At 43.3% G+C, this 288358-nt stretch overlaps 1 protein-coding gene across 1 annotated transcript; it reads right to left on the bottom strand.

The window, feature by feature from the left end:
* Window positions 1–98334: 98334 nt before the first annotated feature.
* Window positions 98335–272921, bottom strand: CDH2 (cadherin 2). Its single transcript, XM_084849634.1, has 16 exons — window positions 271901–272921; window positions 251620–251737; window positions 144380–144597; window positions 140807–140953; window positions 137505–137660; window positions 135879–136023; window positions 131310–131482; window positions 127377–127514; window positions 126778–126963; window positions 121153–121409; window positions 119102–119244; window positions 117621–117854; window positions 116947–117180; window positions 112189–112328; window positions 103227–103391; window positions 98335–99762 (listed from the first exon to the last, which is right to left on the bottom strand). Exons 1-16 carry the CDS (start codon window positions 271973–271975, stop codon window positions 99556–99558), a joined length of 2736 nt encoding a protein of 911 aa, XP_084705760.1. The 5' UTR covers window positions 271976–272921; the 3' UTR covers window positions 98335–99555.
* Between the last annotated feature and the right edge of the window lie 15437 nt (window positions 272922–288358).

Genomic DNA, 288358 nt, shown 5'->3' with positions numbered 1-288358 from the left:
CAGGATTACCCTAATTATTCACACCATGTCACGGGTTGCTGTGCTGTCAAAACCCAGCTTCATGGTGTGGCCGTGATAACTTTTCATCCACCTTACAACCCATGGCTCGCAGTAGGCATTGTAGCATCAGTGAAAAGTCACTACAACTGTGCTGTGCACTGGGTTAGGACAACACGGCAACCCACGATGTGGCACAGGTAATTAGGGTAATCCCAATCACGCAATTGGCACACATGGGGGTGGAGAAAACAACCAACGCTGTGTTGTTTCCCCCACTGATTGTCTGAACACCCCCAATATCTGCAGTCTGAGTGTTCAAAAATTGATCTCCCTTTAATGAGTCATTTCTTGGAGGAAAGGCATCTGGATCCTCTGTAACTGTAGAAATAACTGTGCAATTGTACCATTATGAACTGATAATCTGGGAAGGCCTAATAATCTATATCATATATTCTAATGTTTAAGGCTGTAATTCTACAGCTACTTACCTTGGAGTAAGCCCCATTGAGCTCAATGGGAGTGTGATAAACACTTATTTGTTATATAGCTCCATGGTGTCTCCTAGAGCATCTGGTCAGTTGGCACCCTGCCAGGCAACCTGAATAGACTTTATCTCACTTTTTTGTCCTCAAAAATGCAACCAAAACTTTAATCTGTTGTTGTTGTTGTTGTTGTTGTTGTTTGTTTGTTACTGAATAGGTTGACTGGCTCAAAGCAGCTTGGGCTTTTCAGATGTAATTTTAGAGCCATTTATTTATTTATTACATTTCCATACAGCCCAATAGCTGAAACTTTTAAGAAGGTGGGTCCAGCCACCAGGTGAGTCCAGCCATTAGGTAATTTGCTAGTTAGACCATTGACATCAGAGATGGAGGCTATTATAGTATTGGGCAAAACAACCATCAGTCTCTGCTAAGCAGATGGCTTTTACTGAACTGAGATCCCCATAAAAGGAAGGTTAATTCAATCCTTCTAAAGCCATCCATTTATCATCTATTCAGAGGCCAAGATGCTTTCTCTCTGACCATCCTCTCTGCATTAAACTCTGCATATGCTCTGGAACCCAAGACTCTACTCAAGTAGGTAACATGTTACTAGATAAGTTAGATTGACTTTATTGATTTTATTTGGAAGTGTGTGTGTGCATGCGTGTGTGTGATTGTTGCCTTCCCTTAGTTTCTTTTCTTTTCCTTTCCTTTCCTCCCCCTCCCCCCCAACCCAGCCTTTTTGTATTTGAACATTTGGCTGTGTTGTTTTAAAAGGGGTTTCTCACTAAACTACTGCCACTTGTGTTTTGGGGATTTTAAAGAGTGTGGTTATGTTCTGTGATTTTGGGCTTTGGGAAAGTCCAAAGCACCTTTCTTACTGTCTTTTTCCTAGGGCTGGGCTGAAACTCAGAAACTCCCCAAGCAGCTGTATGGACTAGGATGTGTCAGGAGGTTCATCTTATTCATAACTCTTTTCCTGGAGAGCCCTTGTAAAGACAGGTCCCCCAGGAAAAAACATGGCCCCCCCCACCCCACCCCACCCCGCTGCTGGTCCTGTACCAGGGAGACATGTACAGGATTGCACAGAGAGGTGACTAATTTGACCTTCAATTTCTGGAAATAGACATGGATATGGTTTCTGCCCAGGCTCCCATGCCTTTGTGAGCAGGCTAAGTATATAATAAATTTATCAGTTAAAGATAAAAATGCAAAAGCACAAATCACACTCTCAAGGCAGAGAGAAGGGATGATGCAACCATTGTGACAGCCCAGAGATTGAAACAAAGTGACACTTTCTGCTCCAGTGTTCCAAATAAAAGGAATGGTGAAAAACAGAGAGTTCTTTCTATGATCCAGGATTGCATAACACTTCACATCAAAAACTGACAAAAAATAAATTGTGTCTTATCAGGGAAGAAAAGTGAGTGATGGCAGAAGTAGCATCAGGCTTCCTCTGAATGCTTTCCCAGATCACAAATGGTCTGTGGGGATAACTTGCTTTCCTCCATTTGTTGTAGGAAAATCAACACCGTTGTTTTTTAAGTAAGTATAGAAGGGATTCATAGCATGCTAATGAACAAAGAATTTGAAACTATGTATTTCCCAACAATCCAGAAAGTTGAGCTTGTTTTGTTTTAGATTTAAGAGCCATTCTTTTGCACATCTTTGCTGCCACATAAGTCACCTTTGGCAGTCACTATAAACTTATTAACATAGGCAGCTGCTTGAAAGACACCACATGAAGAGCCGAATCAGACCAAGGGTCCATCTCAGCCAGCATTCTGCTCACACAGTGGCCAGCCAAATGCCTGTGGGAAGCCCACAAGTAGGGCTTGAGTGCAATGGCATCATCCCACTCATGTTCCCCAGCAACTGGTATACAGAGGCATACTACCTCCGATGCTGGAGGTAAAATATAGCCACCATGACTAGTGGCCACTGATAGCCATATCCTCCATGAAGGATGCACTCATTGGCAAGCTGTTCACACATTTCTCATTATTTTCACCACAGATTGCAAGCTACAAAAAAGGAGGGTGGAGGGAGTTCACTGGCACTCTGAAAATACAAAACTAACCCCCATGAAGCAAGCCCAACATTGCTCCAATCAACATTTACACATTTTGGTGTCACTGTATCATGGCTATGGGCTTCTCCACATAGGGCTTTTATCCTGCATTTGAGACTGGTTACTCATGGAAGTTTGTGGGTCCTTTACATGACGTCGTCAACGTCCAGCACCTCTCCCATGGTTTCTGACCATTTCTGCAGCTTAATTTGAAATGGAAATAATGAGCTAATAAAAAGAAGCCATTTGGATCAGTTTGAATTTGTCCATGTAGACTAGAGAGGAAGTGATGCTATAACAAGAGTGCCATCTAGTGGCTGTATAATGAAACTTACAGAGCTCACAGATAAAGGGGAAAAGGGGTGGGGGAGGGAAACGCATGTAAAGGGCTGATCTTAATCCCACAAAGAATCCAGAAGCAGAAGACCCGGTAAAATCACAGGATTAAAAAGTCTCATGTGGAGAAGCCCACTATCTCTACCTATTGGATAGAGCCAATGATAAATATCCCACTCCATCTCTCCATTTATAAAGTGTTGGATCCAGCTTCAGTTGTACTCCAAGCAGACCCATTAAAATCAATAGGATTTAATTAGTAATGACTGAGTTCAGTCTTGTTGATTGCAATGGATCTACTGTAAGTATGAGTAAATCTGGATCCAACTCAAAGTGGGTATTTTTTAAGTAAGTAAGTAAGTCCCCTTCATGGATCACTGCCTTGTTGTGGCGAAGAGGCTTGCGTAACTCAGTGAAGCCATAAGCTATACCGTGCAGGGCCACCCAAGACAGACAGGTCATGGCAGAGAGTTCTGACAAAATGTGGTCCACTGGAGAAGGAAATGGCAACCCACTCCAGTATTCTTGCCAAGAAAACCCCATGGAACGTATCACAAGGCTAAAAGAGATGACGCCGGAATATGATCCCCTCAGGTCGGAAGGTGTCTAATATACTACTGGGGAAGAGCAGAGGGAATTTCCAAGTGGCACCAGAAAGAGTGAAGCGGCTGGGCCAAAGCCGAAAGGACAGTCAGCTGTGGATGTGTCTGGTGGTGAAAAGAAAATCCGATGATGTAAAGAACAATATTGTTTAGGAACCTGGAATGTCAGATCAATGAATCAAGGTAAGCTGGAGGTGGTCAAACATGAGATGGCAAGATTGAACATCGACATCTTGGGAATCAGCGAACTAAAATGGACAAGGATGGGCGAATTTAATTCAGGTGACCATTATATCTACTACTGTGGGCAAGAATCCCTTAGAAGAAATGGAGTAGCTCTCATAGTCAACAAAAGGGTGGGAAAAGCAGTACTGGGGTACAATCTCAAAAACGATAGAATGATCTCAGTAGGAATCCAAGGCAAACCATTCAACATCACAGTAATTCAAGTCTATGCCCCAACCACTGATGCCAAAGAAGCTGAGGTTGATCGGTTCTATGAAGACCTACAACACCTTCTAGAACTAACACCAAAAAAAGATGTCCTCTTCATCATAGGGGATTGGAATGCTAAAGTAGGAAGTCAAGAAATCACCGGGATAACAGGCAAGCATGTCCTTGGTGTACAAAATGAAACAGGACAAAGGCTAATAGAGTTTTGCCAAGAGAACATGCTGATCATAGCAAACACTCTTTTCCAACAGCACAAGAGGTGACTCTACACATGGACATCACCAGATGGTCAATATCGAAATCAGATTGATTATGTCCTTTGCAGCCAAAGATGGAGAAGCTCTATAAAGTCAGTAAAAACAAGACGTCGTGCTGACTGTGGCTCAGATCATGAGCTACTTGTTGCAAAATTTTGGCTTAAATTGAAGAACGTAGGGAAAACCACTAAACCATTCAGGTATGACCTCAATCATATCCCTTATGAATATACAGTGGAGGTGAGGAATAGATTTCAGGGATTAGACCTGATAGACAGAGTGCCTGAGGAACTATGGACTAGGGATGGGGGAGAATTTCTCCCCGAAACTTCGGGGGGCCGAGCGCCAACGCATTCGGTCCTCCGAAGGTTGTTTGGGGAGAACTTCTCCACCCCCCCTGCCCCCCGCCCTCCCCCGGGATGGGACTTACCTTTCACGAATGTCCCTCCCGGCGGCGGGTCCCGGCGGCGGTACGGCAGGTCTTCGTCAGGGGCCATTACAAGCAAAGTAAAAAAAAAAAAAAAACGCCCCTGTGATAGGCTATGTAACGATTAACGTAGCCTATCACGGCTGACTTTGCAGATCTAGCCGTGATAGGCTACGTTAATCGTCACGTAGCCTATCACGGGGGCGTTAGTTTTTTTTAAAAAAAACTTTGGAGTTCGCGGCCGGGCGAGGCGGGAAGCCTCCTCCCCGGCCTGAATTTCGGCCGGGCGAGGCGGGAAGCCTCCCCCCTGGCCTGAATTTCGGCCGGGGCGAGGCGGGAAGCCCCCCCCGGCCTGAACTTCGCGGGGGGAGCAGCGAAGCGCCTCCCCACCACCACAAACAAGCTTCGACAACAGGAAAGTGACTTTCATCCACCCCTACTCAAGCCATCCCAAAGAAAAAGAAATGCAAGAAAGTAAAGTGGCTGTGTGAGGAGGCTTTACAAGTAGCTGAGGAAAGAAGGGAAGTAAAAATAAAGGGAGAAAGGGGAAGATATATCCAACTGAATGCAGATTTCCAGAGAATAGCAAGGAGAGACAAGAAGGCCTTCCTAAATGAACAATGCAAAGAAATCGAGGAAAACAAGAGAATGGGAAAGACTAGAGATCTCTTCAAGAAAATCGGAGATATCAAGGGAACGTTTTGTGCAAAGACGGGCATGATAAAGGACAAAGAAGGCAGGGACCTAACAGAAGCAGATGAGATTAAGAAGAGGTGGAAAGAATACACAGAAGAACTATACAGGAAAGATCTGAATGTCCCTGATAGCCATGATAGTGCAGTCACTGAACTTGAGCCAGACATCCTAGAGAGTGAAGTGAAGTGGGCCTTAGGAAGCATCAGTAACAACAAAGCTAGTGGAGATGACAGTATTTCAGCTGAGCTATTTAAAATCCTAAAAGATGATGCTGTTGAAGTGCTGCACTCAATATGCCAACAAATTTGGAACACTCAACAGTGACCACAAGACTGGAAAAGGTCAGTTTACATTCCAATTCCAAAGAAGGGCAATGCCAAAGAGTGTTTAAAGTACCGTACAATTGTGCTCATTTCACATACCAGCAAGGTTATGCTCAAAATCCTACAAGCTAGGCTTCAGCAGTATGCGAACCGAGAACTACCGGAAGTACAAGCTGGGTTTCGAAGAGGCAGAGGAACTAGAGATCAAATCGCCAACTTTCGCTGCATCATGGAGAAAGCAAGAGAATTCCAGAAAAACGTCTATTTCTGCTTCATTGACTACGCTAAAGCCTTTGATTGTGTGGATCACAACAAACTGTGGCAAATTCTGAAAGAGATGGGGGTACCAGACCACCTTACTTGTCTCCTGAGAAACCTGTACGAGGGTCAAGAATCAACAGTAAGAACAAGACATGGAACAACCAAGTGGTTCAAAATTGGGAAAGGAGTACGACAAGGCTGCATATTGTCACCCTGCTTATTTAACTTATATGCAGAGTACATCATGAGAAATGCCGGGTTGGATGAATCAGAGGTCGGAATTAAGATTGCTGGGAGAATTATCAACAACCTCCGATATGCAGACGATACCACCCTAATGGCAGAAAGCGAAGAGGATCTCAAGAGCCTCTTGCTGAGGGTGAAAGAGGAGAGTGCAAAAGCTGGTTTGAAACTCAACATTAAAAAAACGAAGATCATGGCATCTGGCCCCATCACTTCCTGGCATATGGAAAGGGAAGAAATGGAAGCAGTGACATATTTTATTTTCTTGGGCTCCAAGATCACCGCAGACGGTGACTGTAGCCATGAAATCAAAAGACGCTTGCTCCTTAGGAGGAAAGCTATGGCAAACCTAGACAGCATAGTAAGAAGCAGAGACATCACCTTGCCGACAAAGGTCCATCTAATCAAAGCTATGGTTCCCAGTAGTAACATATGGCTGTGAGAGCTGGACTATAAGGTAGGCTGAGCGCCGAAGAATCGATGTTTTCGAACTGTGGTGCTGGAGAAGACTCTTATGAGTCCCCTGGACTGCAAAGAGGTCAAATCAGTCCATCCTAAAGGAAATCAACCCTGAGTGCTCATTGGAAGGACAGATACTGAAGCTGAAGCTCCAATATTTTGGCTACCTAATGCGAAGAGAAAACTCTCTGGAAAAGACCCTGATGCTGGGAAAGACTGAAGGCAAAAGGAGAAGGGGACAGCAGAGGATGAGATGGCTAGATAGCATAATTGATGCAATGAATATGGACTTCAGCATGCTCTGGGAGAGAGCGCAGGACAGGAAGGCCTGGCGTGATATGGTCCATGGGTTCACGAAGAGTCAGACACGACTGAACAACTGAACAACAACAAAAGTAAGTAAGTAAGTAAGTAAGTAGGTAAGTAGGTAAGTAGGTAAGTAGGTAAGTAGGTAAGTAAATAAATAGACATTCATGAAAGGATAGTTCTATGTAAACATATGCACCCTTTTAAAGAAGGGGAGTGTGAAACAGAGGGAGAGAACGAAGTTTCCCTTAAGAGTTCATGCTATCACATGGAATGTGCAATCTGATCTGGTCAATTTCTCCACTTCTTTGGCTTGTGTGGGACATGAGGAAGCTCCAGCAATTGGGAAACTGAACAAATAGATGTCCTTTCCTGCAAAGGAGATTCCCTGTCCTGTTATGCTTATATAATTACTGATGCTGGAATTGGGTAGAAGGAGCCATCACTCCCCATGCTTCACATAAATAACCATCTGTACACAGCCTGTCTCTCTTTTATCTCTGCCCCTCGCAATGGGAAGATTGATCTGAAGAAAAAAAAAGTTCCATAAATTATTGTTGCAAGAAAGAAACACACCATCAAGGTTCTCTACAGATTATGCATCAGATTAAAAACAAGGTTTTGTTGTCCATGGAAATAAGAAATATTAAAGGCAGTGAATGTTTACAAAGCTAAAACTAGATGGTATGTTTTCTTCACTGTGGTGTAATTGTTAGTAGTTCGTAACGCATCCTGAGTTGCAGGAGTGTAATTAAGATTCCATTTTCATCAGCATTTCTGTTTTAAACCCAGTCATAAAAATTTGCTTGGAGCTGCAGCTTGGCATACAAGGTCTCATCACACTAGTCGTTTTTATGTGTCCTTTTTATATTTCAGAAAGTTCATTCGGCCATTTTATAGCAGGAAAAAATAAAATCAAAGTTAGACTCTTCCAGATGTTTCATTCTTTCTGTTTAAATACGCTTGTCCCATGGTTCTCAGAAATGGGGGAGGGGGGAATTGTAGCATGACTTTTGCAATAGACAATTACCTTAGAAGTACAACTCAGCTGTGAAACAAGAGACAATGTACAATCTACAGATTTCCTCACTGAGCTCTGCCCTTACAGCCAAATCTGCTCCTTTTTTTTGGAAGATGAACTCCCATTCCTGACAAACTGTATGATAGCTATGTGTATATTCTCCTGGATATTGCTGAGGTCATTTCTACTTAGCTGGCCATCTAGATGTTTTAAACTTTGATATCCAAGGTTGAAACACTAATGCAATCTACAGTAATTCACAAGGTCAAAACAATGGCTTGGATGCTAAGATATGTTCATGGAAATAATGTTTCCTGTCCCCTCCTCCCTCCAATAGCCACCTGCAATTCCCCCACCCCTGTGCAGACACACTCCTCAAGCCTTTCTAGAGGGTTGGTATTTGGGCCCTCCTGAATGACGGGATGGAGAGCACAGAGCTAGTAGGGGAAGGAGGGAATGGGAAACGTTCCTTCCATGAACTTCCTTAACTTATCCTAGGATCAAAGACAATGTATTTTCTCAGGTATTTCTAAGGCAGCCTACCCCAACCTGGTCCCCTCCAGATGTGTTGGACAGCAATTTCCATCATTCCCAACCAATGGCCATACTGGATGGGAATTACTGGAGTTGCAGTCCAATGCAACTTTTGTTTACTGGTAGATTTCCAGGTGACTTGCAGTAGATCAGCAAGGATTTCTGACTCCCAATGCTTAGAAAGAGCAACAACAAAAGCCCCTTTGCCTTCCTAAATTAGTTTGCTAAATCAAGAAAGCTTGATGGGGAAAACAGGACTAGATTTCTGTGCGAAAGCATTTGCATGCAAGCTCCAGTTCTGGTACTAAAAACTAATTCCTGAGCTGAGGATGTGCTTGGAGGTACTTTGCTTCTCAGTTCATCATCTGCTTTCCTGAGCCACTCACACACACCCCAGCCGCCGCCAAATGACTACCCAGAACACAGCAGGTGGTGCAGGCCTCAGAGCAACAGAAGCAAACTCCATTTTATTCCTGTAGTCATGTGGGGCCACAATTTAAGTGAATTTACAATGTACAACTGCACATGCTCAGAGTATTTTTTTTTTTTTTAATCAGGCTTGGCAAACATTCCAGCATATCAGGAATGCAGAAGCAGCTATAAATCATGGACTAGCAGTGCACAGAGGGAGAGAAATCTTAGGTGTGCTTCCCAAGTGAAGTAATACACATAGCTATCTAAAGCACACACACACCCTTCCACCATAAGACTGTTAAGCCCATGGTCTAAAATTATCTAGTTGCACCACTGGAACCACTCTTTTGCACCTGAGCATGCTCTGGGAGAGAGCGCAGGACAGGAAGGCCTGGCGTGCTATGGTCCATGGGGTCATGAAGAGTCGGACACGACTGAACGACTGAACTACAACCAGCCCATTTGGTGGACCTCGAGGTTCGAGTGAGAAACAGAGTAGATTTGCATGCCTAGCATGTGCCTACCACTGTTTTAGAAGAATGATGCTCAGCACATTGGATAGCTCCTTTAGAGTTCTGACTGGTTCTGGCTGAAACCCGGAGCAGATTCACTGCTCCACTGACATCAGAGCCACCAGCCTCCACTGGCATTCTCAACATTGTAACAAACCTCTGCAAACCTGGCCCACTTCCCGAAAAGCCTTTGTGCGCCCATGTACTGTCCATTCTTGTGTCTGATGTGCAACCATGATCATCCTTGTTGTAGTGCATTTATTTTACATAGAGGTGGACAGATTCAGAGGGTTATACCATGGGCATGCTTTTGTGGGGCTGTGCACAGTACTCTATCTCTGCAGTGTGCCAAAATGTACAGATGAAATTCAGGAATGGCCCACTGTGGTCTCCAAAATAAACGCAGAAAGAGCCGCTGCTGGGCCTTGCTGAATATGCCCAGAGGCCCCCTCCTGTGTCACATGGCAACACTGGTCAGCGACATCTTTGCCTCATACGTCTTTGCCTCATGCATCACATTGGCAGCTTCTTAAGGTGCGCAGCCCGGCCTAGTGAAGCGAAGGCCAGGCGACTCCAAGCTTCACAGTACATTGTAGTGGCCTCTGGCAGGGGCTTCTTTCAGATGCAAGTAGAGAACTGAGAAAGTATCCCTCAGAGATACTGGGCTATTTATCACTCTTGATAAATTAAAGCACCAGCATCTTCTTCTTCATCATCTTCATCATCATCCTTTTTCTCTCACTTTCCCCTGCACCATGGTCCTAATGACCTGAGCATACAGTCCTATGCATATTGTCTATTTAAATAAAGACTGGTGTTTATTCAGCTCTTCTTTCAAAATAGCAAATTGCAAATGCATTTCTACCCTCTGCTAAATTTCATCCCATAGAAACCTTCATATTAGCTGCCTCTATGTCTTAACAGAGTTAATTTCCATTTTGACTGTCTTATTAAGAGTATACCAACTTTTGAACACAGCGAAAGAAGTGTTTTGAGAATATCCTTAATTATGCCGCCTTAGGAATTGTGAAGGTGTTCTACAGGTGGGCTTGTAAAATGTCTCACTACTGTTGCGCTGCTTTACTATTTGGAAAAAACAAAAACACCTCTCTTTTTAAGGAAGCCTGCCTGGCTCACTATTTTCAGTTTAGAAACTTTGGTAATGGTGTTGCCTTGTCTCTTTGGACAGGTTCAGTGCATTAAGTATTGATGATGATTTGGAGCTGATTGGCGCTACAGTTATTCCCATAATGTGTGGTATTAAAAGTAGGGATTTCAGAGAATTCTGCCATGGTGAGGCCAAATGCCAGTGCATTTGCCCCCCCAAAATCTATGGTGGAACAGCCTGCCACCCCCCCGGCCCCCCGCGGATCCCCCCCGGGACGAGACTTACCTGGGGCGGATGTTCCAGGTGGCGGCAGCTCCAGCGGCGGCTTTGGTGGCGGCGGCAGCTGGTCTTCCGACCAGCTGCTACCACCGCCATTTGCAGTCTGGAGGGTTTTTTTTTTTTTTTTTACAGAGATGTGATAGGCTACATAAAGATTTACATAGCCTATCATGGCTGGGTTAAAAAAAAAAAAAAACGTACCCAAATGGCGGCGGCTACTGCCGCTGCCATTTGTGTTCCTTATTTTTTTGGGGGGGGGGTTGGCCGTCAAATAGCGTAGTGGGCGCTATTTGCGTCCCTTTTTGATTCACCATTCTAGCCTATGTAAATATTTACGTAGGCTAAAACGGTGAATCAAAAAGGGATGCAAATAGCGCCTGCTACGCTATTTGCGTTCCCCTTTATTTTCTCTGTCATAGTCTACGTAAATATTTACGTAGACTAAGACGGCCAAAAATAAGGAATGCAAATGGCCGCGGCCGTAGCCGCTGCCATTTGCGTACGCGTTTTTGGGGTTTTTTTTTTACCCAGAGTCCTCTGCGGCCAGAAATCCGGCTGCGGATGGCTCTGGCCTGGGCCTGGCCGGCTGTTCCGCAGAGCCGCCACAGAGCACAGCCGGCCATCGAGGATTCTGGGGGGGGATGAACAGATCGCCTCCCCCCCGTTGAGGATTCCTGGGGGAGGGATGGAAAGCCTCCCGCCCCACCATGAACATAATCTGCGGAAAGGTAAGTGACTGTCGTACATCCCTAATAAAAGGAAATAACCAAATTTCACTTGGAATATCCTTTCCATTCTGTTGCCTGGTGTGGGAAACCCCAGCTACTTAGCAAACATCCAGGATACTCCTCAGCCTCTTCATTAAGTAAAACAATGCTTATTGTATTTGTTTCTTTAAAATAGTTGGGTTGGAGCCATAATTAGTCATACTTGGAGTAGATCCATTGAAATAAATTGGACTAGCTTAAGTCCCACTGATTTCAATGGGTCTACTCTAAGGGTGTCTCTACATTAAAGAAAAAACCTGCAGTCCTACTGTTGTGGAGCCGTTTCCACGTTTACAACAGGCTCCCAGACGGGACCATGTGATTGCTGAAAGTGGAAGTTTTTAATTTTCAAGGTTCCATAGACCTCAATGAAACAGTGCCATCTACTGGCTGTTTTAATAGCACAACAATCTGAGATATTTTAAATTCCTCATTATCTCTAGATCTTTTAAACATTGAATAATCAGGAAATACCTCTGGATGTGCCCTGGAGGGTGACGGCATCATGAAAAGGACCTGCAAACTTTCATGAGTGACCCACCACTAGTGCACAATAAAAGCTTCATGTGATGGTGCCCTTGTTGTTGTTCAGTCGTTCAGTCGTGTCCGACTCTTCGTGACCCCATGGACCATAGCACGCCAGGCCTTCCTGTCCTGCGCTCTCTCCCGGAGCGTGCTCAAGTTCATATTCATTGCATCCGTGATGCTATCTAGCCATCTCATCCTCTGCCGTCCCCTTCTCCTTTTGCCTTCAGTCTTTCCCAGCATCAGGGTCTTTTCCAGGGAGTTTTCTCTTCGCATTAGGTGGCCAAAATATTGGAGCTTCAGCTTCATTATCTGTCCTTCCAATGAGCACTCAGGGTTGATTTCCTTTAGGATGGACTGATTTGACCTCCTTGCAGTCCAGGGCACTCGTAAGAGTCTTCTCCAGCACCACAGTTCGAAAGCATCAATTCTTCGGCGCTCAGCCTTCCTTATAGTCCAGCTCTCATAGCCATACATTACTACTGGGAAAACCATAGCTTTGATTAGACGGACCTTTGTCGGCAAGGTGATGTCTGTGCTTCTTACTATGCTGTCTAGGTTTGCCATAGCTTTCCTCACAAGGAGCAAGCGTCTTTTAATTTCATGGCTACAGTCACCGTCTGCGGTGATCTTGGAGCCCAAGAAAGTAAAATCTGTCACTGCTTCCATTTCTTCCCCTTCTATATGCCAGGAAGTGATGGGGCCAGATGCCATGATCTTCGTTTTTTTAATGTTGAGTTTCAAACCAGCTTTTGCACTCTCCTCTTTCACCCTCAACAAGAGGCTCTTGAGATCCTCTTCGCTTTCTGCCATTAGGGTGGTATCGTCTGCATATCGGAGGTTGTTGATAATTCTCCCAGCAATCTTAATTCCGACCTCTGATTCATCCAACCTGGCATTTCTCATGATGTACTCTGCATATAAGTTAAATAAGCAGGGTGACAATATGCAGCCTTGTCGTACTCCTTTCCCAATTTTGAACCAATCGGTTGTTCCATGTCTGGTTCTTACTGTTGCTTCTTGACCCTCGTACAGGTTTCTCAGGAGACGGGTAAGGTGGTCTGGTACTCCCATCACTTTAAGAATTTGCCACAGTTTGTTGTGATCCACACAATCAAAGGCTTTAGTGTAGTCAATGAAGCAGAAATAGACATTTTTCTGGAATTCTCTTGCTTTCTCCATGATGCAGCGAATGTTGGCGATTTGATCTCTAGTTCCTCTGCCTCTTCGAAACCCAGCTTGTACTTCCGGTAGTTCTCGGTTCGCATACTGCTGAAGCCTAGCTTGTAGGATTTTGAGCATAACCTTGCTGGCATGTGAAATGAGCTCAATGGTGCGGTAGTTTGAACACTCTTTGGCATTGCCCTTCTTTGGAATTGGAATGTAAACTGACCTTTTCCAGTCTTGTGGCCACTGTTGAGTGTTCCAGATTTGTTGGCATATTGAATGCAGCACTTTAACAGCATCATCTTTTAGGATTTTAAATAGCTCGGCTGGAATACTGTCATCTCCGCTAGCTTTGTTGTTACTAATGCTTCCTAAGGCCCACTTGACTTCACTCTCTAGGATGTCCGGCTCAAGTTCAGTGACCGCACTATCATGGCTATCAGGGACATTCAGATCTTTCCTGTATAGTTCTTCTGTGTATTCTTGCCACCTCTTCTTAATCTCATCTGCTTCTGTTAGGTCCCTGCCTTCTTTGTCCTTTATCATGCCCGTCTTTGCACAAAATGTTCCCTTGAGTTCTCCAATTTTCTTGAAGAGATCTCTAGTCTTTCCCATTCTGTTGTTTTCCTCGATTTCTTTGCATTGTTCATTTAAGAAGGCCTTCTTGTCTCTCCTTGCTATTCTCTGGAACTCTGCATTCAGTTGGGTATATCTTCCCCTTTCTCCCTTGCTTTTCGCTTCCCTTCTTTCGTGAGCTACTTGTAAAGCCTCATCAGACAGCCACTTTGCTTTCTTGCATTTCTTTTTCTTTGGGATGGATTTCGTTGCTGCCTCCTGAACAATGTTACGGACCTCCGTCCATAGTTCCTCAGGCACTCTGTCTATCAGGTCTAATCCCTGAAATCTATTCCTCACCTCCACTGTATATTCATAAGGGATATGATTTAGGTCATACCTGAACGGTTTAGTGGTTTTCCCTACGTTCTTCAATTTAAGCCGAAATTTTGCAAGAAGCAGCTCATGATCTGAGCCACAGTCAGCTCCAGGTCTTGTTTTTACTGACTGTATGGAGCTTCTCCATCTTTGGCTGCAAAGGACATAATCAATCTGATTTCGATATTGACCATCTGGTGACGTCCATGTGTAGAGTCGCCTCTTGTGCTGTTTGAAAAGAGTGTTTGCTATGATCAGCATGTTCTCTTGGCAAAACTCTATTAGCTTTTGTCCTGCTTCATTTTGTACACCAAGGCCATGCCTGCCTGTTATCCCGGTGATTTCTTGACTTCCTACTTTAGCATTCCAATCCCCTATGATGAAGAGGACATCTTTTTTTGGTGTTAGTTCTAGAAGGTGTTGTAGGTCTTCATAGAACCGATCAACCTCAGCTTCTTCGGCCTCAGTGGTTGGGGCATAGACTTGAATTACTGTGATGTTGAATGGTTTGCCTTGGATTCGTACTGAGATCATTCTATCATTTTTAAGATTGTACCCCAGTACTGCTTTTCCCACCCTTTTGTTGACTATGAGTGCTACTCCATTTCTTCTAAGGGATTCTTGCCCACAATAGTAGATATGATGGTCACCTGAATTAAATTTGCCCATGCCTGTCCATTTTAGTTCGCTGATTCCCAAGATGTCGATGTTCAATCTTGCCATCTCATGTTTGACCACCTCCAGCTTACCTTGATTCATTGATCTGACATTCCAGGTTCCTAAACAATATTGTTCTTTACAGCATCGGATTTTCTTTTCACCACCAGACACATCCACAGCTGAGTGTCCTTTCGGCTTTGGCCCAGCTGCTTCACTCTTTCTGGCGCTACTTGGAAATTCCCTCCGCTCTTCCCCAGTAGTATATTGGACACCTTCCGACCTGAGGGGCTCATCTTCCGGCGTCATCTCTTTTAGCCTTGTGATATGTTCCATGGGGTTTTCTTGGCAAGAATACTGGAGTGGGTTGCCATTTCCTTCTCCAGTGGACCACATTTTGTCAGAACTCTCTGCCATGACCTGTCCGTCTTGGGTGGCCCTGCACGGCATAGCTTATGGCTTCACTGAGTTACGCAAGCCCCTTCGCCACAACAAGGCAGTGATCCATGAAGGGGTGATGGTGTGCTAAGTATGGCTAAATCTGGATTCAGCCCATCCTATCCTACCTTTCTACCAAGTCCACATAAGGTGACTAATAAAACAACTTGAAACAATAAAATGCGAATCAGCCCACTATTTGGCAGTCTGTGAGATGGGCAGCAGTATCCCACTTCTATGCTGGAAAAAAACAACAACTTTTATTATGGTTCATGTAAAATTAGTCAGGTGAGGCTGAAGCTAGTTCTTAATTCCCAGTTCATTTCACAGCTATGGATACAGACTGAAAAGGTGACTGGGTTGTTGAACACCTCTCCCTGCCCCCATAAGCTTTGGATCACCACAAATTATACATCCATGCTACCAAGTTTGCCTTAAGATCAGTGATGTTTCCCCACATCCCTAGTTAAGAGCAGTGGTGTAGTGGTAAATTTTGAAGTGCAGGCCCTCATCATGACAGTGTCCATAGCCATGCCCCCAAAGGAAGTCCCAAAATGCAGGCTGCTGTGTCAGTCGATTCATCTTTACCAGGAGCTGGTCATTTGTAAAGTTAATGGGAGTTAGTTGCCCCTTTAAGACCGAGCCACTCCAAAAAACTTTGCATTGTAACAGCGATAGCTCATAGCAATATAATGTTGCTGGAGAAATTCATTTTCCCCTCAGCTACTGTGAGGGCTGCAGCTAAGCTCAGTGGGAACAGGGAAGTCTGAGATGGGTGGCAGATGACATCAGTGCCCCTGCTGATCAAAACATCCTGGAGCTTCAACCCAGTTAGCCCTGGATCCACTACTCTGGTTAATAAGAAAATTTTGTCAGGGGCCCTTTATTACACCCAATTCACAGCAAGCACTGCTCTTACTGCAGTGCTGTGGAAAGAAAATGCAGACATGCCTCGTGACAAAAGCAGATGACGTTTGTCTCTGCCGCTATTTTTGCTTCTTTCTCCATACCATTTTTTTCTCCATTCTCCTTTGAAGAAGGTTCCCTCTTCATCTCTCATCAGGCAGGTTTATTCTCTCATACTTTGCATTTGAAGCTTCCTCTCCAAGTGAATGGAGAGGAAGCTTTGGGGAGAATGTCAGCTGCAATCCTATGCATACTTTCTTGTAAGTAAGCCCTACAAACCTCAGTGAGACTTGCTTCAGAGTAAACATGTTTAAGATTGCACTGTTAGCATCTGTCCTTTTCCTCCAAGGATAACCTCCCTCCAATCTAGCTATTACTTTAATTTTAACTTTCTGTGTGTTTTCCTCCTTATCAAAGCATTAATTCAAAGCAAAGTTTCCTTTCAGAGCCTGTAGCAGAAAACAAGCAAGACTGCCCATTGTGCTTCTCTTTAATTCTATTTATGAATTCTCATACCATGCTGACAGTTTCTTATATGTATAATTGAGTGCCCATTCTAGATCCAAATACAGAATCCCCCCTCCCAGGAGATAACATCAAATTTAGGGCCACTAGCAGCCCACAGGTTAATATGTACCTTCCTAATCCTAACCAGGATGAGTTCATAAATTAAACTGAACACACCTATGGGATCATGCGAAGAAAAAAATAATCTGGTTTACATCAACCCTTTAATTAAACATTTTTAATGGAGCCACTGCAGGCATTGTGTTAGCCTTATGGATGGACCAATGCAAGCCACAATCAAATTTAATTTTCACATATTAAGAATTATCTTGGAGCCAATCTACATGACCAATTTAATGTGGTGGGAGAGCACATCAGGGTCTTTTGTAACAGATGATGTTGTCGTCAATCCACAGCTACCCTGCAGCTTCCATCTGGAAAAGTCGCATATTCGGAAAGTCGTTTTAGTTAGGGATGGGCGGACTAACCCAGGCCCTGTTTCCTCAGGTGCACACTGAACGCAATTAATGTTGCTAGTTTATGGGCAAGATTTGTCTAATTTCTATATATTTTAACTTCTACATTTTATATTTTAAATGTTATGTGTTACAGTATGTTTTTTAACTGTGATGCTTCTGACACGAATAAATAAACAAATAAATTAGAGACTTACACAGTTATTCTGGCATGAGTTTCTGTGGACACTGTCCACTTCATCAGATGATGCTGGATCAGATGCTGGAGAAGAAAGGCAGGATTAAAATCCCATCAACAAGCAAACAACAAACAATGCATCTACTGTCCCCTTACTGCTTTACTGTGCAATCCTATGAACGTCTGATGAGAATTAAGTCCCACTGAATTAAGTGGGGCTTACTCACTAGTAAGTGTGGCGGAGTTGCAGCCTTAGAGTTGCAAAAAGTCCTATACTATGGGACTATGCCAAAAGGGAAACTCACATGACCTCAGGTGGTGAAAATAAGTAGTTCAACATCTTAATGAAACTAGATGAACTTATCTTAGCTGAAACTCTAAATGATGTACAGCATCTTGATCAGTGGACAGATGGATAATTTAATGTTCTATTACCAGAATAAATTACCTTTCGGATAATACTAGCAGATGGAGCTAGGACTAAAGGGATATTTTGGGAGGGTCAGACCCTACAAAATTTACTTGTAGCGGAAAAGGGAGTAAACACTTGGCACAACATCAAGAAAACTCCTGCTTACTTGCACAATAACATACCTGTACTAGGTTTAATTACAACACCTGTTTCCTGCTGTGTGCCAACACTTGGCTGTAGGTAGCCAAGGGAGAGCCATTTGAGTACCTGTCGAAGCCAGTGTTGCCAGGGAACTCTAGAGATAATTGGCATGTGATGGTATAGGACATGGCTATCCAAAGTGGAGTTTTTCAGTGGTTGCAGTTGTAGTGGCAGGGGGCTGACAGAGGGCACAGCAGACAAATAGGGGGCACAGGCATGCTGTAGGGGGACCATGTGTCCTAGTTTACAGAGGTCAGTCAGCTATTTGAAGGGCTGTTCAATGGCAGTCCTCTCTGTTTGAAGGGCTTTCAACCCAAGTCTTGTTTAATGGAAAAGAACCACAAGATGGGTGAATGTGCCCACCTGGGCAGCAGACTGGGAAGACACACAGTCACCTGGCCACAATCTTCCCCACTATGGAGAGATGTGTGATATTGCTATTGACATTATAGTCATTGGCCCAGTTCGCACAATCTCTGCAGCTTAAACAGTTTGTTTAAACCATGGCATGTGCTGGGCACCATTAGCCTAATTACCTGCCTGAGCGTGTCTTGTTGTGTCATCCAAACTCTGGTGGCATGGCTTGGTTTGCAGGGGAAACAACCCTCAAGTAACCCCAAGAGCCATCCCACCCAGGTTTGGACGACATGACAAGCCACGTCTGGGCAGGTAATTGGGCAAATGGTGGCCAGCATGTGCCAGCATGCACCACAGCTTAAACAGGCCACTGTGGTTTGTTAAGTCATGGTGATTGTGCAAACCAGGTCTTTATGCCTAAGTTTGCATCTACATTATACATTTGTTTGTGCAAATATTATGCAAGTCTGTGTCCTCTTTCTTGGCGATGTGGCCATCCTAGCTGGCAGAGCCAGATAGACAAAGTCTAGACTGAACTGCTGCACAGGCAATGACCCAGAAAGCATTTCAAACTATAACTCAGAGAGTTTTGTCTATTGGGCAGTAGAGAAATGTAAGAAATAAATAAACTAGGCCAGGTCAAGGACAACCAAGAGAGTGTCTGGCTGGAATCTCCTCCACTCTGTAGCCTTGAGTAGCTCACCGCAAGAAGCACCAGCAAGCAGATCAGGGCATAACTGGTTCAACTACTGGCTTATCCTGGCATTCAGGGTCTCTCATGAATAAAAGATCACCAACCAGATTGTAGAATGTCCATGGACTCTCAGTCAGAATAGCTGCTGGAATCAGTCACACTGCCAAGCATCATAGAGTAGGACTGCTTACAGCTGCTGCCTGGTATTGCCAAAAGCAGGGGTGCACAACCTTTTCACCCAAGGGGCCACATCCAGTGTTGGCTGCGGAGTGCACATGCACATGCACACACACATACACATGTGCACACACATCTCCCCTCCCTGTTTGCTAAGATCTAGGGAACACTGGAGGCCATGAAGGCAAAACCCTCTCCCATCCCCCAACAATTGCCACCTACTTACAGCAGGAAACAGTGACCTTGAAAAACCCATGGGACACTGGGTTTCCCCCCCCCCCATGGATCACATGGGCTGTGGGTAAAAGTAAGTGGGGTCCTGCTGGCTTCAGGAGTGGCACAAGGAGTGACCAAGGGCGGCATGAAGCTCCAAGGATGCCATTTGTGCACCCCTGGCTCAGAGTAGCATTCAAGACGAAGTTGGAAGGTCCCGCTTGGCGGAGCACGTACAGCTCTCAAGAAAAGTTAAAACAATTCTGAAAAGATTTGTGAAATTTCCGTTTCTTCAGTACTGAGCCATTTTGTCGACATGATAGGATGCGGGACCCACTGGTGCTTAGCAGCATGCATGAACCTGTGGCACAGAAGCCGCAATAATTATTGGGCAACACCAGGCTGAAGCCAGCGGGCATTTGCACACATTGTGCTGCTAGCTGGGCCTCTCTTTCGCTCTTGGCAATGGGATGGGTGGGATCAGATGGCACGAAACCAGATTCTCACCCCATATGACAGCCGTCCACAGTCTTGGTTTTAATTATCGAGGAATAAAAATTCCTCTTTCTAAGCATATGGATGACAGGCCCTCTGGGACAGGCCTTCTGTCAATGTGGCTGTGGCTGGAATCCAAGAGGACCACTAGCAGAAAGACAGGATAAAATTAGGAAGCTGCCTTATACCAACTCAGACCAGAAGTCACTCTAGCTCAGTATTGTCTCCGCTGACTGGCAGCAGCTCTTCAGTTTTAGACAGGAGCCTTTCCTAGTCCTACCTGGAGATTTCAGATATCGAGCCTGGGACCTTTTGCATGGAAAGCATGTGCTGCACCACTGACTTATGGTCCCTCCCCACCTGCATGCAGCCAGATCACACTTGTTGGCCCCCATAATACCTTGTGTGTAAGAGAGAGTGGGGAGTGTGGGTGCTGCTGGTAAAGCCTGACAGTGCTGCATTTACTAAAGAGACTGCATTTGTGAAAATCAGGGCCTCCGTGCGGAGCCTGCATATGCTGTGATTTGCACCATCAGGCAAGTCAAAAGTGGTCACATCTGGGCCACTAGCAAGTGTGAGGGCTTCTCCACACCAGGATTTTTATCCTGCAACTTACCAGGGATTCTGCTCCTGAATTTTCCATGGGATTAAGCTTGGCTCCTTCATGGGCTGATATGGGCCTTTTTTTCTGGAGCTTCCTTTGTCTGCAAATTCTACATGTTTCATTATACAACCACTAGATGGTGCTGTGTTATAGCAGAGCTGCACAATTTCACACGGCCATTACAGTGGATTAACATTTATTACTGCATTATCCCCAATCTTTTTAAAAACAGGGATAAAGGTCAGAAAGCACGAGAGGCGCCCCGGAGGTTGATGATGTCATGTAAAGGACCCGCAAACTTCTGTGAGAGACCAGTCAAAAGAATGCAATAAAAGCCTCATGTAGAAATGCTCTGAATGGGCCCATGGTCTTTTCAAAACTGAACTCTGGGAGTCCTGATGGTCTGAAAAGGGTGGGATGAATGGCATGTTAAAATGTTTAACCAGCTATTTCTTTTTCTCCCATTTTTTTTTTTTTTGTCCTTTATTTTGTGTCAAAGTTATTGACAATGTGTCTATGGCTACAGCTTTGGAAATCAGGCAACACACAAGGTGTTTGAGTTTAAATTCAAAGCAACTGAAAAATGATAAATACCAACCACCCCCTGCCCTTTTCAGCTTATACTACATATTTTAAAAGACTGACAGTGCTATCATTATGGTGTGGCACCTGTGGCCAATTTCCAGCTAGGCTGAAATGTGTAGAGATGCCTTTTCTGTTTGAAGCCTTTGGTGTAGGAATATAAGGGAGTGAGGTAGAGGGGAGAGATGTAGCAACTTGTGGAATACCAGCGGTGGCTTTATGAATGATGCATGAAATGAAATCTCTCCCTGCCTTGTGCACAGAGGGAATATCAGACAGTGCTGGGAGATCACTGCTGTGCAGGCATGTTTGATGTAATATTCTCTGCAGAAAATCTCAGGGAAGCCCACCAAGCCCCGAAGTCTCAAAGTAAATGCATCAAAAAGAACTGGGGAATTTTAAAATAAATGTAAACAGTTTTAATATAGTTCCCTGGAGTTGTTCCCACTCCCCTTCTTTCCTCCAGATGCCATCCACACACATTCATTACAAGTTGGGAATGATTTCTCAAACTTGTGTTCCTGTTGTGGCTTCCCAAGGCAGTGGAATCATTTTATAGAGCAGTTTTCCCCAACTTGGTCCCCCCCCCCAATGTGTTGGACTGCAACTCCCAGCATGCCCCAGCCAGCATGGCCAATGGCTTTTTTATTTGTGGCAATATAGCTTCCATTTAAAGAGTAAGAACTTGTTTTTAGGATAGACTGTTTCTATGTCCCCCAGCAAACACACGCACACAACACACACACAGTGGCAACTGGATTCCCTCCCCTCCCCTCCCCTCTCCATCTGTCTGACCTGCCTGAGATTCCTCCTGGTGAACCTTTTCAGATTCCTAGAACACTTATATGTAACTAATCCAGTGGGGGGGAAATCCCCCTTTCACCAGTATGAGTGTTTGTGACAGGCCAGGCAGGGTACTTTAAATGGACAAGGGGTTACTTAGGGAAGTTATTATTTAAGAAAAATCATCATTATGCATGGATTGAAGCTTCTCAAATTAAAAATAAATGTTCTTATTCAAGTTATTGTTCCGACACTAAAAGCACATACCAACTATTTATTTATTTATTTATTTATTTTATTTAGATGAAGGCACACATTGCCAGGGAGTCTACAATGTTTTGTAGGGAGTCTACAATGAGTCTACAGAACAGTAGATGTTCTGGCGCTGGTAGTTGCTAGTCTTTGTTGCACTGATGCACCATAAGAGGGCGAGCTAGCTTTGCATCAGTTGGCCAGCAGCGTTCTTAGGGAAGTCGGCTCATCCGGGCTTTTCTCCACTGCTCCTCTGCCGATCGCATCCAGGCAGATCCAGCACCAGTTCCTTCTCCCCACATAGAGTGCTTCCAGCGTTTCCCCCCTCCGAAATGGGGGTACCTATTTATCTACTCGCTGCTTTTGAACTGCTAGGTGGGCAGGAGCTATGCGATGAAATGACAGGAGCTCACTTCTGTCACGTGGAGCTGGGCTTGAACCGTTGGAGTGTCGACCATTAAGCTGCTGCGCCACCCGCTTCCCCAAACTACATTATGTTTAGTTTATGTAATTTAGTAACATACTTAGTATATTACAATTTAGTAGTACAATTTAGTACTTAGTAGTGTAGCAGCCATATCGGGGGTCAGACTAAGTGGTCTCATGTTCTTGCTGAGCTACCATAGTTTAGCAAGAAAATAGCAATGTGGAAACTTCCTGACTTATCTGCCAGGCTGAGGTTAAGTCAAATTGTATATCATGTCCCTGTTCTTTGCTTATTGCATACTATGCTCCTGTTCTTTACTTATCGTACCCTATGACCCATTTCCTGTACCATAAACAACTGAGCCAACTGCAAAACCGCAAGAGAAGGGGTGGGGGGGAGAGTCGTCTGTGTGTTGCCATATCTATAAAAGCAATGTGCTGATGTGCCTCGGGGCTTCTGGCTCTTTGGAAGTGATTCCAGCCTTAAGCCCACGTGTTAAATAAAGAAGTACTCCTTTTCCTTCACTCCGTGGTCTCTCTGACTCTGTTTTCTGCAACAGTAGTACAATTTAGTAATGTAATTTAGTTACATACAAACTAAATTATATTTACAATGCAATCCTAGGCATGTCTGCTTAGACATAAGCCCCATTGTGTTCAGTGGGGCTCACTCCAGGTAAGTCTATACACTTACATGGGAGGAAGTCTTGTTGACCTCAGTGGTGCTTACTTCAATTAGACCCTTAGGTTTGGTGAGAGAGTTATGGATGTTTTCATTTGTTATGAGGAAATAGTTCACAGGGGCAGCGATCCTATGGCCACTAGTCAGTGGCTAGATGGCCATAGGATATCTGGTTTTCTGGGAACTGATGCTCCAAGGTCAGTTCCCAGAGAACCGACCTTCCCCCCTTCCGTGCTGCCTCGCGGGCAGTGCAGAGCAGCCCCAGGCTCCACACTCCAAAGAGGAGCATGGAGCGGCCAAAATGGGGTGTTCTGAGGGGCATTCTGGGGCCAGGACGACACATCCTATGGGGAGCCTCCTCCCCCATTCTGCCTTCCCGTGGCTACACACGGGACAATGTCTAGCCACAATGCAAGGCAGGAGAAGTGCAGAGGGAATGATCCTCTCCATACTTCTCCTGCCCTGCATTAGATAGGTGGCTGACTTTGAGTTCAGAGGCCAACACCTATCCCCATAGGACTGTGCCATAAATTGTAGAAAAAAGCATCCATTGGTGGTCCTGAGCAGGGATAGGCAGAAGGTAGATTGCTGTCAGGATTCCTTTTGCCCCTGCTGAACCTCAAAAGCCAAATCAAAACACAGAGAAGAGGCTTCAATCCACGGCTTTTAATCCATTACTTAAATGGGTCATACAGATGCAAATTGTCAGTGACTCACAGTCTACAAAGGAAATGCCTTCAGGGAGTTCAAAGAAAAGCTATGAAAGTTGCCCACTGTTTGAAGAAAAGGCGGGCTCACTATCTTAACTTAAGGGGGGGGATCTCCCTCTCTCTCATGAGGCCTCTAAGTGCAACTGTTCATGCTGGGCCAATCGGGCAGACCGCCTAAGCTCTGCACCTGCCATCTCTCTCTTGGCTCTGCATCTGCACCTGGCATCTAAGAATTCAGGCTCTCTAAGCCTCACTGCTCCCTGTTCGCTATCTCTCACAGGTGTGTGTGTGTGAAGAGGGGCTCTCTCCATCCAGCTGGGCCTTTGAAACCTGAGGAGTCTGCCTATCCATGTCTGGACAAGCCTGGGAAACTTCCTCCCCCACATCTTGCAGTTCTTCTTCAGAATCTGAACTACTCTGCCACTCCCTGCGCTTAGAGGCAACCCTAACAATCTCTGGAAGTTTGGCAGTTCAGCTCCCAGAAGTCCCTGCCAGCATGGCCTATGGTCAGGAATAATGTGACTTGAAGTCCAAAATATCTAGAGATCTACTTTCTGCCTACCTCTGGTCTAGAGTACATGAAGTAAAAAGCACAAGTTAAAATCAACTGGAAGTTTTAACAGGATAGTTGGCATCTGAAGTAAGGGTGCATGATCCAATCCTGAGTTTGTTTGTTTGTTTGTTACATTTACAGTATTTCCTGCCTTTTTTCCTCCTTAAGGAACCTAAGGTGGCATATATAATCCTCCTCCTCCATTTTATCCTTACAACAACAACCCCATGAGGTGGGTTGGGCTGAGAGTCTGTGACTGGCCAAAAGTCACCCAGTGAGTTTCCATGGCTGAGTGGGGACTAGAACCTGGATCTTCCAACTCCCAGTCCAACACTCTCACCACTACGCCACACTGTGTTGTTATCAGTTATCACATATAGTATGATAACAGATAGCAAAGTGGGGCTGGATTTCCAGCAGGAGAAACAGCATGTGCAAATAGCAGTTCACTGGAAGGGTCTCATTCATGAACTGATCTATCTAGCTGTTGGGATCTAGGGGTGCATAGGTAATCAACTTCCAGCAGGGGGGCACTGGTTGTCAGAGGCGAAGAGTAAGAAAAGGTGAGGTTGACTGTCAGTTGCGGACAGAGATGAAAGAAAGCAGGAGCAATTAACCTCTGACCAATAATAGGATAAGCTATAGTGATCATCATTAACTGCAGCAGCCATAGCAGGACTACATTTATGTATGTATATAAATTTTGTATGGTTCATTTTGCATGCTTTGCACTCTGTTTTTACAATCTGCACTTCTCTTATTTAATTCTAGGCAAGCCAATTTTTTTTTGTAAAAGGTTAGACATGTAAAGATCATAACAGAAAGCACAAATATCTTAGCCAATTCAAGTTAGCAAACAGATAGCAAATGAGATTGTATAAAAGTCATCATAATAACTACATATATTGACAGAGACCAACTATTAACCAACTAACTTTAACAAGCCAACATTTGTGTTATGTGTTTGACACAATGGGATAGGTCCAACACTGGGACTGGAACCAAGATTCGGCTTCTATTCCTGGCATTGTTATCAGCCTTCTGTACTACTATAGCCATGTTCAAGTTATACATGTTCTAGAGCTTTTCTACATGAGGAATGTATTGTGTGCTCATCATTCCCTACTCATGGTTGTTTACAGGTTCTTTAGACAACATCATGACCGTCCAGTTTAGCTTCTGTTTCTAAACAGCACTTTCGGCTAATGTTTTTAGAGCAGGGAAAATGTGGCGTTATTTCTGAAAGCGAAGGAAAATGCTGTTTCCAATTGTGCATTTGCGCTATTCTGCTATACCACAGTGCCACCTAGAAGTTATGTAGCAGAAAAGTAGAAAAGGAAATGCTCCTCATATAGTACTCGGATCTCAATTCTGCAAAGAAACTGAAAGTAGATGCAGTGGAATAACAGCCTCATGTAGAAAAGCCATCTATGAAATGGAGACCATGATACTTAACCACCTTCAACAATACTTCTACAGGTGTGGTTGAAATATGGTATAGCTTAGTGAACTATTCAGGCAGCAGTTACTAATGTGTAGAAAGAGTCGAAATCTCCATAGGAAAGATCCAATGGTGCACTCCTGCTACCGCTATTGGTGTTGCACTAGTATATACCACCCCTTCATGGATCACTGCCTTGTTGTGGCGAAGGGGCTTGCGTAACTCAGTGAAGCCATAAGCTATGCTGTGCAGGGCCACCCAAGACAGACAGGTCATGGCAGAGAGTTCTGACAAAATGTCCACTGGAGAAGGAAATGGCAAGCCACTCCAGTATTCTTGCCAAGAAAACCCCATGGAACGTATCACAAGGCTAAAAGAGATGACGCCGGAAGACGAGCCCCTCAGGTCGGAAGGTGTCCAATATACTACTGGGGAAGAGCAGAGGGTATTTCCAAGTAGCGCCAGAAAGAGTGAAGCGGCTGGGCCAAAGCCGAAAGGACACTCAGCTGTGGATGTGTCTGGTGGTGAAAAGAAAATCCGATGCTGTAAAGAACAATATTGTTTAGGAATCTGGAATGTCAGATCAATGAATCAAGGTAAGCTGGAGGTGGTCAAACATGAGATGGCAAGATTGAACATCGACATCTTGGGAATCAGCGAACTAAAATAGACAAGGATGGGCGAATTTAATTCAGGTGACCATCATATCTACTACTGTGGGCAAGAATCCCTTAGAAGAAATGGAGTAGCACTCATAGTCAACAAAAGGGTGGGAAAAGCAGTACTGGGGTACAATCTTAAAAATGATAGAATGATCTCAGTAGGAATCCAAGGCAAACCATTCAACATCACAGTAAGTCAAGTCTATGCCCCAACCACTGAGGCCAAAGAAGCTGAGGTCGATTGGTTCTATGAAGACCTACAACACCTTCTAGAACTAACACCAAAAAAAGATGTCCTCTTCATCATAGGGGATTGGACAGGCAGGCATGGCCTTGGTGTACAAAATGAAGCAGGACAAAAGCTAATAGAGTTTTGCCAAGAGAACACACTGATCATAGCAAACACTCTTTTCCAACAGCACAAGAGGCGACTCTACACATGGACATCACCAGATGGTCAATATCGAAATCAGATTGATTATGTCCTTTGCAGCCAAAGATGGAGAAGCTCTATACAGTCAGTCAAAACAAGACCTGGAGCTGACTGTGGCTCAGATCATGAGCTTCTTGTTGCAAAATTTTGGCTTAAATTGAAGAACGTAGGGAAAACCACTAAACCATTCAGGTATGACCTCAATCATATCCCTTATGAATATACAGTGGAGGTGTGGAATAGATTTAAGGAATTAGACCTGATAGACAGAGTGCTTGAGGAACTATGGACGGAGGTCCATAACATTGTTCAGGAGGCAGCAACTCAACCCATCCCAAAGCAAAAGAAATGCAAGAAAGCCAAATGGCTGTCTGATGAGGCTTTACAAGTAGCTGAGGAAAGAAGGGAAGCGAAAAGCAAGGGAGAAAGGGGAAGATATATCCAACTGAATGCAGATTTCCAGAGAATAGCAAGGAGAGACAAGAAGGCCTTCTTAAATGAACAATGCAAAGAAATTGAGGAAAACAAGAGAATGGGAAAGACTAGAGATCTCTTCAAGAAAATCGGTTTTGTGCAAAGACGGGCATGATAAAGGACAAAGAAGGCAGGGACCTAACAGAAGCAGATGAGATTAAGAAGAGATGGAAAGAATACACAGAAGAACTATACAGGAAAGATCTGAATGTCCCTGATAGCCATGATAGTGCGGCCACTGAACTTGAGCCGGACATCCTAGAGAGTGAAGTGAAGTGGGCCTTAGGAAGCATTACTAACAACAAAGCTAGGGGAGATGACAGTCTTCCAGCTGAGCTATTTAAAATCCTAAAAGATGATGCTGTTAAAGTGCTGCATTCAATATGCCAACTAGTGATGGCGGAGAATTTCTCCCTGAATCTTCAGGAGGCCGAGCGCCGAGGCATTCAGCCCCCCGAAAGTGTTGGGGAAATTCTCCGCTGGCCCCCTGCCCCCCCCAGGATGGGACTTACCTTCAGCGAATGTCCCTCTCAGTGGTGGGTCCTGGCGGCGGTTCGGCGGCAGTTTGTCAGGGGCGGGGGCGGCGGCCGGTCTCCCGACTGGCTGCCACCATCACCATTACAAAATGAAACAGTAAGCAAAAAAACCACAACACACACCCGTGATAGGCTACGTGACGATTTACATAGCCTATCACGGCTAGATTTCCAAAGTCAGCCATGATAGGCTACTTAAATCATCACGTAGCCTATCACGGGTGACTTTGGAAAAAAAAAAAGCGAGTACGCAAATGGCGGTGGCCCATGGGCGCCGCCATTTGCGTTCCTTATTTTGGCACGTCTAGCCTATGTAAAGATTTACATAGACTACAGCGAAACTAAGGGCACACTATTTGCGTTGCCCTTATTTTCGCCGTAGTCTACGTAAATCTTTACGTAGACTAGACGTGCCAAAATAAGGAACGCAAATGGCGGCGCCCATGGGCCACCGCCATTTGCATACGCGCTTTTTTCCCCCCAAAGTCACCCGTGATAGGCTACGTGACGATTAACATAGCCTATCACGGCTGACTTTGGAAATCTAGTCGTGATAGGCTACGTTAATCGTTATGTAGCCTATCATGGGTTTCTTTGGGGTTTTTTCCCCTCTTTTTGTTTCATGGCTGGGCGAGGCGGGGAGCCTCCCCCCCCTCACCTGAACTTTGGGGGGAGAAGCGAAGCGCCTCCCCCCCACTGCGAAGCCAAGCTGCAAAAAGGTAAGTGACTTTCGTACATCTCTAATGCCAACACATTTGGAACACTCAACAATGGCCGCAAGACTGGAAAAGGTCAGTTTACATTCCAATTGCAAAGAAGGGCAACGCCAAAGAGTGTTCAAACTACCGTACAATTGCGCTCATTTCACATGCCAGCAAGGTGATGCTCAAAATCCTACAAGCTAGGCTTCAGCAGTATGTGAACCAAGAACTACCGGAAGTATAAGCTGGGTTTCGAAGAGGCGGAGGAACTAGAGATCAAATCGCCAACATTCGCTGCATCATGGAGAAAGCCAGAGAATTCCAGAAAAATGTCTATTTCTGCTTCATTGACTACGCTAAAGCCTTTGATTGTGTGGATCACAACAAACTGTGGCAAATTCTTAAAGTGATGGGAGTACCAGACCACCTTACCTGTCTCCTGAGAAACCTGTACGAGGGTGAAGAAGCAACAGTAAGAACCAGACATGGAAAAACCGAGTGGTTCAAAATTGGGAAAGGAGTACGACAAGGCTGCATATTGTTGCCCTGCTTATTTAACTTATATGCAGCGTACATCATGAGAAACGCCGGGTTGGATGAATCACAGGTCGGAATTAAGATTGCTGGGAGAATTATCAACAACCTCCGATACGCAGACGATACCACCCTAATGGCAGAAAGCGAAGAGGATCTCAAGAGCCTCTTGTTGAGGGTGAAAGAGGAGAGTGCAAAAGCTGGTTTGAAACTCAACATTAAAAAAACGAAGATCATGGCATCTGGCCCCATCACTTCCTGGCATATGGAAAGGGAAGAAATGGAAGCAGTGACATATTTTATTTTCTTGGGCTCCAAGATCACCACAGACGGTGACTGTAGCCATGAAATTAAAAGACGCTTGCTCCTTAGGAGGAAAGCTATGGCAAACCTAGACAGCATAGTAAGAAGCAGAGACATCACCTTGCCGACAAAGGTCCGTCTAATCAAAGCTATGGTTTTCCCAGTAGTAACATATGGCTGTGAGAGCTGGACTATAAGGAAGGCTGAGCGCCGAAGAATTGATGCTTTCGAACTGTGGTGCTGGAGAAGACTCTTATGAGTCCCCTGGACTGCAAAGAGGTCAAATCAGTCCATCCTAAAGGAAATCAACCCTGAGTGCTCATTGGAAGGACAGATACTGAAGCTGAAGCTCCAATATTTTGGCTACCTAATGCGAAGAGAAAACTCTCTGGAAAAGACCCTGATGCTGGGAAAGACTGAAGGCAAAAGGAGAAGGGGACGGCAGAGGATGAGATGGCTAGATAGCATCACCGATGCAACGAATATGGACTTGAGCACGCTCCGGGAGAGAGCGCAGGACAGGAAGGCCTGGTGTGCTGTGGTCAATGGGGTCACGAAGAGTCGGACATGACTGAACGACTGAACAACAACAGTATACACCAACTCTTTCACAATGTGAAAATGTGGTGATTTACCACTGAAAATGGGTGGTGGCACCACATTTCAGTGGCATATCATCACCTAGTGCTAGTCATGTTGCACAAGCAATGGTTTATGCTAGTGCAACATCCATAGTGCTAGTGCTGGGACACCATTAGATACTACCCCATAAGTTTTCAGCTGTTGTTTACAAAGAAAGCAACTCTTTAGTCCTCATGGTTTCAGAGAGATATGTTATATCAACCATTTGTCAGACAAAGCTGGGTTTTCCTAGAGCACTTTTTCAGTCTGCTAATGTGCTAAATTTTGATGATTGTTCTGAAGAGGAAACTAACTAGCCCCATCAAGAAGGAGGCAGTAGTTAACACTTTTCAGTCATTTTGAAGAAACCAAGATATAATCATATTGCTCCAGGCCCCATCTATGTTGTTTATCTTCAGATCCACAACATCAGAGCTTTGTGATTGGCTTTGAATGGCCCAGTTTGATAAGAACTCCAGCTTATTTCTAATTTAACAGACACAATTGGGCTCCGATTATTAAATTCTCAGCAATTTTCATTTCTGAGATCTTTTTCTTCTTTATTGAATCTGTCTTTGAGATCTTACATCATATGCCAGACTTTATATTCTGCACAAATGATAAAGCAGGGCAGATATGTAAACCACCCCAAAGATTTACAGGGTGCAACAGGGACACTTTCTTTTCATGCAGGTAAATTGTGCTGGCAAAGGTTCTTGAAGCTGGTTTGAGAACTTTCATTGTCTAGCTTCTTTTAAGAAAATCTATTTTTTGACAGTTTGAATTTTCCAGAGAAACTTTACAGGTAATCCTGTTGGCTAATGCTTTTTAAAGTAAAATGATACTTCATTCCCACTTTTTTCTGCAATGCATAATGAAAGCTGAGGATATATACCATAAATTCATAATCCTAAACTTGCTGCGAGGAATCAGATTTAACAACATAAATCCTTTCCACTTCTTGCACAAAAAATTATTGAAGCTGTGATCAGCAGAGCAGGTTACAGTCAAAAGAGACTTTATTTGAATAGAATGTTGAGAGTATTATGTCTAGACATTTGTGTGTGTGTGTTTTTCTTTCACTCCCAACAATTTCATTGATATTTGGCTATACTAGCAATTGTTAGAGCTTGATCACATGAGGCTAAATCCTGCACCCTTACCAGGGCTTCTACTTCCAGATTCTTTGTGGGATTAAGATTGGCTCCTTTACATGGACTGACATGGGCTGTTTTTTCAGAGCTTGCTTTCTCAGCAAGTTCTATATGGTTCATTTTACAGTCACTAGAGGCTGCTGTGGTTATAGCGCAAGTCCATCATTACATGTTTAAATCAAAGGTCTTCAAGCCACAATTTTTTTAATAGCTCATTATCCCCATTACAAATAAAGCCACAGAAATGGTCGCAAAGCATGGGAGAGGCCCTGGAGGGTGATAATGTCATGTAAAGGACCTGCAAATGTCCGTGAATAAACAATCTCAATTGCAGGATAAATGCCCCATGTGGAGAAGCCCTTAGTCTACTGTAAACTTTTTAAGTTCAGAAAAGTGTGCAGCGTAAACTAGAAAATACCATACGAATTCAAGGCATATCTACACTTTTTCAGACTTTATATGCCTGGTGAGTGAACATAAGAACACAAGAACATAAGAGCCATGCTGGATCAGACCAAGGGTCCATCTAGTCCAGCATTCTGTTCATACAGTGGCCAACCAGCTGTTGACCAGGAACCCACAAGCAGGGCATGAGTGCAACAGCACCCCCACACACACAGACACCCATGTACCCCAGCAACTGGTGTACATAGGCTCACAGCCTCTGGTAGTGGAGGTAGTACAGATCCAGTAGCCATTGATAGCCTTTTCCTCCAGGAATTTGTCCAACCCCCTTTTAAAGCCATCCAAATTGGTAGCCATCACTACTTCCTGTGGTAACGAATTCTATAGTTTAACTATGTGCTGTGTGAAGAAATACTTCTTTTCATCTGTCCCGAAACTCCCACCAATCAGCTTCATGGGATGGCCCCAGTTCTAGTATTTTGAGAGAGGGAGAAAAATGTCTCCCTATCCACATTCTCCACACCATGTATAATTTTCTACACCTCTATCATGTCTCCCCTTACCCTCCCTTTTTTCCAAGCTTAACAATCTCAGCTGTTGTAACCTTCTCTCATAGGGGAAATGCTCTAGCCTCTTGATCATTTTAGTCGCCCTTTCCTGCACTTCTTCCAGCTGTACAATATCTTTTTTTTAGGTGTGGTGAGTGGTGACCAGAACTGTACACAGTATTCCAAGTGTGGTGACACCATAGATTTGTATAGGGGCAGTATGATATTGGCAATTTTAGTCTCAATCCCTTTTCTAATTATGCCTAACATGGGGTTTGCCTTTTTTACAGCGGCTGCACACTGGGTTGACATCTTCATCGAGCTGTCCACCACAACCCAAAGATCTCTTTCCTGGTTGGTCACCACTTGATCAGATCCCATCAGGCTATACTTGAAGTTGGGATTTTTTTGCCCCAATGTGCATCACTTTACACTGTGAAAACTTATAGGAGTGAGGACTCGGATCACAATGACACGCCCTGCCCCACACTCCTGTTCCCACAAAGTGTGTGTGTGTGTTCATTTGAACACCCTTCACATAAACTTACATTGTGAAGTGTAAACAGGAGGTGTGCATCTCTAAACCCACACTGGATACACACAATGGCGCTCAATCTGGGATCCAAGAGTTGTGCCCCCAGCATCTTCTGTGACATTGTGTAGAGCTGGGCTGAGTTTTTTCAGGAAATAATCTGAGAAATTATTTGAGAATTTGGTCCACGCTCCCCTTGGAAACATGGCAAATACCACCACCCCAAACTTCATCCACAAACAGGGTGGAAAAGACTCCTTCCAGTCTTCCCCTTTTTGCCTATTGTTTTGTTCATCCAACAGTGGGAACTAACAATATATTTTCAGTCAGTATTACCTAAGCTGAAATATCTCTGGAGAAAAGTTTCTGAGAAATTCCTTTTTTTGAACTATTGGAGAATTCTGCCCCTGCCCCCGAAAACATTTGGAAAAATACCCCTCATAGGATAGAGAATTTTGGGAGTTCATTTTCACTGAGCCATAACATTTATAATGGAACCTGGGATGTGCCTACCTGGGCTTATGCTGCCTCATGACTAGCCTTAGAGCGCAATCCTGTGCCCCCTACACAGTGTCCGAGAGGCCACAGTATGCTGCAGATTTCCTCCGAGGCCAGAGACAGAGTTCCAACTGTAGAGAAAGAGATCCAGCCAAGTGTCTTCCCCCACCCCACCCGACCCCACCCCACTGGTTGCCATGGAAAGCTGTGCAGTGGCTTCCTCTTCAGAGGCTGCTGTCCCAACCTTGGGAGAGGATGGGGAGGGAGGAAATGCAGTGGCCCAGTGAGTTGGAAGGGGAGAGGCCATGGATCTGCTGGATCCACAAGGCTCCTGGCTCCACCTCCAATCGGTAGGTGAGTTAGACGGGATCAGGTGCCTGTCTAGCTCAAAATGTGCTATCGGAGGAACAGGAGGCAAAAACACCCCTGTCATTCCTCCCACCCTGCCTGTCTCTTGCCAGCAGGACTTTGAATGGATGGGGGCTCCGAGATTGGAGCCCTTTGTCTCATGAGCATCAGTCCTGTTGGAGTGCACTCTTAAAGACATTTCTGTCCAATTACCTGGGTGATAACGGATGGACCGCTGGTATGTCCTTTGTGTGCGGCCTAAAGCTACTAGTACTGGCTGCCATCAGATAAAGTGTCCCAGCCACCCTAACCCTCTTGGGCTGCAGTCCACGAACTCTGTTAGACCTGGAGGCAGCTGTGAATTGCAGTGTGGCTGCACCTTTTTCTACTGATAGCCATTATAATACAAACAATATTGGGTGAGGCTAAGTAGAAAATGAAACAGACTACAGCTGACTGAAGCCAGTAAATCAAGGACTTTATGAGTGTATTAATGCTAAGATATGAAGCAAACACATGGAAACCTACTGAGGAAGTTGGATGCAATATTTTAATACACATTTATGCAAAAGAGTTTAAAAAAAAGAAAAAGAAACGAAAAGCTCTCTCCAGCCTAGAAAAGCTGCAAAGCTGAACACTTACTGTGTAGAACAGGATTACCATAATTTACTCAAGAGGGAGGACTGCACCAAATTAATGCATTCATCAGAAATGCAAAGGACTGTTGCATGCATTCCTAAGGAGAAGGCAAACAGTGCATGTGGTCTTCAGTGTATGTGGAACTTTTGATCGCTATGGGGCAGATGATCAAAGGTCCTTCATAACTATGTCACAACATCCAGCAAAAGGAAGGAATGATTTGCAGTAGAATCCTGGATGAAATTTAAAAAGTGACAGGAGGAAAGGTCATAGACAAAAGTATACACAGGCATGGACAAGAGTATACACTAGGTTTGGAAGGTCTGGGGGGGCATTTTGCCCCCTGGACCCTTCCCCCTCTTTGGCTGCATACTGTGGGGTGCCATGCAGTCTGCAGGCCTCCAGGAAGAATTATAGATGTTTGTTCCCAAGATTCAGAAGCAAACTGCTCTGTAGTGCTAAAAGGGTTAAATTTAGTTTGTTCTCAAGTTAAATTTGACCCTTTTAGTGCTACAGAGCAGCTATGGAGTGCTAAAATTTTAGCTAATTTTCACCCTTTTAGTGTTCCATAGAGCTATAAGCACCATTTCTTTTTTGTAGAAAATAAAAATAAAAATGGGGTGGGGCAGGGCAGTGGGCCATGGTTGCTCACTCCTGCTATACCCCAAAACAGAGGATGAAAGAGCACTACAAAGTATGGTAGCTGTGCTGATCACCGACCCCCCCCCCCAATCTCAGACACATATGAAAAAACCTCGATACATTTAGAAGAGTCCTACTGGATCACACCGAAGGTCCAGCTAGTCTAGCATCCTTCTTCTTATAATGGCCAACTAGATGCCTCTAGGAAGTCCGCAAGCAGGGCATGAAAGCAATAGCTCTCCCTGCTCTTGGTCCCCAACAACTGCTTTTCAGTGGCATGCTGCCCCTGAACCTGAAAGTTCCATTTATTTACTGTGTCTGTTAATAGTCCTAGTCTCCATGAACTAAATGAATGGCTATCACCACATTTTATGGTGCATTATAAGAAGAAAGCACAAGACTGTATAATAGAAAGTGCTGTTGCACAGAAATCATATGCTGCCAAATTAAGAAAAGGGCCATCAGTATTTGGATTGAAGTCAGGGTGGCCAAGTGTCCTACTTTACAGAGGGCAGTCCTCCATTTTGGAGAGCAGACAGCAGACTGAGCAGGCCTACAGATCAGCTGATCAGTCTTCTCCACCTCTATGGTGAGATGTATTGTATTTCTATGTAAATTATAGTTATTATTTCTAAATTTGTACCTCTTTATATCTATATTTGCATATGCAAATATTATGCAAATTGGTGTCTTCTTTTCCCCTCTTTTTCTGGTGATGCCTTTCCTCTTTTGGGATGAGGTGTAAGTTGCCACCCTACTCAGAGTCCCTCCCCACCCCTAAACTGGGAACTGCATGTTTCCAAAAGCCTGCATAGATGCACATGGCTAGAGACAGACGGATGTCTCTGTTGCTCTTTCTCCCACATTCAAATTTCTCAAATCACTAGTTATTTCCATTCTGTTTATGAAGAAATTTAGAAAATCAACATTCTGGCTTACATGGAGAGTCTCCATGGATACAGGAGACTCTGCTCTTCAGACGGTCACCCTCCATGTGTGGAGGACGGCAAATGGGATGGCAGAGGGGGTGGGGCTGGAGCTGGAGCTCTCCCTCTCCTCATACCTTTTGCCCTGTTCAGGTTCAGAATGCCTGAATAGGGCTCTCAGTTCCCCCATATCTATTATTCTCTTTTTCTGCCACACTTAGAGCCGATTTCCATGCAGGCTTTTCTATGAAATACAGTCATAGCCAAAACTATTTAGGGGATATTTGCTCGACTTAATGAACCAAATCATGGAGTCAGAGAGGGAACTTGATTCCTATCTCCAAGAACAATTCCTTTTTGCTATAGATCTCCTGTAACCAGGTATGTCTTAAGCCATACACTGCCATTATTTCACCTAGGGCAAGCATTAACCTTAGATAGAACATTTTACATTTCCTCATTCTTTGGTTGCATAAGTTTAAAGAAATAAGCCTACACTCTTGGTTAATTTGGGGGCAATCTTCTTGGAGCATTTGATAATGCAGAGAACCTGAAGAACCCCTGAGTTAAACTGGGGTAAAGGATTACTGGCAATCATACAGGCTCCTTGGTTTGTGTTTGAATATTACTTCCTTAGTTAGGTTCTCCAATATTCTATGCACTGCTGTCCTGATACCCTCTGCAACCTTGAAGAGTCAGAATTACACACTGTCTTTATTGGTCACGATGTACTTACATTGGCTTCCCCTGTCAAGGAGGAACATCGAGCAGATACATATGATACATTTTGTTTGAGCATCTTTTATCTGTTTCCAAAGTTTTTGCAGGCCTCTGAACCAATATACAAAGCTGCTGCTCTAAGCATAGCCATGCAGAGCAAAAATGGAACACAACTGATGTATTCTTACATACTGAGTTCTGTGTGTGGTGGGGAGGCTGGTGTTCTGAGCACCCTTCAGACTCAAAGTTTTAAACACTGGAATCAGCTCAGCAAAAAGTATAAGCATGACTGAGGCCTGGTTCTCCCTGAAGAGCTAAAACTAGCTCTCATGGTTGTAGACTCCTCTATCCCCTGAATACAAAGATCTAACACTTCAGGGAAAAGGCTAGGCTAGGTTCCTTCTGCTCATCAGCTAGTTTTCCATGTGAAAGGGAAAATCTTTGTATGGATTAAATCATATGTGCCCCCAACCTAAGGTGGTACAGCCCCCTAATGAGTTTACTGCCTCTATGTTATCAATAGTATGCACTTGGCATAAGTATATTAAACTGAAACAGGAATGCAGCCTTTATCAAATTACTCTCTAATTAATGCTTTATTGTTTACAATATGTACCTCTTATGCTCTGTGACCATGTAAACATTCCCAATATCTAGCTCATGGGACCAGAAAGTTTGGCCACAGTGATGCACAGTTTAATCGACCTTGGAGCAGTTTTGCCAGTTCCTCTGACATTCACAGTACTCCCCTGTTTGTATTTGTATTGCTACACACATTTTTTTAAACCATTGTGTTCTAGGAAGTGGAAATGATAAGATCAAAATACGTCTGTCTGTCTGTCTGTCTGTCTGTCTGTCTGTGTCTCTCTCTTCTAGACCTTAATGTTTTATCCTTGTAGCTGTTACCTCGGCATATGTTTTTCTGCAGTTCTGGCTGTATTGGGATAGTAATAGTAATAACATCTTGCAAAAACAATGGTATAAACTAGGGCTGTGCACCGCCTTGGTACGAAGCCTGAATAATGAGGCTAAGCGGGCTGATTCAGAGGTGCCTTGTCATGATACGAAGCAGATCAGACCAGCACCGAGGTGCCCCAAAGCAAAGGGGCTCCTCCATGAAGCACCTCGTCTACCTCATATATTCGGAGCTCTTCTTATGCCTTCTGAGCAGCCTAGACAGGCTGTCTCCAAAATATCAACTTCTGAAAGATCACACAGAGGGGCAGGAGGAGGAGGGGGGAAGGCCAGAGGACATGGAGGTGCCAAATGTATCAATTTGAGAGAGAGATACGGACACTGGGAGAGGCAGGGGAAGGGGAGAGGAGAGGAGAGGAGAGGAGAGGGAGGAGGAGGAGGGAGGGAGCTTTCCTGTGAGTCAGCCTCCGTTTTCTCACTGTGAGAGAGGTAGTGTTACTGGAGAGGAGAGGACTGTCTGAATGTTATTTGGCTAGAGCAATGGTCTCCAAAGTGGGGTGCATGCACCCGGGGGGTTGCAGATGATCCATTGGGGTGCGCCTGATAATTGAGCAGCCTCCCACCCCCCTGACAAGCTGCCATTGTGTGCAGTGATGGTGGCTGTGGTAGTGGCAGCAGCAGCAGGATGGGATGGGAGCTGAGAGGAAAACTCCTACGGCTTCATAGGCCAAGGCAGGTCGCTGCCCCCAGAACCAGTTCAAGCCTAATTGGGCCTGCCTGGGAAGCTCCATAGTGGCTTCTGAGTAAGATTGGTGGGTCCATGCAAAGCCCTAATATAAACTAGACTTACTCTGTAGAGGTTTCTAAGATGAACTGTAGCAGTTGTTCAGTTACAAAACAACAACTGTTACTGTTGAGTTGTTTCCATAGTAGGGTCCTTTAGTGTTGTTAACACATTGCTCTTCCTCTATCAACTGGAATGGAATTAAGATGATGGTACTTAACATAGTACTATATTATCCAGTCATGCTCATTTTTATGGAAAAAGATTCTTCAGTAATGTTTACTTAGTCTCATTTGTGAAGGGGAGATGATACTGGGAGATTACCGCTCTGCCCAGTAGACTTTGGCATACAGGGTTTTACATAAGGTTCCATCTTGTCCCCGATGCTCTTCAACACCAACATGAAACTGCTGGTTGAAAGTCATCAGGAGATTTGGGCTGGAATGTAATCACTATGTAAATGACACACAGTTCTACCTCTCGTGATCCTGAAATAGGGAGCAGTGGAAAGTTTGAGTGTTCAGAAGACATTTTGGAATGGATGAGGGTGAACAAACTAAAATTTAATCCAGATAAGACACAAGTACTGTTGGCTGGTGGTTCTGATGATCCTGGAGGAGGTGTGCAGTCTTTGGGGATGGGTTGTACCCCCTGAAGCAATAGCTCACACAGCTCATAGTTCAACTATGGAATGCAATTCTACAAGATATAGTGATGGCCAGCAATTTGGATGGCTTTAAAAGGTAATTACACAAATTCATGGAGAATAAGGCTGTCGGTGGCTACTAGTAATCATGACTGTAATTATCTCCCGTATTAGAGTAGGAATGGAGAAATCCACCATGGACCCCAATGAGGCTGGATTCTAAAGAATCTGGCCTCCGGACTCCGTGGTGGAACAGCAGTACTCATGTCCTCCTGGCTCCTGAACCATCCAGAGCCAGATTGTCCTTGCAGTGGCTCTGTGGAGCCACCGGCTGGCTCCAGAGCACCAGTGATATGGCCGCCATTGCCGTGCTGTATCGCTGGCTGAGGCTGATCCAGACGCAAATGGCATAGCAGACACCATTTGCGGCCGTAAAGCCCTTAGATTAAGCTAAATGCAGAGGTAAATGGCTGCATTTAGCTTAAACTAAGGGCTTTATGGCTGCAAATGGTGTCTGCTACGCCATTTGCATCTGTGGTTTTTCCCGCGATAGGCTAGCCATTTACCACTGCATTTAGCTTAATCTAAGGGCTTTACAGCCGTAAATGGAGTAGTGGACGCCATTTGTGTCAGGATCAGCCTCAGCCAGCGATATGGTGCGGCAATGGCAGCCATATTGCTGGTGCTCTGGAGCCAGCTGGTGGCTCTGTGGAATCACTGTGGAGCGGAGCCGGCCAGCACGGATTCCGGGGGGAGGGCCGGATTGCCTCCCCGCAAGGTGGATTCCCCACTGGAGCAGCAGGTAGGGAATCTGCCACATCCCTATATCAGAGGCACTATGTCTATGTACACCGTTTGCTGGGGAACATGGGCAGGAGAGTGCTGTTGCACTCATGTCCTGCTTGTGGGTTTCCTGTGGGCAGCTGGTTGGCCACTGTGTGAACAGAATGCTGGACTAGATGGACCCTTGGTCTGATCCAGCATAGCTCTTCTTATGTTCTTATGTTCTTAACAGATTTGAAGTTTGGGGGCACTTTGAAGTTTTGGGGCGGTTTTGGATTTGTTTCTGGATGCGCAGGTAGTAGCCAGGAGTGCTTTTTGCTAACTTATCTGGTACACAAACTGTGCCTTTTCCTAGAGAAGTCATATCTGGCCTGGGGCACCTCCAGGTTGGATAACCATAATTCACTCTACATATTCTTGAAAATATAGTCCAGAAAATTCATTTGGTCCAGAATGCTGGGGCTAGGCAATTGTCTAGGGCCAGGAAGACTGATCTTCTTTTCTTTTCTTTTTTCCATTTTGGTACTGGTTTCGCTGGATACCAAATAGTTTCTGAGCTCAAGTCAAGGCACTGGGTTTTGTTTTTAGAGCCCTAAATAATTTGAGACTGGGGCATCCCAGGAATTGTATCCTCCCATATGAACCTTCTTGAGAACTTTGCTCTGCTTCTGGGCCCTTCTTACTTTTCACCCATTGACAGAGGTATGCCTGATAGGGACAAGAGAAAGGCCCTTTTCAAGCATGTCACCCAGACTATGCTATGACCTCCCCAGAACGATGTGTCTCGTTTCTTCATTGGCCATTTTGAAGCTTTCACTTAAGATGGTTCTGTATCACTGGGCTTTTCTTCCATGGTTTCTATTTTTACTGCTTGTTTTGCTATTTGTTGCTTTTATTTGCTTTTAATTTGTTATTTTTTTGTGCTAAAATATTCTGAGCCTCCATCAATGAGCACTTCCATAGAAAGGTGGGGTATATGTTTTAGAATAATAAATGCAGCTATTATACAATGGCACCTGATCATGGCAATCATAACTATCTATCATGTATTACTAGCTATAACTGCTATAAAAAAGCATTTGTGTACATGAGGTGTTGTGCTAGGGATCTTGCCCTGCATATATTTCCCCCCCTGCCTTTTAGATCTAATCCATTACTTTACAATTCTGCAAACTAGGATTAATATCTTCATCAACCTTGTCAAGGTGTTGTCAGGGTAAATTAATGTTTGAAACAGCTTTTTGAAGATGTCAAGTGCTAAATGAATACCTAGTGATCTTACTGTTGTCAGCTTTATCTTCCTTTTTCATATTGTTATTGCTTCGTTAGGATTGTCTAAATATGTAGATCTATTGTGTTTACATTTAAAAATGCATTCATTTAACCATTTCTTAAAATGCAGTTTTAATGAATTTAATTTTATAATTTATTAGATACCTTTTAAGTTCATATGCTAAACCATCAAAGCTGTGCTTTAAAAAAAGCCTGTAAAGCCTGTTTTCATTTTATCTAGGTTAACAGTGTGTGTGTGTGTGTGTGTGTGTGTGTGCGCGCACCCCACCCCCAGCAGTTTCTTATTTATTTATTTAGTACATTTTTATCCATCTTTCCACTTAATTGGCCAAGGCAGTTTACATTTATGTGTATGTGTGAGCATGCGCGTGTGCACACGTGCGTGCTCACACACACACATCCAATCAACAAGCAATCCAGAACAACATACAGGAAAACTGTAATAAAACCTGCAGCAGTAAAACCAAAGCAATAGAAACAATAAAACCAGCAGGAAACTCAGGGAGGGCATTTGAAGGCTGGGTTGTCATAACTTGAAAATATCAAACTTCAATGAATGCAGATAGATACATACACAGACAGACAGACAGACAGACAGACAGATAGATAGATGGCAAGATTGGGGGTTGGACTCGATGGTCTTATAGGTCCCTTCCAACCCTACTATTCTATAATTCTATGAAGATAAACAGAGTGTACTTTATTGGTTGCAGAAAGACTATACCAAATATAGGATTGGACTCTATAAACTGCCAGCTGTTAGAATCCTTATTAGAATAATCCTTATTAGAATGGGATTCCTGACTGCTAGAGTTCCCAGAGGACTAGAGGTCTTTCTGGAATGGCATTTGGTACTGCATTGGAAGGTTGCATGATGGGGGTGGGGAATTGGCAGGAACTGGGGACCTACTTGTGCAAGTGGAGGTGCCATTGGATCCAAGCCAGGAATTTCCCTAATTCAGCAAGAGGGCCCTTCACACCTAAGCAGCCATCTGAATACACTGCTGGTGTCAATGCATGGCTGGAGACACAGGCTGAATCCACACACAGCAGTTATACCGTTATCATACCGTTATAACTATGGGTACACATGACACCAATCATGGGCACCTATAGTTATGATAACGGTCTGATAACGGTATAACTGCTATGTGTAGATTCAGCCACAGACATGTTGACATGGCAATGCTCATGCCATTCCAGTGAACCTGGCTGGATGCATCTTTTAATGTAAATGGGGGTGTTTTATTTATTTATTTGATTTATACCCAACCTTTTTACAAAAAATGGCACTCAAGACAGCCTATAAAAACAATTTAAAATAGATTAAAATAATAAAACACATTAAAATACAATAAAACACATTACGGAATTACAGAATAAAAACAGCACCCAACTCACAGACCCACTTACAGGCCAAAGGCCTTGTTGAAGAAAGTGGTCTTTGTCTGCCAAAGAGGAAGGGAACCTAGCCTCACTTGGGAAGGAGTTCCACAGAGCAGCCACCAAAAAGGCCCTCTCGTGTGTCACCACCGAACACGCCTCTGATTGTAGTGGACTCAAAAGTACGGCCTCTCCAGAAGATCTTAAGGACCAGGCAGGCTTGTTTGGCAAACAGCGGTCTTTCACGTAGATCTAAGACCCCCGGCTGTTATTTGTAACACATTTCCCACAACTGCAGCTGGACTAGGTCAGATGCAAACCAACTTAACACTGCTAAAACAACAATACACTGTAGTGCACTTTTTCTAAAAAGCCCCCCCAAAAGTAGTAGTACTAAAAAGCTTGATTAATCTCATCTCAATCAATGTCAACTGCTTGGTGCTTTGAATACATTTACACTGATGCTTCTCAGACAATGCTTGCCTGGCAGCCTGTCATGCTATGGTAAAGAGCTGAACAGAATTCTGATTAATAATGAATATGAACATTTAGTGGCCCTGAACTATATGTTGCCTGCAGAAATGGAAGCAGAACAAACTGGGTCTTGTTTGTAAGCTTGCTGAGATCAATTCTTCACTGAGTTAAAAGGCAAATTCTGTCACTGTTCTAAATCTCCCTATCGGGGATGGGGAACCCATAGCCTTCCAGGTGTTGTTGGACTACAGCCCCCATCACCCTTGGCCACTGCCCATGCTATCAGGGGCTGATGGGAGTTGGAGTCCAACAATATCTGGAGGGCTGCATGTTCCCCATCCCTGCCTTAAATGTTCAAATTCAAAACAAAACACACTTCCACAAGGAATGTATGTGGCTAAGAAATCATCACCTTCATTGTGTTCTAACACAATCACCATGGTCCTTTCTTGAGGCTATCATTTATTTTCTAAGTAGGACAGTAATTATACATCAGTGACTGCCCCTCTATTATGTAACTCCCCACCCCATCAGAGATTCATGAAAAGTCCAAGGTTAGGAATATAGGAAGCTGCTCTATACCAAATTTGACCAGGTCCATCTAGCTCAGTATAGTTGACACTGGGCCAGTTCACAGGACATGGCAGCCCAGCATGGGTTAATTTACCCATAAGGAGCTGTGGCATGTGCTGGCCCTCATTATGAAATGCAACTCCCCACCCCATCAGAGATTCATGAAAAGTCCATGTTAGAAATATAGGAAGCTGCTCTATACCAAATTCGAACAGGTCCATCTAGCTATACCAAATTCGACCAGGGGTTACCATGCCTTGGCGTGTCATCTGAACTCGGGCAGCAGGGGTTATTTGAGGATTACACAACCCTTGCATAACCCTAAAAATAACCATATGTTATGCAAAGGTTGTTTAACTCTAAGATAACCCCCACCAGCTGAGTTTGCTGACACAACAAGCCACCGCTTCCCCCGGCCAGGGCTTGCATATTTATAATGGTGGACGGCATGTGCCCAAAACCTAATTAAGTCTTGGTGGGCTGTTGTGTTGTCCAAACCAGGTCACGGGCTGGCAGCAGCTCTCCAGACTTCCATGCAGGATTTTTTCCAGCCCTATCTGGAGATGCCGGTAATTGAACCCGGGGCCTTCTGCATGTAAAGCATGTGCTCTAGCTGCTTGTATTTCCACCACAAAGCAGAATACTGTTATGGGTGTGCCACTTCCCCAAGTGGTGAGAGAGATTCAGTCCTTCCCCTGGGCATGGTTTTTCCTTTGTCAGGTGAGATCAGTGCAGACTTAAGGTGTAATGTGAGAGTTTATTTACAAACATACAAGGTGAGCACAGGTGGAATCACAGACCTTCAGCACCCCAACAGCAAATCCAATGCCCCACATCAAATCCCCAAAGAGAAGCAGCCCCCAAAAGGCACTTTTTAGAGCTCAGAGCCAGCCCTCTGCTTCTTTCTCAGTATCACTCAAAAAAACACAGCAGAAGTATAGCTTGGAAGCTATACTTCTAATAATGCAGCCCCAAATAGCATTTGCCTTTTTTGCAGCCACATCACATTGTTGGCTCATATTCAGCTTGTGATCTACAACAATTCCAAGAGTCTTCTCACTTGTTGTATTGTTGAGCCAAGTATCGCCCATCTTGTAACTGTGCATTTGGTTTCTTTTTCCTAGCCTAGGTGCAGAACTTGGCATTTATCCCTATTAAATTTCATTCTGTTGTTTTCCACCCAGAGCTCCAGCCTATCAAGATGGGGAGAAAGGCATGCATGCCCCATTTAAGGACCTTCCAGTTGTTTCCTAGCTCAGCCTTCCCCAACATGCTGGCTGGGAATGATGGGAGTTGCAGTCCAACACATCTGGAGTTTGGGGAAGTCTGTCTTAGCCATTTAGAAAGCATCCAAAGGCCATTTAGCAAGCAATCTCCCTAACAAAAGGAAAGTATGGCCAGGCCTGGCTAACAGGTTTGGCTAGTAAGAAGCTTTTAGCAGTCCCATTAACCTTTTTCTGTTCACACCCCCAAACTCCTAACACTAAGGATGGAATCTTCTGCAAAGTTGCAGAAGTCCCACTTGCTTTCACAAGTTTTGAAACAGTACACATTCCTAATAGTATATAGAATTTCAGCTTCAATATACATAGCCTCTATGTTCACCTTGCTATTAATGTTTTTTGTTTTCCTAACACTTTAAACTCATTTTCTACTCTGTTAATGGTGGGGATGTACAGATTTTTAAAAATCTGTTCCATCTGTCTTTTGCAGATTGTCAGGCATCTTTCATTCTGTCATCTGCTCATTGATGGAATTAGATTTATTTTAGGGATGTATGAGAATTTTGTTCTACTTGCGCAAATGTGCATTTGTTCTAATATGAATTAGCACAAGTGTGCATTAGCGCAATTGAGAATTTGCACAACTCCCCCAGTTGTAAAAAAAATGGTCTGGAAGTCTGCACGACTCAAAAAAAGCCGATCCATTGCGGAATCCACAGGTCGGATTCAAAGAAATCCAAACTCATTTGAATCTGTTGGGGGTTTCTCTTGACATCTCTAGCTGATAACTCGAGTAAGGAACACTTTATATTCCAGCAAGTGCCCAGTCTTTATACAAAGCCTGTATGGTCACACTGTGTCAAATATGTTCTATTTTAAGTTAGAAACAGCTTTTGGAAAGAAAGTTGATCATGGTGTTCCCATATTCACTTGAAATGTCAATCAGCATCTAGAGGAGGACAATTATCAGTGACCTCTGTATTACCTTGAACCCATTTCTTCCAGCTGCTCTACAAAAAACAAATCCATCCTTTTATTCTCAGCTTCGTCAACATCTAGCTGTGAGGAAAACTCAATTTATAGACCTGCAGTTTTTAAGGCCAGGGAGTGAGCATTTTGGCTGGTTGTTCTCACATAATTCACAATAGAAACCTTAGAACAAAGGCCAATGACACAAAGCAAGTTTGCCTGTCTGTAGAAATCTTGTTAAAACTGTAAAATATTCAGTGACAGAGAAGAAAGGTGAGAGTATGGACTATGTATGGCATTACTCACAACTGCCTATCACTTTGGAAAAGGCAACTCAGGATAGCTTCACCATTTTGGCAACACATCAGAAAACTCCTGTCCTGTCCATCTGGTTTCAGAGGTCTGGTTTGTCAAGAGGGAAAGGTCTTCTCCACACCAGGTTTTTTATCCTGCAACTTTACCAGGGCTTCCATTTCCAAATTCTTTGTGGGATTAATCAGCTCCTTCACACACACTTCCTCTCTGCCCCCAACCCCCGGCAGCTGCCTTTATCTGCAAGTTCTATATATTTCATTATACAACCCCTAGATGGTGCTGCTGCTACAGCACAACTCCCTCTTTACATGGACACACATTTTTTTTTATTAGCTCATTATCTCTGTTTCAAATAAAGCCATGGAAATGGTTGGAAAGCACAGGAGAGATTCTGGAGGTTGATGACATCATGTAAAGAACCCCCGAACGTCAGTGAGTAACCAATCTCAATCGCAGGATAAAAGCCCCATGTGGAGAAGCCCAAAGTCTCAGGTAGCGTTATACTCCCTCACCATGGAATTAAGATAGCTCCCTTATTTGTGCAAGAAGCATGGATTGATGGTAAAGAATATTATGAGAAAGGTTTATGAATCCAGCTATTCCATCCTTCACAAAAACACAAGAGCTAAAGTGTTAAAACATGTGAAGCTGAGTTTACTATTTCACTGTAGATTAAACAGGAGAACATGGGAGGTAATTAAGTGCTAATGATTCTAAGGAGGTGCTTCTGTTGTACATTACTTACTTAATGGTGTTAGCATCTAAACAGTCAGCTTGGAAGCGAAGAAAAACTCTATTGAGGTGTGTGGGGGGGGGGATGAGTTCTCAGATCTTTTGGTCTCATTGTTTTAGTCCAGCCTTCCCCAACCTGGTGCCCTCCAGCTGAGTTGGACTACAGCTCTCATCATCCCCAGCTAGCTTCTGGCTGGAGATGTTGGTAATTATAGTCCAGCTCACCTGGAGGGCACCAGGTTGGGGAAGGCTGTTTTAGACCATCCGTCTGCAGACCCAACAAAATATCACTACTGAATTTTTGATGGTGAAGAAGCTAAGCAACTTCCTTTATAATGTTGTTGAGATCACACAGCATGTGAGAAAAGCCTAACGCTACTCATTTCCTCCAAGCCCCGGGACTTATATCCTGCCTGCTGACTGCTGAAATGGTTCCCAAACAAGAACGATGGGCAGTGATTAGCCAATCACAAAACTCCTTTCTAATCCTGAATTTGTTCTTGCACCATTATGTAGATTGTCTGTTTTATTTAATGACAAAAAATGCAATGATTATTCAGGTCACCAAGACTGGGTTAATACAAAACCTCATACTGTCGGTGGAAGTTGAAGGAGGTGCAAAGGCGATAATGACATACTATAATGAAAATTCCTCAAGGTGTTGCCACTCTGGAAAGGACAGAAGTAATTAAGAGATAATTGTCAATAGAATAGAACTGTCTGATGGGAAGGTGGTCTCCTGCTGCTACAAGAATGCCTAGAGAAGCCAGGGCATTTAATGGAAAATAAATGCCATGACAAGGCCAAGACTTTTGCTTTCAAAGAACTGAACGGTACACTGATCCTCTGCCAGTATTGTATTATTCTGAATCATCAATGGCAATTTGATCATTTCTATGAAGGATACTTGAGTGTCATTTGTGCTCACCGTAACATGATTGCGGCATGTTCAGGACCTTAAGAAAACAGCTTGCACAACTTTTTGTCTGCTTCTGAAATACCCAACATTTTTTAATGTAATCAGAGGCCCCAATCCAAAGAAATCAAGGGGGTACTCTAGTCATGACTAACTTAAGTCCCCTTGATTTCAATGGGACTTAAACAGTACTTAACTTCCTCTGGATTTGGGGCAAAAACATTTGTTGGGAGCTTCAGCGACAGGCTGTAATGTCATCATTTTTAAAAAAATCCATTAGTGGTAAGGCAGAATGTGAGCTCCTATAGTTTGTTCAGAACCAAGACATTTTCCCTTAAAATAGAAAAAGAAAACATTTGAGATTTTCAGACATTCCTCTGAAATCTAAGTAGAAATCCATCAATCAAAAAGTGGGGGCAGAAAATATTTTTGAATTTGTTACCAGGACTGCTCCCATGTTTTCACTTACAGATGTACCTGAACTTCCATCTACACATGTGAAAGACACCAAGCCGTAGTGGGCACCATTTGCGTCCCTGCTCTTTGCCGTGATAGGCTACGTAAAGATTTACGTAGCCTATCACGGCTAAATCAGGGACGCAAATGGCATAGCAGATGCCATTTGCGTCTCTGCTCTTTGCCGTGATAGGCTACATAAATTTTTACATAGCCTATCACAGCTAAAGCTGGTTGCCATTTGCGGCTGCAGACCGGCAGTGGACGGAAGTCCGGCTGTGGATGGGCCCAGCTCGCGGCTCTGCAGACTCGCTGCGGAGCAGAGCTGGCCGGGGAGGATTCCGGGGGGAGCTCGTGGCTGAGCTTCACAGTAACAGCATCCTATGTACATCTAGCAAGGAGGAAATAGCCAAGTGGAAAAGAATGCTTATCCAAACTATTCAGAACGGGAAATGCTGACCCCCAAAAGACAATTAATCTGATATTTTTGTTATTTAAGAAAACGATGTTGTTTGTGTTTTTGCTAATTTATTGTCAAAACCTGTTTGCCTTTAGCTGAAGACATTTCTGGGATTCGTGTTTTGATTTGGATGGGGGTTATAAGGGAAAGTGGTGGGCCATGAGATTGATAGTGTTGCTTTACAAATCTTGGGTTGACCTCCTGGGATGTGAGTTCACATCGCAATAACTACACTGAGTTTCGAAGAATTATTAACACCAGTACAGTAGTAATTTATTATTTAATCTTTTACTTACCTGGAACTGGAAGCTGTGATGTTTGGGACTTGCAGATCTTATCCATGGTGAGTCAGCTCTAGGGGTCATCTGAAGCTCACAGACGTTACTGAGAGGAAGATCAATTGCATGTAGTGTCTGAAATGACCCCTAGAGATTACAATTGGACACAGTAGGTGGTTCCTAAGTTGTTAGGTCCTGTTGGTTCCATTAATGCTTACGACTGTGAAGAGTTTTCGTTACTACCTGTGTACTATGTCCCGCCTTTAATTATGCAAGGTTTCCCAAGCAATATATTAGTTACCACAGCCATAGTAATGACTGCTTTTCCAGTCAGCTGGTAAACATTGAGGTAATAATGAGGTTTGCACAAGAAGCTATGACTACCAATACAAAATTGTCATAGAGTATTGCAATGTGATGCCACCACAGAAATATGAGCAAGAATATGATCAGGCTTATGATATGATTGACACCCTTTATATTTAAATTATGTACTCAAGAAGTGTCGGCCTTTCATCAACACTACCTTATATTCAAAACATGTTTCAACTCTCTGCTTCAAATAAATTATCCTCTTCCCCTTTGGGTCCATTCACATTTTGATTGTCAGTCAGTGGCTAAGAGACCATTACACATAATAACTGGCAAAACATACTCCTGTGTCACTCATGCAAAGAGCTTATGTTTTAACTTACTATTAAACAAGCAAGAAACTTCTCAGACAGCTAAACTGTTATACCAAGTGGCCATCATCAAATGCTCAAAATACAGAGTACTCAACAATGAAAAGTAATGGAACTGGGGTAAGTAGCCAATTAAAAGCCAGGATGGTGTAGTGACCCCTTCATGGATCACTGCCTTGTTGTGGCGAAGGGGCTTGCGTAACTCAGTGAAGCCATAAGCTATGCCATGCAGGGCCACCCAAGACGGACAGGTCATGGCAGAGAGTTCTGACAAAATGTGGTCCACTGGAGAAGGAAATGGCAACCCACTCCAGTATTCTTGCCAAGAAAACCCCATGGAACGTATCACAAGGCTAAAAGATATGACGCTGGAAGATGAGCCCCTCAGGTCGGAAGGTGTCCAATATGCTACTGGGGAAGAGCAGAGGGTATTTCCAAGTAGCGCCAGAAAGAGTGAAGCGGCTGGGCCAAACCCGAAAGGACACTCAGCTGTGGATGTGTCTGGCGGTGAAAAGAAAATCCGATGCTGTAAAGAACAATATTGTTTAGGAACCTGGAATGTCAGATCAATGAATCAAGGTAAGCTGGAGGTGGTCAAACATGAGATGGCAAGATTGAACATCGACATCTTGGGAATCAGCGAACTAAAATGGACAAGCATGGGCGAATTTAATTCAGGTGACCATCATATCTATTATTGTGGGCAAGAATCCCTTAGAAGAAATGGAGTAGCACTCATAGTCAACAAAAGGGTGGGAAAAGCAGTACTGGGGTACAATCTTAAAAATGATAGAATGATCTCAGTACGAATCCAAGGCAAACCATTCAACATCACAGTAATTCAAGTCTATGCCCCAACCACTGAGGCTGAAGAAGCTGAGGTTGATCGGTTCTATGAAGACCTACAACACCTTCTAGAACTAACACCAAAAAAAGATGTCCTCTTCATCATAGGGGATTGGAATGCTAAAGTAGGAAGTCAAGAAATCATCGGGATAACAGGCAGGCATGGCCTTGGTGTACAAAATGAAGCAGGACAAAAGCTAATAGAGTTTTGCCAAGAGAACATGCTGATCATAGCAAACACTCTTTTCCAACAGCACAAGAGGCGACTCTACACATGGACATCACCAGATGGTCAATATCGAAATCAGATTGATTATGTCCTTTGCAGCCAAAGATGGAGAAGCTCCATACAGTCAGTCAAAACAAGACCTGGAGCTGACTGTGGCTCAGATCATGAGCTGCTTCTTGCAAAATTTCGGCTTAAATTGAAGAACGTAGGGAAAACCACTAAACCATTCAGGTATGACCTAAATCATATCCCTGATGAATATACAGTGGAGGTGAGGAATAGATTTCAGGGATTAGACCTGATAGACAGAGTGCCTGAGGAACTATGGATGGAGGTCCGTAACATTGTTCAGGAGGCAGCAACGAAATCCGTCCCAAAGAAAAAGAAATGCAAGAAAGCCAAGTGGCTGTCTGATGAGGCTTTACAAGTAGCTCACGAAAGAAGGGAAGTGAAAAGCAAGGGAGAAAGGGGAAGATATACCCAACTGAATGCAGAGTTCCAGAGAATAGCAAGGAGAGACAAGAAGGCCTTCTTAAATGAACAATGCAAAGAAATCAAGGAAAACAAGAGAATGGGAAAGACTAGAGATCTCTTCAAGAAAATCAGAGATCTCAAGGGAACGTTTTGTGCAAAGACGGGCATGATAAAGGACAAAGAAGGCAGGGACCTAACAGAAGCAGATGAGATTAAGAAGAGGTGGCAAGAATACACAGAAGAACTATACAGGAAAGATCTGAATGTCCCTGATAGCCATGATAGTGCGGTCACTGAACTTGAGCCGGACATCCTAGAGAGTGAAGTCAAGTGGGCCTTAGGAAGCATTAGTAACAACAAGGCTAGTGGAGATGACAGTGTTCCAGCCAAGCTATTTAAAATCCTAAAAGATGATGCTGTTAAAGTGCTGCATTCAATATGCCAACAAATCTGGAACACTCAACAGTGGCCACAAGACTGGAAAAGGTCAGTTTACATTCCAATTCCAAAGAAGGGCAACGCCAAAGAGTGTTCAAACTACCGCACCATTGCGCTCATTTCACATGCCAGCAAGGTGATGCTCAAAATCCTACAAGCTAGGCTTCAGCAGTATGCGAACCGAGAACTACCGGAAGTACAAGCTGGGTTTCGAAGAGGCAGAGGAACTAGAGATCAAATTGCCAACATTCGCTGCATCATGGAGAAAGCAAGAGAATTCCAGAAAAACGTCTATTTCTGCTTCATTGACTACGCTAAAGCCTTTGATTGTGTGGATCACAACAAACTGTGGCAAATTCTTAAAGTGATGGGAGTACCAGACCACCTAACCTGTCTCCTGAGAAACCTGTACGAGGGTCAAGAAGCAACAGTAAGAACCAGAGATGGAACAACCGATTGGTTCAAAATTGGGAAAGGAGTACGACAAGGCTGCATATTGTCACCCTGCTTATTTAACTTATATGCAGAGTACATCATGAGAAATGCCGGGTTGGATGAATCACAGGTCGGAATTAAGATTGCTGGGAGAATTATCAACAACCTCCGATATGCAGACGATACCACCCTAATGGCAGAAAGCGAAGAGGATCTCAAGAGCCTCTTGTTGAGGGTGAAAGAGGAGAGTGCAAAAGCTGGTTTGAAACTCAACATTAAAAAAACTAAGATCATGTCATCTGGCCCTATCACTTCCTGGCATATAGAAGGGGAAGAAATGGAAGCAGTGACAGATTTTATTTTCTTGGGCTCCAAGATCACCGCAGACGGTGACTGTAGCCATGAAATTAAAAGACGCTTGCTCCTTGGGAGGAAAGCTATGGCAAACCTAGACAGCATAGTAAGAAGCAGAGACATCACCTTGCCGACAAAGGTCCGTCTAATCAAAGCTATGGTTTTCCCAGTAGTAATGTATGGCTGTGAGAGCTGGACTATAAGGAAGGCTGAGCGCCGAAGAATTGATGCTTTCGAACTGTGGTGCTGGAGAAGACTCTTACAAGTGCCCTGGACTGCAAGGAGGTCAAATCAGTCCATCCTAAAGGAAATCAACCCTGAGTGCTCATTGGAAGGACAGATACTGAAGCTGAAGCTCAAATATTTTGGCCACCTAATGCGAAGAGAAAACTCCCTGGAAAAGACCCTGATGCTGGGAAAGACTGAAGGCAAAAGGAGAAGGGGACGGCAGAGGATGAGATGGCTAGATAGCATCACAGATGCAATGAATATGAACTTGAGCACGCTCCAGGAGAGAGCGCAGGACAGGAAGGCCTGGCGTGCTGTGGTCCATGGGGTCACGAAGAGTCAGACACGACTGAACGACTGAACAACAACAACAACAACAATGGTGTAGTGGATAGAGTGTTAGCCTAGGACTGCAGAAATCCAAGTTCAAATCCCTGCTCAGCCATCAAACCTACTGGGTGACACTGGGCCAGTCACAACTGATCACCCTAATCTACATCACAGAGTTAGTTTAAGGATAAAATTGGGGGAAAGGAGAGAACCAAGTACTCCACATTGAGCTCCTTGACAGAAATGTGGGATATGAATGTAATAAATGAATTGGACCTGAGAGAAAATTCCTTCCTATCCCTCTCCAAAGATGGGAATCAGCCAGATCCAAACCTAGAGAATGATGAAACCCCATTAATTAGAAATGTTTGGGGGTTGAAGAATGAAGTCACCCCAACTTCCCACCTCTAGTTGAGAAATTTTGAACATTTTATTCACTAAAATATTTCCTGTGCTCAACTATATGTTAGTCAGTTTCAAATTTTCCCCATGTGCATGGCACTCTTGTTAAGGTGGAAGACCCTGTTCTCAATACCGGAGACAGAAGGTTCTTTTTTTTATATGCACCAGAGTCTATATTCAGATTTTGAATTATAGCTTTCCATGATCTGTGGCCAATTCAAGTATAGCAAGTATCTTTACAAGCATCAGGAATCCCTGTCCATCAACACTAGCTTGTCTGACAGTTTCTCATCCCATTATTTATGTTTACTGCAATTGTTTGGCCATCTGAGGTTGTCATGCTCCATCACAAATGACAGTGCCCCATAACTCCTCTTGGGAAATTTTAGCATTCTTGAAGAGTTGATGTATCTGAAATTTTGAAGCTGTAGTTCATCATTTTGTAGCCAAGGGACAGTCAGTCCTAAGGCCCTTATGCAGCTTCTTCTCCATTATCAAGCTGCTTGATATTTCAGCCTTGAAGTAGCACTAGTTGCCAATTTTCAACCTGGCATTTAACTACTGAGACAAACGGATGACTGAAACAATTCAAGCTGAATCCAGACAAGACTGAAATAATGATGACAAGCAGGTCTTGAGATCTGAGGTCTGTGTGGGGAAAATTGGGACACCTGTCCCTGAAGGGGCTCTGCCTCTAGTCATTCGAGCTCACAGCTATGGAGGACAGTGTCTTGGATTCATCCCTGTGTGCCACAAGAGCTGATATTTGCTAGCTCCGTTAGGAGGAAGGGCCATAGCTCTATTGTAAAGCATGCAGAAGGTCTCAGGTTCGATCCCTGGCATCTCCATTTTCCAGTCGCGCTGGAAAAACCTGAAACCCTGGAGAGCCACTGTCCATCAGTATCAACGACACTGGTCTAGATGAACCAATAGTCTGAATCACTGAAAGGCAGCTTCCTATGTTCCTACTATACAAGCATTAACTACTGGAGGTAGTCTGAGCTGGGAATGGCAGCACCAGCTTACGCTACTGAGGGTTCATTGAAACAACAGATTTGCCACATGAAATGAACGTGGGAAGCTTACTTTGCAGTGGTTTGCCATGGCAACAATTAACCTGTAAATGCACCCAAGCATACCAAAGCTTCAGAATGTAAAGATCGTGCCTTAAGAAGGCATTCAAATGTGCAGGTGCTCACCAGTTATAATCTTCCTGAAGATATATCCTGTGTGGTTATGAGCAATCTCACATTGCTTGCTTAGGGATGGACGAGCCCATCTCCGTCTGGGATCGGGGAGCTTGACAGACTGCCCCCTCGCAGTTCGTGCAGCCTGGGCCTGCTTGGCAAGCTTCCATGCTCGCCCTGCCTGCCTGCAAGCTGCCCCTCTTTCTCACACCGGCTGTTAAGGGCTGGCATGGGGAAGGACAGCCTCGGTGCAGCCACCCCCAGCCTCTCGCCCTGGCCTTCTCTAGAGAAGGCCAGGGTAAGAGCACTGTAGTTCCCCCGTCACCCCTCTTCTGCATGCCAGCTGTCAAGGGCCAGCGCAGGACAAAGAGCATCAGCGGCCAGCCCCCAGCCTCTCGCCCTGACCTCCAGCGGGGGGGGGGGGAGAAGAGGATAGGTGCCTCCTTCTTCCCTCTGTCCCCACCTGCTACAGCAGCAGTGGCTAGGGGCAAGCTGGTCATTTCCCGTAAGGCCAGGAAAACTTACGGAAAACAACCAGCCTGTCCCGTGCCACTGCAGCTGTAGCAAGGATGGGGGGAGAAGGAGAGGCCCTGCCTTCTTCCCCTCTCCTTGCTGAGGGAGCAGGCATGCAAGCTCTTGCCCGACTCAGCATGCCATGAGTTAGGCAAGAGCTCAGGTCTGTGAGCTGGTGTCCAGGGGGGCCGAACTGGCAACTTCTCGCTGGGCTTCGAGCCCCAGCCGGACGCTCGCAACATCCCTATGCTTGCTTGAATGTACCTCCAAACATGGATTTTACAGCTGAGGGAGCAGGCTTCCAACTTTGTCTTCTCCCTGACACATGAAGTTTCCATGGAATGGGAGATTTTGACATGGGGCACATTCGTTCATACTAGGGATGTACGAAAGTCACTTACCTTTCTGCGGATTATGTTCATGGGTGGGGGAGGCGTTCTGTCCCTCCCCCCAGAATCCTTGACGGGGGGGGAGGCGATCCGGTCCTCCCCCCCGGAATTCTCAACAGCCGGCTGTGCTCTGCGGCGGCTCTGAAGAGCAGCTGGCCAGGCCCAGGCCAGGGCTGTCCGCAGCCGGATTTCCGGCCACGGAGGGCTCTGGGTAAAAAACAAAACAAAAAAAGCATACGCAAGTGGCAGCAGCTATGGCCACCGCCATTTGCGTTCCTTATTTTTCGCCTTCTTAGTCTACGTAAATATTTACGTAGACTATTACTGCGAAAAGAAAGGGGAACGCAAATAGCGTAGTGGGCGCTATTTGCGTCCCTTTTTGATTCGCCATTTTAGCCTACGTAAATATTTACCCTTAAATATTTACGTAGGCTAAAACGGCGAATCAAAAAGGGATGCAAATAACGCCTGCTATGCTATTTGCGTTCCCCTTTATTTTTGCCGTAATAGTCTACATAAATATTTACGTAAACTAAGACGGTGAAAAATAAGGAACATAAATGGCGGCGGCCATAGCCGCCGCCATTTGCGTATGGGTTTTTTTTTTTAACCGGGTTGTGATAGGCTACATAAGTCTTTACGTAGCCTACCATGTCTCTGTAAAAAAAACAAAAAAAGAACGACAAGACTGCAAATGGGGGTGGCGGCAGCTGGTCAGAAGACCAGCCACCGCAGCTGCCGCAGCCGCCGCAGCCGCCCGGAACATCTGCCCCAGGTAAGTCTTGTCCCAGGGGGGATCCGCGGGGGGGCAGGCCATTCCACCACAGATTTCGGGGGGCCGAATGCACTGGCATTTGGCCTCACCGAGATCCGTGGCAGAATTCTCTGACATCCCTAGTTCATACACATCACAATTATTGCTTCAAAATGCCAAGCTGCTCCCTGACTTAGCTGATCATTTATATCTAGGGATGTCAGAGAATTCCGCCACAGACTCCAGTGAGGCCAGATTCTTTGGAATCCGCCCCCCCCCCGGAGTCCGTGGCGGAACGGCCTCCCCCCCTGCCACCCTGTTGAATCCCCCCGGGATGGACCTATCTGGTGGCAGATGCGGCGGCAGCGGCTGAAGCGGTGGCAGCAGCTCTAGCCACTGCTGGGCTGTTGTGGCCGCAAATGGCGGCCGTCGTAGCGGCTGCCATTTGCGTCCTTACACTAGCCTGTGATAGGCTACATATATATTTATGTAGCCCATCACGGCTAAAGCAGGGACGTCCCCTACGCCATTTGCATCCCCGCTTTAGCCGTGATAGGCTATGTAAATATTTATGTAGCCTATCATGGGCTAGTGTAGGGATGCAAATGGCGTCCCCTATGCAGAACGTCATTTATGTCCGCAGCAGCCCGGCAGCAGCTGGAGGCCCAGCTGTGCATCGGCCCGGCTGATAGCTCTGTGGACTGGCCATGGAATGGAGCCGGCCGGGCAGGATTCCAGGGAGGAGGACTGGATCGCCTTCCCCCCATCGAGGATTCCGGGGGGAGGAACGGATCGCCTCCCCCCACCTGCTGACCCCAACGGAGCCAGGTAAGTGGGGTTTCGTACACCCCCATTTATATCTGAAGGCCTCTCTACCTGAGGCTTTTATCCTGAGATTGAGATTGGTTACTCATGGAAGTTTGTGGGTCCTTTACATGATGGCATCAAGTTCCACAGCCTCTTCTGTGCTTTCTGACCTTTATCCCGATTTTTTTTTTTTAAGATTGGGGATAATGAGCTATTTCAATATTGCGAGTTGAATTTCTTCGTGAAGAGAGAAAGTTGCACTAGAACAGCAGATTTACCACAGTGCCATCTGGTGGCTGTATAATGAAACATACAGAACTTGCAGATAAAGGAACTCCTTGGGGGAAAAAAGGTAGAAGTTCATGGAAAGGGCCAATCTTAATCCTGCAAAGAATCTGGAAGCAGAAGCCCCAGTAAAGTTGTGGGATAAAAAGCCTCTATGTAGAGAAGCCCTGAATCTCCCTGTTGTTAAAACCATTTTTATAAACAGGCACAATTACTTCCCTTCCTGGGCTAATAGCAGCTATGGGGGGTAGATTTTGATCAGGACAGGGGCAGGGGGGGAACAGAAGGGGTTGAACCCAGCCACCCCATATGCCACAGTCACGGTGAAAATTGCTGCCCATATGCCTGCTGTTAACAATTTTAAAGAAACAAACGTAACACCCAGTGATGCCGTGCTTAGTATGGCCCTTAGCAGAGGGCTTGCTCAAGCTTTCCTGTCAGAGATGTCACCTGGAGACTTCTTCTCTACGAGTTTGTTCAGCTCTCTGTTTATATTTGTCAAAAACTGATTCCCTTTCACCATCCCTTTGCTATTTCCATTTGCAAATTGGGGCTTCTTCAAATCCCATTTCACTTTAGCATTTCACTTTAGCTTCCTTAACTAATACTAGCCTATTATTATCATTGTAAATGGATGTAGTTTCTAAAACGTCCCTTTACTTTTCACAGGCATCACTAAGCACAGATTGCCTACGATTCACAGGAGCATCTTCAAAAATGCTGCAGAGGAAGTTTACAAGACAGATGCGGTGGACTTGCAAGAATGCTCAAGCCACTTCTTGGATATCAGAGAGATGCCTGCAAAACGGGAGTGAACCAGGGAATTTCCTGGCTGTTCCCTGTGTCAGCTTACTGGGAAATGACCTGGTGTTTATAGAAGCATGTCAATGCCATTGGGATTGCACAAAATCAGCAATAATAACATCAACTAAAACTTCACCCACAGACCTCTCATGTCCATCTCACTTTAATATTCTGCAGTTTCAACTTGATTGATAGGAGCTTAACTTTCAGAACAAATATTTTTAATATGAGCATTCCACACTAAAGTTAAATGCTGGCACAGAGGAAGGAGAAGAAAAAAGCCACTCTTCTACACAGATTTTATTGAAGAGAAGAAGACGAAAAATCTCATCAGTGCTAATGCATATGTTCAATTCAAGGGAATGGAGTGGGCAAATATTTCTTTACTTTCCTCTAAAACAAAAGCAATATTATAAAATCTGTCATATATTCTTTCCTGCATGTAGAAAAATACAACCAGGGAAAGAACATCCACTCACTTTTTTTGGTAGATGTATATTCAAAAGCTAAGATGATCAAAAAATCTATTTCATCTATGCATCATGCCATTCAGTGATATCAGGGAGCTTTATACAGATGGATGAAGAATATTATTTTTACTTTATTGATTGGTAATCTGAATAAAATAAAGGCTGAGGTTGCATTCAACACATAGGGCTTTTCTACATGAGGCATCTTTACTGAAGCTTCTGCTTTGTGGAATTAAGATTAGATCCTTTATACATGTTTTTATCAGGAGATTTTCTTTCCCTGCCTTTCTATATGTTCCATTACACAACCACTAGGTGGCAGTGTGGTATAACAGAATTGTACAAATGCACAAGACATCTATAATGCCACTGAGAAAGATACCACACTTTCCTTGTTAGGGAAAAAAAGTGGTAATGGTTGCAAAGCACGGGAGAGGCCCTGGAGGTTGACGACGTCATGTAAAGGATCCGCAAACTACCATCAGTGAGGAATCACAAGCACACAATAGAAGCCTCATGTAGAAAGGCTCATATTAGCTGTATTCAAGAATGATAGGTCCAGAATGATTCCTCAGCCTGAAGCACCATCTTGGGAATGTATCATAAGCCAGATGGCTGTCACTAATTTAGCCAGTTTAATGTATTGCTAATTAATGCAGTGTAAACACAAGTTGCACAGTTGTGGATGTAAGCCCATACCTAGTAGACATGTTGTAAAACTTCTGTGATTCAGCCAGTGGCTCATAATGCATCACATTTTCAAGGAAGAAGAATTCTCAGACAACTCCACATCGCCCTCAGAATTTTCAAGTGTGTTCTGATAAATAAGAGCCTGGGCCATGTTTCCCTGACAATGGAAGGAGAAACTAATGGAAGAATACTGGATTGTTTTAAAAATAATTGGCTTTGCTGTGAGCAGGGCTCCATGAGCAGTTTCTCTGGACCAGTAAGAATTGTTTCACAGAACATACTTCCTGGTGGGGGTGGGGGTTGGAGTGAATGTCATCTGACTGGCATGGGCTGCTCAACCAATAAGAGAGGCTTCCCCTCCTCTCCCCCCTTTCTCCTTTCCCCTGAAAGTCTGGATGCACCTGCATTTCAGGAGCAAGCCTCATTGAGCACAATGGGAGTTACTTCTGAGTAGACACACATATGCTTGTGCTGGGAAAGAGTGGGGGAGAACACAAACAGAAACCAGCCCCCATTTTCACCTACAAGACCTCATTGACCACAATGGGAGTTACTTCTGAGGAGACACTAATGGGTTTGTTATGGGAAAGAGATGGAAACCAGCCCCCATTTTAACACACAGTATCTCTATAAGGAAGCTGAGAAGTAGTTACTTCCTAAGGCAATGAATCGGAGCCTCGAGATCATGCTTAAGGAATTGGGCTTTAAAATGTGCAGTATCAGCTGAGGGGGTTCTCTGTTATTTCTGTGGTCATTGAGAGGGCAAGCTTCATTCAGCACAATGGGAGGAAACACCCCTTGACTGGAGTCATGGTGAAAGGCACACCCCTGGGCAGGGCTAGCATACCCGAGCTAAATGTGGGGGTTGGGGCACACAACTATACCGGGGAGAACCCGATTTAAAGAAAAGAATCAGACTTTAAGCAGTCTCAGGAAACCCAGTTTTTCCCTGTTAAGCTCTAGGGTGGCTGCTGGATAGCCACAATGTCATCTGTCCATAAGTACCTCAACATACAGATGGCTTGGAGTAAAATCACTGGTGGAAATACCTCCCTGGTCCTGGTGTCTCCAAATATCCTAAAATCATGAGATTGTTCCTCAGTCACGAGAGGAGCTGAACAATAACACAAATATATTCAAGCACATTTTACTCCCATTGGTTTCAATGGGATAATTAAGCATATTTAACTCTTTCCCACTGAAATCAATGCTTCTTTAAAAATGCTTGATGTAGCTGGATTGTGCCCACAATAAAACTGTGAGTGGTTTTCTGTTGTATTACAAAAACAAAAACCATGTCCATAACTGGGCATAGTTAGATACTCTAAAAACTGCCAGCAGAGCTTTGGATATGGTGGTTATTCCACCATGGATTCTCTCCCACCCCTAGTGCAATAAGGTTGCTATGCCCAAGCATCTAAATTTAGATTGCAAGGTTTTTAGGAGAACAGTCCTGTCCTTAGCTTATAGTAGGCTGTAATATAATTGACAGTACTATATTAATGATTAATGCAGAATATAGCAACAACCATCACACCCCCAGTCTGAGAACCACTTCTCTGTAATGCAATCCAATGCCACTCTGTCTGGCGGTGGAGGGCAATCATCTGTTCCTCTTCTACCCAGTTGTGATTCTCCCTCCTAGAGGGGCAGCAGTTGGGTAAGAAAGCTTTGACTTTGCCTAGGTGGTTCCAGAATTCACACACACATCATAGTGGCAGGGGACTCTACCACAGGGAAGCAGTTCTGGGATTGCAGTGGCTGAAGGGGTCAGTGTTTTTCTCCCTAAGGGCAGAGCGATGGACAAAGGCATGGGAGAGGGCAAGCAACTGGAAGAAATGGAGCAGAAGGTTGCAGTAAACAAAGCTGCTGAAAGTCGGCTATACATCAGCCTTCCCAACCACACAGAATTAAACGTTCAAGTAGCATGTCATGGGTTAATACATCTCCAAAGTCACTGAGAAAAACAACAGAAGAGAAAGCTCAAAATGTGGGAAATGCTGTAGAATTTCAGAAGAGTTTTTTTAAAGAGAATATTTAAAGAGAACGGGAAGAAAAGAGAAGCACTGAGACAAACAGAAACTACGTGAGTGCCAGATCACACAGGTGACCTGCCACAATCAGGTGCCCTGTTGGTGCTCTTGAAAGGTCAAATAAAATTGTACTGAAAGCCACATGGGGATCATTTAAAGTAGTGATTTAAGGTAGTGGGGGGGGGCTCCTGGAGGTAGTGCCCTAACAATGTTTCACTGTGGTTTTTAATCAGACATAATTTGTTTAATGCTAGTATTTGGAATGACCATGCTTGGAAGCCTTAATAGTAAAATGTTCTGCTATTCATAGTTTACTTTTTTGTTCTTGTAAGTACTGATTTCTTTTCAGTGATGATAATAAAATGAGAAAACTTTACAAATCCAGGTTCTTCCTGGATCTGTAAATGTCTTTTTATACAATTAGAGCATGCTTGCTATGGACTGGGGTGGGTGGGGATGGAAGAAAGACTGAAGATAGAGAAGTTATTGTTATTGTTATTGTTATTATATCCTGCCTTTTTCCCAGTACTGGGACTCAAGGTGGCTTTACAACGTTAAAACTTATACAATTAAAACCTATAAATAGAAATATAAATACAACTACACAAACATTAAAAATATAATTAAATCATCGATATTAAAATTGTAAAAATATTAAAACATTAAAAGACAACCACCACAACAAAAATAGTATCCATACGTCACATTTTCACAGGTCCAGACTAGTTATCCCCAAAAGCCTGCTGGAACAAAAAAGTTTTTACATGCCTACAAAAGCATATCAAGGAGGGTGCCACTCTCGCCTCCCTGGGAAGGAAGTTCCAGAGCCTTGGGGCAGCCACCTAGAAGGCCCTCTCCCGCATTCCCACCAGGCGTGCCTGTGATGATGGTGGGATGGCGAGAAGGGCTTCCCCTGAAGATCTCAGGGCACATAGGGGAGAATACGGTCTTTCAGATAACCTGGACCCAAGCTGTATAGAGCTTTATAGGACATGACCAGCACTTTGAATTGTGCCTGGAAACAGACTGGGAGCCAGTGAAGCTGTTTCAATAGGGGAGTTGTATGCTTCCTATAACCAGCCCCAGTCAGCAGTTTGGCAGCAGCTCTTTGAACCAGCTGAAGTTTCCAAACACTCTTCTGAGGCAGCCCCACATAGAGCACGTTGCAGTAATCCAAATGGGATGTAACCAAGGCATATGTCACTGCGGCCAAGTCAGACATCTCAAGGAACTAGCTCACTAACTTTAGCTGTGCAAATGCACTCCTGGCCACCGCTGAAACCTGGGCATCCAGGCTCAGGGCTGAATCCAGAAGTACACCCAAGCTGCGAACCTGTATCCTCAGGGGGAGTGTAACCCCATCCAGCACAAGCTGAATCCCTGTTCCCTGGTCTACTTTTCGACTGACCAGGAGCACCTCTGTCTTGTCTGGATTAAGCTTCAATTTGTTTGCCCTCATCCAGTCCATTACTGCTGACAGACACCGGTTCAGCACCCCAACAGCTTCCTTGGAATTAGATGGAAAGAAAAAGTAGAGTTGGGTGTCATCAGCGTACTGGTGACACTGAACCCCAAAACTCCGGACAACCTCTCCCAGTGGTTTCATGTATATGTTAAATAGCCTGGGGGACAAAACAGAACTCTGAGGTACTCCACAAGCCTATGGCCAGGGAGTCGAACAGGAGTCCCCCACCACCTCCTTCTGGGTCCGCCCCTCCAAGAAGGAATGGAGCCACTGTAAAACAGTGCCTCCAAGTCCCATCCCAGCGAGGTGGCCCAGAAGGATACCATGGTCGATGGTATCGAAAGCCGCTGAGAGGTCCAGCAGAACCAACAGGGACACACTCCCCCTGTCTAGTTCCTGGTGTAGGTCATCCACCAAGGTGACCAAAGCTGTTTCTGTCCCATAACCGGGTCTGACGCCAGATTGAAATGGATCTAGATAATCTGTCTCATCCAGGAATCCCTGGAGTTGGGAGGCCACCACGTGCTCCAATATCTTGCCCAGAAATGGAATATTGGAGACTGGCCAATAATTATCCAATATGGTGGGGTTCAGGGAGGGCTTTTTTTTTTTAACAAAGGTCTCACCACTGCCTCCTTCAAGCAGGCTGGAACTCTGCCTTGCCCTTGACCAAGAGAGGCATTACCCACTCCACTTACCCACTCGGCCAGTCCACCTCTGGCTGCTTTTATGAGCCAGGAAGGGCAAGGATCTAGAACACACGTGGTGGCTCTCACCTCTCCAAGGATACTGTCCACATCCTCAGGCTGTACAAATTGAAAAGTATCCAACAACACTGGACAAGCAGCGGCCAAAGTTACATCCACTGGGTCTGTATCAACTATAGCGTTCAAGTCAGAGCGGATCCGAGCGATTTTGTCTGCAAAGTGCTGAGCAAATTGTTCACAGCGGGCTGTTGTGAGGTTTAAATTCTCCTCTTGCGGGCTAGTGTGTAAAAGACCCCTAACCACTCGAAACAGCTCCACTGGATGGCTCTTTGCAGACGCAATAGTGGCAGAAAAAAATATTTTCTTTGCTGCCCGTATTGCCACAGAGTAGGCCTTCAAATAGGCTCTAGCCCGTGTTCGATTGGATTCACTCCGAGTTTTCTGCCAACGTCGCTCCAGTCATCTTCTCACTTGTTTCATCACTGCCAGCTCCCTAGAAAACCAGGGTGCTGGTGCGGCTCCACTTCATGAGAGAGGACGCTCAGGAGCGATTGTGTCCACGGCCCTGGTCATTTCTCCATTCCAAAGATCGGCCAGAGCTTCGACAGAATCGCCTGCCGAGGCAACAGGAAAATCCCCAAGAGCCGTCAGGAAACCATTCGGATCCATCAGCCTCCTGGGGTGGACCATCTTAATCGGCCCTCCACCCCTGCAGAGGTTCTGAGTGCCAGCAAGTCTAAACCCCACCAGGTAGTGATCTGTCCATGACAACGGAACTATAGAGAGTTCCTCCACTCTCAGATCACTATCATCCCATCCAGCACAGAAAACGAGGTCCAGTGTGTGCCCAGAAGCATGGGTGGGGCCAGATACTTTCTGGGACAGACCCATGGTTGTCATGGTGGACATGAAGTCCTGAGCTGCTCCCAAAAGGGCAGCCTCAGCATGGATGTTGAAATCCCCCAGAACAAGCTGAGGGGTCTCCAACACCAAACCTGAGACTACCCCCGGCTAGCTGAGGAAGAGAGACTGTTGAGCAGCGGGGTGGACGGTACACCAACAGAATCCCTATTCTGTCTCGGGCACCCACCTTCAAATACACACACTCAAACCCAGCAGACTGCAGGATAGGGCTCCTGGTGAGGGGGATCAAATCCTGATAGACCACTGCCACTCCACCTCCCCACCCCCCAGGTCTTGCCTGCTGCTGAACAGAGAACCCAGGAGGGCAGAGCTGAGAGAGATGAACCCCCCCATCTTCGTCCAGCCAGGTCTCTGTAATACAAGCCAGGTCAGTGCGCTCATCCAGGATCAAGTCCTGGATAGCAGTTGTTTTACCATTCACTGACTGACCTCAGCAGCAGCAGTTTCAACCCAGGGGGTCTGTTGCCAGGGCCATCCAGGTTATTTGAACTGGGGAACAGTTTATGGGCAGTCAGTACCCTATTGTTACACACTCTGCCTTTAGAGTGTGACTGTCTCCCCCCTCTGTATCTCCCTCTGCCCTGTAGAACTGTAATGGCCATTCCCTGGCTCCCAACACTTCCCCCCTTCATTAAAAAACACATATCTAATGCAGGCAGTCCAGCAGGCCACACTGAGGCAAACAGTCCCCTTCCCTCCTTTCAGGCAGGGGGACAGGCCCTCACGCTCCCCCAAAGGGGTGACCCCCTTTGGTGGCGACACCCACCAGCAGTGGTCCTGCCCCCACCAGGGCCTGGGTTTTATGCCCCAGCCCCCAAAGGTGTTGCAGCTGGGAGTGGGCTGGCGCTTGGCTGGACCTGGTTCTGCAAGGAGGCAGAGAAGAAGTCTCCCAGGTGGAGGCAGAGCTCCAGCAAGGCAGCAGCAGCAGGACTACTGGATCCCACCTGTCTTGCAACACTGATGGGCTTCCTCTCCTTGCAGCAATGATGTTCCCTGCATATTTTCAGAACCAAATCCAAGCACAGTCCATAGCTATCTATCTGGCAAGGTGTGTTTAAATCAAATGGTAACACATGTTTGGGCCATTAGCTTGGAGCTTGACCTGTAGGTCTCACCTACTAAAGCAGCATTCCCTAACCTGGTGCCCTCCAAATGTTTTGAATGACAACTCTCAGCAGGCCCAGCCACTATAGCCAATGGTCAATGATTATTGGAACTGTGGTCCAAAATATCTGGAGGGCACCAGGTCTAGGGCTTCCCATGTTACTCTGACCCTGTGGCAAGGTGCATCACTGCAGTGGTTTTCATGCCACCAGTGCAAAGTGAGTATTAGGCCTAAATATTGATCTTTCAGATCTATTATATGGCAATCATCCAAATATGAATAGGTGACTCTTTTTCACCCACTGTTGTTGATGCTCATTTTGGAAGGCCTTCAATTACATGGAGGCACTCAGGATCCTTTGATGAGGTACCAGCAGATAAAAATAGCACAGTAATGTTAAAGGCTGAGTTTAGAAGCTTGACTACCCTCAAAAGTACAATGGAATTTTTTCAAAAAACAAGATCCTTCAGAGGGGCATTCTAATCTGTTCTGCCTAGTATTCAAAATGTTCCTTGGTTTTCACAAAGTGATATTTCAGAGGCACCATTATTAGCTGGGAAATTTAATTTATTCTGTGAAACAAATTTCTTTTCTTTTCTTTTTGCCCAAGAATTGTTTGTACTCTTTGAATGAGAACACCAGTGCCCTAGAATTCAGCATCAGGTGATATGTTCTGCTTAGTGACATACTTCTTAGGCCAATGTGAGATTTTGCATGTTAAAAGTCAGAACGGTATAACTAAGCAAGAGCCTCGAACTAAGAGCTAACAATGCTTCCCTTAGTAGTTTTGCATCGTATGCCACACCACGAGTCCAGTTTGCTTGGTCTCGTGGTGGGCCGTTGCAGGTGGCTGGGGAGAGGTGACACCCGTGGGTGTGATTGGTGGCCTGAGGTGGTGCCACCACCTCCATGCCTCTGCAAAACGTGGCCGCAAAGCGGGTACCTCGCGTTTTGCAGCCAAAGGGACTCGACGGCAGTGGTGGCAGTGGCTGGAGAGGTGACCACACTTCCTTCATGCGCAGCAGTGGCTGCTTTTGGCGGGCCACAGTGGTGGCGGTGGCCTCTTCTGCCCCGATTTGCCCTGCAGTTCCCCAGCCGGGGGGGGGGTCTTGCATGGTGTGGGTCAAGGCAGCAGAGGGCGGCGGAGTGAGGCCTCCTCGGGTGTTGGATGGCCCGGATCAAGCCCACTCGGTCGATCCTGGGCCTCGCAGCACAGACAGCCCTAGCATCCGGCCCAGGCTTTCTCGGAGGCTGTGGGGTGCCAGGATCTGTTGCACAGGGGTGATTCTGGGCTTCCGGGCCTGAGCAACAAGGGCCAGCTGGCCCAAGGTTTGGAGGTACCCTTGAGGTGAGGGGGTTAGAATCAGGGGATTTTCACCTCAGGGGGGCGGTCCCTGGGGGCTGAAGGGTTAGTGGGTCATTGGCTTTATGCACGGTTTTAGAATCCCTGTTCAGCGCGAGCGTAAAGCACAATTTTCTAAGAATCAGAACTCTGTTCTCAGTATGATCCAGCGGGTAAATGCCAAAATTGACAAGGAAGTGGCCTCAGGGTGGGTTCTCGGCCCTTTTGCAGCCCCACCTGCCCCTAACCTATGGATTTCTCCCCTGGGCATCGTTCCCAAAAAGGCGAGGGGGGAATACAGGTTTATTCATAAGCTCTCCTTCCCAAAGGGTGATTTTGTAAATGACGAGATCCCAGAGCATTTATGTTCTGTGCATTATACTCCTTATGATTCTGCAATATCCATGGCATGGAATCTCGGGCACGGGGCATTGTTGGGCAAGTGCGACATGAAGTCTACGTTTCGCATCTTGCCAGTCAATCCTCTCGGCTTTGACCTTTTAGGGTTTTGTTTCCAGGGAATGTTTTACCTGGACAGGGCCCTCCCCATGGGATGCTCCATCTCCTGCACCATGTTTGAGAAGTTTAGCACCTTCTTGGAATGGGCAGTGAGAGATAAAATGGGGACCCCGAGTGTGGTCCATTATTTGGATGATTTATTTATTAAATTTCTTAATCACCCATCTGGTCGGCCACCTGCATTGCTGTACATCTGGGTGATGTACAGCAATACAAATAGTTTTAAAATGATACAATTCTACATTAAAACATCATATTTCTAAAAATACTGTAATCCGCACCAAATACCTGCCTGAACAACCACATTTTTAATGCATGGCAGAAGCTCATTAAATTATTTTTTGTTTGCTGGCCCTCACAATTCTACACATTATGCTGACTTAATGTGTGTTTTACCCAGAGCCCTCCGTGGCCAGAAATCCAGCTGCGGACGGCTCTGGCCTGGCCGGGCCTGGCCTGGCCGGCTGCTCCACGGAGCTGCCATGGAGCACAGCCGGCCGTTCGAGGATTCCGGGGGGAGGAACGGAGCGCCTCCCCCCCAGCCAGGATTCTGGGGGGAGGGACAGAACACCTCCCCCCCACCATCAACATAATCCGCGAAAGGTAAATCACTTTCGTACATCCCTACACCTGTGAAGTTGCCCCGGAATGGATCCTACCTGCCACTGGCCGGGTCCATCCGTCTGCTGCTGTCCTGCGGAAGAAAATGGCATCCAGCATAGCAGATGCCACTTACATCCCTTCTCTTTGCCGTGATAGGCTACGTAAATCTTTCTGTAGCCTATCACGGCAAAGAGCAGCAGGGATGCAAATGGCGTAGCCGATGCCATTTGTGTCCCTGCTCTTTTCAGTGATAGGCTACATAAAGATTTACATAGCCTATCTTGGCAAAGAGCAGGGACACAAATGGCGCCTGCTATGTTGGACACCATTTGCGTCTCGGTGGCTGGAAGTCCGCCAGCAGCCGGAGTTGGCTGGCAGCTCTGCGCACTCGCCGTGGAGTGGAGCTGGCTGGTGAGGATTCCAGGGGGGAGGGACAGATTGCCTCCCCCCACTGTGGATCCCCCATGGACTCCAGGTAAGGGGGTTTTGTACATCCCTAAGCACCACCAAACCAGGGTCAACTCGGCCATGTGACTTGACCTCGAGGTTTGGCTTCAATTTTTGCAGGAGTTCAATGGCATCTCTTTTTGGAGGCGCAAGTTGCTCCTGGAGGCTGACTTGCAGGTTCATTCTGATGCTGACGGGTCCCTGGGTTTTGGGGTGATTTGGGGTGATCATTGGTGTGCAGAACTATGGACTGAGGGTTGGTTAGCTGGCCAAGTTGCCAAGGAGTTTTTGGAGTTTTTCCGAATCCACGTAGCTGTGCACATATGGGCTGACCAACTTGCCAATTCGGTGGCTCGCTTTTGGTGTGACAGTCAGGCCACTGTCCACATCATCAACACCCTGTCTTCCAGCAATGCCAGAGTTATGTTGTTGGTAAGGGCATTCATGCTGCATTGCCTGCGACATAATATCTGGTTCCATGCCCGACATATGGTTCCATGCGCGACAAAGCATCGGCAATCGGATTGTCTAGGCCTAGACAATCCGATTGCCGATGCTTTGTCGCGTAACCAGGTCGTACGGTTCCGGGAGTTCGCCCCTTGGGCACATCCATTACCAAACCCCATGCCACCAGCACTATGGGAGATTGGCAGACTGAGGCGGAGGTTGCCATGATGAACTCCATAGCTCCTGGCACCAGAGCTGCTTACGACAAGGCAGGTAGGGAATTGCATGATTTCCGATGCAATCGGCAGTTACAACAATTATGGCCCATCCCGGTAGACCATCTTTTGTAGTTCTGTGTGGCTTGCCGGAGTAAGGGGCCTTCAGCAAGGACCATCAGTGGCAAGCTGGCAGCTCTGGCCTTTTGGTCCAAATTTAAGGGCGTGGCTGATAACAGTCTTGATTTCAGGGTCTGATGAGCCATCTAGGGCTGGTCCAGGATGTCACCCCCAGCCCCGGTTCCAGGTGTCCCTTTTCTCCAGACATCCTCTTAGGTCTCCGGGGATTGTGGCCATCATATGCGTTTCACATTTTGAAGCAGCATTGTTTCACACAGCTGCCTTAACAGCTTTCTTTGGGGCTCTACGGATTTCTGAACTGGTTGTGACATCAAAAGGTGATGTATCTGGCAGAGCTCTGTAATATTCTGACATCCAGATCCACCCGGATGTTGTTCAGATTCTGCTTTGGAGGTCCAAGACCGATCAGACAGGTAGGGGTGCCACAGCTACCCTTCTGCGAGCACAGTTTGAGGAACTGTGCCCTATCAGAGCAATAGCTGCTTTTCTGGATTTGAGGACACCACGGAAGGTCTGCTGTTTCACCACTCTGTTGGTTCACCACTGACAAAATATCAATTTTGGGCTGTTATTAAGTCTACTCTAGGTACCCTTGGTCTAGGTAAATTTTGCTATGGGACACATTCTTTTCGAATAGGGGCTGCTTCTACTGCCGAATCCCTGGGTTTCTCAACCATCCAGGTGAAGGCGGTGGTTAGATGGCGCTCCAAGGCTTTCAGGGCATTTGTTAGGCCTCCAGCATGATAGGGTGATGACCCCCCTTCTTCCCAGTTATTCTGGTTCTTATTGTTTTCCCTAGTCAATGGAATGGATGTGAACCCGTGCATGTGCTCATATGTGGACACAGCATGGTGTTCTGGGCTGGTCGGAGGGCTTCCCGGTCTGGCTGAGGACCTCAGCTTGGACTGTCCCGACATGCCTGCATGCAGTGGCTTGGCAGACACGGCATGAGGTGGGAGCGCATCCTACCCACTCTATTCCATCAAGGATTGGTGCAGGTCCTCCTGCAGGTTTTGGTGCTGCATCTTGGGGGAACGACCTGGGCCATGTGAGAGGCAAGGGCCTCATCTTGCAAGCATTGGGGGATTTTCAGGTTTTTAGGTGCTGTTGGCTGGGGATAACCGTCATCTGGTCATGCTTGCTCCCCAGACTTTCCTGGCGGAATATGGAAAACCAGCGGGCTATAGAAAGGGCTCGGCAGAAGGTTAACAGGGAAATAGCTCTGAGACTATCCCAGCAGGGAGATGGGATCATCTCCCATCCAGAGATTTTACAGACCCAGGGGGAGCTCTACAGGTACAACAGGGTACACATGTCCGATTTGGGGAATTATATATTCCTGTGGGATCTGCAAAGAGACCTGCGGGAAATGCTTCAACACAGGTGGGAGGAGTTTGACTGAGCAATAGGCTTGTCACTCCCTGTGGCAGTTAGGATGGGCATTCTGGATAAGAATAGAGATGGTGTGCATTCAGAGGCATGGTTATTGCGACAGGTGATGCCTGAGGCCCCCCACTCTGGGTTTCGCAGCCCATTGGGGGGATAAGGGTTACTTGTGAGGCCAACTCACCTCACCTACCCGGTGTTGTGCAGCCCGGGTGGGGGTGACGGGGAAGGCCTACCTCTTCCAAAAGGGGTAGCCCTGTGGGGCGGTGAGATGACATGCCACCACACAGGCTTTGAATGCTTTCGCCCATTTCAGGTGCAGCTAGGGGCTGCCCCAGTTTAATTGCCCATCCTTTTTCCCCTTTGCAGATTTTATCAATAAATGTGGCCTGATTTGAACCCAAGAAACTGTGTCAGCCTCTTCATTTCCCCTTCTCCGCTTGCAAATAAGTTTGTCAGCAGCAAACATAAAGATTAAAAGCAGTTCCCAAACAGATACTTTTATTCAGTGCTGTTTATCCTGATCCAGTCTATTCAGTTTGCTTTATCGATATTTAAAAATTAATTGGTGCTACCATATTGGGTCATACACAGCTTTACTTGGATCTCTCTACATGGATACATATGTTACATTTAAACTGATGGTACCTCGTTTTGAAGGGTGTTCCTTCAGCACTGTGATCAGAGAAGCTACACTTGTTGAACTTCTTCGAGCTGTACAGAACAGCTCTGATCCTTCTGAAAGAAAAGCAGGATACCAGGGCACTAAATATATTAAATGATAATTAAAAAAACCAAAAAAACCCTGCTGGTTTAAAACCACAGTTGATGCCTTAAGAGACGTGCCCTGTGATCAGTGATGATTTTGTGCAATGTCACGGGTTGTGCTTGCTTACAACTTACCCTCCATGCACCCACACTTTTCCTTGGTCTTTCAGGCCCAAATCCAGATGAGGAGGATGGAATGCCTGGGACCAACAAATACATTATCCCATGTTGGCCTGGTCCTGTACTCCCTTGGGTCACTTTAGTGCATGATGAGCAGCCCACTTTTTCAAATCAGTTCACATGATCAGTGGCTGGGTTCACAGTCACATGTGGCTTATTTAAGCCAAGATGGGCTGCACTGATTGTGTGAACTGGCTCACTGCCTGTGCTCCCTTTGTTTCACAAACCTAGTTCTGTAGCTGCATTCTCAAACTTTATCCATATAAGTATAAAATGGATGGAGATATAAAGTTACATGGGTGCCCTGCAGAAAAGAAACTTGGGGCATTACTCCTGAGGAAACATGCATAGGAGATTGCACTGTTAGTCTGGCTAAAATAAGAAAAATAAAGATATACAAATTAAATACACTGCATACGCAGAGAACTTCAGGGAGTATGGGGAGTAAGGAGCATCCCAAATTACTATCTCCCTAACCCTTCTGAGCGAAGGGGATGATAAAGTGCTTTCTAAAATGTAATCCCCACTGCCTCCCTCTCCCTCACCCTCTCTCTCTGTTTCTCTTACACACATGCACACAGAGATCTGATTCACACAGTCATTTTCAGCCATGGCAGCACATGCTGGGTGCCCATTCTGTAACCCACCCCCTGCTCATAGGTTGTCGTGTCATCCGAACCCAATGCAGGTGGGTTGTTGGCATGGTTAACAACCCTAAAACAGCCCACTCATACACTATTCCTCTGTCCCTTTCTCTCTTATGCAATCAGAGGCACACAAGAGGCACATGGTATCTCTTGGACTTTTTCCAGAGCAAATTGAATGTCATTCCCCTCCCATATAAATATGCCTCTCTCTTTCGTCCTCCTTTCCCCTTTAAAAACATAATGGAGAGATATTTCATATCCAATCCAGCCACCTTAAAGAAAGGATAAACGGATTCCCCACTGTCCGTTCCGGTGGGGAATCTGCGTGGGGGGGAGGTGATCCGTTCCTCCCCCCCGGAATCCGTGTGGAGCGGTTCTGCTCCACGAGGATTCCGCAGAGCCAAGGGCGACCCCGTTCCGCCGTCCGCATGCCCCGGATTCCTCAGTTTTTTTTCCAGCTCCCTGAACTTACGTAAATAATTCCGTAAGTACTGCTGAAAAATCCTTTCCGCACACCTGCCATCGGTCTCCGTAAGCCTCGGGTCATAGGGAAAATGCATATTTATTTTCATAAAAAGGGTAAAGCCCTTCGCAGAGATTCCCCACATAACTTCCGGTCACCTGACTGCACCTGACCTCACTGGACCTGCCCTGACCTAACCTCACCTGACCTCACTGGACCTGTCCTGACCTCACCTCACCTGACCTCACCTCTCCTGACCTCACCGGACCTGACCTGACCTCACCAGACCTCACCTCTCCTGACCTCACCGGAACTGTCCTGACCTCACCACACCTCACCGGACCTGTCCTGACCTCACCTCACCTCCCCTCCACCGACAATAAACAGAAAAGATGGAGGATTTCCATGGAGTTCAAGACTCAGCCCCAGCGAAAGAAAGATCACAGGGAAAATGCCTTGTAAAAAGGGTAAAGCCAGTCACGTTCTTCTTCCTCCTTTTCCGATTTATGGATTTCTTTTCGTAATTATTTTCCTAAAATCCACCATTTGGCGGACAAAAAAAAAAGGGGGTCTGCGTGACCTCTGGTCCTGGTTGACTGGGCCGCTCCATTCTGAGGAGGATTCCATGGACTGGATTTATCAGAATTCGATCCCATTTAAAATTCGTGCAGAATTCTCTGACATCCCTACCTTAAAGGTAGATATTTCTCTCTTATCTTCTCTCCAACCCCTGATTAAATAAAGAATGTTGGCATTAACTATTCTCCCCATCACCCCAGTATATAATTTCTGAACCCACCCCCAAGTGTATTTTTCAATATTTCTCAATCCTATCTGCCCCCCGCCCCCCACCCCACCACACACATATGCACATTAAACAGATACATTTCTTTGCTGGGGATTAAATAGTGCAATCCTAGGCTTGTCTACTCAGAAGTAAGTTCCATTATTTTAAACAGAGCACATTCCCAAATAGATGTGTATACATGGATGGATTGCAACCTGAATCTATGGCTCCACTACAGGGGCATCTCTACATTAAGGGGCGGGGGACCCTGCACCCTTCCCAGGCTTTCTTCTTCTGGAGTCTTTCCACATTCTCTATGGGCTTCTTTAGACAGCGACCATGTGATTTGTAACTGAAAACTTCCCCTCTTGGCAATGCTCCATATAGTTCAATGAAACAGTATCAACTAGTGGCTATATTAAAGTGCCATGCTGACTTTACATACTGGGGATATCCTGCAATATCCAAGGCATGGTCTGAAGGCACATGAGGCAGGTATCTTGCTGAAGCTAAGCAGGTCCAGGTCTGGTCAGTGGCTGGAGGGGAGACCACCTGGGAACCACATGTAGCCACCTTGAGTTCCATGATGGAAGAAAGGCAGGATATAACTGAAATAAAAATAAATAAATAATTTTAAATAGTGCATTATCTCCGATCTTTTTGAAAACGAAATTACCAGAGGCACAGGAGATGTCCTAAAGGTTGATGATGTCATGTAAAGGACCTGCAAATATCCATCAGTGGCCAATCACAAGTGTGCAATAAATTGCTCCTGTGGAGAAGCCCCAGTTGCCAAGGAAATCTGCAATGGATTCAAATGAGTTTGGATTTGTTCCTATTAATCTGACCTGTGGACCTGCTTTTTCTAAGTACGTGAATTCTACAGACTTGCAGACCAGTTTTTCACTTGGGGGGGGGGATTTGAGCAAAATTGTTTTAGTGCTAATGCACAGTAATGCTAATGAGCTGATGATGGCATGAAAGATGTTTGACAATCCACGAAACACAGACAGAATGGATTTAACAAAATCCATACATCCCTAGGCTCTTCCCATCCCCACATCTTCGGAACTTTGTGCAAAGCTCTAATTTTCAGAAAGAAAAGATTTCTCTCCCTCTTTTTTTCCTGTGCATAGATGCACAAACTCCATCTCTCTGTTCCTTATTCTTGCAGTCAGAGGTACACTGGCTCTGAACACAGAGGGCCTTTGCAACTTTTCAAGAGAAAACTTAATGCTGTCCTCCCCTTCCCCTTCTATTTTTTCCCTAAACCAATATGTTCCTTGGTTGGGGATTAAGAGTTCAGTCCTGTACCCACTTAACAGGGAGTGAAACAGAAATTCTGAAAAGATGTGCATAGGAGTGCACCATTAATCTATCACTCCCCCTCCCCAAATTACAGCATGAGACCTTTAAACCTCTGTGGCTGATATTCAGTAACAAATCTTTGCAAAGCTAAAAGATAATTCATTTAAAGATCATTTGAGGAAAGGGAGAGAGTGAAACAAAACTCAAACCAGACCAGAAGTAAAATCAGTTACAATGCATAGAACTGTAGAGGCAGGAAGAAGCAGGGCACACACAATAAGAGATCTGTATCAGCATTTCTCTAAAGCATTTACTCCCTTTAAAATATCCCAGTCTACTTTTCTGTCCTTTGGTTTCTCAGTACATACCCACTTAACTGGTTTCCATATCTCATCAACACATTCAAATGCAACTGAAGATTTGCAAAATGGTGTCAATTCAACTAATAAAAGAATATTCCATAATTTCTCCAGCCATTCTTCTATTGAAGGAATCTCTTTACACTTCCAGTAACAAGTAACCACTAGTGCATTTAATATTACCTCATATTTCTTTCTGGGGACTATATTTGGTATAAAATTAAGAAGACAAACAAGAGGATCTATAGGTACAGTACATTAACATTAGTAAAGGACGATATTGCTCAGTTAATCATTTCCCAATAAACTTGAGTTCTGCAATATGTCCACTACATATGGAAAAAAAAATCTGCCTCTTTTTTTAGCACAGTACCAACAGTTACTATCTCCAGCTTCATAGATCTTGTCTAATTTCAAAGGCGTTAAATGCCATTACACTGCCAGATCCAAAATTTCTTATCACCCAGTTCCACAACTTTTGTTGAGTCCACAGAGACACAATATATTGGAGAGAGGCTGTATATATAATACTCCGATTTCAATGGGTTGGTTCCAGTATCTGCATTCCTTGAGAGGAAGGGACATTCCACAAGAGGAAGGGCTCCACTCACAGAAGACTCTCTCTGATTTGGGGAACATCTCCCCCACACCAAAGCTCACCCCATTCAGCAGGATCTCCAGAGTCTGTGTAGCATTTTCAGGGGGCTAGAAGGGCTGCCATGAGAAGGAGGGGTGGGTAAGTTCACTTCTGTCAGCGCAGCTGATCCAGCTTAACTCTGGATTCAACCAGTGTATTTTTACACTTATGTTATTTTCCTTCCAAATATATTCCCACATGGAGAATGTAATTGAAGACATGTCAGCTATTTAAACTTCATGTAGAAGTTTGGTACATTTGCTAAGGTCACGACAGTAATGTATGTACATGGACATCACATTGTCCCACTTCCTAGTATGAAACTTAGGTTCAGTGTCAATTGGGGTGAAAAAAATATTTTTGGGGGTAGTAATTCATGTAACTTCACTAGAGGTGGGAGTGGACAGCAGCCACCCAGTCAACATTGTTTTTAATCAATGTACTTAGCTGCGTAGATAGAATTGGAAGGAAAAGGTGCCCATGTAACATTTCTTCATAGTCCTCACTATAAAGTGGTAGGAAAGGAAAGGTTCGGTTCCTCCTGTGCAAGCACCGGGTCACTGCTGACCCCTAGAGGGAGGCCGCTTCCGCTGGCGTTTTCATGGCAGACTGTAGCAGGGTGGTTTGCCATTGCCTTCCCCAGTGTTTCTTATGAAGGAAGTGCTGCTCTGAAATTATACATATGTTTATATAAATGTTTATGTGGGTTAACATATAAGTACTCAATATATTTTTTACAGTAGGGGAGTGTGATTCATTTTCACCAAGTGAGTGTAGGTTTCTGAGCCCAACAGAAATAAATAGGAAAACATGAGACTCTGCACATCCAAGGTATTAGATCTCTAAATTATTTCCAAACATGGTGAAAGCTCACATTTAACAACAAAAAATGCTATATGTTCATGCTGCAGTTAAGCTAAGGAGGGATACTGAAGCTGAAGCTCAAATATTTTGGCCACCTAATGCAAAGAGAAAAGTCACTGGAAAAGACCCTGATGCTGGGAAAGATTGAAGGCAAAAGGAGAAGGGGACGGCAGAGGATGAGATGGCTAGATAGCATCACCGATGCAATGAATATGGACTTGAGCACACTCCGGGAGAGAGCGGAGGACAGGAAGGCCTGGCGTGCTACGGTCCATGGGGTCACGAAGAGTCGGACATGACTTAATGACTGAACAACAACAACAAAATTGATTTTTTGTTCATACCTCCAGCCCAGGTGATTTTTCACTGGAAAAAATTAGATACCATTAGTCCATGAGCCCCCTTATGAAAATCAACATTGGGCCCATAGACCCCAGCTACTTGTTCTGTATATGTTTATTCTTGCACTGTATACAATAAGCCACCATTTTTATATTTAATTGGATTTATAGTCAAACATATCTTAATGTTTATTAAAAACTGGTGACATGACTGGTGTGCATTTGACCCCGATACCAGATTAGTGAAATGCTTTCCCAAGGTGTAAGAGCGTTAATGTTGATTCGCAGGAAACATTTTGGTGGAAGAGAAGCATGAAGAAAAACAGAGAAAAGGTGTCTTTTGCTAAGGCCTACAGAGAAAGTTCTACCGTGAAAAAAAATCTTTGTTGATGTGAGCGATTCCTATTCACCCAATGGACCTTATCCCACCAACTGGCAAACCTTTGATTAATTTCCATAAGAAGCTGTAGCTCAGAAGTAAAATGCACTGATTACAGACTGTTCTGCAGACTGTGTTGGAATGGATCTGGGGATGGCTGGCATCAGAGTTCTACATGCCTTTTTCTCAATGAACCATAGCATGATCTTCCTAGTAGCAACTGTTAAAATGTCCTGGTGCCAGCAAGTCTTTTATTTTGGTACCAAACTAAACAGAATTTGGGATTGATTACATTAGACTTCCCCTTTGTGCATATTACCCACCTTTTCTGAGTGACCTTCGCTTTCTCCTTTTTGTTTACGGTGATTGATTTCTGCTGTAAACTGGTTTGTGATGCTCTGTATGAAGGACACAAACACACACATAATGTATTGTATTCTGTCCAAGCATAATTTGCCCTGAAATTACACTCCAGCTATTTAAAAATAACAACTCCCAGTGTTTAATGTGAATGGCAAGTCAAATGACCTATTTGCGATCCTAAGTGCTAACAAAAGGGGCAAGGAAATCATTGCCATACCAAATAAAATTCATGATGTTCTTTCAAAACACAATTTGCTTTCTTATCCTCCTGCTTGCTTGACATAGTGTTTCGATGGATGATGTTTTTGCATAATACACAGGCTGCGGGAATTGTTTCATTTCTAAATATGGACTCAATTTGTGTTGCTTCTGGTAGGCAACATCACTGGGGAAAACAGAGAAAGAGAGGGTGAGAGAGGGGGGTGGGCTAGAAAATTAGCCTTTACCTAAAATATTGGGGATGGTGACTGGCTGGTGTAAAGAGATTATTACTTTCCTCCTCGTAAAGCTCAGGATACTCAATTAAAGTAAATTTCAAATATGCAAACAGTTATCCTGCTAAATTTGCCAGAGATAAGGTGTCACATCATCAGCCAATGAAACTTTGTACCAGGCAGCATAAGACTGTGACAAAACCTCTAATTATCTGATTAGGCTGCAAGAAAGAGAGCTCCTTTGCCATATTGGATTTTGCATACAGCAGATGTAGTGCCTGGAATATTGGCTGGCTTGTATTCCTTCCTCACGCTCATAAATGGGAGAGGGAAAGCTGACTGGCAAGATCCTGGAGTTTCAATTATTAATATCCCCCCCACACACACACACACAATAATATTGATGCTTTCTGTATGGTACTCTATTTTATTTTATTTTTAAAAAAAACATGCCTCAGGCTATAGGGCAGGGTTGGCAATTTGTAGCCCTCCAGATGTTTTGGCCTACAACTCCCATTAGCCTTAGCCAGCATACCCAATGGTGAGGGATCATGGGATTTGTAGCCCAAAAACATGTTGCCACCCCTACAGGGGCTTGTAAGAATGGGGTGGATTTAGGTGGCAAACCAGGCTTCTTCTTTTGCCCTGGGCTTTTAACATATCTTGAAGGCTTAGCTCTCTCTCTCTTTTTTAAGATCAGTGAAAGGAATGTTAGGGAAATTCATCCATGAACAATAGCATGTGGAAAGTGCCTGAAGATGAATAAGCCTCCATCTGGGAATAGAAGATAACTTTTCCAAGGGAATGTCAATCTACCTAAGTTGGGGCATGATTGTGTATCTTGGATTCAGGGCAACTTTGAGTAAGCAGGATGGAATGATGGAATATTTTGCCCAGAATTACACTTTTAGATATAATGACGGGTCAGGGTAGGTTACAAAATTTTAAAGTATCAAAGCAAATTTTAGATGTACAACTGCCAAACCCAGATCACAATATCAGAATTCCAGTCTTTTCGTTTCAAACCAAGTTTGCCCCAACTATTAAAAGCCATGAGAAATGTCTGTGGTGATCCAACCGTATCTCCTGCTCCTCCCCAGTCTTACATCCTACTTTGTATCTTTCCACAGGGGGGGGGGAGTCTTGCCTCAATTGACCGATCTCAAGCAGTCTTTCTTACTGAGATCAACTAGAATTAGAGTATTAGCCCTTAGAGGTAGTTCAGAAGGTAATAAATGCCTGTCATCACCAAGCAGTGACTGAAGGGGATGTAGGGCATCTCTACACCAGCCTAAAATCCTGCATTTAAAATGGGGCTTTCTGCTTCTGTTTTAAATGCAGGATCACAATTACTCCCTTTTTCAAATGCTTCCTTTCCCCGCTCCCCTTTACCCCTTCTTCTCCCAGTATCTGAGCCTTCCATTATCTTTCATTGATCTCGCTCCTCTTCTTGCCGCTTTAACTCTTTTGATGGAGGAAATGGAAGTGGAACATAATGGGGTAATTTGATAGCTCATTATGAGATCTATTTAAAAATGGAACAAAGGGCATTTAGTAAATGATCACGGCATCATGTAAAGAGTCCGCAAACTTCCGTGAAGGAGCAATCTCAATCGCAGGATAAAAGTTCTGTGTGAAGAAAGCACAGATTCATAGAACCATAGAATAGTAAGGTTGGAAGGGGCCTACAAGGCCATCGAGTCCAACCCCCTGCTCAGTGCAGGAATCCAAGTCAGAGCATCCCTGACAGATGGCTGTCCAGCCTCGTCTTGAATGCCTCCAGTGTGGGAGAGCCCACCACATCCCTAGGTAATGGGTTCCATTGTCATATTGCTCTAACAGTCAGGATGTTTTTCTGGATGTTCAGCCATGATCTGGCTTCCTGTCACTTGAGCCCATTCTTCCGTGTCCTGCATTCTGGGATGATTGAGAAGAGATGCTGGCCTTCCTCTCTCTGACAACCTTTCAAGTACTTAAACTGACAGCTAGCACTAGGAGGCAGAGGCAGAGCAGAAAGCACTAGTCACGCATGTTGCTGGCAAATGGCCAACAGCACCCTGATGACATCCGTAGTGGATTACACTGGAAGATGGCAAAGACTACCGTGAGTTTCCACAGTTACATTCTACAAAGTCTGTTAAGTGCATAGAGTCCTGTGTTAACATGGTATAGAAGGTGGTGTCTAAGTAATTAAGGAGGCTTCCTGACACGGGAGTGCTGGTGCCAGACAAGGGCAGTTCTATGTGTCAACAAATGTGAAGCTATTTGATCCTTGGCTGGTCACTCTGGTCTCTCAAATAAAAGTGTAGTGTTATGTCTCCGTGAAGAGCTGGGAAGCTTCCAAACCCAGATTGGAAGGTTGGAGCCTATCGCCTTGACTGTGATGCTTTATGCATCCAGTAGGGCATGGGAGAGAAGGTATATAAGCATTATTTAAAGCATGCCAAGTTGGTCCTGCTCCAAGGGGCACCATGCACTGTTAGCTTGGAGAACTTGTGTGGTTGTGGAACATTTTCCCATCTGTCTCTTGGGGGGCCCAGCCAGACAGTTCAGCTGTGCATGGCTGAGGGGAGATGTAAGCTTTTTCTGCATATTTATTCTGCATCAATTTTCTGTCAATAAACTGTCATCTGTTGGCATGACTGGCTTCATTTCATCTTGGTATCAAAATAATCTAACTTTGACCTGACAGAATCAGGCCTCCAGACCAGTACAACATCATCAGCCATGCCTTGGCAATGGTGGCCATTCATCAGCAGCATACTTGTGTGGTGCTGACTATGGATGTGCTGGATTCTTCCTCCTCCTGTGCGCCCCCCCCCCCCGGTTGCTGCTCACTCCTAATAACACAGGGGAACATGCCTTGGAGATCATGCCTCTCCTATAAGCCTAGTGCTAGGAGTTGCTGTCTCAGGTGTAATTCCCTAGCAAGAGGAGATGATGTGGAGCCTCTCTCCAAGAAACAAGGTCTCTCTGGGAGCCTAAGAGTAGGGAGGGATGCTTCCAGGTGCTCAGTCCAGCAATTAGGCCTTTCTAGGAGCAGGTGGCCTAATTTGCATATTATGCAAATAATGATTTTATTTGCAAATAATAGTAATATTCAAAAATAATCTGCAAATAATTTTCATATCATGCAAATGCTAGTTATGTAAAATATTGTTCTGTCAAATTATGAATAAGCAAATTAGACGTGCTGACTTAGCACATGCCTCAAATGTGCGAGTATTGAAATCCCACACATAATATGCTGGAATTGGCATCAAGTCTTTGCCCAGGGTAATCTTGCAATCCAGATCCTGCACTTCTTTTTCTGCCTGAGTGGGGTACAACTGTGTGTGTGTGTGTGTGTGTGTGTGTGTATATATATATATATATATATATATATATATATATATATATATATATGTTCAGCAGGAGGGTAGGAGGCATTTATCAGAAATGAAACATACAAAAAATCCTGACAGCCTAATTTTCTTTCTTCACTTGCTGGAGTTAAAAAAAGGGACAGTCAATAATGCCGCCCGTCCATCTGGTACTGTTCATGCAAAAGGCAATAATGGAAAAGCACTCTGTTTCTTGCCACAAACTGTAATATAGCAAAAAATTAGAGACTTTGTCAATGGCAATTTCAATGAGAGCTTTCCCTGATCGGGCCACTATAGCACTGTGTATTTATCTCCACTGCAGCAACAGCACAGTAAAGGTTCAGTGCAAATTCCCTCACAGTGAGAGGTGCCCCATCATTAAGCATAAATCCGGCCCTGAAGGGACCATCTCTTCCAGAAGGGATAAGCAATTTAGTGTCAATAATATATCAGTCTCCAATTAGTGGAGCAACCATCAATTGTGTTGAATTATGTATCGTATTGATGCAAAATGTTGACCATCAGGGAACAGGATGACATTAACAATCTCATTTCACCAAGGGCCTCAGGCCCAGCTCCTTCGTAAACAGACAACGCCGAATCTTGTGGTTCCAAACCATCTGCTTCCAAAATTATCCATTACATACTTGCTATCATGGGTATATATTTTGGCAAATTGTATTACTAAATGCAAGCAACACTCCGTTCATACATAAAAGTTTGTCAGATAATTATCAGCTTAAAAAGAAAGCAGTTCGGAATTGGTATGCAACTTCTAAATCTTCACTAATGGGAGTTCCTTAGAGAAGGGTACACAGACAATGTATTTCCAGGCAATCATGTCAGTTTATAAAATAACTACCATATTTTTACAGGATTGTTACCATCATGAGGATAGCTATCTAATGCTATGGAAGGCAACAAACACAGCTTCCATTGATAAATACAGGATGCTAAATCCATGTCATTAATATTGAAGCAGTGGTTTATAGCAGCTGTCCCCAACCTGGTGTGCCCCAGATATTTTGGATTTCAATTCCCATCATCCCCAGCCAACATGGCTAATGGTCAGCAATCCTGGGAGTGGTACTCCAAAACATTTGGGAGGCAACAGGTTGGGGAAATCTGGTTTATAGTATGTCACCCTAACCTAGTGATCTCACTATAGCCTTCCTCCGATGTTTTGCCCTCTGGATGTTTTGGACTACCACTCCCAGGATTCCGGACCATTGGCCATGCTGGCTGGGACTGGTGGAAGTTGAAGTCCAAAATATCTGGATGGCACCAGGCTGGGGCACCTGCTCTACACTCAGGGTAACAAGCCTTGCCTATGTAGATCAGTTGTTCCCAGAAGGCAATCTGTTCCTTTCCATGCACATGGATGGACGTTGCCATGTGTGGCACCCCCCTTTCTTTGGAACTCCCTGACCCTGGAGGTCAGTCAGGGACCAACACTGTGTTGTTTCCGGCACCTCTTGAAAACAGCACCATTCCAGGAGGCATTCCTTAATTGACCAGTCACGGTTTACTATCGGCATTCTGTTTTCTAAAAAAGCATAACTTCAATACGGCATTTTAATCTTTTTATTCTTTTACTGGTTTATCTTTCATGTTCACCGCTCTGAAATCTGTTTTAGATATGGAGTGGTATACAAATACTGTAAATAAATAAATAAAATAAAAATGTGTGAAAACACCTACTGACCTTCGTAGATAAAGCCATAGATCCATTGGCCCATAGACAAATGAGCATTTGCACATCAGTGTGTTATGTGCCGTTTGAGCATGGTACCTCAACAACACTGATGGTGTGCCCCCTCCCCCCAATCTGGGTTTCAGTGTGAATGCACATTCAGAAGCCTTGTCTGTGTCCCAGGTGCTATTTCTGCCTATGGTACTAGTGTGCAGCGGCTGCGTGCAGGCATCTCTGCATCAACGCTTGTATGTATTTGGCAGAGCTGTAGTAAGATGCAGAAAACAAATGGATGCAAACCTACTTTTCTTGTAAAAGGTACCCAAGTTTTCAAATCCCAGGAATGTTAAAAGGATATTACTGGTTATAGCTGAGTCCCAACTGTGTTTCCAAAACCATATTCTGGAATCCTTCATGACAGAGCACATGCTTTGCATGCCAAAGATCCCAGCTCAATTCCTGGCATCTCCAGGTAGTGCTGATAAAGGCCTCCTGCCTGAAACCCTGGACAGCCGCTGCCAACCAGTGTGTAGACCAGCATTGCCCATCCTGGTCCTCTCCAAATGTTTTGGACTACAACTCTTAGGATTCCTGACCATTGGTCATGCTAGCTGGGGCTGATGGGAGTAGTAGTCCAAAACATCTGGAGGGCACTAAGTTGAAGAAGGCTAAAGTAGACAATATTGAGCTAGATGGACCAATGTTCTGACTCAGGATAAGGCAGCTTCCTATGTTCCTATAGGAATGGAACTACTGGAGCATTGTGCCCCTGACCACCAGCCCAGACAGTCCAGGGTACTGGAAAACCCATAAGAGTTCCAGGAGAATTAGCTTTGTCATAGCAGCCCCCACCCCCCTGCCACCGCCACCATTCGTCTCCCAGCAGTGGCTATCCATCAGGATGACCAAGGCAGTTTCAATGCCAAAATCAGGCTTGAAGAAAAACTGAAATGGATCTAGATAATCAGTCACATTCAAGAGTGTTTCAAGTTGTGCAGTAACCACCTGCTCAAATTGTTTTAGATGTAAAGCAATTTGGTTGGCTTCTGAAAACATGTTGTATCATGTTAGCTATTCAGCAGAAATACACTTATCCTTGTGTTGGATGTGCTTCATCTTGCTGCTTATACAAGTTCCTCTATGCGCTTTACTTTCCATACACCTTTCTGTTGTGTACAAATGGTATGTACTTCAATGTCGTTGTTCATGAAGGGTCTGTACTTTGCAAAATGCAGCATTGTGGTGATTCTGTGATAAAGCTATTGCAACGTTCTCATGGGCCAGAACTGTTGAAATGAATGGAAGCTGTGCAAGGGTATAGCTTATGCAGGAGAATGTCTTGCTCGACTTTGCCCTTCTTATTTTTTTTTTTAGTGAAATGCTTTTTAGCTAAGCACACTAACAATATTTGTTTCTCTTGCAGTCCTTTACTCTATCCTCCTCCATCCCAAATAATTAATGTCCTCAAACCAGAATGCATTTTTTGTTATCTGACCATTACTTTTGATTTATAGAGCAAGGAGGCAGCTGGATTTTTATAAGCTCACCCTGCAGTATTGAAGATAACAAATGTAATATAATAATCTAACTTCTCTAAGATAGCACTCTGAAGGGAAAGAGTCCTATAGATTTCTCTATCTATAGACGCACACTGCACATTGAGGAATTTTATCTTCTGATGCAGGCAGGACTACAAGAATAATTTTCAAAATTCTACTATTCATTAATCATACTCAGAGGTGGAAAAGATTTATTTATTTATTTTGCCTAAATACAACATGTGGGCTCTGTATCCGTGGACAGAATACTATTGTTCAGTGGCTTGAAGGTAGTTTCATTCAATCATACAAAACTATACTAACATGAGTTTGTTATGGCATAATTTCATAAAAAATACAGCCTTGGCAAGAATATTAGATTTCAAGAAATTAAATTAAAAGTAATTAAAAAATCCAAGTGAGGAAGTCACATGCCGGTATAGTAAAAAAAGAAGTGCCTAATTGAAACATGAAATAATGCTACATCTGAAAGAGTAAGCCCATAAATCAGTTGTATTAAAAAAACTGACACTTCTACATTTATAAAAGGGTGCTCCAAGATTTGAGCCCTATAAAGCAAATATTTATAAACATGTAGCAAAAAAAGTAGAGAAAACAAAAATATAGCTAGGCTTGGTGAAAAAAGATAAGAGTAGCACAAAAAAGCACAATATGGAAATGAATATGTTTACGGAGAAAGATGGCTTGTGCTTTTTCAAATGCAAAGATGAATTTATCTGAATTTTTCATGACTGAAACTGTGTGTCCACTCTCTCTCCCTCCACCACTCCCCATTACACACAAACACATCAGGCCTGGCCCAAGACATTTGCTTCCTGAGGTGAAACAGCAAATTGTGCCGCCACCCCACCCGCCGGGAACAATGTCAAGGTGCATAAAACTCAAAGCTGGCCAAGTTGTTCTGGCACCTGAGGCACAAAATACTTCTCCCTGGCAGTTAAAATAAACTAGGCTAAATTAAATAACTAACAATTTGCTGTTCCTTCATGACATCCTGTCATCGACCAGCAACACCCTGTTCTATGAGTGGAAAGGAAAATGGGCAAAATGGTGTACCCACACTCCTTTTTGCACTTCCCTTCCTGTGGCCTTTTCCACTGGCACCAGGTGGAAGTCTTTTTTTTTCCCCCTCTGGCTGCCTCCACCAAACTGCCTTAGAACTCTCTCTAGGTCTCAGGTATCTTCTTTAGGTAGTGTGGGAGTTGGCTGTTAGATGTGAGGTGAATAACCCCCCAGAACAGAGACCGCAGTGTTTCAAATAACATTTAAATTTTATTGAAGAAAATGATCGATAGAGAAAAGTTTTAAAATCTGAATAGATACACACACACCATAAGCGCAATAGTGCAGTAAGAACACAGGGATAAATGCATCTATCTAACCTAACTAGGGTTTGTCTCTCTTTTATCCAGGTCCCTTATCGAAGCAATACCTTACTGTCATTGGTCCAACTCTTTCAATCAGTTCCCCAGTTCCAGCAGCTCTGACTTTTGCTTTCCTCTAAGACTTTCCCTCGGGGCTTCTTTCCTTCCTTCCTTCCTTCCTTCCTTCCTTCCTTCCTTCCTTCCTTCCTTCTCTCTGCTTCTCTGCCTCTTTGCCTCTCTGCTTAGGCTTTTACCTCTTAAAATTATTTTCCCCTCCCCAATTTCAGCCAATCAGGAGGATAGTTCCTTGTTCATTTCTGGAAACTAAGTTTCAGTTTCCTGAATTTAAAACTTCCTCTGTTGAGGACGATTATGAGATTCTGTTGAATCTTATAATCTTCTTGCTTACTGAGTAAAATTTCCTGACTTTCTAACTAAACATTTGACTTCTGAACTTTTAACCTTTTGGTTGAAACTGATTAACACGTACATAAAAAGATATAACCCTGTAATATCCAAAACCCAAATAAATGCAAACATGAAGGACAGCTCCTTCACACATACTCTTAAAAGTAGCTGCCTGAGACAGCTGTTTCATTCTGCCTAAAGGTAGAGGCAGCCCCCTGACACAATAAAGATGCTTGGGCCTCAGTGTCTGACTTTTAAGAGTCAAACCATGGTCACCAGAGCTAGCTTAGAGGAAAGGAGCTAGGTTTGGGAAGAACTATGAGCAAGAAAACTCAGACTGAGCAGGCAGGCAGGATGGAACAGGATCCAAGACAAATAACAGGTTGCATACTCAGTATAAGGATAATGCTGTTCATATTATACAGAGTGGCCAATCTAAAATGCTCAAAATACAGATCACCCAACAATGTTAGACTGAAGAAAAGTAATGGAACCACGGTGATTAATTAGCTGAGAGCCAGTCTGGCATAATGGTCAGAGTGTTGAGTAAGGCCAGGGATAAACTAATAACTGTCAGAGGAAATATACAAACAGATACATAAAAATTGGTGACCAGTCTGCAAGCAGCTTCTTCTTGCTTTTTTTGTGTCAACTTCTGGAAGGCCAGAGCCCAAGAAAGCCATGAAGTTCCAAATGTCTTTAGGTGAACTTGTCTTCCAAGGTAGGATTTGGCAGAGAATCACTTCCTTACACACACAAACGTGAAATACTCATGGGAGAATTGAAATTGTTAGGAGACTTTCATATGACAAAGAAAGCTGAAATTTGGTACACATGTAGTCCAAAATATGTTGTTGTTAAGTCGTGTCCGGCTCTTCATGACCCCATGGACAATAGCAGGCCAGGCCTTCCTGTCGTCCGCTCTCTCCCGGAGCGTGCTCAAGTTCATATTCATTGCCTCGGTGATGCTACCTAGCCATCTCATCTCTCTGCCGTCCCTTTCTTTTGCCTTCAATCTTTCCCAGCATCAGGGTCTTTTCCAGTGACTTTTCTCTTCGCATTAGGTGGCCAAAATATTTGAGCTTCAGCTTCAGTATCTGTCCTTCCAATGAGCACTCAGGGTTGATTTCCTTTAGGATGGACTGATTTGACCTCCTTGCAGTCCAGGGGACTCGTAAGAGTCTTCTCCAGCACCACAGTTCGAAAGCATCAATTCTTCGGTGCTCAGCCTTCCTTATAGTCCAGCTCTCACAGCCATACATTACTACTGGGAAAACCATAGCTTTGATTATATGGACCTCTGTCGGCAAGGTGATGTCTGTGCTTCTTACTATGCTGTCTAGGTTTGCCATAGCTTTCCTCCCAAGGAGCAAGCGTCTTTTAATTTCATGGCTACAGTCACCATCTGCGGTGATCTTGGAGCCCAAGAAAATAAAATCTGTCACTGCTTCCATTTCTTCCCCTTCTGTATGCCAGGAAGTGATGGGGCCAGATGCCATGATCTTAGTTTTTTTAATGTTGAGTTTCAAACCAGCTTTTGCACTCTCCTCTTTCACCCTCAACAAGAGGCTCTTTAGATCCTCTTCGCTTTCTGCCATTAAGTCCAAAATATCCTGGTTACTAAAAACTGAAAACAGCTGAAAACAGATTATTCGTGCATCTATCCTTTAGAAGGGGCACATAAAGGCCGACTCATTGCTAGAAGTCTGAAAGGGACATATCTGTCCATCTCTTTCAAAATGAAAGACTAGCACCCCAAATGGTTAAGGTGCTTCAGCATCATCTAGAAAGCTGATGTGTAATACACATGTAGCCTAATGCAATGGTAAAATCCCCAAATGGTGGTTGCACTTCCAGACTTGCCAGAAAGCTGAGATTTGACCTCACCTCAGTTCACAGCAGTAAAGATATTGTCCTTTCCTAACTCAAAGTGGAATACCCTTAGCAGTAGTTCTCAGTTTCTGGTCACTCCACTTTCTGTGTCATTCCAGCTCAGAACTCTAATATCTCTGATGGTTTATATTTCCAAGACTTGTGTTCTCTCATTCCCACAGAGACTGCAGCCATTCCTAGAGTTCATTGTTCTGGGCACATTCTTATGTTTCTGAAACCAAGCTAGAATGTTTTATTTTAATTCCCTTGGAGTGGACATAATATGTCCTAAACATATTTTCCACCAACCTTTTCATGCTGGTGGAGGTGGATATTGTGGATCCAAAGAACTGCCTTTCCTCCCAGGAAGTACTATCCAAAACTGGCTTTGATTTAGAAAACAGATACACAGCTGCTGGGAGAATAAAAGCTTCATTTACTACCATTATGTACAGATAGTGCAATAGATAGTGATCAGGAAACCACCAGTCTATTTGCAGTAGGAAAGCTTCTGGTACTAGGGAGCCCCCTTGCACATAATGAGTCCCGCAAAATCTCCCAGTTGCATAGGTTTATTCTGTTTGTGGTACAGAGAAAGTAGTCGTTGACCTCAGGTAGCGGTTGGCCTAAAGTGGAAACTCCGATGATGCTCTTCATAAACAATGTTATTCGTTTATGGGGAGGTACAGTAGAATCCACTAGGAAAACCCTGTTTCATCTGTGGGAAGTAAGGGAGGAACTCAAGCAGTGAACTATACTTCCTGTATGAGCTTTTCTACAGCTTTTCTTTGCTGAATCTACTTCTGGTTTTGTCACAGAATTGAAACTGGCTCTCTTCCCAAAGAGCTTTTCCTTTCCTGCAGTCCTGTACTTTCTACTACATAACCTCTAGGAGGTGCTGTGGTATAGTGGAATGACACAACACCTAGTAGGGACTTGCACTTGGGAAGAAAAAAAAAATACTGGATTTTCCCTGTTCCAAAAAACACCATGAAATAGCTCTTATAAAGCACCTGTAAACAACTGTGAGTGAGGAATGAGGAGCACACAATAAACATCTCATGTAGAAAAGCCCTTCCTGTCCTTTCCCTCAGGCTAGTCTACTATCGTAGCATAATCATTCCTGCCCCCATTCATTACTGGAGCATTCATGGCTGACCTTAAATATTTTGAAACCACAGAGAGAACATAGCGTAGCGCACACTACTCATGGGCATCAGATGGGAAGATTCCACTCTGGAGCATATTTCATTACCAGTGTCTTTTTCCAGGAGGCTGGTATGAGGAGGAGGAGCACACTAGCCCTGCTGCCCCACCTCATGCATATCTGTCACCCTCTACTTGTGGAGGGTGACTCTGTGAAGAGAAGAGCCTCCTGTATTTGTGGAGCCTCTCCACACAATTTTGAACACTGATTTCCCAGTGTTCCAGATTACATGGGCAGTCTACACAGATATAGAACACCTGATTAGGGCTTTTGTGCCTTCCTCTAAGCTGATTTCTCAAAGATTCCTGGGGTGTACTGTTGTCCCAAATGGCATGTGTTTTGGCAGCTGCTTCCTTCTCTTTGGGCATCGCAAAGGTTTCTCTGTCACTATGAATTTGCTTCCTTCCTTCTTTAATTCATTTATTTTATTTTAGTATATTTATATTAAAATACGTCACTTATACATCACTTCTCTACTACATTAAATGGTACTCACATCAGCTCACAATGGATGGTAACTTATCAAAACACAACGTTTTAAAGGGGGGGAAGCCCTATTTGTTACAAAACATCAATTAAAAAAATCAAATACAAGACTATTCTGTATATAAATTCATTTTATACAAGTACTGAACCAGACTCAAAATTTACAGGCTCAGTCCCCCCAGTAAAGATAATCCATATTACAAATGCTGGTCTTACTACACTCCAAGGGGCCGCTGCAGCCTGGCCAAATGCAATTCAGAGGGAGAGGGGAGTTCTCCCCAGACTAGACATGTCACATGTCACGGCTGGCTTCTTCATCTCTCCTTTAGAGGGGGCTGGCTGCAGTAAAAGGGAATAGCTGGCCAGCCTGGCCTGGATTGGAAGCAGCAATGAAGACACGTCTTCATGCATAAATATCCCAACTGCAAGCGCTGGTCTTAGAGTGCTGCAAGGGCTAGAGTGTGCCTAAACAGAGCGCAAGCAGAATATATTATATACAGGCTTCTTCTTACCCGGTAAGATGACAGGTGTGATGAAATTAGGTATCTCACCAAGGTAGTAGGAAGAAAACTCATGGTGAAATACATTGGCAGGAGCAACTTCTGACCAGGCATGCATTCTGGGCATGCATTTACTAACTCAGATCAGACAAGAGGATATTAAGAATAAATGCATATAGGTACAGGCAAATCTGAATGGTGCCTTTCTCAGGTAGCAAATTAATGACCATTCATGGTTTTTGCACAGCAGGTCAACTACTCTGTATACAGGAGCTCCCTTTCTGTATGTCTTACACTGCTGGAGCGGCCATTAGAAATGCTTGGGCAGAATGCATGGTCAGTTCCCTATTATTTCTCCTCTGAAGTGGATGCAAATGGTGGCTTAAATTGACGCTGATCTTAATGGCATCCATAAATGTCCTCTGTGACACAATGCATAAACTAACGGTAGTTAGAATGGATGTGTGCATGTGCACGCACACACGCACACACACAGTTTGGAGAACTGAAGAAGGGTCTGAATAAAGGACCGCAGAGGGAAATGGAATAACTGGGCTCCCAGTCTTTGAGAACATTTACAGTTGGTTCTGGCAGTAACTGTCTTGACAATCTACCCACTTTCTTCAGCAGATCAATGGAACAACTCATCATTCAGGATTTAATTCCTCAAACTGAGGAACAAAAAGACATCTCTTTCACTGGAATTCAACATACTTCTTAGGTTTCTCGCTGAACTGAGAACTACCAAAATAAAACTAAAAATGAAGGGATCAAAAATGAAATCCACCTGATTGTGAAGCTCTCCTCACTTATTAAGCCGGAACACCTTCTTTAACAAAGATATATTTGAGATGGGTATGAAGAGGGCCTGATTCAAGGCAATAAGCTAAAACAGTCAACTCAATTTTAGGCCACACATGCGTATGTGGATGAAGAGGCAATGAAAACAGAGTGGGAGTACTGCTTTGGCTTTCACAATTCAAGGCTGCCCTATTTCTCCCAAGAATTTCATCTATGATTTAGCCCTAATGACATCTAGTAAATCTACTGAGCATGCAATGCTCACAAGCTACTATCTGTTATAAAAAGAAAACCCATGACATCTAGAAAGAACAACTGTCTTACATTCTAAGTAGAAGAGCTAGTAATGTAGAAATCCCTGATGAATAAATAAACTGTATCTCAGAACAAGGGAGCAATAAAAATAACCAGGATAAAATGCCTAAATAAATCGGTGAGCGGGTGGCAGAAGGGAGACTCAAACAAACCAAAATTATATCTTAACCCTGATTCTACTAACTTGTTGCAATTATGCAAACAGTGGATCAAGCCTCTGCCACTGCCATGGCATTGCCAACATTGTGACACCCACTCCCAGATTGTCCCATTGTGACAATGGATGCAGCATTTTGATGCCACCACCCAATGAAATGAAACACTAGGGGTTACACACAACCCTCCACACTTTGAAAGAAGGAGCCAGTATTCTCCAGTACTGGACGATACTAGATATAGGTAGTAGCAATTGGTAGCTATATTCTCCATCAGTTTGCCTAATCCCCTTTTAAAGTAATCCAACTTAGTGGCCATCAGTCATCTTCTAGTGAATTCCATAGTTTTAACTATGTGCTGGGTGAAGAAGTACTTCCTTTTATCTGAGCTGTATCTCCCACTGTCCAGCTTCACTGATAAGAGAACATTCGTCTCATGATTTAGCCCTAATGGCATCTGGTAAATACCATTATAAGGCAGCCAGTACAAGGTAGCTTCATGGTTTCCTCAGAATCATGGCATGTGTTTTAAAACAAGTACTTGCTGCAATGAATGAGACCAAATCCTTTATTTGTTCTCCTAATAAATATTAAAATAGCAACACAGTAAAGGAACTGGATTTGTAAACAGAAATCATACTGCATTTGATGAATAATAGTTTGGTACGAATAAATGCCTTAGGGCACAATTCTATGCAGGTTTACACAGAAAAAAAGTCTTACAAATCCCAGCATTCCCCAGCCACCTCGAGGTGCAAGGAATCTGAACCTATACAAAGTGATACAGAACTTCTGAAGCTTCTTTAGGACCAAAACAGACATTAGTTTAAATGTGAGTGTAGCACAAACTTCACCAATATGGTGCAGTCCAGATGTGTTGTTGTACTACAGATGGCTGGGGGATTCTGGGAGTTGTAGCCCAACACATCTGGAGGGCTCAAGGTTGGGGAAGTTACATCTTTTTCTTTTCTCCATTTTCACTCTAGAATAGGCACTGGTCTCTCAATCCAGATTGGACTCCTAGCATGGCAGGGGGCTTTTAAGATTTGCACTGGGCCCCCTGAGCCTACTTTAGAGTAAAAATGAAAAGAACACATAGCTGCTAGACACATATTTAAAGTAATGTCTGTTTGGCCCTCAGAATGTGTTTGCATAGTGGTCTGAAGAGGGACAACTGTGCAGTCAAATCACATGCACTGGCAACCTCAGCCCGCAACTGCGTCATGCTCATGCACGTTACAGAAAGGGGCAATTGGAGGATGAGCAAGAGAAATATTTCCAGCCAAGGACAAAGGCTACTTGCATTGTCTCGATTCTCTTGCTTTGTTTCATGTCCCATGTTTCCAGCTTGCTGCAAAAGTGGGAAGCAGCCTTAGGGATGTGTAGATACTAGTCTCAACTCAGTTCCTCTCCTCACCTGACAAGTTTGACAATCAATAAAGAAAACCAGCAACAAATTCTCGAATTAGGTGGTGTGTGTATGGTTTGGTGGTGGTGAGGAGGGTGGCTTTTCACTTTCTAAGAAGATAATGTCTTTGGATTGTTGGTCATAAACAGACAAGCCTCCTGCACAGGAGTAGATTTCATTTCAGATGTCTTTAATCAAAATGCAAACTGAGGCACTTTTGGTTTTGGAACCAAAACATGAAAATAGTAACCTGAAGCAGCTGTCTGAAGTGTTTTCATTCACAATTAGAGCAGCTTGTCCTCCTCCCCAACTGATGCAATCTCAACTTTAAACATATTTTCATTTAAAAATTTAAAGGCAACTATAAACCTTTTATAAAGCAGACTCAAGATACAGCAAGACAAAGAAACTGAGCATGTGTGCACATGTATAGAGTAGCTCAAGATGGAACATTTCGGTACATCTCTTTGAGAGAGGCAGTTAGCTTCAAAGCTAAGCCCACATTGGCAGCACAGACTCTGCGTCTCTTGACTGGTTCGCTCTCTCATTCTCTCTCTCTCATTCTCTCCCCCCGCCCCCCCAATATTCATTAACTGTACTCCTTTGCAATGAAGCTATGACTGGTCTGTTTTGAGACAGTTTACAATATACTAGTGTGGAATGGAATGGTGGGGGAGGTTTATTGTTATTTATTACATACAATGCCCAATAGCCAAAGCTCTTCCATGGTTCACAATAGGTTGCAGCTTCCCACCTTTCTTGCATGCTTCAGTTAAAAACATAGGACTGCCAGTTCCCACTTGCAAAGACTTCCTAGGCTAGGTATAGGCTATCTGGTGTCCTCCAGATGTTTTGGACTAGAACTTCCATAATACCTGAGCATTGGTCATACTGGCTGGGGCTGACGGGAGTTGTAGTCCAAAACATCTGGAAGGCACCAAAGTACCTGCTCCTACTCTAAGCATCTCCCATACAGGAAACCTAACCATAGCACTGAATGGTTCAGCATCCCTCTCCACTTTGTGCGCAAAAATGAAAAGAATCAATACATCACTTTCTGGAAGATGAACACTAAAACACTTGTTTCTCCAGATGAGATGAAGGGAATGTTTTGGCAGAGAAACGAAAAATTAACCAAGAAACAAATGTTGGTTTTTCACCAAGCACTGTTGCTGCAGAACCCTGATTTATTTTAATGCATCTTGCTGAAGCCTCAATGAAACAAATAGAACTTGCACAGTAGCAACATTTTGTCAGGCTTTACTAGGGATGTTGGAGAATTCCGGCATGGACTCCAATGAGGCTGGATTCTTTAGGCCTCCCCCCCTGCCACCCCCCGAAATCCCCCCTGGGACAGACCTACCTGGTGGTGGATGCGGTGGCGGCGGCGGATGCGGCAGCGGATGCAGTGGCGGCTCCGGCTCATCTTCCGGCCACTGCCAGGCTGCTGTGGCTGCAAATGGAGGCTGTTGCACCAGCCACCATTTGCGTGCCTGCGTTAGGTGGTGATAGGCTACGTGAATACTTACGTACCCTATCATGGCTTAATGCAAGGACACAAATGGCAGCCGCTATGACGGCCACCATTTGCAGCCGCAGCAGCCTGGCAGTGGCCCGAAGTCCGGCTGTGGCCGGCTCAGGCCAGCGGCTCCATGGCCTTGTCGCAGAGTGGAGCCAACTGGGGAGGATTCCAGGTTGAGGGACGGATCGCCTCCCCCGCACCGCCGAAGCCCCAGACCGGAACCAGGTAAGGGATTAGTACATCCCTAGGCTTTACCCAATCCATTTGGCATAAAACTAGCCATGAATTGAAACAGTGTTCCTGTTCCATGATCTTCCACATGGAGGCTGCATTTGGTGATCCAAGGCTTATTTCCCTGGTTTGAAACCAGCATTAAGCCAGGGTTTCTGTTTGGAAGAAATGGTACTCTGGCTTAATGCAAGCCAGTATTTCATGCCAAAGCTGGGCTGGCAAGAGGGGAGAGATCAGGGTACACCCATGGTTTCATAAACCATATGCAGCCTTGGTCAATCATCTGATCATGGCCAGTGTAAGCACAGCCTAACGGTGGGGCAGGGAAAAGAGCATATCTCTGATCTACAGCAGTTCGGAAAGAAGCCTTTTCCTTTCTCTTGGTGCTGGAGCAGAGGAAAAATCTTACCTGCTGATGAAGAGATCAGACCTTTTTGCTATCCAGTGCTGAGGGAGGCTTCCTCTCATTACTGAGCAGGGAAAAGGGCTTATCTCTGATCAGTTACTGATTAGAGACAAGACCTTTTGCCTGGGGAGAGGGGGTGAGGCCTGGGAGAAAAGCTGGTGGGCCGGCTGGGGAACCCCTGTGGTGCTGATTGCAGTCTGGAGGTCTCCCATACCTGCTTTACGTATGTCTGCAATTGCAGAGCTATGATGTGTCTGCAGTTACAGCCGCTGTACATAGCTTTGTGCTGCACTTTGCCTAGATTTGGGGCAATTTGTTGTTTTGCATAGGGTATCATGACAATCTTTTAACGGTGTCAGCTAATCACTGTCTGCAGCATTTTTAGCATTTCTGAACCCTTGACTGATTTGAAAATGTCCCATCTAGACTTTTTTTTTAATCTATTTTTTATTTTTATAAATGAAATAAACACTACCAACAATATAATCAGAATCTTCAGTTTCCAACATTACAGTATTCTAAGAGAAAATATCCCATCTAGACTTTCGATGTCCTTGCCAACCCAATTTTAAACATTTGCACCAGAGTATCTACCTGTAGAGACAGTGTCATACTTTGGTTTGTGATGATGCAGCAGTCTTAAGAACTTAACTATTTAAAATGAAGGAATCAAGTGATGCCTTATGATGAGTTTATATATCTTATTCTCTTGGTTTTGGGCTGGTTCATACATGCATGTTTATCACTTAATGACTGCTGAAAAAACTTTCATATCATTTCGCATCTTTCCAGCACATTTTCCATGGAGTCTGTTCACATTCTGTTGCCAGTCATTGAGTGTACAATATAGAGAAATCAAGTGATGCATATGCATGTCTGAATCAGGACTGTTTGCAACCTATTGGTGAAGGTGAGAGAGACGGGACTCCAACTTCCTTGACCGATGTTCTACTGCCATCAAGTTTGTTAATTATAGTGATATGAGTATTTGATTTTAATGTATTTATGTTTTATAAAAAGTTTTTTGAATATATTGTTTTTTAATCTTTGCTTGTAAACTGTGTCAAGGTATCCTTTAGATAGTGGAAGCATTATATAAATCTATTAAATAAACAATTGACAAGATAGATTTGAGGTGACAGATTTTGGATAAAACCCAACACCTTACCCATAGTAGCGACGAGACATTTTTCCACCTGGTGATCCACCTGCTTGCTATTTACTATTCATTTATCTAACTTTATGAGATCAGGAACTAACAGGGGCTAAGCAATAAGAAAATACTGCCAGACATTAACACCTGCTCAAGCCGTAGTCTGAATCGTCAGTATTTTCTAATCCAACAGAGTCAGATATCCCCTCAGTGAATTATGTGCAACCTCTACCTTTGTGTTCATAAAAGCTGGGATTTAATAATGTGAATAATTATGTCCATGAGATCAATAGTGATCCACTCACAATATCTTTAAGGGATTTTTTCTGTGTATACATTCCCTCCTCCCCTGCCCCTTCTAATGCAGATACTGCTGTGTGACATTTTCCATTTAGTTGCTACTTAGAAAAGCGTAAAATAAAAAAGAACCATTACCACAAAGCACATTTCTGCATACATTTAAAGATGTTGGAAATGTACCACACACTTGCTCAGTTTACAGGGAGATCTGTCATCTGCCTGTATGATTTGCATTTATAAATCTAGCTTCCTCTACCACTATGGCTCTGTTCTCTTGCCCCTGTGTAATTCTGTTTTCAATCTTTCCTTTTAAACTGTGCCTTCACATCTCTTAGATCTCGATAGCATTTTTTCATCAAAGCCAACAAATTTTCCTTAACTTTTGGCTGGAATATTCAGCACATCCACTTGGAAATAAATCCTGCTGAAATCAGTGAAACTTCCTTCTGAGTAAACATTTTTATGTTTTGAGGTGTTTGGATCTCATAAAAAAAACTTTAAAAAGAAAAAAAGGAAGCTTTGTATTCCACCAGATACATAGACCTTGCGATTGTTACAAATACTATCCAAGTAAATGAGGAGGACTTTGACAGATCCATTAGAGAGCTGAGAAGCAAATAAGTGAATAAAAAGTCCTATTAAGAAAAACACATTTTCTCTTGTAATTTTGAATGGGAGAGAAACTAGTGAAATTAAGTTCTATTAAATCTACAAGTTCTATTAATTTAGCAGACAGATTTGGAGAACTGAAGAGAAAATGTTCCTCTAATGATCATAAGAAATTAAAATGAAGACATACAACAATTCCCAAATCTTTCACTTAGACCTACCAACTGGCACACCATTTATTATTCCCATTTTCTCAGGCACCCCCCACTCCCAGATTTCAGAATTCTGTGCTCAGATACACCAATCGAGCCTTCCTGAGTTTTCCGTTTCCTCCTTCAGCAGAATCCTCTCCCTCCATGGAGGTCTCTAAAGAGCGTTACATTTTAGCTCCTAAGGAAGCAATGCACACACACGTGCTTTTGCACAGCTCCCGTTCATTCCAGAGGCTTATGAAAGAGGTGTGACCCAATCTTCATATGCCTGTAACTATAGCTCAGTGCCCCATCTGCTCCGGGATGGGCACACATACATATGTATATGCCTCAAAGATGGGAAAATCTCTGTTGAAAAATCTGTATGTAGAAATGTCTCTTTCACAGTGGTATATAGGGAAGTACTTGTTGGTATTGGACCTCTCTGCAGTGACTGGAATCCTCACACCAACAAGCGATTTTCTGGAACTTAGGAGGCAGCCTTATATCAGACCATTGGTCCATCTAGCCAGTATTACTGACACTGACTGGCAGCTGCTCTCCAGGGTTTCAGGCAGGAATTTTTCCAGCCCTACCTGGAGATGCCGTGGATTGACTCTGGAACCTTCTGCATGTAAAGTATGTGCTCTACCACTGTGCCATGGGCCCTCCCCATGGGACACACTAGAATAACAATGTATGATGTATTATTGTTATTACTTGTCTGAATGAAATCTTAACGCTTTCCTGTTAGCCTTGTTTTTAATTTCAGATCAGTCTGTCCAAGTGGAAAGAAGTTCAATCCAGTCACAAGATCCAAAATTAGCATTTTATTCAGAACATTGGGGTCAGGGGTGTATCATTTATATTCTGGTACATAATACAGAGGCAAAGCTGTGGTCAGACGTCTCTCTGGTTTAAAAGCTCTTTTTAACATACTATGTAATTACTTGAGCCATCAGTATCAGGCTAACCCTTGAGTTTTCTCTTTCTCTCTCTCTGTCTTCATTTTGTTTGTTTTTGGTACAAATTATGTAAAACATTTGTGCTAAGAACTTTTCTCCCTCCCCAAACAAATAATAAAAAATTAAAAAAACCCAAACCTTGAGTACTCTAACTACAGCTCAACAATTGAATCAATGTCACTTGTTTGCAATCTGTTTGTAAATACTTTATCCATAACGAAAGATATAAACATGCAAAAACCTGAATCCATAGTCCAAATAATACATACACATGTTTGGAAGTCTCTGCACTCTTCCATAGACTATGCCAATAAAACATTATGTACACATACCATTTTTTACAGTGAAGTGGGAAAAAAAGTACTGGAAAATGCTTAAAAAAATGTGTATATGGAGTAAGACCAAAATGTGTCTAACATTCTATAATAAGAAAAGAAAATCAGTTCTGCTACAAACCGGTGATATGAAAACTCCCTTTATTTGCAACCAGCTGCATAACTTTTAGAATTTTAGTGAAAAACCCTAGCATCTAAAACTAGAAGTATTGTACATTTTTTCTTCTTTTCATGGCCTTCTTCCCTCCCCGCACTGCCCCCAAATAACAAAATTTCCCCATGAGGTTTTTTTTTTTCTTTTCAATTTCCTTATTTTAATAAAAGCAATGCAATGTAACAAAAGCATGTTGAAGCATATTGGTGATTGATCTTTCTCCCCACCCCAATGTGGTTTGTCTCATCCTTTCATAAATCAGTACCATTTAAAGCCTTAAACATAAAACTAATTCCGATCTGAAAAAGGTACAAAAAGGCACATAAAATCCCAGTGCTTCTGTACTGTAAAATTCAAGTGTAACTGAGCTCAATTGTTTGTTTTCCTTTTTCCAAACAGCATTGGATGACTGATATTCCCAGTGAACCCAAATAGGTTTGCAGCCTATGCCAAAGCCTTCAGCGAGCACTTGTGCTAGTAGACTACAAAGTTAAAGCCTAGCTTCTGTACGTTTGTTGGGAATACCAGTGGAAAGGTTTGTACTTGTCCAAATGCACTGTTGGCCACCTTGGCGTTCAGTCATCACCTCCCCCGTACATATCAGCAAGTTTCTTGAAACGTGGGCCCCAGTCATTTAGGTAGTCATAGTCTTGCTCGCCACCACTACTTGAAGAGTTGAGGGAGCTCAAAGACCCAGCGGTAGAACCACTCCCCTCGTAGTCAAAGACCAGGAGGGAGTCGTAAGGAGGGGCTGTAGGGTCATTGTCTGCTGCTTTAAGTCCCTGTCACAAAAGAGAGAAGGGAAAACAGAATGAAGAGAAAAGCGAAACAACTAGCTCCAAGTCACTTTTACCACTGGAACTGCATTTGGGGAAACACAGAACCTTGGAGTACCATTTTCCTGAACTTGACCCCCCACCCCTCAACGTAGCAGAGAAGCCAGCAAAACTGTAAGTAATGTGTGAGCAGTAGGAATACTCTTTGCCAAATATACACAGCCCATTTGCTTCTGATAACGTACACATAGCCTACACCAGTAATAAAAGTACGAACCTCACATCTCTCAAACGAAGGCAATGAAAACAGCCTAAATCTACAGATCCAAATCCCATCACATATTGCATACAACGCTCCCATGGTCACATTCTAAATGAAACAGTCCACTGAACAACAACCCAACCAGTACACCCAGGCATTCAAAGGAAATGATCAAATGGCATGCACATTAGTCAAATTTTGATGGGCTGATGCTAATGTATGGATTCAGTACCAGCAGCAGATGTGTGATGACCTCATGGTGAAGAATGCTGGGTCAGCAACAGGTTAGGAGTGACCAAAGTGTAGGAAGAACTGCAGTCATTTGATTTGCTTGCTTTCCCCTCCTCTTATCATTTGTATTTATGCAAAACAGATGCAATAGAGATGGAAGATAATTTCCATCTGCACAGGTAGGATCAGGAATGCACTTTTCATGAGAGTAAATCAAGGGCCATGGCAAATAAATTCTGAAAAAAACACTACACTTGTGTAATAGAATATGAATGGCATCAATTCAAAATATTTGTTTAAGTTGTTTAAACATAGAGCTAAGTATTAACAGCTGGCATGATTTTTTTTTGTTGTGAAATTAAATGGTAGTTCTTGCGTATTTTTTTCTGACAGCTAAAAAAGGTCAACCAAGTGAAAACTCAGTTTGGAAAGCACACATTGAGAATAGGGAGACTTCATCTGGCCAAACCTTCCCACACATTTGTTCTTGAAATGAGACCACAAATGTTTATTTTATATTTGGTCTGATGAGTAGAAAAGAAATATTCCCCACCCCTCCGCTAAGATACAGTCTGCAAAGAATTCTAGCAGACATTATAGCAACCTTGTAAATATGTGGTGGCCTGGAGTGCAAGCTGTCATTTCAATCCTGCTTTTGAGACTATCAGTAAGGCTATCTTGTGTACCAGGCTCTGGGATGGTAGTTTAAGGCTTCAGTAAACAAATGTATATTTTCTAAGGCAGCAAAAGTGTTCTTGTGTGTCAACCATCTACATCAAGAATGGTCTGAGCAAACGTCTTTAAGTCTTTTCAAGCTGGGAGTTAGATTCTCTTAGTTCAGCATCCACTGCTGGCAACAGATGATATAAAACCACTGGTGCTACTGAGTTTATAGGATAAAAGTGCAATGAAAAATTCAATGTTCCGGAGGCTGCACTTAATGTGCAAACTGTTTGCTAGAGAAGAGGCCCTGAAAGGCAGTTTTGCAGAGGCATGATGCCACTGCTAAAGTTGCCTCAAAAATAGCATTTACAACAAAGCTAAGTATTTGTGCATTTCATATTCTAAACATCTTAATTTGGTACCCAAATTTAACACTCGAGCACTGAAAAGGGACAGCTTAATTTTTCACAGAATTTGACTGATAAAATATGAAACAACTTTTGAAAAGGAATTATCTGCAAAACAAGCTCTTTTACGTTGCTGTACTCAACACAACCTTCAACACGCAGCATAAAGGTGTTACATTTTATGCTTAAATGCAAAGCTGCATTCTGGAAAGGAATGACAATTTACAGCACAATCCTGTACATGTTTACTCAGAAATAAGTCCAATTGAGTTCCATGGGGCTTATTCAGGTTGTTGAGCATAGGACTGCAGCCTTAATTGACTTGGTTTGACCTGTCTAATCAGGACTTGCCCTTTGGATAGCAGATAGAAAGCCACCTTATACCAGGTTAGATTATTTGTACAACTAGCTGAAGATGGTCTACTCTAGCCTTCACCAACCTGGTGCCCTCCAGATGTTTGAGATGACAACTCCTAGCATTCTTGACCATTGGCCTTGCTTGTTGGAGCTATCCGAAATATCTGGAGGGCACCAGGTTGGGGGAGACTGGTCAGCTCTGAATGGCGCAGCTCTGGCCTCACACAGATTAGGGTCTTTCACATAGTTTGTTACCTGAGACTACTTTTTAACAGGAGAGGCCAGCAATTGAACCTGGGACCTTCTGTTCTACCACTGAGGCATACAGGCTCTGCTTGCAACAATACAGATGCCAGTTTGGCAGGCAGTAATCTTAACTCAATGTTTCTATTTAAAAGCACTGCTGGGAAAAGGCAGAACAATGAGAGTGAAGGTAGTTAGGTGAGAAAGGAGAACAGGTGAACCAGAGATAAAGAAAGAAATGTCATTTCACTCTCCTCAGAACTAGAACTCTCTTCTGGGCCCAGCCCAGCCCCACATAAAAGCCACCCAGCTCCCCGTGACCAGGCTGGTGGTCATTTTGTTTGGCGAAGGGTTTCGCAACCTATCCTCTGTGCTTCTTAGTTTCTACAATATGTGACAGAAACACAATTTCAGATATAAACACAATTTAAATAACTGAGAAGAGCAAAGTACTATCTATGACCATTCCACAGTTTTATGTTTTAATTTATATTCATATTTCTTCTTCTGTTCAGTATTATCATAATTTTCAAAGTGGTATACACAAATAACAGATCAAAGCCTAGCTCTTTAACTCCCATTACAGTAGGCATTTACACACACCATAAAATTTGGTCAATGGTAAAAATAACATAAAAAAGATGAGAAACAGTGGTAATCCTACATAGCACCTACATAGATATATGTACAGACATATATCTTGGGCGTGTTTTAATGCACAAATGCACTTAAAGCTCTACAGCAAGGCAAGTATTTAAAGCGTTTATATAACATTAATTTTGCTGCCCTCTCCCTAATCTTATTTGATGGAACTCTTTGAGTCTTATTAGCGGTACTGAATTTCCACAGTTCTTGGAATTCAAAGGGTTATGTGCAAGGAAAGTCAAAATAAACCTTTATTATGAATTAGAATTAATACAGGAATTTAGGCTAAACTATCACTTTGTTAGATTAGTTATTATGTTGAACCCGGTGAATAATCCCTCTTGGAGATATTGTGCTTAAGACTGATAAAGTATTATGGATGTAATTAATAGCAATGCACAAACGTTAATTGATGCATTTTCCTTTTTCTGTTTCAATGATTTAATTAAATTTTCCTGTGCTTAAAACCCCATATTTATGTCTATCATCCCAGATAATTTTAATTGTATAAGCAACTATATATATATATATATATATATATATATATATATATATATATTTGATTGTAAAAGCTATTCATTATCTGCGCCAGTGGTGTCTAATAGTTTCTAAAACGAATTTCTTTTTTCCTTCTTCTCTTCCCCCTCCTTCTCCCATTTTACCTCATTAATGAAGTCTCCGATGTCCCCAGGATGAGGAGCTGCTGATCTGACTGGATACTGAGGTTCTGCATGGATAGGTCTTTCATCAAGTCGTCTTATTCCAGCAGGTTTGATGGTATCTGGTTCTATAGTGTCGGGTTGCTGGAGCTGACTTAAATCATAGTCCTGTAAGTAATACACAATAGAAATGTTTGAGGATTTTAACAAGGAAGAGGGAAAGGTTCCCATTCCTTTAAAAGAAGACATATACTGAGAACTATGAAACTGATTCAGAATGTTTCCTGAATGATCTTGCATCTCATTTAGAGTGAAATAGAATGTTTATTGCTTCCACAGTGTTCCTGTCTTTGTTTACAATGTCATTCCAGTTGGCTGCTTTGTGGTACACCTCATCCATTTTCCACTGTGAAACAGATTCAGAAGTAGCATTCATCTGTGACTAAACAATTTGCCTAGTAAAGTACTGATTTACAATATGCCCAAAGTTGCCAATATTGAGTCCTTTGTTTCCAAACACAAATAAAATCCCAGACATTATCATTCTGAGATATAAACAAAGACAAAACTCCACAGACCTGGGCAATACCGTTAAAGAACAACGTGCTTGCAAGGGTGGAACATTCAAAACAACTTGAATCCGTGTGGTGACAAGATAATAGGTCCTGATCCCAGGCTATTGCAAGAGCTGAGCTCAGGCACAACTGTAGCAGAATAGGCTCAAAGTCAACGATTCAGGTGGGACCCACCAAATGGATAGTCATGTCATGTGCCCAGGTTGAGTGACTTTTGTACTCAGCTCAAGATGGGCTTCATATGGTAATTTACTCAGACAAATGCTTCATAATGAATATATGAATATTAATCGTGCGGTAAATGTCAACATCACCAAATGAACTGGCTCTAACACAGATTTAGGCAACATCACAGGCCTGTTCTCCTGATTATGGGTTGAAAAGGTAGCCTTGCTATACTTCACTCTGTTCCTGGGACCACATGCCTTTGTGGCAATATTCACAATGCTGCTTAGCTACCCACTCAGATCATAAGTGAACAACAGTTCACAATTATTCCTGTCCTGTACAACTTCATGCTGCAGCTGGAGAATGACACGTTGGGAATATTTTTCTGGACGAACATCCAAACACATCTATGTTATCTACAGCATGTCAGGTGAAAGGCCAGTTCTACATAGCACAAAGGGTGCAGTCCTATGGGTTGTGCCCTCACCATATGGAAGCCTCTGATTTCAGGGGCTTCCGAATATCTAATGCCCTGCTGGGCTGCTGCTAGCAGGCCAAGAGGAGCGATGGAGGTGATAATCACCTTTCCATCCTCCTCTTCGTGCATTTTCCTCTAGGTGGTCCTCTAAGGTTGTCTAGAGGAGTTGCATGGCAAGAGGCAAGGCTGGGCTGGAAGGGACCATAAGAAATATCATATCCTGGCCTCTCATCTCCCCTCCCTGCCCACCGGAACCCTCCCTTTCAGACGTCTCTGAGGTCCTTCAAGGTCAGTTCTGCAATCCTGGAAAAAAGCTAGCATGATTCTTTATGTGGTGTCTGCAAGGGAGCGGGCAGAAGGATTGGATTCCGGAGTAGCACTGTCTACGGCCTCGGAGGGGGACTCTGAAGAATCTTATGGTCCCTGGGACACTCTTACAGGACTATAGGATTGCTCTGTCTTTTATCTAGGGGAGCGTTCAGGCATGTGATATTTCATTTGCAATCCGAAATGACACAGTCAATGAGTAGTTTTACCACTCCACGTCGGGTTTGTGCAGGTTACCTGTTAGAAGTAGGAGATAGAGCAGTGGCAGCTGGTGTGCCCATTGGGACTGGTAAGGCAGAGGGCAGGGTAGCTAAGTGCAGGTAGAGCCAGGGTTCACAATAGGCAGAACCAATGCTAGGTCAAGCCAGGGGTCACAAGAAGCAGAGTAACGTCAGGAGGCAAGTCAATTCAAAACCATGACTACAAAGAAGAGCCTTGGTGGAAGTCTGACGCATACATAAACAACACAAAACCACTCCTTTGAACCTACATTTTTCTCCTCTAGCTTCCAGCAGCAACTCATTGCACAGAAAAGGCAAACTGGGATAAGTAATTTCAAGATCATAAGTGCAAATCAGAAGGTTGGAGGAGTGTTTTGACCCATGCAACTAGAAGAAAGCACTCCTTTGAATATTTTTCTGCTCTGCCAGCAATCTATTGCACAGAAAAAGGCAAACTGAAGTAACTTCATGAATGCAAAAGCAGAATGAAAAATAGTGAAAAATGGAAATAAAATAGAAAAAATGATAAAGGTGGTGGGGGCTCTTAGGACAACCCCCTCCTCTCCCCTGCTCCCACACCCCCCGGACACCATTTTAAAAACTAGAAAACATAGATTAAAAATGAAAAAATAGAGGGAAATAGCAAGGGCTTGGGAGCTCTAAGGAACCCCCACACACCCCAGGCCTCCAGCATATATTTTAACATTTAAAAAATAGCTAGAGGCTCCCAGCCATTCACTTCATTCGATTTCTCTCTCTCTCTCTCTCTCCATCCCTCTCCCTCACACACACAGTCATAAAGGAAGCAACTTTTATGAAATGGAATCCCCCCCCCCCCACACACACACAAGTACACCAACTGGTTGTAGATATCCTAGAGGGCCACACTTTTCAGAAACAAATAGCTGGGCTTGATTGGCTCTGGGAGAACCAATTAGGACCATATTTGGAAATCCTCTGAATCTTCCTGGGTGCTCTACCTGGTGCTTTAGAAATTCATGAGAATTTGGAGACAGTTTCTTAGTCACAGAAGGAAGGAGGAGACACAGGGCATGTGTGCTCACAAGTCCCAGCCACTCCTAGCACTAATGGAGCTGGGAGGAGAGGCAAGAAGACCAGCACTGAGTAAGTGACTTGCTCTTCTGGGGGAGGGGGGGAGGGATGGAATAGGCTCTGCTGGCATGTCACTCCCCCCCCGCATGCCCTTAATAGGAATCACCCCTCAAGTAGAGGCGCTGTCAAGGTAGTTTTTTGTCAACATCAAACTGGGTGGCAGTCCAATGGTATTCTTTCTACAATTTGACCACAAAGCAGGACCAAAGCAAGACACCTTGCTGTCTGAGGTGGACAAGATGGTGCCTCTGCCTATTTCATGTACAGAAGACAAATACTCTTACTTCAACAATGGCAGCTTCCTCCACTGTGCTTGGGGAATAGCAGGCTAGCTTAGACGGTGCAGGACAGGCTGCATGGTACAAACAGTTCTGTTCACCAGTATCTTGCAACTGTTCTCCACCCTCCAGTGTCCACTGCCTGAGGCAGTCGCTTCACTCTGCCTAAAGGTGGAAGTGGCCCTGCCTGCCACAAATCTTCACAGAGAAGTGCCCATCTAGATGGACTCTTAGTTTGATCCATCAAGGCTCTTCATATGATGCTAAACCACCATTTTAATTTTTTTAAAAAAACTGTGTTGGAGCCAGACTTAAGTCATACTTAGAGTAAACCTATTAAAGCCAATGGGAATTAAGTTAGTCATGAATAATTTAAGACTCACTGATTTCAGTGGGTTTACTCTAAGTCTGGATCCAAGACATAGTCCTTGAAATCCTAGGTGCTATGTACATCAGGCTATGCTGTGAAACCAAATTAAATATCTGGCACTGTTTTTAGGAGATGTTCTAGACCTAATCTATTTACCTTTCCTATGTGTCAACACAGGGTAAAGATAAAGAAAAACACTACCTTGATGTTTTCTATATTATTATTATTATTATTATTAATTACATTTATATCCCACCTTTTTTCCTCTTTAAGCAACCCAAGGCGACGTACATAATCCTCATCCTCTCCATTTTAGCCTCACAACAACAACCCTGTGAGGTTGGTTGGGCTGAGAGTCTGTGACTGGCCCAAAGTCACCCAGTGAGCTTCCATGTGGACCCGGCTCCCAGTCCAACACTCTAGCCACTACACCACACTGGCTCTCACACTATTAATAGTGCAATCCTATGCATGTTTAGACAGAAAAACATCCTACAACTCATGCTGGCTGGGGAATACTGGGAATTGTAGGAAGTTTTTCTGTCTTAAACATGCACAGGATTATGCCCTACATGTACCTGATTAGTTGACCTCAAGCAAGGCTGCACATAAAAATAGGATGATGAAAATTTCTTTTTTCCCCTCCATTGAACCCAGGGAAGCAAAGGAGGATGTTTATCAATTGACACATCCTTCTCGGTTGTCAAAAGAGGAAAGCCAGAATAGACTTAACCATGGGGCATGGATACTTGGATTATGTCACCGTATTTAGTTTTCATACAGCATGCTGGCCCCCTTTTTTCAGAACAGATCACTGTAACAAATGGGATAGTGCTACTAGAAATGTTTCCCAATGTTAACAATGTATTAATTTCGCTGTTGAAGTCAAATCTGTCATCCTAGGTTAATCAATATATGGTATTGCTTGTTTGCTGTGATAAGAGTAACTTACGGATGTAGCAAAGGACGATCTGATGTAGAGTACATTATTCGAATGTGATGTAAACACAGGGGACACACATTTTCCAAGATGGAAGTAAAACCCATATGGGAAATGCATTACACCTGAAGTGGCTTAGAAGCTGGGATTGGAACCAACGTCATTCTGTCCCACTCTTATCCATTGGACCATATTAGTACAAAGAGAAAGTTAATTCAAATTACCATTCAAAAAAGGATAATATATTTCTAACAGATCTGCATTCCCTTTATGGAGCATCTCCCCCAAGGACTGAACATCATTCCTTTTCATGATCAGTATATAGAGACAACCCAGAAAACGTCAATTTCGGTAGATATTGTTGCAGCGTTTATGGAGATGAATTCCAGATCTAAACCATGTCTACGATCTCACTATCTTCAGTAAGAGCCAGGATATAAACAATCAATATTCAAGCCACAGCGGGTGGTCGCCACAGGTTATCATGATGTCTGAACCCAGCACAAGGCGGGTTGTTACCATGGTTAACAAACCACCCACAACCCATGGGCTGTTTTGGAGTGGGGGTGGTTTGTTAACCACGGCAAGAACCCACCCTGTGTTGGGTTTGGACATCATGATAAGCTGTCATGACTGATTGCCGTTGCTTGAGTATTCACAATGGCTGCCACAGTGGGCTGCAGCAATCATGCAAACCACACCACTCCCTCAACCTAACCTACCTTACAGGGTTGTTGTAAGGATAAAATGGGGTGGGGTGGGGTGACCACGCATGCTACCTTGACTTCCTTGGAGGTATGGTGGGATAAAACAAACAAACCAAATAGCTGAATGTGAGCGATGAATGCCCACTGTGATATACCTCAGAAAAATGCCAGCACCAGACAGCTTTGGCACCGGCTTTCAGTCCATTTTCAGACCCAATTCAAAGTGTTGTCATTAATCTAAAAAGTCCTAAAGAACTTGGGGCCAGATTAACTGAAGAGCTGCCTCTTCCCATATATCTTCCCAGCCTTTACGTTCTTCTTCATCAGAGGTCTTTCTCCAGGCCTGCCCATCCTGCCTGCTAAATTAGGTGAATCAGGTGCTACTAGGGAGGGGGCCTTGTCTGTGGTGGAATACCTTCCCCTAAGAGCCTCAGCTACCCTTTAATAATAGAAGTGCTGCCGAAAACGCATGGGTTGCAACCCAGAGATATGTATGCCCAGGTTTTTCTGTCTGTTACCTCTTTAGTTTCTCCCCTATTGAACACTTCCACACAAATCTCCTATATGTTAAAAAGCCACTTGTAGAACAGTTCAGGTGGCTGTTGGAAGAGGAGAGGCATAGATGCTTGTCACTGGCCTTCCTTGGACATACTTGTAAACAATGGAGTAGTGTTACCTGAACGAGCTGCAGCGAGCCTTGACCTTGCATGCTCCCTCTTGTCTGGTCTGATTTCGGCTGTCTAGCCGCAGAACCTTGGGGCGCAGGAAGTGGCGGCTGAATGTGTCGTACTGGCATTTCCAACCTCCCCGCCCCGGGAATGCCCCATTTTCACTGTGGAGCCAATCCGTGCTGCCCACGAGATGGCATGAGAGGGGGTGGGGGGGGTCGGTTCTCCGGAAACCAACCTATCCTATGGCCATCCAGCCGCTGACTAGTGGCCATAGGATTGTGCCCTTAATGGGTTCCATGCTGAGGCCTATGCAGGCAAAATCTTATATGTGGAACTGCTCAGAGGCTACAAAAACAGTAACAACATGTATTCATTATTCTGTTGATTTTTATTCATGGGAGTGGTTTGTGATAGCAATGCCATCTCTGTAATTAGATTATTGGAAATACCCATAATTAGGTTGTTTGCCACATGCCAAAGATCAAATCTCTGCTTAATAAGCCAAGTGGCCCACACGCAGCCACTTCACTCATCCCTTCTTGCAAGCCGGAAAACAAGCCAGGAAGCTGCAGGTAACCATAAGAACTTCTTGCTATATCCAAACCACAAAACTATGGTTAATGGCTTCCAAACATAGCCAGGATTTAAACTTTAAACCATGGCTTGTTTGAAAGGCATTAATCATAGTTTCAAAATAGTTAATACGTCTGAAAACATTTTAAATAATGATCAACAAGATCCTTTGGTAAAACAGGACTCCATATAGGAAGTAACACCTCATGTTGTACATTGAAAGGCAAACTCAGTTTTGGTGCCCTACAAGGATATCAAAAATGAGAAAAGAAAGAGCCAACTGAAAAGATTTTTTTTTCAAATTTCACACTAATCTCAGAAAGTAAGCGTATCTTAATTCTTCAGGTAATAAATCTGAAGAATGTGAAGTAACACACTTTGTGAATGTGTTACTTCACACTTCACTGTAGGTGACATTTAGTTCATTATTTGCATTTCTCTGGTAAGAGAATTTACATAAATTAATGCATGCCATTCATGTACTACATACCATCAAGAATTACTAAAGACAGTAAAGCTGAAATAATATGCAAATCTACTTAGAAGTATGAATTCAGTGGGACCTACTTAGTTTATTTAAATCTATGGGTAGTATCCAATAGGGTGCTTATGCACCAGTAGATTCTGTTGTACCCTGCTAATTTAGTGCTTCTGGGGAGAACTGGAAATGAGCAAAAACACTTGTTTCTGGAATGGGGCAGGTCAGCGCTCATATAAGGGAGCTCCACTGACCTGTCCTGATCCAGAAATGAACGGTTTTGCTAGTTTCAGGGTTTCCTTTAGGAACTGTTAAATCTCCATTGCACAAGTGGTGGGTTCCACTTGCGCAACGGAATCAGTGGGAGCTAAGAGCCCTGTTGGATACTGCCCAAAATATACGTAAAAAATTTCCCAGACCAGATGGTTTGACAATCAACGCTTTCTGATGGTTTGTTTTTTACCAACATGGAAACATTAATGAAGACCTTTTAGTAATTCCAATCATACCTTTGCTATGGAAATACTCTGCTTTCTTGTAAGTATTGCTGTTATTTTTAGGCCTGCTATTTCAAGGGCTCACAAACTCCGTATTTTAAAAATATACTTTAAACTAATATTTTTCCTAAAAGAACTATTTAGCTTATTATCCTTTTAATCTCAAGGGGAAATCTTTAAAGGGTATAATCTTTAAAGGGTCTTTGAGAAGATATAGATTTCAATGCTATGTTTTTCACTCTTACTCTGTGAAATATTCCAGAGCCTAGGGCTGGTACACTTACCCTACAAAGCTAAACTGAGCACTTGCTTTCAACCCAGAACCTGAAACTTTGATAAGGCCATAGACCAAACACCATGCATTTAGAAGTCCACTGGCCTCTATTAACTGCTACTAATTATTTGCTACAGATCTATTATTTCTTACAGATGTTCAATGGGAGAGAAGGACAGGGGAGGAAAAGCTTCCTTCCTTCCATGGCTGTGACTCATTTTCAAATTCTTCATTCAACACATGCATTATGCTAAGTGCTGTTAAAAGCCCCAATTTGAAGGCAAAATGCATTATTCCTCCTAGTGACCGTCTTCCCATGTGGCTTTCATGGCTCTGTACCATCCTTGAAAACAAGCACCTTTGCCTGTGATTATGCTAGTGAAGGATATGAGGTGGACTGAACTTATTATCCCCATTTAGTACTCCCAAGTGTTCCGCAGCCAACTTTAATTGTTATTTAATGATTATGCCTACCTCCAAACAGATCAAACAGTGTTTGCAAGGAGGTTGGGAAAAACTACTGCAAGCAATCAATAGCACCGTCCTTTTCCTTACAGAGGAAAGTATTAGTCTCTTTTGATGCTCTGAGTTGTAAGTTCCAAACACCAGCAATCGTGGCAAAATAAGACATGTGAGTTTCATATATGCCAGTGTGCATGTTTTGTACAGAACTTTTTCTCTAAATTTTTAATATTTATTTATTTACAGTATTTTTACCTTACTCTTTAGCCAAAAAAAGTTCCCAGAGTGGCTAAAGGAAATGGATAAAAGAAGACAAAATCTAATGTAAAGTGGAGAATGTGGACAGGGAGACATTTTTCTCCCTCTCTCATAATACTAGAACCCGAGGTCATCCCATGAAGCTGATTGGTGGGAGATTCATTACTGATGGCCACCAATTTGGATGGCTTTAAAAGGGGGTTAGACAAATTCCTGGAGGAGAAATCTATCAATGGCTACTAGTCCTGATGGTTCCACGCTACTTCTAGTAATTAGAGACAGTATGCCTATGTACACGAGTTGCTGAGGAACATAGGTGGGAGGGTGCTGCTGTACTTGTGTCCTGCTTGTGGGTTTCCTGTCCACAGTGGGTTGGCCACTGTTGGCATGAACAGAATGCTGGACTAGATGGACCCTTGGTCTGATCCAGCATGGCTCTTCTTACGTTCCTTTGTATGGATTATGAATACATATGTTCTTATGTATGGATTATTTTAGAATGTGAAAGTAACACTTTTCTGGATTTTTCCCACTCTTTTCAGCTGTTTGTTCAGTGTACATTATGTATTTCTTACCTGGTCTTCTTCTCCACCACCTTCTTCATCATACTTCAGGATATTGTCTCTTACGTCATCTTCAGGGTCAATGAGCAACTGTTTGGCCTGACGTTCCTTATCACGACGTTTCATCCAAACCACAAACATCAGAACTAGAACTATATGAGGTGAAGAAGAACAAAGGCAGAGAATATTATTACAGTATACTCCTCACATTACTGCTTGTTGTAAAAGATGCATGAAATCAGAACACTAATTCTGGTTTGTTCATTACTTTTCCCTATTTGTGTCTTAAAGACCCAAGCAGGGAAATGAGAAGAAAACTGCTAGATATACACATCATTGTAATGTCTAAATGGTTAGATGCATATCTGATGTACAGAACTTACAGAATTTTGAGTCTGAAGATAATATTTAAAAAGAGGTCATAAATAGAAACTCTACCATGGGATGATCAACTGCCCAGAATTCTTTCACCACAAACGTTACGCCATAGTGCCCATAAAAGTAATTCAGAAGGTACAGCAGGCATAGAATGAAGCCACCTAGTTTTCAATTATTGTATATTAAGGGGGATATTATGAATCATAGAATAGTAGGGATGGAAGGGGCCTATAAGACCATCGAATCCAACCCTCTACTCAATGCAGGAATCCAAGTCAAAGCATCCCTGACAAGTGGCTGTCCAACTTCATCTTGAATGCCTCCAGTGTGGGAGAGCCCATTACCTCCCTAGGTAATTGGTTCCATTGTCATATTGCTCCAAGCCAGGAAGCTTTTCCTGATGTCCAGCCAGAATTTGGCTTCCTGTAACTTGAGCCCATTCTTCCGTGTCCTGCACTCTGGGATGATCAAGAAGAGATCCTGGCCTTCCTCTCTGTGACAACCTTTCAAGTCCTTGAAGAGCGCTATCCTATCTCCCCTCAGTCTTCTCTTCTCAAGGCTAAACATGCCCAGTTCTTTCAGCCTCTCCTCACTGGGCTTTGTTTCCAGCTGCAGTAAGATAGCCTATCTCACTTCAGTTGTACTAGCTTTCTATTGATTTTTATTTAATTAGTTAATTTATATCCTGCAGCTTGTAAGCACATACGACACATAGCTCTTGAGTGTCTCACAATTTTAAAATAAAAATAATATAATCAAACATTACATATATAAAACAGTATAAAACAGAATAAAGCAGTAATAGCAAATAAACAACACAAAGGCAGATGAAACGATATAGCACTCCAAACGTGTTTTGCTTCCAAACTTATAGGAACACGGGGAGCTGCCTTACACTGAGTCAGGCCGGTGGTTCATCTCATTCAGTACTGTTGACGCTGACTGACAGCAGCTCTCCAGCATTCCAGGCAGGATTCTTCCCTAGCTCTACCTGGAGATGCTAGGAACTGAACCTGGAATCATCGGCATGCACAGCATGTATGAAAAATAATAGCTTAAGAAGAGCTGTGCTGGATCAGATCAAGGTTCACCTAGTCCAGCATTCTATTCACAATGGCCAACTAGCTGCCCACGGGAAACACACAAGCAGGACATGAGTGTAACAGCACCCTCCCACCGATGTTCCCCAGCAACTGGTGTACAGAGGCACACTTCCTCTGATACTGGAGGTAGCATACAGTAACCTTTGATAGCCGTATCCTCCGTGAATTTGTCTAGCCCCCTTTTAAAGCCATCCAAATTGGTGACCGTCACTGTATCTCGTGGTAGCGAATTCCATAGTTTATCTACTTCTTCTTGTACTTCTTTTTATCTGTCCTACATCCCTCACTGAGCTATGGCCCTTCCCCTAAATGAATGAATGGACTCAATTCATGGTGCTGGTTATATGACCTATTAATTAATTTATTTATTAAATTTATTAATCGCCCATCTGGCTGGTCACCCAGCCACTCTGGGCGATCTACAAAGCATATAATAAAACAGTTTAAAACAATAAAATTCTACAATAAAAACATTTTCTAAAATACCCTAACCCACCCCAAAAGCCTGCCTGAATAACCACGTTTTTAATGCACGGCGGAAGCTCATTAAAGAGGGGGCATGGCAGAGTTGCCTAGGGAGGGAGTTCCACAGAGTGGGGGCCACCACAGAAAAGGCCCTCTCCCTCGTCCCCACCAGTCTAGCTGTCCTGGCTGATGGGACAGAGAGAAGGCCATCCGAGGCTGATCTTGTTAAGCGTCCTGTCTGGTGCTGCTGGAGGCACTCAAGATAGGCAGGGGCGGAACCATATAGCGTTTTAAAGGTCAAAACCATCACCTTGAATTTGGCCTGGAAAACAACTGGTAACCAGTGCAACTCCTTCAGCACTGGAGTGATGTGATCTCGCTGGCGGCTGCCTTTAATCAGGCGAACCGCCGTGTTCTGTACCACCTTCCAAACCGTTTTCAAGGGTAACCCCACATAGAGCACATTACAGTAGTATAAACGAGAGGAGACCAGGGCATGTACTACCGATGGAAGCAGATGGTCGGGAAGGAAGGGGCGCAGCTGCCGTATCAGATGGAGTTGATGCAGTGCTGTCCGGCTCACAGCTGACACCTGAGCCTCCATGGAGAGCTGGGAGTCCAAAATGACCCCCAGCCTGCGGACCTGGTCTTTCAAGGGTAGCCATACCCCATTCAACACCAGGTCAACATCCCCCAGCCTCCTCTTTGTCTCCCACCAAAAGTAACTCGGTCTTGTCAGGGTTCAGCTTCAGCTTATTCCTCCCCATCCAGCCACTCACCGTCTCCAGACATTTGGACAGGGATTCTACGGCCAACCTTGGTGAAGATTTGAATGAGAGGCAGAGCTGTGTGTCATCCGCATATTGATGACACCGCATCCTAAACCTCCTGATGATAGCCCCCAGCGGCTTCACATAGATGTTAATTAGCATCGGGGAGAGGATGGAACCCTGTGGCACCCCACAAGTGAGCGGCCACGGGTCCGAAACCTCCTCTCCCAGTGCTACCCTCTGGTACCTGCTGGAGAGGAAGGACCGGAACCACCGCAATATGGTGTCCCCAATGCCCAACCCCTCCAGGCGGTCCAGGAGGATACTGTGGTCAACGGTATCAAAAGCTGCTGAGAGGTCGAGGAGAACAAGGAAGGCGCATTCACCCCTATCCAGAGCCCTCCTCATATATAAAACCCTGAACAGCTTGGGGCCAGGTATCTTGGGCAACATCTGTTCCATATGAACTGTCTTACGTTGTCCTCAAGAAGCTCTGGTTAGAATTTAAGATTTCTGGAAGATTCAGTGTATGTGTTTCTGGAACAGGGCTTTCTCTCCTGCAGTGCCCCAACAAGGACCACCAGGCTTATGCCCGAACAAGGACTGCTAGGCTCATACCTGAACAAGGACCACCAGGCTCATGCCCCAACAAAGACTGCCAGGCTCATGCCCCAACAAGGACTGCCACATAGGGATGGTGGAGAATTTCTCCCCGAATCTTCGGGGGGCCGAGCACCAACGCATTCGGCCCCCCGAAATCGGCGGTGAAATTCTCCGCCCCCCCGGCGCCCCCCCGGGATGGGACTTACCTTTGGCGAATGTCCCTCCCGGCGGCGGGTCCCGGCGGCAGTTCGTCGGCCTTTCGCCGGGGGCGGCAGCTGGTCTTCTGACTGGCTGCCGCCGCTGCCATTACAAAGTAAAGTGTTAAAAAAACAAACCGTGATAGGCTACGTAACGATTAACGTAGCCTATCACGGCTAGATTTCCAAAGTCAGCCGTGATAGGCTACGTAAATCGTTACGTAGCCTATCACGGGTGACTTTGAAAAAAAAAAAGTGCGTACGTAAATGGCGGCGGCCTATGTCTACGTAAAACTTTACGTAGACTACCGGGACCAAATAAGGAACTCAAATGGCGGCGCCCATAGGCCGCCGCCATTTGCATACGCGCTTTTTTTTTTTTTCAAAGTCACCCGTGATAGGCTACATAACGATTTACGTAGCCTATCACGGCTGACTTTGGAAATCTAGCCGTGATAGGCTACGTTAATCGTTACGTAGCCTATCACGTTTTTTTTTTTTTTAACACTTTGTTTCGCGGCTGGGGAGACGGGGCGCTTCTCCCCGGCCTGAATTTCGGCCGGGTGAGGCGGGAAACCTCCCCCCCCGGCCTGAATTTCAGCTGGGCGAGGTGGGACGGCTCCCCCCCTCACCTGAACTTCGGGGGGAGAAGCGAAGTGCCTCCCCCCCACCGCGAAGCACCTCTGAGAAAAGGTAAGTGACTTTCGTGCATCCCTAACTGCCAGGCTATGCCCCTTTATGGGTTTAAATATTTAGTTAAGATCTTCCTGCTTCACCAAGCTTTTCCTATATGCGCTGGTTGATGTTTATATTTAGAGGAGGAAAGCTACGAGCCTGTTGTTATGGGATTTTAATGCTAGGTATGTGTTTACTGCTGCTGGTTTTATAGTTTTAACTCTCTTTTACTTGTTGTCTACCCTTTGAGCATTGTTGTTATGAAAAAAGTTATATAATAAATCATGTACTCTCACCACCTACCAGGCTTGCTTTGAAATGCCAAACACTGAAACAGCAGTTCATGAGAGGGAAAGAAGGCAAAGAAAAGAGGAAAGACTAAGTGCATCACAAGCTTTAGTGTGCAAGTGGAGACCACAGCATGCTGTATTGTCCCCAAACAATCTATTGTTGGTGGCCCACCCACATAGAAAGCTAGAGCCTATCCTTTGGCAAGTATATCTGTTGAAACACATGCCTTTTGGGGCCATATTTCAAGGAGATACCACAAATCACAGTTAAAATGGCCAGATGACTTACTGAGTAATATGATGATGCAGAGGAGAATTGCAATGATGGCACCTGTGCCCAGCCCTGCACCTACAATCCTGTCTGCATCTGTACAGTCTCCATTTAAATCACACTGGCAAACCTTTACTTTCAGAATAGAAGTGCTGGACTTGGGAGGATTTCCAGAATCTGTTATTATTATTGGAACATCGTAGATTCCGGCTTCAAGGAACTTGATCTTTAAAGCTAGTTGGGCACGGTCACCTGAAAGAGAAAACAATGTACATAGATGAGCTTTGTTTATGTGGGCATGAAGCAACTGGAAAAGTATCTATTCTAGGACTGCTTTCAGAACGGTATCTGAACTCTGAACGGTATTTTAGTCAGGTGCATTTTTGTCATAGCTTAGGAAATGCTCCTCACCTTTCCACTAAGTTATAGGCATGTAAAGGACCTAAAGGATGTTGATTCCAATCCCGAATCAGGCTGTCTGATGTTAACAAACATATTGTTCAAATTACAAAAAACCATGAGAAGAGAACAAGTTTGAGGAAGGGGGAATCATGCTCAAGTATTATATCAGATTCAACGTTTTATAGCCACATTCACTTAAAATATTAGATATAGAAGGTAGGGAACTAGCTATTGAGCAAAATAGTTACAAAAATACGTAAGTATTTGTTCTAAAAAGACATGCATATTACCACTAATACGAATAATAGTCCAGTTTCTCTTAACACTGGGAGGAGTATTTGGCAGTTCAAAGGCAAATGGTCCAGCATTTGGATCAATGTCATCATCAATCGCTGTAATATTTGTTGCATTGGGTTGTAGCGTTTCACAGGTTGTAGCTTCTTGAGGATCTACTCGGGGAGCATTATCATTGATGTCAAGCAGATATATCTGAAATGTGCCAGTCCCACTCATTGGAGGGATTCCTTAAAGGACAAAGAAAAGTAACATAAACCTGCTTCATATTGAAAAGGGATTGCAGTAGTTAATGCACATACACAACGCACTAATTACAAGTGAATATAACTCCAGGTAATATGAACTAAATATAAAATATTTGTTTCCAACTGCAAAGGCTAATTAAAATGATTTGCTATGCAAAATTAGGGCTGAGCTGAAACTGGGAAAGGGTGGGTAAGGGGCTCAAAGCAAAATATTTCACCCACTGCAAAAAAGTGCTCTTTGGTCAACTTTTTTTTTCCAGAGTGAGGGCAAAAGTGTGTACCCATTCAGAGTGAGAGCAGGAAGCATCACCTTCACTCTAAACTGGCTTTGTGAAGACATCTATGTGGCCAAATCAGACTGCCATTCAGAGCAAGGGCAGGAAGTAGTGCTCCTTTTTTGAACCGACTTAGTGACATTGTCACTGAACAAAATCTGATTGGATACATGATCCCTGGGATCACTGTCCAGAGCCAGGTGACTTTCTTTAAAAAGGTGCAGAAGCAGCTGCCAACTAGGACAGCAAATAGCAGTGAACAGGCCCCAAACGGGTAACGATTTGGGTGACAGAGGAGATATTTGAGCATCCCAAATGCCTCCATTTTGCACTGAAAATGTTCATCTGTCAAAATCTGATGCTGTGCTTTTAAAATATATATCAATTCAGAAATGGAACAAATAACAAAACATGTTCATGAATAAATATTTTATGAATAGAATTATGCATATTAAAACAACCTTGGCCTCTTTCAAGAACACTTTTGTTTCACTCTGAACTAGATTAAAAAAATAAAGTAAGAGGGCAGGACTGTGAAAGTTCCAGGCAACTCTATTGCACACGTGCCTAAGAACATTATGCCTAAGAACTTAATTTTTTTTTTTCAGACCTCTGCAAATCTGGTTGCTGGATCTGATGTGGTGTTTGGTCTTTTTTTTAAAAAAAAAAACAGGCCCCGTCAAGAGTACTTGAAAAACATTTCTGTTTCAGTCCTTAAGCTTAAACCAATGAAAGCAAGTGGATAAGCCAACAGCTTCCTATGGAGACAAGCGATAGGAGAACAGTTCAGATTGCTACCAGATGGATGGGATGTAGGTTGTAATGGTGACATCCCATGTAGCGTGGGGAGCTCAGGGGGTCTGGACCTCTTAAGCATGATGAATACATGACTCTTTGGTGAAAGACAGGGCACTTGAAAAAGCAAATGACAAACTTTTGACATTAGATACATACCATTGTCTGAGGCAAGGAAAGTAGCATTATACATGTTATTTTTTACATGTGGCGACTCCCTGTCCAGAACACCAATTGTTGTTATCTGAGCAGTAGAGGGATCAATCTTCAACCAATTTGCAGGATCTGAGAGTTTTGAGTATCTGCAAAAATTTACATAAAATAGTTCATTTATTTCCAATATGATTTTCTAAAAACAGAGCACAACATCAACATGCATGCACAGAAAACCAAAATACATACATCTCAAGATGTATATAGTTTCAAGATTTTTCACAAGATTCTGCTGATCAGAGTCTGTCTTTTTCTGTATTCTTCAGCACATGTACTGGGTGAATGTTGTAGCATATTTAAAAGCCTTGCCATGTAAGCATTATGTAACTCATTTACATAAATTTTACATCACGGCCTGAAAAATAAGGCTCTGAATGATTAAAATACATGATTTTCTGTAGTCATATATATTTGGTTGCTATGTGAATGCATACTTCACTGTGTTTCAATAGCAATACTACCTGTTTCGAGTTGAGAGAGCTGTAAGACCAAGTACAGGGTCTAAGATTACCTATCTCCACCACTGGTTTTAAGCACATTAAGAATTAAGGCTATCAATGGCTACTAGTCTTGATGGCTATATACTACCTCTAGTATGAAAGGCAGTGAGCCTATGTACACCAGTTGCTGGGGAACATGGGTGGGAGGGTGCTGTTGCGTTCATGCCCTGCTTGTGGGTTTCCTATGGGCAGCTGGTTGGCCACTGTGTGAACAGAATGCTGGACTAGATGGACCTGTGGTCTGATCCAGCATGGTTCTTCTCATGTTCTTAAGAGTTAACTATCCTTCCCTTCTGTTAGCCTATATTTCTCAAATATCCCTGCCCTATACTCCCTCCAGATTCTAGCCACCTCTTCTTGCCAGGATTGTTCCCATCAACTGCTTTGAGAGTAACCCTGGCTTTGTTTGGTTCAATCTGGGTTGAACGTATTTCTGTGGTGCCAGGTGCTGATTTCAGTTATGGAGCACCCCCAAGTACTGCCGAGTCCAGAGGAACCCCCTTGTTATCTCTGATCTGTGATCAGAGATAACACAGGGATTCATCTTCCCTGTCTCCTCCCCAAGCCTTGAGGCCTGGGGGCAGGGCTTGGGGAACGGCCTGCGGAAGGCCGTGGGCTGGATTGGGAACCACCACAGGCTGGATTAGGCCCGCGGGCCAGAGGTTGGTTTCCCCTGGCTTAAACCATTCTTTCTTATAATTATAGCAAGTGAATACATTTTGCCTATACTTTCAATCCATGTTCATGAGAATACATACACTCTTATCCCATGGTTTATACTCTGCACTACTGAAATATTTTGTTATGGTCTGATATGCTCAACCACTGTCTATCCATAAGAGCACACAGGTGTAGGCAGAAGAATCCCACCAGCTATGCAAGGGAACCACTGCTGCCACTGTGCCATGTCTGTGCCTAGAGCAGCCACATGCGCTGCTCCTTGCCCCATAACCTAGCAAAAGAACAGAAGTGTCCCACAAGGGTTGGTAGGGACAACCAGAAGGCAGCATTCTCTCCAACCCCCCACAGCTCTCTGTGTTCAGCTGCACAGACTAAGCAGCTGTTAGGGATGGCTGGAGATAATGAGGACATTCACATATTTGTCCTAGAATTTCAACTCAGTTAGATATTGGGCATTTAAGCGTAATTTAAACAGAAGGTAGTCTAATTAGGAGGATGCCTCAACTGTTTAAAGTCAATCCATTTTGAGGCTTGCTATGCTACCAAGGTCTAAGACAACACAGGGGCCCCTACAGGGAGCCAATAAAGATGACACCGTTCTGAGTACTTAAAGTATCAGGCATGCCGTTTGCAATCCCCACATTTTCTTCAATTCTATCCAGGGGTTGGATGGATGGGAAGGGAGGGGCAAGGGTTGTTTTTTTAACTCCCTGATTTCTTCCTTGTTATAATGCTAAGGAACCAAAAGAGAGAACCATAAAAGGTTCCCATTTATAGATGAGCAGAAGAATAAGGCAGATATATGCTCTACCATACCTTAGAGTAGTCTGTTGCATGTAGCGATCTGGGTCTTGAGCAGTGAAAGTCGCTAAGACATTGCCAGCAGGCAGCCCTTCCTCCTGACGCACAGACCTTGTGGCTGGGACAAAAACTGGGCTCTCGTTCACATCAATAACTGTAATGGATACAGTTGCTGTTGATTGAGGAGGATGCTGAATTCCTTTAGCCAAAGGCACTTGGTTTTCTGCAGCTACTGTCAGTACAAACAACCTATTGGTCTCAAAATCAATAGGCTGGCAAAAGCAAAATGAGAAATACGTTAGTAGTTGCATTAGTCACGGGCTACAGAATTTTTCAACATTTCAAGCACACTACCCTTCTCGTAGATCACAGACGTTGGGATAACACCATTTATTTCTAGCGTAAGAGGAAAACTCATTTACAGCTTCTTGAAGTAATTGCTATCTTTAGGGGATTATAACCGAAAGGAACAGCTATGTGCAATGGGCATGAGCCTACTACTTGAACATAAACAACCTCTTCCACTGTGTCTTCTTTGGGGCAGCCACTTCCCTGGCAAATTTGCTCACCCTTATCTACAGTCATTCTCACTGAACCTGGGTAGTAAGTTTTCCACTGCACCTAGGGGTGGGCCAAATTGGGGGTGGCTATTTCAGTTCTGTTTGGGGCGTGTCACAATTCAGCCTTTGAAATGGTTTTGGGGGAATGGGCTGGTTTCGTTCCCAGAAGCACGCTAGGAAGCAAACCGTAGTGGGCACCAGTGATCATGCAAACCGGGTCAATATTTTATTTTTGTAAATCACCCATAGAGCTTTGGCTGTGGGCGGTATATACATGTTAATCATCATCATCATCATATGTCCATACCCCAGCTAAGTGAAGAAAATAAATGTTCAAGCCTCTACCCAAGCGAAGCAAACAGGGGTTTCAATTTGTTATATTCACTGACATACTTAGTGTATGAGAAAGCAGTTCAAAACCGAAAGGTATAGAGACTGTTGTGGACTAACAGCATGATTTAAGATACTGAAGCAAAAACACTCTGTCGACTAATACACTTAAATTGAGGTAGAGTGCTGCCATCAAAACCTCAGTAGAATTTGGACAAGTAGAGAAGACTGACATGCATCACATTAAGGTGGTGCCAATCACACCCTGGTCACATCCAGATTGGACTTCTGCAACATGCTCTACATGGGGCTGCCCCTGAAGAGTGTTTGGAAATGCCAGGTGGTGTAAAATGTCTTGGCCGGATTAGTCTCTGGTGTCCACTTCTCTGAACATATTACACCAGTTCCTTTTCATTTACATTGGCTTCCAATTCATTTTCTGGCATAATTAAAAGTAATTGCTATTATCTATAAAGCCCTAAATGAACTTGAGCACACTCCGGGAGAGAGCGGAGGACAGGAAGGCCTGGCGTGCTATTGTCCATGGGGTCACGAAGAGTCGGACATGACTGAACAACAACAACAACAATAAAGCCCTAAATGGCTTGGATCCAGGTTTTCTGAAGGTCTGCCTTCTCCCGTAGGAAGCTGCTCACATACTGCGTTCAACATGTGATTGTTCTGTTGCCTCTGGAGTTGTGGGTAAGAGCCTTTTGGTTCAGTTGGCCCCTGCTCTTGAGTTTTAGGAGGACATCTAAGACATTTTTGTTTTGCTGTGTTTACATTTTCTTTTCAGTTTTTAACCTCCAGCTATGACACTGTATTTAAAAACTGACCCAGTTGTTTTGTGCTCCTCTCTTGCTCTTGTTTGAATTATCTATTGATGTGTTGTATTCGTGGGTTGTGGTGTTTTGTTTTGTTTTTTTACTATTGTCATTGTATTTCTGGGTGTTAATCTGGAAGCTGCCTTGGGACCAAAAGATAGGGTGAAAGATATATATATATATATATATATATATATATATATATATATATATATATATGAGAGAAATTCAATTCAAGTGGGACTAGGGCTGCTTCAAAGTAGGATTGGCAGGATTGTTTCAATCCAGACTTGCAGGATGCTTTGGTCCAAGCTGGTCCCTGCCTCGCCACATGCTTGGGAGATAGTGGCATTGGACCAGTAAAAGTAGTACTGCAGGCTTGTAAATACCTACTCGCTTGATCACCAATAGCAAATTAAGAACTGGTTTCAAGAAGCCAAGCAGGATATTTCTGTAAACTGAAAGAGAGTTTGTTCTTGCTTTCAGGCACCAAAGACTAACATAGGGTTGGGAAGGAGGACTAGTAACTTTTGGACCTAGTTTCAAGGCAGACATACCACTCTGTGTACATGGAAACATGGAAGAGATCTATTGGAACTGGATACCTGCTTTTCACTAGGTATTTTTGCTGCACTCCCAGTTGAGCACTACAGTTCCTACATGGAAGTATAGGATACTGTTGCCTGAACAATCTCTCACTGCTCAGGAATAGCCTTAGTTGTGGAAAACAATCCCAGATTTCCTTCTCCATTTTGTTTACTGAATTCTGGAGTAGTCAAGGACAATTTCTATAACACTTCTTTTAGATCATGACAAGATAGTAGTTCCTTGAGCTAAGGAACTGCTGAAAATCCCCCCCCCCCCCCACGCTTATTCTGATAAAATCAGACACTGTTTTTATGTAGACTGGTGAAGGATTGCTTACTAAATATAATACAACTCCTTCAGGAATCATTAAACTGGATTAGAGCTAATAAGGGCTTACTGCTTCTCTGGGGAGTTTCCACTACATTTAATTTATTTACCTAGTTTTACCTTTTTTGCCTTTATTCTGACAGTTTTAAAATAAAGAATTTAATTTGAAACAAACTGAGCTGCTTCAAGCAGATTATACTCTGGAGGCCTTAAGTTGCTTCTTTTTATAGAGGTTTGGTTTAATTTCAGCATCTCTGCTTTGTTTTCTATTTCGGAGCGTTCTAGTTTGCAACCGTGAGTAGATCATTTGTGCATGAAAACAAAGCACATAAACATGTGCTTCCTATTGGCAGAATCTAATACTGTTGGTACCTTTGGAAATTTGCAGCCCCAGAGTCTGGAAACATGTAGAATGACAGTGTCTCTCTCATCGGGCATAATTCACATCCCACTGAAACAAGAGGCTTGATTTCCCTTTGATTTTGGTGGTTTGGAACTTTATATTCAGAGAGTGTATCAAAAGTTGTAAAAAGGTCCATAATATCCAAATTATCCATAATTTACCAAACTAGAATTTTGACACGAGCAACAGATTTCATGTTGCAATGTTCTTTTAGGTGAATGGCAATACAAAAGGTCAGGGAAGATGACCTCTCATCCAGTCATGCCCAGGCCATACGGGGTTTGCATCAACAACAAAAACACAGAAAAGCAATTGTGGTGCCATGTTTTGCCTACTGCTTTTTAGCTTCTGAGGTGTATCTGTAGAAATGCAAATGTAGTAATCAAGAATTATGGTGTAGTCTTTTAACCACAGGTCTCCAACTAAGCCTCCAAGTACATGTGACAATGACTGACCTGTTGGTTTAAACCTGGGTCTGTCCCAGTCATAGTTAAATTGGTGAGCCTGATTTTAAGAGCAAAAGGAGCATGCAATCAGGCGGCAGGGGTTTGTCTTACTTCCCTCCTGCTTGTCTCCTAAACTCCTCCCTCCTGCCATCACACTCTTGATAGGGGAAATGAGCCCAGCTAGGAAAAAATGACTGTGGAGTGGTAACTTGTTGGGGGGGGGGGTAGCTCCCCTCACCCATCCATCTGTTTTGCTCTTGAAACTAGCACTGTGCCAAATTTTTCAACCTATTTGTTTTTGACCATTCATCAGGGGGGAGGGGCAAAAAGAAACTGAACCCGAAAATTGTGGGAAGGGGTAAAAATGTCTCCAAAATTGCTCAGGGTGCAGGGCTTCGGTGCTTACCTTACCGCAAGGTGGTGGCTGAGGAGCTTGTATGCACTTTCTTTTACTATCCCCCCCCTGCACCCCAGTTCTGTCCTTGCAGCCTCTCTGGCTACTGGAGTTTCTCGCAAAGCCCCCTGGAGGACTTAGCCAGGCCTTCCTCCCTTGGGGCTTTCCAGTGTTGCTGAGTGCCTGAAAGCTGAGCAAGGAGTTGTTGTTGTTGTTGTGCTTCTTGTTGTTGTTAAAATGACTTTTAATAGCAATCAAGCAAAATTTAAAGAATGCCCCTCTTGTCTTTCAGGCACTCAGTAGGCAGCAGCATTGGAAAGCCCCATGGGAGGAAGGCCTGGCCAAATCCTTCAGGGGGCTTTCTGAGAAACTCCAGCAGCCGGAGAAGCTGCAAGGACAGAACAGGGGGAAAGTGGTAAAAAACAGAGCACATAGGAGGCCCTCTGCCACCTCCTTCCAGTAAGGTAGCACTCAAGCCCTGAACCTGAGAGATTTCGGAGAAATTCTCAGCATCCCAATGAAAGAGGCAGAAAAACAACTGCCGCTTTTGCAGGGAAACAAAGAGGTTGCGAAAGAGCAGATGGGGTTTCGGCACAGCACTACTTAACACCATCTTTCCTTTATATGTCACTGGGGTGCACTTGGGTTTAAATAAACAGGTCTGTTGTCGCATGTAGTTTGAGCCTAAGTAACGCATCTGAGTGTGCAATTAACATCAAGCAAGTGCAGAATCCTGTCAAGTCACAGAATCACAATGCCAGAAACACATCAACCATATACCTTTATCTTAGTATCTTGCCCACATGAACCTCTTATAAATGAAACCTTTATAAGATCACCAAACCATAGTCAGTTGCTAGTACAGAGCAAGAGCAAAGAAGAGGCAACACATTAAGCCCACGGTCTCTTGTTAGACCTTTCATGCATGCAGGGAACAACATTAAAATACCTTTCTGAACTGGAGATGCAAAACAGACAAAACAAGATTGTGGAATGCTGTCCCCAGTGAGGTCCGCCTGACTCCAACATCATCATCTTTTCGGCAGCAGATTAAGACGTTCCTCTACTCCCAGGCATTTAATGGCATTCGATGGGGCTTTTTAGTGTTATTTTTTTATTGGATTCTGGTAGTTTTATTATTGTTTTAAATTATTTCAAACTGTTTTAAAATTTTGGTATGTTAAAGGTGTTATGTTTTATCATGTTGTGAATTGCTCAGAGCTTTGGCTGTTGGGTGGTATAAACATGTAATACATGAATGAATATCTTTATTTGGACTTAGGCTGGGCCAAGGAGCATAGAAGTTTTTAAGTTGTATGAAATTCTGCCTGAAAACGTTATTTAGTAACAAAACTCCAAAATTTGCCTATTCCTACTCCAACTGAAGGCGGTCCAGTAGGAGATTATTTAATCTACTTTGTATTTCCAGTTCTTTAGGGCCGATGATGGTAACCACAACCTACAGGACTTTCTGTGTTAGGGGTGTGGACTGGAGCAGATTTTGGGCTCCTGAAAATAGAAATGAATAATATGTTCCTTTGAACAGTCTAGTGAGGTTCTTAAAAATGCATAATCTAGAATGGCACTATGAACACATGTAGGGAAGCTTCCAAAATATGAATATCACCCTTTCAAAAGAGGCAGCATATACATACATTTGAATATCTACTCCTAATCTGCCTCTCGGATTTAACAGCAGAAGCTGTTTAATATTCAGTCCTCTACCATTTTTCAACTTTTGCTTCATTTGGTGAATTGTATCACTTACCTTCACAACAGTTACCAACCCATCATTGCTGTTTGGATCAGTGAGAATGGTAAACCGGCCTGTGGGATCACCACTAGTCATTCGGTACATTGCATTCCAGGCAGGAGTGTGTGGCTGATCCTTATCAGTCACAGTCAGATTAGCTACTATAACATCCACTCTATTTTCAGGGACTTCACCATAGAACTGAAATCATAAGGCACAAACTATTACATACTGGGCACAGTAGCACCATACAATCATCCCCATATACACCACGGCCATTCAGCAACCCTCAAGTCCAACTTCATTCACTCTGACCCACATGATTATCAATTTGTATGAATAAATGTGGCTGGTTCTTCAGTACTGGAAACAACCTGGTAGTCTGCTTCTAGCAAGGAGTAATATGAGCAATCATCTCAAGATACACAGACAAAAAAATAGTGCTTTTGTTCTTCAGCTAAATGCTATGATTTGACCTTTGTTAAACCACTGAAATCCACTGGGTGATCTAATAAGTTGCAAACATATTAAATCCATTTGGGCGCATCAGCAAAAATATTTCTTAAGTAAGGGCTATTCACATACTTGATCCCCTTTCTTTACCGCTGACTTACAATCATGGCAGTGAACTCTGGAGGGTTGTCATTGACATCTGTCACTGTGATGACGGCAGTTGCTGTGTTTGAAAGACCATATGTTGGATTTCCTTCCATGTCTGTTGCTTGAATTATTAATGTATACTGTTGTACTTTCTAAAAAAACCGAAATGACACCATCAGGAGTTACAGACAGAGCCACTACTCCAAGAGGACAGCAGGTGTTCAATAAATTGTGCTTTGCTATGCAATGAGCTTATCACATTGCTCATTAACATCACCTGAACTGATGAGTGCCTAATTTGCAACTATGGGTTGCACCTAACTACACTAAACTCCAAGAATTTTTGTTTTGGGTGGCTTATAATCGGAAAGAACTGCATCTAGCAGTAGTACCTTGAATAATAAGCAATCATCACTTTCTTACTGTCAGGAACACTTTTTAAAATACAAATTTGGACTAACATTTTAAAACGCAAATGCTGTGCAGCACTTCAAACTACATCAGGGATGGGTATTTTTAAAAGAAGGTTCATCAGAGCGTAGTCTGGGAGGGCACATTCTTGGCCAAATTATTCAGACTGCCAAGGCTTTGTTGTGGGGGAGCTTAAGAGCAACGGCAACTTCTCAATATCACTATGGAAACTGGTGCAGGCAGGGCTAACAGAAACGTAGTTACCGGGAGAGAAACCCAAACCCAAATTATTTCCGTAAACGTTACACATTAGGAATGAGACAGCCCTTCTTCAATAGCACTGCCAGCTCCAGTTGCTTTTTGTTTTGTTAAAAAACAGCTTTTGGTACTAAGAATGTGTATTCTTAAATCACTGTTGGAATTAAGCCAGGACCAGAGGCTCACCATCCTCCTCAAGAAGAGGAATCACTGGAATTCTCTCAGTTAAGGGATTCTACTTTTCTTCCTTAATCATCAGAAAATTCATTTTAATACAGCATTTACTTGAGACACCTTGATAATTTGTCTGGCTTTGCTGATATTATCTGCTGTCAGATGTAAACAAACATTATTTCCCCCACTATTTCTTATTTGGAATTCAACACTTTAATGCTTCTTAGATTGGAGGGGTGATATTATTGCAGAGAATTCACTTTATCTTCCAAGCAGGGAACTGGTAAAGAGAAAGCACTTTGTTATTTCTCTGAAATGTTCCTGCCTTGAGTACTTTACTAAAAAAGATAAAGAGACTTTTGTGGAAATGAATATATTTTGTAGAAAATGACTTTCCTTGATAATCAGCTATTTGCCCCACTCCCCACTGCCATGAGCCCCCCTTTATTTTGTGCTAGAATGATGTTCTGATTTTTCTTCATTTCTTAATGTGTTATAAAACAACAAACATGTTTTCTATATAGGGATGCCAAGATTTACGTAGCCTATCACGGCTAGATTTTTAAAAAATACCGTGATAGGCTACGTAAATGTTTACGTAGCCTATCACGGATGAGTAAAAAAAAAAAAAGCGTGTATGCAAATGGCGGCGCCCATGGACGCCGCCATTTGCGTTCCTTATTTTGGCACGTCTAGTCTACGTAAACATTTACGTAGACTACGGCGAAAATAAGGGGAATGCAAATAGCGTAGACCCATGGGCGCCGCCATTTGCGTACGCACTTTTTTTTTTTTTAACTCAGCTGTGATAGGCTACGTAAACATTTACGTAGCCTATCACGTTTTGTTGTTGTCGTTTTTACTGGAAATGGCGGTGGCGGCAGCTGGTCGGCTGCAGCCGCCGCCGCCGCACCGCTGCCGAACCGCCTCCGGAGCCGCTGCCGCCAGGAGGATTCGCCCAAGGTAAGTCCCGTCCCGGGGGGGGGAGGCGGCAGACCATTTCGCCACCAATTTCGGGGGGCCGAATGCGCTGGCATTCGGCCTCCCCAAGATTCGTGGCGAAATTCTCTGACATCCCTAGTATGGAGAGTAGTAAACCATAACCAGAAAAAGGGATAAATACCTAATGTTTTGTTCTTAAGTTCCATTCAGTTTTGTGGGACTTAAACATGCGTAACTATGCACGGCTGTGGCTCAATGAGATTTGGCATGCACGTGTACTACAAGCAGACAGGGGGTGTACTGCAGAAAGGTGCTTACAGATCAAGGGCCTAAACAGATGTGACATAAACTGTGTGAATTTATTTAACATGTCATTTTTGACAGGATTAGGACCACAGTGTGCAGAATGCTTAAACCTTTCTGCTCATATAACAGTCTTGCCAAAAAATTGCCCCTCACAATCGCTATTAGTTCTAGGAGGGAAGCTTCTGGCTGGTGCCAATGGAAGTATCCCTCCTGGGGCTAAAAGCATCTGGGCGGGGAGGGATTTGCACTGGGACCATGGTATGGGGAAAAAGGGATAGATCCTCCTCCCCACACACCACAGTCCTGATTCTGCTTGCCCCACTCAGCTGCTATTATTAAAGAAAAAAAATCCCAGACATATATTTACTGTCACGTCTGTTTTGGATATGAAAAGTCCCATGCAAATGAACCTAGCCATGCTGAGGGAAGGCAAAACACTTGCTGGATCTCAGCTAATTTGTCTAGAGAGGATATGTATTTCCTACCCAACCCAAATATGGTAATCAGTCAGATCTTGGGCAAGAACAAAAACAAGATACATTCTGTGATATTTTGTGAGACCAATTCCATGTCACTCAATATCTTATTCCTAGCTATGCTGGCTCTCAAGCCTCAGAGAAAGCACTGGGATTCTAACTCTGCTCCTGGTCATTCCATTAAAGAGCCAGTTCTGAACCCAACCTGAATACTATGTTGTATATATGCATAGTTCTGATTTCATAGGTCAGCTGCACACTATATACATATCCAATCTCCGCTGTAACATAATACCTAGCTTAGTTAATAATCCTGGACTAGCTATACTCGGACAGTTTTGGATTGAGCCAATAGCGGCTTCTTTAATATTTCTTTTATAGGCCACATATAGCAAAGAAAACCTGAGAACTGCAGAATCCAGAAAAAACGAATTGAGCACTTAAAAAAAATGTAAGGGTTGGATCCAGGTTTGGTCATACTTAGAGTAGACGTACCGAAATAAATGAAACTTAAGTTCCATTGATTTCAGTGGGTCTACTGTAAGTATCTGGATCCAAACCACAGAGTGCAATGGAAAGTTAGTATTTTTTTTAACATGCTCCCCACAAAAAATAAAAGCAACTTCTAAAGCAAGGGCAGGCAAATTTTGTGAGAAACTGTCCTGGGCACCAACACAAAATGGCTGCCACAAAAGGTGTGGTCATTCACAAAAGGCAGTTAACCTGCCAAAAAGACTGGGTACAAGGCAGAAGTGCAGTCCAGGGACATGAATGGGAAAGGAAGATGGCAACAGCTGGAGGCCTTCACTTTGCTTTGAAACAACTGCAGCTGCTTGTAAGAAAACTGTTACCTGATTTATTATTTATTTTTAATGGTGGGGGTAGAGCACTTTGTTGGGCACCAAAGAAGATGTCCAGGGGCACACTGATGCCCATGAATACCATGTTATCTACCCATTCTAAAGTAGCAGTTCTAAAGAAATAAGAAGTTTAGCCAGGATCCTATTTCAGGACAGTATTCTTTCATTAATAAAATTAAGTCAGCAAACAAACCAATTAAGTAAATTTGGTAATAATAAACTGCTTTCAGATTTAATGACATTAAAATAATTAATAGGTTAATAAAATATAGAAGGAAATTAGCACACCATCATTGCTCCAGGAGCTCTGAGCAAGGTCATACAGAAGGAACTACAAGAAGGCCCAGTGCTGGAAATGGCTTTGGATCACCCAAGTAGCTTTAAACTCTGGCAAGCCAAGCAAGCAGTGGTAACAACTTTACAAAGATCACCTGAGTAAATGTCTACGTGGATGTATAACATTAGTAGCCACGTATATGAGGCAAGTATCTAAAAATATGCACTACAAGGCCCGCCTTACCTCTCTGTCAAGTCCAGCGGCAACTGTGATGATATCACCTGTTTCATTGTTGATTGTAAACATGTTTGGGGAAGGGGTGCTTGGGGCTTGTGACAAGATTCTGTATCTTAGCATTCCATTCAATACATTCGGGTCATCAGCATCAATTGCAGTGACTGTCATCACATAGGTTCCTAACAAAAGAACAAATAATCCTCAGGGTTAAATAAACAGTTTGCTTGGAATACACAAGATCACTCAGAAGCTCCATACTTGGCCTAAACATTTACTTCCTCTGACAAAACACTTCACATTCCTTCTCTTATTCAAACCACACACTTTCCCCAAGGCCTATGATTAATAAGGGACCACAGACGATTAACCCCCACCCCCACTTGTGTTTATAAAATGTACAAATTCATATATTGCTGAAAACATTATCCTGGCAATCAGGCTTTTCAGTTCCATAACACTTTGAATGAAGATGTAAACTCTCACATTTATATAGCTGTCTCTCTGCCTCAACCCAAATGAACAGCTCTGTGCATAACCAAGTGTTAATTTCCAATGTAGGATGAGTGTTGATTTTGTAGAAAGATAATGCTTTTCAGTTCAGTACACAAGCCCATACACATAAAGGACATTTCTGGTTACCATTTAACTCCCTTTACAAAGCTGACTTTTAAAGCAATGATGGCTGTTGGCATGTAAAAGTGGCATATTGAGTTCTGCATTAGCATGAAAGACCATGTCAATGGGCTGCAATGGGAAATTAAGAAAGGGAGCAATCTCCTACTACACCCATGGACACAAATTGCAGCACGCTTAAAGACTGAAGAAGACTGGATAGGGAAGCAAACATGCCTGTGTAAGAGTCTGATCTTAGCGTTCATAAGGTTCAAACAACAGACATGCGGAAAGATAAAGAAGGCCATCCAACTCCATCAAAATCAGCATAAATCACCGGATCAACATCTTTCTCATTTCAACTACCTCATTTGAAGAAACAAAAAGTAATCTACTCCTTTGCACGTTTTACATCCACCTGAATAAAATTTACAAACTTTTTTTCTTTTACATGTAGTTTCCTCCGAATATCTGCTAATCAGAAATGCACTACTGAAGTTTGAAATGTGTTTGGAAGTATTCAGTGATATCCATTATCTCTGGATTTACAAGTTTACTACAAATCACACTTTTAAATTCCCTTGCTAATATAATTTCACTGTCCACCCAAGCGTACAATTTCACTGGCCACCCACTTTTGGCTCTGGCCCCACCCGCCACCAACATAAGCCCCTGAGATTATCCAGGAGGGAATGCAGCCCCCAACAGAAAAAAGGTTGCCCACCCCTGGTTTAAATGAACACTTTTTTGTTTCTTTAAACCTTAACGGACAAACTGTATTTGGAGTATACATACATCTCAAAATAGCTTCCTTTAATTCAAGTTTACCTTTGAAAATAGCAGCACAGGGTCTTAAACCCATCCTTGGTTATAAACTTTTGTTAACAAAACTGCTGAACTATGCAGCACCAGTTTGGATCTCTCCAAACTGGGAGAATGGGTATCAAAATGGCAAACGCAGTTCAATGTAAGCAAGTGTAAAGTAATGCATGTTGGAACAACAAAACAAATCCTCACTTCATGTATACACTGATGGGATCTGAGCTAGAAGTGGCTGACCAAGAAAGAGATATTGGGACTGAAGTGGACAGCTCAATGAAAATGTTGACCCAGCGTGCAGGCTGCTGTGAAAAAGGCAAATTCCATGTTAGGCATAATTAGGAAAGGAACTGAAAATAAAACTGCCAAGATCATACTCCCCTTATACAAATCTATGGTGTGACCACAGTTATAATACTGTGTACAGTTCTGGTCATCACACCTAAAAAAAGACATTGTAGAGTTTAAAAAAGTGCAGAAAACGGCAACTAAAATAATCAAGGGGCTGGGACAACTCCTCTATGAGGAAAGGTTACATCAATTGGGACCGTTTAATTTAGAGAAAAAGGTGCATAAGGGTACACAATTATGTACAGCGTGGAGGAAGTGGATAGGGAGACATTTTTCTCCCTCTCTCATAATACTAGAACCCAGGATGATCTCATGAAGCTGATGGGTGGGAGATTCAGGACAGATAAAAGGAAGAACTTCACACAGTGCTTAATCAAACTATGGAATTAACTTCCACAAGATGTAGTGGCCACCACTCTGGATGGCTTTAAAAGGGGATTGGACAAATTCATGGAGGGGAAGGCTACATTAATGGCTATTAGTCCTGATGGCTATATGCTACCTCCAGTATCAGAGGCAGTATGCCTTTGTACACCAGTTGCTGGGGAACTTGGGTGGGAAGTTGCTGATGCACTGATTTTCTGCCTGTGGGTTTCCCATGGGAAGCTGGCTGGCCACAGTGTGAACAGAATGCTGGACCCTTGGTCTAATCCAGCATGTTTCTTCTTATGTTCTCAGCAATTGCCAGAAAACAGAATTCAAATAGATGCCAAAATTTCAGTTAGGGGTATCGAGAGTCCACTTTGGTACCCATCTCTACATTTTTCATCTGTCAGAAAAAGTTCATTTTCAAATTGCATCTGTGTGCTGTAAAAACCAAAAACAACAGAAAACTAAATCAAAAATTTTGCTGGGTACGTGGAGTAAGTGACATGGGGTTGTATCCAATGTGGAGCAAGTAGAAGCCTGGCATTTTCCTTTCCCCTCTTCCCCCATGCAGCCCCCACAAACTTGCTCCAGAAGATAATCCAATCCACTGGAGCCAATTTTGGGGTGTGCGTGCAGGGAACTGCAGTGTGTGTGGGGGACTCGTTCCAGTGATGGATGCCATTTAATTGGTTGATGGTAATTGTTGGATACAACCTATGGTTTCTGGAATATGGAATAGTGGCTACGAGACTAAGATATAAACCAGGATGTCCATGGTCCAAATCTCTCCTTCACTATTAACTCACTAGGTGGGCTTAGGGTAGCCACGCTTCTTTCAGCTGCAATATGGAGAGAATAATAATTATTATTATACTTTCAACATATTAAGAGTGTTGTTGAAAGTATAATAATAAGGTGATGTACATGAAGAGTTTTGAACATTCTAAATGCAGAATATATATATATATATATATATATATATATATATTTATATATGTGAAGCGTTACTATTACTCACTGCTTTCCACCTTCTTTCCACAGAACATGATCTACCCCAACGTGTGGCCTCTTTGTGCCACACCTCAACAGCAAGCTATGATTTAACAATCATGATGTCATAACAATCCTTTGGGCGCTGAAACGGGTTCTGCTTGGAGTTGGATGAACCTAGTAGGGATGGCAGAGAATTTCTCCCCGAAACTTCGGGGGGCCGAGCGCCAACGTGTTCGGCCCCCCGAACAAGTTTCGGGGAGAAATTCTCCGCACCCCCCCCCAGGACGGGACTTACCTTTCCCGAATGTCCCTCCCGGCGGCAGGTCCGGCTGGCAGTTCGTCGGGTCTTCGTCCGAGGCGGGAGCGGCAGCCGGTCTTTTGACCGGCTGCCGCCGCCGCCATTCCAATAAAAGAAAAAAACAAACAAATGCCCCCGTGATAGGCTACGTGACGATTAACGTAGCCTATCACGGCTAGATTTGCAAAGTCAGCCGTGATAGGCTACGTAAATCGTCACGTAGCCTATCACGGGTGACTTAAAAAAAAACAAAAAAAGCGTGTATGGATAATGGCAGCCCCCATAGGGAGCTGCCATTCACGTTCCTTATTTGGTCGCTGTAGTCTACGTAAACGCTATTTGCGTTGCCCTTATTTTCGCCGTAGTCTACGTAAAGATTTACGTAGACTACAGCGACCAAATAAGGAACGCGAATGGCGGCTCCGTATGGGGGCCGCCATTTGCGTACGCACTTTTTTTTTTTTAAAGTCACCTGTGATAGGCTACGTGACGATTTACGTAGCCTATCGACTTTGCAGATCTAGCCGTGATAGGCTACGTTAATCGTCACGTAGCCTATCACGGGGGCGTTTTTTTTTTTTTAACTTTTAATTTCGCGGCCGGGCGAGGCGAGGCGCCTCCTCCCCGGCCTGAATTTTGGCCGGGCGAGGCGGGAAGCCTCCCCCCCGGCCTGAATTTCGGCTGGGCGAGGCTGGAAGCCTCCCACCCTGGCATGAACTTCGCGGGGAGAGCAGCGAAGCGCCTCCCCCCCACCGCGAAAAGCTGCAAGACCAGGTAAGTGACTTTGGTGCACCCCTAGAACCTAGTAGAGCAGCAGCACTTGTACCTGACAAATACTTTTACATCAGCATACACACAAAAGAATCGGGTGTGACTCTGCTTAGGTTTGTCTTCATGACACACATTATATATGCAGCAGTTGCTACCTACACCTGATAAAACATGCCTTCCTCTCGGACTGAGCTTCTTCTAAGTAGATTGGACTTTCGTTATTGGGGAGAATGTAATTAAAACTTTGGTACTGTGGCTGCGAAAGTGACTAGTTGATATCAATGTGGGAGACGTTTTTAAAATATGTTTTAACATCTTGAAGTTAAAAAAAAAATATTGTTGAAAACTTTCCAGTAATTTACCTGGCTTTGATCCTTCAGGGACTGTCCCATTCCAAACTTGGTGTAAGAACTCAGGTCTATTGTCATTCATATCAATGACATTAATAACAATGTCAATGGGATTTTCCACCTGGTTTCCATTTACATCCACTGCGTGTGCCCTCAGCTGCAAAAGTCATTAGGAATTGAGAAAACTTGCAAAACATGTCATCAAGCACAGTAATTAGTGTTGCTGACAGGACATTTTAAATGGAACTCCATTAACTTGATTTATTTCAGCATCTTCTTTTGTTACCCTCCCTTGGGCACTTCAAAACACTTGAAGGCAGCTTTTAAAAAAGCTGTGTACTAAACTACAAAACCACAGAGCCCTCCAAGAACTGAACCTCCACAGTGCTTAAAGGTAGCAAAACAAGCCATTACTGCAAAATAAACAAAAAGTTTTACTTATTCTTAATCTTTTTAAAGTTTTCACAAGAAGTGACTAATGGAGAACATAACAGAGGTTTATATATGGTGTGAATAAAGTGGATTTAGATACATCTTTTTCTTCCCTTTTGTCATAATACTGGAAGTCAGGTCACCCAATGAAACGGATTTGCGGGAGATTCAGAACACATAAAAGAAAGTACAGTGCATAATTAATTTTTGGCATCTGCTGCCACAGGACAATGATGATAGCCACTAGCTTAGATGGGATTATTAGTCAAATTCATGGAGGATAGGTGTACCACTGGCAACTACTCATGATGATTATCCGGAACCTCTAGTTTCATAGGCAGTATGCCACTGATTACCAGTTGTTGGGGAGCAACAACAGGAGATGGTTACTGACTACATGCCCTGCATATGGTCTTTACTGATGCATCTGGTTGGCCACTGTGGGAAGCAGGATGCTGAACAAGACAGATTTTTGTGTGGACCCAGCAGGCCCTTTTTTATATTCTTAAAACCTTCTTAACATTAAGTGAACATGACATTTTGTATTCAGGCAATCTTGCTCTGCTCCTGCTCCTCTCTGAATATGGATGGATGGATGGTCAGCTTGTCTCCTTCCATCCGCCCACCCATCTTCTTACCCATTCCTCTATTACAGGGGTGAGCAATTTGTGGCCCTTTAGCCGTTTTGCATTCAACTCCCATCAACCATAGCCAGCATAGCCAATGGTGAAGCATGATGGGAACTGTAGGCTAAAACATCTCGAGGGTCACAAGCTGCCTATCCTTGTTCTATTGCAAGGCATGACATTCTCACAGTCCTCTTTAATTTACAGCACCATTAATGGTGGCTTTTTTTCATTTATGAAATGACAATTGTCACAGTTTTATATTCAGATAACGATATTACATTAACAATACATTTCTACTAAGTTCACATCGTGATGGGATTTGCAACCAAGCAATGAAAACTGAAAATACAATATCACATTCTTGTTTTGTGTTATTTTTTGCCTAATCCATTAAATGAAAACTTAACTTGCTCAACTATGCCAGCAGCTCCTGTTATTATGTATGAAAAGGAACAATATGTAGAAATGAAAATACAGTACACTTTAAATCTAAACCAGAGAAAACTATGCCAGATGTGCTCTACAAAGTCAAAACAAATGTTAAGATCTTTGATTATTGAGTATATTAAGAACTTACGTGAAAAGAAGCTATTTGCTCCCGATCTAATGGTTTTGTCACTGACAGTTGACCTGAGATGGGATTGATGATAAAAATTCCTGTTGGGGGCTGATCAGCTCCTGGTCCAGTAACACTGTATCGCAGGGAAAGGCTTTTGTCACGATCTGATCTGATCTATGTACCAAGAAGATGATGGTTTTGTTAAACACACACTTCTGTAATGAAAAACCCAACAATTTTGTGATGGAACCCAAGACCCAACATATTTATCAAACTTCACCATCTCAGCTACAGCTGGTTTGATTTAACTGGAGATAGCAAACTTGCTTCCAGATACAACATTTAGCAGGCCAATAATGTTTCAACAAAGGGTAGCCTCAGTCACATTTGGGATATCTGTAAACAGCTGTGCTCTCTGATAAACAGTGAAGGTACACATTTGGGTTCTGGATAAATGGCTGAATTCCATCTCACACAGCAATCCTGTTTTTAAAATCTGTTTAGTATCACAGATTGTCCTGGGGTATACTACTTATGCTATTGGTGACATGATATCTAACAGTAGGGTGACTGGATGTCTCCTCCCATCCAACATGGAAGATAAATGGTTTATGCACTGGCTTCTGGAGTGTTACTCAATTCATATATTAACTAGGTAATATGCAGATTTCTCATGTAACCTTTGCATTCATCTTAGCATATGAGTTTGTGTAGTTATCAGTAGCATAAAAAGCGATGTCAGAATGGGCTTAGACTGATGGTGGTTTACCTTTTCTATACTTGCATAAGGCTTTTCTGAGTATTTGGAAGAACATAAGCCTAATCTTCCAACACCTAAAGTATGAAAGACTTCTCTCTAGAGGCACAGTCAGCTGGGCTGCTCCCTATTGACACCTTCAGATTGCAAGTCTGCTCCAGTCTCCTTTCCCTAGTTAGTCATTACATTCTCTGAATGGCCAGCCCCATTTCCCCCCTGGCTGGCTCCCATCACTTCCTAGGGAAGTGAGCCCCTGCAGTGTATGGTGTTAGAACACCTCCAGTCATGTAAACACCACCCCATGCACCACAGCTCTCATTACCACCCCTATAACTACTGTGGCACTCAGACAAGTAAGCACACCAGACAGGTGGTTTACCAACAGTGCTATAATTACTTATGTTTTCAAGCTTTTCTCCTAGTCTGTCTGAGATACTCTGAACTCAAGGAACAAAGCATTTCAATGCACATCAATGAACAGTATGCACAAGCCTCAAGTTTCTGCCTAGGATTAAAATAGGTTCAAAAGGCATTAAGCACTTTATTTTCTCAATTTGACTCACTAACCTTATTTGCCAGCTCTTTATGATAAACAATTACATTTGCCTCCAACCCCAGCATAGAAAAAAGTAAAACATTAATTTCACCTCAGAAACAGAAAATGCCTTTTCTCATCACATCTCTGGCATTTCTGAACAGGATGTACTTGACTGCTGTTTAAAAATAACATCTTCACCCTTAACAGCTTTATTTCACACACTGGCAATAAACACAGCACATGTAGAGAAAATGACATTTCACATATGTGAAAAATCAGTTTCTTCTTTGCTTACTTTCAGGCCCAAGTAAATGATTCTGCATTCTCTGAGAATAATACCTGAAGATATTGCAAGCACAGAGGTTCTTGCAATCTCATCAGCTACTGCAGGGGAAATACAGAACTCTCAAATTAAACCTTGGTTGACAAGTAAAGACAAAAGCAATTTTGCAATATTTAGTGCCCACAATGTGTCATTTAATCCATGGTGTGGATGGTGCTAGAGGTGGAGATGCTGCACGGCAACTAAGCTTCAGGAAATATTAAGGAAAGCACAAAACTTTCAGGGTGATGATATCTGCAGTGTATGTTGCTTTGAAGAACAAGATTCTTTTGTTGGCTTCTGAGGTCAATCAACAATGCAATGAAAACATATGCACTAGACTTGTGAAAAGACACATACAGAAGGAAATCTGCTATGTCCACAACAGCCAGAAACTAGTACAGAGTTGACAAGTGGCAGGCTGCCAACCAAAGCTAGACAAAAGGAGGACGCAAACTCATATAAATGCTTCCCTTTCCCCTATGTCGGAATCACCAACTGATTGTCTGTTAAGAAGCAGACACGGTTCCCTAGGCTTCCCTCTTTCACAAACAAACCTTATACTGGCATAAGGCTGGCTATAACATTATGGCAGTGGCCTTGATAAGTAACCAAGACACTACTAGGAGGCTTCCTGAGAAAAGAGGATTATCTGGTGTGCGTAGACTGTTGTTCTTGGGTAAGGGTACCTTATTGCCACAATGCTCTGCTCTAGGTTGGCCTGCCTTCATGACATAACTGTTCTTGCTTTGCCACAACAGAACCAGTGGTCCACTGGTGACAGGGATGGTACTGGAACCCTATCATGTAAAATCAGCCATAGACTGTAAATTAACTTACCTTGTACTTATATTTTCAAGCAGTCATGAAGACCCTAAATTTGTTTTGATTTGGCCATGACTTGTATAGGTTTGAGGCCCTTAGGCTATTCCCTCCCCACCCTTCAAGGAAAATACAAATTAAGGGTATCAACAACCATTTTTAGTGACCAATGGTACTGATCTTATGAAAATAATATATCGTGTAGCCATCTCTGTTTCGCATTCTACCATTCAGAAGATTTTTGATTGTTTAAATCTGGTCAGTCTGGTAGCTGATCAATATGGGAATGAACATGGTAAAGTTGGGTAAGTCAAGACATCTTTCATTATCTCTGCTCCTTTGATATTCCCGTTTTTTTTCTATTCACATATTTCCTCTGCTTCTCCGGGGAGTGCAATGATGGGATTTTAATTGGATTGTCTCCACCAGGTTTTGGGGATTATTGCCCCCCACCCTGCAAAACAATTTCCAAAATGAGCTTCTAACAACTTTACTTCCATTTTCTGCCTTGTAAGCAGAACAAAGAATCTGGTCCCATATTTTTTTTATTTATTTATTACATTTATATCCCGCCTTTTTTCCTCCAAGGAACTCAAGGTGGCGTACATAATCCTCCTCCTCCTCCTCCATTTTATCCTCACAACAACAACCCTGTGAGGTAGGTTGGGCTGAGAGTATGTGACTGGCCCAAAGTCACCCAGTGAGCTTCCATGGCCGAGTGGGGACTAGAACCTGGATCTCCCGACTCCCAGTCCAGCACTCTAGCCACTACACCACGCTGGCTATATTTTTAGTAAAATATAGGGAAGTAAAGTTTTGATCTTAACTTTTCACATCCCCAAACTCATTTTCAAACAACATTCATCTCTTCACTGCCTTACCCTAACTAATTCCTGAGGAAAGGGCCCTCTGGAGTTTTCTGGCAAGTTGATTGGAGGGATGACCCAGTCTCGCTTCTGCCTTTGTAGATGGCCACTGTGCTTATTTTGCTGCCTTGGAAATACAATATCTTCCATTTTCTTTTGCTCCTTTCCATTATAGGAAATGAAAGTAAGCAGTTATTAGTATTACTGCTGAAAAAAATCAACACAATGAAAATTTATGTAGATGCTATAATATAAGTGTTAAAAAGACACTGTGCATACTCCCAAACTGTTTACAATATTCACAAAAATGACATGGAATAAACCATTATATACAACATGTTTCTTTTCCTGCAAAGCATTATCTACTTCTTTGTTTTCTATCAGGAAGGATGCCTGTAGAGAGAAGATGGAGTTTAAGCAATACATCAGTGTTATAAACTATCTTATACTCTTTATATTCCAGCTGGAGACTAGTTAATATTGTGCAGAATTTAATAGCATGCCTTTAGATATTTCTCATTAGTTGGAGCTACAGTTCAGGTAATGTGCTACTGTACATTCAATTTAGATCTGGGTGTGCTAAAATATAATTTGAGTTCCAAGGGAAGTTTAATACATAGTAGTAAAGAATGTCTCAAATATTTATGACCCTATTAAATCCCATAGAATTAATGTTGTAATTATTTTAAACCTATGTCAGCCATGATGGATGCTGTAGATGACCCACTTTGCACAGTGGGCATCAATCTCTGCAGGGTGTCAACAATTCTTCTCTGCATCTACAAGAATTCTGCCTTTTAGGCTTAGCTCTTGATGTCCGGGTGCATGAAAACATGCTAGCTCGCTTATGCTTGTGGAGAAACCAAAGGAAATTCCCCTTCTTTGAACCTTTAGAAACAATATTGCATCTACTCAGTTAAATGTTCTGTAGGAGAAAATAATGTATTTTTTAACATTATGGAAGCCAGATGTTTTCAACCATTATGCATAAGTAACCCTGACTACTCCACACAAAACAACCTAATTGGGCTAGCTAGGAATACTAAAATTGGGATACCAAGATCATTCTGGGGGGAAGCAAGCACAACTGAACTGAGATGGACTTATTCTGAGTAGACAAGCTTAGGATCTGGATGTAAATTAGGGTACTACAAAAGGAACCACAGCAAGCACTAGTGTATATATAGTTACCCATACAAAATCCCAGCCCTCTGCTACTGCGGGTGCAGAGTTCCTTGCTGTGATTCTTCTGGTGGGCTGTGAGGTATACTGCAGAATAATGAACTGGATTTAGAGCAGGTCTAAGACCTGCACAACTGGTGACCTGCCAATTTACCAAGCTCTATGACTGGTGTGTGTGGGAGTTGCATTCACCTTAGGTGTAAGGGCCTTCCTTAGAGGTTTAGTGAGCTGCATTTGTACTCAAATGTGACTCACTAAACTTCTAAGTAAGGCCCTTACTCAAGCTGAATGCAACTCATTTCTCCCCCGGCCCCCACCATCAGCCCTCTCTTTCTTTTTACTCCAGAGTAAATGTACACAGCCCCAATTCAGACTCAGTCTCCATTTCTACACCATCCTAAAATCCTGCATTTAAAATGGGGCTGCGTTCTGCTTCTGTTTTAAATGCAGGATCACCACTGACTCCCTTTACATGCGAGTCTTCCACTATCTTTCATTGATTTTGCTCCTCTTTTTGCAGCTTTAACTCTTTTCATGGAGGAAACTGAAGCGGAACACAAGTGGGGTAATTTGATAGCTCATTATCTGTGACCTATTTAAAAAAGGAACAAAGGACATTTAGTGATGTAAAGAGCCTGCAAACTTCCGTGAAGGAGCAATCAATAGCAGGATAAAAGCTCCATGTGATGAAGCCCTGGAGGGGAGGATTAAACCTTCCCCTCCAGCCATTCACTTCCTTAAATGATCCTTCCCCCCAAGTGGGTTTTTTTCTTTTAAAGCCTGCACTGGCACCAATGGAGGCTTTTGTCTCTTGCTTTAACTTTGGTAAGTAAACAGTTGGGGAAAAGGTTTATGCCTCACTTCAATTTTAATTCTTTTTTGGCCACATTTATCAAACATCTTTTATAAGATGAGCACGTGACTCTTAGGAATAGGATAAGTACAGAAGGTGTGTAGATTAATTTTTACTGGTAGCAAGGCTGAGCAACATCTACGTACACCAGCGTTCCCCAACCTGGTGCCCTCCAGATGTGTTGGACTGTAACTCCATTAATTCCTAGCCAGCATGACCAATAGTCATGCTGGTGGGGAATGACCAACACAACTGGAGGGTATCAGATTGGGGAAGGTTGCTCTTCACCTTGGGTTAAAGCAAATTCCACAAGAGGGAGACTCTCCTCCCTGCAAGCAGCATTGGAGTCATGGATAATTTACACACATGCGCACACACCACATTGCAATTTGATTACTGAGGACAAAAGCAAAGCTAACATTCCCTGCTAGAAATGCTTTCCTGTTTCGGCTGGAAGTCTGCAGTTCCAGTGTAATAAACTTGATTGATGGGTCCGAGAAGAGAATTGTTTATTTTGTGGTTATATTTAATTGCTTAAATAAATACTGTAATGCTTTCAAGGCATTTAAAGTATAGGAATGACCACTTGCAATTTAAATTTGGATATAAATGTAAAAATAAATACAAAACCCTGTACAAACACAAAGCTCAAATGTAAACAACGTTTGTATTCTGATCAAGCTATGGTTTGATTGATCATAGTATTCTGATCAAACAGTCAAAGGGATAGGATGGTGAAAAAAACAGATAAAGGGAACAATCCTATGGCCACTAGGTACTAGTCAGTGGCTAGACGGCCATCGGTTATCTGGTTTTCCGGGAACTGACCTCAGAGCCCGTGCTCCAGGAACCGACCTTGCTCCCCTTCCATGCTGCCTCACAGGCAGCGTGGAACAGCCCCGTGCTCCAAAGAGGTGCAGGGAGTGGCCAAAAAGGGGTATTTCAGGGGGTGTTCTGGGGTGGGGAAGGCGGAAATGCCGGTATGACACAACGTATATGTCGTCCAGCAGCCTCCTCCTCCACTCCGTCTAAGGAATGTTATTTTTAAACTTAACAATTATTGATGCTCTTAGAGCACAATCCTATCGGGATAGACGGCCGTCTCTGAACTCGGAGGCGACCGCCTATCCAATGCAGGAGAGGAGCAGCATGGAGGGGATCTTGCATTCGCGGATCTTGCATTCTTCTAGCCCTGAATTCATGGCTAGACAGCCGATTTCATCTGTCTAGCCGTGGGACGTCGGAGCCAGGGGGGGATGCCAGACGACACATAGGAAGTGTCAGAAAGGCACTTCCGCCCTCCCTGCCCCGTTTTCCCTGCTCCATGCTGCTCTTATGAGCACGGAGTGCGTGGCCGATCCATGCTGCCTACAGGCAGCCCGGGAGGGGGTGGAGGTCGGTTCTCAGGGAACCGACCTATCCTGTGGCTGTCTAGCTGCTGACTAGCGGCCACAGGATTGCGCTCTTAGTTACCCATTAATCTAAAATGTGTTTGGATCAAATCTGAACCCTATTCTCCAATATAACTTCAAAGGCATATTAGTATGTTTTACCTTCACTGAATCCTCTGGCTCCAGAGCTAGTTTCACCGCCACTTGCCACTGTTCCTCGGTTTCTTTGTCATTAGCATATAGTAGGAATTCTGCAGGTTCTGGTGAAAGTTGAAAGCTTCTAGCTGCATATACTACACCATCTTTACCCACTCTAAAATCTGCTGGTGCGCTGCTTTCAAAATGGACTTTTCTGCTTCCTTCGCAGCTTCTAAACCTTACTGTAAACACACAAAACACAACATCAAGGAACAAAAGGAATGTAAAAGCATGTTCTAGTGCAAGCTGGATTATTTTCTGCAATTAGGTCAAAATCAATATTCTCCCCTGTTAAAAGACTCTTTTCAAGGACAAATTAAAAACTTGCAACATTTCACCATTATATGGCATGCATATTGCTATTCACTTAGTGATATAAATAAATGAGAAAGAAACTAAAAATTAAAGCAGTCATTTCTCATAAAGACATTATCTATGATCGACACATGCCAGTAGGGTCTCCTATGCATGTCCTATTGAATTAATGGGAGTTGTAGTCATCCCCCCTTCCACCTGTCCAGCCCCCCACAAGCATTTCCAAAGCTCCCTCCTTCCCTTCTTGCTCTGGAACATGAACTGTTGGGGGCAGGGTTGCCAGCTGGCCCTACACGGCTAAGCTCTTTGGGTGCCTTGGCCACACAACTGCCAAATCCTCTGCTTTCTTCCCAGCTAGTGGAGATGACCAGGCAACCACCTGGATGATCCCTGCCCACATCTGCAGCTTCAAGTTGGGAAGGCTCACTGCTGGCCATGTTCACCAGAGCATGTGGTGAGCAGTGGAGAGTTTTCCAAGGGCTGTGTTTTTCATTCATTTCTTTTTCAACAGGATTCACCTAAAAGTGGTTTCTGCTGAATTACGTCCTTTATATAACTGATGCTGAACATTCCTCCTAATTAATGAAAATCAAACTTAGTCCCTTGAGTGGGTGTCTACTCCTACACAACTTCAGGATAGCCATCAATCTAGAACTCCAAGCAACTCAACATACATGTTGCATATTACATAGGACTTGCTCTGCAAGCAACCACTGGACTTGTACAAATACAGGTGAAATACACAATAAAGAAGGCAGGTAGAGCTTGTGATCTGAAAAAGAGAGCACTTTTGATTTTCATGTGATTTGCTTGGCTGTTTGAAGAAAGATTCTCTCTTACCAAACATGTGAGTTTCAATATGAAAATTAAAACTCACGGAAATTCAGGTCAGATATATTACACATATCATGTGAAAACTACACTGGTACTTGTGGCTTCTTCCATGATTCCTTCTGAACATCTACTTGCATATTGGAGCGGTCTTAACAAAAAGCAAAATCTATGGATTTGGTAGCAAGAACCATGAGGGGACATGATTCAGATATTGTAAAGAAGCAGCTATAAATATGGAACTTGAGAGTTATGCAGAGCCACAACATTAGAGAGCATCCCCATTCTCCCCCACCCGCCATAATCTGTTAAAAAAAAAAAAAAAGCACCTTCTTCTTATAGGCTTGAGGGTAACCAGGGATCTCATAATATAAGGTACCATTTGAACAACTTCTGATTGGATGACTCCAATGTGAAATATGGGACCTCATATGAAATGGCGGTGGGTTTTGGGTTTTTTTGCCAATCTCTCAATGTAGCTGAATAACTAAAAAGGGAAGCTGGTACCTTCCTCATTGATATTCTTCCTTCAGGCAAATTGAATGCTATGAAATTCAATGAAAATGGCTCTCTTTTGACAGCCCCTTGCTGAAAATGTATAAAATTGTCAGTGCCCTGGCAGAATTATTCTCCTCTGCAAAGAGTACATATTAACAAATTATACTGACATATATAACTAGCCATAATTAAATTAAATTTTTTGCTGTAGGTAGTTTTTACTCTCCTGCCAGGCTATTAGCTTTGTAAATATGATTCTGATCAGTTAGTGTAATATGTTTCAGCATTCAGCAAGGAAGAATAATTATCCCTTTTCAATTAGTATTATTGGTCAGGTTTTGCAGAAACATGGAGGAAACATTTTTCTTCTGTAGAAACAGACATTATTAATGCTAATATTTCCTAAACTAATTGAAAGGGATGGGCACTTTATTTATAGCACTGTAACATCTAACATTTATCTTAAGATATATTATACTTCATGTGTATTCTTCAAAAAGATGGAAAATACTGGTGCACTTGGATCACCAAAGCATAAAAATCACTAATGTGATGTTGCTGATCTTTATAAATAGCATACAAAGAAATTATCAATTATATATTAATGAAGTCAAAATATAATTTAAGATACAGTTTTTTTAAAAAATTCAAACTGTTTTTAATCATTACTTCACTTTAGTTCCACATTTGACAACACCTCCTTTCTAAAAGTAATACTTCAAAGCACTGATGTTCATTCTGCAGTTCACAGTAATTGCATTTATGCAGCACATTTCAAGTGTTCAAAGAGTTTCACCTCCATTCTGTTGGTAATAATTACAACAGTCCTGAAAAGCAGTTGGCATAGGGGTGTCTGAATTAGTGGTTACAGTGAAATATGAACTAGGAACTTCCTTTGCCACTATTCTTAGTCCCATCTCTTATTAGGCTTTCAGCATGGATGCCAGGATTTAAGGAACACTCAGAAAGCACAACGACCAAAAAAATAATAAAATCCCCTTATTATTCAGAATTGAAGCACTTCATGTGGGGACCTACAACAAAATGTTGCACTATATTCCCAGGACCTAACAAGATTTCTCCTCTTCAGGGCTGTTTGGGACTTGTGGAGGATACTTTCGTCTTTCCCACCATACTACATAGTATGTAGTACTACATACTAAATGACTCAGGATTAGGGGTGTACGAAACCTCGCTTACCTGGCTCTGCCAGGTTCCGCAGGTGGCGGGAGGCGATCTGTTCCTCCCCCCGGAATCCTCGACGGGGGGGGAGGCGATCCGTTCCTCCCCCCCGGAATCCTGCCCAGCCGGCTCCGCTCCGCGGCCAAGCCGCAGAGCCGCCAGCTGGGCCAACCCGCAGCGGAGCCTCCATAGGCTACGTAAATATCACAGTCTATCACAGGCTACCATAGGGACGCAAATGGCGTCCCCTACTCAGGACGGCATTTGCATCCACACCAGCCCGGCAGCAGCCGGAGCCGCTGCCACAGCTGTAGCCAGGTAGACTCTGTTTCATGGGGCGGGGGCTCCGTTCCGCCACGGATTCCGGAGGGCCGAATTCACGGAAATTCGGTCCCCCTGGGATCCGTGGCAGAATTCTTTAACATCCCTAATGGGAACGAGAGTTTTTTTAATGTCCCCTAAGTTCATACTATAGGCTGTCAAGAATTCAAGCATTTTTTTTTTTTTAACATTCATACTCCAACTGCCTTCCGCCATAGACTTGATTTCTAGCGTCACAAAAGCCCTAATCAGGCATTCTGAAACTGGTTAAAGTAAATGCATGAGTGTCACGGTCTGAGGTGTCATGCCATCACCAGAGTCATCCTCAGAGGAGGAGCCAGAACCGTCAGATCCATTTGGCTCCTCAGGAGACACAAGTCAGGATAGTCCAAGACCCCCAGGGGTGATGCCTTTGAATCTGCCTCCTAGAGAGGTGGAGAGTTTGGCTTCTGAGCCAGAGGATGCTGAACCATCACCTAGCCCCCGGGAACGCCTGCGCCTTAAGGTCCATGATAGGATGGTTGCTAGTTGAAGGAGTGCTTGCTTACTGAAGAGGACTACTCATGAGTTGTGCCCTCCTCATGAGGAGGACCATGTGACAAGCCTCTAACAGGTAGCAGCTGAGCACTGGGTTGGGTTCTAGTAGCTTTAGCTACCTTAACTATCCCTGGCAACTTCAGAGCTGCTGGAAACTATGCTTCTGTTAGTTCTGGCATTTGCTACTTGGTTTCTTGTGTGATGGATGCTCCATGCTACTGATCCTGGACTGTTTCTTGACCCTGCTTCTGAACTGAGTAATGTACCTTACTGATTTACTGTGTTTGACCTCTTGCCTGTTGTTGTTGTTATTATTTTATTTATAACCTGACTTTTCCCCAGTACTGGGACCCAAGTCAGCTTTACAACATTGAAAACTTATATGGTTAAAACATAAATAGAAATATATAAAAGTTATAATTAAATCAATGTTAAAATTGTATAAAATATCAAAATTTTAAAAGACAACAAACGATATAAACCATAGTATGAATCCATCATAGTCACACAGGTCCAGACTAACCATCCCCAAAGGCCTGCCAGAATAAAAAAGTTTTTACCTGCCTGCGAAAACATACCAAGGAGGGTGCTACTCTCTCCTAGGGATGTACGAAAGTCACTTTTCGAAGGGTGTCATTCGTGGTGGGGGGGAGGCGCTCCGTCCCTCCCCCCGAAATTCTGGCCGGGAGGGAGGCGCTCCGTCCCTCCCCCCCGAAATTCTGGCCGGCTGGCTCCGCTCTGCAGGGATTCTGCGGAGCCGCCGGCCGGCTCCGCCAGCGGCCAGACATCCGGCCGCTGGCTAGCAGGGATGCAAATGGTGGTGGCCGTAGCCGCCGCCGTTTGCGTCCCTGCAGTCAGCCGTGATAGGCTACGTAAATGCTTACGTAGCCTATCACGGCTGATTTAAAAGAAAAAAACAACAACGCGCATATGCAAATGGCGGCGCCCACGGGCGCCGCAATTTGCGTTCCTTATTTTGGCACGTCTTAGTCTACATAAACATTTACGTAGACTAAGACGGCGAAAATAAGGGGGATGCAGATAGCTAGGGATGTACGAAAGTCCCTTACCTGTATTGAAATTTAATTCGTGGGGGGGGGAGGCGCTCTGTCCCTCCCCCCGAAATTCTGGCTGGGGGGGTGCTCCATCCCTCCCCCCCCAAATTCTGGCCGGGGGGAGGTGCTCCGTCCCTCCCCCCAAAATTCTGGCCAGGGGGGCGTTCTGTCCCTCCACCCCCAAATCCTGGCCGGCTGGGCCGCAAATGGCGGCGGCCGTAGCCGCCACCATTTGCGTCCCTGCAGTCAGCCATGATAGGCTACCTAAATGTTTACGTTATGGATGGACCAAAGTCCCTTACCTTGCTTCGCGGTGGGGGGTAGGTGCTTCGGTTCTCCCCCCGAAGTTCAGGCCGGGGGGGGAGGTGCCCCGCCTCGCCAAAATTCAGACTGGGGGGGAGGCGCTCCGCCTCGCCCGGCTGAAATTTAGGCCGGGGAGAAGCATACCGTCTCCTTGGCCGCGAAAGAAAAAAGTAAATGTAAAAAAACAAGAACACACACACGTGATAGGCTACGTAACGATTTACGTAGCCTATCATGGCTAGATTTCCAAAGTCACCCATGACAGGCTACGTAATGATTTACGTAGCCTATCACGGCTGACTTTGGAAATCTAGCCGTGATAGGCTACGTAAATCATTACGTAGCCTATCCCGTGTGTGTGTGGTTTTTTTTTACATTTACTTTGTAATGGCGGCAGCGGCAGCTGGTCGGAAGACCGGCCGCCGCCACCGCCGAAACGCCACCGAACCACCGCCGGGACCCGCCGCCAAGAGGGACATTCGAGGGAGGTAAGTCCCATCCCAGGGGGGTGGCGGAGAATTTCACCACCAATTTCGGGGGGCCGAATGCGTTGGCATTCGGCCTCCCCGAGATTGGTGGAGAAATTCTCCGCCATCCCTAGTTTACGTAGGGTATCATGGCTGAGTGGAAAAAAAAACAAAAACGTGCGTATGCAAATGGCGGCGGTGGCAGCTGGTCGGAAGATCAGCCACAGCAGCCGCCGCAGCCACCACCACCCAGAAGATCCGCCCCAGGTAAGTCTCGTCCCGGGGGGATGTGCGGGGGGGGGGGCAGGCCGTTCTGCCACAGATTCCGGGGGACGAATGCACTGGCATTCGGCCTCCCCGAGATCCGTGGCAGAATTCTCTGCCATCCCTAGTGTTGGGTGTTACATGTGTAAATGCATGACCTGTGTGTCTGTATGAATGAGGATATGGTATAATACCACTTCCCTCGTTTTTCAATGCTTCCATCCTGGCTCCGATCTTGTTGGCACTTGCAACCACCTGATTTCACTATTTGAAAGAATGATGATGATCTTTCATAAGTTTACTGATCTAGTTTTAAACATTCATTGTCCTAACAATCAAAATAATAACAAAATACACAATAATACAGAGCAAAAATAGAAGAGCAAAGATTTTACAGGACTGAATACCTCAAGTCCAAAACCCTTAGCCATGTGACTGGCTGCTTATCTTTTTTTTTATCTGCCTGACAGCTTAGATTCAAATGTGCTCTGGTAGAAGTGGTCCATGAGCATCCTATCACTAGCACAAACCAAAATGTTTCAAGGGAGTGGCAAGAAAGGAAGCACAAGTGATAAATGCTTCTTTTCCCCACACTTCCAAGTTTCACAAAAAGTTGAGGATGCACATCCCCTATGGGGAAACGTGCATATTCCTGAAGTGGGGACAGAGCATGCTTCTCCTTGTGGGGATGGTTACATCTCTGACCTTTGTATGTGATGTGGAAGAGTAGGGAGGAAATAAAGAGATTATGATTCCGTACACTAGTCATGGCCCCTGAAGCAGCTTACAACCATCCATAAAGTTTCTCAAAAATAATAAATAAATAAATAAAACTAAAAAGACTATGATGGAATAAAACAGTGCTAAAGATAAAATAAATCTGACTATAAGCCAAAAGTTCTCCAGCTTGGATTTTTGCCTTGAAAGTAGCAATTCCAAGGGAATCAATCCTATCCTTTCTGGGTGGCTGTTCACAAATGCTGACAGCCACTACTTCTGAACTGCTTTCCACTTCTGTTGCAGATTCAATAGCATTCTTTGTTTCATTCCTCCTCAAATGAGTACAACTAATTAGAGATCAAGAACTGGATGTGACGGCATCACAACACTATATAGTTAATCAAATTTTGGTATATGCCAATGATAGGGTGGAGCAGGCACCAGATTCCGTCTGGGAATCCGGTAGAACCCCCCCGCCTGCACCCCCAAGACCTGCTCGCTGAGCCCCTGCCCCTGCTCGCCCCCTGCCTGCACTCAGTGAGCAGCCTGCACTCACCCCAGTGGCCTCGTCAAGCTCCGCGGTTGCCATTTTTTGAAAATAAAAATGGCGCTTGCAAAAATGCACATATCTGCACACGTGCAAAAGTGTGCATATTTGCAGAAGTGCTAATATTTGCGCACACACAAAATATGTGCATTCGCAAATATGCACTTTTTTGTGCATGCCATTTCAAAAAATGGCTACTGCGGAGCTTGCTGAGGCTTGCAGGGTGAGTGCAGGCTGCTTGCAGAGCATGGTCCGGGGACCGGTGAGTAGGAGCAGGGGCTGGGCGGGTGCCCAGAGAACCTGGAGGGGTGTAGGTTTGCACATCTCTAGCTAGTGGTGCTAATAGCAAATTAAATGAATTGAGGTGAATGAAATATTTCCTGTACTGGTCAGATGGGTGATTCTAGTCAATTAGGGATTGGTCTAAGAATCAGTTTCTCTGTCCTCTCACAAGGATCCAGTCCCCACATAAAACCTCTCAAACAGTAGAGATTTCTATTCTGATTGATGTTTTTCACACACATACCCCGGCCAAACACACTTACATTTGGCTTAGCACTAATCAGCACCACTAGTGCCCGCCTCCTGCCTCCCAGCAGAGCAGAGGAAGCTGCTCCAGCTGGTCTAGGGGCTATGCAAGCAAGCAAGCTCTCAGAGAGCAAGCAATCAGAGCAACTGAACAGGGAGAGCAGCAAAGAGGAGTTTGGCAGGGGGTTTCGTACACCCCTAGTTGTTAACCTCCAGTGAATAGAAGACAAAGCAGAGACTATCCTAGTACAATCAGAAAGCTAGAAACATAAAGGAAATAGAGACGATGGAAGGAAAACACTCTCCAGTGGTGGTGACCTGCAAGGTCTATGCAATGTTTGTTTTCTTGCCTGAGAACAACATGGCCTACACATGCAACAACTGCAAGCTGATCACACTGCTGGAAGAAAAAGTGAGAGGACTGGAGCGGCGAGTGTTGACCCTCCAAGGAATAAGAACATGAAGAGTTCTTGGACAGAACAGTGGAACTACAGCAGCAAAGTGAAGAACAGAAGCTGGAAGAGCAACAGCAAGCTGAGGCAGAAGAGGAAAATGCTGAGGTGGGGAAAAATGAAGTAAAGGATACTCCTTGGAAAAGGGTGACAGCTAGGAGCAGAAGAACTAGAAGCCACTCTACACCAGTGGAAGACTGGAAATATGGAACCATTTCCAGATGAGACTGGTGGACAGCCTGCAGAGAAAGAATTACAGGGGACCCTGCAGGAGAGTGAGCAAGAGGCTGAAGGTCAGTCAAGCAGAGGCAATGAAACCAAGGCCTACAACAACAACAAAAAGAGAAGATGAGTAGTAGTAGTAGTAGTGGGAGACTCCTTGCTGTGTGGGATCGAAACCCAAGTACGTCGCGAAGAACTGTGGGCTCACCAGGTATGCCGTCTCCCAGGAGAACAGATTAGAGACGTGACTGAAGGGTTGCCTATACTCATAAAGCCCACCGATAGGTATCCCTTTCTTCTCATCCATGTGGGAACAAATGATCCTGCCAAGGACAGCTACAAAGAAATCACGTCAGACTTTGAAGCACTGGGAAGGAAACTCAAGAACTTTGGGGCCCAAATAGTTTTCTCATCCATCCTTCCAGGAGTTAGAAGAGGGATAGAAAGGGTAGAAAGGGATAGAAAAAAAAAATACTCCGGGTGAATGATTGGCTACGAAGGTGTTGCTGGCATGAGAGATTTGGATTCTGGGACCACGGGCTATACTTCCTGGAAGATGGACTGTTGGCAAGGGATGGGTTGTGCCTCACAAAGGCTGGGAAGATTGTGTTTGGCTACAGCATGAAGAACTTCATCAGGCGGGCTTTAAACTGAATCCTACAAGGGAGGGAGACATAAAGTTGGGGGTAACAATGGATGAAGGCTCACACAGCACAATGAAGAGAATAGCTCTAATAGCTCCCAATAATAGTCTTCAGAAACATGTAGGAAGAAAGCCAGACTATAAAGCACATGGTCTTCAATGTCAATATACTAATGCCCAGAGTATGGGAAACAAGCAGAACGAACTTGAACTCTTAATACAGGAGGGAAATTATGACTTGATAGTTGTAACTGAAACTTGGTGGAACGATTCCCATGACTGGAATACAGCAATTGAAGGATACAACTTGTTAAAAAAAAACCAGGATGAACAGAAAGGGAGGTGGAGTTGCACTATATATTAAAAATGCATATCCCTGCACAGAAATACAGTAGGATGAGCTTTGTAGCCCCATCGAGAGTATCTGGGTTAAAATAAATGGAGCAAAGAATGAAAGGAACACGGTGGACGGAGTCTACTACCGGCCACCCAATCAAGGAGAAGATGAGGATGAAACTTTTGAAAAGCAAATACCCAATGTTTCAAGGAAGCATGATGTAATAGTAATGGGGGACTTCAATTTCCCCGATATTTGTTGGGAGACAAATTCTGCAAAACATGGCCTCTCCAAGAAATTCCTGACTTGTGTTGCTGATAATTTCCTCCTACAGAAAGTAGAGGAAGGAACTAGAGTATCGCCTATCCTTGACTTGATCCTAACCAACAGAGATGACTTAGTGGATAAAGTAGCAGTTATGGGAATTCTGGGGGAAAGTGCCCATGCTATACTTGAGTTCTTGGTTCTAAAAGAAGTGAAAGCCAAGTGTAGCCGAATGTGTACCCTGGATTTTAGTAGGGATGTCAGAGAATTCCGCCACAGACTCCAGTGAGGCCGGATTCTTTAGAATCCAACCCCCCGGAATCCGTGGCGGAACGGCCTCCCCCCCGCCACCCCGTGGAATTCCCCCGGAATGGAGCTTACCTGGCGGCAGATGCAGTGGCAGCTCCGGCAGCAGCTCCGGCTGGTCTCCTGGCTGGCTGCTGCAAATGGCGGCCGTTGTAGCGGCCACCATTTGTGCGCTTGCAGTCAGCCATGATATACTACGTAAGTATTTACGTAGCCTATCACGGCGAAGAGCAGAGACACAAATGGTGCCCGCTACGCCATTTGTGCCCCCACTCTTTGCCGTGATAGGCTACATAAGTATTTATGTAGCCTATCACAGTAAAGGCAGCCACGCAAATGGCGGCTGCTACGTGGCTGCCTTTACCGTGATAGCGTGACTGCCTTTACCATGATACCATTTGTGTGGCTGCCTTTACCGTGATAGGCTACGTAAATACAACAGCCGCCATTTGCAGCCGCAGCAGCCCAGCTGCAGCTGGAACTCTGGCTGTGGCTGTCCCGGCCGGTGGCTCCATGGAGCTGCCGCGTAGCAGAGCCGGCCAGGGAGGATTCTGGGGGGAGGAACGGAGAGCCTCCCCCCCACCGCAGATTGCCCAGCATGGAACAAGGTTAGTGTTTCGTACATCCCTAGATTTTCGGAAAGCCCATTTTCATGAACGCAGAACAATGAAAGGTAAGGTCCCATGGCAAGCGACTCTAACGAGAAAAGGAGTCCAAGATGGGTGGGAGTTTTTAAAAAAGGAAATTTTCAAGGCACAATTACAAACAATTCCAAGAAGAAAAAGGAGCAGAAGACAACAGAAGAAGCCAACATGGCTTCATAAAAAGCTTAGGGATGACCTGAAAACAAAAAAGGACACATATAGGAAGTGGAAGGAAGGCCAAGCAACAAAGGAAGAGTACAGGCAGGGAGCACAGAATTGCAGGGATGGCGCTGGGAGGACTAAAGCTGAGAATGAGCTGAGGTTAGCGAGGGATGCTAAAAGCAACAAAAAGGCTTTCTTCAGATACATATGTGCATAGTAAAAGACAGAGGAAAATAAATGGTGGTTCAACTATTAAATAAGGATGGCAAAATGATAACAAATGACAAAGAAAAGGCAGAAGTGCTCAGTTCCTACTTTGGCTTAGTCTTCTCATGAAAGAGGGTCCATGACCCCCCTGGCAAAGGCAAAGTACAGACTGAAGGGGCAGGATTGCAGCTTGAGATTGAGAGGCATATGGTCAAGGAACACCTAATTACTTTGAAGGAGTTCAAATCTCCAGGGCCAGATGAACTGCATCCTAGAGCAATAAAGGAACTGGCAGAAGAGCTCTCAGAACCGCTGTCTATTATCTTTGAGAAATCATGGAGGATGGGTGAAGTGCCAGATGACTGGAGGAGGGCTAATGTTGTCCCTATCTTCAAAAAGAACAAAAAGGAGGAACCTGGGAACTACAGACCAGTCAGTCTGACATCAATCCCTGGGAAAATTCTGGGGAAGATGATAAAGCAATCAGTTTGTAAGCACCTTTAATACAATGCAGTGTTTACTCAAAGCCGACATGGATTTGTAGTGGGCTCTCCCACCCTGGAGGCATTCAAGACGAGGCTGGACAGCCACCTGTCAAGGATGCTCTGAGCAGGGGGTTGGACTCGAAGGTCTTGTAGGCCCCTTCTAACCCTACTATTCTGTGATTCTATGATTTGTCAAGAACAAATCTTGCCAGACTAATCTGATCTCCTTTGGGGACTAGGGATGTCAGAGAATTCCACGACGGACCTTGGTCAGGCCGAATGCCAGTGCATTCGGCCCCCCGAAACCCACTGCGGAACAAAGCCCCCGCCCCCCCAACCCACGAAAGGCGCGCGGGACAAAGTGCCCGCCATCCCCACCCCACGAAAGGCGCGCGAAACGTAACACCTACCTGCTCCTGTCCGCGCTGCTGTGCAAATGGCGGCCGTCTGCGACCGCCATTCACTTCCTCCTTCTTCAGCCGTGATAGGCTACGTAAATACTTATGTAGCCTATCACGGCTAACGCAGGGACGCCATTTGCATCCCTGCGGAGGCCGTGATAGGCTACGTAAGGATTTACGTAGCCTATCATGGCAGGGGGGGGAACCCGAGCGTACGCAAATGGCGGTAGCTGCCGCCATTTGCGTACGCTGGTTTTTTTCCCCCCCTGCCGTGATAGGCTACGTAAATTTTTATGTAGCCTATCATGGCGAAAGAAAGGGACGCAAATGACGGCGGCTACGACAGCCGCCATTTGCGTCCCTGCAGAGCTGCCCAGCAGCCGGATGTCCGGCTGCGGGTGGCTGGAGCCAGTCGGTGGCTCTGTGGCTTGGCTGCGGAGCAGAGCCGGCCGGCTAGGATTCCGGGGGGAGGGACGGAGCGCCTCCCCCCCCCAGCGGAACCCGGCGGAGACAGGTAAGTGGGGTTTCGTACACCCCTATAATGGGGACTGCGGGAATGGTGTGGACATAATATATCTCGTCTTCAGCAAAGCTTTTTACAAAGTGCCCCGTGATATCCTGATTATCATACTAACTCAAAGTGGGCTAGATGAAACAACTATTAGGTGGATCTACAGTTGGCTACAGAATCGGACTCAAAGAGTGGTTATCAATGGGATCTTCTTAAACTGGGGAGAGGTAACAAGCGGGGTACCGCAGGGCTCAGTCCTGGACCCAGTGCTCTTCAACATTTTTTATTAATAACTTGGAAGAAGAGGCGCAGGGAATGCTGATCAAATTTGCAGATGACAAAAAATTGGGTGGGATAGCTAATACCCTGGAAAACAGAAACAAAATTCAAAGTGATCTTGATAGGCTGGAGCACTGGGCAGAAAACAACAGAATGACATTTAACAGGGATAAATGCCAAGTTCTGTACCTAGGAAAAAGAAACCAAATGCACAGTTACAAGATGGGCGATACTTGGCTCAACAATACCACAAGCGAGAAGGCTCCTGGAATTGTGGTAGATCACAAGCTGAATATGAGCCAATAACGTGACGTGGCTGCAAAAAAAGCAAATGCTATTTTGGGCTGCATTAATAGGAGTATAGCTTCCAAATCACGTGTACTAGTTCCCCTCTACTCAGCACTGGTTAGGCCTCATCTGGAGTACTGTGACCAGTTTTGGGCGCCACACTTTAAGAAGGATGCAGACAAACTGGAGAGGGTTCAGAGGAGGGCAATGAAGATGATCAGGGGACTGGAAACAAAGTGGAGGAGAAACTGAATGAACTGGGCATGTTTAGCCTTGAGAAGACTGAGGGGAGATATGATAGTGCTCGTCAAGTACTTGAAAGGTTGTCACAGAGAGGAAGGCCAGGATCTCTTCTTGATCATCCTGGAGTGCAGGACACAGAAGAATGGGCTCAAGTTACAGGAAGCCAGATTCTGGCTGAATATCAGGAGAAACGTCCTGACAGTTAGAGCAATACAACAATGGAACCAATTATCCAGGGAGGTGGTGGGCTCTCCCACACTGAAGGCATTCAAGATGAAGCTGGACAGCCATCTGTCAGGGATGCTTTGACTTGGAGCAGGGGGTTGGACTCGATGGTCTTATAGACCCTTCCAACCCTACTATTCTATGATTCTATGCCCAGCAAAATAGAAAAGATTTTAAAAAGGAAGGTCTTAATCAGCCTCCAAAACAAAGGGAGGGGGGGACTTGCTGAAGCTTTTAAAGCAAGAGGTTTTATTCCATAAGCTCCTTGGACGAAGGGTTTAGTACAAACATAATAAACATACAAAACTAAGCCTCAGCTTGGTTAAGTAATGGCATGTTGAATCATTTTTGTGATAGGCCATTCATACAAATGTTTCACTATAAGCATATTTGAATGTAGATGTCAGCTCAAACAGAAAATGGCATGCACCTAAAGGCTGAGTTAATCGCTTCTCAGAAAATATGCAACATGATAAATCAAGCCAGGCTGATTTTTTTTTATCTTGTGTGACCCAAATCCTGTGGGTTGTATCTGCCTCTACTGATCCCTTACCCTTGGACCCAAATCCTCACATTCTCTGATCACAACAGAAGAAAGGTAACTAACCATGAAAGATGTACAAACTAATGTAGTCAACTACACTACATGTTCCTATGTTTTTGTGGCATTATACAAGAGTCTCTTATTAATTCTGATATGCAACAAATGAAACCATATGTACTGAGGTGTAAAGTACAAAAAGCATAGTACTAAGCATTCAATCTCATTTAGAGTACACTAGAGAACTAAACCATTTACGCTCATATCTAATGATATGAATAATTCATAACAGTTGTAAAATTCGTTTCTAATCTCATGTACCTTACCAGTAATCTTCAATTAACCAGCTTCATTTATCAGGCAATTAAAGTATATGTTCAGCAACTCCACTATCATGTTGTATCTCTAGCTCATATATTCCTTTTTTCTTTGGTAAAAGCCAGATAGTTTTTCCCTTTGACCAGCAGCCCCAAATCCACATCAAGAAGGCTTTCCTTATTAGAGATGAATTCTGTTTGAGAGGGGTGGGGGGAACTTACATGTGCATTGCTCTATACTGTCTGTGGCCAAGTACTATTGAATAAGGACAATGTGAAACTTTGTGTTCTGCTAGCAGCACATACTATTGGTCCACGTGTATGGGTTTGTGCTGCTTCACTGAGAATTTCAGTCTAGTAAGATACCTGTCAGGGTGGACACTGAGCCCATAGAATCCCAAAGTAGTTCTGATTCTGAGGAAGAGCAGTTGCTCCTGGGAGAGGAGCGCGCTCCTCTTTCCCAGGACCAACAGCTGACGGAGATTCCTCCCACCAGCATTCCTAGTTTAGTTAGCAGTCCAGGGAGTGACCAAGCACAGATAGCAGACTTGGTGGATGCGCGACGCAGACACAGAGAGCGGCGCCAGATGGAGGGCGCGGAAAGGAGGCGAAGTGCCAAGTTGGCACGCAAACAACGGCTGCGCCCAGAGGCTCCAAGGGAAAAGGGGAGGGACTCTCCCTAGTCCTTAAGTTCAGGGGTCTGCCAGTAATTCCCTTTCAAACGGGGACCAACTGTTCCAACTTAGGGCATAGGTACTGTGCTGCTCAGATCTAGTTGCAATCGGTATAGTTGTTAAGTTGTAAAAGAAAAATAAAGCTTTGAAAGGAATTCCTTTGTCTGTGTCTGGACTTGGCTACTGGTTTAGACAGAGAGAGACCTCCAAGGAGCCCTTGACAATAACAAATACTAGCATTGTCATGAAAACCTATTGTGGAGGATAAAATTAGGTAGAGATGGTTGGGAACATGATGGACACAGAGCTGGGAAGAATAATTCACCCATGTGCTACCCTAAAGACATCTCTCACCATGGAGACAGCTAGGCTAGTGCAATCCTAAATGCCAAACATTTGGTAGTAATTGTTTATAATGGGATTATTCTGCAGGCTAGATTTGTCCTGGCTGTCAAGTACAGGATGATGCTGGAGCAGCAATGGGGCAAGTATTATTGCAGCTGTACATATTGGTAGTCCTGTGATGCCAGAGAGAATGGCGATATGAACAGATTAAATGGAGAGAAACATAATTTTTAATACAAATCAAATTGGAAGCAAGCAACAGAAGGGGAGGGGATTAATTGTAATTGTTAATTTCATCCTGATAGCCAGGGAACGGATGAGAACATTAACAACTGAGGCAGAAAAGGACAGGACAGTACATGCAGAAGCGGGATTTGCCAATGGCCTGGATGTGACAGGAGAAAGAAAAGAAGATGTCTAAGGGACACATGATGTTAAACGTATAAGCCGGACGCTGAATGCTTCTTTTAAAGCAGTAAATAGCAGCTGTTCGGGGGGGATGGGACGAATCAGGATTGGCACCACAACATGTGGGGGAGTGACTGCACTGCAGTTTTGATTTTAAAAAATGTCCCCCAAAGTACCTCTTTGGCACAGAAAAGAGCTGCCAATGGAGCCAATGGGAGTTTCCCTCCAGTGCCAAATAGCAGCTTCTTGGGAAAGAAAGGAATTTTCATCAGGACTGCAGTGTTGGAAGAAAAAGTTACCCCCGCCCCAAGTGCTATGGTCCCAATCCTGATTAGGGGGGGCAGTTGGTCCTATTTGCAATTTTAAAAGAGATACACGCAATGCCAAACTATGTATTTAATGTCCCATGTAGTTTGGCCTTAAGGTGAATGATGGCCCTTTATTTGCGTGCTTGGAAAAAAGGAGATAACTCTGACAGTGAGAGAAACAGGGAGTTTGAATGGATGGGAACACTCATTAATAAATGGATGTAATCAGAAACAGAGGATTGCATAGAATATGAAATATCAAGGTTGGAAAAACCCATTTGCCAGTATACAGCATAAAATAACAGTTTAAACATAATGCTGAATGACAGCACCCACCGAGTTAGTGTAAAGAAGGGATCTCCAAATGTTGCACAGTCTTGACAGAGTGTGATAGAAACAAAGAGGAAGAGTGACCAAAATAGACCGAATGGCTCCGATTATTGTTCACGCACATAACAGAATCATATTTAATTATAGATGTCAACTGCTGGGGCAGGGTAAATGGAAGGACCATGTTCCTTCTAATAGCTCTCTTTACAGAAAATATATTCATAAGACTATATTTTCATTCCCCTCTCTATTCTATTCATCCTTTTGACCCAGGGTTGATAAAAATCAAATATTTTTTAAATTAAAAAATTGGATTTTTAATTTTTTTAAAAATCAAATCAGATTTTGAAATTTTCTTAAAACAGTTAGTAAAAGAGCCTAGGTCAAAGATACCATCATGACTACTTATATTCTATGAATATGTTAACAGCAGTTTATGGAGATGGGAGACAATCTGATCAGTCCTATTCTCTACTGCAGGTGGTATACAGAAGTGCACGCTTGCTCGCTCGCTCGCTCTCAGTGCAAAGATAGAGAAAGTGAATACAGAATTTGGGGAGGTGGAGTACATCTGAACAAGGAGGAGGAGTCTGGATATAAATGCAAAAGATAGGGGAGGGGAATCAAAAGTGAAACCAACAGTGAACCAAACATTCATCCAGTCCTGACTCCTGAGGAAATGTCTGCTGCATGTACCCTCCACAAAATCCATGTGCATGTTTTATTAATGTTGTTGTTTGTTTATTCTTCTGGTTAGTTTTCTTCTTCAACAGTCTTATTACTGCAATTTAAAAGCTTGTTTGGGGGGGGTGATTCTGGCACACATGACAAAAATATCATGATTAATTGAACAGTTGGAGCTCGTTCATCTCCTGAATGACTTCACAAGTTCATTTTGCTTTCGTACTAAAATGACCAAATTATCACCCCATTTTTTGATGAAAAGTAATTTGAAAATAATTCAGAATAATTGCTTACTGTGTATCTACCTTCTAATGAAACCTACATCTCTGAATATGTATTAAAGTTATATTAGGGGGCAATCCTATGGCCATTAGACAGCAGCTAGACGGCCATAGGATTGCTCAGTTTCTGGGAACCGACCTCGGAGCCTGCGTTCCGAGGTCAGTTGCTGGAAAAATGCCTTCCTGCCCCCGCCCCCTCGTAGGTGGCACAGAACGTCCCCAGGCTCCATGTTTGTAAGAGAAGCGCCAAGCGGGGCAAAAGGGGGCACTCCTGGGGGCAGGGAGTGTGGAAGTGCTGGTACGATGCTTCCTATACGTCATCTGGCCTTCCACCCACCCTGCTCCAAGGTCCCGAAATCAGCTGTCTAGCCATGAATGCAGGGTGGCTGGAGCTCAGAGGAGAAGATTCTCTCCACGCTTGCCTCCAAGTTCAGAGGTGGCTGCCTATCCCAATCGGTTTGCTCCCTTAAACAATAATGTACTTCTACTAGGGATGTCAGAGAATTCCACCACGGATCTCGGTAAGGCCGAAGGCCAGTGCATTCGGCTCCCCGAAATCCGTGGTGGAACGAAGCCCCCCACCCCCCCACTTCACAAAAGGCATGCGAAACGGAGCACTTACCTGCTGCCGTTCGCGCCGACTTGCAAATGTCGCGGCCGCCATTCGCTTCTTCATTATAGCCGTGATAGACTATGTAAATAATTACATAGCCTATCACAGCTAATGCAGGGGCCCCATTTGCGTCCCTGCGGAGGCCATGATAGGCTACGTAAGTATTTATGTAGCCTATCACGGCAAAACACACACACAAAACAGCGGACGCAAATGGCGGCGGCTGCGGCGGCTGCCATTTGCGTTCCCTTCTTTTGGCCGTTTAAGCCTACGTAAATATTTACATAGGCTATTACTGCAAAAAAAAAAGGGGGGGGGAATGCAAATGGCGTAGTGGCTACCATTTGCGTTCCCTTTTTTTCCTCGCCGTAAGAGCCTCCGTAAATATTTACGTAGGCTAAAACGGCAAAAGAAAAAGCGAATGCAAATGGTAGCCACTACGCCATTTGCATTCCCCCCCCTTTTTTTTTGCAGTAATAGCCTATTACTACGCCATTTGCACCCCCCTTTTTTTCTCAGTAATAGCCTACGTAAATATTTACGTAGGCTAAAACGGCAAAAAAAAAGGGAACGGAAATGGCAGCCGCCGTAGCCGCCGCCATTTGCGTACACTGTTTTTTTTTTTGCTTGCTGTGATAGGCTATGTAAATATTTATGTAGCCTATCACGGCAAAATACAGGGACGCAAATGGCGGTGGCTATGGCTGCCGCCATTTGTGTCCCTGCAGGCTGCCCAGCGGCCAGATGTCCAGCTGCGGGCGGCCCCGGCCGGCAGCTCTGTGGAATCTCTGTGGAGCGGAGCCGGCTGGACAGAATTTCGGGGGGAGGGATGGAGCGCCTCCCCCCCACTCTGAATGTCACCCTTCGAAAATGTAAGTGACTTTCGTACATCCCTACCTTCTACTAAAAATGATGATTAAATAGCATCTTCCCCACTAGTGGCTTAGTGGTGAAGACGCTGAACTGCAGACTGGAAGGTCGGCAGGTCAGCAGTTCGAGACCCGAGTGCTGCGTGACGGAGTGAGCTCCCGTCTTCAGTCCCAGCTTCTGCCAACCTAGCAGTTCGAAAGCAAGAAATTGCAAGTAGATAAATAGGTACCGCCTCGGCAGGAAAGGTAACAGCGTTCCGTGCACCTCAGTGTTCAGTCATGCCGGCCACATGACCACGGAAGCGTCTTTGGACAGCACTGCCTCTTCGGCTTAGAAAAGGGGATGAGCACCGCACCCTAGAGTCGGACACGACTGGCTGGGGACACCTTTACCTTTACCTTAAATAATTAAAATGGAGTCCTTCAGAGAAGTGATTTAAATCATGACTTAAATCATAATTAAAATCAATTTGATTTAAATCAAATCAACCCTGTTTTGACCTTATTGCACTAACTATTTAGGCTGCAATTCTACACCTACTTACTTAGGAATAGGTCTCATTGAAACTTACTTCTGAGTAGATCTGTATAGAATAGCACTGCACTGTTAGACTGAAATCCTGTACCCACTTTCCTGGAAGTAAACTCCACTGAATTCAGCGGAACTTACTACTGAGTAGACATGTATAGGATTGCACTGCTAATGTAACTATTTCAAATGTTTATGGTACTGAAAACAATTTGAAATGTTTAGGCAATAATCTGTTCACCTGAGTATATAGTTTTTAATAACTTTACCCCCCCAAAATTGGACTCCAAGAAATATCTCAGTTAGGCAAATCAAAAGCTGTAGCACACGTTCAGTTATTTAGATTAGAATTACCGTATATTCTGATACACTCCTGAAACTTCTTGGACCCAATTTTTTAAATTCAGAATAATTTCTTATGGCAAAACTTTCATATTATCCTAAAGCAATTTTACAAATCATGATATTATAAGTTTGTGTCAGTTTCCCAAGTAGGTACACTATAATAAATATTTAAGAATTGGCATAGTAATTCATTGCATGATTTGAGTTGATATTCAAAACTAAATAAAATAGTACATGAGAATAAATGTATTGCTTTAACTTGTTAGGGCTCCTTGTATTTGTACAGGAGGAGGGAGAAGTTGAAGAATATAGTTTTATTTTTCAAAAGTGCACTTTCAGCTATTCATTTTCTTTTTGTAAGAAGCATAAAATGTGAAATCTTGATATTAAATCATGCCTTGCAGCCAATTTTTTCCAATGACATTTTATAGTGTATGCTATTTTCCCCCTTCCCTGAGCTAATTAAATCAACATAAATGGTCTATTTTAAAAGCTACCTGTAAGGGAAAATACAATCACAAAAATGTTCAATCCTCATATTCACAGTGAAAAGTCATTTACACATCTTTACTAAAACATGCTACCTAGTTCCACCTCCCATAATCCTCTTTGCTTATTGAACAAAGCCATCATAGGCATGCTGGAAAGAAAATAGGGATAAAGTTCTTTCTGTCTGATAGAAATGCCTATTCAGCTTTTCAAAACAGGAAATGTGGCTGTCAGCAAAACAAAGATTTGGTATCTAAAATACAACCCAAATTACATCTGATTCACTGATCCCTTTCAATTCTTGCCCCTACCACTCACTGACACAAAATCTTCCTGAACGCTGACATTTCTTTTGTCTTCATTTTAGCGGAAAAATGTAACAGAAAGGAGTAAGCATCTTAGGGGAAACAATATGCTTGTATTTAGATGAGAGCTTTTCTTTTCAAATGAAGGCACAGTATAAAAATTCCAGTATCTCACATTATTTAGTAAACAAATGGCAAGTATACTCCTGCGGAACTCCACTGGAACATTTTCTAAACCAGCAAAATTGAAAGAAAAGGGAACAATGAATACAATTTCAGTACAAAAGAGCAGCAGTGTGGGCAATAATAATTAAAGGAGTATTATATACAACTGCTATCTATTTATTTTAGTAAAGTTATACCCAAACCTTCCCATCCAAAGATGCCCAAGTCTACTATATTGATATACCAACATTAAAACCATCTAAAGACAGATCACAGAGACTAAAATACCAGGGAAATCAGCCAGGCAAACAAACAAATGCTTGCTGGAATAAATACATATTTAACCAGTGGCACAAAATATCAGAGAGGGTGATGGATCTCCTGGGGCAGAGAATTCCACAACCTTGGTGGAGCCACAGAGACTTTCTCTTATATTTCTATCAACCATGTTTCTAACAAAGGCAGGACCAGCAAGACAACCTCTTTAGCTGACCTTAAAAGGAAAGGCAGGCTCATATACGAGGCACATATGGTCCTTGAGGAATTCTAGTCCAAAACCGCTTAAGGGTAATAACCAGCACCTTGAACTTCGGGGTGGTAAAAGTTTCTTCCATGAACCTCCTTAAGTTAACATATTTTAGAATCCAAACATTGCTTTTTAACTTTGAGACTATTTTCATAATTTAATATCATATAAATTAATATTGATTTGAGTCTTCCAGAACTCACTCTTATGTACCCCAAAGTGTATCACCGATGCGCAAGAGGGAGAGTTCATGAATTAAACATTCTGAAGAAAAAAGCCCTAAAGGGGGGAGGAGGATCAACAACAACCCTCCCCCCCAATAATGCAATAGGATGGAATGCTGAGCGCATGAGACAGGAAAAAAACTGACAACCTGGGGGGAGGGAGGAAGACAATGGAGAAGATGAAATACGAGGAGAGAGACCGATACATATGTCATAGTTTTTAAGTGGAATTGTGCATTACATGCAAAAAACTGTCTATTCCATGATGTGAAACCATTTACCGTAATGATACTTTTTGTTCAGTAACTGGACAAAACTTCCATCCATTTCATAAAAAGGAGACATTTATCCACTGAATGCAAAATTTCAAAATTGCAGCAAGTAGACAGAGGTTAATGAAAAGTCTGTTCACTTAATGCAATTCTTCAACATTTCAGCAAGTAGATAGCGTATTTTGTTGCAGGGCCCTGCATCTGTTACCACCATTCATCAATCTATAGAGATAAAGCATAATTTGACTTCATAAAAAATAATTATTGTCAAAAGTATTGTCTATATATAAAAAATCAAAAGTATTGTCTATATAAAATTGTACATATTGCTGTGTTATAAGAAAAATCCCCAATAAATGTATTAGCTGTAACACGCATACCCCTCCCCGCAAAATGGTATGCCACTATTATTGATAACAGAACTCGGATTGCTACATACAGAGTCCCATTACGAAGAAATCAGCCACCACGTTCATCACTATTGAATTGTCTTTTTTCAGGTACACAGGTGCCAATCTCCAGTACACTCTTCTCAGTTCACAAAAGAACTTCTGGAAACTGTCTCAAAGATCACCATACCTCTTTCTGTAGTGGTTACAGTGTAACCCATGAGAATGGTTCTTCCAAAGCAGTAAAGATCTTGTTAAGCGTTAATTCTTCATTAAATGTAAATTGAAAAACGAAAGATAAACATTTTTAAGAAGGCGGGGTCTGCAAATGTTCTCCCTCCATTGGATCCCTGGCCTATCTCTTCTGGACAGACAAATCTATAACAAGGGCATAACCAGAAAAATTATGGTTTCAAATTCCAAATAGTGTTTTCTTTAAGATTTCTCATGGTCATCTTGCAAAAAATGCAAATTGTGGCAAATCCTCACTTTGGACGTAATATTTGGTCTTGTCACCTGCCTACAAAAATTCTGTTTTGCATCATAAATCCAATTGATAAATTGTTTACAGGGCACAATACAAGCAAAGAGTGCCTTGTTAAAAGAGACCCATATGGAGTTTGCTGGACTGGGACTGCAAGGACGGGAATGGAGTGTTGATCCGTGCACTAGAAATTACACGAATGCCTCCAGGTTAAAGCATGCCTTCATTTCAGGAGCCCTGCTTTCAGAAACCAGTGAGGTCAGTGAGGGTCTATGGAGATTACTTGTGCTTCTTCCATCTAGGTATTGTTGAGCACCCTTCCTAGAACTCATAGAAGGTCTAAAACAGAAGGAATCCTTCTGCTATTCTTGAGAAAAGAAATCTCCTTCCACAGCCAGTGGGAACTTATATCCACGGAAGAACTGCTTATTATCAAAGTAAATGGACCAAGAGATAAAATGTAATCTTGTTGAGTGGCCTGTTAAATCTTATTGGATGTTGCTAGACTAGTGTCTGAGGAGGTAGGGATCACTTCAGGATTTCAGAAAACAAATCAAAACAAGTCCATAGCCAAAAACATCCTGTGTGTTTCATTGATATTCCCCTTCTGGCTAGATATTTGTCCTCCCAAGATATCCGTAATGATAAACTGCCTAATTTCACATAGCTTTCTGGTCATTCATTCATAGAACAGTTGGAGCGATCCTGTATTCACTGATGCACAAGATTTTCGCTTTCCACACAGGGAATCCAGACCGATGTCCTTGATCAACACAATGAATACCAGAAAGATTGATCAAGATCCACATGGCCTCCAGCTTTCAAGGGTCCATGAAATCAAGTATCAGGATCATACCACAGGTTCTGTCCTTGTATGTTAGCATAAAGAATCAACACTTATATCAGGATACTGTATAGGATAGAGTTTTAATTTGGTCACCTATGTAGTTCCCCATGTGAGCTTTCATATGGGATCACTACATCTATGGCTTATAGTAGCATCCAGGATGTTCAGATTGTCTCAGTAGACCTCAAGGCCTAGCAGGCTAGCAGCAACAAACTTGCAGCAAGAGACATACAGGAAAGATTCATCCACAATTTAACTCAGGAACATTTTGAAAGGCTGAACCCATTCCCCAAGAGCCATTGCTTATCCAATATTGTGACAGGCACAGGGTTCCTGCAGCTGCTTTTTATCCTTCTTGTATTACAGTTAGCTGTTCCTACCATCATGCCTTGTGCCAAATCCTGAAAATCAGTGCTGCACATCATGGTAAATGGACTTATGAGTAGTACTGTAGAAGTTCAAATATAATATGTGTGCCAATTGAAATAGGCACCAGACTCAATCCACCATGTCCAGGCTACTTTAGGGGCAGAAAAACACCCATGTCCATTCACAAGGGGAGGGGTCCTAACCCAGAGACCTGTGCTTGTGTACACTTCCTACATCAGCCTTCCCTGGATGGGGGATTATGGGATCTGTAGTCCAATCCATCTGGAGGGTACCAGGTTGGGGAAGGCTAACTGATTTGGAAAAGGAGCACAGTTTAGTCATTTTCTTTACCCTTCCACCAATAATCTATTCAGAGGAAGGAAGACAAAATATCCACCATCTATTAATTAGGATACACCTCAAATCAAATGTACAAAAATATCTTTTTGTTAGCAAGGCTTTTAATTGCATATGCGGAAAAGAAATGTATGGTAACTGTAGCAATATGAGAAAACAGCATGAACAGCCGAGATATATTTCAAGCAGTATGCTGGGAGAGATATAAATAAAAATAATAAATGCTAAGGAGTATTTTATCAATCCATTGGCTAGTGTATAAAACTAGCTGAAGTGTCAGCTCTGTGTTCTAGACAACCTTTTAGGGAATTTTTCATTATATGCTCAATCAAGTATCTACCTTTGCAATCAAATATTGTCCAGTAAATTCATGCCCACGAGTGCAGTAGACTTCACAACGGAAAATCCTCACAAAAGTTCACAGTTTCTAATATGTTAATGTATGACATGTGAAAATAAGGATAAAAGGACAAGCAACCTAGTGCAGTTCTTAAGACACTTGACTGAAGAGGGTAAATTATTCTTTATGCTAAATTGCTGACAGCTATTTAAAATAAAAGGTAAGAGGGATTTCCTATAATGCAAGCATAAAATGATCAACATATTGCACTTTTTAAAAATAGCCTTCATACTGATTTGTAAATATTATTAACTTCTACAGATGTTAGATGAACTCATTGGTTTTTTCCTGAAAAAAGGAGCTAAAATATATTAATTGAACATATATTCAACTAAACAAAGACTGTAATTTTATAATGGCGATCTTGCTCATATAAACCATGAGGACTCACTGCAAACGGATATCTCTGGGCTAATTTTCCCTGTTACAAATTTTACAGGCTGATAGCAGTTGATGTATATTCCAAGTCAGGTGTGCAGAACCTCTTTTAGCCTGAGGGCCCAATTCCTTTTCAGAGAAGCTCTCGGGGGCTTCATTCCGGTGGCAGGTGTGGCCAAAAGCAAAGCGGCAGAGTGAAAATCCCACAACACCAGTATCTGTTAGCTTTAGGCTATAATCCATTTCCCACTTTTCTGGAAGTCTGCCCAACTGAACTCAACAGGACTTCTTTTTGAGTAGACAGCTCTACGATTGTGATGTAAAGCTCTTACTGCCATTAATGAAGCTTTAGAAGTAGCATTTCAACCTTGTGGAATGGGGAAAATCCTGCACAAAAGCCAGGAAATCACTAAACAACAGGTTGGGGGGCATGGTCTTCTGGGGAAGCCCAGAGAGCCAGATTGGGACCTACGGTTTTCCATCCCTGTTCTAAAGGTTGCCTTTATCTCTTTTAAAAATAAAATACCTCTGCTACTACTGGTGATCTTCAGGCCCAAACTACACACGGCATCCATCACATAGTTTGCTCTTAAGTGCACGTGTTTGCATTTACAAATGGCCAGTGTGGAGGGCCCGATCCAGGTCAGGCCCAGGCACTGGGTACAGGATGTTCTGATCTGGATCAGACACCCCATGCCTGGAGTTCGTATTGGAAAATGATCTCCCATTGAAGTAAACGGGAGCTTCCCTGCAATGCAAATTGCAGGGTCCCAATCTGGACACACACACACTCACATCTTTTTGTTTCAATTTGGGTATGCCTCTTTGTATATTCTGATCCACAAGTGCACTTGAGTGTGCATGCGTGCGCACGAACATGTGTGTGTGTGTGCACACACACACACAATAGGAGTTTGAGTATAAGAAGAGGCATGCCCAAATTACAGCAAAAAGGTGTTATGGCAATCAAAGCACTGAACAGAACCAATTCCTTGTTGAAATGCAGATGAGTACAACAGCTAAATAGCAGAAATACATATGGTAATGCAAGAGGGAAGATAGATGTCTGGATGTGAAGTACAGATAAATGAGAAAAGATGCAAATGTTATAACATTCAGCTAAGGAGTCTCTTATCTTACAATGTCAGCACGAGTTTAGACATATTTTAAGACACAGTGCCAAAACAATGCTGTGCAAATTTATGCCATGTATTGCAGGTAGCACCCTACTTAGAAAACAGTAATCTGCAGTCCTGGCTGAATCACTTTAGTTCAACCATCAAAACTTAGTATAGCGCTGAAGAAGAAAAAGGAAATGAGCAGACACTTTGATACATAGGTATACTTGTTTCCTGTGATAAATCAAGCACGTTTTTGCCTGGACTTTCCAGCGGCCCTCCCAAAATGAAAAATACAAAATCCTGCACTTGATATTCAACCTGTGCTAGATTGAGATAGCGGGTGAAAATGGCAAGAGGCTTGATTGATTATAGGAGTACTAAAATACTTTTAGAAAAGGCTTAAGGGCTAGAGTAGAATATTACCTTTGAGGAATCTATTGCAGAGAGAACAAACTACATGAATTTGGAAATCACTGAATATAATACATATGCCTCAATGAGAACCTTGAATATGACGTGGCTTGTAATAGATTTCATTAATCCAGAGTTAACTTTACACTAGCTACTGTTGAACATTCTCAGTCACAAACCATGGCATATGCTCCATGCCTCACGATATAAAAAAAAAGTTTCTCTTTACATACGTGGCACATACTAGGCTAAATGCTGCCTCTTGAAAATTAGGCTAAGGGGAGCTTCACATTCTATCTCTGTAGCTTTTGGAAATTATTCATGTTAGATTTTTCTTATCCAATGCATGGAGTGTTGTCCAAATTCTAACAAGATGCATTTTCTATGCATATAGAACATGAACACTTTTGGCTAGATAGAATAAACTCAGTCACTAAAACAATATGCAGAATTGCAGTTTAGAACAAAACTGCAAAGCGTGAAATGACAACCTGCTATCAGCCACTGAGAGCCTGAAATTCAGCACTGGCAGCTGAAACAACTGAACTCTCCCACCACCATTTCAGCAAATTGATGATACCATCTGCATGGCAGTCAGAATACAAGTCTTGCCAATCTACTTACTAAAAACCAAGGCTATGTTTAAATGATGAGATGTGACTTCACTTAATTTCATTCCTTCAAAGTTACGCTGCATTCCGATTGTGTGTTTTCAGATCTACATTTAGCAGATAATGAATATATAAAAACTAACACTGATATTTCAGGTGGAAAATAAGGCTCCACTCTTGGTGTTCAATAACCTTGACTTGGTGGTGTGAGGACAATCCCAAAGAGTGTGAACTAATTAAAGGCAAGTGAGAAACATCCAGATCACATGAGCTATATTATCAAGGTGTTTCTGCTTTTTATTTATTTTTTCTTTGCTTTTAAATTAGCTGGTTAGCCAAGAACAATGTCTCACATATTGATGGAGAAATCTGAATCATCTTAGTTGATATGCAAGATCAGTGTGTAACTATCTCATCATGGGCAGCTTCATACAATGAGTATGTTACCAAGGTTTCAAATCAGTGGGGCACAATCTGTATATTTTGAAAGGGTGAAAAAAAGAATATGACCATTATGGTGTACTACTTAGTAGAAATCCACGATGTAGGAAAACTCCTAAGAAGCACTGGCATCACGAGCTAAGTGAGTTCAATAAACCTGATATTTGAGCTTTGCCAAACATGGCAGCCTTCCCACAAGGCATTTTGATCTGGATAATTCCAAAAAAGGAAAAATATGGTTGTTTAAATCCAACCCGAGATAATTCAGCAAAGCTTTTCAGGAAACATTTGAAGTATGTGACTACTTCACACAGAGAAGACAGATATAACATTTTTAGAATGGTAGACACAGTTTGGCTCTGCCCCTCCCCTGCCCCCCAGTAACAATTTAGCACCCACGAAATCATCAACCCAGATCAACCATTCCTGGAACAGTTTTGAATAATTAATGTGTGCATTTTTGTTTTGGAAGTGTGTACATATGTAAATAATATGGGCTTCTGGAGGGGTGGGGGTGGAGGCAAGCTACTGACTAATGCGGCAAAGGGGTGGGGTGGGGGATGACTGGAGGCCTGATCTTCCTGCTATATAGGATTTGTAATGCAGCTGTGATGCCGGCTATGAGCCAGGCTCACACACCATGTGTGAAAAACCCATTATAAAAAACCTGCTCTTTAAACACTACATCAGTCTTCATCCAGTATCTGCACCCAAATGCTGAGTATTTTGTCTATTTAAACTCCTTTAAATTAAAGAGGATTTAATCGCATATTCACATGCTATCCCAGCAGGCAAGGGCTTAGAATGGTGAAAGGTAATACCTGAATATAAGAATGCATCACATACAATCTCATAAGCATATGGTATGAAAGGCACAAGCAAAGCTACAGCCTGAAAAAGCCATAGGAATCAATTATGGAAATGTAAAAGCAAAGGGCAGCAAAGGATTAAAACATGATTTACCTAAAGTACAGAGTTGGTCTAAAATTAGTCATGTCTGAAGTTTGGCAGTTGAAAATAAAATGGCTAGTTCACCAACACTGAAATAGTCCCTTCTACCCACACCCTGAAAACATTGTGGTGTGACTGACTAATATTCATTCATAGGCATTTTGATAAAATTACATATGTGAGGTTTCCTTAAGATGCATTTACCACTGCTTAATTGAGAAATGTAATAGGAAGGTTCTTGAGCATGTAAGCACGTGCATAAACAAAATGTGCATGATATGGCATGCATAAAAATGACTGAAGTGCGAGAGAAACACACAACATGCTTAGCAAAAAGCAGCCAAGAGAGTTCTTCAGTTTGACATACTTGGCTGTTACACATCCACCTTCTCTCTGTCAAGCCCCCATTGCAAACGACATCACTGTGGGCAGTGCTTGCTGAAGAAGATAGGCAGAACTGGACACACCAATTTACAGGTGAGATGTAGCAGGATGAAGGACAGCCAACACTATCCAGAGGCGAAGAAGGGCGAAACTTTAATAAAATCATCCAACTTCTAAAACAGTTTGACTAGCGGGCAGGGACCCAAGGGTGATAGTATTAATACATCTGCTAGTAGGAGGCTGCATTAAGAGTAGCATCAGGCGGAAGCAGTGGGTCTTACTCTTAAGCCACTCAATCATCCACTCTCGTCATTCAGGCACACAAAGTATTTGAGCCCCCTGCCTGATATAAGAGCACCAGTCACAACAATCAAATGCACCTTGAACTGCCATAATCCTCCAAGGACTGATATGGAGAAGGGTCAGCAGCACAGCTCCGTAACTCAGCACTCTCCTAATAACTGGGAACCTCAGGAAAAATTATCCTAAGGATGGAATTCTCATATATCGCCACACTTTATTATCCATCCCAAGAGCTCTCTTTCTTCCCATCCCAGAAGACAGGCATAATAACAAGGCCTCTACCAGAGGGCAGAAGCAACCATTGTAGGAACACCACCCATATTATGTAGTGCAACAATATTGTTATGGCAGGGCAATAAAAAAGGGAATGGAACCAAATCCAACAACTCTCTTGGCTAAAGTTGTCTACTAAAGTTGCAATTTTAATCCACACCTAATCATTTTTGAAAAGCTGTAATATCATCATCATATTACAATATTCTTAAAGTTATAAACAACAATTGTCCAATAAATTATACAAAAGAATGAAATACTATTCCTATCACTGCCACTTTCCATTTTCATGAAAATGAGACATCTGATGTCCAACACCTTCCTTACCACTAGCACAGATGATTACAGTAATTACACTGGCTGCAGAGAACTCTTCTTTAAAAAAGTCTGCTACCTCAAATGTTATGCGTATACTTCCTAAATTCTTGAATATACAATCAAAATACACATTTATTGTTGACCATGAAAGTATCAGTAAGAGCAAATCAAGTGGAAAGTGAAAATGACATAAACATAGTTCAACCTGCAGGGCCCAGCTGCACCCAATTACTACCTCAGGCAGCAAGATAACAGGAACAGCCAACTTTTCAGTCCTTGTTTTCCATGTTTAAATAGGAATTTAAAAAATCCATGTTTAGTCCTTGTTTTCCATGTTTAGCAAGTTGAGATTAAAAATTTCTATGTTTAATCTCAATATGCTAAGAGCCGTAACATTTCTAGATACATTTCTATTTGGGCAGTAGAAGGAAAAATGAAACCTAGAGAACTGCATCTACGTTGAGACCACTGCATTTTTAATTTACCACTGATACAATATCAAGCCATATAATGGGAAATATTGGCCAAACCCCTCACATCGACATAACAGGTCATGGATTTCCCAGATTCTCCACCCCGCCCCGCCCCCACGAATTGCAGTTTAGCTTACCTGTAGCAGAAAACACAACAATGTGTAGAGTTAGGGCTTCTCCACACGGGGCTTTTATCCCACTACAGGGATTGGTTACTCAAGGAAGTTTACAGGTCCTTTATCTGACATCGTCAACCTCCAGGGCATCTCCTGCGCTAAATGACCTTTATCCCATTTTTTAAAAGATGGGCTGTGCATGGACCCCCCGATCCGACTTGGAGGCAACTTCAGGGCTTCCAGGGCAGGCCCAATTCAGCAGGGCCCTGATGCACCTTGGCCTATGAAGCTGAATTCAGACATCCAAATCCCACTTCGCCCCCCCAACACGCCACCCAGCCCCCAGCTCCTTACCTGAGCCCTTAGGCTTGTTCGGGGGGGGCACTGCTGGGGGAGCTGCTGCCAGCACTGCCAGGGGAGCAGCCACTGTTGCTGGGGGAGCCACTACCGCTGCCAGTTCCTAGGCCAGCAGCTGTCTTGCTGTTCCAGGGGATGGGGGGGAGCCATTTTTAAAAGTGACGACTCCCTGTATTTCCGGAAATACAGGGAGTTGCCCTTTCAAAAAATGGCTGCCCCCTCCGCCGGGACAAGATGGCTGCCGGCGCATGTCCATAGGACCCAGGTAAGGGGCTGGGTGGCAGCAGTAGTGGTGGCAGTGTGGTGGATGGGCTTCTGGATTGTGCTGAAGTGCACCAAAGTGCTTCAGAGCGACCCAATTCACTTTGGGCCGCTTTGTGCCCATCCACCTCACCTTGGAGCTCAGGCTTCGCGCCGAAGTGGTGCACACAGCCCTGAATTGGAGATAACGAACTATCAAATTTATTTATTTATTTATTAAATTTATTAATCGCCCATCTGACTTGTCACCCAGCCACTCTGGGCGATGTACAACCCACCATAAAACAATTTAAAACAATAAAATGTTACCATATTTTTTTTTTTTAAATACCCTAACCCACCCCAAATGCCTGCCTGAACAACCACGTTTTTAATGCACGACGGAAGCTCATTAAAGAGGGGGCATGACGGAGTTCCCTAGGGAGGGAGTTCCACAGAGTGGGGGCCACCACAGAGAAGGCCCTCTCCCTCGTCCCCACCAGTCTAGCTGTCTTGGCTGATGGGACAGAGAGAAGGCCATCTGAGGCTGATCTTGTTAAGCGGCCTGTCTGGTGTTGCTGGAGGCGCTCCTTAAGATAGGCTGGGCCGGAACCATATAGGGTTAAATTACAGCATGTTGAGTTCCTTCATGAAAAGAGGAAATCCACAATAAGAGGAGTTAGACCACAGCACCATCTAGTGGCTGTATAATGAAACACATAGGACATGCAGATAAGGGGTGATGGTGGGGGGAAGGGAAGGACATATAAAGGGTGATCATGATCCTGTATTTAATACATCATAATCCTGTATTTAATACATCATAATCCTGTATTTAAAATGGAAGCAGAAAGCCCCAGTAAAGTTGTGGGATTTTAGGTTGGTGTAGAAATATTCTTATACAATCCCCACTGCCTAAATATTTATAAGGCAAGTCAGAAGTAAGTTAGAAATGTATGAAAAATGTTTTAAAATCAGAATGCTCTTAAATGGAGTGAAGCTATTAAACACTGATACCAGAACAACAGTACTGGTTTTCTTATTGTCATTTTAAATATTTTTGATGCACAGTTATTTATTGTCAAAATGAAACAACGCAACAGAACTAAAGACAAGGAGAAAATTTCAGTACTGGCCTTGAGGTATTATTTAATGTTTTACTCATATCTCTGCAAGAAAGCTATTTTTACCAACACTATTTTTACCAAATTATCATTTGTAAAGAGGCAAAAATCAAACCACTGACATCTTTGAAGGCTGGGAAGGTGACAGATAAATACAGATGTCTATTTAACAGGAAAAGGGGCAGGGGAATACTCAACTATTCAAAATGAAAATGTTTCTTTAATCTCAACCAGAAACAGTGCATTCAAAGTCATAAACTGTTAAAGCCTATTACATTCATGCCACAACATTTCTGTGCAGAAAAGAAGACTAAGTTGTGTCTGTGTCAATGACAGAAAATGAAAACGAATGATAGTCTCAAGGTCTATGCATGCATGACACACCCGGTAAGTTACTAGAAACAGAGGGCACAAATGAAACAAGTGATTTATTGTGCAATTGAACAGCTAATGCAGGGCAGCCACGTTATTAGTGTAAAATTATGCAAAGGCTGATAGAAATGCTTAATCGAAACAGAATCAACTAACTATAGCCTGTTAATACATGCAAGAGGAGCAGATTGTACTCCATGGATATCAAGCTTTTCTAGGTAATCTATCAAACCCCTATAAACCTCTAAAACAATGTCTTTGTAAAATCAGACTTCCTAACCAAAACACCTATTCTTTTATTACAAAAAGGTGATTCCTGTTTCAGACTCTTGATTGTGAAAAACTGGGTATTTATTTATTTATTTAACTTACATCCTGCTTTTTTCCCTCTTGCAAAGAACCCAAGGCGGCTTACATGATCCTCCTCCTCTCCCTTTTATCTTGGGATGGACGGAATTGCCTCTGCCCACCTTGCACGCTGTTCCCCTGCTGGCTGCTTGATCTTGTTTGTGTGAGGGTCTGAGCCTCCTGACGGTCCATGGGCACTCAGTGAGCTGCCATTTTGCAAAAAAATGGCAACTTGGGGTTTTCTGTAAAAACAGTGTTCCGTAAATGGCAGCCATAAAGGAACTAGTTACAGGCATAAATGGGCCCCCATTTGCAAAACATTGCTTTTATGGAAAACCCCAAGCTGCCATTTTTTGCACAATGAGGGGTTGCAGCTGCTGGGCACTCGCAGACCACGCAGTGCCTTGGCGAGTGGGGTCTGATGAGTCCGGTGGCTCAGCAAGCGAGTTCCAGGAGACCGAGCGGGGGGACAGTCCACCGAACTTCACCCCCCCCTCGAACTCCTGCAACATCCCTACTTTTATCCTCACAACAACCCTGTGAGGTAGGTAAGGCTGAGAGTCAGTCACTGGTCCAAAGTCACCCAATGAACTTCATGGCTAAGTGAGAACTCAGAATCCAGATCTCCTAAGTCCCAGTCCAACGCTCTAACCACCACACTGGCTCTCTATGCCCTCAATGCTCATAAACCTCTGAACTCGGAGACTTACGAGTATCCAGTGCAGAGCAGGAGGCGTGGCGGATGCCATGCTTCCTGCTCTGCATTTCAGCTAGATGGACTTCTTTGGCCGTCTAGCTGAGGCATCTCGGAAAGTGAGGGAAGGAGGATGGAGAACCCACCTCATCCAGGTCTTCGGGTGCCCGCCCAGCTCCTCCCCTCACTTGCTGGTCCTTGGACAGCGCTCAAGCCCCTCCCGCGCTTCGCAAGCAGCCTGAACTCACCTCAGCGGCCTTGGCGAACTCTGCCGTTGCCATTTTAAAAAAAATAAAATGGCGACTGCAAAAATGTGCATTTTGCGCATGTGCAAATATGTGCATTTTTGCGAATGTGCATATTTACGTTTGCACAAAAATGCACATTTTCGCATATACAAATACAGTACTGGCTTTCCAGGGTCTCAGACAGAGGTCTTTACCATCACCTGCTACCTGGTCCTTTCTAACTTAAGTAGCAGGGACCAACCCTGAGCTCTCTGCATGCAAAGTATGTACTCTGCCCCTGAGCCACAGTCCCTCCCTGATCACTTTTGGTTTCTATATATAAATTCCAACAAACAAAGTTGTGAAATGCAATTGTGATGGCAAAGTTGCTGCAGGTACAGATGTAACTTTGTAGAATGAAGTCACTACCCATGATCAAGGACCTCAAGGCGCACTATAGCAAACACTCAGAATTCTTATGCCCATTTCTTTACACTGGGAAGGGGATAGTGCAGATGGAGTGGGAGCCATGCATGTGTTCACCAGAGCTCCTTTACCTGGAAGGAGTTGCTGTATTAAGGTGAATGTATCTGCAATGGAGAGGCAAGAGCATGGTAATGTCAGACTATCTGCAACTGTATATTCCTGGCCCAAATGAAATTGAGTAGCACAAGTGAACTGGTCTCAGTAAAATTTTGCCGGATGGAACTACTATGGAACTATTGCTTCCCAGAGATGCCTACCTGGCACCTACACTGTGCTCTTTTTGGCACCAGGTGAAGATCTTTTTATTTTCCCAGGCATTTTAGCTTATTAGTTTTAAATCTGGGATTGTATTTTAAATCTTTGTACTGCGGCTAGGTTCTATTTGGTTATTATTTTTATAGTGTAGTTTTAAACTTCCAAGTTTTTATATTGTATTTTATCATCTTCTATTATATGGTTTTAATTGTTGTGAATTGCTCAGAGAACTTCGGCTATTAGGCAGTATAGAAACGTAATTAATTAATTTATATGTATGTATGCATGTATGTATGTAGAAGGCACAAATGTCTCCCCTAACCATTTCTACCATTGGTTGACTTTTGAGCAATCTTCTTGCTCATATATTCAGACTGCACATACAACATAGTCCCTGAAATGTCATGTACTAGAGTTTCTGTTATCACAATTGTTCCTACAGCCGCTGCTAGCTGTACAGCCTAACTGGCAAAAACATTTTAAGACCTTATAGAAATATGCAGTCAAGCCTTATAAAAAGCAATATCTGACTAGAGATATTCATAGTCATGCTTCCTCCCACAAATATGATGGATTATCTTATCCATTGTCGAGAGCCCTAAAGCTTCATTAGCACATTCTAATAAAAAAAGCTTTTCAAAAGCACACATTTCTTTCATCTACATGCAAAACTGAAAGTCAGCAGGAGTCCTGATACTTCAAGGAAGCAGAGTGACATTTTCAGATATTAATGATTGGTACCATGGTGCAGATAAATTAAATGAGTGCAAACAGATTTCAGAGAAATACTTCACCATGGGGCAAAGTGTGATTTTAGTACGTATAAAATATTGTCTTTTTCAGACTGTTGGTATTGGCAATGCTGGCCACAGAATTACAGTATATTGCTTCTTAATGTTTAAACATCAGCTTGTTGTATTAGTTCGACCTCTCTTAAAATTGTCTGCAATATTTATATTCATGTGTATCCATGAGAAAAAAGTCCTGAAGAAAGCAGGATTAACAGGAAGGCCTCCTTCCACTGGCAGGTGGAATTAGGATCTAGCGGAGGCTCCCTGTGCTAGAGCCTTCATGATGCATCCCCCAGTGTTACATCACACACTGTTCTGGAGGTTCCCTCAACCCTCTAGAGCAGATTTTCAGGGGCAAAGAGGGCTGCGGGGGCAGGGGGATAGAGAAAATCACCTCCTCCATTTCCACCTGCAGTATCATTCTGTTTGCAGTTCTGCTCTGCCAAATCCAACCCACAGTGCCTGCAACGCACAGAAGCTCCAATCATCTGTTTCAGAACATGCCATTCGAGGATACATGATGCACATGATTTTACACTTAAGGAAAATTAATTACAGGTAATAGTCCCAAAGTAACATAGAGGGCATTCAGAATAGTCACACAGTAGTATGTTGGTTCTAAAGCTAAGTCTGATGTCTGTATTTCTACGACATTTAAATTAACCTGGTGGGTTAGAACTCACATGTGGGCCATGCCTGTACCTAAGGTGGATTGAAGGAATGGTATGACTACTATCACTTTTTTGCTTGGGTAATTTTTTTAAAGAGAAAGAAAGCCAATGACAAAGTGTGGCCAAACACAAAGAAGGAAGGCTCATATAACTTTAATATTTGTAGGGATGTCAGAGAATTTCGCCACGAATCTTGGGGAAAGCTTCTCCCCCTCCCCACCCCCCCGGGATGGGACTTACCTTGGGCGAATCTTCCTGGTGGCGGCGGCAGCTCTGGCGGCGGTGGCGGCTGGTCTTCCGACCGGCTGCCGCCACTGCCATTTCCAGTAAAAAAAAACAAAAACGTGATAGGCTACGTAAAGATTTACGTAGCCTATCTAGGGGTGCACGAAAGTCACTTACCTGGTCTCGCAGCTTGCTTCGCGGTGGGGGGGAGGCGCTTCGCTGCTCCCCCCGAAGTTCAGGCAAGGGGGGGAGGCTTCCCTCCTCGCCCGGCCGAAATTCAGGCCGGGGGGGGAGGCTTCCCACCTCGCCCGGCCGAAATTCAGGCCGGGGAGAAGCGCCCCGTCTCCACGGCCGCGAACTTCAAAAGAAAAAAGAAAAACACCCCTGTGATAGGCTACGTAACGATTAACGTAGCCTATCACGGCTAGATCTGCAAAGTCAGCCGTGATAGGCTACGTTAATCGTCACGTAGCCTATCAAGGGTGACTTTGGAAAAAAAAAAAAAAGTGCGTACGCAAATGGCGGCCCCCATAGGGAGCTGCCATTCGCGTTCCTTATTTGGTCCCTGTAGTCTACGTAAAGGTTTACGTAGACTACGGAGAAAATAAGGGCAACGCTATTTCGGGGAGAAATTCTCCCCCATCCCTAAGCCTATCATGGCTAGATTTTAAAAAAATACCGTGATAGGCTACGTAAATCTTTACATAGCCTATCATGGCTGAGTAAAACAAAAAACCGCGCATACGCAAATGGCGGTGCCCATGGGCGCCGCCATTTGTGTTCCTTATTTTGGCACATCTAATCTACGTAAACATTTACGTAGACTACGGCGAAAATAAGGGGAACACAAATAGTGTAGCGTCTACGCTATTTGCGTTCCCCTTATTTTCGCCGTAGTCTACATAAATGTTTACGTAGACTAGACGTGCCAAAATAAGGAATGCAAATGGCGGCGCCCATGGGCGCCGCCATTTGCGTACGCGCGGTTGTTGTTTTTTTAACTCAGCCGTGACAGGCTACGTAAACATTTACGTAGCCTATCACGGCTGACTGCAGGGACGCAAACGGTGGTGGCTACAGCCGCCGCCATTTGCGCACCTGGCCAGCCAGGATTCGGGGGGGGAAGGACAGAGCGCCTCCCCCCCCGGCCAGAATTTCAGGGGGGGGAGGGACGGAGCGCCTCCCCCCCACCGCGAATCAATTTCGTAAGAAGGTAAGTGACTTTCGTACATCCCTAGTTTTTATATCTGCTATATCTCTTTTTTCCTCCAGTGTCCTATTACAGGTATATACCAGGGAAGCGTCAGGGTAAATAGCTGACCTTGGGATGTAGATATGGTGATGCACCACTTCTAGACAGATCTTGAAAAGATCAGCAAGAATTATGCTATTCCACAGTTATGTACTCCTTGGCAGAACACACAATAATGAAATATGCAGAGCAGCCTTGAAGTTAGCCACTTGCTAAGCTAATGAAAGTACCTTCTGTCCCACTAGCTTTCCAGCCCAAGATGCTTGGTGAAACATATGATTCATGCAAGTGGGCAGGTAGGTAAAATGGGGGGAGGCAGTTTGTTTGCAATTTTTAAACAAAAACATTCTGTAAGGGTGAAAAATGAAAAGAAAAACAGAAACCAAGCAAAGGAGGGCATTCGAACACCATCAACTTCACTTACACTTGACAAATATCATATGATAGCAGAATTTAGCAGAGAACAACACATATTTCGTTTGACTGTAAAATGAAATATTATTAACTTGACCCATCTCTAGCCTAGGCTGTTTTTGAATAATATTATATAGGATACAGAGAAAATCTTAAACCATCTTAAAGAGCTAAAATAAAATTTAAAGGACCTATCAAAACTGATTACTTTTTAATTGTGTATGTCCAACTGAGCTGAATGCACGTTCCACCAGTCAAAGTCACATCATGCATGATTTGAGTTGTAAAAATGTAAAAGACTATGGATTGGATCTATACTTAGTCAGAATGATAGACCTGCTGAAATCAATGGGACTTTTATGCTTAAATTCCATTGATTTCAATGCATCTACTCTAAGTCCAACCCTGTCTTTTTCTCCCAGTGGCCTATTGCAATCTATAACAAGGGAGGGCAACTTCTGGCCCATGCTGGGGCCTAATCTGGCCTATGGAGGGTTCAGCACCCTCTGTGGTCCTGTCCCCTGCTTTCCGCAAATCTCTTCCCCCCCTCAAGCCTCAGCCCTGGGTAGAGGAATCTGCATACTATTTCTTAGCTGGCACCTGAGAGCCCGAGCCAAGTTGTTTTCTGTGCAGAGGTAGGGAACTCTATGCCTCTCTGCCTGGGAGAAAAAAGTGGGTGATGTGGCAATGATGACATCATGGGATGGGCTTTGGGGGAGGGCGCTGGCCCTTTGATGTCATCTGGGCTGCTGGGCTTGGTTTGGGGGGCAATCTGGCCACCAGACCAAAAGAGGTTCCCCACCCACCCGATCTACAAGATCAACTGGGACAATTCTCTGAACTATCTGGGTCTCCCTTGCTATCATGGAATTCCTTTCACCTGAAGACTTGACAAAACCCGAGTTTTTAGGCCTTACTGAATACAAACCTATATCATCTTAGCCAGACCTCTCTGTAACTCCATTTCTCAGGTACCCCCTCTTTTTCTCTCTATAATTTCTGGCCCACAAACAGATGTGGGCCATATGCTGTGCAGGCCTATTTCAATGACTCAGTTTAAGCTGGTGTTTAGTGGCTTCATATTATATCTTTTTTATTATTTAAAACATTTATATCGCATCTTTCTTTTTTAAAGCTTGGCTAACACAAGAGGCTAAAACAGATAAAAGTTTTTTTAAAATTCTAGAAACAGAATAAAAAAAGACAATTACAGATTTCATTTGATTAAGTCTTTACTCTAAAATACTTGTACAGTGCAATCCTATATGTGTCTACTCAGAAGTAAGCCACAGTGAACTCAATGGGGCTTACTCTCATGTAAGGGTTTATAAGATTGCAGTCTTAGAGAGCACTCCTATACCCATTAATCTGGACACAGTGGGATACTCCTGAGTAAACATGCTTAGGACTGGAAGCTTGGTAAGCTCTGCAGGTGTAGGAATACCACTGGTGGTAAGGGCCAAGTCAGGGTATTGTGAGGGGCAGCATTGGATCAGGCCCCTTACCTACACCAGCCTGAAGCTGCCATAATAAATCTCCCTCTCACTGGTTTCAATGGGAGAGAATTTTTTTCAAAAATATACCGATTTAAAAATAGCACACACACAAAAACCCAACACCCACCTTGGTTGTAGTATGGTGAAAGGGCTTGGGAAGTAATTTAGGATTGCTCCGCCCATCATCCTAACCATTTGGGATAAGGAGAGAGATTCAAATTTAAATAAATAAGGCAACAATCATCTGCACAGTAATATAGTAATACATCCCACTGAACTTGAAAGGATTTACTCCTACGTTAACATTCATACGATTGCACGGTAAGAAAATTATGTGCAATTTTGAAAATGAATTAACCTCTACTAAGAAACAAAAAAACAAAAGAAACACCTTTACACTTAAAAAAAAAATCCGAGAAGTCCAATATTTTTCAAGAAAATGCATATACTGCAAAACTCAAAATGTAGCACTATCCAGCAGTATAAACAAAATTCCTTGGAAGCAGAAGACCTGGTAACTATACTATGAATAAGCAGCTTCTTTTTCTGCATCATTTTTGTATATAAGCTAGATTGTTTGGAAAAAGTCAGCAAAGGCTCTAATGCAGAGCTTTCCAAACTGTGTGTCGCGACACATTAGTGTGTCAGCGGCAGTGTGTAGGTGTGTCGCGCGAAATGCAGAAAATTGTGCGGAAGGGCACCGCGGAGCTCCCTTACTCGCGTTTGCTTCCCTTGGCTCCTCCCAACTTCCTAAAGCAACTTCCTAAACTGCAACTGCTTTAGGAACGTCCTAAAGCAGCTAATGTTAAAGCAGCTAAGGCTTAGCTGCTTTAACATTAGCTGCTTTAGGATCATGTGGCATCTTGACGGAGGAGCACATGATTGGCAGTGTTGGAGCAGTACAGCGAGGCAGAGGCGCGGGGCGAAGAGAGGGGAGGCGCTGCCTTGGGAGCAGAGCTTGGCTGATGCCGGCGCGGAGAAGTGGCAGCGTCCACCAGCCCTGCGAGATTTCGAGTGCGCCCTTCATGGACTTCTGCACCGCGCTGCTGCACGGCCAGGCCACAGTAGCGCGCGGGTGGAAACGCCGCCTGGGACTGCACCAAGTGGGCTGTCCACCATCTTGGTCAGTCGGAACGGAGCTCAGTGGAGGCCAGAAGCCTCAGAATCAGCGTGCTCCCAAGCACCCGGGTGAGGGCAGCTGCAGGCTGTCACCCAGTCAACCCACCTGCTGATGGCTGAAGGGAGGCCACCCTCCCAAACCCAATGTGGCAAACAGCAAGCCACCCACCACATGGCACTTATAATTTGATTTCTGCCATTTATTTTTATTTTCACTCTGCTGTAATTGTGGATTAACCACCCACCGGCAGTGTACCACCGGAGAGTGCTGGAACTGGACTCTGGACATAGGCACTGCAAATATTTACAGCAATATAGCCTTGTAGTGAGACATATATTTTCACCATTTTTCTTGGACTTTTGCTTCTCTAATTCATGTGTTTTTGCAGCTAGGCTCCTACCTGGGCCTATGTGTCCTAATATGTATTGTAAATACTTTAGTTAATTTTGTTTATTTTTCACATTTTCTTGCACATATTTACATACTGTTACTCATAAATGACAACAATGTATGTTATTATCTTACAAATCATATATTTTAAAAAATATAAATGAAAGGTTTTCATGAGATATATTCTATCCCCATACATTTCATTATTACAATTTATGCATGTGTCCGTATCTCTTATAATGGGTTAGTTTAACCTCTGGTTTGCTAGTAAAACTGAATTACCGTGTCACGAAATGATGCATGTCTAAAAAGTGTATCACCAACATGAAAAGTTTGGAAAGCTCTGCTCTAATGTATCTGCTATTTTAAAAAAAATATCTGGACAAATGTTGATTACTGGTTACTGCATAAGCAGACATCAAGAATCTGAAGGAAAAGTCTAGAGAGTTTGAAATTAGAAAGCCTTTCAGATGCTGTTGTCTAGGAGACACCAAAATCTACTGTTATTGGTGACAAAAGAAAAACAAAAAGGCCGAGTGCAACTGCTAAGGCTTTCAGCCCGCTTTCTTTCATGTTCAGTTTGTTGAGAAGGGGGATGGTTCTGTGACAAATACTACTTAGATGAATAGCTGATTAAAGCAGAATTTAGCATTCATTTTACAAGTTAGTTAAAGAGGATTCATGGTACCATCACATCCTGGGAGAACATCATAGACATGGATCTATGAAAAGAAAGCCAAGCTGGCTGATTTGGAGAGTTAGACTTCACCCACATGGACTTATAGCCACAAAAACGGAACAATGCAAATTAAATGCTGTCGGCATCATTAAGCAGCTTTTGCAAATGATCGGAGAAGGAAGCATTAAAAAGTATTTCCCACAACATTTGCCTTGACAAACTAGAAAGGTGTTTGTACAATTCAAGAATGATCACTGTGCACACAACTGTTGGTTTTTATAGGAGGAAAGACTTTTTTTTTTTTTTGGCAAACATCAGAAAGTAGCTCAAGAAGCAAAGTCAAGACAAATCAGTAACTATTTAATCATTCATCTCAAAAAGGTCAGGATTACACTATGAAGTCGGTGAAAACTCTTGAAAACCACAGGAAAATATAAACCTAATCTATCTATCTATCTATCTATCTATCTATCTATCTATCTATCTATCTATCTATCTATCTATCAACTTTAAATTAAATGACCAAGTTTGAAGTCTGAGTGGGATGGCTTTTGCAATGAGAACTACTCAGCTAAAGACTACATTCTACTACTGGGTACCTCCATCATCATTGTATTCAGCACATGTTGTTGTTTATTCGTTCAGCCGCTTCCGACTCTTTGTGACTTCATGGACCAGCCCACGCCAGAGCTTCCTGTCGGCCGTCACCACCCCCAGCTTCCCCAAGGTCGAGTCCGTCACCTACAGAATATCATCCATCCACCTTGTCCTGGGTCGGCCCCTCTTCCTTTTGCCTTCCACTTTCCTTAGCATCAGCATCTTCTCCAGGGTGTCCTGTCTTCTCATGATGTGGCCAAAGTACTTCAGTTTTGCCTTTAAGATCCTTCCCTCAAGTGAGCAGTCTGGCTTTATTTCCTGGAGGATGGACTGGTTTGATCTTCTTGCAGTCCAAGGCACTCTCAGGTAGGGATGGCGGAGAATTTCTCCCCGAAACTTCGGGGGGCCGAGTGCCAACGTGTTCGGCCCCCCGAACAAGTTTCGGGGAGAAATCCTCCGCCCCCCCGCACACACCCCCCGGGACGGGACTTACCTTCCCTGAATGTCCCTCCCGGCGGCGGGTCCGGCTGGTGGTTCGTCCGGTGTTCGAGCGGGGCGGGAGCGGCAGCCGGTCTTTTGACTGGCTGCCGCCCCCGCCATTGCAATCAAAGAAAAAAAAAAAAAGTCCCCTGATAGGCTACGTGACGATTCACGTAGCCTATCACAGCTAGATTTGCAAAGTCAGCCGTGATAGGCTATGTGAATCGTCACGTAGCCTATCACGGGTGACTTAAAAAAAAAAAAAGTGTGTACGGATAATGGCGGCCCCCATAGGGAGCCGCCATTCCCGTTCCTTATTTGGTCGCTGTAGTCTACGTAAATCTTTACGTAGACTACGGCGAAAATAATGGCAACGCTACTTGCGTTGCCTTATTTTCACCGTAGTCTACGTAAACATTTACGTAGACTACAGCAACTAAATAAGGAACGCGAATGGCGGCTCCCTATGGGGGCCGCCATTCGCGTACGCGTTTTTTTTTTTTTTTTAAGTCACCCGTGATAGGCTACGTGACGATTCACGTAGCCTATCACGGCTGACTTTCCAGATCTAGCCATGATAGGCTACGTGAATCGTCACGTAGCCTATCAGGGGACTTTTTTTTTTTTACTTTCGTGTTCGCGGCCGGGCGAGGCGGCAAGCCTCCTCCCCGGCCTGAATTTCGGCCGGGCGAGGCGGGAAGCCTCCCCTCCGGCCTGAATTTCGGCCGGGCGAGGCGGGAAGCCTCCCCCCCCGGCCTGAACTTCGCGGGGGGAGCAGCGAAGTGCTCCCCCCCACCGCGAACAAGCTGCGAGAAAAGGTAAGTGACTTTCGTCCACCCCTACTCTCAGGATTTTCCTCCAGCACCACAGTTCAAAAGCATCCATCTTCCTTCGCTCAGCCTTCCTTATGGTCCAGCTCTAGCAGCCATAGGTTACTATGGGGAATACCATTGCTTTCAGTATGCGGACCTTTGTTGTCAGTGTGATGTCTCTGCTCTTCACTATTTTATCAAGATTTGTCATTGCTCTCCTCCCAAGAAGTAAACGTCTTCTGATTTCCTGGCTGCAGTCAGCGTCTGCAGTAATCTTTGTGCCTAGAAAGACAAAGTCTGTCACTGCCTCCACGTTTTCTCCCTCTATTTGCCAGTCATCAATCAAGCTGGTTGCCATAATCTTGGTTTTTTTTAGGTTGAACTGCAACCCAGCTTTTGCACTTTCTTCTTTCACCTTCGTCACCAGGTTCCTCAGCTCCTCCTCGCTTTCAGCCATCAAAGTGGTATCATCTGCATATCGGAGATGGTTAATGTTTCTTCCAGCGATTTTAACTCCAGCCTTGGCTTCATCAAGCCCAGCACGTCGCATGATGTGTTCTGCGTACAGGTTGAATAGGTAGGGTGAGAGTATACAACCCTGCCATACTCCGTTCCCAATCTTAAACCAGTCCGTTGATCCGTGGTCTGTTCTTACCGTTGCTACTTGGTTGTTATACAGATTCCTCAGGAGGCAGACAAGATGACTTGGTATCCCCATACCACCAAGAACTTGCCACAATTTGTTATGATCCACACAGTCAAAGGCTTTAGAATAGTCAATAAAACAGAAATAGATGTTTTTCTGAAACTCCCTGGCTTTCTCCATCATCTAGCGGATATTGGCAATTTGGTCTCTAGTTCCTCTGTCTTTTCTAAACCCAGCTTGTACATCTGGCAATTCTCGTTTCATGAATTGCTGGAGTCTACCTTGTAAGATCTTGAGCATTACCTTACTGGCATGTGAAATAAGTGCCACTGTTCAATAGTTTGAACATTCTTTGGTGCTTCCCTTTTTTTGTATGGGGATATAAGTTAATTTTTTTCCAATCTGGTGGCCATTCTTGTGTTTTCCAAATTTGCTGGCATATGGCATGCATCACCTTGACAGCATCATCTTGCAAGATTTTAAACAGTTCAGCTGGGATACTGTCATCTCCTGCTGCCTTGTTCTTAGCAATGCTTCTTAAGGCCCATTCAACCTCACTCTTCAGGATGTCTGGCTCTAGCTCACTGACCACTCCGTCAAATCTATCTCCAATATTATTATCCTTCCTATACAGATCTTCCGTATATTCTTGCCACCTTTTCTTGATCTCTTCTGCTTCTGTTAGGTCCTTGCCATCTTTGTTTTTGATCATACCCATTTCTGCCTGGAATTTACCTCCGATGTTTCTAATTTTCTGGAAGAGGTCTCTTGTCCTCCCTATTCTATTATCTTCTTCCGCTTCTGCGCATTGCTTGTTTAAAAATAATTCCTTATCTCTTCTGGCTAACCTCTCGAATTTTGCATTTAATTGGGCACATCTCCCCCTATCACTGTTGCCTTTTGCTTTCCTTCTTTCTTGGGCTGCTTCCAGTCATCCATCCAGTGTCTCAGCAGACAGCCATCTTGCCTTCTTGGTTGTCTTTTTCTTTGGGACGTTTTTTGTTGCCGCCTCCTGAACAATGTTGCGAACTTCTGTCCATAGTTCTTCCGGGACCCTATCTACTAAATCTAGTCCCTTAAATCTATTCTTCACCTCCACTGCATATTCATGAGGAATATTCGTGAGCTCATATCTAACTGATCTGTGGGTCTTCCCTATTCTCTTTAGTCTGATTCTAAATTGTGCAATAAGAAGTTCGTGATCTGAACTACAATCAGCTCCAGGTCTTGTTTTTACCGACTGCATAGATGTCCACCACCTTTGGCTTCAAAGGATGTAGTCAATCTGATTTCGGTGTCGACCTTCTGGTGAAGTCCATGTATAAAGTCGTCCCTTAGGTTGTTGGAAGAGAGTGTTTGTTATGCACAGTGAGTTGTCTTGGCAAAATTCTATCAGCCTATGTCCTGCTTCATTTTGTTCTCCCAGACCATGCTTGCCTGTAATTCCAGGTGTCGTTTGACTACCCACCTTAGCATTCCAGTCTCTATAATGAAAATAACATCTTTTTTTAGCGTACTATCCAGTAGGTGCTGCAGATCCTCATAGAACTGATCTACTTCTGCTTTTTCAGCATCTGTGGTTGGGGCGTATATTTGGATCACTGTGATGTTAAATGGCTTACCCTGAATTCTTAATTGAGGTCATTCTGTCATTTTTTGGATTGTATCCAAGCACTGCTTTAGCCACTTTATTATTAATTATGAAGGCTACTCCATTTCTTCTGTGGTCCTCTTTTTTGTTTTCAGGTCATCTCTAACTTTTTGTGAAGCCACATTGGCTTCTTCTGTTGTCTTCCACCTTTTTTTCTTGTTGGAATTGTATGTAATTGTGCCTTTAGAATTTCCGTTTTTAAAAACTCCCACCCATCTTGGACTCCTTTTCTCCTTAAGAGTCGCTTACCATGGGACCTTATTTATCATTGTTCTGAGTTTATTAAAATCAGCTTTCCTAAAATCCAGGGTATGCGTTTGGGTACACTCGGCTTTTGCTTCCTTTAGAACCAAGAACTCAAGTATAACATGGTCGCTTTCCCCCAGAGTTCATGTAACTACTACCTTATCTACTAAGTCATCTCTGTTGGTTAGGATCAAGTCAAGGATAGCCGATCCTCTAGTTCCTTCCTCCAGTTTCTGTAGGAGGAAGTTATCAGCAACACAAGTCAGGAATTTCGTTGAGGGGCCATGTTTTGCAGAATTTGTCTACCAAGAAATATCGGGGAATCTGAAGTCCCCCATTACTACTACATCATGCTTCCTTGAAACACTGGGTATTTGCTTTTCAAAAGTTTCATCCTTGTCTTCTCCTTGACTGGGTGGCTGGTAGTAGACTCCGACCACCATGTTCCTTTTATTCTTTGCTCCATTTATTTTAACCCAGATGCTCTCAATGGGGCTACGAAGCTCATCCTCTTGTATTTCTGTGCAGAAATTAGAGATGGTGGAGAATTCCACCAAAGAGTTCAGTGAGGCTGAATGCACTGACATTCAGCCCCCCGAAACCCGTGGCGGAACGGCCTCCCACCCCCCGCCACCCAAAGAATCCCCCCGGGACGAAGCTTACCTGGGGTTGTATGCGGAGGCGGAGGTGGCGCTGACAGCTGGTCTCTCGGCCGGCTGCTGCGGCCACAAATGGTCATAGTGTTGTAGCGGCTGCCATTTGCATCCTGCCAGGCTGCCGTGATAGGCTACATAAGTATTTACGTAGCCTATCACGGTAAAGGCAGCCACGCAAATGGCAGCCACTATGCCATTTGCATGGCTGCCTTTACCATGATAGGCTACGTAAATACTTACGTAGCCTATCATGGAAAGAGCAGCGGCGCAAACGGCGTAGCGGCTGCCATTTGTGTCCCTGCTCTTTGCCATGATAGGCTACATAAATACTTACATAGCCTATCACGGCAGCCTGGAAGGACACAAATGGCGGCCGCTACGATGGAGCTGGCCAGGGCGGATTCCGGGGGGAGGGACGGAGCACCTCCCCCCACCGCGGATGCCCCTGCGTGGAGCCAGGTAAGGGATTTGTACATCCCTAGCGGAAATATACATTTTTAACATATAGCACAACCCCACCTCCTTTTCTGTTCCTCCTGTTCTTTTTGAACAAGTTACATCCTTCAATTGTTGTATTCCAGTCATGGGAGTAATCCCACCACATCTCAGTTACACCTACCAAGTCATAATTTCCCTCCTGTATTAAGAGTTCAAGTTTGTTCTGTTTGTTTCCCATACTCTGGGCATTAGTATATAGATATCAAAGACCGTGTGCTTTATAGGCTGGCTTTCTTCCTACATGTTTCTGCAAACTATTATTGGGTGCTGTTAGAGCTGTTCTCTCCGTTGTGGTGCATGAGCCTTCATCCATTGTTACCCCCAACTTTACATCTCCCTTCCCTGTAGGATTCAGTTTAAAGCCCTCCTGATGAAGTTCTTCATGCTGCGGCCAAACACATTCTTCCCAGGCTTTGTGAGGTGCAACCTATCCCTTGCCAACAGTCCATCTTTCAGGAAGTATAGCCCATAGGGATGTACGAATCCCTTACCTTGCCGTCCGTGGGTGGTCTGCGGGGGGTGGGGGAGGCGATCCGTTCCTCCCCCCCCCCCCGGAATCCTCACTGGCCGGCTTGGCTCCGCAGCGATTCTGCGAAGCCACCAGCCAGCTCCGAAGCCCCAGCGATACGGCCTCCATTGCCGTATTGCTAGCTGGACTGACGAACTGTGGACGCAGCTGGCGTCCGGTATAGCAGACGGCATTTGTGTCCCTGCTCTTTGACGTGATAGACTATGTAAATCTTTACGTAGCCTTTTGCGCAAAGGAACAGGGACTCAAATACGCCATTTGCTTCGGAGCCGGCAGCAGGCAGGATCCGCTGGTGAGGACTTCGCAAGGGAGGCAGAGGGAGGCGATCCGATCCTCCACGGACTTCGGGGGGGGGGCAGATTCAATAGAATCTGGCCTCACTGGAGTCCGTGGAGGATTTCTCTGATATCCCTTGCAAATATCAAGGGATATCAAGCCCATGGTCCCAGAATCCAAATCTCTCACACCAGCAATACCTTTGTAGCCAGTCATTCACGCAGAGTATTTTTCTTTCCCTTTCTATCCCTCTTCTAACTACTGGAAGGATGGATGAGAAAACTATCTGGGCACCAAAGTTCTTGAGTTTCCCTCCCAAAGCTTCAAAGTCTGCTGTGATTTCTTCGTAGCTCTGCCTGGCGGTATCACTTGTTCCACATGGATGAGAAGAAAGGGATACCTGTCAGTGGGCTTTATGAGTGCAGGCAACCCTTCAGTCACGTCTCTAATCCATCCTCCTGGGAGACAGCATACCTGGCGAGTCCACAGGTCTTCACGACATACTTGGGTTTCGATCCCACGCAGCAAGGAGTCTCCCACTACTACTCCTCTTCTCTTCTTGTTGTTGTAGGCCTTGGTTTCATTGCCTCGGCTTGACTGACGTTCAGCCTCTCATGCAGGTTCCCCTGTTATTCTTCCTCTGCAGGCTGTCCTCCAGTCTCATCCTCAAGTACCTGGAACTGGTTCCATAACACCAGTGCTTCCACTGGTGTAGAGTGGCTTCTAGTTCTTCTGCTCCTAACTGTCACCCTTTTCCAAGGAGTATCCTCTACTTAGGGATGTCAGAGAATTCCGCCACGGATCCCAGGGAGGCTGAATTCCAGTGAATTCGGCCCGCTGGAATCTGTGGTAGAACGAAGCAACCCCCCCCGCCACCCCGCAAAATGGGCCAGAACGGAGCCTACCTTGTGTCGGCCGTCTGGTGCTCCGTGAATGGCGGCCGCAGATGCGGCCGCCATTCATATTCTGTCGAATGGCCATGGTAGGCTACCTAAGTATTTATGTAGCCTATAACGGCTAACGCAGGGATGCCATTTGCATCCCTGCGGAGGCCGTGATAGGCTACGTAAATATATACGTAGCCTATCACGGCAATAGGCTGGAACGCAAATGGCGGCTGCCGTAGCCACCGCCATTTGTGTCCCTGTCTTTTGCCGTGATAGGCTACGTATATATTTACGTAGCCTATCATGGCAAAAGACAGGGACGCAAATGGCGGCCGCTACGGTGGCCGCCATTTACGTCCCTGCGCAGCCCAGCGGCCAGATGTCCAGCTGCGGGTGGTCCCGGCTGGCGGCTTGGCAGAGTCGCCGCAGAGCGGAGCTGGCCGGGGAGAATTTCGGGGGTAGGAACGGAGCGCCTCTCCCCCACCGCGAATGACCCCACGCAGAACGCGGTAAGGGATTCTACTTCATTTTTCCTTACCTTAGCATTTTCCTCTTCTGCCTCAGTTTGCTGTTGCTCTTCCAGCTTCTGGTCTTCACTTTGCTGTTGTAGTTCCACTGTTCTGTCCAAGAACTCTTTTTTTCCTCTTATTCCCTGGAGGGTTGCCAGTCCGGTCCTCTTACTTTTTCTTTCAGCAGCATGATCAACTTGCACTTGTTGCACGAGTAGGGCATGTTGTTCTCAGGCAAGAAAACAAACATCGCACACACCTTGCAGGTCACCACCACTGGAGAGACTTGTCCTTCCATACTCTCTTTTCCCTTTTTGTGTCTAGCTTTCTGATTGTTCTAGAGTAACCTGTGCTTGGTCCTCTACTCACTGGAGGTTAAAAACAGAGTCCCCCCGGCAAAGGCGAAGTACAGGCTGAAGGGGCAGGATTGCAGATTGAGAGGCATATGGTCAAGGAACACCTAATTACTTTGAATTCCCAGGGCCAGATGAACTGCATTCCTAGAGTAATACAGGAACTGGCAGAAGAACTCTCAGAACCACTGTCTATTCTCTTTGAGAAATCATGGAGGACGGGGAAAGTGCCAGATGACTGGAGGAGGGCTAATGTTGTCCCTATCTTCAAAAAGGGCAAAAGGGAGGAACCTGGGAACTACAGATCAGTCAGTCTGACATCAGTCCCTGGGAAAATTCTGGAGCAGATGATAAAGCAATCCATCTGTAAGCACCTTGACAACAATGCAGTGATTACTCGAAGCCAACATGGATTTGTCAAGAACAAATCCTGCCAGACAAATCTGATCTCATGTTTTGATCAGGTAACCTCCCTTGTGGACTGTGGGAATGCTGTGGACATAATATACCTCAACTTCAGCAAAGCTTTTGACAAAGTGCCCCATGATCTCCTGATTAGCAAACTAGCTAAAAGTGGGCTAGATGAAACAACGATCAGGTGGATCCATGGTTGGCTACAGAATCGGACTCAAAGAGTGCTTATCAATGAGACCTTCTCAAACCAGGGAGAGGTAACGAGTGGGGTCCCGCAGGGCTCAGTCCTGGGCCCAGTGCTCTTCAACATTTTTATTAATGACTTGGAGGAGGTGGTGCAGGGAATGCTGATCAAATTTGCAGATGACACAAAATTGTGTGGGATGGCTAATACTTCGGAAGACAGAAACAAAATTCAATGTGATCTGGATAGACTGGAGCGCTGGGCAGAAAACAACAGAATAACATTTAATAGGGATAATTGCTAAGTTCTGCACCTAGGAAAAAGAAACCAAATGCACAGTTACAAGATGGGAGACACTTGGCTCAACAATACTACAAGCGAGAAGGATCTTGGAATTGTTGTAGATCACAAGCTGAAGATGAGCCAACAATGTGATGTGGCTGCACAAAAGGCAAATGCTATTTGGGGCTGTATTAATGAAAGCATAGCTTCCAAATCCTGGGAAGTACTACTTCCCCTCTACTCAGCACTGGTTAGGCTTCATCTGGAGTACTGTGTCCAGTTCTGGATACTGCACTTTAAGAAGGATGCAGACAAGCTGGAGAGGGTTCAGAGGAGGGTAACGAAGATGATCAGGGGACTGGAAACAAAGCCCTATGAGGAGAGTCTGAAAGAACTGGGCACGTTTAGCCTTGAGAAGACTGAGGGGAGATATGATAGTGCTCTTCAAGTCCTTGAAAGGTTGTCACAGAGAGGAAGGCCAGGATCTCTTCTCGATCATCCCAGAATGCAGGACATGGAATAATGGGCTCAAGTTACAGGAAGCCAGATTCCGGCTGAACATCAGGAAAAATGTCCTGCTAGAGCAATACGACAATGAAACCAATTACCCAGGGAGGTGGTGGGCTCTCCCACAGTGGAGGCATTAGGGTTGGCGGAGAATTTCTCCCCAAAACTTCGGGGGGCTGAGCGCCAACGTGTTCGGCCCCTCGAACAAGTTTCGGGGAGAAATCCTCCGAACCCCCCCCACCCCCCGCACCTCCCCCGGGATGGGACTTACCTTCACCGAATGTCCCTCCCGGTGGCTGGTCCGGCCGGCGGTTCGGCGGGTGTTCGAGCGAGGCAGGAGCAGCAGCCGGTCTTTCGACCGGCTGCCGCCGCCGCCATTGCAATGAAAGAAAAAAAAAAAACGCCCCCTGATAGGCTACGTGACCATTCACATAGCCTATCACGACTGACTTTGCAGATCTAGCCGTGATAGGCTACGTCAATCGTCACGTAGCCTATCAGGGGGCGTTTTTTGTTTTTTTTTAAACTTTCGCGTTCGCGGCCGGGCGAGGCGGGAAGCCTCCTCCCCGGCCTGAATTTCGGCCGGGGCGAGGCGGGAAGCCTCCCCCCCCAGCCTGAACTTCGCGGGGGGACCAGCGAAGCGCCTCCCCCCCACCGCGAACGTCCTTCGAGGACAGGTAAGTGACTTTCATCCACCCCTAGGAGGCATTCAAGACAAGGCTGGACAGCCATCTGTCTGGGATGCTCTGACTTGGATTCCTGCATTGAGCAGGGCGTTGGACTCGATGGTTTTATAGGCCCCTTCCAACCCTATGATTCTATGTCTCAACTGCCTAGTTACAAAGAGCTTCTGAGAGACTTAACATAATCATCCAAATTCAGAGAATCTTGCCTCAGTCACGTTTTTTTTTTAATGGCCAAATTATTTGAAAATAATTACAGAGTAAGTCTGTAATAAAAATGAAGGAAGAGTTCAAAGAGGGATTTCAGATGTTCAGATCTGTCAATAGAGACTCACTGAAATCCTAGGCTTTAGCATAGGTATTATACCTGGATGTTTTCAACTGACCTTACTTCTATCAGCACTTGTGCTTGGGACCAGTCAATGTTGTATGATAGGAACACAGTAAACTATTTTCGTAGAATCATAGAATAGTAGGGTTGGAAGGGGCCTACAAGGCCATCGAGTCCAACCCCCTGCTCAATGCAGGAATCCAAGTCAGTATAAAACCATTTTATATTGGCCTGGTTCACACAATCTCAGGGCGATTAACAAGTCTAATGACCATGAGTAGTCACAACCCTACAACAGGCCATGGGCTCTGGGTGGTCTGTTACTCATCCCAATAAGCCACCCTCACTGGGTTTGGATGCCATGTGAAGCTGTACCCACTGAAGATAATTATGCAAATCAGCCAGCACTGTCCTGCATGCGCCGGGTGATTAACAAGCCACCCCTGCCAGGTTTGGATGACATGAGAAGTCATAGCGGCGAGGAATTGGATTGGCAACCCCATCATGGCTAATAAGCCACAGCGGGCTGTGTTTATTATGCAAACCAGGTCACTGCATCAGGTCATTGTTCTATTTAGTCTACTATTGTCGGCAGTTACTGGCAGCAGCTCCCCTGGGTTTCAGGAAGGGCTATGGCTAGGGATGTCAGAGAATTTCACCACGAATCTTGGGGAGGCCAAATGCCAGCGCATTCGGCCCCCCGAAATCGGTGGCGAAACGGTCTGCCATCCCCCCGCCCCCCCCCCCCGGGATGGGACTTACCTTGGGCAAATCTCCCTGGCGGTGGCAGCGGCTGCCGGTCTTCCGACCGGCTGCCGCCACCACCATTTCCAAGTTGTTGTTTTTTTTTAAAAAGTGATAGGCTACATAAAGATTTACGTAGCCTATCACGGCTAGATTTTTAAAAAATACCGTGATAGGCTACATAAATGTTTACGTAGCCTATCATGGCTGAGTTAAAACAACAACAACAGCAACCGCGCGTACGCAAATGGCGGCGCCCATGGGCGCCGCCATTTGCATTCCTTATTTTGGCACGTCTAGTCTACCTAAACATTTACGTAGACTACGGCGAAAATAAGGGGAATGCAAATAGCGTAGCGTCTATGATATTTGCGTTCCCTTATTTTCGCCGTAGTCTACGTAAATGTTTATGTAGACTAGACGTGCCAAAATAAGGAACGCGAATGGCAGCGCTCATGGGCGCCGCCATTTGCGTACGCGCGGGTTTTTTTTTTATCTCAGCCGTGATAGGCTACGTAAACATTTACGTAGCCTATCACGGCTGACTGCAGGGACGCAAACTGCGGCGACCATCTGCAGACCCGGCCGGCCAGGATTCGCGGCAGAAGGGACGGGGCGCCTCCCCCCCGGGCCAGAATTTTGGGGGGGAGGGAAGGGGCGCCTCCCCACCGGCCAGAATTTCGGGGGGGAGGGACGGGACGCCTCCCCCCTGGCCAGAATTTCAGGGGGAGGGACGGAGTGCCTCCCCCCCCCACAAATCAAATTTCGTTCAAGCTAAGAGACTTTCGTACATCCCTAGATGGCTCAGTAGTAGAGCACAGGCTTTTTATGTAGAAGGTCCCAGGTTCAATCCCCAGCATTTCCAGGAAGGGCTGGAAAAATTCCTGCCTGAAACCTTGGAGAGTCTCTTACCATTCAGTGTCAACAATACTGGGCTAGATGGACCAATAATCTGACTCATTATAAGATGGTTTCCTAGGTTCCTATTCTTTCATAAACTTACCTGGAGATAGGGATGGCGTGGGTGTCCAGTTGGGGCTTGAAGCTTGGCAGATTACTGCCAGCTCGGCCCCCTGGACGCTAGCTCACGGATACCCGAACCTGCCCAATTTGGTGTGTGCCGAGTCAGGCTCATGGTTTTCTGCCACCCACCAACCCCTCATGTTCTCCTTGCAAGAAGAGAATGAGGAGTTGGCATGCTGTGACAGGACTCCTGCCTGCACCACCGGTCAACCCCTCATGGTCAACTTCCTCACAAGGAGACCATGAAGGGTTGAAGGCAGTGGGGACAGGAGTCCTGTGCTGGTGACCAACCCTTCATTCTCTCCTTGCAAGGAGAAAAAAATGGGGGTTTGGTGGGCAGCGACAGGGACTCCAGCTGCCGCCATTTTGCCCACACTGGAGGCGTTGAAGATGAGGCTGGACAGCCACCTGTCGGGGATGCTTTGACTTGGATGGATACTTGCACTGAGCAGGGGGTTGGACTCAATGGTCTTGTAGGCCCTTTCCAACCCTACTATTCTATAATTCTATGAAAATGGTGGCTGGCTGGGCGTTTCCTGCAAATCCCTGCACAAATGGTGGGTGTAAACAGCGCTATTTATGCAAAATTACAGGCATAAATGGTCTAAGGGTCAGGCAGCTGGCAGGGGTCCGGTGAGCGGTGCGCAGGTGACCAGCAGCAAGTTTGCACATCCCTACCTGGAGATACCAGGAACTGAACTAGGACCTTCTGCATGCAAAGCATATGCTCTACCACTGGATTACACCTCCTCCCTATAATTCAGCACAGCTAGATGTAGTTCCTGAAAAAGAATTGGATTAACTGTATCACCTTTTCAGTCATTACCTCAGACCTGTGGTATCTTCAGCAGCTCACACATTCCTGGAATTCATGTTTCTTGCCAGTCATTGGAAATCAAGGCTCGCAAATGAAGCATTGTCCTTCACAAGGCCAGTTCAACTGTTATTCCAATCAATGTAACAATGCCAGCAATATATGTCCCAGGGGCATATATTTGCCTCGTACTAAAAAGAAAGTCCCATGTCATTGTAAAATACAAGAAATTAATATGTGAAAACATTGCCTCCCTACCCCATGGAGTGCCACCAAATCAAAGTGCTTTGAGGTGGCTTCAGTATGGACAAGGTAACGTCTGAACAGGCTCATAAGCAGCCTTATAATACTATCAAAGGCAAACACCAACTTTAATTATGCGATTACTGTTCTGGCTGTCTTAGCATTTTCTAGATCCTACATTTGCCCAAAGCATGCTGAGATTTAAATAATGCTGCTGTTAAAACATATTCTTCTATCTCTGATTATACTCAATTGTTACTAAAAAGTGGGTATTCATCCAATGCTCACTGAATTGTTCCCACTGCTATTCAAGCTATGCTAGAGACTCTGTAAAAACTAATTTCACATAGTTTGTAAGAAAGTGGGAATACCTAAATATTCATCATTTCTATTTTTCGCAGTTTGAAATCTATAATGTCATCATTGTATAGTATATATCAAAATGTTCTATTTCCAAAGAGTTTATGTGTAAATTTCTGTTCTGCATGTGGGAAAGCTGCATGGAATGCCTAATTTTGAAGTTATTACTAGGCCACCTATGAAGCTCCAGTAAAACCAAAACAAAACAATTTAAGGAAAACAAAACAAAACAAAACAAAACATGGCATAATTATAACAACTGGAATTAAAAAAGTATTTTTCTCTTTTCTTTCTCTATGCACAGAAGAGGATGAACAAATTAACATTTAGATTACAAGACTCTGCATGCTTTCTGTAACAGCAGTAATCAGTTAGCCAATTTGCCAAATCTTCCAAAAAGTAGTGAGTAAAGTAAATATTTGCAAACTAACGTCTTAGGACTTCTATTACACTGAGTAAAAGAAGTGTTCTTATTCACTTACAGTAGAATCTGCCAGTTTTTGTTACATATTTCATGGGAATTCATGCCCTTACTCTATGTGGGACACTGTATTTTGTATCTTCTGTGAATAAAGATTCACAGCCAGTACTGGCTGCTAATCATCCCTGGGAACACTTCAGTGTTGCAATGTTTTGCAATGCATGTCCTTATCCACGAACTGCTAATAATGGTATTTTGTTCAAAAATAAGCTAACCTTCCAAACCCTGTCTGAATCAAAACACACATATGTAACAGATATAAAGAAAAACAATAATGAAATTAAAGTGAAAAAGACAATATATGTATAAAGCAAATGCTTTTGAAGTGTTCATGTAGCTTAACACAATACACTGAAGCTAAATGAGACGTAGCCCATTCCTACTGTACCTACTTAAAAAGGAAGGTTAAAGACCCACATTTTATCATAGAATGGGGAAGCAATATATAGGAATCTGACATGTGTGTATGCATTGTGTTTATGTGATGTATGTGTATTATTTATATGAGGGAGATGTCTGAAGGTTTCTTAGTAGATAATGAAATTCACATCTTTAACCTTGTGTTCTGCAGCTGTATTGGAAGACAAAACAAAGACTCAGTGGTCATGTAGGAAACATCCACCAGCTGAGAAAGGGGTTTGCATGTAGCCCCAGCCCTATCTCAACATTTCACTGAGGAGATAATGGACAGTCATATCAAAGTGACCTACTCATTCCTCTAATGCAGGAAAGGGTGTGTGCTAGATGGAAAGCAGGGTTGCACTGACAGTTGTGCCAGCTATCCCACCACAAGACTGAGGAAGCACTCTGTAGTAAAATAATCCTCACTGTCATTGTTCTTCTATTCATTTGTAAAGTTCACAGAATTCTCTTATCTTTTGTTTTATTTGTTTTGGCATAACATGTCAAACACTGCAGTTACTGGTGGTTAGAAAAGAAGGCAGAAGGGAAATACTTTTCAGCAGTCTGGGACAGGTGAAGCTGTACATAAGAGGGGGAAGGTAAGGGAGGTCTCTCCTCAGAAATAAAGCAGTGTTGCTGAAGGTTTCCTGATGCATTTCTTTTTGGAGGGTGATGTGCAGGTGGCCATCCTACCTCTCCAGTTACCCCATTCCTTCAGAAGTCAAGTAGGTGGTAAGTAAAGACAGGGTCTTTTCTGTGGTAGTAGTCTGCCTGCTGAACATCTTCCCTTTACACACCATCCAGCACCTACTACGCTGAGCTTTAGGAGCCAGGTCAAAACTGTTTTATTTGCCTGGTCCTTTGATGAATAACGATGTTTCATTTCTGTTATTAATATCATATCAATATTTCACTGCAATTTTATGCTGTGTTTTCTACCAGTTTAACTGATAATTTATTTTTATTATTAACACTTGTATACTGCCTCATTTGACAAAAAGCCATTTACATGTTATTGTAATTTAATTGTTTTTTATGTTGTGATTGGAAGCCACCTTATGAATTCCTTGAGATTAAAAGAAAAGATTTAAGTATGTTAGCTAATTAGGCTGCAGGAGTAAGTCCCATGGTGATGTAGGGAGTCTCTATCCCTCGACTCATTGTGGTCCCTTCAAGGCGGTGAGCGGTCCTTGTAATAATAGACAGGAGACCTACTAAAGAGGGGGCAAAAATGCTCCCTGCATTCACCCTCTGATTCCAAGCCCAGACACTGGATATCGTCTGGGGAATTAGGGTCCCATCGAGTTGTTGTTTGTCTAGGATCGGTTTTGGGGATCACACAAGAGTTTGAGGTGCCATCTGTACTGAAGGTGGCTACTTTGGAACCAGCGTAGGTTTGGGTTCAATGTCGGAGTCTGGTCTACAAGCCGTCTTTTTGTATGTTTGGTACTGGCTCCTGGGGGTTAGTGGGGTGTTTACTTTGGGACTTGGTCTGTTTGACCTGTTTGGTCTTGACCATTGATACCGAAGGCCTGGTTTTGATTTGCTGGTCTGAGGGGACAGCTGAAGCTGTCAGTATGGCAGGAGCTAGTACTCCTGATACCAGGGATGGTGCCCTGAAGCACTTTCCATAGTGTGCACTGGAAGAAGCTGAGAGATAGCTGGAGCTAGGTTCTTGCAAATGGATGCCGAGGCAGTTTGCAGAGGCCAGTTCAGTGCAGCTGTGTCTGCTGCCTTGTGGGTTTGTTCTCACAACAGAGCATGGAGGTGTGCCATTCTGTTTCTCGGGTCTACTTCATTAAGGCATGGCACTAGGCACAGGAGTCCACCCTGTTTGAGTCTCCGAGGCAGAGAAGGCAACCGGAGTGTCTGTCAGCCAACGGTACCTTTCTGCTACGACAAGTACCATTATTGAAGAAGGCCTTGGAGGCCTTGTGCCCCAAAGGGGCAACAAAGAAAAAAGAAGAGGAACTCTGTTCAGAGTCCCAGGTGGGGACAGAGCAATTTTTGTAGATGTTTTGCTGTGAGGTGAAAGAACATTCCAAACGCTTATGCTGCTAGTTGCTGAGGCAGATGAAAAAGAACTGAGAGGCAGGTGGGAGCCTCGCCAAGAACGTATGTAGAGTTGTGGGCCAGACTCCCGCCTAAAACTGTTTAGCTCTAGAATGTTAAGAATGACTGTTCTGCACAGGCGCATAACCCATATGTGTGAGTCACTCAGACCATGAAGAATAAATGTCTTTCTCCCCAAGGTGTGATATTAAATAATTATGGCATGCCTATTTCTATTTTAATATTCCTCCCATACATTTTTAGTGCCGCTGTAAATACAATGGCTATAAGCTAAATATAGCATAACTATACTGATCTGTGATTTCTTTGAACAAGCTTTCTACCCATAATGAAGTACAAGCACCAGCATAATTAATGAATACATAATGATGATCCAGATAAAACCTTATGTTTAATCTAACCGAGTCTTCATATTTTATTTTCAACCCCTATTTTGAATGAAATATGCTTATATTTTACTCCCCTCAAAATATCTTCTGTTAAAAGCAAACTGCATTATATCTCACCTGTCTAAAGGTCTGTCCCAAATCTATGTAAGAGGTTTAAAATGTATGAACATATTTTCAGTCTCCAATTCCAAAATAACAAGGGTCATTGCTTTGCAGGAATTCATTTATAAATAATAGCCAAAACACTTCAAATAAATCTATAGAATTTTTTATTAAAACAAAACACAAATCCCTCTTGTTTTCAGAAAAGAAACAACCAAACCTCCACTGATAACATTGCCAAAGGAGTTGGCTTCATCTTCATTTTCTGGGCATGCAAGCAAAACATGTCTTCCACATATGCATTTGGTAAATACAGCAGTAGAAACCCCCCCCCCTCTCTTTATTGGTTAAAATTTAACCGTTCAGATGCCTATAAGAAAATGAATGTCCCCCGCCCCCATTTTTGTTCTAGAGCTTCATGTTTTCATTTTTTTTCTATGTTTACATTCACTTTATTTCTGAGTAAGAGAAAAAGAAGCACTGATCTGAAAATTTCATTCATGTAGGGTCATAACTACACCACAGACTTAAAATATTTAATAGTAATCTCCTTACTGTAGGGAATCTTGAGAGCCATAGTTCTGTAAGGGGAACCCAAGATCCTAACAGAGAATTCTCAGCACCCTCATGTTTGTGGGCTTTCCATAAGCATCTGGTTAGCCACTGTGGGAAACAGAATCCTGAATTACATAGGTCTTTGGTCTGATCCAGCTGGGCAGGGTTCTTCTTATGCTCTCACTACAATTCCCAAGAATCTTTGAAGGAAACCAAGACAGTTAAATTTTTATAAAGCCAATATACATTTGTTGTGTATATATACTGTATGTCTACTTTTAGTTTGATTCAAATGCTAGGAGGTGACCTAAAGTAGTGATATGTACTGGGGACAGAAAACTGTGTACAGCTGATGCATGAACACTGACTGCCAAAAACAGAAAACATGCATATCTACAGATCAGTCACAGAATTGGTGAGATACCTTTTATCAAACCAATGTGGCCAAGAGAAAATCAGTCAGCCATGCTAGAGTTCTATCCGCACTAAGGCATTAACATTTTTCTAGGCTCTAAGTACTTGTTTTGCCTGATGAGTATATACGACTAGATTACCTTCTGCAATAATAAAAGGTTATCAAGTTAAGAAACACAATCATGCAACTTTCCTCATTCTAGGCATTCAGCATGGGCAGTAACAATCATCTAGTTTTCAAAAGCTAGAGTATGATGTGCACAAATTGCAACTTTTTTGTTCTTAAATCAACTATTTCAAACAAGAATTAGTCACATCCTAACAAAAAGTGTTTGTGAACTATTGAAATGCAAATGCTTGATCCTAAACTTTTATACAGAGGAAAATGTAACATTGGTTTAAAATTATGCAAAGTTAAAAATGGAAAACCAAGAAGGGGCTTACAAAAAAAGTTAAATCTTGAAACTACAGGGTGGGGAAGATTACCACCCAAGGCATGACTTTCCCCAGATAAAAACCTTCCATCCTCCAGATTACTTCCATAACATTTTCCAAACGCCTACAAACACACAACTAGAATAGTACCATCTCTCAAGTTTTAAACAAAGAAAATTATTTTAAAAAACAGACTTAAAAATATCACTTGCAATTAAAAAAAAAAGAATTGGGAATTTATCTCTTTCCATTGAGCTATTTTATTTCCAAACAGATTGGAGGTGTGTAGTCATTACAACAAACTCAGTTTTCAGCTCTGTAATAAGCAGCTTTCATAAAATGCTTTTTTGTTTTTGTTAAACCACTGGTAGGAGTACTCAGCTTGCACTTACAATGGTCAGGATCTAAAGATCTGTCATATTAGTTCTGTCCACCCAAGGAGGCCTTGGGTTTGTGTTTCTGAAATAGTAACCCTAACCCTAATTGCCACAAGGTAAATGACTTTAGAACTGAGGGAAGCTTTCAGAAGCAGTTTGTGATATGCACTGGGCTTTGTTGTCAATGATGTGAGGTGATAAATTTTCAATTTCTGAAGATGTATTATTTCATAAAATGAATTAGTAATGTAATAAATGGGTACAATAACAGTCAAGACTGAACAGTTTCAAAGTTGTAAATAACCCTTTTTCAGGTAACTATCCTTATGAAGCATCTCTCTCACTCTCTGACCTGGTTTGCACACAATGAACAGCCCACATTTAAACTATGCACAGGAGTGACTGAATTGTTCTCTGTGACATGAGAACCTGGAACTCTATGGTTTGAAGAACAAACCAGGTGTTTAAACTCTAGGTTGTCTCTCCCTCAACAATCCAGAGTTCTGAGTTTGCACATCATTGCATCCCAGGGTTGTTTAGCACTCCCCAAAGCAGGTGAGCAGTCAGAAGCCAGTATGTTTGCTCATTCCCACAGAGTTCCAGACAACCTATCGTTGTGTGTGAACCAATGGGTAATAAATTACTTCCCAAAGTGCACATATTTTAAAAATGCTAAATCAGGTCTTAATTGATTCATGGCACTGGATTTTTCTGGAAAACCTACCACTATCTGCTGCTAAAAGGAAAAAAAAAACAAAAAACTGGGCATGCCCAAGCATGACTGAAGTACTTCTTCAAATTCCAAACCATATGAAGCTCATATCACAATAAGCTGACACAAATCAGCCAACAACTATGAAACCAACATAAACACTTTTCATTCAGCTTGTACCAAGACAGAAGTCATTCTACAAATGATGTTATCTATTAGCATCCTGCTGTGGAGTTTTTAATCTTCTTCTGTGATTACTCAAACCTGAGATAGATTCACCCTGAATACAGAAAGTAAGATGGAATGAAAGTCTTGTTATCACTCGAGCAATGTGAGTGAACTAGTGGTGATTAGAGTAGTTTTATACATGTAGCTACTTAAGAGACAGTATGCAGATAAGTTGCTTGAGAATATGAAGTTGAGAAAAGCTGCAAGTAGGTAATCCATTTTTAACATATTCATTTATTGGTCTGGTATTTCGCTTCTAATGATACATAGCTATATTTTAAAAGCAGACTTGTTAAAAATACAATCTTTTTGCCCCTTGGAGATTTGAAGACTGCCATAACGAAGGTAGTGCTTTCTATGAGCTCAGTTTTATTTGTAGGCTGTTGGCCTTCCTGGAACATGGGGATCTGGTAACTATCATCCATGCTGTTGTAAGCTGGAGGACCAATTATTGCAATGAACTCTATATACAATCGCTTTTGAAAATGATTCAGAAACTTCAGGTAGTACAGAATGCGGCAAGCTGCCTGTTGATGAGGGCAGGGATAGGGAAGCACACAAAATTAGTTATCAGCCAGCTGCACTTGCTAGCTAGTGTGTTACCAGGTCCAATTCAAAGTGGCTCGTATCAGGTCCTCCTAGGTGGTCCTTCATAGGGAATACTTTAAGGAACTTCTCCTCACATTGGCTCTCATATTTTTAAAAGTCATCAAGATAGGACTTCTCTGGAGAAGAGCAATCTCTTATGTGCCAAGACAGGGCCCTCACACTAGTGGCACCGACCTTGTGGAATATCCTAACCAAAGAAGCCTCTGCCTCTGATGGTCTACATTTTCACATCGGAAACTGTCTGAAACCAGGTTCATGAGGAAAACATCAATATCATCGTGTCAGAAAAAATGAACAAACCTGGTTTTGAAGGGCTTCCAAAGACTCCACTGAAAAGACTCCACTGAAAATGAGATGGCAAGGTCACTGCTCAAAAAGAAGCTGGAAAAGGCGCCAAAAAGGGTAACCAGAATTATTGTGGCTGAAGCAACTCCCCTATGAGGAAAGGCTGCAGACTCTGGGTCTTTTTGCTTAAAAAATGGTGAGAAAGTGGGGACATGTAGAGGTGTATAAAAGTATGCAAGTGTGGAGAAAGTGGAAAGGGAGAATTTTTTCTCCCTCTCCCATACAACTAGGACCTATCTTCCCATGAAGGTGAATGGTGTATTCAGAACAGATAAAAGGAATACTTCTTCACACATTCCATAGTTAAACCATTTTAAAAAAACCAAACTTTTATGAAACTAAAGAATACACTACCACAAAATGTAGCAATGGCCTCCAACTTGGATGGCTTTAAAAGGGTATTAGACAAATTCATGGAGAATAAGGCTACAAGTAATGGGCACCTGGTTGACCATCAGAGAAATTGAATGCTGAACTATGCTGAATGCTGAAGGCCTCTGGTCTTCTTAAGTTCATCAACCTGGATAACAATATAGGAATCGCTTCTGGACCTGAAGGACATATTTAACTTGTCTTCAAGTTAATGCTTAAAACAAGTGATGTCCCTGTGTTCTCATTCTGTAGTCTGAAATGTGGGCTTCACAAAATTCTACCTTCTTTATCAGTCTTTAAATATAAAATTCTGCTTAGATGCGTTGCATGCTGTAATACATTGCAAGTGGCCAGCAAATCATCCACTTTCCTTTGAAGCGTATCTGCAGGAGTACTAAAAGTCTGATTCAAAAGGAGTTCTCCACTTCACTTTTTACACAGTCTTGTGCCACTCAGCAGTACTACTGAGGCCACTGAAGAGCTTTTAAAGTTTGAATTCTATTATACAAATTCAATTAGAAGATGGCTTATGGTTCCCAATTCAATTTTTCTTGATGGAAACTTGAGTAGGAAGGGACATATGGGAGGAGGAGGTTAGGTTTGTCACTGGTAGATAAACAAGAATTTGCTTTTTCTTCTAATTCTTTATTCTTTTTCTTTCAATCATCAAAAAAGATCGCAAATGGAGATAGGATATTACGTGATATGGACTTGACTAAGAGCTAAGTATATATTTTTCTCTTAAAAGAGGCTTAGCCAGGCAAACAGGAGAGCAATCCTATGCCCCCTACACAGCGTCTGGGGCTCCATAGGAAGCTGCAGATCACGTCCTCCATGCCTATAGACAGAGCTATGAGCATGGAGAAGGAGATCCAATTGTAGATCTTGCCTTCCCCCTCCCACCTCTGTGGAAAGCTTCTCTTACGAGGTTGCAACTATCTGGTTCTTGCTGGCAGGGCACAGGATAGGCAGAGGCTCCAAACTCAGAGCTCTTGGTCTACTGGAAGCACAACCCATAGGACTGCACCCCAAATGCATTATTGGTATTTCATAGAAATACAGGAATCTGCCTTATATAAAGCTATTTGTCTATCTAGCCAGGTATTGTATACTCTGGCTGGCAGCTGCAATTCAGGGTCTCAGGTAGAGGTCTTTGCCATCACCCGTTATTTGATTCTTTTTTAACTGGAAATGAGAGATTAAATCTGCATGAAACTATGTGCTGTACCACTGAGCTATGCCCCACTCCCATCTTATCCTGATTGTTGATGATGCTCAGTGAAACCCAAGGGTCAGAAAAAAAATACTGGGAAATGGGATAGGGTGGAGGCAATGTTTTTCCTGTTTCTCCCACAGTCTGAATTAAAATGTCAAAATTTTGGATTATGAGAAATAATGTGTATTTTTGCTGCTGCTCTTCAGACTTCTGCTTTCCAGTATTGATAAATAATCATTTAAATTATGGTCTCTAGTCAAAATAGATTTAGCATTAAAACAGCACTAATGAAGCGTTAAGAAATAAGTGTAAAAACACAACAAATTAAGAAGTAAGCTGAAGTGCAAACAAGCTGAGAAGAGACGCTTGTCTCAACTTGTGCAAGCCTTTCTTTTTCAACCATTCATTATGAATTGCAATCAAATTATACTCTTTCCAGGCATCTACATATGGCACTTGAAGAACTGAGTACTGCTTCCTCTGACACGAACTGCAACGTTCCAGCTTCTGCAGCTTTAGAACAGTAGCTCTGCTTCAGCAGTCATGACTTCTTTGACTGGCGCAAAGCTGTTAAGATGTCAATTATTCAGAATTAAAATAAACGGCCCATTTTCTAAGGATTATGTTCTTCTGTTTCTTATATGCAAACCAGACAGCAGTATGCATCTCTTGCCACTGAATAGTGACTGAGGAGGAGAGAATCCCACCCCCTTACCAGTGATCAATGACTGACTTTGGAGTTGTCGTCCATTCACTAGTCTTATGTCTGCATGGTTTCATCTAAGGTAGTGCTGCCCCTGCTGCTACTGACAATTGCCAATTAGGGTACGAATATATTATGTACGAATGTCCACCCCAACTTATCAGACGCTACTACCCTGATTAGCAACTAATTTCTAATAGAATCCATATTTTGCATTACGTAAGAGCTTAACTGCTTAGAGTGCTAGACTTCAATTAGGAGACCAGGTTCAAACCCCTAATCAGCAGTAAAGCTTACTACTGGATGATCTTAACCAAGTCGCTGTCTCTCAGCCTGGCATAATTCACAGGTCTATTGTAAGGATAATAAAAGGGGGTGACCGCTTTTAGCTCTTCAGAAGAAAATGGCTTTTAGCATATAAGGCAGTAGATAAGTGTTACTGATAAATAATAAATAGTCCTTATCAACAACAGCAGCAGCAGTAGCAAAGGGCCACCAACATTAGCTCTGTTCACTGCTCATTTCCTAGGGAACTAAGAAAAAGTTCATAGGGGTTTTTTACATGAGGCATATATCGTGTACTCGTCATTTGTTATTCATAGTTGTTTCACGGGGACGATGATGTGACCCTCCAGTTTCACTTCTGTGTTTAACCAGCACTTTCAGCAATTTTTTTTTAGGGGTGCACGAAACCCCGCTTACCTGGCTCCGCCGGGTTCCGCTGGCGGGGTGGAGGCACTCCGTCCCTCCCCCCGGAATCCTGGTCGGCCGGCTCTGCTCTGCGGGGATTCCGTGGAGCTGCCGGCAGGCTCCGCCAGCAGCCAGAAATCCGGCCGCTGGCTAACAGGGATGAAAATGGCGGCAGCCATAGCCGCCGCCGTTTGGGTCCCTGAATTCAGCCGTGATAGGCTACGTAAAGACTTACATAGCCTATCATGTCTGGGTTAAAAAAAAAAACCGCGTATGCAAATGGCGGTGGCTACGGCTGCCGCCATTTGCGTTCCTTATTTTTGGCCATCTTAGTCTACGTAAATATTTACGTAGACTAAGACGAAGACAAGAAAAGGGAACGCAAATAGCGTAGCGGATGCTATTTGCGTTCCCCTTTATTTTCACCATCTTACTCTACGTAAATATTTACATAGACTAAGACGGTGAAAATAAGGAACGCAAATGGCGGTGGCCATAGCCGCCGCCATTTGCGTGCGCGTTTTTTTTTTTTAAACCCAGATGTGATAGGCTACGTAAGTCTTTACGTAGCCTATCACGAATTGGGGGGGGGGAAGACTGCAAATGGCAGTGGCGGCGGCAACCAGTCGGAAGACCAGCCGCCGCTGCCGCCGCCACCGCCGTCCGGAACATCTGCCCCAGGTAAGTCTCGTCCCGGGGGGGATCCACAGGGGGAGCGGGGGGGTGGCAGGCCATTCTGCCACGGAGTTCGGGGGGCCGAATGCACTGGCATTCGGCCTCTCCGAGATCCGTGGCGAAATTCTCTGACATCCCTAGTTTTTTTAGAGAAGGAAAAAGGCAGCATTTAATTGTGAAAGTGAAAGAAAGTGTGATTTCCTCTTGTGTAGCACTCTTCTGCTATACCACAGTGCCACCTGGAGGTTATGTAGTAAAAAAGCAGGAAAAAAAACAGTCGTCATGGAGTACTTGGATCTCAATTCTGTGACAAAACCAAAAGTAGATACAACTGATTAACAGCCTCATGTAGAAAAGCTCAGACTCCAGATTGAACCCAAGTAAGTCATTCCACTGATGGAACTGCTTCTGCCATCAGAAGTAGGAAGGGGCAATTTCCCTCCCCCCTGAAGCCCCTTAGGCATTCTCGGAGTCCTCACTGTGGGTGGGGGGAGAATGCTGGGGGACCCTCCAGAGCAGATTTTAAGTGCGTAGATCTGCAGGGGGAAGATGCGGAAGAGAAAGCCCTGCCAAAATAGTTGGATTCTGCCCACTGAGGGACAAAACAGAAATTACTTTAAATCTGTTTGGCAGCTACATCCCCTCCCCCCATTTTTACTCCAGAATAGGTGCAGGGGTCCCAATCCAGATATTAAAAGCCTCCTTACCCACTATGCTGTGGGTCCTGATCTGCAATGCCTCTGCTAACTCTACAGTATTTTTTTTTTAAGATGCAGTTACTAGACACAGATTTGAAATCATTTCTGTTTTGGTCCTGACTCCTAAAATGTTACTTGGACAGAAACAGTCTCATTCACTACAGTAAGGACTGGCAGCATATTTAAAGACCGAACTCCTTGATAGTGTATTATTATCATCAGAGTTTTCTCAGCGTTCCGCAAAATTACTATGTCATTTTCTGGCCTTTTCAAATGTTCTTTTAAGATTTCATAATCCTGCTCAGAGAATGTGCCTTAAAATCTTAAAATCGCTGCTTTATTAAAATGATTTTACTTCTAAGGCTGAGTTGCAAGGCATAACATAAGAAACTACAGAAAGCAGTAACTAATCAATAATAGTTGATTAGCAATTTTGAAAAATATTAAGAATGAACTAAGGTATTTAATTTCATATAACTAATAAAAAAGAGGACAGAGAAAGATCATGTGTGCATGTGTATGTATAACTTTATAGTGGTTTTATACGTGACACATATTGCATTCATTGGGATTTATTTCCGAGTAGACATGCATAGGATTGCGCTGTTAGGCTACTATGCTGTACACATGGTTATGTTATGTAACCATGTTATGGTTGGAAAAATGATTTCCCAGCTTTTGTGTGTTCAGTTCAACCGTAACTCAAACCACTGTAGCTTTTGCCGCTGATCTAGAAGTAAGTCCCATTAAACCACAGGTGGGGGACCTGTGGCCCTCCAGATGTGGCTGAACTCCAAATTCTACCAGCCCCAGCCAGCATGGCTAATGGTCAGGAATGATGGTAGTAGTAGTTAAACAACATCTGGAGGGCCACAGATCCCAACCCATGCATTATGCTCAATAGGACTTACTTCTGAATAGACATACTGCACAATTCTATGCATATTTACTCAGAATTAAGACTTACTATGTTCAATGGAGTTTCCTTCCAGGGAAGTCTGAAGAGAACTGCAGCCATAAAGTTCCAATACAAAATGTACTTATTTATAGAATCATAGAATCATAGAATAGTAGGGTTGGAAGGGGCCTACAAGGCCATCGAGTCCAACCCCCTGCTCAATGCAGGAATCCAAGTCAGAGCATCCCTGACAAATGGCTGTCCAGCCTCGTCTTGAAGGCCTCCAGTGTGGGAGAGCCCACCACCTCCCCAGGTAATTGGTTCCATTGCCGTATTGCTCTGACACTCAGGAAGTTTTTCCTGATGTTCAGTCGGAATCTGGCTTCCTGTAACTTGAGCCCATTATTCCGTGTCCTGCACTCTGGGATGATCAAGAAGAGATCCTGGCCTTCTTCTCTGTGACAACCTTGCAAGTACTTGAAGAGTGCTATCATATCTCCCCTCAGTCTTCTCTTCTCAAGGCTAAACATGCCCAGTTCTTTCAGTCTCTCTTCATAGGGCTTTGTTTCCAGTCCCCTGATCATCTTTGTTGCCCTCCTTTGAACCCTCTCCAGCTTGTCTGCATCCTTCTTAAAGTGTGGTGCCCAGAACTGGACACAGTACTCCAGATGAGGCCTAACCAGTGCTGAGTAGAGGGGAACTAGTACTTCCCGGGATTTGGAAGCTATGCTTCTATGAATGCAGCCCAAAATAGCATTTGCCTTTTTTGCAGCCACATCACATTGTTGGCTCATATTCAGCTTGTGATCGACGACAATTCCAAGATCCTTCTCGCTCGTAGTGTGGTGTAGCCACGTATCCCCCATCTTGTAACTGTGCATTTGGTTTCTTTTTCCTAGGTGCAGAACTTGGCATTTGTCCCTATTAAATGCCATTCTGTTGTTTTCTGCCCAGCACTCCAGTCTATCCAGATCACTTTGAATTTTGTTTCTGTCTTCCAAAGTATTAGCTATCCCTCCCAATTTTGTGTCATCTGCAAATTTCATCAGCATTCCCTGCACCTCCTCCTCCAAGTCATTAATAAAAATATTGAAGAGCACTGGGCCCAGGACTGAGCCCTGCGGTACCCCACTCGTTACCTCTCCCCAGCTTGAGAAGGTCCCATTGATAAGCACTCTTTGAGTCCGATTCTGTAGCCAACTGTGGATCCACATGATCGTTGTTTCATCTAGCCCACTTCGAGCTAGTTTGCTCATCAGGATATCATGGGGCACTTTGTCGAAAGCTTTGCTGAAGTCGAGGTATATGATGTCTACAGCATTCCCACGGTCTACAAGGGAGGTGACTTGATCAAAAAATGAGATCAGATTTGTCTGGCAGGACTTGTTTTTGACAAATCCATGTTGGCTTCGAGTAATCACGGCATTGTTGTCAAGGTGCTTCCAGATGGATTGCTTTATGATCTGCTCCAGAATTTTCCCAGGGATTGATGTCAGACTGACTGGTCTGTAGTTCCCAGGTTCCTCCTTTTTACCCTTTTTGAAGATAGGGACAACGTTAGCCCTCCTCCAGTCATCTGGCACTTCCCCGGTCCTCCATGATTTCTCAAAGAGAATAGACAGCGGTTCTGAGAGTTCTTCTGCCAGTTCCTTTATGACTCTAGGATGCAGTTCATCTGGCCCTGGAGATTTGAACTCATTCAAAGTAATGAGGTGTTCCTTGACCATATGCCTGTCGATCTCAAGCTGCAATCCTGCCCCTTCAGCCTGTACTTCGCCTTTGCCAGGGGGGTCATAGACCCTCTTTTGGGAGAAGACTGAGCCAAAGTAGGAATTGAGCACCTCTGCCTTTTCTTTGTCCTCTGTTATCATTTTGCCATCCTTATTTAATAGCTGAACAACCATTTCTTTCCTCTGCCTTTTACTATGCACGTAGCTGAAGAAAGCCTTTTTGTTGTTTTTAGCATCCCTCGCTAACCTCACCTCGTTCTCCGCTTTAGCCTTCCTGACGCCATCCCTGCAATTCTGTGCTACCTGCCTGTACTCTTCCTTTGTTACTTGGCCTTCTTTCCACTTCCTATATGTGTCCTTTTTTGTTTTCAGGTCATCCCTAAGCTTTTTGTGAAGCCACATTGGCTTCTTCTGTTGTCTTCCACCTTTTCTTCTTGTTGGAATTGTTTGTGATTGTGCCTTGAGAATTTCCTTTTTTAAAAGTTCCCACCCATCTTGGACTCCTTTTCTCGCTAGCATTGCTTGCCATGGGACCTTACTGATCATTGTTCTGAGTTTATTAAAATCAGCTTTCCTAAAATCCAGGGTACACGTCTGAGTACACTCGGCTTTTGCTTCCCTTAGAACCAAGAACTCAAGTACAACATGGTCGCTTTCCCCCAGAGTTCCTGTAACTGCTACTTTATCCACTAAGTCATCTCTGTTGGTTAGGATCAAGTCAAGGATAGCCGATCCTCTAGTTCCTTCCTCTACTTTCTGTAGGAGGAAGTTATCCGCCACACAAGTCAGGAATTTCCTGGAGGGGCCATGTTTTGCAGAATTTGTCTCCCAACAAATATCGGGGAAATTGAAGTCCCCCATTACTACTACATCATCATTTTACATACAATACTTCAACCCCAAATGCCCACTGCTCATATGTGATGACTGCTCACACCCATAGTGTGGTTGTCTATGTTCTCATCAAATTAGAATTTCTGTGTACTCTAGGTTTGATACATTCCTGTTACCTTCTTTTGTGCTAAGAGACTAAATATGTTAATCTACATCTCATTAATGGAACGTGAGTCATAATGAGCTTTTTTTCTTTTCAACATGCTTTGAATATTGAGTCTTCAAAATAACCAATAGGGTGAGGTTTTAGTCCTTCTTCAGCCTAACCTTTTACAACAGAGTGCTCTTATTCAGGCTTCCTGCTTTGCATACCGTCAGAGGGTTGGAGGTTATTCACACTGTGGAATTCTTAAGAGGGTGCATACAAAGGGATTTAGCAGCATGCCACCAGCTTTAATATTTCAGTAAAGCTGCCATGTTGAAACAGGCAGGCTCTCCAACTATCCCTCAGAAAGTGACAAATCCCCCTCCACCTTTGAAATGGTATCCTTTCACCAGTTACTGAATTTGATAACATTCTTTATGAGGCATCCATTTCCATGCAAAAAGAGACAAAGGGCAGGATGAAAGGCATGTCAGAAGCAAGGCACATAAAGTGACTATGTAATTGTGTAAGGAAAAGCATGATAATATAGTTCTATCACTTGTCCGTGCGGTGAGCTATGATGTTATGATGTAAAAGCAAGAATGCCAATTTTCCTGATGGGGGCTCTGTATCCTTAGCAGCTGCACTGCAGGCAGAAATTCAACAGATGCATCATTATCCCATCCACATCCTAGGAAAAGCTGCTTCTACTAAACCTTTGTAATATAACTACACAGGGTTATATCCAGTTGTGTCCTTCCATGCATGGACAGCTCTTTGCTTCAGGGGAAGCTTCGGTGAATGGAGGGAGGCATTTTTTGCAAATTCCTCCTTTTTCCTGCACTCCCCCCACCCCAACATTCCAAAGGGTCCCCCAAGTTTCTGGAGCAGATTTGGAGGGAGGTGCAGCGGGGCTACAGAAGGAAAGGGGAATTAGCAAAAATCTCCTTCTACCACCCGTTCATCTACAGAAGCCCTTTGCTAGGTTAAAGAGCCTTCCACGAGTGGAGAGACACAGCTAGATATTACCAAGAAAATAACTGCCAACCCTAATAAGAACCTGTCTCAGCACTACAAGTGGAAATTTGAGGAACAAATTAATATCAAATTTAAGTTTAAAAATATTTTGATTTTACTCTGTGTACTGAATTAATTTTAATTAAGCACCCATTTCAATGCTAAAATATATTTATACCAAAATGGAGCCAGTATTTTCAATAGGGGCATATTTATTTTCTGCCATTTTTTCAAGGTATATTTCTAATTAGAAGTTGAAGATGAGAAATCTTTGATAAAAATTCAGTTTAGCTGAGAAAACTCCCATGTGATGACTATATCCTATGGGCAGCTTCAAAAGGACTTTGCATGGGCAAAGCAAGATTTCAGTATTGGATGAATTTTCCCAATATCTCTCCGCTGGGAGGAAGTGGGATGGATACATTTCTCAAAATGGCCCAAAACAGACATAACATCTGGTCTCTTAACCCTGGCTCTTAGGGTTATTTGAGGGTTGTTTAACCCTCAAACAACCCCTGCCACTTGGGTTTACATGATACAGCAAACCGAGCACATCAGCTGAACCAGAATTTGAAACCAGGATTTGAAGCAGGTTGTTTACTAATTGGGCATTACTAGCCCAAAGCTAGTAGAGAAATAACACTTAGACTGCAATCTTACGCCCACTTATCTGTAAGTAAGCCCCTTTGAATATAACAAAAGGGTTCACACAACATGCTAATCCATACTCAGTGCTTGAATGTGGCTTGTTGGTGAATCATAGGTTGTTTGTTGAACTGTGGCTTAGTGGGTTGTCTGAACCCAGGGCATTTTCCACAGGGTTGTTTGTTAACCATGCAGTGTGACTTATTTTTCTTGAACAAGCCACCTTGAGAACCCATGGTTTGTTGTTAGGTTATTCAGGGTGGTTAACAAGCTACACTACATGGCTAACAAGCCACCCTGCGGAAAATGTCCTGGGTGCAACATGCTAATCCATGGTTCAACAAACAACCCACGGTTCAACAACAAACTCAACCACTGAGTGTGGGTTAGTGTGTTGTGTAAACAGCCTCAATGGGACTTATTTCTGAGTAAACTGAGTAGACATGAATGAAGTAGTTGGGGGAAGGGTGATGCAAACTTCTGGCATAGGCAGGAGAGATTGACGGGAAAGGCTATTATCCTGCATCACACTTTTTCTCTTAGCTTAGGACATTATTAACAGATCAGACACCAGACAACTTTAAAAATACTATTGGATGAGGGGAGGGTATAAATCTAGTAAATAAATAAATGTAAATCTGAATATTCCCAATGTCGTTACACAGCACAAAAATAAATCAAGTGGTGCATGTTCAATAAATCTTTATAGTTTCCCCTTGTGTTTTTATCTTGAGTTTTCTTGTCAAAAGCCCAACCTGACCATTTTTCAGGAAGTAGGTGAAAACTGTCCTGTTCAAGATACATGGGCTGGGCTTCAGGCACACTGAGGATTGCTGATGTTGTGTTTTTAGTTTTTAGCTATTCTGTAATATGATTTTGTGATAATTCATGGTTTTATCTGTACACTGCTTTGAGCTTTTAGAAGAGCAGTCTAAAAACAGTGGTATAAATAAATAGTATTACATGGCAGTTATAAAAATGCAGCAATATGGCCATGTTCCAACACTTTTTCACTGTTATTAGAACTACAAAAGACTTGAATAAGTAAAGATCCTTTTATAAGTTCACTTCCAAAAAGTGTTTGCACAATGCTAGAATAGAACCAGATTTTTAAAAACTGGAATATAATCTTTTATTGTTGTTGTTGTTGTTGTTCAGTCGTGTCCGACTCTTCGTGACCCCATGGACCATAGCACGCCAAGCCTTCCTGTCCTGCGCTCTTTCCCGGAGCGTGCTCAAGTTATAATCTTTTATACTCCAGTTTTAATGGAATATAAAAGATACTTTACAACTATTTCCATTCACAAATGAAGCAACAGTACAAAGGCAACATGGGATTTGTAGATCGTGTGACTGAACAGCATATCAGCTGACTAATGATTTTTTTCTCAGTCTATCCAAAGTTTTACATTAACCAGCAATCCTGGAGTCAAAATGTTTCTGACTAGTTTTACTCTCTAGCATGGTGGACAACCTATGGTCTTCCAGCTGTTGTTGGACACTATCTGCTCCAGCCAACGTGGCCAATGGTCATGGATGATATGAGTTGCAAGTTGCTCACTCCTGCTCTACAGGAGCAAAGGTGAAATTGCATATACATACACATACTGGCAAGTGTTTCTTGTTGACTTATTTGATCATTTATTTACTTACCTGCTAACTTGGGAATGTCATCGTTGCTTGTAATAATCTTTTTGAAACTGCTGTCAAATGCAACTTTCAAGACCAGACTGATTTGGCTTCTTCATCCTTTTAACTCTAGGATTCTCCTACATAACGTCATTTGTCTGACCTAAAATGACTGGAGGTAACACACACACACACACACACACACACACCAATAAATAATCCTTAAAACTGATTACTTACGATAATCCCTAAAACTCCCATAGTAGTTCAGACTCTTGAGAAGTACATTAATTGTTCAACAGTGCAGCTGCAGCCAATATCAATTAACAAAACACACACACACACACACAGTTTTCACATCACCAGTGCAAGTACAATATGGCTTGTAAGGTCAGGATCTAATCAGTAAGTGGGTAAGTGGACCAATGTTCAGAAACAAAACATTATTAACCGTTATTTAGAGATGAGATTCTTTTTCACTGTGGTTTTAATGACCACAGAAGAACTTTGACTTTATTTAGGATCTATCTACTTTCAAGAATTGAAATTACTTATGCATCGTTTTCCCCAACATCTGGAGTAGCCACTAGGCTACCCACTTTCCAAGTCTTCTCAACCCATTATGAAATGTCACCTTTGATGCCTGCTATCATTCCTTGGAATTTTAATTGGTGTACAGCTGCTTTGATTTAGCCAACTTTAGATGCTTCAAAATACAGTAAATTACAACATTTCACTGAGTGGCTTAGCATATGAATAATTAGTCATAGCTCACTGTCCCACTATATGCCTTCCTTGATTTTTATGAGAATGAATTAATTAGTGAAGGGTATAAAAAATGAGAACCGTCCACCATTTCCTCCCACTTTCTACTCACTTGCCATTTTCATGTGCAACAACTGCGGAAAATTGTTATATGCCGCCTGATCACTCCTGCTTGGATCCCCCTGACAGTGGGAGTGATTAAACTAACCAGAAATTAACAAGGAAGCAAAAGTGTTAGTGTCCAAACTGGGACTTCTGGCTTATCACTCCTAAACAAGCCAGGAATCGGAAACCAAGAACAAACTCTTCCTTCAGACTCTGGGGAGGCACAAACCAAGAGTCCTAGTTCAGATGCGATGCTAAGGTTTTGCTTTCTGGTGACTTTCTGGTTTTGCTGCTTCCACTGGTGGGAGGAGCCATGTGCAACATGTACCAGCGTGCTGCTCATGAACTACCAGAATTCTTTGCAATTCAGACTTATCATTACATGAGAACATAGCCATTGCCTGTTCTGTAATATGGATTTCAGAATAATAGATACAGGTTAAAAGTTGCATTCCTCTATTTCTAACCTCTCAGATGAGGCAGTGTGCACTGTGCAACAGTGTGTGGTGGCTAGAGTAGGGTAGCCAGATACAAAAGAAGACAGAGTTCCTGCAACTTTAACAGATGTGTAGAAGGGGGAACGTCAGCCAGTGTAGTTACTCTAGGCTAGAGTGTTGGGCTTCAGTGTGGAAGACCCAGATTAAAATCCTTACTCAGCACTGAAGCAATCTGCATAACTTTAGGCCAATTATTAAAATCGTGGAGACTAACCTACATCACTGAATCACTGTGATGCTAAATACTGCTCTGAGCTCACTGAAGGAAGCAAAGCATCCAACCAAGCCAACCAAGTGGAGTGCTCTGTTCCCTAGGTACACAGTATGATCTGCGAATGAAAGTCAAATAGTTGTCAAATTTAGGCACCCTTCTCTCATAAGCGTTGACCCTTGTGGCCATCAAGTGATAACAGCTTGAAATTCCTTGCCCACACAGACAGGCATAGTTGGCTCAGGTTAGCATCCCTGAGATAACAAACTCTGACACAAGCTATAAATCCTTGGCCATACATAGTAAGTGTAAACCTACGTGCGCGCGCGCATGTGTGTGTATATATATATGACAGCATCCAAATAACAAATCCTAGCAATGGACTGGCTTCCATCACTGGAAGAGGGAAGGAGGCAATTCCTGCTCCCCCTGCAGCCCTGCCATGCACCCTCAAAATTTGCTCCAGAGGGTTGGGGGAACCTCCCATAGCAGATTTTGGGGGCTGAGAGGCTGCAGAAGAGAGAAGAGGGGGTGGGGGAAATCGCATTGTGCAAGTGGAAGTCTGCTCATGCAACACTGGATTTCATTCAGTATCTTTAGTAAGAGGTGCAAGACACAGTGCAGACTTGTGTGATTACTTACATGTACACGATTCAGAGTTAAGCACGTAAGTCTAATTTATAAGACTTAAGAATGTTTACTATTCCTGGGCTGTACTTGTGGATGATACAGGAGATTTGGGGTTCCAGCAAACCAGTAAGCATATTTCTTGTAATCCTGCAAACTTCTACTGACCGGGTATAATGTAAGCTGGTGTTTGTATGAAAGAAGGTATTTGGCCGCCTTGAGTCCCAGTATTGGGAAAAAGATGGGATATAAATAAATATAATAATAATATAATAATTATGTGAATAGGATTACAAGAAGCAGTGAAAAGCAGGGAAAATCATAACTAACAAAAAAAAATTCCTTTGAAAACTCCTAAGTGCAAAATTTATCATGGATTATCATAACCCATTTGGAGGGCGGATTAGGTTATGATTACCAATTAGCAGCTTCTGGAACAATCTGTAGTGCAAAAAAGAAAAACCCTCCCATCTGAAGCGGCTAATAAAGGAATGTTTCCCTCAGCATCCCTCTTAGAATTAGTGACTGCAAGATCTATCTTAAAACAGCTGCTGATTTGCAACATAAATAGTTTCCTCTATAGCATGTAAAGTACAATCGTCCTGCAACCTTTCTTCCAAAAAGAGAAGTTGCTTTGTTGGCCTCTCTCACACTGTCCGGCCTCTGCCTAGCCTCTTAGCAAAACCTTAAGAGGCTAAAGCTAGACACCAAAGCTAGTAAGTTAGGAGTAAAGGCATAGGTGGATAAAAGTTTACGGATTGCTCAAAAAAAATATTGGGACCCTTGGTCATCAGTAAAACAATGTATTATAAAATATATCTCCTCCACCCCACCCTAAAAATAAAAGGTAGATTTAAACCTCTTTAGCATATGCCTTCATTAACTTTTTCCTCTCGTTGTAATCAGTTAGTGGAATTTTTAGCCACTGGAGGAAGGCAAACTGAGTATCCAGCTAAACAACTCCAGCTGTCAAGATAGTAAACAGATGAAATGCAATCCTGCACACTTGGGACACTGCCAGTTCGAAGGTATCCTGATAGGCTGGTACTCAGTTTTTAATCAAACAGCTGCTGCCAGACTATTCAGAGCCTATTATAAGAGTCAACCTCAACAGCACACCAAACACAAGGGATTATCAAAATCAAGTTTGTTCTAAACATTTTACATCTAAGGGCTTCTTGCTATTCTCAAATCACAACTGTGCCTTGGGTCTGGCAACACACAACAACATTCTTCATCAACAATACAATGACATATCTGTGCCAGACAATACATTAGGATAAGGCAGATTCACTTGCCCAGTTTCCCCTCCAGGATTTGCAGTTGACATTTTGTGCATTCACAAATGCAGTCTAAACTGGCAAGACTCCCATTCGCTTTAATGCTTCTTCAAACAGTTCTAATAAACACAAATTATTTGTAATCATTTCAGTGTAACATCTCAAAAATTAACACCCTTCTTTCCACACCTGAACTGTTTTTTCATAATGTAAATGCTAGCTGGTCATGGAACCAAATAAAATATTTCCTTTAAAACCGATGCTGTTATTTTGGACACAAACCAGTCAAAATGGGGTAGGTTAAAGTCCTATTGATATCAAGGAGACTTAGGGCAAATCTAGGTTTACAAGAAATGCATGGCTGCCCCTGAAAACAGCAGCCCTGTGTCCCCTTTACCCATAATATCCAGTAAGTACACATGTGTGACATGACATCATCTTGGTTTGAGAGTCCTCAACTCTTTATTGGGACTGGGAAACTCAAAACACAGTGACATCACACCACATATTAAACTTACTAGACATTAATGGGAGAAGGACGTACAGAGTCTCCATTTTCATGTATGTATGAAAATGTATCTCCTATCTCCACTGTTGTAAGTGGCAGCTAGATATTACCCTCTTTAAAAGTAAACTATATACAAATGTATACTTATAAATTACACTGGATATATTTCAAAGTAAACAGGGCTTATAGTCATTTGTATTTATTTATTAACATTTATGTACCGCCTTATCTGCTAAAAAGCCATCAAGGCGGTGTACAACAATTTAAAACAATAAAACCTTCCAACAATAAAAGCAAGAACATTGAAAACAGTAAAAACAGTAAAAACATAAAAACTGCATATCTTTAAAGGCCAAATTGAAAAGATGTCTTTACCCCCTTTCTAAAGACCAAGAGAGTGGGGGCCAATCATAAGTCCTAAGCCGTTTAGGCCTCTAAAGGTCAAAACCAACACCTTGAACTGAGCCCTGAAAGGAACTGGCAACCAGTGCAGGTCTTTCAGGAAAGGTGTAATATGGTCCCAATACTGTGCACTGGTCAACAGCTTAGCTGCCACATTTTTCAGTGGTTGAATCTTCTGGACCCTCTTCAGGGGGTCACCCCATGTAGAACGTGTTGCAATTGTCTAAATGTGATGTACCCATTATAGAATAGCGTAAAGCTCATCACGAGGATGAGCGACACAATAGGGTACGCAACCCACCAGAAACGTATCCAGCACTGTCTCTATTAAAATGCAGAACAGACCAAATGTTCAAGTGTGTTTCATAACACTCAGTTATCTCAATAAGAGGCCTTTTGCAAGAACAGTTTCTGGTATACTGTGGCCAGAGATACGGTATTAGCAGAAGGTCTGTATAGTTTATCTTTATTGTAATCTTCACCAAAGCACTGGGGAAATCCATTGCACAGATTGAATTGAGATGCTTTGCACTGCACTGCACTGCACTGCACTGAAACACTGCATTGTACTGAAACACTTAGAGCATTCAGGCAAAGTACTATATACATGTATTTTTATTTATGTATTTATTCTACCATTGTAAGTGCAGCATTCCTAGCCATAACTGAAAGCAGTATGTGCATAGGTAATAGTATATACATTCTATATCATATGTGAACAACCCATGAGTCATGTGCAGTCTTTGAAGCCCTTTTGTGTGGCCCATCACAGGTGTCCTAGATACCCCTTCCTCCCGTTACCACCAAAACTGTGATTTGCTACCGACGGTGCCAATGTTAATTCTGCCACCTCTGAAAGATCTTAGCCACCACCCCGGAATTTCCTCCCATTGCTGCTGATTACCTGCACACATTGTTTCAGAGACCAGCAGTTGTTCTAGCAGCTACTCTCACAGGCCTCTATAGTCATGCCACTTAGCTACTACGATTGACAGATGCTCAATAGGAGCAAAATTTAAACAAGCAGAAAAATACGTGGACTGGCTGTCACTTGCGGGTGAGGAAGTGGCAGAAAAAGTAGAGGGGAAGTATATGGAAGAAAAGACAAAAATAATGTAAATTGTCTTTCATTTATACGGGAGGTGGGAAGAACCATGGAGAAAAGTGATTTTTACTCTGGGCTTGGTCCATGGTTTCTATTTCTGCACTGCTGCCATCCCACTTACTACAGTGTAGACACGCTGAAAGTGTGGTTTGAGAGAGAAAAAAAAATGCTGCCTTTCAGTGCCTGTTTAGTTAATGTGTGTGTGTGTGTGTGCACGCGCGCGCGCGCGTCAGGTCTGCGCTGTTAATTCAGATCTTGGTTCATGCTTTCATGTGGAAAGTGAACAAAAAAAGAATTGTAGAGGGGGGCCAAACCTTTGGCTCCAGCCTACCAGCATGTGGCTGCCAGGTCACCAAACACCAAATGCGACCCCCGACCCAAAAATGTTGCCCACCGACCCCTAGTCCATATGGATGTTAGAATAGAATGCATACAGGGAAGTGGATACTACTATTAAAAGAAACAAGATGAAATGCATCCCGTTTAAATCAGCAGGAGAAGATTTGGATAAAAGCAGGAAGTTCAGTAGTGGAAGCAAACTGTAGTGAAAGGCTATACCATTCAAAAGAGAAAGGCTTTTGTCTGCCTTGGTAAAATTATTACTCTTCCAACATCGGATAGTTCTGTTATCAGCTGATGCCACCAAATAAGGAAGAGTTCAGACTAAGTCCCTAGAAAATTACTTATCCTCTGAACGCACCAAGGGGAGATATAATTGAGGTCCTGAAACATATCTCTCCTTTTCCATTGGTTGATCACAATTTGATGGCCAACTTTTGTTTTTAAGCTTGAAGGCCAATCTACACAAGCGATTTAATGCAGAAGGAGAGCAGTTTGAGGTCCTTTGTGACACATGACGTTGTCACCAATCCACAGCCAACCAGCAGCTTCCCTCTTGAAAAGTCCTTCAGAAGTCCTTCAGATTTTCAGAAAGTCCTTTTACTCTGTATTTTTTACTTAAAGCAGCTCCCAGGCAGTTCAGCTGGAGTGTGCTCCGTCCCTCCACATTAAATCCTGGGCATGCCTCTGTGATGTGGCCGTGACCTGGCAGTGAAGTGGTCAAGGGATGAGGTCGCGCCCGCCCTTCCCTCTTTCGCCACTGGGAGCACCTAGCCTGCCCTTTCAATTCATAAATTTTAAATTTAATTTGCTTCAAATTAATTTTTTTCCGAGAATGTCAGATTGGGGATTGAATTTGCTGAAATGGTGCCCACAGGTGCCACGCTGGGGAAATAACTGGTTGTTTCCTCTCGCATATCACTGGGCACAGAAGGGGGGCTGCAGGGGGAAGCAAGTCTGTTTTTCTCAATGGGGCTTTGTTTCTCATTCATAAAAATGCTGCAGTGCTGTTTGGGGGCTTCAGAATTGTGTATTTATTGCTTTTGCCCATCAGAGTATCTAGCCTTTATCTCCCGTTCATAAAAGTGTGGGCAGGAGGAGGAGGTTTAGTTTGTGGTTGGGAACCTGTAGTTGTCCTGCTGCTGGTTCCAGAGAGTTTGGGGGAAATGACCACATTACTCCTCCATGAAACTTCCCTGAGCAGAGGAGCATGGAGAAGGGCAGAGAGCAAGCCTCTCTCACTGGCTGAGCATAGGGATGTCAGAGAATTCCGCGACGGATCTCGGTGAGGCCGAATGCCAGTACATTCGGCCCCCCGAAATCCATCGCGGAACGGCTTGCCACCCCCCTGCCCCCCGCGGATCCCCCCCAGGACGAGACTTACCTGGGGCGGATGTTCCGGACGGCGGAGGCTCCAGCGGCAGCTTCGGCGGTGGCGGTGGCTGGTCTTCCGAACGGCTGCCACCGCCACCATTTGCAGTCTGTGTCTTTTTTTTCTTTTTTTCCCCCATAGACATGATAGGCTACGTAAAGACTTACGTAGCCTATCACGTCTGGGTTTAAAAAAAACCCAAAAACGCGTACGCAAATGGCGGCAGCTACGGCCGCCGTCATTTGCGTTCCTTATTTTTCGCTGTTTTAGTCTACGTCAATATTTACGTAGACTAAGACGAAGAAAAGAAAGGGGAACGCAAATAGCGCCCACAACGCTATTTGCATTCCCCTTTCTTTTCTTCGTCTTAGTCTATGTAAATATTGACACAGACTAAGACGGCGAAAAATAAGGAATGCAAATGGCGGCGGCCAGAGCCGCCACCATTTGCATACGTTGTTTTTTTTTGTTACCCAGAGCCCTCCGCGGCCGGAAATCCGGCTGCCGACGGCCCTGGCCTGGGCCTGGCCGGCTGCTCCGCAGACCCGCTGCGGAGCACAGCCAGCCGTCGAGGATTCTGGGGGGGAGGACCAGATCACCTCCCCCCGTCGAGGATTCCGGGGGGAGGGACGGAACGCCTCCCCCCCCATTAACAGAATCCGCGAAAAGGTAAGTCACTTTCGTACATCCCTAGCTAAGCAGCATCCATGGGGTTGATGACGTTTACTTCTACTAACAGGACTTCGCCCACTCAACCCCAAAGTAAGGTGATTTCAACTGCAGTTTGACCTTTGAAAAGTGGGGTTTAGGTACTGCTTACTCTGTTTTTCTTGCTTTGTCTGCTGTTGATAGACCACAGCCGATTTCATGAAAATCCAGATAATACCCCAACGTGATTCTGTTTCTGTGTAGATCCCTCCTAGGTATATGCTTTTTATTGAGATGATGATAAGATACGAAGCTCCAGGCTAACATGACTACATGTCTGACTCTTCGAACACCAAAAACTAAAATGAGAAGGATATAAATGACTGGCAGCTTCTTACTTAAACCTGCAATCTTGTTCAGAAAATGACTAATTCCCAAGTTATACTGGCAGCATCCTCTGAAGTTATACCCACAAATATTTAACTAACTGGACAATTACAGTTTAGAAGAAAACATAAGTAAACTTAAAACCCCAAAAAGAGACCCTTAAAGAGAAAGTTGAGTGCTAAATGGAGAAGTTAGTATAATTCACTTTGAATCTTTTCTGCATTTGTAATCATGATATATATGTTCTTGTATCTTTATGACAAAGGCGGAGATCCAGAAATACACTTACCCATTATCTAGGGACAATGAGAATAAGCTTTGGAAGGGGGACAGACCTGTGAAATGAAGTGTCCAGCCCCTCCTTGCCAAAAACTAACATTGACTACATCACTGGAAGGCACTTGAGCTATTTGGCTCATTTACATGGGAATACCATTATCACATTTACTGATGTAATCCCAGGTCCAATTCCTGAAAAGTTTTTATGAAGTGGTGGTGGTAGAAGGGGCTCACTGTGAAGGTTGCAGACAAGGAATCCTCTCAGCTTTATGTGCTCCTGATTACATAACTGAGAGTCTGATGGGGCCATAGCTCTCCATGAGGTTGAGCTTAAAATAATTATTCTCACATGTCCATTAGATATTCACCAAAATAATTCTTTTTAACCTATACCATTCTGAATTGGGCTGGGGGAAGCCCAATCCCTTGTATGGATGTTTTTAAAGCGTCAATTAATCCATCAGTCAATCACTGAATTGACCTTATCAAGGGCGCAATCCTATGGGGATAGTTGGCCGCCTCTGAACTCGGAGGTGGCCGACTATCCAATGCAGGGCGGGAGAAGCATGGAGGGAATCTTCTGCTCCGTGCTCTGGCCTCCCTGCATTTGTAGCTAGACAGCCGATTTCGGCTGTCTAACCGGAGTGCCTCAGGGCGAGGGGGTGAGTGACGGATGGCATCTAGGAAGTGTTGTACAGGCGCTTCTGCAGTCCCCTCCCCCAGAAACACCCCCTTTGTGGACGCTCTGCACTGCTCTTACAACACGGAGCTGGGGACAAACCGCACCTCCGAGGCAGCAGGGGAGGGGGCAGGGTGTCAGATTTCTGGGAACTGAGCTCCGAGCGCCAGATCCAAGCTCAGTTCCCATAAACCAAAAAATCCTGTATCTAGCGGCCATAGGATTGCTCCCTAAGACAAAAAAGTTTATTCCGTTAGTCAATATGTTTCGCTTTACCATAGCTGAAAAGCTACAAGTTGTAAAGTCACAGGAACAGAGTTTATTTCTTAGCATTGTAGGTGGTCTTCTCCAACATCATATGAAGCAAAGTATGTAAACATGTTGCTATGGGGAGCATTCAGACATTTGAAGTTATAGTCAGATTTTACCTTCCAATGCTTTACCAAGCATGAAGTCCACGTAAAAGTAGAAATAATCGTATGTAAAGGCTACAATTAAATGAAGCATGTCCCCTTTCCAGTTGTCTCAAGTTTTAAAATTAACTGGTGAGTCTTAGTATTTATAAGAACTTCTTAATGGCACTAGAAGTGTTATCTATCGCTCAAATTTATTTCTAGTCTTTTTTTCCCAGCAGTATAACACATGGAATACAAAACTGGAATATTATGCTTTTAATTATAACTTTTGGTAGTCTGGTATTGAGGCTCACTAAGTAGGGAATGGTTACAGATGGCTGAATCATATGGTATCCTCTGCTATTACTGATGGATATAGAAATAGATATTCTAGTGATGTTGGGTTTAACAGTTCTAGGAACATCAACTGTTTATAATGGAGGGAGAAACTAAAGCCACACCTACATGTCCTCAATGCTGGTATTTGAGGAAGGGGACAAAGTTAACCCTCCATTTGTTATCACTGCTGGGATTTGAGGGAGAGGTCAGATAACCAACCTTCCATTTGTCATTGCTACAAAAGAGCATTAGCTGCTACAGCCAAGGGAGAGGCCAAAATCAGTTCTCTCTTTCCACCTGAATTATTATTCAGTGATCCTATACTTGTTTGTATAGATTAGTTACAACTGCTTCGTGCAATGTTAATTTCTTTGCCTCCGATGGCAATCTAACAGAAAATGGACATTGGGTCCATTTGCTTAATCAAAACAAGCCACTGTGGATTAAACAAACCACGGTGGCTTGTTGTGAGCCACGGTGCGTGCTGGGCACAATTTACATAATCACTGTCCACGGCTTATTGTGTTGTTCAGAATAGAGACAGCCGAACTCACCCCTGTCCATGACATGCAAGGCTCGTCGGACCCTTGCCAGCTGCCCAACCCTTGCCAGCTGCCTTAAATGTTTAATTGCACCTGAAATTAGCACAAGAGGTTTCAGTCATAAAATGACTGCATATGTCAATGTACCTTTAGAGATATTGGATTGTATTCAAGAACTGGATTGTATTTAAGACTGTATTCAAGAGCTACAACCTTAGCAGATGAGACCCAAAGTACACATTACTTTAAAGATGTAGCTACAACCATGTTTTCTTTTTTATTCTAGAGTAAGTGCAGCCCCCCCCCAAATCTGGATTGGAACCCTTTCTTGGGCACAGGAGGCCTTTAACCCCCTCCACCACTTCAGTCCCAATCCAGATCGCTCCCCTCCTCTCCCACCCCCAGTCCCTGCAATTTATATTGCCAAATACTAATCCATTAAAGCAGGAGTATTGAAACTCAGGCCTGTGGGCCAAATCTGGCCCCCAAAGTTCCCCAGATGGCCGCACCCATTTCCCCTGGCCCCAGCCACCTTTCCCCGGCTGCTGATTGTTTAGTGGCTTCCTAGCTTTTCTACAGTAGTTTCCCTATTCAAAAAGACTGGAATGCCTCTCCTAAGGCTTAGATCTTCTCTGCACAGAGGCTTTTTATCCTGCAACTTTACTGGGGCTTCTGCTTCTGTATTCTTTGCAGGATTAAGATTGCCCCTTCTTTGCACTTCTGCATCCCCCCTCTCTGCCGGGAGTTCCTTATCTGCAAGCTCTATATGTTTCATTATACATCCACTAGATGGTGCTGTGCCACTTCCTCTTTTCACAGAGAAATTCAACTCGGCATAAATAGGTCAATATCTGCGGTCTTAAAAAAATGGTGATAAAGGTAAGAAAACATAGGAAAGCTTGACGATGTCATGTAAAGGACCTGCAAACTTTCATGAGTCTTAATCACAGGATAAAAGCCCCATGTGGAGAAGCCCTTTGTTACTGGCAGTAAGAGCTTTAGGGCACAATCCTATGGCTGCTAGACACTGCAGCTAGACGACCATAAATTTTTTTGGTTTTTCAGAACTGACCTTGGAGCCAGCGGTCTGAAGTCGGTTCCCAGAAAACCACCTCCCTGCCTCCTTGTAGGCGGCATGGTTCATTCCCAGCTCTGCACTCAGAAGAGCAGTCTGGAGCGGGGAAAAAGGGGGCATTCTTGGGGGTGGGGATGGTGGAAGCACCAGTATGACACTTCCTATGCACTATCCAGTCTCTCCCCACCCCCTACCCCCCACTTTGAGCCGCTCCGGCTGCTGAAATTGGCTGTCTAGCTGCAAATGCAGGGTGGCCAGAGCACCCCTCCGTGCTCCATCCACCCTGCATTGGATAGTTGGTCGCCTCCGAATTTGGAGGCAGCCAACGATCCCCACAGGACTGCGTCCTTAAGCTAAAATATGCTGCTATTTTTGCTGTTTGCGTCTGCTCTTTTTGCCTTTGGCCCTTCCCCCCCGGTGCTTCTCTAAATTTGGATTCAGCCCTTGGGCTGAGAGAGGTTCAACACGCATGCACTAAAGTAAATGGATCACTATTTCGAGATAGATAGATAGATAGATATCAGGCATAGGATGCAGCAGAAGGAAAGGGTTAAAGCCCCCTATTCCCATGCTAGGGTCCCAATTTGATCACAACCCCACACTTGGTCCAGAGAAAAAATAAAAAAAATAAACATCTGTTAGCTACATCTTTAAAGTAATGTGTGCTTTGGCCCAGAGTTAACACTTTCATTTTTAATGAGCCTCATTCCAACTTCATCATAAGTAGCAGTGGCTGGGAGAGATATCAGAGCAAGGCTGAGGGACATGTGGCCTTCCAAATGTTGCTTGACTGCAACTCCCATCAGCATACCCAATTCTAAAGAATGACGGAAGTTTTGTCCAACAACATTGGAGGGTCACACATTCCCCTCCCCTGGATCTAGAGGGTGTAATACTCTTCTCAACAGTATTTTTATTCCTCTAATAAATAAGTTAACTAATGTCCTGTAAACTACTCTGCAAATTGGAAAGATAGGTATTTGCAAGCCAGATAAAAATGTTTAGATGATATTTCACTTCCAATTCCAAAAGAGAAGGAATATAACCTAGTGTAGGATACAAGACATTTTTAAGTATGAACCTGTACATAATGGAATTAATTCCAAGTTCAGTTTTCACTTTTGTGCTGACGGTAGACTACAGAGTCTAGTCAGTAATGAGCTCTTACAATTTTCTGCAGTGTCTACGATTTTCAAGAAGTTAAACCAAAATAGCACTCCTAATGAAAGCTAAGCAATATAACCTAATGGATATTGATGGATTGTGTTATTATGTAGCTGATCAACCTTACTCATTTGCTCCCCTATTTGCTGCAACCTGCAAGACAGATCAAATTATTTAGACCCATAGTGAAATAATTTACTGTAAGCCAATTTACCTGGTAATTTATAAACTGAAAAAGATACCATATTTCTGTTAGGATAATTTTTATAACATGAAGCTGAATATAAAAGAAACAAATACTGAAGCCTGCCAAGCAACAGAAATCTGAAAGACAACCTAATTTGCTATTTCCACACTAAACTTTGTCACAACTAGACAATAATGCTATTACTTATCATCCAGTTTGAAAGCATGTCAAGCATCTCACTAAAGTTGACAAGCAAATGCACATTACTTGGTCCCAGCTGCAATAAAACCAATGATTTATTTATTTTTTAGAGAGTGAAAACGGACAGAAGATTTTCCTGTGTGGACAAAGTCTATTTTCTCATGAATAGTTATTTCTATCTAACATGCCCTTAAACTTCTTTGGGGCTGCGGTGGCTTAGTGGTTAAGACGCTGAACTGCAGACTGGAAGGTCGGCAGGACAGCAGTTCGAGACCCGAGTGCTGCATGACAGAGTGAGCTCCCGTCTTCAGTCCCAGCTTCTGCCAACCTAGCAGTTCGAAAGCAAGAAACTGCAAGTAGATAAATAGGTACCACCTCGGCAGGAAAGGTAACAGCGTTCTGTGCACCTCGGTGTTCAGTCATGCCGGCCACATGACTACGGAAGCGTCTTCGGACAGCGCTGGCTCTTCGGCTTAGAAACGGGGATGAGCACCACACCCTAGAGTCGGACACGACTGGTTGGGGACACCTTTACCTTTTTTAAACTTCTTTCACTGAAAGAAAAATAAGACTAAAAGAAGTAAAGGGTTGTATCCAGCTGTACCATTGTGCTAGCATAGATGATGTTGTGCTACTGGAAACCATGGTCCAAACTATGTGCAATGGGAGAATCCAGCTAAAGATTCAGTTGCACAACAGGTTGTAGATCCTCGGTTTACGAAGTGATCCACTTGCGCAATGGGAAAAGGCAGGCCAGCACAATAATTTCTTCCACAGATAGTATATCAGATTTAGGCCAAAGGAACATAGTCCTCTAATGTGACCGTGTGGAAAATGTTGTAAGATCAGGCCCAGACCACCTCTATCCACCACAAAGATAACGGCCTAGTTCTAACTTTAGTGGTGGCTGACGTGCTTTTCCATACAAAAGAATTCCCTGCACACAGGAAATTAGCATGTCGGGAAGAAAAGTAAACTACAATCCTTTCCCTAACATCTAGTTTTTTTATACAGAAGGGTTGGGTTTTCTTGGTTTTTGGAGGAGCATTCAGTCATGTGGGTCCCCATATGCAGTCTGCTGTGGTACAGCCCAGACACTGATCTCGGTAAGAACTAGGGAAATGACAAAGCCTTAGATGGCCTCGTCCAATGCAGCTTGGGGGAAGTCTTCCTCTCCCTACCTACCCGGTTCCGTCCTCAGTAGGAAGACACCCTGCTTTTTAATGAGATTACATCTGTTAGGACATCGAGCAGAACGTTCTTGGTTGTGGTTCCATGACTGTGGTACTCCCTTGCCAATGAGTCCCAACAAATGATGATTTTGATGACTATGTCAACATTGAGGAGGCAGGTGTACACCCTTCTGTTTTCACAGATACTTAGGTTGTAGTTCGTTTTGAAATATGTTTTGTTCTTCTATTCTATTTCTATTCTATAATCACATTTTGGTGTTGATTTTGATAGACTGTAAGATGTCTTGGGTTAGACTGAAAGGTGGGATATAAATACAACAAAATAATAAACCTTGAGAAATAAAACTTAAAACATCAACTATTAACTCAATTTTTTTTTTGTTCTCAAGCACTTTACAATACAGTCCTCTTCATATGATCATATGAAGGGCATACAGATGCACTGAATTTAAATGAGAAATCATTCTCAATATAAATGTCGTAGAGTAGTTGATTCATCTGCTCGTTTTCAGTTCCAGAAGTATATAGTTTCAGATTTTAAACTCACATATTTAAGCCAGAATACTGTCAACGAAAGAAAAGTTGGAGGGAAGAGAGAGATGCCACATTTAATTAATGTTTGTTTCCATCACTAGAAACATTATTTAAACATTATTCATCAATTTAAAAAATTAAAATTATTGGCAGTAGCAACACTGTATAGAAAGAAGACCCCTCTAGCCACAGATGTCAGCTTTGGCTTCTGGAATTGGAATATGCTGTGGGCACTGTGAAAGCGTATAGCCAACAGTTTCATTACAAGTAAAGGAGAAATTAAAACAACGAAAACATCAACAATCCAAACTCTTCTCACCAGATTAGGAACTACTGCAAACCTCTAGTATTACCCTGAGCATTCAAGTTATGCATCTGCACATCCATTGTTGTTGTTGTTCAGTCGTTCAGTCGTGTCCGACTCTTCGTGACCCCATGGACCATAGCACGCCAGGCCTTCCTGTCCTGCGCTCTCTCCCGGAGCGTGCTCAAGTCCATATTCATTGCATCCGTGATGCTATCTAGCCATCTCATCCTCTGCCGTCCCCTTCTCCTTTTGCCTTCAGTCTTTCCCAGCATCAGGGTCTTTTCCAGGGAGTTTTCTCTTCGCATTAGGTGGCCAAAATATTGGAGCTTCAGCTTCATTATCTGTCCTTCCAATGAGCACTCAGGGTTGATTTCCTTTAGGATGGACTGATTTGACCTCCTTGCAGTCAGTAACAAATAAAGCTCTTTCACGAAGTACATCATTTTAGAGGGCCTAAAAATATATGTGGGTTCATCTGCTTCTTCCTCTGGTCACATGCTCCAATTCCCTCCCTCACTTGCTTATTCTGGCAAACCTGAATTTGTTGTTAGATCTGAACCTCCAAACTATGGTTTATGCTTGCCCTCTAAACCAGAAATGCAAACCCACTTCAAGTTATGGCTTCCAATGGTGGCTTATAGGGCACGCACAAGTCAGTTTTCCAGATAGCTTCGGGGGGGGGGGGGGCATTGTGAGAAACAGCCTGCTGGGCTAAATGGGCAAGCATCTTGGGGGCTGCATGCTAGCAGTGGACAGGACCACTACACTGCTGGAATGCTGCCCCAACATGATTGCCTAGACGCCATTCTCTCTCTCTCTCTCTCTTTCTCTCTCTCTCACACACACACACACACCACTCCTCCCTCCACTGCAATCAGGCTTTTTAAAAGCCTGACTGCAGCAGGGGAGGGGTGATTTTTCAAGGGGTGGTTGCCACGTTGGAGATGGGGAAGTTAGTCTTTCCCTCCCCAGCAGGGACTCCCCCAAAAATATGCTCCATGCTGAAATTAAGCTTTTGAAAGTCTCTATTTACACCAATGGAGGCTTTTTTAAAAGCCTCATTGAAGCATGGGAGGGAAGAGGGGGAAACCCTTATCTCCAATCACTGATGAAAGAGAAGGGCAACAAGAAGCTGGCAGATCAGACGGGGACCTCCTGTGGGTTGCATCTGGCCCATGGATTAGAGGTTCCCCATCTCTGATTTAAAGGAAAGTGGGAGATGGGGAAAAGGAGCACATGAGCCTGAGACTTGGTCTTTACCGCTAAACCATGGTTTCTCCTGTATGTCTTTACCAGCCCACTGTGTCTAAGGCTTGGATCCAAAAAGTATTAGGTGTGTACAGGTTTTCACTTGTCCCCATCTTCTTTCTTTCCTGATTACTCCGGCATTGGAGGCCTCTCCCAAAGCTCCCCCTGCCCCATCAGTTTCCAAGACCTGCTTATTGGGCAGTGTGGGAGGCTATCTTCAGAAGGGGCAGTGCTGATGAACACATGAAAGCTTCTCATGTGGCTCTGTGGATTCTGGTCTATGTCTAGGTCAAAGGCCTGACTGTTATCCATTCATTAAGCCAACACGTTTGAGAAATGGAATATAAGACATTCACCTTGTTAAATCTATGACAATTTAGAACTGAAATCTAGACTTATACATTAAATTAGGAGTTAGTTCCCTTGCATTACAAGTGCAATAACCACTCTGAAGCTCATCTCATAAACTTTACATCAAAAATATGCCCAGAATATGGGGTTACATTCAATACTACAAGTCAATGCTCTGCCCTCAGGTATGCATTTTACTTTCAAAACAAATATTTCAAGAAGGGTTTGTAATATGTCATCCACTATAACTGAGACATGAAAACTGAGGCCCTTATGATTTCATGGGCTTGTACATGGAAAGGCCTATACATCCTGAGAAAAACAAATAGTCATAAAATGAAAGTTCATTTCCTAGGGTGATTCAAGTTCATGGAAGAGATAACCAAAATTTGAGCAGAAGAAAATAAGAAGTGTAGTCCAATCCTTATATCATAGGAAAAATCTTCAAACATCATGTTTATTGTACTTTATAACACAGAAGCAGGCACCTTCCTATCCCCTGCAGTGATCCTTAGCAGGGAATTAGAGCACAGACTTCATTACATTGCATCGATCATATAAAACAAAGGGATCTGAATGTATTGATCTAGCCCAACTAAACCCTGAACTGTTTGCCAGACCATGTATGATATGCAGTTCTTATTTATTCAACAAGAAAGTAACACAACACTCTTTTTTGTCCTTAACCAAATAGCAGTACATTTTTGTCAAGACATAACTAACGTGACCATTAGATGGATTGCACCATTAAGAACTGGGTTGGCCTGAGCTCAAGCACTTAGCTGAATGCCTATGTTCTATCTCACAAAAATCCTTTTTTCCAGGAGTCCACAAATATGGGATTGTATCCAATGCTAGTCCTACTCAGAGTAGACCCACTGAAATGACTAGGGCTTTATTAATGGTTATGGTTGATTGCTCAGAGCTGTTTTTAGATATATGTTTTCTTTGTGTGTTTTCTGTTTATGTGTTTTTATGGAAATCTTTTTAAACGTTGTATACTGTATTTTAATGTTTTTTAATCCTTGTAAACAACTACCCAGAGAATTTTGGCTATGGGGTGGTATAGAAATGTAATAAATAATATTTATTATTAACATTTGTATACCTCCTTAGCTGCTAAAAAGTAATTGAGGTGGTGTACACAACTTTAAAACAATAAAACCTTTCTACAATAAAAACAAGAACATTAAAAATAGTAAAAACATTTAAACATTAAAAACTACACATTAAAAAGGCTAAATTGAAAAGATGCATCTTTACACCCTTTCTAAAGACCAAGAGAGCAGGGGCCAATCATTGTTCTTGAGAAAGTACATTCCATAGTTTGGGGGCAAAAAAGGCCTTTCACACATGCCTGAACAAAGGGGCCTCTGCAGGTAATGGTGCCCTTAAAAGGGGCTCTCCTGCAGATCTCAGTACTAGGGCAGGTTCATACAGAGACAGGCCAGCCCTTAGATAGCCAGGTCCCAAGCTGTTTAGGCTTTTAAAGGTTAAGACCAACACCTTGAATTGAGCCCAGAAAACAATTAGCAACCAGCGTAGCTCTTTCAGAGCAGGTATAATATGGTCCTAATACTGTGCACTGTTACCAGCCTAGCTACTGCATTTGACATCAAGCTTCTGGACACTCTTCAGGGGTAGCCCCACGTACAGTGCATTGGAGCAGTCTAAGCATGATGTAATAAAGGCATGAATAACTGTTGCCAAGTCAGACTGATTCAGGAAGGGTTGCGGCGCACCAAGCATAATCGTGCAAATGCACTTCTTGCCACCACTGCCACCTGAAGATCCAGACACAGTGTACGATCAAGGAGCACTCCCAAGCCACAAACCTTGTCCTTCAGGTGAAGCTCAACCTCTTCCAGAACAGGTCAAATCCCAATCTCCGAGTCAGACTTTCTACTGACTAACAACACCTCCATCTTGTCTGGGTTTAACTTCAGCTTGTTCACTCTCACCGAGCCCATGATTAAAGTCAGGCAGCATTCAAGAAGTTCAACTGCTTCCTTAATGTTCAGTGACAAAGAACTATTGAGTTGGGTGTCATCAGCATATTGGTGGCATCTTACTCCAAAGCACCAAATTACCTCTCCCAGCAGTTTCGTGCATATATTAAACAAAATGGGAGACAAGATGGAATCTTGTGGGACACCACAGGCTAATGGACATGGAGTGAAGCAGTTAATTCCCCAGCACCACCTTCGGGATATGGCCTAACAGAAACTGCAAAACAACCCCTGCTCCCAGGCCCTGCCCTGCCAGACTGTTCAGAAGAGTACCATAGTTGATGGTGTCGAAAGCCGCCGAAAGGTGCAAGAGAATAATAGGGACACACTCCCCCCATCCAGTTCCCAGCATAGGTCATCCACCAAGGTGACACAAGCAGTCACATTCCCACATTCCAGGCAAAAGCTCAACTGAAATGGGTCCACATAATCACTAACTTAAGTCCTATTCATTTCAACGAGTCTACTCTAAGTAGAAGTAACACTGGATACAACCCCATGGCTACAAAGTCTCCAGTAGCAATTAGAAATTTAATTCTGGCTAACAGCTGGAAAAGTCTCCACTCCATGGCAGACAGTTTTTAAAAAAACCTTGCAGCAATACAAGGATGCAGAGTACCTATGGTGCCAGGTTGTGTCTTGTATTTAACACAACATTAGTGTCAGGGGCTGCTAACAGTATACATACATCTTCACCCACCAGTACAGATACACTTTCTCTGCCTCTGTGAAACAGGAAGCAAGAAAGCCAAGATTTGCTAGCTTCTAGAAAGAATGGTTGAATATCAAGCCAACCAAAATTTGTGGACCCCTGCCCTTTTCTCTTCACCCTATGTATTCCGTATAGCAGCAATTATACAATGAAAGAAAATGGGGTGGCCTTCAACAGCAACAGACAGAAGGTAGATCTCCAGATGTTTGGGAGTTGAACTCCAAAAAGCCCCTGCCAGCATGACCAATAGTCACGAATACTGGGAGTTGACGTCCAAAACATCTGGAGATTTACTTTCTGCCCACCTCTGATCTACAACGCACACACAAACCAGAATAGTGGTTCACAATACAATAAACATTTAAGAAGGGCTGGTATAAATCAATCACTTTTGATTTTCATATCGGCTATCTCCCTCAGAGAAATTCTTATTTACATATGTTAAGTAATGTATATTATGTAAAATGTAAGTCACCCATCATCACCTATAAAGGTTAAGTTAAAAATTATAATAAAGCTAATTACCAAAAACCCCTGATCACACTGGTCCAAAACGATATGAGATTCTCTTCTTACTAGCTTCTCACCTAGATTAAAGTATCTCTTTTTTACACTCCACACAGGATTTTTTCACTCTGCCACATGTCCATCTGTATCTGTATTTCAGCTTCCCAAAGCTCCTTGTTACGACTACATTTTCAAGTATATCTTTGTTCTGTTTGTTTAGGAGACCAACATACTCTACTGCCCTACTACACAACTTCCTTAAGTTTGCTTGAAGACCTAGTACAACCTGTACCCTACCCTAGCACATTTTTTCTGGAGAAAAGATATAGGATCAAGTTTTTTAAAAGCTCCAAATTGAATTTTGAATTAATTGAATTTTAGGATTTTCCTCACAGAATTGCATCATTGTGATTGAATGCCCCATGAAAAGCTATTATTTTGGAAATTCATTATATAATCTCCAAGGACAGAGCAGGGTACATAACTCTCCTAACACATTTATTCTCAAAATGACAGGCGATGAAAGGATACTAACCCAAGAAACCAGTAATGTTTTCCCAGCCTGCCCAGACAGGAGCAGCTGACCTTATACTTAACTCAAGTTGCCAAGACTACAACTGCTCAAGAGGTACAGTCATACCAGCCACAATTGTTTCTAAAGTTACTTTTCATGACTGAACCATAGGAGAACTGGCTTTAGCAACAGGAATCATAGCTGTCCAGGACTGACCCAGATCATAACTGGGTTAAAATATATCATTATTTATATTCTTCTCTGGTCTAAGAACTAACAAAAACACACATATTAAATTTACACTAAACTGAACATCATTTAGCACAGCGAACTGAAGATTAGTATAAACTGAATGGCATTAGTTGTTTTAACATAATATTATTTAATTTAATGCATTCATTATGTTTTTAGCTACAGCTAGAATTTAGTTTTATTTTCTGTTATAATGTTCTATATTGTAAGATACTTTATTTTAAGAATCCATTCAATGGGAAGCTTCGGTAATTTTAGTGTCTTGTGATGTTAAAAGATGACAAGTCAACAAAAGATTCCATTGTAAATCTAAATGATAGAACTGAACATGTAATTATATACACAATGTGAAAACCAACAAGGTTTTATGTAGAAATTTTGCAAACACATACTTTGGCACTTCTACATTTTTGTTAAGACTATTATATGGTAGTGATTCTTTGAAAATCTGCTTTTTAAATAAATTATTCTTAAAGCCACTACCAACAATTGATTGTGTACTTTTAGAACATCTCTTCTTCACTCTGCTGTTATGTCCCCATCTGCACCAAAATGGCTACTCTATCTCATTTCCCAAGTTTAAAGCAGAAATTGTAAATCATTCATTTAAATTATAATTTAAGTCACCAAGAAAAAGAACAAGTTTCCCATTTTGAAGTTCATGGATTTCCTGAAGAAACAGGCATACAATCAGATATGTGCTCCAAGAAGAGTTGTCAAAGGAGTACAGTTCAATGAAAACATTGAGTAAGCTGTAGTGAAACATGCATATATTGAAACCTGGCCTTGAAGGAAGATTGCATGTATCAGGTGAAGCACACTGCATAATATGTTGAGCAACACTGCATAACAGCCTAGTATTTGCAGAACCCAGTATGCTGGATCAAGATCCGAGCATTAGTGGAATATTGTGCAACAGGAAAAACTGTTGTTGCAGTTACACAACATGCCTTCCGCTCATGTGGGATGGGAGCTGGATTCAACCCTTTGGTTTACAACCAAACAGAGCCTTTATACAACCTACAAGCATAATCCAAACATTTGGGTCATGTAGCCCACATGGACTGCAGAATTATATCTGCTTAAAGACAAGAGACAGATGTCTGTTTGGCAGCCTCTGAACACATACTAGGATACTAAGCAAGTGCACATCATTGAAGGCCAAAGGTTGCAATCCTAGGCACACTTATTTAAAAGTAAGTCCCACTGAAAAAAAGTGGAAATTACTTCCAAGTAAACATGCATAGAAACAGGCTGTAAGTGTGCAGAACTTTCAATTTAATGTACACTTATCTACTTCTTGCCTATGCTCTGCATTGGGTACTTATGAAAATTCATGTATGGCCCTCTAAACAAATCTCAGACATTTTGGTTTATACCACGCTTGACTGACAACAGTGCAACATTCATTACTTCTCTCAGTGTGAATGTGGTTACTTAACAAAAATACCACTTACGCAAATAGTCCTGTCAAATACTTTCCCATGTCACTGTATGGCCACACCCTGTCACAAAATTTTAGTGTGGCTGAAAGGCATTACTATTTCCCAATTTACACAATATTTTTAAATCCATTTTTGTGAACTGCCTAGAGAGCTTCGGCTATTGGGCGGTACAGAAATGAAATAAATAAAAATAAAATAAAATAAAACTTTTTGAATGAAACTCAAATTATGCAGCTTTTCTAGACTGATCTTATGCAATGCAAACAATATTATAGGGATAACTTTATGTTAACTTAATCCACATGAATGGCATGTATACATGAACAGTTGTGTCAAAAGTAAAAGAAGACACCATTACTTCCACTTTTCTGCAGTAAAACAGATGGACACATCTGGATTTAGGCATCATTTTGTTAACCAAAAGGAGTGCACAAGATCACATCTGAGTCTATACAAACCGTACACAGTGGCCACTGAGACTAATGCAAGATTTCTGGCCGTGTATGTTTTATTATGCTGTAGACTGTGGAGTCAAAATTGAAGCCTTTTTCAATTTGAACAGTTTTAGAACAATAAACTATACTAATTCCTAGCTTTGCATATGTGGCATATGAATACAAGCAAAGGGCTGGAAGCACCTGATATTGTCTGATCTCGGAAGCTAAGCAGGGTCAGCCCTGGTTAGTACTTGGATGGAGAACCGCCTGGGAATCTTCTTGCATTGAGCAGGGGGTTGGACTCGGTCTTGTAGGCCCCTTCCAACACTATAATTCTATGATCAGTAGGAATATGCAGCAGGTTACATGTGTTAAAGACATAGTAGACTCTATTGCAGAGTTGGTTCTTTGCAATGAGAAGGCTGTCATACAAGCTATACTTTGATGACTCAAATAACCAAGCTTGATCACATGCTGTAGAAGAAAGTGATAAGAGCCTGAAAAAAGCTGTTTCACATTGAGTAAAATTCCTTCCCCAAATATGGTAATCAGTTAGATGCTGAGCATGCCAGAAAGCCCACCAGCCAAGCACCAAAGATAAAACTGTCTACAGCACTTCAATATCAAGATAGGAGTTTTTGTAACACTGGGCTCCTTAACTTTTATTTTTTGCTTTTGTAGTATGCATTCAACTCCAAATTTTATCATAAAAAAGATCACATTTCTTTAGCAATTTTCTCTGTATCTTATATTTAACACACATTTTATTTTATTTATTTGAGGGATATACACCCTACACTGCAGTAACATTCCCAGGGTAGCTTACAAAATTTAAAAACACACAAAAAAACACATACAATTAAAAAAAGGAAGACATTACTTTTACTCCTCGTGATATTACTATGAACAATAATATCATGAGCAGCATAAAACTAACAAACCTAACAAAGATAAAAGAGACACAGATTAAAAGGCCTGTGTCTGATGCCAAAACAGCATCATGGTAGCCACCAGGCAAACCTCATTGGAAAAAGTATTCCAGAACTGCAGACCCACTAAGACCCGCTTTTTCCCTGGTATCCACCCGCCAATCATTGGATGGTGGGGAAGAAGGGTAAAGCTCCCCAATTTGGCTTCAATTTACTTTTTTTTTTTAACCTAGCACAGAATCTAAAATTATCTTCAGCTTGGCTAATATAAAGACTCACTCATTTCTCTCTGTGATCCACTGGTAAACAGGGCCAGTGTGCTTTGCCCAGGATGGAAACACATCTGAGTAATAGCTAGATTGTATATTTCCAAAATGGGGGATCCAACACTTTTCCCTTTCTAGTTCCCAGCAATCCTAGGGGCAAACCATTACATGATCAGCAGGGACTAAGGGCATCCCTACACCAGCCTAAAATCCTGCATTTAAAACGGGACTTTCTGCTCCTGTTTTAAAAAACGCAGGATCACAACTGACTCCCTTTACACATGCTTCCTTTGCCCCCTCCCCTTCCCCCCTCCTTCTCCCCATATCTGATTCTTCCATTATCTTTCATTGATCTCACTCCTCTTCTTGCTGTGTTAACTCTTTTCATGGAGGAAACTGAAGCAGAACACAACAGCGTAATTTGATAGCTCATTATCTGCCATCTATTTAAAAATGGAACAAAGGGCATTTAGTGCAGGAGACACCCTGGAGGGTCACAGCAGGGTCACGGCATCGTCATGTAAAGAGCCCGCAAACTTCCGTGAAGGAGCATTCTCAATCGCAGGATAAAAGCTCCGTGTGAAGGACCCCTAATTTGAATGTCTGGAGAGTCTTCCCCCGCACTTCATCTTGGGGCTCTGAACATTCAGATACTCTTGACTTCACCATCAAGTCAGACATTTTTTCTCTCCTATTTCCCTCTTCCCAACCTGCTTATTATCGCAACATTTTGCCTGATGAAGATATCTGAAGACTTGAAAGCTTGAATAAGTTTTGTGATCATTTGGTAAAGCTAATAAAGGTAATACAGATTTTGGAAATTTTCTTACCATCAACACAGCTACCTTTGTTGTTGTGTTTCTTTGCTTTTTTTGCATCTCTGATATAGATTTAAAACACTTCATACTGATAGTCTAATTTAATTTAAAGTTTTGTGTTTTGAAGGGAAACAGAATCAATTTTGTAGGTGTTGGCCATCTTAAAATTCAACAAAATGATGAGAAACAAATGAAAAAGATGGTCAGTTTGTGCCACAGTCACTGTATTTTACTACTAGCTAAGAGGATAATAAAACCTCTATACCTCAGGCAACTGACAGTATAGTCAAAAATCTTTAAAATGCTTCAACGCCCACAGAAAATCCATAACAATTAAAGTGCAAAATTCAGATCTCACATTGGCGTAAATCTGGATAAACTCCAGTAATATCAATGGAAATACAGAGTTCCGAGTCAGGCCTACAGAGCTTTTCCCTTTGGATGTGACTATACTACAAAGTATGCTTAGCTTCTATTGTCACATGCATCTAGTTTAATAACCAGAAAATGGGCTTTTGACAACAATAGTACTTCAAAATGACAGTGTAATTAAATTCTAAGTCAAAGCCATCCAATGATGGCCTGTACATTTATGTAAAAACATAAAATGATATGCTTTCAAGCATGTCGGTTCTTCCAAGAGAATTACCCGTTAAAATAATTTGACTAAGGAAGTTGTGGTGAAGAGGAAAAAAACACACACAATGCCCCAAGAAGTTTTTCAACTAATTCACACTAATCCACATAATGTGATACGTTTTTATGGCCTTTTAAAACAAAAAGAAATTAAAAACTGCTTTGTAATATTGAATGTTTATATGTTTTAAATAAAATTGTGACGTTTCACATATATAATTAAATAAAGTACACCGCTGTGATCCACTAACCAGTTATACAGAGTACTTGGCTTTCAGGCCAAATAATTCCACTGTTCCAAGTATTTCAGTTTAGCTCATTTGTAGTAATGAATGGAAAAATAACCCTTTTAAATTTTTATTAAGATTAAAATGTAGCAGAAATTTACAGTAACAGAAAGCTATTGTCATCAAGTGGGTATAACGTGGCATAAATGAAATTCATAGGTACCTGCATTCTGGTCTTAGTAAACACCTATCTACAATTAAAGTATTTACTTGAAAAGAATTTTAAGAGAAACAATTGTTATTTCAGAAGTGTTCACTTTTAGGGCCAAAACAGGCATTACTTAAATCCATGCCTAGCAGCCATGTGTGGTTTTTTTTAATTTTTTTTTACTCTAGAATAGTTGCAGGGGGCTTCATTCAGACCTTAAAATCCCCACCAAACCTCCTCGCTAGGATCCTGATCAGGAAGGTCCTGCACCTAGTCTAGAATAAAAGTGAGAAAAGACATAGCTGCTAGATACTGATTTTCAGTAATGGCTATTTGGGCCCTTAGAACCTGGAAGGAAAGCAAAGGAGACAGCTTATTGCAGTTGAAGCAGGCATCTAAGTTAAGGGCCCAAAACAAAGATAATGCTCAACTATGGTCAGAGCTTACTATGGCTCGTAGGTTCAATTCTGATTAAGATTTTAAATATACAGTGGCTGAGTTCCCCTAGTTTAGCATTATGAGCCTCAGGATTGCATGTTTCCTCTCCCCTCTTCCACCGCCTCCTGAAGGATGAGATTGGAAGCTTCCATTTTAGATTAACCACAGTTTAGCATGTTATCCAAACATTAAACTGTGGTTAATCTTAACTATGGTTAGATGGAACAAGCCAGTTTCATAAATTATGGTTTGAAGTTGGCTTCTGGTTAAGATTAGCCAAACTTTGGGCAGAATCCAATCGGGTGCATACGCCCCTGCTGATGCTTACGCCCTGCCAAGTCCATTGTACAACCAGCCCCCACCAGCAATTTAGCACTTCCAGGACAACCCAAAACTCTTGTTTCTGGAAGGAGGCAGGTCGATGGAGCTAGCTTCTCCTAGAAAGCACTAAATCTCCCTTGTGTAAGCAGTGGGTCTTGCTTACACAATGGAATTGGCAGGCCCCACCATTTGCAGAAGGGAATTGGTGGGGCAGAAAGGAATCAGTGGGGGCATAAGCGCCCCATTGGATTCTGCCCTTTGTCTCTGTTCAGATGATATGACAAAATTGCAGTTAATCTAAAACAGAAGTAAAAGCTTCCAAACTCTTGGCCATGCCAACATAGGGAGGGGTCAGAGAGTTCATGAACCTGAGCTCTGCTTGTGGAAAGTGCCTCCACCTGATTTTCAGGGACTTCTCCTTCTTCCTCAGCCCCCTATGCCACAGCCCATCCCATTCTGCAGGGTCCCCAACCCTCTCTGTAGCAATTTCAGGGGGCTGCTGTGGGGAGGGGGGAGCAGAGAAGCCCACTTCCACCAACCTTGTACACATATGCAGCTCTGGCTCTGACCCACTGTGACTGTACTCTTGTGATCACTAGCAATATTCTCAAAGACCTCAATGAGGCAAAGATTTCACCCTTTATCTGCTTCACACATAATCTTCACAAATACTTTTCTTCTTCTGAATTAGGGATGGCGGAGAATTCTACCACAGATTTCAGTGAGGCCGAATGCACTGGCATTCGGCCCCCCGAAACCCATGGCGGAACGGCCTCCCATCCCCCGCCCCCCCGTGGAATCCCCCCCGGGACGAAGCTTACCTGGGGCGGATGTTCCAGCGGTGGCGGCAACTGGCCTCTCGGCCGGCTGCTGCGGACTCAAATGGCAGCCGCCGTAGCGGCTGCCATTTGCGTCCAGCCAGGCTGCCGTGACAGGCTACATATTTTCACGGCAAAGGCAGCCACGCAAATGGCAGCCACTATGCCACTTGCGTAGCTGCCTTTGCCGTGATAGGCTACGTAAATACTTACGTAGCCTATCACGGCAAAAACAACAACAAAAACTACGTACGCAAATGGCAGCGGCTATGGCGGCCACCATTTGCGTTCCCTTTTTTTCACTGTTTTAGCCTACATAAATATTTACGTAAGCTATTACGGCGAAAAAAAGGGGAATGCAAACAGCGCCCACTACGCTATTTGCGTTCTCCTTTTTTTCGCCGTAATAGCTTACGTAAATATTTACGTAGGCTAAAACAGCGAAGAAAAGGGAACGCAAATGGCAGCCGCCGTAGCCGCCGCCATTTGCGTACGCAGTTTTTTTTTCCTGCAGGCTGCCCAGCAGCCGGATGTCCGGCTGCGGGTGGCCCCGGCCGGCAGCTCCGCGGAATCTCCACGGAGCGGAACCAGCCAGATTAGGATTTCAGGGGGAGGTGCGGAGCGCCTCCCCCCCACCGCGAATCACCCCGTCGAAAAGGTAAGTGACTTTCGTACATCCCTATTCTGAATCACTTTCAGAAGACTAGAGAGGGAGGCTTTATCAAAGTTGGTGCTTTTTTGTTGTCGTTCTTTTGTTTTCTTTAGGCCACAAATTACTAGTGAGGTCAAATTACAAGTCAAATTATAGTCAAGTGAACTAGAATTTTTTTGTGGACTAGTAATTTTTCTGGGAATATTATTTACAACACTTCTTTGGGGGACCATTGATAGACCTACTCATACATAAATGTAAAGAAAATCAACAGGATTCATTTTCATGTAAGGAACTACTGTTTTGAATAATATGATGGGTATGTATAGAACATAACTGCGGTGCCAGTTTATGAATGCTACTTAGTATGTTCACCAGTGATTAATAATAAGAGGAAAACAGTAACTTCCCATATTGAGAAACTAGTTTTGCTAAATATTCCAAGTTGTCATATTATTTTTGAAAGCTACTAATTACTAAACCAAATGGTTTGGATCTGACATCAAACAAGCAAAAGTCTGCTTGTGCAGTGGATCCAACCCAATATATGGGATATATCTGCTTGCTATAAATGAAACACAGAAGTATGTTATTAAGTCAGGATTTTAATAAACTAACCCCAATAAATTCTTCTTGCATTTAGAATTAAATTATTGTTATGAAAACACTAGGCAGGTCTGTAAAAATATAATTATGAGAAGATACTGCTGAACAGAAAATGTTAAATACAGAGAAAAGCTTTTGTTTCAAGAATCAATTTGATTTGCAGCTTCATTTTAAAAAACCTTTTTCATTTATGTTAATGTCTTAATCTATGCAGCCATATTTATATTAGAGAGAAACAGTAGATGGTATCAAATTAGTTTTTATTTAAGATAAATTTGAAACTCATTGAAACTAATCTTGATCAGCTCCATAATTTTTAAATTAGCTACAAAGTAATTTCTATGATATTTAGAGCTTATAAAACAACAACATTAATACGTTTTTCTTACTCTGAGGCCCTCTACTGACAATTAAAATTGCACCCAAATATAAATGTGTATATGGAAATTTGTGTAGCAGCAGAGTATTAGCAAATATACTTCACTGTATGTGTTTCTGACAGAATGAATAGGACCTCAAGTTTAATTTTGAGGGTTTTTCCGTTAGTGGGGATTTCTACCAACTTTTGTGGCATTCCAGACTGAGGCAATGTGGACCGCTACAGGATCAGGTCTTTCTTTTTTCTCATCCTGGTCACTATGCGCCATTTGGCAAAAGTGCAGAGGAAGTTTAAAATGAACACTCTGCTTCTCTAACAGTTCTTGTAAATCATATGACAACTTGGTAACTGTTATATTACTTTGAAGATACTTTCCTGCCTAATACAAATGCCAGAAAAAACTACACATAAAGAAACAGGCTTACATGTAAAATGGAGTTATTCCAGGTGAAGGAGAAAGAGCATTTAAAGCATTGCGTCTGTCTTGAATTTATACTTTAAAATCCAAAAGTTGGATCTGCCTGCCATGTGGCAGAGGTAGACAATGTAGCATCCATAAAAGGCTTTCACATATGCATAAACACAAATAGGGACATCGTTGGGGATCTGCCCACCTGGGCACAGGCTCTGGATCTTTTTTGAGCTGGGCCCAGAATTTTTTGAGCTGTCCCAATTGCCATTTTTTTTTTTACATTTTCCTATTGACTTGCATTGGAAAACAAAAACGGCCATAACTTTTTTAGTTTGCATGATAAATACATGAAATCTGGAGGCTTGGTAGCCCCCATAGAACTGATTAAATATGCCAAATTTCAGGCAGTTAGCTCCAGTGGCGTTTGTGCTAGTCACAGGTAATATTTGCTATTTTCAAGAAAACATGTCAAAGCAAAGAGCTATATTTTTTTTTGTGCTTCCACATAAATTCATGGAATTTGGGGACCTAGCAGGCCCTATGGAGCTGACTGAACCTACCAAATTTCAGAAAGTTAGGTCCAGTGGCTTTTGCGCTAGCCATGAGTAAATTTTCCTTTTCTCAGAGTCTAAAACAAAAAGTAAAAACTGTCAAGTCACCCAGGGGATTAGAGATCCTAATCAGAAGGTGTTTAATGTGACCATTAGGAGGTCACTATCCCTAATCTCTGGTGTAGGGTTTTTTTGAGGTGCAAAAACCCTCTCTCCCCCTACTTTTCTTTTCTGCTCTTACATGCCCACTGTTGTGAGCTTGCCTGTAATGAAATTTTGAAGAGGGAGAGGGAAGGGAAGAAGGAGCTCCATGTGAAATACTGGTATTTCACACAGCATCTGATTTTTCTGCCCCAAACTGGAACCTTTGGCTTCTGCAGAAGTCTAGTAGCTTCAGTACAGCAAAGGATCCAATCAGTCTCCACAAACTTCTTTCTCCCCTTCCACTTTAATTTCTCCTAAATAGCTCTAGGACTCACAGAGACATGGCAGAGAATTCCACCACGGATTTCAGAGAGGACGAATGCACTGGCATTCGGCCCCCTGAAACCCGTGGCGGAATGGCCTCTCACCCCCCGCCACCCCGCGGAATCCCCCTCAGGACGAAGCTTACCTGGGGCGGATGTTCCGGCGGTGGCGGCTCCGGTGGCAACTGGTCTCTCGCCAGCGTAGCAGCCACCATTTGCATCCTGCCAGGCTGCCGTGATAGGCTATGTAAGTATTTACGTAGCCTATCACGGAAAGAGCAGCGGCGCAAACAGCGTAGCAGCCGCCGTTTGTGCCCGTTCTTTGCCGTGATAGGCTACGTAAATACTTATGTAGTCTATCATGGCAGCCTGGCAGGACGCAAATGGCGGCCGCAGCAGCCAGCCGTGGCAGAAACTCCGGCTGCAGACAGCCCTGGCCGGCAGCTCCGTGAAGCTGCCGCAGAGCAGAGCCGGCCCAGGGAGGATTCTGGGGGGAGGGATGGAGCGCCTCCCCCCTACCACGAATCCAAGCTGCGAAAAGGTAAGTGACTTTCATACATCCCTAGACTCACATAATCCCAAAGGGAGGGTTAGGACTATGTGGCGCCATGATAGAGAAACTGCTGAGGCTTTTAAATAGGTTCTACAGTTTTAAAAAAGCTAGAAAAAGCCCTCATCCACCTCACCTCATAAAGTTTCTTTAAGTACATGCAATCCTTATAAACTCTCCACAGCCTCCTAAATACCTCTGAAGTATTACCTGTCTGAAAGGAGCCACTTGGCTTAGGGAATTCTCTCTACCCCCCCACCCCTGCGCAGATTTCCAATCACCGTTTTTCTTTTCTTCTTCCCTCCCGTATCCTATTCTTTCTTTCTTTCTCTTCTTTATTTCACCCAGAGCTTATCTTGGGAAATTCTTAGAGAGAATTCTCTTCGGTGGGCAAGAGAAGTTCTGAACTGTATTTGACTTTATACAAACAGACAAGAGGATACAAACAGACAAGGGACGCCATTTACATCCCTGCGTTAGCTGTGATAGGCTACGTATATATTTACGCAGCCTATCACGAAAAGAGCAGGGACGCAAATGGTGTAGTGGCCGCCATATGCGTCCCTGCTCTTTGCCGTGATAAGCTATGTAAATATTTATGTAGCCAATCATGGGCAGGGATGCAAATGGCGGCCGCTACAATGGCCGCCATTTCATTCCGCAGCCCGGCTACAGAAGGAAGACGACAACCTGACCTGGAGCATCCGCTGCCGCCAAGTAAGGTCTGTCCCAGGGGGATTTCGGGGGGTGGCAGAGGGGTAGTCCATTCTGCCACGGACTCTGGGGACTCTGATTCTAAAGAATCCGGCCTCACTGGAGTCCGTGGAGGATTTCTCTGCCATCCCTAGAAATAAGTCCTGAGTTGTGAGCATGGTACTGCAGGCTTAATACAGTGCCTACCCAATTCTGTCTAATGAATTGACTACCATTTCAGCTCAGTCCTATGCATATTTTACCATTTGTAGGTTGGTGGGAGGAAGTGTATGAACTCTAGCTTCAGTGGTGAGGGAAAGGCACTTAGTGCATGCTCAGAGTTTCTCCATAACTTAGCCCTAGTTTTGAAAACAGACTCATTGGCTGAACCTTGAAGTCGGCACAAATGAAGTTATGTGGAGGAAGATACAATGAGAGCTTGTGCATAACAAGGAGGAGGTACAGAGGAGTTGCATAAAACAAGACATCTGTTTTTATGAAGAGTTGCTGGAGGATGGTAGGATAAGGAGGGATGGTTACATGGAGGGGAATAGAATTGGTAGGGGGAACATGTAAGTGCTCAGTGGTGAAATAAAAACATTCTGCACATGCTCAGAGGCACTCTGTATTTAAGAACATAAGAAGAGCTGTGCTGCATCAGATCAATTTCAATCTAGTCCAGCATTCTGTTCACACAGTGGCCAACCAGATGCCCACTGGAAACCCACAAGCAGGACATGAGTGCAATAGCACCTTCCCCTGCTGCTAACACTGGTGAAATGTAAATAAATTCTAGTAATTCTAAATTAGAATGCATGTATATCCTTCAGAAACTTTGCAGGGTTTCTTGACTAGGGGACACCTCTAATGACCTGTGCATTTTCATATAAATTTACCCCAAAACTATTGGGGAAGGGGTGAATGGAAGGAAAAGCAAATCACTCTCTCCCCCAAACTGGAGAACTCCTCTTCCACATGAACTGATGCACCTATCCTTCTGAAACTTTGCTGGTTTCTTTCTTAGGGACAACTGTAGGCTGACTGTAATTTTCAGAACAATGGTCCACAAGGAACATAGGGAGATAAGTATGTCTTCTTTTGGAGACCTCAAAATGTCAAGGCCACCCTTGCACAAAACCCCTTGCAGCTAGCATTCTGAAATTTGGCAGACATGATCTCCTCTGATGGGGCAATGAATCCTGACAATTTTATCCAATTCTTCCAAGGAATTAAAACATTATTGGCAGTTCCCTTTAAAAGAAAATCAAAATATAAACCCTGCACCTATTTTTCTGACATTGGGCAGGTGTAATCCCCTTCTAGGGGGCTACTATGCCTGAAATTATCCAGTTCTGACCAAGAGAAAAAGTTACACTTTTTTCCCTAATTTCCCATGGGAGTCAACAGGAAGCATAAAGACTCATTTTTCCAAACTTTGACTGAAGTTTGGTGCTGAGCTGAAGTGGTCCAACTACAAATTGGCCAGAGCAGAAGCGGTATGTTTTCCAAAATGCTGAATCAGGGTCTGAGTTGAATTGGGTAGGGGGTCAGTGTACACTTCTTATGTATGTATGTATGTATGTAATCTGTACACACACGCAAGCACACTGCATGCACACACCACACACACACATTAGACGTGCACTTATACTCGTGTGTGTGTGTGTGTATAAATTTGTGTTATGGGCCTGTGCCCTGGATCTTTTAAGACCTTAGCAACGCCCCTGAGGCCTGAACACAAAGCTTAAAGGAGGGACAGGCAGGGGAGAAGCAGACATTATGCTAATTTAACCTTTTACAAATGCTATCTCTGCCACATGGTAGGAAAATTCTACTTTTGATACGGTAGTGGAGCTGATTTTGAAATACAGTATTTTTCTCTGATAAATAAGCAATTCCAGTTCCTGGAGATTTAGGCCTTGGCCTTGTCATTTTTAAAAGCAAGCGTTAATATAAGGACCTTATCAAGTGGGTTAGCTGGTAAGTATTATAATCAATTTATGTTGCAGTAAGTTCTGTGCTGAAGAGTTGAGAAAATTGTAGTGTGGAAAAGGCAACTATAAACTCATATACCTCAGAATTATTTCAACAGGAAGGGTCATACATTATTCTTATGATCAACAATTTCTAATCTCACTCATTCCTCAATCCCAAAACCATATCTTAAGGGGGAAATTGTGCATTATACTGAACTAAAATAGGATTCACATGCTATTTAAGGAATATAAACAATGACATTAATTTATGTGCAAGATATACTAAGAAATTAAACATCATATACACCAATACCATTCAGAAGAGGCTGTCCTTCGTGTACTCCCCTGGATATGACTGCACTGTAAACATCTTCAGGAAATCCAGTCTTGCATAATGTATTGCCTTCTTCACAAGTTGCCTTTATAGGTGCCTGAAATGCAAGACAAAATTTATGTAATACTTTCAACCCCATTCAGCTGAGAAACATTCCACTTGGCATAAATCCTGATTTTACTACTATCTTATACAAACAAGTCTTTGTTTCTAAATGCTGTAATTAGAATTCTGGGGGCAAAGGGTTAATCTTTTTGATAACTGGAATGGAAGGAACAAATCCCACTTGTCTAGTAAGATCTAAATAATACACGATCTTGATTCTTTAAACAACTAAATGTTTCAACTAAAACAGTCATTCTGGTCGGAGCAGAATTGTGGAGCAAAATAAACACATTTCCTCAAAAAGAAATAAACCTTACAAAAAACTGATTACAAAGTTTGTCAGATATGGATATGATGCATTTGAGATTTAACAGACAATTCAAAACCTAGGCCCATCAACAGATTTCAGGGACTGTCTATTCAACCCTATATTTACCTGATGGATAGACAGAGGAATATGCATCTCTGGCATATATATCCACAAATAAGTGTTTCTAATACTATCATATTTGCCATAAAAAAGTTATTGAGGACCAGCTATTCAGTTCACAAAACATAATTTTAATCCCTTACTTTAAAAAAAGCCTTTCCCATTCCATGCAGCATATTAACTATCAGGAGTAAATAGTGACTAAAAAACATTTTAAACAGTAACAAAGTCTTGAACCATCTTACAGCACAACTTAAACTAGGAATGGACAAACTTCAGGCTTGCAGGATCTTTGGTTGTTGTTTTTTTTACTAGAATCCTGAGATTCACCAACCAGAGACACGTGCAAAAGATATACACTGGGTTTGGGTGATCACTGGGGCGGGAAAGCCACCATGGCTTCTTTTCCCTGCCCCCACATACACCATTTACCTAATTACCCGTGACGCGGTGCAGGTTGTTGTGTCGTCCGAACCCGAGCAATGGTGGCTTTTAAACTACCCCACAACCCCTACAACAAACCATAGGTTGTGGGGTGGTTTAGAAGCCACCCCTGCCACGCACCTTGCCAGGTTTGGACAACAGAACAACCTGAACAGCACTGTGGGTAATCAGCCAAATGGTGAGACAAGAGCAGCATGCATAGGGCAGGGAAAAGAAGCCATGGTGGCTTCTTCTTTCAGGTGATCATCCAAACCCAGCCATTTACTTAGAATTAAAAAATACTGAGCCCAGGAATTTGTTTTAAGTACCAGAACTGAACAGAGCTCACAGTCCCTCCACACGAAAGTCAAATTCTAGTTATTCCACCCCCAAGTATATCAGGGGGGAGATGGTGGGGGAGAGGTCATTTTGCTGCTTTCTTAGATCTTTCTGTTAGTGGAGTTACAAACTTTACCAATTTACTACAAATCACCCGGAGATCTACCAGCAGATCCTACTCTACCTTTTGCCTACCCCTGACTGAAACCATACGTTTCTCAGCAGGTTACTCTAAAATCTTAAGCCAAGGACTGGGCAATGCACAGCGCATAGCCCCCCATTGCCATTTTTGCAGCCTCCCCACCCCACTGTTAAATTTGCTGCTGCTGTCACCACCACCAACACAGCAAATTCAGCCACAATTTTGATGGCAGGGTGTGTGGCCCCTGGAGGTTGCCCACCGCTATTTTAACCAGTATAGCAAGACTATGAGATTGGCTGCAACAAATACCAAGATTTGGAGGTTTTCTTTAATTTAAGATCGATGATCTACTTAAATGTGAAGTATGGCATCAAAAACCATGCCATTAAAGCATACAGTATACTACACTAAAACATCCCACTTTTCTAGTACAAGAAGGTTAAATAAAAGATCTGCATCCTCAGGGTTGAAAATTGGGCTGACTTGTAGATGTTGCATCTCACATATCAGTTTGGAGAAAGTGTATATATTCATACAGACAGTGATTCCTCTAAAGAGGGGTCCCTAAAGCAGCAAATAGGTCTAGATATCATGGTCTTAGCTTTAATTAGTCAGCTGCACTTTAAGATAGTGAATTTTCTTTTATTAAGGTAAGCACTTTTAATAAGAGGGTATCTACTCTTATACAAGTATATTGGTGTCATACTAACATTAGACCATACACAAGATTTGACGGTAATAATTTTAGGCTCCTGCCAATGCTGTAGACAGACTGCAGCTCCAAACAAAATCTAAAAGGCAAATTATTTCTAAATCAACAAATCTGTAACTCCCCAAATTAGAGGTGGGGGGGGGGGACTTCAGCTCCAAATGCTGTCAGATTCCATAATTTAATAAGCAAACTCAATACAACTAACTGAGGCAGGGGGAGGCGGGGAAGGAGGGAAATAGCCATTCTAACTACCATTGAAACAAGTAAATCCTGGGTGGGCAGCTGAGTAGATAACAGGATTTTAACAAGCCTGCACCGATGTGCATGGGAATCAGTCGGCCTTTTCCAGCACTCTATATCTGCTAAACAACTCTTCTAAACTGGAACAATGCCCAATGAAACAATGGGGACATGAATGAAGAGGCTTCTTTATGCTTTCATTTGCAACCTCTCAATTTTTCCCAGAAACAAAAGAGAGCACTCTGTTCCCAAAATCAGTCTATTGTAAAGATTCTTTAGCCATAAACACATGAGAGGAATCCGAGATTCTAACTTTGACAATGCTTTAGCCTCTTGTGTTTTGCATTTGAAATTCAATAAAATTTTATTTCAGCCACAACATAATCTGGGTCATTTCAAGTTCAGTTTAAGAATATTAAGCATCACTGCCACACCTCTTCCACCACATTTCATGTCACAGCGAACAATGTAGAGTTAAACATTTAAATCTTCATAATAAAAAGGAAGCTGATTACAACACTGGTTCTTTCGGTCTAGGGCAGATGAGATCACGAAGAGGCAGCAACAGGAGAAACCAGTGCAATATGACTATAATGTAATGAAGAAAGTTGAGATAATAAACGTTTTTTCCCTAGAACCACTCAAGAAAATTGTTGATAAAAATATTGTTTCCAGTAAAGATATGCCTACAGAGATCTGTGATCTCTAATCTTTCATATAAATTATGCAGTGTAAGATTAGTCCACCATTTCAAAAATCTGTTTTATATAGGCCTGGCAAAACTATAAAAGCAAGAGTAAGGTGGTGTTTTTCAATCACTGAACTATGGACCATTGCCAATCCTGAGAGTGCTTCCTGCCAGCCTGCTGCAAGAGAACTGGCTTATCCTTCTGCTGCTGGGTATGATGCTTTGTTTTCTCCCTTCTCCAGAAGCAAAGCAAACCAAGTTTTGTCCGCCTATCAGCAAGACAGTAACAGCCAATATACAAATTTCAGCCGCCACAGAGAGAACATTTTAAATAATTCCGTGTGACAGGTGTCATCATATGGTGAGCCATTTGACTGTGCAGTGGCAGACTATGTGATTGGACCAAAGGCCTCTCTCTTTGGACATTTGTGGTGGCATTAAGTTACCTGATCTGTTGATGAACTGTTACACACAAACAACTAAATAACGATAGTTCAATTGCCCTATAAAGCAATTGAAGCGGCCTCTGGATAGGAACTATAACATGTAAACTGGCCCCAATATATAAAAGCAACAAAACTCTACCTCTCTACAGACTGGCACCCTGATAAGAACTAGCAGGAAGTGATGATATAAGATTCCCAGGCAAAAATCTGTCAGAATTCTGCTTGACAGCCTGGCTGATATCATACCTTACTGTCCATGAGAGGAATAAAATGTTGGTGTCAGTAATGTTGCCAAGCAACTCATGAAGTAGTTAAAAAAATGAAGCCCACCTAAATGGCATACGAATGGGCTCTGAAGTACAAATCACAACACAATCCTACAGCACACTGATGAAAATGTAAGGACAACTTCAATGCTGCTCTACAAGTTCTAGACTGTGAAAAATACCTTAGCATACCCAAAATGTCATTGTTATGTAGCATGGAAGATATTATTTGTATAGACTTGAGATCTATTCTCTCTTTTCATAAAAAGGTAATTCTTGGTAAAATAGTTATCATTAGATATGAAGGGTGACCCACCCAGATGGGCATTAGAACATTTGTGATGGGAAAGAGCCAACTTGCACAAAGCCAATTTGACTACTCTCTCAAATGGATTCCTTTATCAACCCATAACATTGATTGCCCTGCCAGGTGAAGCATGCAACACATGTCCTTGCCACAGAGGACTTAATGGTTATCAGAACCATAATGTAGTGGAGATAAAGTAATTCCAATTAAGAATTCCCATGGCTTATAATTGATGCCTACAGGTAGATGCATATGAAATATTACAGCAAAAGGAACTGTCCTTGCAATATGCTGGCAGAAAATCCCATGAACCGGAGCTAGTATTTCACATGCATGCACCTGTAAAAATCTTTCGAGGGCAAATCAGTGAACGTAAAACATTAAATTGGTCCTGACTAAGCATGTGTAACTAAACTATGGTTACATAACAGTAGTCACAAGTTACCCCAAATAGAGTCAGGCACAAGTCTAGTCAATAAACAAATACCTATATGTTTCACCAGTAGTTCTAAACTATTTAGGCAGGAAAACACATTGAGAGAATTGTGGTTTTTGTTCAAGACCTACGTGTTGATTCAACTTACACATCAGCCATCTTCACACATTACTGAATGTGCAGGGGGATCACATGAGTAATGGGGAACGAGTACTGGTATCACAAGAGTATTGGTGTCCTAACCACATTACTTTCTTTCAGATGACCACATTAAAGCTTCTGGGGGGGGGGGGTGGCAGCATGCAAAGCATGCATGATGCCGTGAAAGAGTGTTTATAGGTGGCGGCAGGCATCATGCATGACATGCACTGGGGAAGAGACCAGGAGTTCCCGCTCTCATGTAATTGTGTGATTCTTCACTTGAGTGGCACATAAAGGGAGTTATGATGTACATATTACTGAAATGAATTTTTAACAGTATCAGCTTGGTGGTATTTTTTAATAGTTGCCCCACAGGTAGTGCATCTTTCAAAGCCATAGCAGACACCCAAAACATTATGGTGAATTATCCCTTACTCTGAAGGAATAATTTTACCAACATAAACAAACTATACCTCTCTAATCCTTTTCTTTTTAGCATAACTTCTTCTGGGTCTGTGGAACATCTATTTTTTAAAAAACCAAGCTGTTAAAGTTAAAAGTTATGCACGTGGCTTAGTACACTACTTTCTGATCTAATCAAACCATAGTTTGCTGTTACATCGGAACCACTAAACCATGGTTTAAGCGAGCCCTCCAAATTATTATTGCAAATAGCAGCTTGATTCTAGCTTGCAATCCTGGTTTGGAGGGCTCACTCAAACCATAAATTGCTAGTTCAGATATAATGGCAAAATATAGTTTGACTAGGCCAGGTAGTAACATATTAAGCTATGCATATGAGGAAAGGAGGGTAGGAATGGAGTGAGGAGGGAGCATTTGAGCCCATGACTCACTCTAGATCCTCCAAACCATGGTATGGAGGATCATCTGAATACATCCTATGGGCAGAATTATCCACAAAGGCACCACAGGAAGTCATACACCCCAAACCTCAATTCCTACCTGCAATGGCTGAAAAGCATCATACTAGTGTAGCTAATAATAACACTATATATCAATCTCTGTGTACACCCAACAATTATTATCTGAGCTGTTCATAAATGTATAATATAAGCTGCGCCTGTTTTATAACTTTTCCTGCAAATGGAAACTAGCATCAAACAATCTAAACAAATAAATATACTTATATATACACCATTAGCAATTTAATATTTATTTACTTATTTCATTTTTATATCGCCCAATAGCCAAAGCTCTCTGGGCAGTTCGCAAAACTAAAAATACAATATAAAATATAATATAATAACTATGGAGCTGGGGGTGGCGACGGCCAACAGGAACCTCTGGCATGGGCTGGTCCATGAAGTCACGAAGAGTCGGAAGCGAATGAACGAATAAACAACAACAAAACCTATCAGCAGTGCAGATATTTAAGACAGCAGAGATTTAAAAAACTGGAATTTAAGCATCAATTCTGTAAATATTTAAGATATTTAAGCACCTAACTGCTCAAATGCACAGGATAGACAGGCCTTTTATTCAGTGAAACTATTATTGAAAAAGAACTAAAATGAATGTGCCTACAAACCTTTATATATTTATTATATTTCTATACTGCCCAATAGCTGAAGCTCTCTGGGCAGTTCACAACAATTAAAACTATAAAATGCAGTAGCATAATATATAATATTAAAGTATAAAATAAAAACCAGAATAAAACCTAGCAGCAGTGCAAAGATTTAAAACACAGCAACAGATTTAAAAACAGTAGAAACTGAGAGACTAAAATGCCTGGGAAAATAAGATGGTCTTCACCTGGCACCAAAAAGACTACAACATAGGCACCAGGTGAGCCTCTCTGGGGAGCTCATTCCACAACTAGGGTGCCACTCACTGGCTGATATATATATATTTTTAGTGAAGCTAAGAGAAATAAACCCTAAGCAAATGAAACCTAAATCACACCTAGCCACAGTGCAGTTTGGCTTAGTTCAAGGAAAATTTTAACTTTCACTCAAAATAATGAAACAAACACAGATTTTTATCCACTGCTTATACAGTCTTAAGTTTGTAAACATTATGGCAATATAGGCCTACAACTCCAAATGTCTTATATTTTTAATTTAAAAATAACATTGTTTTTTTCCCCCATACTGTGACATCAAAAGCATACTTAATTACATTTAAGTATTAGAGAATTGCTGTTCCATCTCTGTACAATCAATCCCAGCTAGGTAGGAAGCAGAGTCAAATTCCAGTCAAGAAACATTTCTCAGTGGTCACTGAGCTTGATGGAGATAACTGTTTCCTCAGTTAAAATGCTTATTCTGTCTATGCTAGTGTGTTATCTCAGTAAAACAGATTGTTTAAAAATATGTCAGCGCTTGGACCAACAGAACAGTTTTCTTCTGAAAGATTATCTCATTTAAGTGACAGTATTTAAGAAGTTTGACATAGAAACATCTGAAAAGTAATAATTAACTGTTAGCTTAATCAGCAACTCATCTGGTTGAGTGTGATGACCATATGCAGCCACAGCTCCAAGACACAGAAGCCAGGCTATTTCTCCAGATGGATAAAATTCAGTAGTGTGCTGTAGTTTAGTGCGGTCAGATGTCCTATTTTACAGATGTCAATACTCTATTTTGGAGAGCTGGGAGAGCTAGGGATGTCAGAGAATTCCACCACAGATCTCGGTGAGGCCGAATGCCAGTACATTCGGCCCCCTGAAATCTGTGGCGGAACGGCCTGCCACCCCCCCGCCACCCCGCGGATCCCCCCCGGGACGAGACTTACCTGGGGCGGATGTTCCAGGCGGCAGCAACTCCGGCGCCAGCTTTGGCAGCGGAGGTGGCTGGTCTTCTGACTGGCTGCCGCCGCCGCCGCCATTTGCAGTCTGGAGGTTTGTTTTCTTTTGTTTTTTTACAGAGACGTGATAGGCTACGTAAAGATTTATGTAGCCTATCACGGCTGGGTTAAAAAAAAAAATCGTACGCAAATGGCAGCGGCTACGGCCACCACCATTTGCATTCCTTATTTTTGGCCGTCTTAGTCTATGTAAATATTTACGTAGACTATTACGGTGAAAATAAAGGGGAACGCAAATAGCGTAGCGGGCGTTTCCTTATTCAAAAATAAGGAACACAAATGGTGGTGGCTGTAGCCACCGCCATTTGCGTACGCGGGTTTTTTGTTTTTACCCAGAGCCCTCTGCAGACGGAAATCCAGCTGTGGACAGCTCTGGCCTGGGCCTGGCCAGCTGCTCCGCGGAGCCGCCGCAGAGCACAGCCGGCCGTTCGAGGATTCCGGGGGGAGGGACAGAACGCCTCCCCCCCCACCATAAACATAATCCGCGGAAAGCCCTATTTGAACAGGTGTCCAGTCTTAAGATTGTTTAAAGTCAAAGGATTCTAAGGAGAGAGAGCAGGAGCCTTGAAGTTGCCCATCATCAGTTAGCACCTGGGCAGCAGACTGAGCAGGCACACAGGTCACCTTGGGAGAAATCCTTTGGCTCATAGACAGATCCAAGTGCAGAAAGAACCGTGCCTGTTGCCCTCCAAGGTCGGAAAATTGACCTCTGAGAGGGGGAAGAGTGGGCCTTCCAGGGGGCAGGAAGGAAAGGAAACCTGTAAGCCTTCTAGCTGTAAGACCAAAGGCACAGAATGGAGTCCCACAGCTCTCACTGTGGGGTAGCATCATATAATATTTCCAAATTATATTAGGAACATAAGAAGCTGCCGTACACATAGTGAGATCCTTGGTCCATCTAGCTCAGTATTGTTGACACTGACTGGTTGTGGCTCTCCAGGATTTCAGGTAGGGGTTTTTCCTAGCCTACCTGGAGATGCTGGGGATCGAACCGAAGACCTTCTGCATGCAAAGTATGTGCTCTGTTACACTGACCTACAAGGCCCAATTCCCTCTGGTTTATGCCAGAGGGCATGGAAGGAGATGTGAATGCCACATCGACAGAGAGTAAGCAAGTAGGTGCAACGCTCAAACAGGGTGGAGGAGGGGGTTGGGCAAACTTTCCATGAGATACCAGTTGCAATGCTGACTTACTGAGGGATAATTCACATATACAGTCATAGCTATCTTCACCCCTCTAATCTGATTGTAACTCGAAAGGGAGACAAATTGTTCATGCTTCTGCTATTTCATTCTACATTATGTACATTACAGTTCCATTTGTCTCTCCAGCGTATGAAGCTTTGCTCCAAGTAAAGCTAAATTTTCTCTTAATCATTGCATCTTCCAGGGATGTTCAGGGTCAGCAGCGAACAGAAAATTAAAAATGTAGATAGGGGCAAATATTTGAAGATATTATTTTCAAAAGAATTGTAAAGCAGGGGGGACAGGGATGACACACACATTATTCTGCCTTACATTAAAAAATAATTATAAACTCATGACAAATCTGATGTAACATCACTTGTAATTTGTTGTTAAAACATTTTTACGTCTTAAATAGTCCCAGCTTGCTTAACCACAGGACACCTTGAAAAACCTTTTGGTTCCTTAGCTTTCAGTAAATTATCCTGTTGGGAAGATAAAAGATTGTCAGCTACTAATTGACAATCATGTGTTTTTATATGTTGTATCTACAATCAACTAGGCAAATCTATCTATCTATCTATATGAGAGAGTATTAAAACAAACCTCAATGATCAATGCTAGAAGCAAACATAATCAATTAAACAGGTTAGAGGTAGTGGAGTAACCAGTTTTGAAGTTGAAAGGTCTTTGTTGCTAGCTTTATTTGCTTCTTAGGTTGTAAGCCTGTGGGCAGGGCCTATTATTTCTAATTTCCGCACGCACTTAGAAATTGCATGCACTTTATAAACAAAGCATAAAGAGTAGGGCCCTTAAAACAGCTCTCTCCTTATTTCTGCAGGCTTGACAAATAAATTTGGGGCAGGGCAAAAGAATTATCAAGCACCCTCTCTTGTGATCATACTGTCTGTGAGCAGATCTGGAAAAATAATGTTAAGTATATCTGCTGTCCAAGGCAAAAACATAATCACCCAGTTGGAGTAGACCTTGAGCACCTCACTTAATCAAACTGCTTCCAATGGACATATTCATTGGTCTCAGTGAACCAAGATCATTATCCAGCTTACCCTCATGATTCAGACTGTTAGAGCCAATTAAAACTTCAATTTCAGAATGCACATAGGAAAATGTGCCATGGAATCACATTTCTCTCCACATGTAAGTCAGGGGAAAGACTTCTATCTAGACATTTGGTATTCTATCTTTGGGGTGGGGGGCACAATCAAACATGAGATTCTTTACATGTATTCTGAGGGGTAGTGTATCAAATGCCCTTCATGAAGGTTTTAATTAGGTTTTAAAGAAAATCCAACTCTACTTAGTGAGGCAAACTATGATGTCTCTCAGCAAGATGCTTTGACAAGCAATCCTTGCTTGAATGGGATGCTATTCTCTTCGCCTAAATTATTATTAACATTAGCCCCTGCCTTTGTCATCATGTTTCCATTATATCGGCCAATTATTAATGAGGGCCAGGTTCAAAAGCATATGAGAATAGTTGCTGGCATATCTAATTATACATTATAAAAGAGAGAGAAAAAACTCCTTTGTCCATACCTTTTATTTGTCTCATATTTTCCAAAGAGATTAAAATTATATTATCGATATTAAATAGTTTAACTTGAACCTCACTGCTGCTAGTACTAACCTTTATAATAATAAGTGTGTAAGGAAGCTAGGGCATTACTATTGTCCTAAGATTAAGAAAATAAATCTCTACTGAACTTTAGGTATGCAGGGCGTGTTTGTTGAGTGCCTTGAAACTCTCATCCTGGCTGAATCTCATATGTACTACTGCAATTTGAAATAATGAGTTTTCGAAACTAAATTAAATGCAGCTCTTGTTTTTCCTAATGCCTCAAAGCTCTTGTCAGTGTAGGCGTCCATCAGTGTAAATGTGCTGTGCATAGGACAGACAGCTTTAAGCAGTGAAGTTTGTCAAAACATAACCCTTAAAGATACAGAGAAAATCAAACCGAGAAAAAGAAATGCTTACAGTTAAACTGATTGGTCAACTTTACAAGAATGACGTGGTGTGTGCTACTCCTTGGTTTATTTCATTTGACAACAGCACTTACAGAGCCTAGATTTGCAAATGCAGTTGAACATACTTAAGAGTTATAGTTATAAAAAGCTCATTGGAACTAGCTGTATCCATGAATAACAATTTCCAAGACAGGCAGAGCAATCCTAACTCACAGATCTAGCTTGTGAGATGGGGGCGGGGGTGCTGGAGGGGGTGGGGATTAGGAGGAGGTACCTCTTCAACACTCAATGCAAGGGTGGGGTCCAATGCAGAGTGCTCTGTGAGCGTAGCTCTGCCACCAGAGATGTTTGCAGGAAGTACCCATTGGAAGGCCCTGAAATGGGGTATTCTGGGGACAAGGTGTATCTGCCAAATCCAAAGCCCCTTGGTTCCCTTGAGAAGCCCAAGAATTATGCCCACCACCTATGCTGGATAATTTTTCCCTTCTATTGTAACCAAATGGGAGGGGAAATAATAAAAACCCACATTACTAGAGGAAAACAATAATACTGTGCACCCTCCACCTGGGGCAGGGCTTTGAAGGAGGAAGTCAATCTGCCACTTCATTTCCCCTGACCCCAGTTTGGATTGCACTGTTAAACCTAAAATACTACCATGCACGATTTGTTCCATCATCTAGTATAACGACAAGACAAAAAATGTATGACAACATATTCCTGAAAGGTTACATAGACAAGAAGATACTGAGTACTGGTGTACCCTCATGGAGCTTTTCAAGTGGCAGGGCTATGAATTTCAGAAAATCGCTTTGTTCACACAATACTTACAAAGCATCTGACAAATAAACGGTATTCCTCAAAATGTAAACACACACACACACACACACACACACTTTTGGATATTTAATTCCAAAAATTATAGTTAGCTCATTATTCTGGGTATCTTGAAAGCTTGTCAACAATTTGGGGCTGTAGGTCACTGGTGATGCACCTGCTTTGCATGCAGAAAGTCCCAGGTTCAATCCCGGCGTTTCCAGGTACAGCTGGAAAAGAATCCTACCTGAAACCTTGGAGAGCCGCTGCCAGTCAGTTTTGACAATACTGGGCTAGATGGACCCAGGGTCTGACTCACTGGCCACATTCAAACAATCCCAGTGGGGGAAGTAACCATCGTGGCTGCTCCACCTGCCCCTGCAACCGCCATGTGCATTATTCCCACACTGCAGCACAGGTTGACGTGTCATCCAAACCTAGCGTGCGGCATGTTGGGGGAGAAGGGGGGCTTTCTACCCACCCTACAACTTCTATTGCACATCATGGGTTGTAGCGTGGGTACAGTGCCACCCCCCCCACCATTCCACATATTGGCTTTGGATGATACACCAACCTGTGCTGCAGTGCAGGGAAGAGGGCAAATGGCGGTCATGCACATGGCACGCACGGGGGTTCGCCTCTCCTGCTGTGATCATCCAATCCCAGTTGCTATAAGGCAGCTTCCTATGTTTGTTCCTAGTAAAGGTATGGTCTGCCTGTGGGTTTTGGAATTTCACTATTGCCTGATTTTCTTTTTCTAAAGTATAGCAGGTCAGTAGATATACAGCTGTGTTTCATACTAGGGTAGAAGACCAATAATTTGGTTCAAACATAAATTATATTGCAAGCTCCATTGTATTTTATGACACAAGCCTTTATCTTTTGCTGTACATATTTTATTTTTAAGACAAAGGAATGGATTTCACAAGAGCCATAATTTCATACAGCATGTTCACCTTCCTTTTTTGTATTATCTATTCTCAATCTTCTACTATGATAGGCTGACAGATCTAGAATACCTTTTGTTTCCTATTACATTTTATTAATCATTAACACTGAATGGTTGAAAGAGAGAATAGGCCTCCAAAATGGCCCTTTACTATATAGTCCCCAAGTCCAGAGGCGGATGCTTACAGCACTGTTGGTGGACGATGGCATGTATCACACTGGAAGTTGATAACACATTGGACAAATGAAGGGTTCATTCATCTGCCCATCCTCCAATGTGATATCTGCTATCATCTGTCGTCAATGCCCTTACACAGGACAAACAGGAATGTCCCTTTGAAAAAGAATAAATAGAAATAGGATATTAAAAATGGCATTTCAGTTTTCCAGTACATCCTGCTGCTGTCCTAAAAGTCACATTATTAAAAAATAAATAACGGAAAATTCCTGAGTGAAATTGCTGAACTAGATTTTTTTTTAACTTTGATGCTATTTGTTTAGTACTTAATAAAGACCAGGAGTTTTGTTCCACTATAGCTATTAAATCAGCCTAGCAAAGCTAGGAAGATAGCACTATTGAAAATTGCTTCTGTTTGAAATAGCCACTGTACTGACCTTGTATACATAAGCTTTGCATAGAAATGTCACAAATTGTACCTCTTGCATTTCATGGCCATTTGCATCCAGTGTTTACATTGGCTTGGATTCAGACTAAGTTAGCTGCACTTACATCCCATTGAAATCAATTGGACTTAAGTCATGACTAATTTGTCACATTGATTTCAATGGGATCTAGGATCAACTAACTTAATCTGGATCCAAACCAACATTTTGTTTCTGTATCCTTATGTATCTGCGAAATAAGGATAAACGTCATGCATCTGAAGCATGAACTTCATGCAGGCTCCAGTTCACAAACTTTTATACCATAACAAATGTGTCTAAAGTGCCAGAAGACTTCTGGTTACTCCTTGGTTGTTGTTTTTAGTCTATTTGCAAAAAGGAAAGATAGGGAAGTACAGAAATTCTGATCTATTTTAAATTTTAAGGAACTTAAAACAGAAACTACATATACAGTATGTGGGCAATTCACTTTCTTAAATGAAGAATGGGCAGAAATACCACAAGATTTTTTTTTAAAGCAAAGCATGAGTCACAAGTGGTCATCTTCACTTAATAAAAATAGTTTTACTCAATTTCCTCGTGCTATTTTTATGGCCTACACAATACGTTTCTATAGTAATTAGAATTTGAATGTTTTTACGCTTTCTAATGTGAAAGTTCTCTGTGAGGATGCCCTTTATTCTCAAAACATCTCAATACACAAACCTGGCATTTGCTCATATTACTGCAAGCTTTCTATTGTACTCCAAGGACAAGCAGGTTCAAACCCACCAGCTGAAGACCACTTATGTTGATAGTGCCCCGTTCACTGGAATAAGATAAAAGCAGCAGGAACAAATGGAGAGAAACTTCTTATACCAGTGCAAACCTGGCTGAAAATATTGGCTGGGACAGGCAATGATGCCCACACATAATGCAAGGAGACTTTCATCTTGGCTGGGAAAAGGGAATCCACAGAACAGGATTATGGGTTGGATCGGGAAGGGACTCTGATCCAATGGCTGAGGGGACACTCCCACCAGAGCATTAGTCCAAGCCAGTGAGAAATAGAAACAGGGGTGATCATCTTAGAAATAGCTTAGCCAAGAAGTTTTAAAAAACAGAAGCTAGGCCCAACAAGTTCCTCAAATTACCACACTATTTATTGCCTGCTTAAAACTGAATTGGAATTACTGACTTGCACTTCAGTTTGGCACCATAGCAATAAAAATGTGAAATGGAAAACGGGTAACTTCTTAAATAATGTCAATAGATTGGAAATATCTAAATATAAATATTCCTTAAAGATATATACGTAACTTTGGTATTTACTATATTGTAAATGTCTTCTAAAATGTTAATGTATTCAACATTTAAAGGCACATCATCTTGACTTTGAATCACATAAAACTGGTATACAACGTGCATTTTGTCAAATAATGTTCTCGCTCTCGAAGTCACTGACTTGCCTCCCAAATATATGACATGTTTTTGCTAGTTTAATACACAAATAAAATATTTCCTTAAAAAAGAATGGTTTCTTCTTCTACCGATTCATCCCAACGATTCTGTTTTTCCCCAGAAAATGTTGATGACAGCATCGTTAAAGGAAAAACCAACAAAGATGGTAGCTTACTGATTTGTCAGATTTGAATTATGTCACTGACATTACTACCACCACCACCCCTGAATCCTAAAATCTCGGCTGTTTTCTAATATATTTAACACACACAAATTTTTAATTACGTAAAATAGAAATATGCAATGTTTTTCAAACATGTGAAGTTGAATATCTAGAAAGAAACCAAGAAAATTGAAATATTAAGGAATTCATACACACACACACACACACACACAAAGACTACATGAAGAATTCCACACATCTGGAATACAGCAGAGGACCGACTTTTGTGAAATATGCAAGACAAAACATTAAATCTAGATGTGTCCACAGCGAAAACATAATGAGCGGAGACAGCAGTAGCACAAGGAGACCCTAGTTTCCCTATATCTACCTACCAAAGTTGTCTTAGGGCTAACCTTCTGTGTGGTTCCATGCCTCTTTACTCTCTATTTAATGCAAACAATATGTGACCCGATGTCATCACATTGTGCATGTCCGCACCCCTAGCTTCACACCATTGGTTGGCAGGGACAGGGAGATGGAGCACATGATCACACCACCTCACACAATGTTTGTATTACATTGCAAGGAAGAGATAGTAAAAAGATCCAGAGCAGCAGCAGCTTTGTGTTTCTTATCATGTCTGCTTTGGCCCTTTGTGTGCTAACCTCCACAGGTTGCTTCTAGAACTTAGAAAGAACATCAACGCATCATCAACCTGCACACGAATTCAGACAATGAGGTGAAGGCAGCAAAGAATGGTGTTACTAGTCCAGGAAGTATTAATAAGCAGAGGACTTACGGCTTCCATTCCTATCACAGTAGGTTTGACTCCAACCGCGGATCCACAAATGTATATCTGTTCTGCTTTGGTAACAGTCTTGTTTTAATATGCCTAAAATCCATTTCTCAGGGTCATCTGTTCCATTTTCAATACTACAATTGCCTTTTCAGACTTTTAGGCTATGATCCTAGTCATACACAGAAATATTGTAAAAGCAATTAGACTTACTAATTTAATTGATGCTTCCCCTCAGAAAAAAATGCCTCCCATAATGTTATTCTCATACCCTACACACTGGGGATGGGGGTGCTCCTCCCTTTTTATTTTTAAAAATCTCTTATTTTTCCAAGCTTTACCTCAAAGACTGTCCCTTTTTTCCATTTTTAAAAGCATTGATAGACACTGATATCAAACATTTTTTTTCTTTTAAACTTTCTTTTTCTTCCTTCTTAGTGTCAGGCTTTTGCATAATACCCACATATTTTATTTAAAAATAAAAGCATTCAGGAGTCAGTGTTTAATCTTAAACGGTGCTGAATATTAGAGTTTCAGTATGTTCCTAAATGCTGTACTTTTCTGAACATATATTAAATATGTCTGCTTTGCTGTGCAATGATGAGCAAAGATGTAATAAAAAACTCATAGAAAAATATGGCAAATACTAAAAAAAGATTAAGCAATTCAGAGAAATCAAGCGAATGTATACTCATAGACATTATCATATATGACTTTCCCCTGTGCAAGCAATCTACATTATGTAAAAGTTCTAAGTAATTCCTGACTTTTAAGAATGTCTTAGCAAAAAAGAAGATGAAGAGGAAAATAAGGGAAAAGCCAAACACCTGCAAAAAATCAAAGACCATTTTCCAGACATGGGTTTATAAAACTGATTTTATACCTAAGTTCTAGTGTTGTAACACCCTATTAAAAAACAGTCCTAACCTGATTTAACGGATACCCAAACAAGGGGGAAATTGGATTCTCCAACCATGACATGCCACTGACACTAAGCAATACACTAAAAGCAATAAAGCTAGTTCCTGTCCATAATTCATAGATTCTGTTTTAATTTAAAAACAGTCCTGGGAGAAAAAACACACAAAATAAAATAATAGCTTACTACAGACCTCAAGTTTTAAGATTTACTAAGTGATATTTTGAAACCAAAAACAGAAGAAGAGACATCACAAAAAGAGTGGGGTTGGAGGAGAAAGAAAAAGTGTCATGAGTGATTTAAAAAAAAAAAGATATGGATCTGCCTTGAAAGAAAAAGTAAAAAAAAAAGCAATCTAAACTCAAACTATATATAGACATTGAAAACAATAACCTAAAGTTAAAACAATCCTTCCAAGGAGGGAGACAGGGTTTTAAGGAAAGACACTGGAGGCACAACACAGACGTTTTCCCATCAGGACAAACTAACCTCCTATTAAGCCAAAGAGAAAACCGCCCAGCTGTTTAGGATCAGTGTTTCAGCATCATCAAAGCCAGTGGAAAGGGTAGTGGCTGTGGGGGAGGTAGCAAAAAATGCAGTGATTTGAAATAGGGACAAGGGAAGGGAGCCTCTGCAGCCTGCCAAGTCCGTGCAATAGCAGGGATCCAATTCACAGCCAGAGAGTAATCCGAGCTCTGCACCATGGACAGTGACTGCTGCTGCAGCTACTGCAGCTGCCTCCCTGTACCCAATCACTCAGCCCTACAGGATTTAAACCGGAGACCATGGGATGGTCTCTGCTGCCAAAAGCCAGCCCCAGTGCCAGCCAGAAATACCCCTTTCCCCAGGTTATGGCACACGAAGAGTCCCATCCTTCTTCTAGAAGATATACTCCAACTACAAATGCCATTAAAAGGCAGTGATCTGCACCATCTGTCCCTGAGATTTACTCCTCCCTGCCCTTTGCACTAGGAAAACTAGCTTTCAGACTGACTAAAGCACCACCATCCATCCTGTACACGTCTTTCTCCTGCCCTGTAAGAATTCACTTCAGGGAAATCCTAGGAGCCCCCACTCCCTTACACGCACACACACACACTTCAAATGCACATGATCCAGTATTAAATACAGATCATGTATTGCTCCAGGGAATTTTTCACAAACTAGTACATCTGTTCCACCACCCCACCACCCTTATTGCAACAGCATAATCTTGATAAGCTCCAACGTTCAGGGCTAATAATCTCAGAGAAATTTCACCAGCACATGTCAAATGATCACTGCTTCACCCAGAGATACTATTCCATTATACATCGCACATTCACATAACAAATCATGACGATCCTCCACTTTCAGTCACAAAAACACTCTAGAAAAACGAACTAGCCCCCTCCCCGAACAAGTAATATTGCCTGCACCACTCCCAACAACTGTCCAGACCAACTGAACTCTTACTCCGTAAATCCAGGCCCACTCCAATTTACCTCCTCCCAACACATACTGAAACATAGTCCACTCCCCAGAAATATGGAAGCCTACCAGTAGAAATGTCCAGCACACCTTCTCCCCACACAGTAGCACACACCATTATAACTCTCATGCTGGGAGTTGTAGTCCATGCTGGGAGTTGTAGTCCAACACATCTGGAGGGCACCAGGGTGGGGAAGGCTGACACACAGCCTCAACCTCCAGTAGTTTGTAAACCAACCCAGGGAGATCCAGCCAGGTCATCGCAGTGCCCACCAGGGTGTGTTTGTAATACATGAGCACTGTTCTGTTCTTCCTAGGCAGATCCCTACTTCACAACAGTATAAATAAATCTTACAAATCTCCTGCTTAAACGTACACTCTCCCCTGGCTGGTAGGAGAGAATCAGCTCACCCTTTTACCATTACACAGCGCCATAAACATACCAACTTTGACACACTCAGTAGGGATAGAGTCAACTCATCACTTCGGCCATATCTCCAACCCAGAAGATTCTCCCATTCCCTGTAATGGACAGGACCTAAGTCCTGGAGTACTTGGCCAGGGCAGGGCCTCCATGCTGTGGCTGTCCCCCAGCGCCCCCTGTTGGGTGAGGGAGGTGGCAAGGCTTTTAAAACGCGAGGCAATGTTTGCCCTGATGGAAATTCCCGTTAGCTGCAGCAGCAGCACCAGAGAACAGCAGGACGCAAGGGGGGGAGGAGGTGAGCGAGGCTGCGGGGCGGAGGCTGATTAAATTCTCCCCGGGAAGGGATTAGCGGGTACAGCAGAGGGGCGAGGCAGTGGCTCAGCAAGTGCCTCTTCACTGGCCCGAGGCCACAGAAGGGGGCATTCCAGCCACATTTGACCCCACTAACTTAGGGATCCCAGAGCACCATATAATGGTGCTCAGACAGGAACCTTCACCCAGGATCCTTTTATACCCTTGGGCACACTCTGCATGGTTTAACAGCAGCAAAAGGGGAGTTCAAGCCACACCTGCAGCCAGGATTCACACCCTTGCCAGTTAATCCGAAACAGCTACGAGCCCCGTGGTTCCATGGTGACAACCGCTAACATGGATCAGAATCCCACATAACTCTTAACAAGCAGGGCCCTAGAAAGGTGTGAAATATCAACTTTTTAACCTTCTCAACGGTGCATAGGAGAAGGCGGTGAAAGAGTATGAAACGGCAAAAGTAGCCAACTCCATGCAGGATACACTGGAGTTTGCACCCCGTGACTGCGTGACCAGAGACTCCACTGGGATTCTGCCACAATGAACGCAAAGTAGAAAGAGTGAAGGCAGACGGCAGGCAAAGAGAGTAAGATGGGGGCCTTTGCCATGCCTATGGATGGGACAGAATAGAAACCAATCCCACTCCATCCCCACTTTCAAGAAGCAGGGATCTCAAAACAAAGGCGAGCCCAACTTTCTCCATCCAGGGTAGTTTCTGTCCTCGGAAACAGCTATTCCTTCACAACAAAGTCTGCACAGATCTGTATGTGTACCAGTTGCCTGCTAGCAAGGAGGAACACAAGCTCCCGCCATCCCGCCCTCCCAGGGGAAGACTGTGGGTGGCATCGATTCCTTTCCCACGCTCCCCTCCAAGGAAGAGATGGCGCCAAGCCCCTGTCCCATTTCTGCTTGTCCCCAAATAACAGGGATCCCACATAACCCCCACTCCATTCAGATGAACTATGTTGCTTTTATTTTATTTTTTTACAATCATCTCCCATTTTACAAGTCTCTCCCTGAAGCCGAACTTTGCCCACCCACACACACACGGACCCCCTCTCCACAATCGCATCCCAGGCAAGTGAAGGGGGTCGCTCGGCCCCGAGTTCCCGCCATACCCCTTTTGCTCCCCGATCTTTTCCCCAGCAGAGGTGCATCTTTCCCATGTTATTATTAACGCCGAAGCGGCCACCTGCACCTCTTCGCCCTAGGAACAGAGAGTCTCTTAACTCCCGTTCCCCACAAGCCAAGAAATCAGCAGCTCCAGGCTGAGCTCTCCAACTCTAGACCGAGGGTGACTTATCTCCCACGCTCAGCAATCCGACCCCCCCACCACCACCACACAGACCCCCATTCGATGCACCCCGCCTTTCCCCCATTTTCCTGGGCAATGGTGTGTGTGTGGGGGGGAAGCTTTCCCCCAAGCCCTCTCCCCCCAGGGCTGCTACCGCTCCAATTCCAGCTTAGCAACCTGCTCCTGCTTCGGCAGATTCCCCATCAGTCGCTATTAGACCAGGCCCAGCATAGCCTGCGGGGCAGCTGAAGGAGCCGGTCGCCCGGTCGGCCGCCCGCCCGCCCGCCCGCATCCTCCGCCAAGCCCCGCCACCGCCCTTCGCAGATCGCCAGGAACAAAGAGCCCCGAGCCCAGCTGCTCCTCTGCCTCTCTCTCCTTTTACCTGCTGCAGGGCCGCCAGCAGCATCAACAGCAACGGCGGCAGGATCCGCGGCGGCGCTCCCGCTATCCGGCACATGGAGGCGAAGCGGGGGGAGGAGAGACAAGCACGAACGGGAGCGAGCGAAAAGTCCACGGATCGCGGGGGGGCCCTCGGGGCGTCTCGGGCCACGGTGGGAAAGACGGGAGGGGCCGGAGGAAGATGCCCGGGGTTTGCCTCGGAGGAAGTGGCGACTGAGCGCCAGGTCGGGCTGCAGCTTGGCTTCTTATCCCTCGCCCCCCCCGTCGCGTCCTGGGTGCCGGGGATGGGCTATACACGCGCGCACACAAAAGGCGGCGGGAGAAGGAGTAGGAAACAGGCGCTGCTGGGGGTGGCTGGCGGCGTTAGCGGCTCCCCTGGGCTTTTCCTCGGAACATGTCCCTCGTTCTTGCTCCTCGGACGGCGGCGGCGGCGGCTGGTTTGTCCTCGCCGGCGACTTGAGGCAGCCCCCCGCTCTCAATGCGTCGCCAAGCGCGCCCTGGCACAGTCGCTCCGACGCCGGCTCTGCCGCTGCTGCATGCTCGCCCTGAGTCCCTCGCCTCCTTCACTTTCTTGCCTCGCCTCCCCCGGCCAGCAGTAGGCGGCGGCGGCGGCAGCCCCCTCCGCTGGCACTCAACGATAACAATACCACAGCAGCCTCTGCTTCGCTAGCGCTGCGTGGCGCTCCGTGTGTGTGTGTGTGTGTGTGCGGGCGCGCGCGCGTATGGGTGCGCGTGTGTGTGTATGCGCCTTCCCCTGTGCTCGGCTGCTGCTGGCAGCTTCTCCTCCTCCTCCACGGCTCTCCCCCCGCCGTCGGCTCTCCCTGCCGGCCGCACGGCCAATGGGAAGCAATCGGCGTCAGCTCAGCCCTTGCCCTGGCCAGGCAACCGCCCACAGCTACCCCAGAGCAAAAGGGTGAGCTTTTGCTGCTGCTGCGGCTGCAGCCAGAAAGTGGTGCGCAGACGAAGCCGTGGGACTATTGCTGGCACTTTACCCCGCGGGAAGAACCCGGGGCAGGGTGTGTCCGGGTTTCCGACTCGAACGCACGCACGCAGGCGGGAGAGATGCGGGGGGGGGGGTGGAGAGGTGCGGGGAGAGGGAGAGAGAGAGAGAGACTTGAGGTGATGTTAATAAACAAGTGTGAGAAAGCTCGGCGGGTTTTATTATTTAATGGGGTGAGAATCTCCGGCTAACGTGAGAAATGCCTATGCAAAGCAAGCAAGCAAAGCCCAGCGACGCTAGGGAACGCTGTTCGAGCCCCATTGTCTGAGGGCTTTGCAACCAGCCACCTGCTGGGAAAAGAAGCGGAGCTGTTTAGACGGCGGCGCTTCCTTTTGTTTTTACTCCGCTCCCGCCATCGCCGAAGAGCCTGGAATTTGACCAGCCAGCCAATTAGGAAGTTTCAGTCCCTGCCGTTATTGGGTTAACGGGCCTTTTGTTTCCGTCCCCGACTCTTCCCACTCCTCTTCTACTACCTGCTTCATTTCTCAGCAAATGGCATATATACATACATACATACATGAAAAAGCTTTGCTTGGCGCTGGGCAGAGCTCCAGCCTGTGTGTCCAAAAAATGTCAGGCTGCATAACGGAAATTAGGAAGGTTGCTGAGTACACAGTAACAGCAACTATCAGTGCTGGGTCATTTGCAGAGCTGGCAAGGATTTTCCCTCACCCCACAGGTCACTGAGCAAACTTGTTTTGTGTCCATGCATCAAAGCCTCCAGCCGGAGTGAGAAATAGCACAAGGGGTTGGCTGCGGGGTGGAGAAGGGTGGGGTTGTAGGCGCTGCTGGCCCCAAGACAAGAATGACTGGGCTCCAGATGGCTCACATTCTTGATTTTTAAGCAGTTGATTTGGAAGTGAGCTTGCAGGGAAGGGTGAAAAACGTTGCATTTGCTCTTCTTGGATATAAAGTGCGATGCAGGTGTTTTCAGACAAAAGCTGGCCTAGCCACTATGTGGCTTTTTGTGAGGAAGGGTGGGGTATAAATTGAATTAAATAAACAAACAAACCAGCTTCTTCTTCTTTATTAGCTCAGTATCTAGGGCTAGGACAAAGAAGGCAGGGACCTAACAGAAGCAGATGAGATTAAGAAGAGGTGGAAAGAATACACAGAAGAACTATACTGGAAAGATCTTAATGTCCCTGATAGCCATGATAGTGCGGTCACTGAACTTGAGCCGGGCATCCTCGAGAGTGAAGTCAAGTGGGCCTTAGGAAGCATTACTAACAACAAAGCTAGCGGAGATGACAGTCTTCCAGCTGAGCTATTTAAGATCCTAAAAGATGATGCTGTTAAAGTGCTGCACTCAATATGCCAACAAATCTGGAAAACTCAACAGTGGCAACAAGACTGGAAAAGGTCAGTTTACATTCCAGTTCCAAAGAAGGGCAATGCCAAAGAGTGTTCAAAGTACCGTACAATTGCGCTCATTTCACATGTCAGCAAGGTTATGCTCAAAATCCTACAAGCTAGGCTTCAGCAGTATGTGAACCGAGAACTACCAGAAGTACAAGCTGGGTTTTGAAGAGGCAGAGGAACTAGAGATCAAATCACCAACATTCGCTGGATCATGGAGAAAGCAAGAGAATTCCAGAAAAAACATCTATTTCTGCTTCATTGACTACACTAAAGCCTTTGTGTGGATCACAACAAACTGTGGCAAATTCTTAAAGAGATGGGAGTACCAGACCACCTTACCTGTCTCCTGAGAAACTTGTACGAGGGTCAAGAAGCAACAGTAAGAACTGGACATGGAACAACTGATTGGTTCAAAATTCGGAAAGGAGTACGAAAAGGCTGTATACTGTCACCCTGCTTATTTAATTTATATGCAGAGTACATCATGAGAAATGCTGGGTTGGATGAATCACAGGTCGGAATTAAGATTGCCGGGAGAATTATCAACAACCTCAGATACACAGATGATACCACCCTAATGGCAGAAAGCGAAGAGGATCTAAAGAGCTTCTTGTTGAGGGTGAAAGTGGAGAGTGCAAAAGCTGGTTTGAAACTCAACATTAAAAAAACGAAGATCATGGCATCTGGCCCCATCACTTCCTGGCATATAGAAGGGGAAGAAATGGAAGCAGTGACAGATTTTATTTTCTTGGGCTCCAAGATCACCGCAGATGGTGACTGTAGCCATGAAATTAAAAGACGCTTGTTCCTTGTAAGGATGGACGAAAGTCCCTTACCTGGTCCCGCAGCTGTTTTCGGGGGGGGGGAGGCGCTCCATTTCTCCCCCCAAAATTCAGGCCGGGGGGGAGGCGCCCCATCCTTCCCCGCCAAAATTCTGGCTGGGGGGAGTGCCCCGCCTCTCCGGCCGCGAAAGAAAAAAGTTATGTAAAAAAAACACAAAAAAATGTGATAGGCTACGTAACAATTTACGTTGCCTATCACGGCTTGATTTTCAAAGTCAGCCGTGATAGGCTACTTAAATCTTTATGTAGCCTATCACGGCTGACTTGGGGGGGGGGGGAAGCGCGTATGCAAATGGCAGCGCCCATGGGCGCCACCATTTGCGTTCCTTATTTGGGCACAGGTAGTCTACATAAAGATTTACGTAGACTATGGCGAAAATAAGGGCAATGCAAATAGCGTTGCCCTTATATTCGCCGTAGTCTACGTAAATCTTTATGTAGACTACCTGTGCCCAAATAAGGAACGCAAATGGCGGCGCCCATGGGCGCCGCCATTTGCGTATGCGCTTTTTTTTTTTTTCAAAGTCAGCCGTGATAGGCTACGTAAAGATTTACGTAGCCTATGATGGCTGACTTTGAAAATCTAGCCGTGATAGCCTACGTAAATCGTTACGTAGCCTATCACGTTTTTTGTTTTGTTTTTTACTTTACTGGGAAATGGCAGTGGTGGCAGCCGGTCGGAAGACCGGCCACCGCCGCCGCCGAAACGCCGCCGGGACCCGTCGCTGAGAGGGACATTCGCATGAGGTAAGTCCCATCCCGGGGTGAGGGGCAGGGGGGTGTTGGAGAATTTCCCCACCAATTTCGGGGCGCCGAATGCGTCGGCATTCGGCCTCCCGGAGATTCGTGGATAAATTCTCCAACATCCCTAGCTCCTTGGGAGGAAAGCTATGGCAAACCTAGACAGCATAGTAAGAAGTAGAGACATCACCTTGCCGACAAAGGTTCGTATAATCAAAGCTATGGTTTTCCCAGTAGCAACGTATGGCTGTGAGAGCTGGACTGTAAGGAAGGCTGAGCGCTGAAGAATTGATGCTTTCGAACTGTGGTGCTGGAGAAGACTCTTACGAGTCCCCTGGACTGCAAGGAGGTCAAATCAGTCGATCCTAAAGCAAATCAACCCTGAGTGCTCATTGGAAGGACAGATACTGAAGCTGAAGCTCAAATATTTTGGCTAACTAATGCGAAGAGAAAGCTCCCTGGAAAAGACCCTGATGCTGGGAAAGATTGAAGGCAAAAGGAGAAGGGGACGGCAGAGGCTGAGATGGCTAGATAGCATCACCGATGCAATGAATAAGGACTTGAGCACACTCAGGGAGAGAGCAGAGGACAGGAAGGCCTGGCGTGCTATGGTCCATGGGGTCACGAAGAGTCGGACACGACTGAACGACTGAACAACAACAAAAGAGTGGTGTAAAATAAGTCCGCTATGCTCACTAACTTCTATCCATATGAAAATTATATATGGATTATGTTGATTACATGCAACTCAAATTTGACAATTATTTATGGTTGTTAGGATTGTGTAGTGCAGTCTTCTCCAACTGGTGCCCTCCAAATGTGGTGGGCTACACCTCCCATTATTCCCCAGCCTGAGGATGATGGGAGCTGTAGTCTAACATCTGGAGAGCACCAGGCTGGGGACAGCTGATGTACCAGGCAAACTGGGTTTAAATCAACCGTTAATCTCACTAGGTAGCCTTGTACAAGTTGTTATATCCTACAAAAGCAATAAAGAATCTTGTGGCACCTTAAAGATTAAGGTGTCAAAATAAGACTAAGTTTATGGCGTAAGCTTGCATGGACACTGTTCACTGTTCACTGACACTTCAGATGCATGAAGTGTAAACCTCAAATTTATATACATGCTAGGGAGGGCGTGAAAGATGTAAAATAGCATACACACACACACACACACCACGCTATATAATGCTCACCACTGAAAATTAGACAAGGAGAGTGTGTCCTTGTTGACTCTGCTGGACCTCTCAGCAGTGTTCAGTACCATTCAGTTTTGTAGCATTCTGGATCATTTATTTGGGTCAAGCACTGGAGGTACTGTTTTGGTTCCTGTCCTTCTAGGAGCAACATTTCCAGAAGGTGCTGCTGGGAAGACTTTTCTTCAAACCTCATGGCCTTTGACTTGTGGAGTTCCTCAGGTTTCTGTTCTGTCCCTCATGCATTTTAACATCTTCATGAAACCACTGGGAGAGGTCATCCAGTGTTTTGGGTACACTGTGCTATGCCTCCCTTTCTAATCATCCCAAGGAGTACCTGTAGATGTCATAAACCAGTGTTTGACACCAGTAATGGGCTGAATGAGGACTAATAAACTGAAACTAAATCCAGGCAAGTCTTATTAGTAGGAAGTGTTTCAGTTTGGATGTTCAACCAAACATCTAAGAGGCATGTTGCACTGCCTGAAAAAATCTGGCTTGCAGTTTGGGAGCACTCTTGGATCCCTAATCCTGGATTTTCTGGCCTCAGCTGTGGCCAGGCACACCTTTGCACCAGGGTCAGCCCTTCCATTAGGCAAAGTGAAGCAGTCACCTCAGGCAGCAAATGCTGGGAGGCAGAAGCAAGGTGTGGGAGAGACCAGTGTGTCGTCAAGCCTGCCCTACACCCTGTAACATAGCATGCTGCCTTCAGGTGCAATGGAGGATGCTGTTCAGTGTTGAAGACAGATTAATTGGCCAGTCCAGTTGGCTTTTGTACATGGAATGGGAGGGGGTTCCATCTTGTTCTTACTGTTTTTAGTGTATGCCACTCTGATCTTCTTAGGGAGAAAGAGTGGGATATACATGATTTTAAATAAATAAACACAGACCATGTAATGTGAGTACCAATGTACAGAGCTACAGAGACATTGTATATTGTTCTAGAGCATCAAAGTTAATTTTCACAGGTGTTCACATGAGATATGTCTCACTCTGGGGTCCATAACTGAGGCATATGAAATGTTAATCACATCTTAAAGTATCTAACGATGTGTGGAGATTTTAGCTTCAAGCTCCTAATAGCTAGATGCTTCTTTTAATATGACAAGAACATGTTGTGTTCTTGTGCCACATTGGATATATTGCAATACAGAACTTTTTGTCAGTCGTATGTTTTTAACTTCATAGCTTCCCTCCACTAAGAAGACAGATTTACACATAAGAAGCTGCCTTATACCAAGACAAGACCATTGGTCCATCTAGCTCACACTGGCTGGCAGGGCCTCTCCATGGTTTCAGACAGGGGTCTTTCCCAGCCCTACTTGAAAATGCCAGGGGTTGACCCTGGGATGTTCTGCGTGCAAAACATGTTCTCTATCAATCAGTTATACAAGTAATGTTCATTTCTGAATTTACGAGTCCAAGAGGACAGAAAAGAAAGTGACAAAAATATCAGGTTTTGTTCAGATTTCAAAAATGTAGCTAAATTACAAGGGGGTCTTGGCAGATCTAGTTTTAGAAGACAAGTAACCTCACCTCTGCAGGTAGAGTCAATAATAATCATTTCTTCAGGGGGTAGGGTGGGGGGAATCAACTTCATTCCTTGCAGAACAGAGCTCTCCTTGGATTCTCTCCAAATTCTGAAGACTCACTGATGCCTTCATCGTGCATCATCATCGACTGGGACTGGGACAGCATTATCACCTTGTTCTTCTAGATATGGATTGGACACAGTGTGATTCATGACCCTGCTAGTGAAGCTTTTAGTCACCTTGACTAGTGATTTCCTTTTAGGGAGACCACCTGAGTTCAGATGTTAGCAAAAGGATAGTCAATCAAAAGGAAATGTATCATCATCCCTGTTATCTAAATAAGGCTTAAGTAGGGCTTAATTAAGTGTCTAAAATGGCCTTTTGTGCTGGTGTGAATTTCACTGTACATTAATTTTAACAAGGAAGATTGCAGACTAATAAATCTGAACACTAAAAAATCATACCATCCAGGGTCCAATCACCAAAACAGCCATAGGGGTGCTAACATAGAAGCAACTTCCTAACACTGGCATCTGTCAACGAGGGAGCCTGAAGCAATGCACTCAGCAGGGCAAGTCACACAAAAGCAGAAACTGTCCTGATACGTCCAGGAAGCCAATGTCCCATTCAGCAGATGGGAAACTGAATCTGAGAGCTAGTGTTTTGCCCATGGTTACTTGGGGAACCTGAGTCAAGAACTACTCACTAGACAGCTGGCTAGCTCCCAAATCTGGTTCATAAATGAGCAAATTATATCCAGATCTAAGGAGGCATTAATGGAGCAGGAAGGTCTAAGGGTAATTGTGATCAACAAAAATGAGATGTGACATCATAACAGTATCTGATTTCCAGCTGTTACCAAGTAAGGAAATAATACTTTTTTGTCATTGGAATTTCCTTACTTGTCATAGTTTTTGGAGGGTGTTCTCTAGTGAGTTCATGGATGAGCTAGGATTTGGATATCTCCAAGGCTGAAGGCCAACACTTATCTATTAGATGACATTTGCTAATGTTGCCAGATACTCTTTATGTAAAGGGCTGATTATCACTGTCCCAAAGAACAGATGCTCCTTATTTCACAACAGTTCAGCTCTCTATGGTGCTCTGTAAATCAGGCTCAACACATGTTCGAACAGTATTTTATTCTTGAAATTTTGACATGACTGACAGCTGAGTCACAGGCATACAGCACAATCTTGTGGCAGTCTACTCAGAAGTAAGTCCCATTGAGATCAATGGAGCTTACTGCCAAGTAAATTCGCAGGACTGTTAATTTCTAAATGGAGGGAAGCTAAATCTCAGGTCTGGTTGGAAGTCATGACTTCTGATCCTGAATTTATTATTTTTTTCTTAGCAGACCCTTAATTGTAAAGAGTGAAATGTTTAATGTTATATCTGCATATATTTACATGAATTAACACATACAGTTAAGTAATGATAATTCCACTTTGAAGTGGCTTGGTATATGGGCCTGCATGGTGCCCTTTACCACTAAATGCTCCTGTACCAGTTATAGCAGACTGACATTTGAAATGGTAGCTAGGAAAACTGTGTTCTAGATACCGAGATGAGATGATTAAAAATTGCTGACACGAAGATAAACAATTAGCATTTTCAGAAACATTTCTTTTGGTCTTGACATTTGCAAAAGCAAAATATTTTGTAGTGTTTTCCCTGAAACAAAATGTGGTGAAGTGTACTGAAAAAAATAATGTATTTTCAAATAATAATAATAATAATAATAATAATAATACTTTCTGTTCCAGAAATGCTTCAATGTGTTTATGTTTTGCTTTGAGATTTCTTATTTCTAGGGAAAGTGGTTAATAACATTACACACACACACACACCTATTTTCAATGCTCTTCTGATTTAGGGTTTGTATTCATTCATTTATTTATCTGGATCAGGAAGTGTTTTTTTTACCAATGTTTTTCTACTTTCTGAATTATTTGATCAGAAAGAAGTACAACTGAGACAGTGCTTGTTATTCATTCCAAATAGATTTGATGAGCAGTTGTCTTGCAGTAAGCTTATTCTCTATATTTCATTTTTTAATCTGTAGGTATTTCGCAGAGTGTAAAATATATAAAAGTCCATATAAATATTAAATAATATCTATCATAATTATTCTTCATAGAGGTAAGTCCTGGACCCTTATATTTCTGAATCCAATCTTTCATTAAAAAAGCCAGAAAATGAAATAGGGTTTATAGCATACCTGTAGGATGACCAGACCTTCGCTTTGGCTGTCAGTATACATGGTGCAGTTTCAACTGCTGCTGGCAACCAAATTATTAACTGAAATAGCAACCCTGTGAAATAAGTAAAATGCTTTCACAGGCACAGCAGCTTTTAGCTGAGATGCAGGGTCATATTCGGCTTTTAGCTATACAGCTGTAACTAACTGAAGAGTCTCGCTTGTGGTGTTAGCCTATTGCTATGATGAGATGTTTCTAATTTGTACTTTTGTAAGTAACCCACTGCAAGTGCTGCTCTGAATACCTCTGATAGAAGAGTTGGGTGAAAATATTTAGAAATAAATGGGATTCTTTGTTCTCACAAAATGACATTTCATGCTACAGGAGGGTTTTAGACAAGTTTCCCCAATGACTTACAACACAATCCTGTACATGTCTACACAGATGTAAGCCCCACTGATTTCAAAGGTGCTTACTCCCAGATAATTCAGTGTAGGATTGCAGGCCTAAAATCTCTAGGTGCAATCGCATGCACACTTACCTGGGAATAAACTGCATTGAACTCAGTATGACTTACTTCTGAGTAGATATGTATAGAATTGGACTGTCAATCTATTTTTTTTTCACAAAAGGAGCAATGGCAACACATGAAATCCAACTCAGGGCCAAGCTAAACATACTGGTAATCATGCACAGTTTAGCTATGTGTGATAGCTAAACTATAACCTTATGCTGATGTAAGTGTGCATGCAGGGCAGGCACCAGGAGAGGGGGCCCCCGCACCCTCTTCCTCCCCCTCCCTGATTTTGCTTCCACAAGCCCCCTACCCCGTCCACTTGATGCCACCTCCTCATTCACCCACGCACCACTTCCACCCCACCCACTCCCTCCTTCCTGCCTACTCACTCACCCACCCCTTCTGATCTTCACCACCACTGCCTCCCTCTCACCCACCCCTTCCCCCTCTTTCTCCCTCTGCTCACCTCCTCCCCACCCTCCCTCACCTACCTCCCTACCCACCCCCTCTGCTCACTGCTTATCTGAACCATGAAATGCCTGGCTTTGAGGGGGTCTTTCTCCAGGCATTGTGGAGACTGGAGAGGTGTCCTAGTCACCTGTGCCATGGGCCATCACCAGAGCATTAAATGAACAATGCAAAGAAATCGAGGAAAACAACAGAATGGGAAAGACTACAGATCTCTTCAAGAAAATTGGAGATGTCAAGGGAAAGTTTTGTGCAAAGACGAGCATGATAAAGGACAAAGAAGGCAGGGACCTAACACAAGCAGATGAGATTAAGAAGAGGTGGAAAGAATACACAGAAGAACTATACAGGAAAGATCTTAGTGTCCCTGATAGCCATGATAGTGCGGTCACTGAACTTGAGCCGGACATCCTAGAGAGTGAAGTCAAGTGGGCCTTAGCAAGCATTAGTAACAACAAAGCTAGCGGATATGACAGTCTTCCAGCTGAGCTATTTAAGATCCTAAAAGATGATGCTGTTAAAGTGCTGCACTCAATATGCCAACAAATTTGGAACACTCAACAGTGGCAACAAGACTGGAAAAGGTCAGTTTACATTCCAATTGCAAAGAAGGGCAATGCCAAAGAGTGTTCAAACTACCGTACAATTGCGCTCATTTCATTTCACATGCCAGCAAGGTTATGCTCAAAATCCTACAAGCTAGGCTTCAGCAGTATGTGAACCAAGAACTACCGAAAGTACAAGCTGGGTTTAGAAGAGGCAGAGAAACTAGAGATCAAATCGCCAACATTCGGTGGATCATGGAGAAAGCAAGAGAATTCCAGAAAAATGTCTATTTCTGCTTCATTGACGACGCTAAAGCCTTTGATTGTGTGGATCAGAACAAACTGTGGCAAATTCTTAAAGAGATGGGAGTACCAGACCACCTTACCTGTCTCCTGAGAAACCTGTACGAGGGTCAAGAAGCAACAGTAAGAACCTCACATGGAACAACCGAGTGGTTCAAAATTGGGAAAGGAGTACAACAAGGCTGCATATTGTCGCCCTGCTTATTTAACTTATATGCAGAGTACATCATGAGAAACGCCAGGTTGGATGAATCACAGGTCGGAATTAAGATGGCTGGGAGAATTATCAACAACCTCCAATATGCAGACGATACCACCCTAATGGCAGAAAGCAAAGAGGATCTCAAGAGCCTCTTGTTGAGGGTGAAAGAGGAGAGTGCAAAAGCTGGGTTGAAACTCAACATTAAAAAAACGAAGATCATGGCATCTGGCCCCATCACTTCCTGGCATATAGAAGGGGAAGAAATGGAAGCAGTGACAGATTTTACTTTCTTGGGCTCCAAGATCACCGCAGTCGGTGACTGTAGCCATGAAATTAAAAGACGCTTGCTCCTTGGGAGGAAAGCTATGGTAAACCTAGACAGCATAGTAAGAAGCAGAGACATCACCTTGCCGACAAAGGTTCGTCTAATCAAAGCAATGGTTTTCCCAGTAGTAATGTATGGCTGTGAGAGCTGGACTATAAGGAAGGCTGAGCGCCGAAGAATTGATGCTTTCGAACTGTGGTGCTGGAGAAGACTCTTACGAGTCCCCTGGACTGCAAGGAGGTCAAATCAGTCCATCCTAAAGGAAATCAACCCTGACTGCTCATTGGAAGGACAGATACTGAAGCTGAAGCTCAAATATTTTGGCCACCTAATGTGAAGAGAAAACTCTCTGGAAAAGACCCTGATGCTGGGAAAGACTGAAGGCAAAAGGAGAAGGGGACGGCAGAGGATGAGATGGCTAGATAGCATCACCGATGCAATGAATATGAACTTGAGCACACTCCGGGAGAGAGCGGAAGACAGGAAGGCCTGGCGTGCTATGGTCCATGGGGTCACGAAGAGTCGGACACGACTGAACAACAACAACAACAACGCTTCTCCAAAGCAGCTGCCCATCCTCTGGGCCTCTGGCTAAACAGAGGATGGGAAGCTGCTTCTGAGGAGAGGTGTCTCAAGAGATCAGGCAATCTCCCAGGACACCTCTCCCATCTCCACAGTGCCTGGCTCTGAGGGAGAGCTCCCTCAGAGCCAGGCATTTGGGCCTAGACTCTGTGAAGAGCCTCATTGGCCAGTTTCTCCTGCCAATGTGTATCTCCAGGGATGGGTGGCAGTGGTGGTGAGTGGAGGGTCTTAGGGGTAAGCTGAGATAGATCCTTCCGAGCCCGAGGTGTGTTGGCAGTTGCACGGCTTTTCTGACTCCTGACACTGGGCCTGCTGGACCCAATTCACATCAGGACTGCAGCAAACGGGTGGGAGGGAACCTTCCATCCCCCACTTTTTCCCTCCAAAATACCATGCTCCTCAATGGGGGGGGGGATGCAGGGGGATAAAAAAGGGGGGGAAGTCTCCATTGGAGTCTGGATCCACACACATATAGCAGCGTAAAGAAACCTATCACACATAGCTAAGCAATGTGTGATTACTAGAACACGGAGTTTGTCCGCCAGAGTCAGAAGATGAAATGGTCACCTATCTATCCCACAGGAACTTAACTCACGTTATAAATTTGGACATCATGGCTTATGGAGCTATGTATGGTGACATTACTACCACCAGCACTACCATTTGTATTGTTTTAATGTGTATTTAAAACCAACTGTAGTCAAGCAAAACACATACATAAGTGGCATATTATCTGCCAGAGGTTTAAAAATCTCCAGCAAGACAAATGAAACAATACAGTTGAGAGCAAATGAAAGAATTAGGATGGTTACCTAATTTTAAAAGGTACAGAAAAAGCTATGGTGTTCCAGGATAGTGTTTTTATGAAGGGAAGTAGTGTTCTAGACAACAGAAGCAAACTGGGTTTGGGAGAAGGAACTGAGGGTAGAGGGGAATACTACCAAATGATCACTTTCCATCAGCTTCCGCTATAGGGCTGATCCACTCCATCTACAATTTTCCTTCCAGATTAGTCACTGTACATCTGGATGTTCTGCTACTGACTGGACTCCCAGTCCCAAAATGACCACCTGTGTGTTGCATAATCCTGAACTAATTTTGGAAATCACAATATTTGCTATTTTATGCCACATAGCTTCTTGGAGTTTCTGGTTAATGTAATATCTTGTAGCAACATAATTCATAAGGCTTCACACTGTGTGTTATCATAGGTAGATAAATTAAGTATTCAGAGAGAACGCATCTGATGATCTTGACTTATGACTTGGAAAACTTATGCACTGTCTAGCTTTCTTTGAACATGGTCATTCTCTAAGATGCAAAGGTATATTCGACATTGCTTGGTATGCTGTTAAAAAGACCCGAGTCTGGCAGAATTCAAAAAAGAAAATGTGATCTCTACCAAAAGGTCACACACTATGATGTTTTTGACAAATGTAACGTGCATGGCTTTTGATATGTATTTGCCCTGAAAAGATTCTCTTGTGCTTTCTTTTATAACCCATAATGCTAGCTTTATAACAAGATGCACTATACCATTTTTGATGAGCTTCTAGGATGAACTTTATTGCAGTAAGAAAAGAAAAGAAATCCAACAATAGTTGCTTAGTAAAACTGGAATATTAGTTACTACAGACTGCTCCCCCACCTCCACCCCCTGCCTTCATATGGGCTATTCTAGAATTTGAACTCTGACCTCTCCTTTTCAAAGCAAGAATCCAAGAATCATGTCCTCAGACCCACAAACCATACTTGCTTGAAAGCTTGGACTCATCTCCTCCAGAGCTATAAACAGAAGTCTGTGAATTCCTGAGCCTTTGATGAACAATGACTAATATGTATCTTGTTCAGATTCCAGGAAGCAATCCTATCTAAAGTGTTATGACATATTTTATTCCTCTTTATGAGTTACAGCCAGGAGTTTATTGTAGTTTTCTTCTCTTATGTCTATATACCCTAGATAGAACACAAACTATGGTGTTCTGTGTTTGGCACAAGAGATGTTTGTTGTTTTAATGGGACAGGATGTTGGAGTTTAAACATGACACTGGCATTCTCTCTGTCCCCAGCCAACCCACCAGTGTCCTGAATTTTGGGCAAAGGCATAAACTAGTAAAGGAACACCCATTGACTGCACTCTAGTGAAGATGCTAATGAACCTGAATGGATATCCCCTTTACCAATGACCCTAATAGTGACAGTCAGAAGGAGGCTCTCCAGTTCTTTAACTAGCACTCCCAAATACTGCAACGGGTACATTTACATTGTAAGTAAAATTTGGAAGGCAAGGTTAATTTGCCTGCTTACTTTCAGCGCAGAAATTCACTTGTGGAAAATTTGAAACATTTTAATATTTTTGGCCAGATACTGGGAAGGATCTTCCTTGAACTGCAGCAGCTTCTCCCTGTCTTTTAGATTCAGTTCAAAGGGCTGATCTTGACCAATGAAGCCTTTAATTTCTGGGTCTCATTTTATTATGAGTACAATTGACCAAGAAGTTACCATCTATGCACCACAGATACAGAAGGAAATAATGATACAATTTGATGAATGTTTACTTGGAAGTAAGTCCAACTGTATTCATAAAATGGTTGCCATAGTGGGTATGGCTGGTTACAAAACATTCATTTCCCAGACTGGTGAGACTAAAGGAAAATAACTTTCCTCAGAACCTAAATCGAAGGTCCATGTGGGGTCTGAACTCTGAAACACAAAACCACTGTTTTGAACCCAAATAAAGAGAGCACCACTTTGCTTTACAGCATACATGACACTCCTCCCAATTAAAAGCAAAATTTATTTTTAAAAATCTTAAAATGAAATAAAAATCAAGAGGAACAGGGAGCCTAGTGGATGCCAAGGAAGGTGTCCATGGGCATTTGGTGCCCAGAGCAACCACACTGGAGCCTGCAGGCATAAACTATAGCTAATATGGCCAATGACAGATAAATATTTTGCTTTGTATAGGAAGCTATTTCCACAACTGATAACGAAAAGTGTAGAGCTCTGACATAGAATAATGAGATTAATTTTAAAAACAGGCTTAGCTTTAGACATCATGTCCAAAGGCACAATGTGATTATTGTTATTGTCTTGAAAGAAAATTAAAAGTTTGGGTTGATGGAAAACAAACCTGCTAGAGACACTCCAGTGACTTTGGCGATTAAGCAAATGGAAGAATTGTGTTCAAAATTGATGGGTAAAACAATATGGGGCATGTTTTAAGAGAGTTTTCTAGAGATTGGATAAATGGCTGATATTGATTTTATTGAGATTCCTGCTGTTAAAACATTGCACAGTGAGCCTAGAATTTCCTACAGCCTGGCTGCTTGGGAATCTGAGTTGACTTTACCTGTCAAGCAAGCTGAAGGACACTGAACTATTTTAATCTTATGTTCTACCTCAAGTTAAAGATTAAGCTAGGGTATTAATGCTTGCTGAGAAATTCCTGTGCAAGAGAGTTTGTTCCCACTTAATCTATTTCTTTGTATGCATTATAATAGGATTTTCATCACATGATCACACCGCTTGGCAGTACCATACACTGTTTGGAACACATGCAAAGAGCAGCCAAAATGACAGATGCCAACAACATTTTTTGTTGTTTCTGACTTTCCCGATTTTTCTACAGTAAAAATGTCAACTTTAAATAGTGTTAAAAGATTTAAAATTTTAGTACTTTTTGTTCCTAGAAAAAAATATTCTAGGAAAAATATAATGAGGTGGGTTGACCTAAAAAGATACATAGCTGAAGAAATGGAACACTCAGCACTCTGTTAGAGGTACAAATTTATTCCCATGAATTCTTCATAATTTATCTGTAGGATAAGTTACTTCTCACTCTTTATTAGTAAAATTGAGAATTATAATATGGATAACAGGTCTAAAAACTGGAGCGTATGGTAATTAACTATACCCTTCTAGCTTCCATACATGAAATAATAGTCAACTGTCCTATAATACTTGCTTTTCATATATAAGATTTCATATCCATGACTGCTTAAATAACGTGTAAAAGAAAACATCACATAGATGATTTCAAAAGTTTGGGAAAAAATGGCATTTTTGTTGGTCCTTTATTGAGAATAGACATAAAATTTCAAATGCTCCTTGTCTAATATGGGCGAAGAGGTAGATGCACCATTTGACTAAAGATGTGGTTTCTCTGAAATTCTTTTCTTCTTCTCCTCTGCAAGCATTCTTAATGCTATTTTAATGGCAACATTGTGTGTCAGCCGCTGCTTCTTTGCCACAGTTTGCTGACATAAAATTATATCATATATTAATATAAGAAAACCCCAGGAAAAGTTGTTTCATCTTCTTCCAAGGCATACATCTTAAATGTCAATTTAACACAACAACATTCATTTTCTCTAACTACTGCTTATACTGTACATGGCCTTGCCATTTCATCTCTGATTACTTACAATCTTTTTCTCATTCCTGATTACGGGAACTTCCACCATGTCTATGTCTACCTTTTGTTTGCAAAACACAATAGATACTGTACTAGCATAAAGATTAAAGGTCACTGGTTGCTGTGTTATTGCACACTCTTATGTGTACCCTGGCTAGCTGATGCACTGATTTCATCAGAGGCATTGAGCTGTGGGGGAAGATAGGGC

This window comes from Heloderma suspectum, chromosome 4, assembly GCF_057233095.1.
Source record: "Heloderma suspectum isolate Gila_16-S chromosome 4, 16-S_ref, whole genome shotgun sequence".
NCBI lineage: Eukaryota > Metazoa > Chordata > Lepidosauria > Squamata > Helodermatidae > Heloderma > Heloderma suspectum.
This window is presented reverse-complemented; position numbering and strand designations above follow the sequence as displayed.

Excerpts from the sequence above, each read along its gene's own strand:
- CDH2 (XM_084849634.1), bottom strand. The coding sequence starts at position 271,975 with ATGTGCCGGATAGCGGGAGCGCCGCCGCGGATCCTGCCGCCGTTGCTG. Across the intron at positions 251,738-271,900 it reads TGCTGGCGGCCCTGCAGCAG|GCACCTATAAAGGCAACTTG; the intron begins GTAAAAGGAGAG and ends CTTGCATTTCAG. Across the intron at positions 103,392-112,188 it reads GTGGTGGAGAAGAAGACCAG|GACTATGATTTAAGTCAGCT; the intron begins GTAAGAAATACA and ends TATTACTTACAG.